The sequence below is a fragment of the Pelophylax lessonae genome (genome assembly GCF_965119305.1).
Source record: "Pelophylax lessonae genome assembly, chromosome: 6".
NCBI lineage: Eukaryota > Metazoa > Chordata > Amphibia > Anura > Ranidae > Pelophylax > Pelophylax lessonae.
In genome coordinates, this window is record NC_138773.1 from 215,879,708 (window position 1) to 216,168,065 (window position 288,358).

Genomic DNA, 288,358 nt, shown 5'->3' on the forward strand with positions numbered 1-288,358 from the left:
AAAATCGTAAAAGGTGTTCAAATACCACCAAAAGAAAGTTATATTTGTGGAAAAAAGGCATCAATTTTATTTTGGGTACAGCGTCGCACAACCGCGCAATTGTCCGTTAAAGTAAGCAGTGCCGAATCGCAAAAAATGGCCTGGTCATTAAGGGGGTAAAACCTTTCAGGGCTGAAGTGGGAAAAGAGGAGTTTACAGTATGTAACGCCTTTTCTGACTTTGGTGGGTTACAATCTGGTGGAAAATGTGGTTTTGAGGCTTCTGTTGGTCAAGAGAGGATTGGTGCAGAAGAGGGCTGCATTAGTGATGCATTTCAAATCGGCAGCATCTGCATCATATGCTGGGGGATTACCTAGGGGCAAAAACAGACATGGAGAGCTTTCCAGCTGATGATTCACTGGGTTACTGGGTCATAAGAATGGACCACTGGCCAGAACTTGCCCAGTATGCAATTGAGCTGTTGGGCTGCCCTGCATCCAGCATGCTTTCCTGAATGGGCATTCAGTGCTGCCGGTGGTTTTGTGACAGATAAGAGAGCGCCACAGACTCCATGGACGGGCTGACATTTATCAAAATGAATCAGTCCTGGATTAGCAGCAGCTATTAGGCCCCTGATGCCGATGTCGCTGATTAAATGCTTTCTGGATCTCGAATAGTTGAAAGTCTGTCTAGGCTGCCTAGCTTTGTGGGTGTTGATTTCATCTGGAAGAAATTTTTTGGTGTAGGTTTCATGGGCACAGTTAACACCCAAAGACCAATGTTTCCGCACCTGTGTAACAGGTGCATATTATTTACATTTTTGACAGCAAGGCAAATTCTTGGATTCATCAAGAATGCCTCTATAGGGTTACGGTGTGAAGGAACCACCGACCCCAAAGACCAATTTTTCCGCACCTGTTTGACAGGTGCATATCATTTTAATTTTTGACAGCAAGGCCAATTCTTGCTTTCATCAAGAGTACCTCTATAGGGTTACTGTGTAAAAGCACCACCAACACCCAAAGTCCACTTTTTCTACACCTGTTACTTCAATCCAAAGTCTGCCAAGATATTAGAATTTATCCAAAAAATCTCTAATCTTGTTCTGAGTGCACTAAAGTGTGGCCTTATCATATAGACTGGCTCCCCAAACCGGTCTTTACAAAATAAGAAAAGTTTGCATGGAAAATTTTATTTTTTTTGGCTTTATAAATGTCATTATTGCTGCAGCAGGTTCTATACATGGTACAGATGTGCCACTTTACAGGCAGACTAAGGGGGGGGGCCCAGGCACTATATTTAAAGGAATTTTTCATTTTTGTTGTTATTTCTCATTTTTATAGTTTCACTTGAAGCATCAGTAAATCACTTTATATATATATGGGTCCCATAAACTTCAATTGGGTTTGTTATTCTGTTCCGAACTTTTGCGATGTTCGAAGGTTCTGCCGCAAACAGAACAGGGCATCGTTTGGCCCATCTCTGTTCTCCATATGTTGATGTCAGTCAATGCTGATGACACCCAAATCTATCTTTTTACCTCTCAGCTCACCCTATCAGTCTCCTTACACATTAGTATTTTACTAACAGACATTTGAACATGAATGTCACACCACTTCCTCAAACTCAATTTTTTCAAAAATGAGCTCATATTATTTCATTTCCCATGTGCCCCTTCACCTGACTCTGTTGAGATTGATGGCACAATTATCAGTCTGTTCCCACAGGCCAGGTGTAACTGCAGTACCATACGGTTGGCTTTTGTGCATTTTCAAAAAGTAGTGCTTGATTTCATTGCATTGTATAGCCCATTTAAATTAATGGGCTGTTAAAACGTAGGGAAATGCACTGGAATTGCAAAGGAACATGTGTATTTTGTTGTGTACATTCCTGTGTGAATCAGCCCTTAGAGACATCAATCAAGGCTCTGACCCCAGAAACACCTCTGCATGCCACTGTATGCCTGTCTTGCATAGAGAAGCACAGTGACCCAGTGATGACAGTGATTTTTTTTTTTAATGTATTAGCAAGCTGATGAGGTAAGAGGGAGGAAACAGGGAAGGCAGATTTCGACTTTATTCACACTGTCATTAAAAAAAAAAAAAAAAAGGCATATACAAGGGGTTTTTTTACGGATCTGAACACTGGATCTGAATTGTTTTCAATTAAGCCATTTACACAGGTGCGTGAACATGCACCGCATTCAAATCTATAACACAGAATCCCAAAATGTGCTTCTAAGAGCATGTGCTTTACACGCTTACTCGTATAAACGCATGTAGGCGTGTTTGTTGGCGCGTAAATGTAATCCTCGTACACATGAGAATATTGGGCAAATGATCATCCAGTTTTTTTTTTTTTTTGCATGCTATTCATATATCCAAAATGAAGATGCTACTAAAGTTCTGAACCGAACAGAATAAAAATTTGGAAGTGATGTAATGTGTTGAATTATATTGTAATATATTCATTCATTTCTGAGCATGTGTAGTCTTGCTCTTCTGATTTTTATGGATGAAAACTGCACTGATTAAATGAAAATCGTAGGATCTGGCATTATACAAAAAAAGTTTTCATGTTTGTCCCTTCAGATCATTTCAAATGAACTGTTGTGATTGGTTCTGTAGCTCTGTAGCTGTGTATCAATGATCAGATTATTGTACGATTGCTTCAAAAGCAATATTTTTCATCCGATTTTCTGTTCATGTGTACTAGGCTTTAGTCTAACCAAAGGGAAAAACAAAATTATCATCTTGTATGCATACATGTCTTCATGCGTTTAAACGCATCTATACGCAAGTATTTTACCAAAACACTAACAGTAAACAGTAACATTTTTACGGATTTGTGTTAATGAAGACTGGGGCTGAATGTCAGATTCCTCAAATAAATCAAAAGTTTGATTTCTCAAAGTGATTAACAGGTATTCCATTGCTATCCCAATGCTAAGCTAGAACAATAGATGAATAAAATTCAACTGTTAAGCTAAATTTCCACGTCTGTCAATTATTTATTCTAGTAATTCAAGGAAAAATCATAATAAAGTCTGAATACAAAGCCAAATACATTAATTATTGTATCATTCATTGAAGGGGGCAGTTGTATGAAGTGCAGGCAGCGATCACCGGAATCAGGGTGCACTGTTCCTACTCGCCGCTAGAGACAGGGCGCTGTCCACAAGGGGAGGTGCTGAAAGCAGAAATCTCAGGAGCGGACATCTTTCCAAGCAGTAGACTGGCAGCGGAGAGCCGCGGCGGGGAGACGAGGCTGGAGGAAAGGCTGCCATCATGGTGAAGAGGAAGAGTTCGGAGGGCCAGGAACAGGAGAGACTCCGCGGAATCCCATTGCCCATCCAGATCTTCCTGTGGAGGCAGACTAGGTACATGACAGCTTCTCATTCAATCACACAGGATCGTCACATCTCATAGAGATGTCCTTATTTCCAGATCATCCACACTCATCCTACTCATTACACTCTCCATCTCTGAGTCCTACATGATCGTTCAAGCACTGCAGTATATATACATATATATGTATAGTAGCCCCCTTGTCTCATCTCATAGAGATGTCACTATTTCCAGATCATCCTACTCATTACAATCACCATCTCTAAGTCATACATGATTGTTTATAGAAATTATAAAAATATTATCCTCCTGAATGATTGTATCATTTCATAGAGATGTCATGATTTCCATATCATCCACATTGATCCGTACTGACCACCATCACCATCTCTAACTGATATATGAGTGTCTAATTCATATATATATATATATATATATATATATATATATATATATATATATATATATATATATATATATATATATATATATATATGAATTATTTATATATATATATATATATATATATATGAATTATATATATATATATATATATATATATATATACCGGAATATTGTCAGATTTCATATCATATCATAACTGTTGTTTCCATATCATCCAATGATCTCTCCCCCCCCCCCCTCTCCTCCTCTCTTTTTCTCTCTCTCCCTTCCCCTCTCTTCCTCTCTCTTTCTCTCCCTCCCTCTCCCCCTCTCCCCCTCCCTTTCTCTCTCTCTCTCTCTCTTTCTCTCTCTTTTTCCCTCTCCCTCTCTCACCCTCTCCTTGTCTTTCCCCCCACTCTCTCTCCCCCTCTCTCTCCCCCTCTCTCTCCCTCCCTATCTCTCTCCCTCTCTGTTTCTCTCCCTCCCTCCCTATCCCCCTCTTTTCCTCTCTCTCTCTCTCTGTGTCTCTCTCACTCCCTTTTCCTCTCCCTCTCTCTTTCCCCCCACTCTCTCTCTCCCCTCTCGCTCTCTCTTCCCCGCTCTCTCCCTTTCCCGCTCCCTCTCCCTATCTTGCCCCCTCTCTCTCTCTTGTCTTCTCTCTCTTTCCCCCCACTCTCTCTACCTCCCCCCCTCTCCCTCTCTCCGACTCCCTCCCTTTCCCTCTCCCCCTCTCTCCCTCTCGCTCCTTTTCTCTCTCCCTCCTCCTCTCCTCTCTCCGTTCTCCCTCTCTCTCCTTTTCTCTCTCCCTCCTCCTCTCCTCTCCCCTTTTCTCCCTCCCTCTCCTTTTCTCTCTCCCCTCCCTCTCTTTTCTTTTCCCTCTCCCTCTCTCTTTCTCCCTCTCCCTTCTTCTAGCTTTCTCTCCTCCCCCCGCTTTGTCTCTCTCCCTTCCTCTCCCTCCCCCTCTCCCTTTCCCTTTCCGTCTCTCTCTCTCCCTCTTTCTCCCCTCCCCTTCTCCCTCTCTCTCCCTTTCCCTGTCTCTCTCTCTCTCTCCCTTCTTCTTCCTCTCCCATTCATCCTTTCTTTCTTTTCCTCCCCCCCCACTCTCTCCCTCTCCCTCTCCCTCTCCATCTCCCCCCCCTCTCTCTCTCTCTCTCTCTTTCTATATATATATATATATATATATATATATATATATATATATATATATATATATATATATTGCCTCCCCTATCAAGGGTCCTTCATATATTTTCCATTTCTGTGTCACTGAGCTTTCCCTCCAGCCATTAAAACCTATACACACAATATATTTATTTTATAATTTTTTTATGATGAGGACCAGATGTCCTCATTATTTTTTTCTCTTGTTACATCACAGTATTAATTACTTCCAGCACATCAATTAATTGGTTTTCTGGCAGACTTGCCCAGGGAATATAGATAGGTACATGTATATAACACTGTATAATGCATTGTATAGTTTCATGTTATAGCAGAGACTATATAGATGCAGAGATTGGATAACTATATGGTGACAACAAATGGCTTCTGATGATGATCAGGGTGACCTGTCACTTGCTACAACTAGACAGACAAGCAGGAAGAAGGAATAGTGCAGCACAGATGAAAAGCGTGATTCATGTATATTTCATGAGTGTGGCAGAGCAATAGCACGGTTCAGTTCCAGCAGCCGCCACAGCTTTCATGTACTGGAGAAAATACCCAACAAGTGGTAAAGGGAATGAAACAGAAATTGGAGTGTTTTATAGAGGAGGATCAGCCATGGCCATATGACAGATGATAGCTTGCCTAGAGCAAAGGATAGGGCAGGCTGTCACCGAGAGCATGGCCAGTGCATCTCCATCCTCATTAGTATTGAAATTCTTAATGATGACCAAGCCCAGCAAGATAAGGATACATTGGCTTTTATTTACTAAAAGCAAATAGCTGTCCACTTTGCAAGGGAATTCAGTAAAGCTTGGTTAGCTGACATGATCAGGATGTGCAAGCAAAAATATTTTTTTTTTAATATGCTCCCTGCATGTGATTGAGTATTTTTATGCAAACTGGATTTTCCCCACATTTACAAAGCTAAGGGAAATTCCCTTGCAAAGTGAACAGCTTATTTGCATTCAGTAAATCAGAACCATTGTGTGACAGAGCAATGAATATCGATCACAATTAGGTATAATGGGGTTGATTTACTAAAGGCAAATAGACTGTTCACTTTGCAAGGGAAGGGAAGGGAATTTTTCTTATGACGCGTTCCTTCAATTTTACTCTGCAGCCTTTGTTTTTTCTGTAGTGTTAGGCAGGAGGATGCACAGAAATTACATTAGGCTGTTTATTTCTATATGGTTACTGGAGAAGATATCATTTATGTGTTTGTAAATATTGACTTCTTATATACTAGGTCCATTTTAAAGCTGAAGTTTAGTCATTTTTGGGATACAGCACCAACCACATTAGTTGCAGGTAATGGTGTGTATCCCATTTTCCGCAGCTGTTGCTTCTTATGAAAATACTTCCTGAGTGCCCATTCACATCACAAAAATGTCTTCCGGGTCTATTCTGAATGCACTTCTGCATGCGCATTTTTAACAGGTTTTTAAAGCATTCTGGTGCATTTTTTTATGCATTTCTGGATGTATTCTAAATGCTTTTTTTCTTCTTTTTTCCTGTTTCCCCCCTCCCACTGTACTAGGGTCTGGTTTTTGATGAATTTTTATGCCTTATACCATGTTCCAGTACAGCTCTGTGCAGGAAAAAAGCAGCATGTTGTACTTGAACACACTGGAACACACTTCACTGGTGTGAATTATGCCATTGGAACCCATATACATGTAACCTACCTTCCATGCATTTTTGATGCAGAAAAAATGATGTGAATGTGCCTTAAATGTAAATTTCATAGCTGCCAGACATTACCAGGAGTGGTTATCTTCTGGTACAGTATGGGTTAACAGCAGCCACTGCTAGCGTGAAGGGTTGTGCTGCTTGCCCGCCCCCTTCTGCCTGCTCCTCCATTCAGAGACCTTATGCTACTATTCTCCCACAATGCCATGCATTTTGTGAATAGGAGGTGGAGATCCTATTCTCCATTTATATAAACAATAATTTTTATTGATTTTTCACATGAAGAAAAGGTATACAAACATTCAAGATGCATGAGCATAGTTAACAGGACACGTAGAACATAACTCTAGAAGGCAACGATGTGGGGGGGGGGGGGAAAGCAGGAGGGAAGGGAAGAAAGAAGGAAAAAAGGGGGGGGAGGGGGGGGAGCATTGTTCCAGATTGGACCTAACAAAATATCAGTAAAGTCTAATAACAGGCATGAAACAAATATGCAACGAGGAAGGTCATATGCCACAACCAGTTAATGGTCAACAGGTGAACAGCGGAAATCAAACAGACATGGATACTGTCTCGTATGAACCCAAAAAAAAAAAAAAAAAATCTAGAATAGAGAAAAAGAAAACAAGTCATGAAAATAATGCACGTCATTCAGCCCTAGATCATATCCCAAAACAAACTAGGATGTACTCCAAGACCCAGCTGACTTGTGAAGGGCCTAAAACAGGGATGTGAGAAAAAAAGGACAATGAGGCCGGGCCGGCCCGGAGGGCTTCAGTCGCCCCTCCCCCGACATCCCAGTGGGAACATACTTGCCAGGGAAGAGGCCGAATCCCACCAGACTACCAAGCGTCAGGGTCACGTTTGGTGATATTTCCAATAACGCCATGATTCGGTAAATTTTTGCAGGGATATATCATTGGTTGCCAGGGCTTTTTCCAAGCGGTAATTAGCGTTCACTAGTGAGACCAGGTCAGAAAAACCCGGAATCTCCAGCGATTTCCACCTACGTAGGATGAGCGTTCTTGCCGCTAACAGGATATGCACCACCATTTGTCGGAAGAGCAATGGGTAGCCGTCGATGCCCAGGTTCAACAGCTCCTTTCTGGGGGGACTAAGGATACCCGTGCAGTCCGCAATACTACAAAATACTTTCTTCCAATAACTAGTGAGTGAAGGACACTCCCAGAGGATATGTACCAGTGTACCCGTTCCCCCACACTCCCGCCAACAGTGCGCTGAAGTGGAGGGGAACAACTTCGAGAGCCGAAATGGGGTATAATACCACCGATTTACGATCTTGAGCATTAATTCCCAATGTGAAGTACAATGCGAGTACCGATATGTGGACAACAAAGCTCTGGACCATTGAGTTGTAGTAAAAGTGGTCGCTAAATCTTTCTCCCACCTTAACATAGACATAGACTTAGGGTTGTCTGCAGAACGGAGTAGGTTCTCATAAAAGAGGGAGATACCTTTGGGCGGACTAGGTTCCACATGATAGTACTCCCAGGATTTGGCGGGGACACGGGCCGTCGTTGGAGGGTGTTTGACTAGGAAGCTGTATATACGATGAATTGTGAAGATTAGCGTGGGAGGGACATTGAAATCCCTTACCAATGAGGCTGGAGAGCGTAGTGCGCCATGTAGATAAAAGTGAGAGAGAGAGGTCATACCTAGATTGACTAGTTGGGTCAGTTGCAGGGAGGGAAGGTGGGCAGCCAGGATGGAGATAGGGAGCGACAAAGAAGCCTGTGGGTGACTATCCGCCTGCCTCTCGCCGGAGAGAGCAAGTTTGCGCCACGCCAAAAGCGAAGACTGCGACGTGGGTGGCAGCTGAGCTAAGGACCAAGGGATCCATAAGTCGCCGAGGAGAAACAGACGGAGGTCCCTAGTGGGAGTGAGATGGCTTTCAAGGTGGACCCATGGAAGGGCGTGGGAGTTAGAGAACCAAGTTTGGATCTGAACCAATCTAGTGGACCATAGATAAAGGGCCAAGTCAGGGAGTTTAGCGCCGCCCAGGGATTTGGGAAGGGTTAAGGTAGAGGTAGCCACACGGGCTCTCTTACCACCCCATACGAAGCCACGCATAGCCCTAGAGAGTGCATCCAGATGTTTTTTGGGAAAGGTGAGGGGGAGCGCTCTAAATATATATAATATTTGGGGCAGGATTGACATTTTGTAGGCGGCCATCCGGCCACCCCAGGAGAGTTCTGTTTTGGATATTACCGACATTTCTCTAGAAGTTTTTTTCAATAAGGCGTCGATATTAGCAGGAAGTAGGCGTTTGGTGGAGGGGGTGATATGGATTCCTAAATAAGGGATGGAGACTTCGGTCCAGGGGTAGGGAAAGTCCCTCTGAAGGCGGTCAGCATCTCGCTTGCTGACACCCATGTTCAGTACTAAAGACTTGGACGTGTTCACCTTATGGTAGGATATTGAGCTAAATTCTGAGAGAATTCTATGAACGGCCGGGAGAGACTGGTTTGGATTGGTGAGAGCGAGCACGACGTCGTCCGCGAACAAATTAACCGTATGGGAGATGGAACCCAGCTGAAATCCCATCACATCAGTATCCGATCTAATGGCCTCCGCCAGGGGTTCGATCATCAAATTGAAGATCGTAGGTGAGAGGGGACAGCCCTGGCGGGTGCCATTAGTTATATTAAACGGAATCGAGGTTGTGCCAGCAGTGAGGACCTGAGCTGAGGGACATGAGTAAAGGGCAAGAATCGCAGAGAGTATACCACCCGAGAAGCCAAACTTTTCCAGTGTGAGTCGCATGAACAACCAGTTCACCCTATCAAACGCCTTCTCTGCATCCAAGGTGAGGAGCAGAGAAGGCGTTTTAGACGACTCCGCAAGGTGGACTAAATTTATGATTCGCCGGGTGGCATCAGACGTCTGCCTGCCCGGCATAAAGCCCATTTGGTCATTCCCCACCAGCTGGGGGAGGAGGGGCTGAAGTCTGGACGCCAAGATTTTGGCATAAATCTTGAGGTCGCTGTTCAATAAAGAAATGGGACGATAGTTTGCTGGGAGACTGGCATCTTTGCCGGGTTTGGGGATGGTGGTGATGTAGGCACTCAACATCTCTCTTGGGAATTCAGCCCTGTGGATCGCCAGATTGAATACCTCAACTAGATGGGGGCCCAAGGTATCGACGTGAATTTTGTAATATTCATTACCAAGGCCATCTGGACCCGGTGATTTCCCAGTGGGGAGCAGTTTTATGGCTTTGGATACTTCAGTCAGGGTGAATGGGGATGATAAGGATTGCAGCTGATCCACAGTCAGGGACGGTAATTGTAGTTTGTCTAGGAACTGACGAATGAGGGTTGTTGTCGGTTGGGTAGTGTTTGGGTCTAGGGCCAGATTGTATAGGGACCCATAGAAGTTCGCGAATTCATTCGCTATATCCCGGGGATGGGTTAGTCTGGATCCAGTAGTGCGCTGGGAAAGGTGGGAGATGCGTGTGGATACCCTGCGTTGTTTGATCCTTGCTGCCAGAAACCTGCCTGCCCTATTCGCCTGCGCGTAATATTTGAGTTTGAGCACTCTCAATTGGCGGTCGTAGCGTTCCATGAGGTGGGACTTCAGAGAGTCTCTCACTCTGGAGAGCTGCGAGGCAATGGCTTGTGTGGGAGTGGATTTGTGTGTAGTCTCAAGATCGCGTATCTCGGTTAGGAGAGCCGTGAGTTTGCGAATATAAGCCCTACGCATTCTGGCAGATTGTTGAATGCACACACCGCGGATGACCGCCTTGTGCGCTCCCCAGAGCACCCAAGAGTCCGACACGGAGGGAGCATTGAGATTAAAATATTCAGAAAGCTGGTCTCTAATCAGCTTACCAGCAACTGGATCCTGGAGTACCTTGACATCGCAACGCCATACCGACGTCCGTTCCCTGGGTCCAGACTCCTCCAGGACCATCTCAACAGCCGCGTGGTCAGACCACGTGATGTTTTTGATAGCCGAGGAGGAGACTCTACCCAGGATAGGGAGGTCAGCCCAGAACATATCAATACGTGAATAGGAGTTGTGTCTTGAGGAATAAAACGAGTAGTCCCTTTCCGAACCATGTTGGCAGCGCCAAACATCAAATAGTTGTTCCGAGGCTAAAAGAGAGCCCAAGGAGAGTTGTCGGCCCCGGGCGGGCACCGAGGTGTCAAGCCCCGGGTCGACCACTGAGTTCATATCACCACAGATCACCAGATTACCGTAAATGTCACCGGAAACCTTTTTCAGCAACCTAGAGAGGAAGCGTTGTTGATGAGTGTTGGGAGCATAGACAGCCACCAGGGTTAATGGCATTGCGTTAAAGTCACCCTGCAGGATAAGGTATCTGCCGTCAGGATCTTGAATCAGCTTATGCATCGAGAAGGCAATCGAGTCTCTCAGAGCTATCAGTACTCCACGCTTCTTCTCCGAGGCGTTGGCGAAAAACAAAGTAGGAAAATTCCTGTGGGAGAACTTGGGCTGATGGTGAAGCTTGAAGTGGGTCTCTTGGATGCATACCACATCAGCACCACTATTGCATAACTCGGTCCACAGGGAGAACCGCTTAACTGGATGGTTCAAACCGTTCACATTTAACGACAAAAATTTGATGGTCATGGAATCATCGGAGAGACGGAGCGGATGGTCTGGTCGGGGGCCAAGGGAGGTGCAGTTCGTTCAGTAACAAAAGGTCCAAAAGTCCGACTGGAGCAAAACGAGGAGGAAGGGAGGAAAGGCAGGGAGGCAGGGTAGGTCTGGTAAACAGTAAAAAAGAGTCTAGGGGCAGGTAAAACCTGCAACCAAAAGAGAGGGGCCAGTAGGTCAACATTACCTAGGCCAGGGACTAACGTTGAACAGGCGTCGTGCTGCGTTCACCTCCGGGTGAGAAGTGTTTAGAGCTGGACCGCTTGCGGGAAGCCACTTGCCAATCTTCTGGGAGGGTCTGCGGCGAGGGAGATCTGGAAGACCGCGACTGAGCGGCTGGCGGATCTGGAATGATGCCCCAGCGATGCAAAAGGGCCATACCTTCCTCCAGGGAAGCGATCGTAACAGTGTTGCCCAGATGGGTAATAGACAATTGAGCCGGATGTTTCCATTTGTGCACGATTTGGTGGTTCCTCAGGGCTTTTGTTATGGTGGCGAGGTTCCTTCGCTTCTGGAGCGTGTGCCTGGATAAGTCTGGCAGTATCTGGGCCTGCGGGAAATCCCCAGGGAGAGCCTGAAGTTGTCTAGAGGCCAGAAGGATTTTGTCCTTTGTCTGAAAAAAATGCACACGGAGGAGCACATCCCGAGGCAGGTCTTGTGCAATGAAGTGAGGCTTAGGAATCCTGTGGATTCTATCTATCTCCAATTCTGCCGCGGTTAGAGTAGGAACCAGTGCAGAAAAGAGATCAGTAGCCATTTTACGCAGATGTTGGGGCTGCACAGATTCGGGGATCCCCCTTAACTTTAAATTGTTCCTCCGAGACCTGTCCTCCAGGTCTGCAAGCTTGTCTTTTATCCAATCTATATCCTCCGTGTGGTCATTATGAGCTGAAATGAGGGTATTGAGAGACAAAGAGCATTTAGACATGGAGGCCTCAGCAGTATCCATCCTCACCTCCAGCTGCTGCACATCATGTCTTGTTCGGTTAAGGCCTTGCATTAAATCCGTATGAAGAGATGACCAGAGGGAATGTAGCATTCCTTTAAGCAGAGTGCCAGAAATCGGGTGATCACCCACTGGGAAGGCGGCAAAAGGATCCGCAGACATTGTGCTCGATCCCCCAGGCTCCCCAGAGGAAGGTGCAGATTGATCCATCCCGCATGGCTGATCGGGATCGGGGGGGGGAGAGCCCCAGCGGGGACGCTGCTTGGCCGGACTCCTTGAGGAGGGAGAAGGGGGAGAGGATGCCCCGGATGAGTTGCCACTGTCCGGGTTGGCCACTTGCCTGTATGGCTGTGCTCCGCCGCCCTGACTCCCTCCTCGGCCGGGTGCTTGCTGCGGGGGCCGGCCGGCGCCATCTTGCCGGAGTCTAGCCGAGCTGGATATAAGAAATCCGTCCAGCTTGCGCGACTGAGACGATCCCTTCTTGTTCCTCATCGTTCCCGGAGTCGATAGGGAAAAGTTGCGGCGTTTGGCGCCCGCTGTGGAGGCTGTAGTCGGAGGATGTCCCGGGTGGCCGAGCGGAGCTGAAGAATTAAGCAGCCATCTTCAGCGCCGGAAGCCACGCCCTCCCCTATTCTCCATTTACAGAACATGATGTATTGTGAGAGAATGCCCCCCCCCCCAAAAAAAAAACAAAATGACTAAACTTCAGATTTAGTAAACGTATCATGAAGGGAATATGGAGGATACCATTGCTAACCTCCTTCTTAAAATGCTAGTTGTCAGGCAGGTTGTTATGTTGCCACACTGCAAGCAGTACTTTCTGAATAACTTCCCTGAAATTAGTATGCAGATTAGAAAAGCCAGAAGTCCTTACTGGCATACTTGATCAAAAGGGTACAACAATAAAGCCAAGCAATTAGCATTTTCAGTAATGACAGTCTCCATGCTTCTCTCATAACAAGATTCTGTTAAAGTGTCACTAAACCCACATCATAAAAAAACTATCAATAAATGGTGTATTACATGCTGTTCATACTCAGTCACTATGAGATTCGTTTTTTGTATTCGCAAAAAAACCTGGTTGATCCTGCTGCTCCCTATCTCCCCCTTGTGTTCATGTCCCCAATTCAGCTGGGGATTTTGCAGCTGTGGTGGGAACTCAGCACATGCTCAGTTTTCAGTGTGTTTCAATGCTGAGTATTTCCTCCCTATCACATCCAAGCAGCCCATGTGACTATAGAGTCACAATACACAATGGTAAATGACAGACCACTCCCTCCTCCTCCATGCCCACTAACTAGTTTAACACAATAGAGGTGGGATTTTACATGTAGATTAATGGAGACTTCACCTCCCTCTTATTCTAAGACACAGACAGGAGAAGCGTGACAAAGTCTGTGACTGGCAGAAATACCATGTTACTGCAAAATTAATAAAGATTTGATTTGAAATATATATTTGTATGACAATTTAAAACAGTTTATTGATATTAATTATTTTTACTTTGTATTCCAAAGGCTATTTTTTTAACATGTGACCAGTAGCAGAGGACTAGAAGCTCCTCCTAATCATGTTTTCCTGCAGACAGGCTGGGAATGAGCTGGGTCATGTGACAGTGTACATCATATAATAATTGCAATATATTATGTCCATAATAAATGATCACCAATTACATAGCAGTGTGGTGGTGAATATCCAACGCGTTTCGAAATGTAGTTTCTTTTCTTCTTCAAGGGTGTATAATATATCGGAACATAAACTCTACAATGAGAATAAATTATTAGGAATAACTTGACATTTATATTCATCCATCATATTATATAATATATATATTGCATCAAACAATACCTACTTATCTATCACATAGCCACATCATAAGTATCATACATTAAAAGCAGATCAAATCCAAGGTCATGGATTACCACCAGGGGTCATTGGACCCCAAAGAATCACTGGGGTCAGGCAGGCTTGATGCAGCACAGGAGCTACCAAAAAAGGATCACATGTAATGATGTAATGTATCATGTAATGATTTAAACATTGGAAAAAGGGAGGTGACCAGTTTATACTGCTTTTAAGCAGTAGAGTGAGGTTGCCAACCTGTACGGTCTGGCAAGGAGCCTAAAACATAATGTTGGCTGCATAGTCTTTAAAAACCTTTGGCAGACAAAACATGTCATGTATATATTTTTTTAACCCTGCCTTTATCTAATTTACTGCAGTTAAACTGAATTAGACTGCAATTAATGTCTAAAGTGCCATGTCTATTCTTGCTCTTCTTTGTATATTTTCTCCAGATCTGTGCAGTAATCCAGTATGAAACGTTGTGTTTGTGCAGAAGCTTCCTGTAATAAAGACCGGTCACTGCTGCTGTCTCTCTTTGTATAGTGTGACTGGTCTGGTATCCACCTCCTCCTGTACTTTTCTGCAGGCAACCTGTAGTGGGAGGACCTATTGGGTCCTTCCCACAGCTCTGCTCTCTGTACAGGCTATGTGCAGTACAGTGGTGATGTCACCACTAGGTTTACAAGTGTGTTTGGATTCGGAATACAGTACATGAGAATGTACAGTGGGTACGGAAAGTATTCAGACCCCTTTAAATTTTTCACTCTTTGTTATATTGCAGCCATTTGCTAAAAACATTTAAGTTCATTCTTCTTCCTCATGAATGTACACATAGCACCCCATACTGACAGAAAAACATAGAATTGTTGATATTGTTGCAGATTTATTAAAAAAGAAAAACTGAAATATCACATGGTCCTAAGTATTCAGACCCTTTGCTCAGTATTTAGTAGAAGCCCCCTTTTGATCTAATACAGCCAGGAGTCTTTTTGGGAAAGATGCAACAAGTCTTTCACACCTGGATTTGGGGATCCTCTGCAATTCCTCCTTGCAGATCCTCTCCAGTTCTGTCAGGTTGGATGGTAAACGTTGGTGGACAGCCATTTTTAGGTCTCTCCAGAGATGCTCAATTGGGTTTAAGTCAGGGCTCTGGCTGGGCCATTCAAGAACAGTCACAGAGTTGTTGTGAAGCCACTCCTTCGTTATTTTAGCTGTGTGCTTAGGGTCATTGTCTTGTTGGAAGGTAAACCTTCGGCCCAGTCTGAGGTCCAGAGCACTCTGGAGAAGGTTTTTGTCCAGGATATCCCTGTACTTGGCCGCATTCATCTTTCCCTCGATTGCAACCAGTCGTCCTGTCCCTGCAGCCGAAAAACACCCCCACAGCATGATGCTGCCGCCACCATGCTTCACTGTTGGGACTGTATTGGACAGGTGATGCGCAGTGCCTGGTTTTCTCCACACATACCGCTTAGAATTAAGGCCAAAAAGTTCTATTTTGGTCTCATCACACCAGAGAATCTTATTTCTCACCATCTTGCAGTCCTTCAGGTGTTTTTTAGCAAACTCCATGCGGGCTTTCATGTGTCTTACACTGAGGAGAGGCTTCCGTCGGGCCACTCTGCCATAAAGCCCCGACTGGTGGAGGGCTGCAGTGATGGTTGACTTTCTACAACTTTCTCCCATCTCCTGACTGCATCTCTGGAGCTCAGCCACAGTGATCTTTGGGTTCTTCTTTACCTCTCTCACCAAGGCTCTTCTCCCCCAATAGCTCAGTTTGGCCGGACAGCCAGCTCTAGGAAGGGTTCTGGTCATCCCAAACGTCTTCCATTTGAGGATTATGGAGGTCACTGTGCTCTTAGGAACCTTAAGTGCAGCAGAAATCTTTTTGTAACCTTGGCCAGATCTGTGCCTTGCCACAATTCTGTCTCTGAGCTCTTCAGGCAGTTCCTTTGACCTCATGATTCTCATTTGCGCTGACATGCATTGTGATCTGGAAGGTCTTATATAGACAGGTGTGTGGCTTTCCTAATCAAGTCCAATCAGTATAATGAAACACAGCTGGACTCAAATGAAGGTGTAGAACCATCTCAAGGATGATCAGAAGAAATGGAAAGCACCTGAGTTAAATATATGAGTGTCACAGCAAAGGGTCTGAATACTTAGGACCATGTGATATTTCAGTTTTTCTTTTTTAATAAATCTGCAACAATGTCAACAATTCTGTGTTTTTCTGTCAGTATGGGGTGTTATGTGTACATTCATGAGGAAGAAGAATGAACTTAAATGATTTTAGCAAATGGCTGCAATATAACAAAGAGTGAAAAATTTAAGGGGGTCTGAATACTTTCCGTACCCACTGTATATCCTTTGTGGCTATTAAACAATATGTTCAAATGTCTAAAGTGTATATGAACCAATCATTTTTGTTGTTGCAGTGCATTTTTGAGACCCAAGCTTGGCAAGCAGTATGAAGCATCTTGTGTGGTAGGTATCATACATTTTTATCTCTATGTTTATGTTGTTTACTTAATATTACTATTATTTCATATGTATGAGGCTGGGTTCACACATGTCCAGTGTGAATTGTATTTCGGTTTTCACTGCAAATAAAAAAAAAAAACATTTTTTCAGCGGTTCAGGTGTGTTTTTTTATGCAGTTTTGATGCGAATTTGCAAGGCTCAGGACCGGATTTTTGTCACAGCTGCATTTTTAGTGCTGGCCAATACACAATAGTAGATAAAGGATGTCAACTTCTGTAGTAGGAGAGCGATCCGTGCTGAAATCCTGAACTGAACCCTGAGCTGAATCCTGAACACAATTGAACACATGTGCGATTTAGAAGCGTTCCCATGGAACTCAATGAGCCTGTAATTCGCACCTAAACTGCACGCAGTGCTCAGAAAACGCACAGAACTCTTTAAATTCATACTGCATACTGTATATGTGAACAGCTTCAATGGAAATTAGTGTTATTTCACATGTCATGCGAATTGGATGCACTTCAAAACGCATCCAGTTCACATATATGAGAACGGAGCCTAAGCATCTTCGGTCTGCACAGGAGGTTGCCATATACTTGGAATGTGCTATGCTAATCCAGCAGGATCTCAGAAACCATAACATTTTTGTTAGAAGATCAAAATCAATGCTTACAGAAGGCATCACAGGTTACCTTGATGTGTTTAGCACATCTGTTCTTGCTCATAAGGCTTGATCGGACCGTTTTCCTTTGCGTGGTTTAAGTATATAGCAGCTGGACAAGGGCTGTGGTCTCGAAAAAGTTATGGAAAGGTGATGTGTGGCAGCAGTTTTCTGAGTGCCGATTCACACCACAATTTCTGTGGTCCAGATGGGTTTCTGCATTTTTGATACATTCTGGTGCATTTTTGATGCATTTTTAATGCTTTATAGTGCAGTTTTTTTTCCTTTATCTCAATTGGGGACAATTGAGGACATGTGCATTCCGGTACATTTTTGATGCATTTTGCTTTGTTCCAGATGAGCTCCATACAGAAAAAATGTAACATGTTCTACTTTTATTGACTGCACTGGAACTCTGCACTGGTGTCAACAAGGGCCATTGGAATCCATGTTAAACACTGTTCATAAATTTTTGATGCAGAATAAAATTGCACTGGATTGCATCTGGTGTGAATCAGCCCTGAATCCCTGCACTGGAAATTCTTGAGCTTGTAGACAAATGCCAGCTTTGAAGAGTACAGTGGATAGCAATATTATGATTGGGGGACTTGCTTGTTTTCTCATAAGTGGTAAGATTGAATGAATGAGTAAACCAATTCATACTGTAGATTTTACATTTTCTAAATACTCCTAAAATAAAGATAAATTTGTTAAATTTATGCAAAAGTATTAAAGATTGTAAAGCCTTTAGTTAAAGGCCTGTTTATGATTAACCAAATGCCGATATCTACTGTATGTGAATAACATTATACTAATTGTAGGTAGCACTGGCCCATACGCTCTTTTGAATGCTAAAAATGAAACATGGTCTTACACATTTAGTAAGTAAATATATGAAAAAATGTGCCAGATAAAAAACACATTTTGATAAATGGTACCCCTAATATATCTGAATAAAAGGTATTGGGTTGAGGCTATCATGGATTTTCATGGTACCGTACAAAGTCTTAACACACACAGCGTAGGTATAAAAATAGAATTTATTCCAAAAATGATTCACCTAAAAAAGACATACATATAAATAAAAACAAAATTGTATGTGTCATTTGGAAGACACCCACAATGTCAAATGACACATATGATTTTGTTTTTCTTTATATGTATGTCTTTTTTAGGTGAATAATTTTTGTAATAAATTATATTTTTATACGTACACCGTGTGGCTTAACCTTTGTACGGTACCATGAAAATCCATGATAACCTCAACTCAATACCTTCTAGTACGTAAGTGTTTAGGACAAGGTTATTGGGGTCAATAAAGTCACAAAAAAATGACCCTATATTTCCTGACCACTAACTGTAGTCTAGCTGTTTGGCTGACTCTAACGTTATAGGGGTCTATTTGTACATGATCTGCTGTGTGAGTGTATCATCAGAAACAAGATATAGTTTAGATACAGCTTAGAGTAGCTCTTCCCACGTTATGTCTGTTTGCTCCATGTTGGCATTGTGTCCACCGTAGCATTTGCAGTGCAGAGTAGGACTGGCCATAAAAGGGATTACTTGAATGCAGTTGGCCAGCTTTAACATGTATTGCAATATGGTGAACTAACAATCCCTGTTTTTCATTACAAAGTTTGTTATAAAGGGTATATAGCAGTGTGCAGAGGGTTATCCAGTATTTCTAATGCCTCAGCATTCGCACAGTCATTGTGAATAATCCCTGTAATGTGTCTAATATGTTTGAAATTTTAAATAAACTATATGAACCTCCACCCTGCACCCTGCAAGTGTTAAAAAATTTGTATAATAAATATGTATGTGCTATCACACTTAACATACAAGATTAAAAAAAGGGCTCTAACAAAGCCAAAGAAAAAATACAGGAAAAAAAAAGTGCACTTAGCAATAAGAAAAAAACACAAATACCACCTATAACATGTGTTTACATATGGATAATATGCGTATACATAAATTAGTTTAATATATTGTGCAGAACATTTATTTAAAAACTCCATAGCGTAAAACCACTCAATATTTTTATTTTAAAAAGGTAAAAAAGCACTTACAATTTTCAAAATAGTCAAAAGCATGTCTCAAAGAAAGTCCAACATGGAAGCAACGTCAACATTTTAAGAGTTGGGAATTAAGTAAAACATCATCCATGCTTTGCAGGGAGAGGAAACAAACAGATCTCTGTGTGTTTGTAAACATTGGGCTCTGGGCTGTGATCCAACAGCCAATCAGCAGGTCTCAGCAATGAATCATTGGCTGAAGCTTGTTGACAAAATCCTGCTGTGTTCAATCCCAGTGGGAGTAAGCCGTGGTGAGGGGGGGGGCCGTACCCTGAACCTGGAAGACTGTGCCAGCATACAGGTACGTGAATATACCTGCATGTGTAGCTCGCCTGCAGCAAAATGCAGGTGGGCGGCAGGTGGTTAAAACTATTAAAGAAAATATATCAATAATAAGCATCTGATTTAAAAAAAAAAACGTGTATTTAAAGTCAAAAGCTATTTTTTGCACTTTGGATAAAATAGTCAGGATTTTATTTCTAAAAATTCATCAAACCATTCTGCACAGACATCCATGGAAAACCCTTATGGAGGGTGGGTGCAAGGCATTACAGGGGCACTATACAGAATCCAGCAATGAAGAGAAGACCAGCACACCAAGTAGATTCTGAAGTAGGATTTACTGACGTCCCATATCAGCAAAAGAGTTGCAACCACTTTTTTGCTGATATGGGACTTTAGTAAATCCTGCTTCAGAATCTACTTGGTGTGCTGGTTTTCTCTTCATTTTGCTCTCTATTTGCCCCGATGACCATAGTTAATGGGACTGAAGGTGAAGAAAATCCAAACATTTTTGGTTGTCACCAGAAATCTTCCAATGCATACACTTGTTTGCACTTGCATGCTCTCACCTTCTGTTGTGTCTCAGAGACAGGAACTAAAAGAAAATCTCCAAATGGTACACAAAACACTTGACACACACCTAACAGAGGTTTAAACCAATCTCTGTTCTGCATACCCAGAGCTGAAAAAATATTGTCTTTAGATATACTTTAAGTTGTAAATATTAGAGACTGCAATAGCTCTCATTTCAACTTCAGAAAGTGAATAGGTGCGCCGCTCCCCTTCAACCACTAGATGCTACTGTGTATCCACCAAGTATATGCTGTGAAGGTGCAAACATTTCTAGAGGACTAGAGTACAATCAACTACTTTAGTTGTCAGGTTTTTGGGACATAATTAAAGCTCAGCAGTTACAAAAGGTTTGTAGTACAATATATCTGCACAGTGTTAAATTTTACCTAATGCTTACTATTATTGTCTTTCTACACTAGTCATTTGAAAGGGTTTTGGTGGAAAACAAGCTGCATGGCCTCTCTCCTGCCCTCTCAGAAGCTATCCAGAGTATCTCCCGATGGGAATTAGTCCAAGCCGCACTTCCGCATGTTTTACATTGTACAGCGACACTGCTTTCCAATAGAAACAAATTAGGTTGGTATTATTCTTGGTGTTTGAGATGTCTGACCTGAGTGTTTTGCAGACATGCATTTCCCAGTAACTGTAAGATTTAGCTTGCCAACAACTAAAAAGCTTCATATTTCTTCTGATAGGACTAACCATCATGGTTCATGGTCTGTTTGATTTTCATTGTATTAAAGTAGAACTATTTTTTCATTTTGGATAGAGTAAGGGAAGGATATAACCCCTGTTAGATTATCTTTTTTTTGCCATCTGTGTCCCATTACAGGGATTTCCCTTCACTTCCTGTCCCATAGCCAAACAGGAAGTTAGAGGAAATCCCTACACATTAATAGAATTTCTTGGGGACCCCCAGGTCACCCGAATTAGTGTCCGCATTGAAACATTTCCCATATATTACTTTTCTGGGGACAACTTAAAATTTTGAGTTTTCTTTTACTTTTATTGTCAATGATAATGGTAAACAGGACAAAAAGAGAGGGTGAACCTCCCTAACAGGGACACAGACTGCAATGAAAACTGGCAGGTGATCTAATCCCTCTGCACTCCATCCAAAACTAAAACAAAAGTTTTGCCTTTAGTTATACTTTAAGGTCCTAATCAGGGCCCGGGACAAGGAATGGGCAGGAGGGGTAGCTACCCTGGGGTGCAGAGAAGCAAAGGGGCAAAGAATAGATGCAGGGTGGTACACCCATTCTATGGCATGTATTAACATGGGGGGGGGGGGGCGAGCTCAATTCTACATCCTTGCCCTGGGCGCTGGACAACACTGTTGCGGTACTGGTCCTAATTATGGTTTTATTTTCTACATAGGCCACCAGGATAAGCTTGGTGTTGCAGAAACTAAACTGCTCCATACTCTTCATTGGATGCTTCTAGAAGCTCCCCAGGACTGCAGTAATGACAGGTTTAGCACTGACCGGAGTTCTAGCTGGAGTGCTCGAAGTGGTGCCTTTATCCATCAAGAAAACCTAGGCTCTCCAGGACAACCTAGGCAAAGTAATGCCAATGAAGAAGATGAGAACAATCGAAGGAAGTTCCTGCAGAATTCTATGGCCACAGTGGAGCTCTTTGTTTTTCTTTTTGCTCCCCTAGTCCACAGAATTAAAGTAAGTGGCTCAAAACCTGATTTCATGGGTATTTTTTTTTTTTCATGAGACTTCTTCAGTGAAATTATTTTTATTGGCTTGTGTAAAAATTGCTGAGAGCTAATAAACAGGGTTTTTTTTTTAAGGAATCTGATCTGACTTTTCGTCTGGCAAGTGGCCTTTGCATCTGGCAGCCAATGTGGGAACACAGACATCCTGAAGTTCCTGCTTTTACCGCACTGGTTAAACCTATCCGTAACATCATAACAGGTAATTTTTTCACAGTTTATTCTGTAGTGTCCTTAAACTGGTAGTAAACTCTGTTTTATTACTTATACTTACAGGTAAGCCTTGGAAGGCTTGCCTGTAGGTGCTGTGACTATCTCCTAAACTTGCACTGTTTAGGAGATATGCAGAGTGCATGCAGCTGGTGACGTCACCAGCGAGTCTGTGTCGTAAACAGCGGTGCCTTTGCCAAAGCGGGGGAGCGACGTCATTGCGCCCCTGGACACTCATGTAGCTGGGGGCCGCGTACCCAGAAGGGGTGACCGGGTGAAGATGGAAGCAGTGACAGCGTGTAGATGGAGGTCTTTATTTTAAGGTAGTCTTTCATAATGCACAGTATGACATTGCCTTGCAGGGGAACTTTTTTTTTCTTTAACTGCAGTTTACTACCACTTTAAATGAAAATAAATGCCATAGCTTAAGTTAAAGTAAACCTGGTCAGTTAAAACTGAACTTATGATGGAAAAATGCTTACATTGAGGTTATCGTCAACAAAAGCTAAAAACAATAAGTAGATCAACAAATACAATAAATGAAGTTAAAATATAAAACATTTTGTTGTATAGGTCAAGCTTGGCACAACATGATCCACCCCCTGAGCCTCCTTACTAGTCAATTAGGCCACCCAATATAGGGTGGGCTAAGGGAATGCAAAGCTCATTTTTTACAGTAGTTGAGGTTTGCAAAAACTTTGGTACTGATAACTCTGGAAGTACTAATTTTGGCACTAAAGGTTTACTTTATACCTGAATGGTAAAACATATTTTCCTTGTGTCCTAACCCATGTAACAGCAATGGGTGTCTGAGTGTCCAGGCACCAGTGATGTCACACGCAAAGAAACAAGTCACCTCATTCCCATACTCTTAAATGCTAGGTATTTATCTTTGCTCCCAGTAGAAGAGAACCTGTCGCCTTTTCCCTGCATGGGAAAAGCAAACATTTTCTTTAATGTCAGTCAGTTGTCATGTTTTTGTTAGACATTTAGCTATTCATACTACTCTTAAAGCTCATCAATATGTACTGTATATCTGATAACATGATGGCTATGCAATCTGCAACTGTCCACTGTTGGAGAGCTTTCCCCTTAATTTCTGTCCTGTTGCCACAAGAGGAGAATGTTGCAATTTCCCGCACAAATGCAGAGTGATAGGGAACAACTCTCCAACCCACTGTCCATGTCTTGCTGAAGACAAGAGGGGTGTGTGTACAGGTGCACACAGACTTTTTAATGAAAGGCTTGGGCATAGCTCAGGGCTTCCAAGACAGGTGTGCTCTGTTCAGAAGACAGCACTCAATGCTGAAAACAGGAGCTTCCTTATTCAGGGGGCTGGGAGAGTCGAGCCAGCTAAACAAGTCTGGAGGACTGAGAGTCAAAATTACTAAGTAAGTCCAGAGGACTGTGGAAACCTAGAAGCCTCAGAGGACTAAGAAAGCCTGGGGTGTCAGAAGATCTCCTATCGAAAGGCCAGGCCATGGGTCTGTGCAGCAGGGAGCAGTGACTAAAAAGACTGAGAGAGCCTGGAGAGCTGAGAGAGCCAGGAAAGTTGGGTGAGTTGACAGATGGGTGCATGAACACAGAGGTACTGTGTGAGACTGTCTGCAGGACCAGCCAATAGCCAAGGTTTAAGGCCTAAGCGGGGACACTGCCAGGTGTCTTGGTATTATTTTCACTGATAAATATTTTTAAAAAAGTATTCAACTGTGCAACTCAGTGTAACATGTATTTGGCTATGTCTTGTGTGTTTTCTATTAGAACAGTAAAAGTAGAAATAATACATCTGACATATATTGTAGTGATTAAACTGTTTAAACATCTATATTTTAGCAAAACGAAGTTCACCATGCAACAGTCAGAACCAAATTGTGGATTCACCAAAGCAGGATGCAGGATCCAAACAGGTACGGCACAATGAGTACAGTTTTTCCCATAATTCTTTATGACCATCTATCAAGGGTATTAAATAAACCTAGAGGTGAGGAAATATTCAGGTTCTTCCTATTATTATTAAAATCATAGAAAGGTCCTTTACCCATACAAACCCATACCATTAATGCAGTTGTTTTTAAAATATTATACTCCATTATTCATTTAGCAGTATATAATATATTATTTATAATAGCAGGGATTTGAGGTTGTGTATGAAGTATCTCAGCCTGACTCCATATCACCCAGTCCACGACCAACTGCATCCAGCTGTCAGAGAGCCAACTCTTTTGATGGTTGTGCCACCTCTCACATGCCACAGGAGAGAGGACCTCCTCCACTTCCAAGGTACTACAATAATTGTTAACTTTCACACACAATTAGTTAATTATGGAATGTTTATAGCAACTTTTTTGTGTTTCCTGTTCATTTTTAGACCATCTCTGGTGATTCCCCCATGCCAAAAATCCCGTTATGCCACATACTTTGATGTGGCAGTACTAAGATGTCTGCTCCAACCCTACTGGTCAGAGGAGGGGACACAGTGGTCACTCATGTATTACCTTAATCGGCTCAGACACATGCTGGAGGAGAAGCCAGAGAAGTCACCTGAACCTGAGGAGCCCCCAGTTCCACGTCCTCGCAGTAGCTCCATGGTGGCAGCTGCTCCCTCTCTTGTCAACACCCATAAAACCCAGGTGGGAATTCACCTAGATAAAGGGTTATAAAATTACATTTTTTTATATTTACAGAATATATACATTTGTCACTATTTTGAACAATGCTTGAATTTTTTCACCATTCAATAACACGTCTTCTACCAGCCCTTTACTGCCTATTTCTACTAACTAGGCAAAGTTACAGTATGTTTCATAACAAACAGTGAAAAAAATGATATGGGTTATGACAAGCTGGGCTCCAGAATTGAACTTGTGATTTTAATCTGATTTTAATCTAAATGATTGAATTTAATGTTGGGGAAAAATAGTAATTATGTCAAATATTAAATCTGGAAAGTTTCAATAGAGGCAAAGTGAGTCTGGTTTGTGCTCTTGTTCTGTCCAGGTCACACTCTGTTGGTTGCAGTGCCTCTGCTATGTCCTATTGTGGTGAAGACTATGAAAAGTTTAGCATGCATTTCTGGAAATAATATATAGGAAAGATCTAGTCGTATTAACTCAGCATTCATTATATTCAGGACCAGATGTACATCTCAGGAGCCTATAGGCAGAGAATTCTGAAACGGCATATCACCAAAAGACAGACTTTCTTTTTCTTGATATAATATTTTTATATACATTTTTTTATATGTGTAAATGGGAATGCTGCAGACTGTGATGTAAAGGGAACTCTGATGTAGGGGTGCCCCCCCCCTACTCAAGAGTCTACAGAGTTCCCCTTACAGCAGAGTCCTCAGTTCTCCTTTACAGTGCAAGGGGGACTGCTGTAGACACTGATATAAAGAGGAACTCTGATGTAAGGGGGACACTGGAGACCATGATGTAAAGGGGAACTCTGATGTAAGATGGTCTCAAGTCACCAAAACCCCCTCTTCCCCCCATCACAGTCAGCAGTGTTCCCCTTTACATCAGGGTCTGCAGTGCTCCCTATTGCATCAGAATTCCCCTTTACATCAGGGTCCCCAGAGGTCCCCATGCCCTGTGGGGCGCTAGTGTGAAAGGGGTCTAATTCATCATAGGCAACAAACTGCATTGCATTGAGGCAAGGCACACACACTTTGCTGTGTATCTCTTTTACTGACTGTACTTTTTCTGAGAATTCTCTGCAGACTTCATGAATGGAGAATGGATGGAGGTTTCCTCAGTCAGTGTACTCCTGTCCTGTGCCTGTGTGTTCACTTCACACTGACAACTGCCCCTGCCTGTTGTGCTGATGATGTGATGTCTCCAATATGCCACCTTCCACCCTGCCCCTGATTCCCTCTTAGCTCGAGCCCACCCTTCTCTCAGCACTTCACTGAAAGAGGCTGGCAGTGAAGAAGTAGATGTAAGTCGGAACTTTAATTTTATCAGCAAACAAGGCACTGGAAGCTCTTGTAAATCTGCCTTCAAGCTGATTTAGGAAAAAAAAAGTCCTTCCATGCTACAGGTCCTGGTTCCTTGTGAATATACTGAAAGGGTCATTCAGACCATCTGGGAGCCACTGGAACCGGGAGCAGAAGCATAACCCGGGCTTTTTTTTTCGTAGAGAATAGGTGCAGTAACCCACCCTCCCCAGTAAACTCCCCGCTCCCAATCCCGTCATTCCTGGGGAAAGAGAAGTAAAGTGTTGCCAAATAATGGGTGTGGTCAAAGCTCACCTTCCCTACCCCTGTCCACAGCTCATCTCCCCCCCAATCCACAGCCCACCTTCTCTCCCAATCCACAGTTCACCTTAACCCCCCTATTCACAGCTAACCCCCCCATCCACAGTTCATGTTCTCTCCTCTTGTCCACAGTTCACCCTCTCCGAACATCCACAAGGCAACTCCCCGTCCACATCTCACCCCCCCACCCATCCACAGCTCACCTTCCCACCATCCACAGCTCACCCCCCCCCCCCCGTCCACAGCTTACCCTCTTCTCCCCGCTAACAGCTCACCCAACCCCCCCATCCCCAGCTCAACCCCCCCATCCACAGGGCACCTTCTCTCCTCTTGTCCACAGTTCACCCTCTCCCCCCATCCATAGCTCACCCTCTTCTCCCCCCCCCCCCCAGCATACAGCTTATCCTCTGTCCCCTACCCACAGCTCACCCCCCCCATCCACAACTCACACCCCCCCTCCATTCCACAATTTACCTTAGCATGTACCCCCTCCCTTCCATCCACAATCCCCTTTTTTACTCTCTACAGCTCTCAAACTCTGCACCTTCAGCTCCTCTCTTAACTCTGTTCAAATCCCCTCACCCACAGCTCTCACTTTGCACAATCTATAACCTCCCAACACCTTCCCCCCAGCTCTGACCTCTGCAGAACATCCACAACTTCTCCACAGTCTCTGCACAACCGGCCCCTCTTCCTCCCCCCTTTCCCTCTCACCTTGTTGTATTAGAGGCTCCAATTTAGAGCAGCTGACTCCATTCTGTTAGGCAGAGCCTAACAGTATCTCTGTCTGTCAGATCTGGTGTAGCACAAAGCCAAGGAGGAGTTTCAGAGCGCTTCAGACGGCTCTGTGCTACACAGATCTGACAGGCAGCCAGTAGGGGATAGAAACTGCATCTGGAATCTTTTAAACGCCGACAGTTGCGGACTCTGGACCCGGTCCCAGGGCATCCATCAAGCAGATGTGGGATAGATTCCCTGTATTTAGGTGCTAGCACACAGCAGCCGGTGGAGGAAGTGAGTGGAATAGAAAATTTCCATTACCGGCTTCTGTGTTAAGTGACAGGCTGGAGAGGGGAGGGCTGGTGGAATGGCCCTGAGCATAATTAAACTACTATACACTACTATTAAAATACCTGCAGCTGTTTGCGCCCCTGCCCCCACAGAGAGAGAGAGGCCCAGAATTCTCTCTTTCGCTTTCCAGACGGGCGCCCCTTTATGAAGGGCACCTTTAGGCACGTGCCTACAGTGCCTGATGAGAAATCCATCCCTGAGTATATTTGAAGTTCTGCATGAATACTTTTGAAATCCTTACCTCTTTTTTTATAGGATATGACCAAATGTAATGAAGAAGACAGATCCTTGGGTACAGAGCCATATGCCAAAGTATCACTAACTAATCTCCGAAGACCGGCAATACCAGATCTGTCCTCTGATCTTGGGATAAACATATTCAAGAAGGTAAGATATTAAGTTTTAAAAACTCTAGGAGGTGCAGACCAGTTAATAAGGAAGTATAGAGTATAATGTGTAAAATGCCTTTAACCCTACATCCACAGACAAGCTAATTTGTAATATCAAAGTATGGCATGTTTCCGGCTCTGTACAGTTTATTTTCAGATAACAAAATGGAAAAATTTTGCCTGTTAGGAGTAACAGATGGCGGCTCCCCTAAACTGGGCACTTGATATTTGGCTATTTGATCTCTTTTGTGGCAAAATTTGTCTTTTAAAGTTGGTTGTGTCCCTGTTGGAGAGAAAACCCCCTCATGTCCTGTTAGAACAGGAAATTATAATCTTTCCAAAGGGGACACAGACAAAAGCAAAAACACATTTTTAGCATTGGAAAAATGATAAAATTGTTTTATTGCTGTCTATGCAGGTGGCAGCCGCTCCCCCCTTTCTTTTACAGTCTTCACAAAGATAGGAAACAAAGGGAAATCTCCCCAATGGAATTGCAGACATAAACCTTAGCTCTGCACTCCATTCAACATACTAAAAACTCTTTTCTGCAGAAACATCACTATGTTAGAAGGGCCAGGGAATCTGAGAAGCAAGATCCTTTATTAGTCATAATTAAAATGCAAAAGTTGTTTGCAAAAGTAAAGAATTCCCTTTAATACCTTATTTACTTTAGCAGACTAGAGTGCGTATTAAGGATTTTTCAGTAGTAACATATATGACATTAATATTGAAACTCAGTTATGCACTTTTGCAGTTTAAGAGCCGAAGAGAAGATAGAGAACGAAAAGGATCCATACCATACCACCATCATGGGAAGAAGCGACAGCGCAGAATGGGGGTGCCATTTCTACTTCATGAGGATCACTTGGATGTATCCCCGACCCGCAGTACGTTTTCCTTTGGGAGTTTTTCTGGTATTGGAGAGGACAGGCGCACTATTGAGAAAGGGGGCTGGCAAACCACAATATTAGGTGAGTTTGGTTGCTCAAGGCTCTGCATATTAGTTGTGAGTGGGCAGCCATGTGTAGAGTGTAGGCTGGAAATAAGTGCATCTTTTTCACAGCCCCCACTTTTTACTACCTATCAGGCAGTAAGAGGAGAAAAGTGTTAGCGATGCAGCACCCTCCTAGGTAGGTGCTAGGTAAAAGCATCAAGTGGCTCTTTTCTGCTTCTCAGGAGAGCCTGATCTGTTAGTTCTGCCTGTCACATGTTTCCAGGTGTGATTTACTGGGTCTGGGGGAGTGTCCCCACTGTATCCAATAAGGGAGCTTGTTGGACGGTGGAGGAAACCTAACCAGTGGAACATCAGGGTTTATGGCTGTCTCAGTGGGTGGGCATTGCTGCAATGCATCCTGGGATTGGCAATAAATCCTGAGGGAGCATGTGACAGGGCGTCTTTTGGCGGAAGCAAAGTCCCAGGAGGAGGTGGATGGCTGTCTCTCCTCCTGCAAGTGTAAGTAAGGTGGTTCAGGCATTCGGCCTAGTGAACCAGGTGTGGAGCTGAGCTGTAGAGGATCCAGAGTGCTGACAAGGGGAGCCGCTGGCAGAATCATCTTGGGAAAAACAGTATCGTGAGTACCAGGAGATCTGCCTAAGGGTCTGCTTAGGAGAGGGGACCACTCCAGAGAAGTCAGGGGATCAAGGAGCTAGCTCACACAAGGAGTGTATCAGTAAAGGGGGTGCCATGTGGTTGACCCTGAAGATTAGGAACAAAGGGGGTGCCAGGAAGGGCCCTGAAGTTGTTCTGCAGTACAGTCCAGTTTACCTCAGGATACAGTTTACCTCAGAAAGCTCATTCAAATATACTTCACAGCTAAGGGCAAAGTGAAACAGCGGCCTAGCCGTGACTAGCGTTACTCAGCATTTTCAAGTTGTCCCAGCCTATTGTGCATAGTGTATAAAGTTGGAGTATCCCACTCATTCCCTCCTATCCAAGTTCCAAATAAAACCACAAATACCAAAGCTACTGGACTGTTTCCTGACTGAGCTAAAACACTTGGGAAAAATGTCAAACTGTCAGGTTGTTGCTAATGGTAACTCAGGGGAACCCGTAACCAGCAGCTCCCAATGGAGCAGTGCTACAGGTATACTGGAGAAGTTTGAAAATAATTTTTGTAGTCTTGAAATCGGGTGGGATTATCAGAAAAACTTCTATACACACTGATTATAAAGATACCAGATCATATTCAGGAAAGGTTATGGCAAACCAAAATAGTATTTCTTTCACCTAAAATACGGTTCAAGAAAGATATCACTATACATATATAGAGAGAGGAAGAGAGTGATATTTTGGGCAAGACAAAAGCAGCCTGCATAAAAGATTTGTGTTTAAAATAGCTTTCTATTGCTTTCATTTATATAGTGCATCGAGTGAAATCCAAAACCTCATTGATTCTTTGTCAAGCTTGGAACAAAATGTGGAATATAGATATGTGGCAAGGTTAATTGGATTAAGTGCTTGCTCTGTTTTCCTACTATATACGGATGTCAACTGACACTGAAATGCTTAGGTCTAAACATCTTAATGCCATTTTGAAAGTATTTCAACTATGATCTTGCTTTTATGGATTCTTGTTTTAGATGGGAGGAAGTAGATGTCTCTTAGATTTCAGGATGCGATTGTTATATGAAAGTATTTCGATAGGATAAAGTCAAGCATTTTAGTCTTATGGGATAAATCTAGTTTCTCATTGAGTTTTACCTCTACTGATTCAGCTAATATTTCTGCTTGTTAGTCATATATATTAATAAAGTGCTGACAGTGCATTTTCTTAGAATGTTTTTCACGTACACAGTAATTACAAGATTACTGAAATACCATTTTTGAATGTTAAATGTTAAATATATTTTGCTAACAGTCGTCCAATGTTAATATTGCTCAAGGTAAATTCACCAGACGGGGGAGCTCTGAAACAGCTACAGAGATGGAAAGTTTGAGTGCAAGACATTCCCACTCCCATCATACATTGCTAAGTGACATTCCAGACCATTCTAACAGTCATGGAGAGAACACCAATAAAGAGGGTAAGTACAATGCGAAGGGTGGTCATGTATACTGTGTACGATACATCATGTGAAAGATATAGTAAGATAGATAACATAGTCATACTGACTCATTGCAGTGAGATCTCAGATTTCTACCATAACTGTGGCCACATTCAACACCACGCTGGCCTCTTTTAATGTTGGCTATGCTGACTTCTTCACCGAGCATATGAGGAAGCTCTGCAATCAAGTGCCAATCCCTGAGATTCCACATGAACCTCTTGCCTGTGCCAATCTGCCCCGTAGTCTTACCGATTCCTGCATAAACTACAGCAGCCTTGAAGACACGGATCACATAGATGGTACCAACAACTTTGTCCATAAGAACGGAATGCTGGATCTAGCTGTAAGTAAAGTGTATTTACATTTTAACAATATCAGTAGAATAAACATATTAAGGGAAACTATATATGTTTTAGGTCAATTTATTTTATTTTTTTAAAAACATTTTTGCCTGGCTGTTCTTGCACTGAGCTTTCTTAGACTTTTATGGGACCATCCCCATAAAAGTTATAGCCGCCTCCTGGGATAGCCCCATACAACTCTATGAAAGCTTTGTATGCTGACACAGTAAGCACCAAAGAGGAAGTCTACCCAAGCAGAAGTAAACATTGCACAGGACACAGCTCTAATACAGGGGTAAATTGAAAAGTGAAGTCGTTCTGTTAGTGCAGGTTAGTTCATGAGTGGTAAATTAAAAGACAACTGTATTTGTTACTTAACTCCTCCAAGATGCAGGTAGGGATGGGGAGGGAGGGAGATGGGAAACTCTGAAGACTCATGGGTGGGAGGAAAAAGTAGATATCCCGACTCTATGCATAAATTTCCACTTGAGCTATAAAGCTCTGTAAACAGCCAGATTTTTTTTATTAAAACAAGAATAGCCTGGTCTAAAGTTCTATTGACTGGCATTTTATCCTCTTGGTGTTGAAAAGTCTCCTTATAGCCGAGTAAGTATAGTACCAGAAGAAAAAATAGCTAATCTTGTATGATGGATTTGGAGCCTTTCCTACTTTGCTGCTCCATGGGCATTACTTTCAGTCACCATAATGTACTGGCAGTAGTGGGCAGACTAACATCGTTTGTGGGGATTTTAAGCACTAGATAGCGGCTATACCGCAAATGTGGTTGTTATAGTTATCATCAGTGATTTAAAGAACATCTCAATTTAAAACGCTATCCTGCTTTTTAAGTGTACTTATTAGATTTTTATGCACATTATCTAGTGTATTTGCATACTAGACAATATGCACTACATGCTGATATGGATTACCTCTCAAGGTGATCACATTATTCCTGGGGACAAAGTCATAGTCTTATTTTCTCCCCAACAGACTGCCACCATCTCATTCATGCATCATTTAGTGTAAGAACCCACATCCTGGACTGAGATTCTTGCTCAGAGATGGCACCGCTAATATGATAGCATTGATTTGTAAAGTAGTCTTTAGCAGTCTCATGTAACTTGTCCCCAAACTCTGACTTTATTTTGCAGCATATTCCCAGTCTCCAATCATTCATGTAGTATGTCATTAGTCTCTGACCATCTCCTGTGGTTTGTCCACAAGCTCTGACATTCTGCTGTAGCATTACATATACTGAGCCTTATGTGTGGCCCCTGAGGGTGTCAGAGGGCACAAATTGTATATTGCTCTTTAATATTTAATAAGTCAACCACCACTGTTTTATGTTCTTGGCTGTGTGCACATAAGGCACAGTCACTTCATTAAAGCACAGGGTCTGATTTTTACTGGTAAAGGTGCATAACATATTATACTTTTGCTGTATGATATAGATCAATAAACTATTGATGCATACCTGCTGCTGGAGTTTTATTTAATGTAATAATCCATGCAAAAACTTCCCCACATAATGCATATATTTTCTTTCTACCCTAGGTTGTTCTTAAAGCAGTTTACCTTGTTTTGAATCATGATATCAGCTCTCGTATCTGTGATGTAGCCCTAAATATTGTAGACTGTCTGCTGCAGCTTGGGGTAGTGCCATGTATAGAAAAAAAGAGGAAGAAGAGTGAAAACAAGGAGAATGAATCAACTACTGTTTCAGGATCTGCCTCAGTTACTGCTGAGAAGAGGCAAAGTGAAGGAAACTTCCAGATAAAAGGAGGCGCCCGTGGATCTAGCTGTGGTTTTGGGGGCCCTTCAGCTGGTAGTGGTGGAGCAAGTAGTGGAGGAGGAGGTAGTGGTAGTGGTGGAGGAGGTGGCGGTGATGATGGAAGTGGTGATCGATATTTTGAAAAGAATGACAAAAGCACTGAAAAGGTAATTATCAGGCACAGAAACTCTTGTATGTATGAAAATGGAATGTCATGCATTGCTGCTTTACAAAACTGGTTTATAAAAATCTCCTGCAGGTCAGCTATATACATTGCAACAATTTCAGCTATTTCTATTGCAGAGCCTTACACATTTCTGTTCTGATGAAATTAGAATAGGCCATTCCCTTGCAATTGTGGAAATTAGTAATATGTTTTAAGTTCTGCCTTTACTATAACGGCATTATCATACACAATGTGATGTCAAAAATATTTGCCCAAAATACCATGAGATAAAATATCGTACCAGGCTATCAATCATAACCTAGCACAGTGTTTTAGGCTAAATATATTTTATACCCAGAGCAAGCAACATCAAGGGGATAAAACAAAGTTCTGTAGGCTGCCGAGGGAACAGATATATTATAACTGTGCCTCATGAAACAAAGATAACTTCCCCACTGCATTGAAACGATGATTTAGGTAAAAAAACACATGCAGTAATAATCCAATGTGACTGTAGTGATGTGGTCCAGAGGAAGGTTATATGCTTGCAGATATTTACAATCCATCCTTCAAAAGTGGATACTAGCACATAGTACATACGGCACTCCTAGGAGAAGTGCAAAATCTCTTGGTCCATTGGAACTTTCATCTGTCTCTGTAGACCATCAACAGGTTAGAGGAATGGATGAGGCAACTGGATGGATGGATGGATGGATGGATGGATGGATGGATGGCTGAACAGGAGAAGGGACTGAGACTGGAATCTCTGCAGCTTCCGCAGAAGATTTGAGTAGGATCACCTCAATGCGGAACAAAAGGAACAGCAGGGCGCTGAGGTCAGTATCAAATAAAAAACACTTTATTAAATTAAGCAGCACACTTATACACTGGTCACAACTGCTTAGGCTCAGGTGTTCCCTATCCATGCTGATTCATGCTAACTTTAATGTAAGTGTGCTGCTTATTTTAATAAAGTGTTTTTTAATTGATACTAGCACATAGCCCCACTCAAAACTCCCTTCGGATTGAAACAATGAATAGCCACATAAAGAAAGAAAAGATGTTTCTCACAACTCCAGAGTCACTATATGCAGCTTGAAGACTTATTATTGAGACAAACATATATTCAGACCCTGTGGTATAGAAGAGGAGTGGAGGTGTGTGTCATATATTGCAAATCATACCCAATAGCGTGACCATATGCTTTCCCATAGCAACTCAAACTCCCTCACACATGTAGTGTAATGTTTCAAAAAGTTCCTTGATACTGATACTGTAACAATCTAAGATTTGAAGGCATCCACTCCTTTAGACTGTCTCATGATACCCTCAAAGCAGCCAAATTCAAGTAAAGATGTGCAAAGTTTATTTAACCTTATTAGCTCCCCATGTTAATATTCTGGAAATCAGGGTCCGGCTCCAGCCAGCTGCATCAAAGGCAATACATAACAAGTCAACCCATGTGCCGATACACCTTAAAAATGGCCCACCAAGCATTAGTCTGTTCCTGGTGACATCACGCCAAGCCTATAAAAAATATTTCCACCCGGCATTCCTTCCTGTGGACATACAGTATCTCAAAAAGCAGGCTGCCTGTTTGCACTTTGTTTGTGTGTAGCTAGGTAAAGTGTTGTGGGCCCTGGCTGCCTAACAGCAGGGCCATGATTTTCAGCTGGGCTGTCATGTCATGCAGGTGTACCTGTTAAGACTGGGAAATCTCCCCACTGTGCTCCATGAGAGAGTTCTCATTGAGCAGTGGAGAAAACCCAGCCAATGGTGCACCCAGGCCTGTGAAAAAAATGAAAAAAATTAGCGCTCAACAAATATATCACATTAAATCAAATCGATCGTGCAAGGGTTAAATAAAAGTCTCTAGTGTCCAGATCAATTGGGTCAACCAAACAGCCAATAGTAAAGACATAGACTTGATAGAAGTGATTTCTTTAGAAAAACCTTCACCTCCACACAATCACCCAGTGAAATGTAAAGGTACCGCTTACCAGAGCCACTGGACCCCTTAGTTATAGGGGGTCAAACACGCTGTATGATCCATATTAGAAGCTTGTACATCCCTTTCTCTGCTGCAGCCAGGTCCCGAGTGTCAGTTTCAGAGTGTCTCTGAAATCGTGAAGTGACCAGACCGAGTTCTCGAGTTAGAAAAGAGAAGTGGCTCCTCCATTGACCCGCTGTTGACTCACCGACAGTCGCATTCACTTTAATTGGACGGCTAGAGATGCGGCTTCTTTTTCAAATAATGTAATGTTTTGCACTCTGGGATTGATTTACTAAAACTGAGGAGTGCAAAATCTTGTGCAGCTCTGAAAAGAAACTAGTCAGCTTCCAAGTTTTTTATCTTTAATTGAACAAGCTGAAGTTAGAAGCTGGTTGGCTACCATGCACAGCTGCCTCAGTTTCTGAGTGCTCCAGATTTAGTATATCAACCCCTCTGTGTCTTCTTGTACCTGTGACAACCAGACCCCTTATTTCTTTCCCTGCTCTCACAAGAACAAAAGTGAGGTGAAATCTCTCCAACAGGGTCGTGGACAGTAGTTTTGGCTGGAGTTACATTGTAAATATTGTAGCCGCCCACTTAAATATCCTGAGGCTGTGTGCAGGACAGGGGTCAACAGAGCAGAGGACAGGGGTCAACAGAGCAGATGACAGGAGTCAGAAGAATGGAGAACACGTGTTATCAGGGCAGAAGAGCAAAGGACAGTGGTCAGAAAGGCTGTGTACAGGGATCAGCAGGATGGAAGACAATGGTCGGCAGGGTACAGGGGGTCAGCAGAGTAGAGAATAGGGGTCAAAAGGGCAATGTATATGGATCAGCAAGACAGAGGACAGGGGTCAGCAGGGCAGTGTACAGGGGTTAGCAAGACAGGATACATGGGGTCAGCGGAGTAGAGGGCAGGGGTGAGTAGGGCAGGATACAGGGGTCAGCAGAGAAGAGGACCAAGTTTACTGATGGCAGAGCACTCAGCAGAGCTCCTTCTCCCATCCCCGCACTGCACACAGCCTGGGCTACTCAGCCAATTTCTTCCTTCCCACACAGAACATAGCTGAAATCGGATTCCCTTACAGACACTGCCTCAATCTGCACAATGTGTAGCTGGCTACTGCAGCTGTTCTGCCATTCAGATCTGGAATTTCACAGTTCAGAACTGCAACATAGCAGCCAGCTACACACTGTGCAGATTGGGGATGTGTGTGAAAGGGAATCTGATCTCAGCTATGTGCTGTGTGGGGAGGAGGAGATCTGTTGATGCCCTGTGTGAAGTGGGAGCAGTGACGGGACAAGGTTATCTAGCGCATAGGGCAAAGATGACAAACTGCGCCTCCCCCAAAGTGTAAGCATCCTGTCTCAGCATAAATCCCTCCCCATAAAAAAGACAGTGCTAATCAGCACACTCTCCCCCTAAGCATACATTCTACTAACAAGCCAAAATTCTCCCCAAACAAAAATGCAAAAGTTCTTCCTCCTCATATGTTCAAATTCACAAGTACAAATCTATGCCCTCCAAACCCACCTCCCAGGTTAAATTACCCCTCCTTTCACATATCTTCCCCTCCTCAGTCTCCCCTATTAGCCCAAATTCCTCCTACCCCTCTTGACACAAAATCCCCCTCCCAGTCCCAGCTCAAATCCTCTCCCTCCAATCCCGCCTCCTAGGACAGATTCCCCCAAATCCCTTTTCCTAGCACAACCCACTCCATATTACCCTCTCGGCATAAATCCTCCCTCTCTACCCAAATCCCCCCAATCCCTCCTCCTAGCACAGATCCCTCCCAATCTCCCCCCTAGCACAATTCCCCACCACATCACCCCTCCTAGCACAAAAATGCCCCCCAACCCCCCTCCCCCCTCCTTGCACAATTACCCCCAAACCCCCCACTTAGCACATATCCCCCATTCCTCCTCCTTGCACAAATTCCCAAATCCCCCCAACACCCCTCCTAGCCCCCTCCTCCACAACCATCCCCAACACAAATGATCGCCCTCCCCCCCCCCACTGTGTACAATCTGCCTGTAAGCTCACACTCCCTCATGCAGCAGATGACACAGTATTGCTTTATTTTCGTACATTATGGGAGACAGAGCCATAATCATAACATATGGGTTATATAGGCCACCTATAAGTGAAGGGCTCTGGCAACCAATCAGAATTGATGACCCCCTATATAACCCCTCCCACACAGGAAGTACCTCAGTTTTTTCGACAGTGTCTAAAAGGTGAAGGTCGCTGTGGAGAGGAGCTCCACATGTTTGTTATGTTTCAAAGAAGAAGAAAGAAGATTATGCTATGATACCCCAATCAAAGATCATTGAATCTAAGGGGTAAGCTATCCGATCCATCGAATAACAGTCAATGGACTAAAAAGAAGCAGGTTTTGCCTGTAATGCTGTCCTTTTTAGGCGCTGGACCCAGGAATACCAAAGCCCAAAGGCAGGGTGCTCTACAGGTCCAAGGCCGTGGCCCCTCAAATATAGGGGACCCTGTCCACATAGTTTGATTACCTGCCCCCTACCCACATTTCCTCCTGTCATTTGAGAAGCAGCCCCTGGAGGACATAATGGGGGGGGGGGTATACAAACTGTGTGTGTACAGCCTGATGGAAGAGCGATCCTGTGACATCTGCCGCTTTGAGGAGCGCTGTTCTGACAAAAGAGGAGAGCACAGCACAACCCATACCACCTCCTAGCTCTTCTTTATAGTCCTCACTGCTCTAGGCTGTTTGGCCTGGTGACGGGGTCTCTTTATGAATATCAGTTGTTTATTGAACAAAGCATCTTTTAAAAGACCCACTTGCAAATATTTGCTTTCTTCCCTGTTTTATTAGGATGAGGATATTCCAGTCACTACTCACAAGTTGGCACTCACCATGCTGATCAAACTGGTGAAATCACTGGGCTGTGCATATGGTTGTGGTGAGGGACATCGTGGGTTATCTGGGGATCGCCTTAGGAACCAGGTACAGTATGAAGTTGCTTTTCTAGAACAATCACTATAATCATGCCATATGCATTTCTTCTTTCAAACTGTATATGTTATTTTTCTTTGATGCATAAAAAAGTGATGACATAGTACAACAGATGATAATTGCATTCAGTATATTTTACCTTAATCTAGAGTTAAAAAGTCTAGCATTTTTATTACTCTTGCAGGCTCAAAGCTGCCTTACCAAACTATATAAATTGGACAAAGTCCAGTTTCGGCAAACAATGAAGGACTATGTAAACAAAGACTCATTAAATAATGTAGTGGACTTTCTTCACGCTCTTCTGGGATTCTGCATGGAGCCTGTTACTGATAGTAAGTGTTTAATTGATAAATTGGAAAGTAACAGTGTGTAAATGCATCATATTGTACATAAAGTATACATCTAGTTCTCAGACCTACAATAACTTTATAGTTAAATGCAGATATTTGGCTTAAAACGTGTTATATTTTAAATAAATTGTATGACTTTATACATTAAGATTATTTAAAAGTGGATTGCTGATGATATAACATTTAAGCACTTCTTCTCACTGACTGTATGTGGAAAACTCTCCTAAAGCCAAATAAAACATTTTAGTTCTTTTTGGATAAATTGGAATGATTCAGAACTCTGTATGACAGGAAGTTCAAAGGGAAATCTAGACCCAAAACAGTAATAAAAACATGCTTTTAGCAGATTGTGAAAGCGTTCATTGCCCACTGTCACTGAAAGTGAGTTCAATAACTGAAATCTCTTGATCTTTCCAGTGATGCAAGAAAGACTATGGGGTATACATTTTTTCACCTAATATTCATTCAACTTTCACTTTTTTCAATTGAATACAATTAGAAAAAGCTATGAATCTTGGGTGAAAAACATATAAATGGACAGTTACTTGTAATGTGAAATCTGAGCACTCTATTGAGTAATACTGATATTGTAGACAGGTTAAGTCATGGCAACTGAAAATGCAGAGAAAACTTGTACTCACAATACCAGTGTTTCTACTGAGGTCAATATTAACATGAAACTAAAATTCATATCTGTTATAGGGTCTTTTTCTTTAATTTCTCTAAAAATAAAATTGTGAGAATTTGTAAAATGGTTTATGTGTTTTCTCAGACAGAGCTGGTTTTGGGAATAATTTTGCCACAATGGACAACAAGTCTACAGCTCAGGGTGTGGAGGGTATCATTGTGAGTTCAATGTTTAAGTCTCTAATCACACGCTGTGCTTCTACAACTCATGAACTGCATAGCCCTGAGAATCTGGTAAGATGATTAATAAACAGTAAAGTTAATATGAATGTTCGATTTTTTGAAAAGCTAGAGCTAAGGAGTATGAAAAAAGAATAAAAACAAATGTGTGACAATACTTATTTTCTTGCTAAACTTATTAAAATGAACCTGTTCCCAGACTGTGCACACTAATATAGCTACATATTCTGAACAATCAGTTAAAGCATTTTAAAGCATGCCCTCATTCACCTCTTTATCTGTAGGCATTGTGAAAATTCATCTTTAAAGTTCTCAACAGAGAAACAGAAATGTTAGAATTTGAATATTACTTTCTACCAAAGCAGAATATTGGCAGCCTGACAGCCTTGACATGTAAAGCTATCAAAAAAATTTGTGATCTTTGATGATCTCTGAGAATTAATTACTTCACATTACAAGCAGCTAGGAATGTTAGGAATGGCTTGGTTTTACACCACCTGTTTGGTTCGCACCAGAACTCCCAAAGAGAGAAAAAGTTCTTACCCAAATGGCAAACCCTATTAAAGTCTATGTGGCTCAAACTCGAAAAATCAAAGTCCACATTTCGAAGGCTTATATGCAAGTAATTGTCTATACAAAGTGTATGGGGGTCCAGGTACTTCCCTGGAGGACATGTATCAATGCAAACACTTTTTTAAAAGATCGTTTTTACAGGAGCATTGATTTTAACAAAAAAAATGAAAAATTGCTTTAAATATAGTGCCTGGGTGGTCCCCTTAGACTGTCTGTAAAGTGGTGCATCCGTAGCATGTATAGAACATTCTGCAGCTAAAATTACATTTCTAACATTTCTAAAGAAGAAAAAAATGAATGAAATTACGTTTAGATTGACGGAAACACAGTACCATTGCCGGCAATAGAAAAATGTTTTTAAAAAGCAGTGTAGCCCCCCCCCCCCCCAATCCATACCAGACCCTTTTGTGAGCACACAGCCTGGAAGACCAAGAAAGGGGGGGGGGTGGACGAGCGCTCCCCTCCTGAACACTCCAGGCCACATGCCCTCAACATAGGAGGGTGGGTGCTGTGGGGCAGGGGGTCCATGTGGGGCAGGGGGTCCATGTTGATGGGGACGAGGGCCTCATCCCCACAAACCTTGGCTGTGGTTGTGGTGGGTCTGCGGCCAGAGGGTTTTTCAGAATCTGCAAGCCCCCTATAACAAGGGGGGCCCCAGATCTTGGCCCCCTCCTATGTGAATGAGTATGGGGTACATAGTGCCACTGCCCATTCATCAAAACAGTGTCAAAAAGTAATAAAAACACACAAAAAATAAAAAAAGTGTCCCCCAATGTAAATTCATCGTTAATTTCACATAGCCGGCCCGTTTCCCTTTTTATTGCTGCCAATGTTTTTTTTTTGTTCAGCTGTAAGTAGGGAAGCCCATTGACAGCTGATGACTCATCGATTGTTAAGGATGCCGTGGCCCGCTTCCTAGCCCTGCTCCTTAACCACCAGCTATTCACTGCGCCCTGATTGGGCAAAGCTTTGGCTTAGAATGCACTGTGTAGCACGCAGTGCATTGCAGGGTGTTCGGTGGGGAAAACACTCGCCGAACGCCCTGCATATTTGGGTGTTCGCCGAACGGACAAACAAACGATGTTCAGGCCGAACTTTTGCTCGGCCCGAACCGTTCGCCCAACTCTATGTGTTAGGAATATGTGAATAATTGAATGTATGTATTTGAGACACAGGTACAATTTAACAGATTAACCTTGCTCAGTTTTTCTCATCATTCCCATATATGTATTGATGTGATACTGATCCTTTTAATTTTTATCATTTTTTTTAAATTATTTTTATTTTTAATTAATTACAATATCATAGAAAAAGATTGTGCATTGTGTTATTGCATTAAAAAATTAAATTTAAACAGGGAATCTGTTGGGATAGAAATATGAGAGCTGCCATTGTTTTTAATGATTGCATGCTCCATGGCTGTCATTCTTTTATTTACTGCGCTACTTAATGTCTCTGGCCTGGAACAAACATATATTATATATATATATATATATATATATATATATATATATATATATATATAGTATCAGGCAACCTAATATGCACTGGAACCGTAAAACAAAACAAGGGGCGCACCAGCCTAGTGCCTTATCCTCATATCTTTGTTTCATAAAAAGGTGGTAAGTATTATACTCACAAACTGACAGATTCATCAAAGCTTCTCATATAAAAATAACAACATCATATTATGTGATGGGACAATTGGAAATCAAATATGCTAACGCGTTTCAAAGACTTGCCTCTTCCTCAGAGCCAACAAGACTGCTTCTTCACCTAAATAATAGAGTGGCATGGCTATTGTGGGATAGGGGTGTCTCTAACATGCCCCATGGGTGGGAGTTAACCCTTTATGCTCAATCCATTTTAATATAATAAACAAACCCAAATGCATCTAAAATTTGTTGTAACATAAGAACCATTACTAACAATTGGCTTAAGGTATGTAAAATCTACCCCAGAATCCAGATGTACAGGTCTCACATGCACACACAGGAAGGGTCTTAATGTAAGATCTTTATGTATATATATATATATATATATATATATATATATATATATATATTATATATCATATTACATCTATTTCCAATTTCCTTTTAGATATAGTAATATGTTGACCTCATTGTGCCTTGATTATCACTTACAGTGATCACACTTGTAGTTCACCCTTTTTTTGCTGCCGATTTGAATTGCATTCCAATACCGATGTTGCTGTCCCCCGCTGGAACGCACACCAGCAGCGCCAATCCAGCAGCATGGCTGCACTGTGCGTTCCAGTCTGATAGTGTCACTTCCAGCCACCTGACTGCAGCACAACTGGCTCCAGCAAGGGACGCACATGGCCACCAGAGCCGCAACATAGGGAACAATATTCATTCTGTGTTTTTCTATGTAACCCGCAGTTTTTAGGTGTAATCATTGTAATATAAACTGCAGCACAGATGGTCTGCCGACTGCCAAGAATGACATCAAATGCACCTACATATTAACATTTTTTAGCATTGTGGCTTTAAAGACTGGTGTTAACTGAATAACTGGGCTGACCTTCTACAAACTTTCTCCTTCTCCACTCAGCTGGCTGTTCTTTGGCTTCAGTGGTTGATCTGAAATAAACACATGAAGTCAGTAATAAGTCAAAGCTGATTGTCAACTTGTGGGTCAACCACCACTAAAGAGGGTCATTTGTTTCAGCTGTTCGGCAATTGATTATTTTGCTTAGCAGTCAATTTAATAGCATCACAGGGCTCTAAATATTCCATGCGTAGCCTTATCCTTAGACATGCATTCTTTGAAGAATTTTAAAGACTGAGACTCCTTTGAGGCAAAACTTTTTTTTTTTGGGGGGGGGGGGGGTTGGTTGAGTTGGCAGTATGACAGATTGTATGTTTGCACAATATCAATCTTTGTTGTTATGCCACTGCATCTGTCTCCTTTGCTTTTACATCAACAGGGTCTGTACTGTGATATTCGACAACTGGTACAATTCATTAAAGAAGCTCACGGCAATGTGTTTCGGCGCGTGGCTCTCAGCGCCTTGCTGGACAGTGCTGAGAAGCTAACACCAGGGAGGAAGTCTGATGATTCACAAGAGCCAAGACCTTCAGGAAGCAAAAGGTTTTCCTTTTAAACATACTAGCTTTGCTGACAGACTCTTTATATACATGCTGTGCTCTGCTGCTGGATGTGTGGCCGCTTCAAGCTCTTAATTTCCATTTTCTTTCTTTTTCTTTTTTCTGTTACCTTGTTTATTTCGTTTGGATATTATAACATATTCGCAGCTCTTGTGTGTAGTAGGACTTATGTACAAAGAGGCAATAAATTAATGTGATTTTTTGGTGCCATTGGCTTACACTAAAACCAATGAAAAACTGACTAAAATGACAGTAGGGCGTGTTATACTACTCTATTTTTTAAATTATAGTGTGCATGTTTGTACATAGGCCCTGCTCTTTATGCTGCTAAAGCTAACTTGCCATCTTCTAGATATCTCTTTCCAATGCTACTATCTATCACTAAAACTAGTATATTTAGTATATTTATAGACGCTACATATAGTATATTTAGAAGCTAGTAGGATATCAAGAGACAAAAAAAAATTATGTTTACACAAATACATTTTCTTTTAACCAAGGGCTTGTTGACACAATTAGTGTTGGGCTGCATTATGCAAAAAGCCATATGTCATATGGCTCTAGTTTATCCAAAGCACTGAAAAACGTTGTGTTGTTCCTCAATGCAGAGCATTCTGACAAGCTGCAATACTTTGCAATTTGCAAATCACAAGTTAAAACTACATACATGTATGCTATTGGATGAACAAGCCCTAAAATATTGTCTACATATTATGGCCACAAATATTCATTAGGGAGCAGAAAACAGTGGTCCCAGCAAATAAAATCAGAGAAAGTTGGCGTCAGTCTTGGCTGCTGTCACAAAGCAGAGATAGTGACTGAAGGAAGAAAGCTCAAAAATTTTGCAGATAACAACAAAATCTCACACTTTTTTTAGTGCAGAGGTGAAACTTTCAAACTGCAAAGAGTTTGTTTGCACACACCAAAAGAGTTTTACAGTTTTAGTGAATATGGAAAAAGCCTCCCTAGGAGAAATAATTCCGCATCATGAGCTCCCTACAGTATATTGTATGGAACAGTCTCCAAGGCTACATTAGCTCTTTAAGTTTGGTGAGTTTTATTTGCTAGAGAAATGGTAGTGAAAGGTCAATGCATTTCCTGAAACATATTGAAATTTTCATACAGAGAAACCCATTTATTTTGCACACTTATGTTAGTACCTGCACCCATCCTAAACAATCCATCACAAGTACCCCCTAATCAAAAAATAGATTTAAGGGGTGTTTTAATATGGAGTAATGAGTGAAAATTTACTTCAAATACATATATACACTTACAATATATACACATTTCAGAACACAGGCCAGGCTCTAAGATTGTTCTAAAGCTTTGCAATAAAAATAATATATATCAACAAATGGAATTACAGGGCACAAGTGCCCTAAACCTAATGAGCCCGGCTACATACATGTGTGTCTCAAAAAAATTTGAATATCACCCAAAAGGTAATTTATTTCAGTAATTCACTTAAAAAAGGGAAACTCATATATTATATTAATTCATTACACACAGAGGAATATATTTCAATCATTTCTTTCTTTATTTTCATGATTTATTGCTCACAGTTAGTGAAAACTCAAAATGTTGTATCTCAGAAAATTAGAATATTACATAAGACCATTAAAAAAATAATTTTTAATACAGAAATATTGACTTCCTAAAAAGTATGTCCATGTACAGTATAGTATGCACTCAATACTTGGTCAGGGGCTACTTTTGCATCAATTACTGCATCAATGCGGTGTGGCATGGAGTCAATCAGCCTGCGGCACTGCTGAGGTGTTATGGAAGCCCAGGTTGCTTTGATAGTGGCCTTCAGCTCATCTGTATTGTTGGGTCTGGTGTCTCTCATCTTCCTCTTGACAATACCCCACAGAATCTCTATGGGGTTTAGGTCAGGTGGGTTTGCTGGCCAATCAAGCACAGTGATACCATAATCATTAAACCAGGCACTGGTACTTTTGGCAGTGTGGACAGGTGCCAAGTCCTGCTGGAAAGTGAAATCAGCATCTTCATAAAGCTGGTCAGCAGAGGAAAGCATGAAGTGCTTTAGAATTACCTGGTAGAGGGGTGTGCTGATTTTGAACTTGATGAAACACAGTGGACCAATACCAGCAGATGACATGGCTCCTCAAATAATCACTGACTGTGGAAACGTCTTACTTGACCTCATGCAACTTGGATTATGTCCCTCTTTACTCTTCTTCCAGAGTCTGAGACCTTGATTTCCAAATGAAATACAAAATTTACTTTCATTCAAAAAGAGGACTTTGGACCACTGAGCAACAGTGCAGTCCTTTCACTCCTTATCCCAGGTAAGACACTTCTGACGTCGTCTCTGGTTTAGGAGTGGATTGACACAAAGAATGCAACTGTTATAGCCCATTTCCTGGATACATCTGTGTGTGGTGGCTCTTAAAGCACTGGCACCAGCCTTAGTCTACTCCTTGTGAATCTCCCCCAAATCCTTTGCTTTACAATCCTATCAATGCTGCAGTTATCCCTGTTGCTTGTGCAACTTTTTCTACCACACTCTTTCCTTCCATTCAACTTTCCATTAATATGCTTGACTACAGCACTCTGTGGAAAGCTAGCTTCTTTAGGAATGACCTTTTGTCACTTACTCTCCTTGTGGAGGGTGTCAATGACTGTCTTCCAGACAACTGTCAAGTCAGCAGTCTTCCCCATGATTGTGTAACCTACTGAACCAGACTGAGAGGCCATTTAAAGGCTCAGTAAACCCTTACAGGTGTTTTGAGTTAATTAGTTGATTAGAGTGTGACATTATGAGTCTACAATAATTAACTTTTTTCCAATATTGTAATTTTCTGAGATATTTTTAGATTTTCACTAGCTGTAAGCTGTAATCTTCTAAATTAAAAGAAAGAATTGCTTGAAATATATCACTCTGTGTGTAATGAATCTATAAAATATATGAGTTTCTCTTTTTTAATCGAATTACTGAAATAAATAACTTTTGGATGATTTTCTAATTATTTGATGCGCCTGTTTGTGATCAAGTGCAATAAGAAAAACATACAGTATGTGAAAGTTACCCTTTTGTCTGTGCAGTCATTTGTTCAAGCAGTTTTTACATATGTCAAATTTAATAATGTATACATACTGTAGGTCAAGTGCAAGCACTGCAAAATTCTCTGTAAACAGTGTAGTTCAGTGTTGGTAACCTTTGCGTTTGTGGTGGAATTACTTATAAAGTAAAGGTATTAGTTAAGAGACCTATATTAATATTTTTCTGAATCCCAGTTATTTACAGTAATGTATGTGCAACAGCCTCAAGTATTGGATGTGTGGACCTTGCAGTGAAGACTCAACAATGTATACGGTAGTTTGCATTTACCCAACTTGCTAATCTTAGTCATCCCTTCCTCATTAGTTATTATTGAATTTATAGCCTCCATAGTCTTTGTTATTTTGAGGGATATATCAATATGTTTGAACACAGTGTGCTTCCAGACCAGAGCCTTGGCCTGGACTTAGTTGCCACCTCTGTGACTCATGAATTATGATCCAGCTCTAGTGAGTTAAAGTAAATCCATTTTGAACACCTGCTGAAATCTGCGCAAATGAGTTTTCAGTTTGGGGGTAAAAATTTGTTTTAGATGGAAACAATGTTGTTTATTTTACTAGTTGAACTTTTAAAGTTGATAATGAATAAATAGACTTTGAAGCCTGTTGCCCATAGCAGCTTTAGGGTGCTCTGGTTGAAGAACTCTAAGAAGTGCTTTTTGATTTGTTTTTTAGATGACAGATATTGCACATCTTCATAGGCCACACCTAATATTTCATAGAATGAATAAGCATACAGCTATGCATTCGCTCTATCTCAGTGTTGAACTTTTGCTTCCATGCTGTTTCATTCCATTGCTTGCTGCTGCTCAGTAAAATTCACTCAGTAGAGGAACTGCAATACTGCACTTATGTAGAAGCGTTGTTGTGGATAACTCCTGAAGCTTGTTTTTTAGTATTCATTGGTGACAAGTTTATGTTAGTCAGCACAAAGGGACCAGGGCATTGGTTGACTTTTCTTTCCTCTGGTTGGCCCTATTGCAACCTTAGACCAGAAGAAGGGAGCGCTCCTGAAAAGGGTCGGGTGTCCTATGCGCCCGAGGAGTGCCGAAGTTACATCTCTAGCCACCCCCCACAGACTCCAGAGCAGTAAGTAAGGCAATTATTCCAAAGACCTAATTGTGTCTTCACTGTGTCCACTGATATCAGCTTATGTATTACAGAGAGCTTCCAATGTGATTGGGTGAATGCATGGCTGAATCATTGCTTCAGTTTTGATATTAGTCTTTCATGATATATAGCTTTTGAAATCACAGTGTATGCTATTTTAAATGTGTTTTCCCTATTGTCTTGGACCAAGAATCCTAAAACACCCTTCTGCCCTATACCAGTCTTTTTGACATATTACCAAATTATCCCCAGTAAAAAACAAAGTCCCTATATTCCATCTCCATCCTATGCTTTGCTTCCCTACCTTGTGAGTTCCATCTCATACCTCCTGGTTTTATGTGCTCAGCATTAAACCTTCCAAAAATATATACATACTCCCTAGATAAACATGTGCTGTTTAAGAAATGGACATCCTTTACTAGCGGCATTTAATGTGTGTAGATGTTTTACTACCTATCATGGACAAAAAAACAAAAATTAGGACTAGGCCCAGCAATGGGCCTTATAACAAAATGTATCTAAAAAGAGAGTTACTTTTTTGCCCGTAGTATGCAACCAGAAACATGAAATTCAATTTTTAATAATATATATATAAAGACAACCACTATTATTTATTTCCACCAATCATGTTAGCATTTGTACCACAATTGGTTTAAAACAATGGTGAAAAAGATTATGATTGCTATCTGTAAGTTGCATTTCTGTTTCTTGCTATTTATTGTGAAATTTTGGAAAGAAAAACTGTTAATTCCAAGCCATCTCCTTACCTCCAACCTCCAACCTAAATTTACAGTTTTACAGACATACCGTTATTATTTGCTTAAACCCAAATGCAAAAGTGTAATATGTTGCAGTTTACCAGTCCTTAGACCCAGACCTCTTCTCCTTTTTGACCTGGTGATGCTGCCAGTACCACTCTGAGTGACAACATTCACTCACTGGAATGTATTTTTGGAGGAGCAGCATTATCATTCTAGGACAGGGCTATAGAACATCTCCATAAAATTGTGGGGAAATGCTCAGTAGTCCACATAGGTGACATGGACTGGGCCAATAACATTGCTAATTAATAACATTTGCAGCAGAGGAGGAGAGTACAGGATGTACTTTTGAAAATCTGACAGGATCAAATGGTTCTTTTGCACTTATCAAACAGATATAATAACAACATGTGTTTAATGGTATGTTTAATAGACACCAAGTGAGCAAAGTAAATTTTTAGAGTTTACATGCATTTTAATGTTTTTAAGTGAAGTAATGCAACCTCAGTGGATCTCAAAAGTATTACAAAAATAGTCTAGAATATATTTACTGACTCTAACAGAGCGATTATTACTCTAATGCCTAAACCCCACACAGATTACAGTGATGTAGCTAACCACCGTCCTATATCCTAATTAATACTGGCCTGGAATTATTCACTAAAATTCTGGCAGATAGGCTGTTGATGTTTCTGGCTGGCTACATACACTCTGATCAGTTGGGCTTTCTGCCACATAGACAAGCAGCTGATCAGGTCCACAGGGCAATTGACCTCATATCTATCCTCTATTCTTCATGGGACAGTGGAATGAATAGAACTGGAATGCTGCTGTCAAATAATATCCACAAGGCATTAGATTCTCTCTCGTAGCCCTTTCTTTTCCAAGTGCTGGCGAGATGCAACTTTGGTCCCAAGTTCCTAATCTTGCTGCATTCATTATAAAGCTCACTCACAGCTCAGATAGTTTTGCGAGGCCATAGATTGGATCCAATACCCATCTTATCGTACACTCGGCAGGGATGCCGTTATGTCCCATAGCAATACGTCAAAACCCAGACATTTGGGGGATAGAGAGTGGGGGGAGTAGTAAAAAGTGTGCCCTTTTCACAGGTGACCTGTTGCTGTTCATCGCCTCCCCCCACACTACTCTGGCAAACCCATTGTCTCTTCTTAACCGTTTTAGGCACATTTCATGGCTCCTAGTTAAAGTGGTTGTAAAGGCAAAAGGTTTTTTATCTTAACCTCCCTGGTGGTCTGATTATGTCAGATTTTTTTTATCTCAAAGCAGTACATTGTTTTGCTTGGAAATCTGTTGTTTTATATTTTAGGTCTGTAATTCTTAGGAATACCTCACTTAAATTTGTCCAAACAAGAGTCTAGTAGACATCCCGGGTATGATAAAGTTTGTAACACGAAATCATAAATTATAATATGATAATAATACATTTTAATAATAATCATCTTTGGTTACTGGTTCCCACTTTCTGCATCTTGAAAACTTCTGATGCGTAGCCAATTGTTGCTCTTTGTACCGGTTTGTCTCTATTTTTTCAATAACCTCAATGAGCAGAAATAATTGTAGGTATGCCAAGGGGTTGTCATGGTCAACGTCAACTTTCATACCAGGTGCTCTAGTAAATGGGAATCTTGGGGGTGCTGCCTGATCCGTACCGCAGTCAATAGAGTACCAAGTCCTCGCTGAGCTCAGTTGCAGAATTGTCGCAGTCGTCACTTTCAGTACCTGATGACGAATTTTCCCACAAATCACTATCGCTCAATTTTTCAAATAACTCCAATTCATTGTCGCTGTTTTCCAGTTCGTCTAAAAGCGCTTTTGAGCTAAAAGAATGCTTTTTGGACGCCATGGACTTTCTCAATTTTCCAGGCACAAAGAACCGTAAAAGTACAGGCAGGGCACTGGAAAAGTCACAAGGTGAAAAGCTGGGGTAAATGGCTTGATACGAAGTTGTAATCCTAAGAGATTACATGTCATTTGTTTTATTTATTTTTTGAATTTCCCGCCGTTTCCACCCCTCTGCGTCGCAGTGCTCACAGGGAAGGGAACCGGTAGACAGGTGTCGGCATCGGCCGGATCACATAGCGAGGACAGCGGGAGGATGGCTGGAGGACTGCGGGGGATTGTAGCGGAAGGTAAGTGTGATTGTGTGGATCTGGGTTACCGCTTTTGGCACTGTATATTTACCCTGAGCCACACTCGGGAATACCACCAGGGAGGTTAATGCATTTTATGCACTAAGATAAAAAGCCTTCTGTGTGCAGCAGCCCCCCTCAGTCCCCCTAAAACTTATCTGAGCCCCCTCTCGATCCAGCGATGTTCATGAGTGCCTATCCGGGGCTGCCCCTGCTGTCAATCAAAGGCAGTTAGCCAATGAGGAGAGAGAGAGGGGACGGGGCCGAACTGCGGCTCTGTGTCTGAATGGGCACATAGAGCTCCCGCTCAGGTGCCCCCATAGTAAGCTGCTTGCTTAGGGGGCACTCAGCAGAAGGGAGGGGCCAGGAGCACCGGCAAGAGACCTGGGAAGAGGAGGATCTGGGCTGCTCTGTGCAAAATCACTGCACAGAGCAGGTAAGTATAACATGTTTGTTATTTTTATATTAAAAAAAACAAGACTTTAGTATCACTTTAACCATGAAAAATCAGAGGCGCTGAATGTCAATTTGTCAACTCCGACATTACAGAGGATCCAGAATCAATACTCTTTTTAGTGGCAGCTGAGATCCCTTTCCATTTTAGGAATCCAACTAACCCCCAATGTTTCCTCTATCCGACTTTGTTCGGTAAGCTATTGGAGGACATGAAGGCATGCTCTGATGCGAGTTTGTTGTGGATGGGCTTGAATTGCCTCTGTGAAAATGACTAGGTTACTATAGTTTTTTTTTAACTTTGCCTATCCAGGTCCCTGTTAATGCCATGCATGCGGTAGTTTCAATTCAATCAAAACCTTTCCATTTTGTCTTGGGCACCAAAGGCCCCAAAATACCACAAGCCACAATGTATGCTCCTAAGCATATGGGTGGACTAGGTGTACCTGACATTAGGAAATATTAAGTGGCTGCATAGCTTGCCCAACTAAGCCAACCCCATAGCCTACATAATCGACCACATTGGGTTCAAATAAAGTGCAACAAAAGGAAAAGTGATTGGCGCAAAGGCAAAAAAGTTCTCCGTTTTGTAGAGTCAATTGATAAAAACAAAAGTCCACTAGGGCAAGCTGTTCTTAGCAGACTCTATGAGATAGAAGAGGAAACAAAAAAAGGGAAAAGCGCCACTAAGTGTAGAAAGATTTAATGAATGTATTTAGCCCCCAATCTGGGCTACTCACATGGTATACAGGCTCATCTGCTAATGCTGGTCCAGGGTGCCATGTCGATCTGGATGGAAGGAAAAAACAACGAAAAAACGTGAATGTTCATGTACCGGGAGGAACGCAGCGTGACTCGCAGAGTCAGCGAGGTGATGCGGGTGACGGTGATGTCAGTGGACCCAAGAAGCTTTGCGTCGCGTTTCGGAGCACGCATCGTGCCAATTCCGAGCATGCACGCTCCTTTCTCAAGCTGTCAGATGTACGGGCGGGCTGGAGTCCATTTTCTGTGTGTTAAAAAAAGTATACTTTAAAAACAATACAATTCAATCTGCTGCTAATGTTCTATAATTAAAAAGCAATTGTAAGAAAAAAACAAAATGTATATATATAATAAGTAGTAAAATAAAGAAAAACATATATATATATATATATATATATATATATATATGGATGAGGGTCCACTCATTTATTTTCACAGTCACAATGGTTAATATCACTGAAGATGCAAGTATCGCCCTAGTAAATAAGCCTGTTGAAAACGTCCTGGGACATACCTAATCTTTAATTTACTTTATGTACCTAGCCAAAATCGCTATCACGACAGCATGGAAAAGTCCTGTTATAGACATAGCGGTAATGAAATGTAAACTTAAGTGGATCATGTTGAATGAAAAAATCGTGAGTGTCAAACAAGATGAACAATCCATCTTTGACCAAATATGGTCCCCCTGGCTTGCTTATTTACAGGTCCCAGATGTACAAAACTGACTTTATTGATGGTCGATGAAGGAATCCTGGACGGATTCACCCCTTTTTTCCTTCTTCTTACTTCTCCTCTCGTTCCCCTGATTCTTGCCAGCCATCATGCTCTTACAGCCTTCTTTCTCTTTTCTTAATTAAGTTACTTATGGAATGGAGTGCCTCATCTGGGACTAATATGCTTTTTGGGAATGGGAATTATTTTGGAAGATATAACCTCAGGATAAAGGCGTTATCATTTTGACAGCCTATTTACAGTGATTAGGCTTCAGTGAGGTCTCAACCTCAGAGTCCTTATGTTTTATTTATTTTTTTATATTCTGTTTAACTGGGCGGTAGTCTAGATGGCTACGTTCCAGCGTTAACAATGTTTTAGATGCCTCATGCAGTTTATAGATAAAAAAAAATTGTTTTCCCTTTTTTTATGTATTTGTGTCCATATGCTTACCCAACCCCGTATGGAAGACCCAACCTGTTGGCCAAGGTCTTCTTTTGTTTCCCCACCATTTATGTACCAAGCTTTGTTACATGTACAGAGCATGCAAGGATTGTTCGCTACTCCGCCAAGTGATCTTTTTCTTTTTGCTCTTCTCAAAATAGTAATAAAAAACATTTGAAACAGAATATTTTTTACCCTACTGATTTTGATTAAAGTAGGTTTTAAATAATCTTATCTTTTTTTTTAAAAATGTTTATTTTCAATTTGGACCTCTTGTCAGATACAGTATGTGAATGCTAAGTAATGTGTAATGGTAACACTTGAAGGTGTTTATTATCTCTCACAGAGATTGTATTACTCCCCTTGACAATGCCTTGTTCTGATTTTCCCAGTGGAAGGTTGTGCTATATTTGTTCAGGCAGTATCCATCTAAACATCTACTTTCTGGACAAAGATTTATATTCAAAGATGATTCAATCATGTACATTTTATGAGAAGGGTCGGGGTAGTTTGACATGTGAAAGGATGATTTACTCTCACATTTTTTTCCCCTTTAAAGCATATATAGGTTTGTATATTTCCCTATTTCTAAAGTAATCATGTCAAATTACAAAGGATATTATAATAAATAAAGGGCTGCACAAAGCCAAATAATTGAAAGAAAAAGTCAGTAGGCATCAATACATTTTCATATTTCTTAGAAGCAAGTTCCCCTTTTGAATATCTATGATGCACTAGGACCAAGTGGAAACACTATACTATATTTATGGGTTCCTACTTATGGCAGTCTTATTTCCCTAAAGACAATCTCTCTTTCTGAGCAGCATCTTCTTCGACTAAGTAAAGAGCCCTATTCCCTACATGCCCTTGAGCTGCAGAAGTAACAGTAACAGATCTAATCTCTGCTTCTGATCAGCTGGCTAAGTGCTGAGTCCTCCTGATGAAATATGTTTGCTTGGCTTATTTGTGTTTGAAATCCGGACTCAATGTCTCTGCAAAAGCTATCTATAAACTAGAAGAAAGAAGGGATGTTTACTGGTATATGACAGCAACACACCAGAAGATTTATTTTCCTTTATTTGTACATTATCAGCACAGGATTGCCAGAACATTAAGAGTTAAATCCTGTATAATAGTAACTTTGTTTTGCATTTTGGCTATTTCAGTTTTGATTAGCACCCCAGCCTAAACTACTAAACTGACTTTTTTTTAAGCTTAGGTTTTTATTTTTCTGTTTTCTTTAAATTGTTAAAGTAGAACTCCAGTTTTTGTTGTCTCTGTTCCCATCAGTGATTTTTCCCTTTACGCCACGGGGTTGATTTACTAAAGGGAAATAGACTGTGCACATTGCAAAATGCAGTTGCGCTCTAAAAGTGCAGTTGCTCCAGAACTTAATAAATGAAGTAAAGCTCCACTTTGCAAAAAGGTACCCAATCACGTGTAAGGAAAATAACAAAAACTGCATTTTTGCATGCAGATGATTGGATGATGGAAGTCAGCAGAGCTTTTGCTCATTTACTAAGCTGTGGAGCAACTGCTCATGCAGAGTGCAACTGCACTTTACAAAGTGCACAGTGTATTTGCCTTTAGAAAATCAACCCCCATGTGTGTCACCAGTACAGAAAGTGCAGACACGCACAGAGCAATCAAAGCATTTTTAACAGAGAGGAAAGGAGTTAGAACCTCTGTCTGGTTTGTATTGCTGTCTGCGCTTCCGTTGTGCAGAATTTGCTGACTTCTCTGTCTAACAATACTACTTGGCTAGCTTTCGTGCTAACCCCACAGGCTTGTATACACTGATCTGGAATAAGTGTGCAGGTCCGGACTTCTAAAATTTCTGTCATTCCTGAGCTGCAAATAGCACTTGTTGCAGGTCAGTGCATCGGAATAAAAGCCAAGCAACTAGCATTTTCAAAAAGTAATTTGTTATGGCAATAACATGTCAGTAATTGCAACAGATCACCTTATTTCTCTCATGAAAAAAAGAAATGAAAAGAAAAATGTAACAGGATTCCGCTTAAATAAGCAGATTTAAAAAAAGTTCTGTAAATTTATTTCATTTCACTTGGAAAGTCTGGTGCCTTTTTAGTCTGCTGAAGTTAAATCTGTATTAAATTGTGTAGCATTTGGAAGTTTAGGAAGGTATCGCAATAGATAGTTCATGCTTTCAGGTCTGTACAAAACGTGTGCTTTTTTGGTGTTATATTGTTGTAGAAAATGTAAAGCGTACTGTATGTATAGCCAAAATATATTTTTAAACATTTTGGATAGGGTAGAGTAAGGCTAAAACCCCTGAAATTTTTATTTGTTGCTGTCCGTGTCCCGTCGGAAGAATTTTTATTCACTTCCTGTCCTGTAGAAGCAAAAGGGGGTAACAGAAATTCTCTTCTAACTCTTGGGAAATTCCCTCATAGACTGCTGTTACCAGAACGAGTGTCCTCATTGGAGGGCCAGCCTTACCACTTGTTGTGGTGACAACTGTAACACTTTGGATTTTTATATCACTTTCTCTCTTAGTGATAAGGATTTTCAGGTAAAACAACAAAAACTGGAAAGGAGTCCTAACTCTTTCCTACGCTACTCAAACAAAATCAAAAGGTTTTACTATACATTCACTTTAAGGCCTCATGCACACAGGGCATTTTTGCAGCTGCTTTTAGGAGCGTTAGACTTTTTTTTTTTTTGCAGCTTAAAAACGTCTTTTATGTGAAAATCAATGGTTCTCTATGGGAGCCCATTAATTTGAATAGTAGTCGCTTTCAAGTCGGATCATGATGATCCGACTTGTGGTGCGACTTGTGCTATGACGATCTTGAGGGGGAACTCCATGCCAAAATGGAAAAAATAATAGCGTGGGGGTCCCCCCCCCAGGTTCCATACCAGGCGCTTTGGGTCTGGTATAGATTTTGAGGGGAACCCCACGCAAAAAAAAAAACGGTGTGAGGCCCCTCCCCCCAAAGTCCATACCAGACCCTTATCTGAGCATGCAGCCCGGAAGGTCAGGAAAGGGGAGGGGACGAGCAAGCGTCTCCACTCCCTCCTGGACCATACAAGGCCACATGCCCACAAAGGGAGGTGGGTGCTTTGGGGCAGGGGGGACTCTGCACCCCCCCACCCCAAAGCACCTTGTCCCCATGTTGATTTTACAGGGGGCGTCCAGCTAAAATCTAATGCGGCTAAATGCGCATTAACGCCAATGGAAAAAGTTACTAAAAGCATGTTTTTACAGCTGCTTTTTCCTGGCTTTGGTAGTGGCTCTGCAGCTTGTTTTTTCTAACACCCTTTGTGCATGAGGCCTAAAGATTGACAGACTCAGAACTCTCCAGTTTTCATATTAACTTCCAAATATCAATATCTGAACTTGACCCTACCAGCGGCAATTTAAAACAAATTTTACCTTTCAATGTGCCTCATACCACTTTAGATATTTGGGTATCCAGTTTCAAAAAGACCTTACGTATCTTTACACTTTTACCTTTGTTCCCCTAATCTCCTTTTCAAGCAGAATTATTGACCTTGGCAACATGCAGCTCTTCCTGCATGGGAAAATGCAATAAAATTAAACAAACTGTCCTACCCTGGATTTTTTCGCTTCTCTAGACGATCCAAATTCATATCCTCTTGACATATTTCAAATCAATTCAATGCATTCCTAATAACTTAATTTGGTCATCTAAACTAGCTCACAATAATCACACAGTCCGTCGCAGACTGAAGACATCCAGAGGCATGGCATTCCTAGACATCGAACTCTACTAAACGGCAGTACACCTGCACCAGCTCTCAACTGAGACAGACACACTTTGATTAAACAATAGGTCACAAGGGAACAAACCATATCCCCTGTCTTCGCCATTGACCACACTCCTGTGGTGCTCAAGAATCGTGACTGGTGACCTACACTTTGAACAATATAATAGCGCACACATACACAGAAAGAAATGGTTTTCAAAGTTTGCAAGGCTATTTAAAAACACCTGCTTTTTTTTTTTTGGTGACCTACACTAACTGCCTACCATAGCCCACCATAGCACCGACATGGCCTGTAATCAAGTATTTACCACATATGGCATTTCCCCTTGTCCTCTTTTACCTATTTTGGGGAATCCAGACTTACAAGACAGAGTATTTAACTATACAGTATACTACGAAGTCTGTATACCATTGGGGGTTTTACTGTAAAGTATAACGTATGACAATACTTTTATAATGTATACAGTGTAATGTTGCTGATATCTATCTTTTGTACTTTTCCAAAATAAAAATAAAGAATGCAACAAAACAAACAAAAAAATACAATAGACAGTATTATGATCTTCAGTTTCTGATACTTCGGGAAAATGTTATATTAAAAAAGCTATTTTAATGTATTTGCAGTAAATGTACGTTTTCCCGCTGTGCTTTATTTCACAGCGTTGCCGAGAATTTAAATGTTCACCCCGATCTGTCTCGCAGTGATGAACAAATGCAGGGGGCGGGGCTGGGACGCAAAGATTTTTGGCGCAAGATGTTCAAATCACAGAGTGCAGCCAGTGATACCAGCAGCCAATCAGAACCAGACACTTCGGAGTGCACTACAGCTCATTCTGGCAATACCAATGAGAGACGCTCACGATCCAGGTCTCGCAGGATATCCCTCCGCAAAAAACTGAAGTTGCCTCTGGGTTAGTGCTCTTTGATAATATTTAACAGTTATATACATAAGTGGGGTTATTCAACCTGTCAAAGAGGAACAGTGTTCACTAGCCCACACTAATCAACAGAATCTGACCTGACTGTATAATCTAAAATTTTAATTGGTTTCCCTAGGTTACTGCATTATAGTGCATGACTGCATTTCTAAATAGGGCCATTAATGTTATTTTGTACACCAAAGCAGAAAATGTAGATGTCTTAAACATAGGAATTTTAGAACTGCAAAGTGTATCATAATATAATTATTTTATGTCTGCATATTTAGGCAACTGGTTGAAGCGTTCCTCGCTTTCTGGGCTGACTGACAATGTTGAAGATCTTTTGGACATAAGCTCTGTGGATCGGCTTTCGTTTATCAGGCAGAGCTCTAAGGTGCACTTTCATATTTTGATAAGTAGTAATAATCATTCGTAAGTTAAAAAATGCACGAAGCTTAATGCAAATAATGGTGCTCTAAGTTCTAACACCTTGGAATAAAGGTGACCTTAGTTGGTAATGTAAAAGCTCTTCATGTAGTAGCATAGTGGTATTGATTCATTGCTCCCAAGCTATTTTTGGACCATTATATATGCTGTATTCTCAGTCTAGTTGCTAGTTATACCTCTTGGCTCACAATGAATTCTGGTGCATGTGGGAATCTGTACTGGATTACTATCTGGCTGGCTACATGGCTACTATATCAGGGTGGAGCAGCTCATTGAGGGCTGATCCTCACACAGTTTTTGCTTTGGGGTTCATTTAATTTAGTAAAGGCAAATGAGCTGTTTACTTTGAAAAGCAATTTTCATTTAGTTCAGTGGTCTCCAAACTGTGGCCCGTGGGCTGAATGCGGCCCTTTGCTTTCATTTATCCAGCCCTCAGGGCACTATTCCTCCTACTGACACCAACAAGGGGCCACCATTCTCTCTACTGACATCAACAGTGGGGAATCACTCCTCTCACCAACACCAACAATTGGGCATCTTTACTTCCACTGACACCAGTTATGGGACACTATTCCTCCCACTGACACCAGCAATGGGGTTCAATTCCTCACCCTAATTTCAATAATGGGGCACTATTCCTCCTACTGACTTCAGGCATTATGTCATTTTGTTCTACTTCCACCGACGCTGGGGCATTTTATACTTCCACTGGCCACACCGGCCCCCTTAAAGTTTGAAGGACAGGAAATTGGCCCTTTGTTTAGAAAGTTTGACCTAGTTTAGTTTAATGAATGTGGTAAAATTTTATTAAGCAAAGAATACCCAATTACATGCATTGAAAATAAAATAAAACAGTACTCTTGTTTTCACATGATTGGATTATGGAAGTCAATCAGATTAGATGATGAAAGCCAACTGTCACCTCATTCACTAAGCTAAGGGAAAAATTCAGTTGAAAAGTGAAAGTTTCTTTGCAAGATTTACCTGCTCTTAGTGAATTAAGCTCACTGCGTGTAAATTTCTGATAATACTGAATTAAGTGACATTGAGTTCACAATTACTCCTTGCTAAAACACTTCTGTATAAAGTTTTTGAGGCCTGGTATAAGACAGCTATGTGCTACGTGATTTTATTGGGTATCAGATTGACAAGTTGAATGTCATCAAGTCTTTGACAAATTTAAAAGGGCGAGATAGTTAAAAAAAAAAAAACTATTTCAGTTTTGGGTCAGTCCTACTGGGTTTAATTATTACCTTGCTTCCTGTCTCATTGACTGCTGCAGTGAGACCCATTTATTTACAGTCCTGGATCCACCTATCATTATCTATCAAATACAACAGTTCACCCTTGCATATTTGAAAATTCTTATAGTGAACATTTCCAAATTCAGTATTGATATTCCTAGACAATAAAATATAATCAGAATTATTTATATAAGAAATCCTTGCTATGGTATGCCTACCTGGCTGCAACCTACCTCATGCTCCTGATAATGTCACATCGACGAAACGCGTAGAGCGTCACTTCTGCTCACTTCCGGCTTGTGGAATGCATGGCGTTCCGGAAGTATTGTCTCCAAGCCAATTTGGTTTACTGCGATTGTACATGTTTTGTTTGTGAGTATATTGTATATACATTCCAATAAATTATTTTTTATAATATGGAATCACACTATGAGGATGCTCTTCTTTCCATATATTTGTGGCCTTTGAGATAAGATCGCTTTTACATATGGAAACGTGGTTCACATCAGGTTGGGCAAACATGTAAGAGCCATCTTTAATAACAGTGATGCTCGCTACCCCTGCAGGGGTTTGGTCATCTGGTGAGTGCGGTCCTGGGAGAGAGGGGGAACACACGTGTTCTTTTTTTTTACGATCACAAATCACCATTGTAGATTGAATATTATTTGTGAATTTGATTATCATTATTCTATATATACATTTATATTTTTTGGATTTTTTTATCTTATTTAATTGTGCACATGGCCACTTTTTTTGCACTTGGTCACTTTACTGAAATTTTTTTTTACATATTATGATTGTTTAATATCATCAGTACTATTTTATGATTTCACTTTTAAGTTTACACTATTTATCTGTCGCACTTTAGCACTTTATATATTTTTTTGTTTTTTATGGATTAGTGAGATATCTATTTTCCACCAATCCCCCATTTTTTACTTCCACTCAAATTTAGATCCAGGCAGCACCATATACCCCCTGTTTTCTATTAATTAAATATAATCACTGACTGTTATTGAACCTGTGGGTTAAGATCAACTAACAACTGTATCAACTGTGATAAAAGGATGTGATATATCAAAAAACACTCTCGCCTTTGAAATAGAAACACCAGAATACATAAAAGTTGCCTCTGAATGATTACTACATATATATAAGTTTGTTTTAAAAGGGAAAGGGTATGACCCATTTTTTTATCATCAAATAACTACTAGCTGAACCTGTCTGCTCCTTCTCATTTGCATAGAATGCAACTGGCATTAGGAAGAGCTTGCCAGCAAAGGAGATGGAGGAGATAGACAAAAAGGTAAATAACTTTAAAAGGAGCAAATATGTAGCATGGCATGTAAGCATATAAAACATATACACAACTCCTTGTTTTGCCATTTACCATTGCAAGAGAAGATTCTGGAACGGTAAAGGTAATTGTTCTACTGCTCTACTGAGTTTTAATCCCTTCTGCCCCCTACTGATTGCAGGCATAGGGGTTGGTTTGCTAAGAGTGAAGAGGCTGTCCACATTGCAAGGGAAGTTGCACTTTTCAAGTGGATTTTTCCCAGACTTTAGTGAATATGGGGAAATTTCACTTTGCAAAGATTACCCATTCACATGCAAGAACAATTTTTAAAAAAGCACCATTTTTGACTGCACATATTTGGATGATGGATATGAGTTTCCACTATATTCATTAAGCTCTGGGGAAATTTCCCTTGCAAATTTCCCTTGCAACTTCCCTTCCCAAGCGAACAGTCTAATTGCCTTCAGTAAACCAACTCCATAGTAACAGTCAGCCTGACTTGCTTCATGAGATGCAAGGACACTTGTAGAAATGTCCAGTTGTTCGCAAAATATATGTTGCAATACAAGCTGACTTGGTAAAAAGCCTGAGGTCAGTTTATGGGGTGAAGTGTAATTCACAGTCATCCAGCAGTGTGATAAATTAAATATTGTGCAGTGTAGTCCTTGTGTGCAAAAGTGCAGTGATCTTGCCGTACAGCTTTTAAGGCTTCCTGTATGTTTTTTAGATAAGCTTATCATAAATGCTAATCTGTTAAAAATGCTAAAAGTGGTCAGTAGAGGTTAGTCAGATTCACCTGAAATTGTTCTGTAATGCAAGGTGGGGTAGTAAATAAATTAGCATCACTCCACCCATGGAACCAGGACAGACTGAATTAGGTCTTTTGATCAAGCTTTTCCTTTTAAACCCTGACTTACCAGAGGCCAGCGGTCTTTGCAAGAGGATTGGTATAATGGTCTTCTCGCCAGTGCCAGTCAGGATCTATAAATTGAAAAGGATATGTACCAACAGTTATTTATAGAGGATTGGTAGTTATAAGAGCATCCTGCCTTCCCTCCCTTGTCACGGCTGTAGTTATGTGGTTGTGTCCCTTCGATACTTAAGGGGACATTTCTTCCTTTAATTTTATTAATGGTTCAGTTGATTAGCTCAAGAAGTAATGGATGATTTGGGTTTATGGTTTAAAAAAAAAAAACTTTAATAATTATGCATTTGATAGTTGATGACTATCTTCATAAATGTAACTACGGTACTTGGTTATTTATGTACCAATAATAAAAGGCTGCAGCCAAATTTAATTTCATAAGCAAATGTATCGTTTTTTTTTTTTTTTTTTTTTTATTGCTATATTTTTTGGCTCAGTCTATGGTCCCATATGTTTCAGAATTTTTGAACATTACAGATCAAGTGAGTTGAATGTGATTAACTCATTTTTTCTTTGGTGATGTACTCGCTGCATTTTAGTATGTGTTTATTGTCCATGTGTGGCAGTATGTTTTACAAGCTTCAGAAAGCATTTTAATTCATTTGAAAGCAGACTTCACATTTAATGACAACATTTTTAAAGCTGAATTCCAGGCAGATAATAATTTTAATTTTACATAGAAATAGCGTAGATATTTAAATCTAACTTAAGTATCTGTGTATCTTCACTCTCCTTCACAACAGCACTTATATTGTAAGGGAGAGGGGCTCAATAACATACCAGGAGCATGCTTATAGAACAGTACAGTGATGACCTCATCAATGTTCTTCAGCTTCTTCATTAACCATGTAGTAAGATGGAATGGGTTGCAAATAGGGGCTGTATTACATGAAAATAGGGTAGCCTGCTGTGACCTTTATAACCTAAGTGTACTTACCAATAGCGGTATCTATAGCACAAGATTTGCAGAGTTACATATTGGCAGGTAAAACAGCAAGCCTGTATGTACAGTAATTAGCTGCATATTTTTCTTTTTTACCTGGAGAACTGCCTAAAAAAGCTTATCAATTAAAACTAAATATACGTCCAAATTGTGAAAAATTATATATGCATTTTGCCAAGTTGTAGTAATCACCCAAATTATAGGTATTTTAAAGTAAACCTGTTCTTTGCACTTACAGAGCTAAGTGACAGATTTACTTCACCTTATGGGGTATAAAGCACATGTAGTTCCACTCAGACTAACATCCCACCACTGTTTTACGTCACCAGCCCTCTCAGAATATACCCAGTACTTCCAGGTATGGGGTAACATGACATTCCTAGGATCTACCCCAGTGGTGGTCAAATTAGTAATTTTGAAGGGCCTCAAGTACAGCCCTGACATATCTGGAAGACTTTATAATACCTTTGGTTTTGTAAATTTGCTGACGCACCCACAGGGATGTGTCTGCGACAGCCTTGGTCCACAGTGTTATGGTGTCCATCATCCAACCTGGAAGATGAGCAGAGCTGGACTTCAGAGCAGTAAGTCTGTAGGGGACAGTGCCAGGAAAATTTTAATTTTTAAAGCTGGATATAAAAAAAATACCAGTTTCTGCAGTTGTAAACCCTTTATCCCTATTCATGTCTGAGCATTTTGCAGTTTGAATCTCAAAGCTCCAAAAAGCTCCACAACCAAAATCCTATATGTATGTTCAATGTTACCCCTCAGGCACCTGTAGGTGGAAGTTTGTTGCTCAGAAAGGTACATGAGCTACTTTTGAAGCAGAATGAGGCATTTGTGAACCCAAAGACTGCAAGGGAAGCACCTAAACTGAAATTAGCACATTTCAAGACTCAATAACCATCTCCTCATCCTTTTCATTAGCTAATACAAAAACACTCAAGCTTGCTACACCTATAAAAATGTGCAAAAACCTATAGAAAAAAAAATTAGGCGTGAATCTAACTTTATAGTTATAAAAAAATTGAAAGGGGAATATAATGGTTTAATTTAATTATCATATTTTTTATTTAATTCATTTTTTAACTTGTGTCTATAACTTTATACTCTTACATTTTAAATCTTATTTTCTTTTTTAAACTTTTATGATTTTATTAGTGTTTATAAACGCATTCACACCTGGTCTGAGGAGAGGAGCAGCTTGACTAGAGAACGGGCATGCAAGATGAACAGTTTGATGGGGGAAGGTTTGGTTGGGGAGAAACTGCTTTTCGGGAAAAAGGTGGCAGGGATAAGAGTCGCTTTATGGGAGAGCTGACTGGGATAGGAGTGGCTTTATGGGGAGAGCTGGCTGCGGTAGGAGTGGCTTGAAAGGGTGGAGGTTGCCTGAATATGAAAGGCTTTACAGGGGGGGGGGGGGGAAGATGTGCAGGAGAGAAGCAGATTAACAGGGGAGAGGTGACTAGGATAGGAGGGGCTTCATAGGGTGGGAGAAGATGATAGGGAAAGGAGTGGCTTTGCCTGGGGGAGGAGATAGCTAGAAAGGACATGGTCAGGATAGGAGTGGCTTCAAAGTGGGGAGGGGCAGATGGCAGAGAGAGTAGCTTCACAGGGTAGAGGAGATAGCTTCACAGAGTGCAGGAGATGGCTGGGAGAGGAGCACTGCTTGTGAATTAACAATCTGGTGGTTCATTTACTTTTATGCAGAAGAACTAACAAGTAGCTCCTGTATTAAAATAGATAATCTTGTGCACCAAACCTACACCAAGGTCTCCAGCACAGTAGGCTGCACACTGAGCACAGTAATGACGTTTATACTGTATATGTTAAATTAACAGTAAGCAGCCATTTTCTGCTGAAGGTAAAGTGGTTGTTGTAAACCATTACATATATTCAGTGAAGTGACTACCCTCAGATGATACACTGAGATGAAACAAATGCTCCTACATAAGCTATACCTGTTTATCAGAAGCACTTATTTCTCTGCAGCCATTCAACGTCACAATTTATACAGCTTGTTTGAAATCCTGGGGCAGGAAGCTGAAGATATACTCTGCAAAGCTCAGTGAGGAGAGCTGAGAGCTGATTGGAGGGATCGAACACCCCCACCCCTTTCACACAGCACATAGGAACAGAGCTCCCTCCCCTGTAATTTTTTTTAATCTCAGGGTGTCAGGAAAGCCTTTCAGAAGTGAATCACGCAGATAGTAGAGGAAAAAGGACAGCAGAGAAGATGACACTTAGTGCTCTGGATTGAGACAAGTACACACTATAGAGGGGCATGCTTTGTTCATATTTCACGTAAGAGGTTTACAACCACTTTAAGTAAAACTTACAAGTCTAGTCCCTCCCTCAGCATTTGAAAGAAGCAGCAACAGACTCTTTCACTATGCTCTTCTTCTATCAGCATACCTCTTTTAGCACATCAGCACTGCAGCACGACTGATTGGATCCTTGTGTTACTCCTCGCTCCACCGTTCTTAATTCTGCCGTACACTGGATTGTAAAAGGCTAATAACAAGCCAAATTCCGGTACTTTCACTGTTTGCATTTAAAGGATAAGTTTACTTTTTGGAAAAAACAATAAATGCACATTTTTTGCAGATCGCTGATGCCATGCAGGTCTCCTGTAGCTCTGCCATTGTATCTGCTTCCCCGTACATCCTGTACAGGGAAGCAGATACAATATGACAGGAAGCATGGATGAACTACCACTGCACTCCACATAGCTGTAGTAGTTCATTGAAAACTACAAGCTGACAGCCACAAAGGCTGCCAGAACTTCTAGTGTTCAATGCACATAGCCCTGTCAATCAGTGACATGGCCAGGGCAAAGGCAGAGCCCCACTTGGCCAGGTTTTTATAAATTGTGACAGCTAGAGGGGAGGGAGAAGAGCCCTGCTAGCTGTCAGGCATTGGGGAGGGGGGGGCGGTCCATTCGTAACATGTTACATGTTACACTCTGAATATGGGTGTAACATGTTACAAAAGGTGAACTTGTTCTTTAAATCATACATGTAATAATGAATTAATGAATACAGAATGCATTCATTTGTGCCTTTTATATCTGCCTGGAGTTCAGCTTTAATATGAAATGTTCAAGCCACAGTTACAGAATTCTGAAATTAGTAAAGCAAGTAGCTGGTTTTTAAATACACGTATTTAGTTAACAGTCATGGCTACTGTGGTTATCTTTATTCTGTATCATTCCTAATCACATAAGTATACTCTTGCTTCTTCTTGGTATAGGTGAAATTTACTAGTGCTGTAAAGCTGTCTGAAGCTGGGCCAGGATCCGGAATGGATGGCGGGCGAGATGAAGAAGAAAATTTTTTCAAGCGTCTTGGTAAATGGCGCTCAAGCAGAAGGAATACATCCAGGCTTCATCACACAGAAGAAAAAGATGGTTAGATATCAGGGTTCTCGTTTTTTCTGTTCCTTGACAATTATTTTACCTTCTTCCATTGAAATTTTTAACACTTTTGCTGCTGAGGTGACTTGCAACAGATTCATTGCAACCTCCTTCCTTAGCAAAATGTGACCCATAACAATACCTATTTCTCATAATCCTATCACAGAATCTGCAGCAAACTTATTCAATCCACTCATCTATCCTATATTTTCCATTTCCATTTCTTTCCCTTTTTCTCATGAAATAACACCACAGCTTCACTGAATGAAAAAAAAAAAAAATCTGTTGTGTTTCAAAATGCATCTGTTACCTGTCTGCAAAAAAACAGAGCAATTATCTGATCCAGGTTAATGCTTAGCCTATTATGTTATTAGTAACAAACAAGTATGGAGGCATTGTAAATATCCTGATAGCCTCATTGATTCATGTATGGGACTGTGTTTTTAAGCACAAGTCTGTACTCTCAAATAATTTGCCCTAATTGCTGAATAACTAGGTGGCAGTGCATTTTCAACACATGAAATTTGGAATTTTACCAAATGGCATGTTGCAGAAAACATCCCTCACAAAATCTTTCCTCCATTTCACAGCATGCATTCTTTAATTTACCAGCACAAATTTATCAAAATTTGGATGCCCAGTATCCCAAAAATGACATTCCAAAATCAGTTCCATATTTTATGGACTCCTAATTCATACTATTTTTTTTAGTTGTGTTTTTTATACAAATATATTTTTGTTATGAGTCCAAAGCATTTTAATAAGACAAAAATTCCACCCAGATACCTTGTTTCAATTATCTCTTTTCTTCTGTGTTTGCATGACCAGCATCTGCATAACCATTTCCAAAATAAGACACTGTCCTTCTTGCATCAGCACTGTAAAATTGCGATTGTAATAATGCGATAGGTCTGCAGAAAAAATATATTCATGTACTTCACTGAGGTTCATCATAGAGAATAAGAGAAATATGAGACTATTAAGGAAAGGAACATTGATAATATACTTAGTGAAATGATGAATGCATGAGTAAAACAAGCTATAAGAGGCTGTGATGATAAACTTAAACACAACCTATGTGTCATGTTTATGGCTAATAGCCAATTCATCCTTATTACTGTGTACCCTTTTGCAGTATTTAACATAGTCTTACTTTAAATGTAGGAATTTGGAATATTCTATAAGCAGATTGATACAATATACTGGGGTACGCATATGCTGACATGTTTTTGAGTCGCTGTACTGAGATGGGCAGAATTGAAGACTTTTGTTTGACTCTGGGTTCTCGGCAGATGATGGTTGTGATGGAGCTGACCTCAGGACACTGCCTTTGGCTGCATTCCATCTCTGTCTCTCTGCTCTCGTGGTGCCGTGCTTTGTGAAGTGTTGTAATTCTGCTCACATTTGTTCCTGTAGTTTTTATCACATGTTTTTCTCAACTTTTCTACATACAACAGGTTGAGAAACAGTAGAAAAGGCTCAGTGAACCTATTTTGATCATAGGGGATTAGGAGTGCTTAGAAGTTTTAATATGCTTAAAGAGGTTTGAAAATAGAGCAACAAATGCTGATGTGCAGATCAAATTTATTTATCATTATATCCCGTTAATAAAAACATCCAAAGCATTTTGTGGTTTCCAAGGAGCCCCCTAAATCGGGACATGCTGGACTGTTGCAATTGTTTTTAGAAAAAAATGAGTGCTGCATAACAAGCCAGCTCCTAATCTTTGGTTCGACAGGCTGTTATCCAACACTATTTTTTTCTGAAGTACCACATTAAACTATAGTCCTGACTCTTTATAATCTGAAGCCCTGAAGAACAGGGCTCTTTAGATCCCCCAAAATAGCTTTTGATAGTATTCTTCACTCGACATAAAGATAAATAATCTTGATCTGGACAACATCCACAATTTATGTTCTCTTTTCTTACCTCTTTAAGCATGCTTTTTCCAGGAACTCGGGGAAAGTTCCAGTATGCCAGAACGCAACCTATGAAGATATTTATAACTTTATGCCTAATCACAAACAAAAGTTCTCCTCATCTCTACTACTATTTCAAAGAAGTGATAACTCTCAATCAGCTTTGTTCTTAATTCTTCTATACTATCTTAGCTACTTACTGATATAATATACATTTTATATAAGATATACGGTATGTGTAATATGTAGAGATGTGAGGATGCCAATTACAGCTTCCTTTTATCTGATGCCATATTACTATTTCCGACCCCCAAAAATACTTTTCAATATTATACAGCATAGCAAGTTGGTTTGTTTAGCATTTCCTTGATAGATGGAATAGATACTTTGATTCAGAAAACAAATATATTATAGGTGAATACTGCAGTTACTGATTTATTCAATATATAGCACAGTTCTGCTTATTTCATATTTGAATAGATATGTTCATTAGATATGTCTAACATTGCAAAACTTATACAACTTGGGAAACCTGCATTTGCCTTTAATTAAAGGTTATAAAAAAGTAGCAGATGGTAGACTCTTAACAAATATGAACATTATTCAGCAATTGACTGATGAATGCTTTAAAAAAGCTGAGTTAATAAGCAGATTAGTTCTATTCAATGTTATCCCAATCCCTATGTGCAAACTACAGAGAACAAAAGTTAAATTATTTTTACACTGGTTTAAGCCAAGTTGAATTAGGGATAATGTATTAATTTGCATAAGCTATTCCACACCCTAGCTTTGATCACAAGTGATTACGCAGCTTGTGTTCTGTTGGCTGCAATGCTTTAATTAAATTTACATGTAAACAAAATTTTATTTATATACTATTATCAGAAACCAGCCAGATTGTGTGGATCCCAATAGATATGAAAGCTATAATTGTGAATGCAAAGGTGTGTGGAATACCTTGAAAGATCATTGTGTGTACATGTTCCCCATAATATGCTGGGTGTTGTGGGTGATGCCACCATGTGCGCTTAGCTTCAGACCACACATTAGATTAGAATTCTGGGGAAATCCAGTGTTTCGGGGTTCAAAATTGTATTTTTTATTTGTGAGATCTTGTGCTCTTCCCCCTTCTTTCCTCCCACCTTTGCATTCTTCAGGATGTCACAGCTATGATGACCATGGCACAGCTAATCAGGAGGCTGGGAAAAATAAAAATGTGGTCAATCTGGGAGCCATAAGGCAAGGCATGAAGCGATTCCAGTTCCTCCTCAATTGCTGTGAACCAGGGACTATTCCTGATGCCTCCATTCTGGCTGCAGCTTTAGATTTGGTAAGTAGTCAACTAAGGTTTTTTTTTTTATCAATAGAAAAAGAAGAGTTCCAGCCAGGATCAAAAATAGCAGTTATGTGGACAACAACAACCAAATTGCCAAAGACTGATTGCATGTCCTGCATATCCAAAACTTCGTACAACATTTTTAATTTTTAATCAGACAGCAGTAATTATTTCTTTCCTTTGGATGTCTATTCCATAAAGTTGTGCTTCGCTTGAAATGTAAAGATGAGTGGAGGGATTTTGATGGGATTCATATCTCTTTGACCTTACAGATTTCACGTTTGTGATATTTTGTCAAAGCAAAAACTCACAGTTTTGCTCCTTTGAGCTGCTAAGGCAAATATTGCTTGAAGGAAAATGATCTTCCCTTTTAAAGGGTAACGTGTTTGTCCGGGTGTATTTAGAGTAGTTTAGTTTATTTAATTTAGAATTTGGAATTTATTTTTTGTTATTGATCATTTTTTGTATACTATCACTTGCAATTTTTTCATTTTATTTCCCTTTTCATTTTTGTTTGTTTTTAAGAAAAAAACACAGTTAGCTAATGAGAGGCCATTTTTAAAGCACAAGAACTTGTTCTGGATAGCTAAAACAAGCATTAACCCTTGAGAACCTTTCAAAGTTTATTGTACCCCTAAAACAGGTGAAAAACTACCTTCATTTCTCCTGCCCCATTTATTCCAAAGAATTTCATAAAAACAATGGAGAACTTGCACCAAAATCTCACAGTTTTTGTTGAAATTTCAACAATATTTACTATTGTTGTAGCTTCCACTATATGGAGCGCCGCTCAAATCTCCACTCATACTCCCCAGTGTAGAGTGAAAAAAGATGCCAGCCATGGGAGCTTGTCCATGCTCCGGTGGATCACAATATTTTTTCAAAGAAGTCTGCACACTGATGACATCAATCCTTTAAGATGTGTTTATTCAGGACGTGTTCGCTGAAAGTGCCAGTCAGTACCCATGCTCCTCTGAGCATTTTGCCCTGCTTGGAGCTTAGTCACAGAACATCTCTACAATTAAGCCCATTTAGAGCGAAATGTGTTGGAAGGACTTGGCTACTAGAGGGATTTTTTAGGGAACATGACCTGAATAAACATATCTAAAAGGAATGTGAGCCATATCTCCACATCTCAACAGTTATAATTTGGAGTAATGAAGATGGAAGGTATCAGGAGGGAGCAGAGTCTATACTGTACAAGTCTTAAAAGCAACATTTTTTCATTGTACATTTATCACACACACATTGCTCTAAATTGGAGGAATGCCAAGCAATAGCTACATTCCAGCTTCCCTATGTACCAATATACCATTAATGTACCCTCCTCTACCTTTCTGCTAGGACAGTCCTCCATTCTCCTATAGAAAACCCCATCATTGCCTGTCTTGGTATTTGGTGTTTGGGAGGAGAAAACTATTAATGAACTAAGGAAGTAACTTAGTAGCTGACCTCATTAACACACCCCGCACCTTCCCTCCCCCTCCAGGAGATTGCTCCCACCACCTCGCTACTTATATGCTTCTCCAATGCAGTTATTGTTAGTGAGCACAGTTGTCATGAAATACACAGCCATCAATTGTTTTCTACCTCCTTCTTGCAGAGATCACTAAATTGACACAGTGTGCAGGAGCTGAGTGATCACATATAGTAACAGCCTGTTTCCCTGGAAGCCTGTAAAGCTCACCATAAACTATACAATCTGATTGTACAATCTTCTTTAGATTTACCATCAACTATGTAATGCAAGGGTCTGTCTGTATTTAATGGGCTGCCCTATGCGTGTTGTGGGAAAAAGACACCAAAAAACATGCAATCCCACTACACTGTGTGAAGGGTGCCTGAAAGTTAAATTGGTGTGCTTACACCCTCCCCCTCCCTGAGCTGGACCTGGACTACAAAAACATAAACAGCTGAATGTCTCCTTCCCATGTACTTGTATAAAGCTGGCCATACACTATGCAATCTGATTGTACAATATCTGTACCATTTCCTGTAGATTTACCAAAACTATGAAATAGGAGAACCCACCTGACCATTCTATTCAATTTGTATCAAATCAGGCATGCCCTTTCATAACATAGTTGATGACCAATCTAACGGAGAATATACAATCAGATTGTATGGTGTATGGCCATCTTAAAGGAAGAAGTGGGAAAGTGGGTGGAAATAAAAAAGAGGTGGTGTGGTAATGAGGGAGGTGTGGTTCAGAGTGGTAAACACACCCCAAGGAAGTGCATGGTGGAATATGAAGTTTCCTGGAAGATCATCTGATGATACAGGAAGTCAGCTCTTAGAACGTTTTTTTTTTTAATTTTGAGAGGTGAAAATTTAAAGCTTCCGTGGGAAAGGTAAGTGAGAGATAAGCACATTGAGATGGCTTGGACAGAAAAGACATTAGAAAAGGCTTCTATGTATTATGAAAAGTGGAATTTTGCCTGAAATAGTGAACTTAACTATTCCATGTGATGAAAATGCTGGTCTCCAAACTACTGAATGATGTATTCCCTTTGAGAAATCGGCATGTGTGGCATGAAAGATGTACAGTAATAAAATATATTCTATATGGTTTTATTTAATAAAGAGCTTGCTAACTAGTGATGCATGATCCATTAGTACTGGTTCTCCTTGGACAGTGTAACACATTCTTCTGTCATGGAATCCAGCTGCTCTACAGGTTTCTGCCTCAGACCCAATACTGCCATCCATGTGACTTCTGGTGGTAGGACAGACATTAAGTCAGTTGAATGATTAATAGCAAGGAAACAGTGGCATAACAGTAGCCATAGAAGCCCACACAGCTGCTATAGGGCTTGGGGTTGGAGGAGGGCCCCATTAGAGAGGCTGTTAAGGAAAACTAAACTGTGAAGTTTTTAGTGTTGAGGTCAGCCCTCAGGATTGTCAGTAGCCACAGATACACCTTTGTGCAGCAGGATGCTTTTGTGGATCTGTCTTTGCAGTGTAGAAATATTGCACTCAGAACTTCTGTTACAGCCAGAAATTAACCCTGTATTCGTAATGCTGTAAAAAATCTCAGTTTATTCTCAGCTAAAACCTAGGATAGCTTGGTTTGTAGGTCCACAAAAGAGTTTAAAAATCTAGAGTTGAAAGACAGTTTTATTAGGGAAATTTGGTTATTATTATTACTTCAACTATAACTTTTATCTACAGCATTGGTCTATGATTTAGGTATACTTTATGATAAGGTCAATGACACATTTTGTCACATGTTTGGCCTCTATAATTAAGCCCTGAAAAGGGCAAAACCCATTGGAGGAGTGCTTTACAGGTGGAGAACGGGAGCTGAAGCCATCTTTTACTCATCTTATTCACATTTATGCAACAGGCAGTCAGTGTCTGTGTTCAGACGGCCACCATTTTGTTGAAGTCTACTGGAGCCTGACAAGCTGATTATCTCTGTTTAATGCCAGTCATTTTACATCCTGATCTGACTGACAGGTTTGAGGGGCATTCGAGCGGGACTATTTTCATTGTTTTGGGCTATATACGTTTTCTCACAGTTACCACTGTCAGCTGCTACATGGAAAGTTAGCTGTGTTCCACCATCAACATTTTGCTATGGGGGCCCCATGATTCTTAGTTATGACCCTGCAAGAAAACTAAAAATAGTGTGAAAATAATGTAATACACTAATTAAATAAATAATAGCTGTGGTTTATAAAATAAACCCTAAAGTCCTTAAAGCTAAACTCCAGGCAGATACAAACAAGCATCTTTTTATTAACATTTTCCTGTTATTTGTAATGTAAACCTTGTTTTTGACCTTTTGCTATTTCAGTTGTATGGAAAAAGAGCCAAGTAATTTGTTTTAAATATCTACTGTTATGTTTAAGGCCCAGAAGTAATCATTTTAGGAGGCTGGTACAAATAACTAATACAGCGTAAAAGCAAGCTTTCACTAAACATCCGTGCTTGTTTGAATAGGCAAAGTGATAAATGGACCCTTTTTATGCTCAGGATTTGATGCTATCCAGCTTGTTTTCATTGTTGATTATAGCAATTTGTGGTTATTTTCAGCTTTCCATCGTCTGGTTCATTCCTCTCCATTTGTGATTTGTGTCTGTGTCCTGTGATTCCATCTCTATCCATTCTCTCCTCATAGCCTCATATTTGTATTGCCTCTTCTACAGATGGCAGGTAAGACAGGTAATTCCAGGGGTTGCAAGCTATTTTTTTTCTTAGTTATATTATTGTAAACATACTGTATTGCAGTTATGGCACCTGTAATGAATTCATTCAACACTCATACCTGCCCTATACAACATGTAAGTTATTTTAAAACTGTTAAATATTTAAATGTTTTCATTGTTCCAATATTAGCTTTGTATGAGTAAAAATTGCTTAAAACAACATTTTTGTGCTATGTTCTCACATCAGTTCATCTAAAACTAATATTACATTTTAGGAAGATATTAACATATTACTTCTCCCACCGGCTTATTTTATTTCTTGCCTTATCTTCTATAGTTTCTAATTACAGTATATCCCCCTAACCATACAGCCTAGTAGCTAATGCATCAAGGGCCAATTCTCTGCAGCTTTCTTCATGATGTTCAACTATTAAAAATCCAACACTTAGACCTTCCCATTATTATGACAGCCCAAGAGAAAATAATTTTTTGTTGATGTCCTGGAATGGTGGTTGCCGCCTGACAATCTCTGTACCATGTAAACTGGCTTCAAATCGTAATCTGATCCTCAGGCTCACACTAGCACTAAACTCTCTTCTTGCTCAACCACTTAAGCTTATCTCAACCCCTAGATCAGCCTGTCTCATTAAATAAAGAAAATATTATTAATAATGTAGCACCCTACAAAGTAAGTGCTAGGTAAAAGCATAGTGGGCCTTGTCTGCTTAAAGGCAGGGTTATGTTTTCATTCGGGTTGTCATGGTTCCCAGGTGTGGCTGTTGAGACTGGGGAGTCTCTCCACTGTGCTCTATGAGAGGGCTTTCATTGGGCAGTGGAGGAAACCCGGCCAATGGCACACTCAGGCTTGTAGCTACCCCAGAAAGGCAGATTCTGCCACACATCATTCTGGGAGTGGGTATAAGTTTAAGGGGAGCACATGACGCAGCATCTTTGGCAGTAGGCAGAGTCCCAGGAGGGAGAGTACGGCTGTCAGAAGGATCGGGCATCTCGGGCGGCTTTCCTGAGGGTACAGAGAGAGCTGAGCTGAGCTGCAGAGAGGATCTGGTGTGCCGAGGACCAGCGGAGTTGAGGGGGCCCAGTTTCAGGAAAGCATTCTAAGTTCGTGAGTACTGTAACTGCCCCTGGGGTCTGCCTAGCTGAGAGGGGACTGCTCCGGTGAAGGTCCAAGGAGCTAGCTAGCGGTAAAGGGGGTGCCTAGTGAGAGGACCATGAAGTGTCAGAGGGGGTGCCTAGTGAGAGGACCCTAAAGTGTCAGAGGGGGTGCCTAGTGAGAGGACCCTGAATTGTCAGAAGGGGTGCCTAGTGAGAGGACCCTGAAGTGTCAGAGGGGGTGCCTAGTGAAAGGACCCTGAAGTGCAGAGGGGGTGCTTAGTAGAGGACCCTGAAAGTGTAAAGGGGGCGCCAGTGGTTGGGCCCTGAAGAGTTAATGTGTACAGCGTGCAGTGTACAGTGTTGAGAGTTGTAGCAGCACAAGCAGTTACAATGAGCTACCTCAGTCAGTGAAGGGCTGTAGGGAGCTGTTCACAGGACTTTTGAGCTTAACAGAGTGTCAAGAGTCAAGTCTCACTACAGTCCAGGATCTTTTGAGTTAACCGGAGGGTTACAAGTCAAGTTCTAGCACAGTTCAGTAATAAAGCATTTTTCAAGCGTCAGTAAGCATTGGTCGGTATCCAGCTGGCGTCAAGACAGCGCTAACAGGCATTTTTCTGCAAAGTGTCCCAGTTGTACCTAGTTGAGCAAGAGGAGTATCCCACACATTCCCTTCTCCCATCCCCATTTTCAAATAAACAAAACAACCAAAGATGCCGCAATGGTCATTGTCTCAACTCTCACACTTGGGTATTCAGCTTAAATGGGCTGGAGGTGTCACCAGTAACAATGGCAGACCCATATCAGGCCCAATGCCTGGAAAACCTGCTACAATAATAATAATAGTAAAAAAAATTAAATACAACACAAAGTATACTGTCATTACACTCTGGTGGTCAGTGTGCATAGGAGACTAATCTACCAATGCTCACTTGTCAAGGAACTGCTAGCAACAGCTGAAGAATGCCCTTGATGAATCCCTAATACTTTGCAAGCTACCTAAAACTTAAACCCTAAGCTAACCCTGAAACCCATCCTTTAACTGTAAACTTGACACTAACATTTAGCTATTACCTCATCCTTACCCTAACCCTGAAAATAATCTTTAGCATCTTACCTTCTCCTAATGCCTTAAAACTTAAAGTGATTGCAAACGATCACCTTGTAAAACAGCTTATTCGGTTTAAAATAGAGATGAAAGCCAAAACATTTTTGTATATATATTAAAAATACATTAAAAAATCCCTTTTTTCCCTTTTTTTTAAGCAATCACATTCCCTCTGTTCTCAGCTGCATAAGAGCTGAGGGGAGAAGCAGCAGCACACTGAGCTTCCCAGTGAATGGCTCACCTGGCATGTCAGGACAATTTTGATCATTGGAGGAGAGTACACTGAGTTCTCAGCACAGTTGGAGGACTGACTACCTGTGCTCTCCTGCTTAGTGAGGTCAGATTTTAATAGGAAAGCAAGCGGGACTAGGAGGAACACCAGGGGTTTCATATAAAGGAAGCAATACAAAGAGAACAGGATACTTTCTCATACAAGTATATTGTATAGCAGGCACATATCAGAAATATGAAAACAAACGCTTTAACTGTAACCCTAACGCCAAACTCCTGATTTGAATCCTGTCCCTTTGCTTAGCCCCTAATCGAATTTAACCTTTGAAAAATATACTTAATTTTTCTTTGCCAAAGCATCAGGCTATTCAGCAATAAAGGTCAAATTAATTCAAAGAAAGGGTTATACAGTTTCCAGGGATGTCTGTTTTTAGAGAACTAAATCTAAAGGTCTTGAGTTTTGGCTTACTAACATTTAAGCATTACAGCTCCATAAACCATGTAATAAATTCTAAAATTCAAATTCTATATTTCTTTAATTCAAAATCTACAACCTTCCCTATTGCTTACAGATTTGTATATTATGTTTTTCTCTCGCTGTATTGTAGGAGGCACCTGTGGTGGCAAGAGCTGCTCTCTTCCTGGAGTGTGCACGATTTGTGCATCGGTGTAATCGCGGAAACTGGCCAGAATGGATGAAAGGACATCATGTTAACATTGCCAAAAAAGGCCTTTCTCGTGGTCGATCTCCTATAGTGGGAAACAAACGCAATCAGAAGCTGCAATGGAATGCAGCCAAGCTCTTCTACCAGTGGGGAGATGTAAGTTGACTTCATAGTTGAGCTCTACAGACCTCTAGAGCTGGTAAGATGTCATTTTACAAAATGACCGATGATGGAATTCAAACGCTCAATAGTGAGTTTTAGAACTGGAATATGAGGTTTCAGTTACCCAGAAAGAGAAGTCTCAAGGTGAGCACAAACAAAAAGGTCCTGGTAGATTCAATTGCTTCATGGTCACTGAGGAAAATAATGACTAAATATTAGTAACCATTGTGAAGTTATATACAGCGCTAACCTTAGACTCCACTATTTAGTAAGCAGCCCTATACATTCCCTCACTCCAACTATCAAGAATCCTTAATACAGTGCAAAAAACAACAAAGTACTTAATCTAGAAGAATAAAATCATGTAACAAAATCTGAAAGTCCATTTGTCAGTGAAAGTTCAATCAATAAAGTGTCACAGTGCTATGTAGAGACAGGTATTCCATGCATTCATCAACCAAAGTTGTGATAGTTCATCATAAATCCTCAAGAGCGGTTCTGTAAAAAAGTGCCACCGTGCTGCGCAAATAATATTCCAAACGTGCAATCAATCCTCCTATGGTATGTTTCAATATTCCGCCACCTTAAAGTGTTACTAAACCCAGAACCTGCATTCACTATATCTGGTCTCCCAAAGTACACAGAATATGGAAATGCAATTCTTTTAGTCAATATAAGCTGCTAAATATCTTTCCTCATCAGCAGTATATAGCAGCCCTGTGACTTGTATCAGTTCATAGTAAAGCTTGTAGGAAGAGTTTTCATTCTCCCCTGACCCTCTGTCTGGACATGTCTGGACTGTGCTGATTGGCCCTGTGCTGATCACATGCACTCTCCCAAGAAAAAAAAACGTATTCAATAAATAACACACCAACCTGAGCATGTGCAGCTTGTCCCAAGCTCTGTATTATCAGGAAATATTTAGAGGACAGTGGAAGGAGGGGAGGATCAGAAAGACAGGATCACGCAGCCTTTATACACAATGCAGAGGATTTACCCCTTAGGTTCCACAGTGAATATAAGAAGCATACTTTACTTGCATATACAGACTGATTTTACTGTTGTGGGTTTAGTAACACTTTAATCACACAGGAAAACTCATCAGATTCCCATGACTACTCGCTACAGGTGAGTCATGTAGGGCATGAAAAATACAGCAGAGCTCCCAATCACTTTGACCTTCCTCCTCAGTGTTGGTTAACCAGCAATGTTTTCCCCATCCGGCCAATTAGCCATTACATAAGGAATTAAAAAGGGACTGACATAGTGTAAAATCTTCTACAATTTATTTGTTAAAACTATTAAAAGTGCTTACTCACATTTACAGATGCTAACCTCACACCAAGGGATATGCGCTCTTCTATACAATAAAAACCGCTAAGTGACTGCCTCCTCTAAATGTGTGTAAAAATTAGTAACTGCCTATAGAACTAATCAGGAGCCTGATAAAATATTAATGCTATACATGATGGTATGATCATTTTATGATATCATCCCGCTGATGGCATTACATCTGATCCATGTGATGGTGAAGAGGAAAGGGCAACCCATGCCATGGGTCTATTTTTATTTCAGAGCATAAATTAAACCTATATGGCAGTGAGTAAATGCTGTTTATTTTCAGGTGATGGGTGGCAGTACAGTTAATCAAAAGAAGGTGAAAATTATTTCTAAATAGTAGGCTCCTGGCCTCTAAATTGCTACATACATAATATTAATGTTATTTCAGGTAATAGGTGCCCGCCTTAATGAGGTTTGTCACAGCGAAAGTGAAAGTCCAGCCAATCTGCTAGGTCTTATCTATGATGAAGAAACCAAGAGAAAGCTGAGAAAAGAGGATGAGGAAGAAGACTTTTTAGATGACAGTAAGGAGAATCCCTTTACTACAAGAAACCCTGCTTGTAAGGAACTCTGCTTTAGGAGCACTCTATTTCTTTTTTTCTCTTGATAATTCTTGCTTGGATATTTCAGACAGGTTTATCACCTGTTCCTTGTTTCTCATATCAGATCGGCCAACAGTGTTTTTTATACCAAGTCAGGAAGTTTAAGGGATAACACTAGTCCTTTAAACTTCAAATTGTCCCAAGTCCTGACCTTGTGTAAAGAGCTTGCTATGGCTGGATCATCCTGAGTGACCAAGATGCAGGTGGCAATCCTACACCGAGGCTGTATGCACAGAACTCTTTGCACGTGCCTTTGGTAGACAGAGTAATAGAGGCCCCCAAAGTTACTCCTTGGATATCAGACTGAGGTAAAGTTTTCTAAACTCTCTTATCTATCTATGCTGATCTTCAAGTATATTATGGTAAAACTGGAAATTGTTGGGTTTTTAGCATTGCATGACAAAAGTAACAACAGCAACAAAATAAAACCATAAATAGCTTGGCCTCAGAAACAGGCAAAACATAAGTTTTTTAGTTTGACCACACCAGATGAGATCAATGTTTGTGTCACCACAATAATAGCACAGGAAAATACAAATTGAAGAAATATAATTATTGGATCTATGCATCCCGACACATTTTAAACATACCCAACAATCTCTAGACTAAAGAAAATGAAAATTAGCATTGCTTTGAAAGATGAATATGCCCAGTAATTCTATTGGAGAACTACATAGCATTGCTCTATGATGTCTCTGTGATCTTTATTTCTTTAGCTGAAATGGAATAAAGATTACAATGTAAATTATTCATAGCTTCTGCATCCCCTAACCTAAAGTGCAGCATCTGTTTGTGTCCAGATGGGTCTATACCATGTGCCTTATTGCTCTGTGGAAAATACTATGTTACATGTCTTTAAGGCTATTTCTGTGCAGTCTGTCTCCATATATTTCCAAGGCATTATGATTTAAATTATATAAACTAAAATAGAATTGTTTTACAGTCAGGTTATTTTCTCCTTAATACCCAAACCACAAATGTAAGCAAAAACATAAAAAATACAAAAGAATAGAAATTGTATTGTCTTATTGCTTAACATTGGTTCTGTTTAAATTCATCACCACTGAAGCATATCTACAAATAATGCCTTGGCCATATGTGTGCAAATTATAATTCTTCTAACTAGAAAATGCCAACATGTTAAACATTTTCTAGTTAGCAGCGATTTCTAGATAAAATTATTATACAGCTTTTGCAATGTTAAAACCTAAGGGTTGTGCTTACTTTAACTGGCAACTAACCTTATAATATTAAGCTAAAACAGCAGATAAAATGATTAAGTCACTGTGTATGAACCAGATGTTTTTTTAGTTTTTGTACATTCATTTAAGGTTTTAAAAACACTTTATTAGTAAAGAAATATAAAATACTGTGCAATGGGTGGTTCACATTTTGGGGTAATTTTTATTCTGGTCTGAAAAAACACTGATTACTAGAGATCCAATTTTGGTTTTAAAAGAAAAAAAAAAACAGAAATCATTTAAACTACTAGTGGCTAGTCACAATTAACTAACTTGTTTTGTAATGTTGAAGGACATTTCACTGCTTATCCAAGTGACATCTTCAGCTGGAAGAGTAGTGAAACATATTTCTGGGTTTTTTTGTCCACATAGAAAACCAAAGTCATACATTTTGAATATTATATTCATGTGACAGGTTAAGCTGGATATTATCTTACATAACATTTGGACATATATGGATCCGCCAACAATCTTACAGTGAGGGGAATTTATCAAAACTGGAGCAGAAAAGAATCTGGAGGAGCTGTGCATGGCAACAATCAGCTTCCATCTTCAGCTTGTTCAGTTAAGATTTGAAAATTAAAGCTGATTGGGTTCTATACACAACTTTTCAGATTCTGTCTGCTCCAGCTTTGATAAATTTAGCTCAAGGTCTCTTAGGCCAGTTTCTTCACTTAACAGGAGAGAGCTAGTTACAAGTGGGTTCTTTAAGTCTCTCAAAAGTTGAAGGAATTCCTATATTAGAGAGTTGGCATAGAAACAAGGTTTTCCCGTGGAGGATTTACCCTAATTTCTTGCTCTAGTAAAAACTCCCCTTACTTTCTTTCCCAGTGACAGGGGTTACCAGGACAAATAGAAATGCCTTTAAATACAATTCCAATGCATTATTCCTTATTGGCCCATTTCACCAAAAGTATTTAGCCAGTTGGTCATGCATTAGCCAGTTGGTCATGCAGTACCTTTAAAATTAAAATTAAACTAAATGCATTTTTACCACTGACTAGCATTCACCTTTCTTGAATACTGGGGCTACAAAGGTGAATAAGTAATTCAAATTGAACTCAATTCAAGATTAATAAAGCACAGTTTAATTCAGTGACGGATGGTTTAAAACGTAATTATAAGTACGTTTATGTAGAACTAACCTAGATATCTGCATCTATCTGTATATCAGCCTCCTTTAAACCTCTTCACAGCACTTAGGCCTGATTCACACCTATGTAGTTTGCAGTTTGCATATCCCAGGTGCATTTTGCATTTTTCAATACACGTTTTTAATCCATTGAAGTCTATGAAACCAAAAACCAGAAAAAAGTCTCTGGCCCTCTCCATAAAATGCACAGATGTGAATGTGACCCATAGGAAACCATGTTAAATGGACTGTAATGTGTTTCTGCAAAATTGAAAATGCACTAAAAAATGCATAGGTGTAAACCAAGCCTAAGACTGGGAGAGGGGTGGTCAATACTGGTAGACCAATACATGCTTTCAGAATAGGGGAAGAGGAGGACAGAGGGATGAAGGACCTAGAGAGATGACTTTATCAGTGTTATACTGTTCTTTTATTGTCCAATCGCAGGAAGGTGTGGGTTCTGGACCAGGCTATATTGCCTAAATGCAGAGTTATCTGCAGTAGTTTCTAGGATCTGGCTTGGTTGTCTGGCAGTAAAGCCTGCATGACAAGATTGGCTGAAGAGCATGTCAAATATTTTGGCGGGTAAAATAGATAATAGTTATGTATTTTAATTTTGTATTTAGCTGTGTGTTTGGAGTTCATTTTTATTAATTTTCTGCCAGCCACCTCATTTAACCACTTGCCCACCGCTCACATTGAGCGTACTGCGGCAAAGTGGCACGATCCTGTCCAGCGACGTAGACCTACGTCGCTGGACTCCTCCCCCTGTAGGCGGCGCTCCCGCTGTTTTCATTCACAGCGGGAGTCGGGCCAGGGGAGGAGCAGCGGCGATCGCCGCTGCTCTGCCCCGATCGTCGGGGAATCGAGTGAGGAGATCCGCCCGCCTGTGTAAACAGAGCGGGCGGATCTCCTAAGTGACAGGGACTGACAGATCGGAGTGTTCAGCATAGCTGGACATCCGATCTGTCCCTGTCTCACAAAGTCACCTCCCCCCCCACACGTCAGTAAGCACCAGGCATACATTAACCCCTCCCTCTCCAATAAAATTAACCCCTTCACTGCCAGTGTCATTTTTACAGTAACAGTGCATATATATAGCACTGATTACTGCAGTAATGTCACTGGTACCCCCAAAAGTGTCAAAAATGTCAGTCAAGGGTCCGATCTGTCCGCCGCAATGTCGCAGTCCCGCAAAAAAAATCGCAGATCACCGCCATTACGCGTTTAAAAAAAAACACCAAAAATGACAGAAATCTTTCCCTTTGTTAGTAAACGCAATAACTTTTGCGCAAACCAATCAAAATACGCTTATTGCGATTTTTTTAACCAAACATAGGTAGCAGAAAACAAATTGGCCAAAAATTAAAAAAAATTTGATTTTTACATTTTTTTTGGGGGGAATTTCATATAAAAAAATGTGAAAAATATTGTTATTTTTTCAAAATAAACGCTCTTTTTTTGTTTATAGCGCAAAAAGTAAAAATTGCACAGGTGATCGAATACCACCAAAAGAAAGCTCTGTTTGTGGGGAAAAAAAGGACGTAAATTTAGTTTGGGTACGGCGTCGCACGACCGCGCAATTGTCAGTTAAAGTCGCACAGCGCCGAATCGCAAAAAGTGGCCTGGACGGAAGACAGCAAAATCCTCCGGTGGTAAAGTGGTTAAAATCAATAAACATTCACCTGTGTAACTCTGGGTTTTTTTTTTTTTTTACTAATAATCAATACTTATATCACCTGGATGGAGAAATAAACTGTTCCAACTTTGTTAATCTTAGAAGAACCAAAACATCTGGATCATACATAAAAAACTAAAAAAGAATGTTGCACGTTTTGTGACAAAAATAATACAATTTTGTTCAAGTTAAAGTGACCATTTTATGCCGGTTATGTTGTCCATGTAATGGCTTTTTATGTTTTTTAATCATGTGTATGTGGGAATACTTGTATTATCAGATGTGCAACCAGATCAAATATAAGAAAAAAATATAGTATAATCATTTTTTAAAAAATGTCATTGATTATTATAAATTTGAATCAATTTGTTATAGTAGATTTTGCAAATTATGCATTTTTTATGTTTTCTTTAGAGAAATAATTTTGACTGTTGAATATGGGCAACCTGATGAATAAATCATCTTGCCTTGTTTTATACTCTGGTTGCACCTTTCTGACTGATTAACATTGCTTTCTTTTCTAGCTATAGTATATTGCATGCATCTCACATGCTGATTATTATATGGTCTTTGCATGCATACTATTGAAACATGTTGAGAATTCTGCCTATTTTAATAGTTTCTTAATAGTAAAATATCAAAAAGTATTCTTTAATGCCATACTACAGAATAGTGTAGGATACCAGAATATAGTATATTATATAAAATACATACTGTACATAAATAAATGTTACATGCATTGATATAGAGAAAGAAGGCAGAGCATTAAGACACTTGACATTTTTTAGGCCATTGTACTTATCCTACGTACTGGACAGGAGCCCAACACCAGCCATAGAGTAGATGAGGGTTAGAACATCTGTTAAATTTTGATGCTGTCTCTGTCACTATTGGGGAGATTTTCTCTCTGCTTTTATCATTCCATCAGTACAAGTAGTGAGGGGGGGGACTAACAAATGAAGGCACAACAATAAATAACTCTAGCTCTTTTTAGTAGAGTGGAGTGTGACAACTTTTTGTCAGGTCACTTCCTGTCCTGGTTGCAGCCTGTGTTTTAAGGTGTCACAGGGTGTCACTGGGACAGGAAGTGAGGGCAAATCTTCCCAACAGGGAAACTATAGCCAGTCATAGACAGTTCAAGTCTCAACCAGTTTAGCAGGAACCAGCTGAGATTTGAACCATGTATAGGAAGCTTTAATGTACCCAAGTTTAATGATTGATCAACTTGGGTACAACTAGCATGTAGGATTTTACATGTAAATATTGCTAGTGGCTATCATTGCCACTAGCAGCAATCACTGTGTTCTTCCCCCCCCCACTGGAAGAAAACAATGGCTATGTGGGAGGAATTCCCCCATTAGCACTGACCCATGGTTGCAGGAATGAAAATCTCTCCGCCTATGACCGGCTTAACTGTATGAAAACCTGGTAGAGGTACTGGGTTCTACCCACAACAAAGATTAAAAAACAAAAGCTGGGCATTGATACTCATTTAGTAGCCTTAGACAGTGGAGAAACTACCAGGGTCACACTTGCGACAGGACCCTGGTGTTCCGCCACTGTGGGGGGGCTGGCCAAGACCTGGCATCTCCCCTGCCCCTCCAGATAGCAGTTCACTATGCAGTGGGGGGAAGGGGGTGATCGGCAACTCCGTGGTGCCCGCGGCATCTCCCTCTGCCCCTCTGTCTAGCAGTTCACTCTATACAGTGGAGAGGGAAAAGGCCTCTGACCTGGGCAGGTATCGGCTCCATGCACAAGCAGAGCGACTCACCTGTGTACTAAAGCCACTGCCTGCCAGGGTCAGAGGCCCCTCCCTTCTCCACTATATAGCTGAACTGCTGTCTGGAGGCAAAGAGGGAGGGATGTGGCTGGAACCACAGTGCTGCCGATCAATATGTGCAGATGAGTGGCCATTGGGTGAGCAGGATACTGAAAGTAAACTGTTGTGTGTAGGGTACAGAGATGTGCTGGGGGTTTTAGGTGTGCTGGGGGAGGGGGGTTGGAAGTGTGCTGGGGGAGGGGGTTGGAGGTGCAGAGATGTGCAAGTGGGTACAGAGATGTGTTAGGAGTGTGGGGGGTGCAAAGATGTGCAGTGGAGTACATAGATGTGCTGGTGTTACAAACACTTGCTGTGGTTTACAATGGTGTGCTGAAGGGACACAGAGAGGATGCTGGGAGGTGCAGAGATGTGGGTACGGAGGTGTGAGGGGTGCAGAGATGTGCGGCAAAGTACATAGATGTGCTTGGAGGTGTTGAGGTGTGCTGGGGAATACAGATGATGCTGGGAGGTGTGTGGGGGGTGCTTAGGTGTTCTGAGGATTACAAAAGCTTTCTGGGTGTATGGAGGCAAACTGGGGGATACATAGGCATCTAGGAGGTTCAGAGGTATGCTGGGGAGAACAGAGGATTCTGGGAGGAGCAGAGGTGTGTGTAGGAGGTGCAGCGATGTGCAAGCGGGTACAAAAGTGTGCTGGGGGTATGGAGGTGTGCCAGGGGTACAGGGGTATTTGGGAGGTAAAGAGATGGGTGGGGGAAATGGAGGCGTGCTGAGGGGTATGGAGGCATTCCAGGGGGTGTAAAAGGGGTATTGCATTAGGTGGCTCTTGTAGAACCACACCAATTTTAAATGCCCCTCCTCTAATTAGAATACGTTCGCCACCTAAAATGGCTGGCTGAACACATAGAAAAAAAAGGTGTCCATGAAATTTTTTGGAAAGGTTGACAACTAGAAGGGGGCCCACTGCAGAACACATGAAAGGGTCCCACTGTGGGACCATAATAAAGGGCCCTGAAAATGGAGTAAAGGCCCCTGGATCAATGGGAAGGCCCATGAGACCAGTAACAAGGGCCCCGACATGGGGTCCCTTCATGGTTTCATGCATCTGGGGGCTTGAAGGTTCTAGTTACGTCTCTGGCCCCAGATGAAGTTCTCAAATTAAATATTTTTAAATTATATTTTAAAACTATATTACCTTCACCTACCTATATGAACTATATCTACCATCTCAGCCACATATATTCCACCATTGCTGTCCAAAGTATTTTCTTTCACTTTCACTCTTGGTGATAATGGTAAACAGGACAAATAAGTAGGGCAAATCTCCCTAATAGGGGCACAGACAGCAATAGAGACCCGATAGTTTTCTAATCTCTCTCCAATCTGCCTTTAGTTATACTTAAAGGTAGAACTTTGGGTAAGAACTTTTTTTTAATGCTGCCTGTCAGTTTTTTGGGGAGTTTTTTTGACATCTGTGTCTAATTGAGGAGATTTACCTTTCTGTCATATAGCCAAAACAAGCAGTGAGTAGAAATCCCTGCAAAATAAGAAAACTCTTGAGGCCCCTAGGTCACCAGAGCTAGTGTCCCCATTGGAAGATTTCCCCTCTATTACTTTTCTGGGGATTACCTCAAATTTGGGATTTTCTTTTACTTTCATTTTTAGTGATAATGGTAAAAAGTACAAATAAAGAGGGTGAATTACCCTAATGGGGGTACAGACAGCAATAAGAACATAATAGGTTGTTCTAATCCCTCACCATTCTATCCAAAACTAAAAAAAAGTTTTAATATTTTATAATTCTCTTCCGGGGTTGGGCACAGATGAGGATGGGAAAAAGGTAACCTGTGCTACATCACCCTCAATTAGGAACTGTCCAATTTGGCAGCAACCTTAACCTAGCACCCAGTTACCCAGTCCTTGGTCATACATTTATACCCTACAAGTTAATAAATTGTTGAACCCAAGTTGTTGACCCAAAAGGCATCATTTTTCCAGCATAGATTTAATTAAGGAACCTAACACCGTAGGTGACAGCTCTATTAGTTGTATGTTTCTTTTATAACTGGTCTTGTAAGGGGGATATCTGAGGAGCATTGTGGCTCTTTATAATATAGCAAGCCAAAAACAACCCCATGCGGTGCCCAGCACTTATTATCATGCTTAGAAAATGCAAATTTACAAACTCTGGAAGGCCTTATCATAGAAAGTTGGATTTCTGATTTTTAATTCAAGAATCAACCATAGGACAATTTTATCATGAAGTCTGTGTCTTATAAAGAAGGCGGTTTCTCAACATGTTTCACATTTCAGGACATATCTGACAGACTGTTCAATTATGGATCTTTATGAGCATCAATATATTTACATTTGAGAAAAAAATTAAATACCCATAATTACGCAGATATTGTCTTGATGCACACTATATAATGTAAATATATTCGTAAATGTTCAATGTCTGCAATGCCATACTCTTCCCTCATTGTTCGACATCTATTCTATTTTCACCCCTTGACTTTATTTATTTTATTCTTTCAGGTAGTTTTTTTTTTTTTTCATTTTTTATTTCTCATGCCTGTATCCTTTACATCTTTGCCTCCCCATAGTTTCACAATGAAAAACTGCACTCGGACAAAAGTCTGATGTGTAGCTATAGCACAAGCGGTCAACCCAGTGAGTGACCTCTGTGAATCATAAAGCAAGAAAGCAGATGCTGATTTAATCCTCCATGTAGCTAAAATTCTAAGGTCATGTGGAGGCATTAAATCAAATCCATACATTTAGTAGCTTACAATGGTTAGGAAGGGATGACAGAGCAGACATTTCAAAGTACCAGAAATCATTCATCATTCAGGTCATGTTCTATACTATGTCCCAAAACTGTCTTTATATAGCAGGTTTAAAGCTAAATGCCAAGCACAAAATCTCATGTATTTAAAGCTTTCATAACCACAAAACAAATAGAAACACTTAGAGTGCATCAAATACCTTTGCAAACCCAGTTATTATTTTGTTAAAGTATCAGTGATATCATGACTGTGCTGCACACAACCTTTGAGGAGCTGTTGAAGGTACCCAACAGGCCCCACCCACCATAGACTGCCTGCAAAAAACTAGAGGATGGGGGGGGGGGGCGTATACAAGGCCAGCCACCCTACACAAGGAGAGGGATCAGCAGTGACTTTATTAGTGGTCTTTATTACTTTATTACAGGAATCTCCTGCACAAGGGCAAAGTTTCACCCTGTATTACTGCACAGATCTGAAAGAAATACACTGAGCACATCACGATTTAAGTTAGCTTTTGGTACATAGGCAATATTTGCCTAACCTAGAGTTCAGCATTGAATACCACTAAATAATAACTGAAATTAGTTCCAGAAAGGGGCATTAAAGGAGTTGTAAAGTCAGAAAGTTTTTTTTAAATCATAAAGCTTTCTATGCATGCAGTATACTTACCTGAGCCCCCTCTTGATCCAGCGATGTCCACAAGTGCCTCGGCTGTCCGAGACTTTCCTTCCTTATTGGCTGAGACACAGCAGTGGCGCAATTGGCTACCGCTGCTGTCAATCAAAGTCAGTTAGCCAATAAGGAGAGAGAGGACGGAGCCGAACCACGGCTTTGTGTCCAAATGGACACACGGAGCTGCAGCTTGGCTCGGGGACCCCCATAGCAAGCTGCTTGCTGTGGGGGCACTCAACAGGAGGGGCCAGGAGAGCCGAAGGGGGACTCGAGAAGAGGAGGATCGGGGCTGCTCTGTGCAAAACCAACTGCAGAGAGGTATGTATGACATGTTTGTTATTTTTATAGAAAAAAATTAGACTTTAGTATCACTATAAAAGCCTTTCAATTCGTTTTAGATAAGGTAGAGAATGGTTCTAGTTTGTGTCAATAATTCTGTGTCCTTAAGGGGGAAATTACCCCTCACTACCTGTCATGTGACTGCACAAGAAGTTGGAGGAAACTGCCCCTGATGGACATAGACCAGAGTAAAAACTGACAGGGGTTCTTACTCTCCCCCACATTACTAAAAAAAACTCCTTTTATTGCTTGGTCTCCACTTAGTTCACATTCTTCTTTAGTCACACGAGATGATGTTACGCCGAGTAAATAGACACCTAACTTGTGGAGGGGTGACAAACTTCGGTACTTAAAAATTGCCATAAGCGACGCTTTAAAAAATTTTAACAGTTACCTGTTTAGAGTTACAGAGAAGGTCTTATTGCTCTCGCTCTACCGATCGTGGTAATACCTCACATGTGTGGTTTAAATACCGTTTACATATGCGGGCGTGACTTGCTTATGCGTTCGCTTCTCGGCGTGAGATCGGAGGGACGGGGCGATTACATTTTTTTTTTTCTTATTTATTTTATTTTTATTTTTTTTATTTTTACACTGTCCATTTAAAAAAAAAAATGATCACTTTTATTGCTGTCACAAGGAATGTAAACATCCCTTGTGACAGTAATAGGCAGTGACAGGTACTCTTTATGGAGGGATCTGGGGTCTAAAAGACCCCAAATCCCTCCATTGCACTTGGCATTTTGAATGCTGTTATTTTTTTTTTAAATCTGGCACCTTTAAGGCTCCAGTACTCGGAAGTGATGTCATGACATCGCTTCCAGATTACAAGATCTGAGACCCAATCAAAGCTGAATCCAGCTTTGTTCGAGTCTTAGGCAAGCCGGTGGATGTGCCGGCTGGTCGCTCAGGTCTCCCGGTGGGATGGGAGACCCAGGCAAGCCGCGCAAGGACGTCCCCTCGCGCTCCTTGTAATGACAGCCGAGCAGCTGCTCAGCCACATCGATTGTCATTACAAGAAAGCCGACCGTTGGCTCTAAACAACGGTTGCGGGGCTGCAGGCATCACCCAGGTACAACCCCCTGATTCCGAGGCTGCATATTTGCGTTCCGTCGGCATGAAGGGGATAATATCACTTTAAGTCTTTTACCTTTGAAAGATTATGATTTCTTTTAGGTTTAGTTTAATCCAGCTCAGGCAGTCTATGGAAACACTGCTTATAGGGTTAGCTGAACCTGCTAACATGGTCCTCTTATCAACTTGTACTGCATGTTGTTCGGCAGTAAATGTAAAAGATGTGATGCCTACATGGTTTGTTTACTATAAACTGTGTCTGACTGCGCTACTGTGGTTTGTAACCTTTTTTGAACTAGGCAGAACAATTTTCATGAGCAACTATCTTGACCATTACTACAGTGAAAGCTAATCACATTTGCCCTACCAATTTATAAAACAAAAATGTGATTTTAATCTTCATTTACTTAGGTAACATATTCAGAAAACAATGTTAAGTCAAGTTGATTGAAAAAAAATAAAAACTTTAGCAATACATAATAAAATGGGAGACAGACAAACATTTATCTTAACTTCAGTAAAAAGTTACAATATTTGGGACTGGCAAACCTGGATCCAAAGCCTAATATAAGTTCTTCTTTCCGACCCATGATGACTGATCTCTGGTGTTGGATGTCTGGTTATGTCAATCTCATGATGGTACATTTCTAAGCATCCACTGCTTCCCTTACCAAAAATATCAATTTATAGGTTCCGTAAACCCTACAAAGTGTGGCTGTCCTTTTGCTCTGAAGATGTCTGCATGTCAGCTACTCCTGGAGATCACCACTTTCTTAAGGGAAACATTCCCATGCCTGCCAAGGCCTAGGGCTGAGCCTCTTGTGGTATGTCAAATGCAACAACATATTATAATTTGATTTCGTTTTTTTTTCTGAATATTTATAATGACAGTAGTAGATTATTAGAAATAGATCAAATTCAAATTAAGCATAGAAAGTTTTTCATGCTGCATATCATAGAGATTAAATATGATCTAGAAATAATGTAATGTAAGAACTGTTGTTAAGTAACTGATCCAGCAATCATCTTCTGGACCATTTATTGATACAAACTAAAGGGAGAAACAATAAGAGCCATATATGCACTGCTCAAAAAAACTAAAGAAACACTTTGAAAACACATCTATTGGATTTAGGTCAAGCGAATGTGGGGGCCATTCATTGGTATTTATTCCTTCATCCTCCAGGAACTGGGTGCATACTCTCACCACATGATGCCAGACATTGTCATGCACCAGGAGGAACCCAGGACCCACTGCACCAGCATAGGGTCTGAGAATGGGTCCAAGGATTTTATCCCAATACCTAATGGCAGTCAGGGTGCCATTGTCAAGCCTGTAGAGGTCTGTCCAGACCCTTTCACATCTGTCACATGTGCTCAAGTTGAACCTGCTCTCATCTGTGAAAAGCACAGGGCGCCAGTGGCGGACCTGCCAATTCTTATGTTCAATGGCAAATACCAATCAAGCTCCATAGTGCTGGGCAGTGAGCACAGGGCCCACTAGGGGACATCGTCCCTCAGGCCACCCTCATGAAGTCTGTTTCTGATTGTTTTGTCACACATGTGGCCTGCTGGAGGTCATTTTGTAGGGCTCTGGCAGTGCTCATTTTGTCTATTCCTGCACAAAGGAGCAGATACCAGTCCTGCTGATGGGTTAAGGACCTTCTACGGCCCTGTCCAGCTCTCCTAGAGTAACTGCCTGTCTCCTGGAATCTCCTCCATGCTCTTGAGACTGTGCTGGGAGACAAAGCAAACCTTCTGGCAATGGCACATATTGATGTCAGAAAAAATATGTAGGGAAAAAATTCTTAGTTGCCTCCACCTGTAAAACCATTCCTGAATTAGCTCTCAGTCTGCTCAAAATGGTTTGGAGGGCAGGAGGCACTTTTTGGCGGAAGTAAGCCACTAAGCCGGATGCCAAGCGGTTCCGTCACAGATATGAATACTTTTTGAAGGCACTGTAGCAGAGTTTTGTGAAACACAATACTTTATGAACATACATACACTTTCTTTGGCAGAGATTTCAAATACAGTATTTCACATAAGTGAGTACACCCCTCACATTTTTGTAAATATTTTATTATATCTTTTATGTGACAACACTGAAGAAATGACACTTTGCTACAATACAAAGTAGTGAGTGTACAGCTTATATAGCAGTGTAAATTTGCTGTCCCCTCAAAATAACTCAACACACAGCCATTAACTACCGGCAACAAAAGTGAGTACACCTCTAAGTTAAAATATCCAAATTGGGCCCAAGTAGCCAATTTCCCTCCCCAATGTCATGTGACTCATTAGTGTTACAAGGTTTCAGGTGTGAATAGGGAACAGGTGTGTTACATTTGGTGTTATCGCTCTCACTCTCTCATACTGGTCACTGGAAGTTCAGCATGGCACCTCATGGCAATGAACTCTCTGGGGGTCTGAAAAAAAGAATTGTTGCTCTACATAAAGATGGCCTAGGCTATAAGAAGATTGCTAAGACCCTGAAACTGAGCTACAACACGGTGGCCAAGACCATACAGCAGTTTAACAGGACAGGTTTTACTCAGAACAGGCCTCGCCATGGTCGACCAAAGAAGTTGAGTGCATGTGCTCAGAAGTTCAGTGCATGTGCGTTATATCCAGAGGTTGTCTTTGGGAAATAGACATATGAGTGCTGCCAGTATTGCTGCAGAGGTTAAAGGGGTGGGGGGTCAGTCTGTCAGTGGCCAGAACATACGCCCCACACTGCATCAAATTGGTCTGCATGGCTGTCATCCCGAAAGGAAGCCTCTTCTAAAGATGATGCACAAAAAAGTCTGTAAACAGTTTCCTGAAGACAAGCAGGCTAAGGACATGGATTACTGGAATCGTGTCCTGTGGTCTGATGAGACCAAGCTAAACTTATTTGGTTCAGTTGATGTCAAGTGTGTATGGCGGCAACCAGGTGAGGAGTACAAAGAAAAGTGTTTCTTGCCTACAGTCAAGCATGGTAGTGGGAGTGTCATGGTCTAGGGCTGCATGAGTGCTGCCGGCACTAGGGAGCTACAGTTCATTGAGGGAACCCTGAATGCCAACATGTACTGTGACATACTGAAGCAGAGCATGATGCCCTCCCATTGGATACTGGGCAGCAGGGCAGTATTCCAACATGATACCAACCCCATGCACACCTCCAAGACGACCACTGCCTTTTTAATGAAGCTGAGGGTAAGGATGGTGGACTGACCAAGCATGTCTCCAGACCTAAATCCTATTAGGCATCTGCGAGGCATCCTCAAACAGAAGGTGGAGGAGTGCAAGGTCTCTAACATCCACCAAGAGGAGTCCAGTGGCAACCTGTGAAGCTCTGGTGAACTCCATCCCCAAGAAGGTTAAGGCAGTGCTGGAAAATAATTGTGGCCGCACAAAATATTGACACTTTGGCCCCAATTTGGACATTTCCACTTAGGGGGTGTACTCACTTTTGTTGCCAGCAGTTTAGACTTTAATGTCTGTGTGTTGAGTTATTTTGAGGGGACAGCAAATTTACACTGTTTTACAAGCTGTACGCTCACTACTTTATATTGTAGCAAAGTGTCATTTCTTCAGTGTTGTCACATGAAAAGATATAATAAAATATTTACAAAAATGTGAGGGGTGTACTCACTTTTGTGAGATACTGTATTTAAAACTGTTTTTTCAGCTTTTTGCCCAAATTCCTTCCTTACTGTGTGATACAGAAGAGCTTTAAAAAAAAACCCTTTCTTAGGCAGAAGTGAAAGTTAATGTATACTTTGAAAAAGAGGTCCTTCAGTTAATAATCATTTAATTATTGTTGTAACAGGGTACCGTATTTGCTGGTGTATAGGATGACTGGGTGTATAAGACGACCCCCCAATTTTCAAGTTAAAACATAGGTTTTGGGCTATACTCGCCATATAAGACTACCCCCCTTCTGTACCGTAGTGGAGTATAAAATGTGAGGACTACTTTACATGGCCTAAAACAAACATCCCTATTAATCTCCAAGCAGGGTAAGTACACAAACATCCCTATTAATCTTGAAGCAGGGTAAGTACACAAACATCCCTATTAATCTCGAAGCAGGGTAAGTACACAAATGTCCCTATTAATCTCGAAGCAGGGTAAGTACACAAACGTCCCTATTAATCTTCAAGCAGGGTAACTACACAAACGCACCTACCGGTATTAATCTCCAAGGTAAGTACGCAGGGTGTAATCTCTCAAAGCGCTGGCTGGATGTGTGGGAATATTCTACTGGTATGTACCATAGCTTCGGCTACATACACTATACCACATTGTGCCAATCACGGTGAGGGATGTATTCTATTATTGAATACAAAGCCTGCTCGGATTGGTGGAGTCAGAGAGGTGGGCTGACGATGTTACTCTCTCTGACTCACTCTGACCAATCCGAGCTTGTTTTGTACTTAATAATTATTACATTGCTCACCGTGGTTGGCTCAGCGCGCATTATCAGCCCGCCTCTTTGACTCCGCCAATCCAAGCAGGCTTTGTATTCAATAATAGAATACATCGCTCACTGTGATTGGCTCAGTGATGTATACTGTATGTAGCTGAAGCTATGGTACATATCGGTAAGTATTCCCGCACATCCAGCCAGCGCTTTGAGAGATTACACCCTGTGTACTTACCTTGGAGATTAATAGGTGCGTTTGTGTAGTTACCCTGCTTAGAGATTAATAGGGACCTTTGATTTGGGCCATGTAAAGTAGTCCTCACATTTTATACTCCGCGTATTAGAGGACCCCCCTATGTTTGGGGGATGTTTATAAGGTTAAAAAGTCATCTTATACCTCGGCAAATACGGTAAATCAGCAATTGAAAACAGTTATATTGCCCCTTACATAAGTCTCAAGGTCCTGTATTGCCTTTTGGTATTTAAAAGTGATTTCTGAACTTTGCCTGAATATCAAAAGTCAAAATAACATCCAGAACTCCTCCAGCATGTGGATTTTACATTGTCATACAGTTATTTCAACAGTCCTGTCCCTGCATTGTGTGCTCATCTAAAGGTCTTCTTGTGTGATAGCACAAATTTGTGTATGTGTGTTAAAGAATGATCTCTGAGTGGTTGGATTATTGTACACAATTCCCCAAATAATATTTTTATGTTCACCCTTAGTGGCCACAGCTTTGAAAAAATGCATTCATTATTAAACCTAAGCAAAGGCAAACTTGTAACATTGTTTATGACCCTGCATAAGGATCTGGAGACTTGTAGACTCCGTCTGGATCCAGAGATGGACCGGCACAGATATGAAAGGAAAATCAGTTTTGCTGGAATCCTTGATGAGAATGAAGATTCTAAAGACTCCCTGCACAGTAGCAGTCACACCCTGAAGTCAGACACAGGATTTGAAGAAAAGAAAGGTATGGGATAGAATGAACTCATTAAATACAATTATAATCACACAATGTTTTTTGGCTTTTACCAGTGTGTTTTTTTATTTTTATTTTGTTTGTGAATGATATTATTTAAAGAAGACCTTGCAGATCTGAAAAAGCAGGAAGAGACTGCCAAATGTATTAATGTATTTGCTTAAATATCAGGACTTCATTACTTCTATATACAGCTATTAGGCGAATTCACTAAAGGCAAGCAGGCTGTTTACTTTGCAAGGGAAATGTGCCTTAGCTTAGAGAATGAGGGGAAGCTCTGCTGACTTCTTTCATCCAGTCAGGTGTAAACAAATATACTGCTTTTATAAATTTTCCTTGCTCAAGACTGGGTTTTCTTTGCAAAGTCGATTTCCCCCACATTCACTAAGCTAAAGGGAAAATTCCATTGCAAACTGCACATTTGCTTGCAAAGTAAATAACCCATTTGCATTTAGTGAGCAGTGGAGGGGATTTACTAAAACTGGTGCATACATAATCTGGTGCAGCTGTGATAGTAACCAATCAACTTCTGATTTTTCAGTTAAGCTTCGACAACAAATCCTAGAAGCTGATTGGTTACTTTGCACAGCTGCACCAGATTCTGTGTGTGCCAGTTTTAGTAAATCTCTCCCAATGCCTCTAACCACCCTCCCTTATTCTGGGCCACGAACATGCTATGTAATGTACAAAAATACAATGTTGCTTTAATTTTAAGTACTTTTAATTATGTGAACAAAACAATAAGATAGTTAGGTCAATAATGGGTAAATAAAAAGACCTTCCTTCCCAGTTTGTCTCATATAAATATACCGTATGCAATAAACAGTGGGGCATTGGTTTGCCAGTAGATATTTAATTTAGTTCATAATAACTATCTATGTTTTAACTCAGTGCTATGAAAAATAGAACTGAGGAAACAGTAATTTATTAAATCAGTAACCATTTGCTGCAACGTGACACTTAGAGAAACCTTGTCACCAGATCTAACATTTACTTTAAATGCTTTTTTGCAGATACATTACTGAGTCATCAATGTGTCCAAATAAAGTGTTACCTTTTCTTTAATTTATAACCCTTGGAAATCTAAAGCAGCACTAAACCCTTCTGTCCTTTACAGCTACAGTTTGATGTGCAGTTGTGATGGTGCTCATGTGATCAGTTAGGACACTAGCTATTTGATGGCTTGACAGTTTGTTTGGGAGCACCAGCAGCTGTGAGGGTTATCTTTCATGGTAAAGGCCCGTACACACTTGACGGAAATAGGTCGAAATATCCTCCGATTTTTCTCTCTCATGCTCATCGTTCATTACCGTTTTAGTTGACAGTGCATAAATGCTCACGAAATTTCTCGTCCGATTTTTTTTTTTTTTGGCATATTTGTTCCTAGACTTCCGGGTTGTCAGCAACTTCAGATCATGCGCGGTCTTTCGTATCCGATTTTTCACGGACGTACTGCATACACATTAAACGAAAATTGGCCGTCTGGGGATGGACAATAAAAATTTTGGTGTTTGTCCCTCTGTTTTTTTTCGATGAAAATATCGGCATCGGCTGCTGAAAGCCTACACACGAGGCGAAAATCGTACGATGTTACATTGGACGGGAATTTTTGGCAGATTTTCTACTAGTGTGTACCCCACTTAACCCTCCTCTTATGTTAGAATTCCGTTACTATCCATGATGTTAGGGTCAGTTTTGACCCGTGTTTTAAATCAGCCATAAAATACCCTCTGAATAATTATTTATCATCAAATTTGTTTCTTACCTCTTGGTTACCTTGTTAGGCTTCTTTATCCTTGAAAAGATTGGTTTTAATATTTTTGGTGTGACCCCTAGACCTTTCTTTTGATAGCATACCTCTCATTGTCAAATTTAAAAAATGGTAAAATAAAGTCAGCAACTCTGAAATGAATTTGTCCTATGTTTCTTCACTTTATTTAGAGAAGCAGACAAGCAGGAAAAGAGATAGGCCCCTCCCTAACTACAGCTCACAGGGTTGAGAGGGGATTGGCTGTCACTTTTACTAAGCAGAGAGAGTGTTTATGATTTCAGTTTTGGCACTTATTAGTGTCCTAAAATCCTATATTATAACTGGGTCAGAATTGACCCTAACACCATGAACGTCTTAATTTTCACCACAGTATTTTATAATTTAGTGAAAAGGATTATTTTTCTATTACATTGTTTAAATAGAGGTTCCCGACAAAGTAAAAAAATCTTGATGCAATAAACAAATTTATGTGATACTTATAGACATTCAAAACCTGAAAACGGGTCAGTTTTGACCCTAACACAAGAGGAGGGTTAAGGCTTGAGTGCAGTCTTGGCAAACAGTTAAATCAGTGAGTTTAGTTCTACTTTAATAAGAATAGGACAATTTCCCCTACACTACATTACCCCTTCCTGCAAAGCTCCTCGCTGAAAGTGACAGTGAGAGCCATTAGCACATTTACAACAGTTAACAGTATGGAGGGTTTTCTCACAATGCAGCCCTGAAAGTTATGGAACAACTGTCCTTTGCTGTCAGAACTACATGATTAAAAAAAACTTTACTTACTTGGGACACCTGCAAGTATGTCCCGCTCTCAGTCTCAGCACTGGGAGAATCAAAATTATCAACTCTCACAACCAACAGAGCCACTTGGTTATAACTGTAAGGAAAGTTTGCAGCTCTGACAGTTCTGGAGGGGGTCTATAAGCAGAACTAAACCTATCGATTTAGGTGTCTCCCAAAACAGTTAACATTCAAGTCATTCCATGAATAATAACTGTCACATTAGCTTATGCTCCCAACTGAACTGTCAAAACATCAAATGGTGTCATAACCAATTACATGTGCAGCACCATGGCAAATGCGGGTCAAACAGAAGCTAAGATGGCAGCTTCCTTAGTTGTAAAGGATAGGGGGGTTTAGTTCCACTTAAAATTTGCAAGGGTTGTAATAGAAGAAGAATTAAATAGAAAAAGTGATGTATTATTTGGGTTTTATTACTTATATTGGTGACAGGGGCTCTTAAATAGAAGTATTTAATTGCAATTGTCAATAGCATTGGATTTGACAGATTCCTGAATAAGCTACACAGCTTATAATGCCATTTATATAATTTGTTGATAATAAGTGCTAATGGCACCAAACTGTGCAAGTGATTATTTGTAACTGCTATTTAGCCTTATTTGCAGTTATTTAAGCTCAAACTATCGGTCTAACTATATATGTTGAAGGGGAATAACATTTACAAGATTGAATAGTTTAATATTTTAAAATGATATAATGTTTTCTGCTGTGCAAAAAGGCTTCTCACAAACTCCATTGCTTGTAAAATCGATTAACTTCATTTTTTAACCTCTCTGGCCTCCTAATTTAATCTAGTTATATCAATTATCCTAAGTCTTCTCTTGCCACTTAAAACAACCCATATAACTCAATATTGTTAATTAATTTAAATGCTAAGAATGAAACATGCTAAAAATGTTTACCAGTGGAGGTCAGAGTACGTACAAATTATATATAAGTATGTTTTTGTGCCACTTTTTGTGAATTTTAGGTGAGTGGTGTCATTTTATTTTTTCTCCCGTGGTGCTGTCTTCAATCAAGCCCCATTTTTGAATTTTCTTTTTTTTTAAAGTTTGTATATCATATTGCAGAATGTGTGATGGAGGCTGGCTCTGTAAACTTTTTATACTTTATTGCTTTCATAGAGGAATGGATTTTGGAGGCTTAAAAACTAAGAATAATAGGTCATTTGTATATGCCTTCATTATCCCTTCACTAATGAAAAAATATAACCGTTTACTAAGCAGCTGACAATTACATATAATGTTTATACAACACAACTTGGCTTCCTTTCATCAAACTCCTTTACTCAATTCATTATAAAATTGTATAACTTGTATGCCTTTATTGAGTCATATCTTATTTAATTTGGTCCAACATAACTATGGATAAATACACTTGTAAGGACCTACTCTAACATTCAAAGATGTTTCTAACTGTTTACAGACTTTGACAGGAATTAAGATATTTGACATTATATATAAGGACAGTAAAAAAATAAAGAATGGCAGTTTTTGATTATTTTTAACCAGGGAGCTTTCAGGTGTGCACTGCTTAGCCTTGTAGTCCTGGGGTTGAATAATACCTAGGATACTATCAACATAGACATGTTTGGGTTTCCCACCACAATCCAAAATATACTGATAATTTTATTGCCCTTTGTGTGTGTATGCAGGTATGGAGGGGACATTAGTTTGAGGCTCCCATTGGAAGCAGGTTATATTTATTGCTTAAATTTAGTGTAAAAATATATGTTATGTGGACAAAAATACAAGATCCAACACTTCAGAAAAAAGCTGGTTGCCTAGAAATATTTTCAGAATCACAGACCTGGAGAATGAATGCAGCCAGGGACTCAGATCTGATCTGCATACTCATGGCATGTCATTGACTAGGAAAGAATTCAGGGTCAGCATGACAAGGGAGGTAGTGTTTTCAAAAGGAGATTCGCAATTGGAAACACATATCTTTTCATGCCAGGTACCCTTTATGTGCTGTGTGATTAATAATTTAGTACTGTAGCAATTTTGTCCCAAAATACACCAATTTCATAAAAGTAAACTTGTACTGAGGGCATAATGTAAGTTGTCATTTCTTGATCCTTATCTAAGAATACTTGTTGTCTAACTGTATCTGGCCTCAGTACATTCCGAGACACTGACCTGGAACAAGCATTCAGATTGGGAAAGTGAGAGCGAAGTTAAAAGTCTTAAATTGCATACTTGCTCCAATATAATGCAGAATGTGCTGAAGCCATTGGATTATTTAGTAAACTAGTATTTTAAAAATCCAGTAGTAGACTCTTTTTTTTCTCAGTACAAGTTTCCTTTGAAGTGAATGTGTGCTTTGCCCATGCAGGTAATAGTAACGCCATCCTGCCCTTACGTTTCTTTTATACCTGGCTGGTCTGCTCAAACACCAGAAGTGAAGACAGCCCTTTGTCAGCTCTGAACACAAGAACAAATAGTGTGCTGCATTCAGATTTTTTTAAGAGTCACTGAAATTGTCACTGGGCACACTGGCTCTAGTTTGGCAGCACTCCACAAAATGGAGACTCCCCTTAGGTAAACGACCCACAGTTAAGAATCCACATACATACAATACAATGACAGGGCCAAAGAAATATCCAAGAGTCCAAGGTAAATTAACTATAAAGTTGATTCAAAGCAGATCAAATCCAATTGAAAAAAAGATTTGTAATCACAGCGCTTGCTTGAAAGTGAGACCACTAAGAATACTAACCGGGGGGCGTGGCTTGACGCGCAACGAGGATGGCTGCCTAGGGAAGGAGCTCCGGACCCACACCGGCTCTAAAACCACTCTGCGGCCGCTTATCTCGCTTCATTTGCGCTACAATGGGCAGAATTAACAAGCCGATCTCCCAGAGCAAACAATTCAAGTCCACCAAGGCGGTGAACGGCAAGATCATCGCCGACATCTTCAAGTCTCAAACCGCGGCCCGGAGGAACGCACCAGGCACCAAGATGGCGCGGAGACAACAGCAGGAGGAGGAGGAAGAGTTCGATGCGGACTCAATCGCTGCCTCGGAGGACACAGTAAGTGACTCCCCACACACAGACAGGCAGCTTACCCTCAACGACATGACCGCTATAGCGGCGGACATAAAAGGGTCTTTCGCAGCGGCCATCACGGACCTAAAAGCTGACATAGTCAGACTTCATGAGCAAATGGCGGGGGTAGAGAGGTCAGGCAAACACAGGGACAAAGCCATTAAAAGGCTAGAGACAGTTACCAGTACCCACTCTAATCACCTTATCGCTATAAACAGGCACCTCGAGGATTTGGACAATCGAGGGAGAAGGAACAATATAAGGGTTAGAGGATTGCCTGAATCAGTGGAGGGGGGTGACATCAGGCGGGCTCTGACATCCATTTTCAATAACCTATTGGAGAGGCCAGCCGAATCCCCTATAGAGCTGGAAAGGGCACATAGAGCTCTGAGACCAAAAGCCCCTGATCCCGCCCCTCCTAGGGATGTAATATGCTGTTTATTGAGCCATTCTCTCAAAGAAGAAATCTTGCATAAGGCGAGACAGAGTGAACAAATCTTTTTCAACGAGACCCAGATACAACTTTTCCAAGACCTGTCTCCGATCACGTTGAAAAACAGGAAAGCGGTCAGACCCATCTTGGATATGCTAAGAGAGAAGAACATCCCCTACAGGTGGAAATATCCATTTGCAGTGCAAGCCACATATCGTGGTAAACAGTACTTGCTGCGCACTCCTGAGGACTTGCCCACCTTCTGCAATAATCTGCAGACCGATCTGATCGCCCTGCCGGACTGGTATGCTGAATTCCTCCTACCTCCCACCCCGCCCAATCTCTCCAATGATCCTGGATCACCTAATGATCACAGATCCCCTTTCGCTAAGAGCAAGAAAGCAAAAAACAAGGGGAATCATCCTCCCTTCTCCTCCCCGCCGAAAACTCCCAGATCTAAAGATCACAATTGAGAGACGCTGATCCATACTTCAAAAGAAGGAACTTGCAATCCATATGACGGACACTTTGTTCCCTGATGACTTCTGAAGACCGGAATCCTCTTCTGACACAGGGTTCTCTTCTGACCCTCTGCTGCAAAAGAGATGTTATTAACCTGTGTCATCTTCGAGGGGGATATTATTGCACCAAAAAGTATATATGCTCCATCAGGATAACTTGAGCGCTGGGACACCTTTTTTAATTGTTATCTGCTGAACTCATCTCTGGAGCTCTTTTCCCTTGACCCACCCACATTTATAACAGGTGGTGTTCAACCCTCATATGTTGCTGAGATCCTCCGGACGAGCACAGCAAAAACTTTTGGGTTATAGACAAAGTCTCATGATGAAGATCCTGATGATCCTGGAATACTTGACTGATCAAACATTCCTGAACTGAACCCTGGAGGTATTTGTGTACCGGTCTCACCTGCAGCTTGTAGGCAATGACCCATCTCTTCCCCCTGTTTTCCCCTTTTTTTTTTTTTTTTTTTTTTGAAATTTGCACTTATCTAATGACAATCTCTGGTCTACATATCTTCTGCTATTTTTTTTTTCTTGACAAGATCCAGTCTCAGTTGTCGGGAACAATTTACCATTCCTAATGTGGTACACAATGTGGGGGGATTATTCCAACTTGGGTCCACCCTATCTGTGTCAGTTATTATTGCAGGTTCCCTTATTGGCCCGTTTTACGTTACATTTGGCCGCAGAGTCCATATTTCTTTGTTGTTTTATTATGCATTTGTTCACTGAGTCGTTTTGTGTGGGTTTGGACAGGTTGTCCTGTTACATAGAACTTTTTTTTCTTGAATTTTTGGGACGCCTCCTTTTTGCGTCTCCACCATTGTCCCCAAGAGACTTTTTTATACGTTGTCTTTTTTCTCACTAAGTATTACTGTATTTTGATACTTTCAGTATAGAATTGTCTACTGATTAGTGGGTGTCTGGGCTTCTCCCTCAGACATCAGCTTATTACGGTATTTGTCTTTACTTCCTTCCTCTCTGTATTTCTCATATTCTTTTCTTTCCTTAACTATCCCCTGTCCTTCTCTCCCCATTCCCCAAGATCCAATTCCCCTCTCGAGATACAAACATGGCTTTTTCACACCTGGGTAGAAATCCCTTGATTGTATCTCATAACATCAACGGTCTTAATACACCTGAAAAGAGAAAGAAAATTTTAATCGAACTCAAAAAGAGTAATGCAAAAATAGTCTTCCTCCAGGAGACTCATTTCAAACACAATTCTGTCCCTAAAATGACGGATAAACACTTTATCAAGATGTATGCTGCCTCAAATCCTTTGGCTAAAACCAAAGGTGTGGCCATTCTGATGAGTAAAAACGCACCGTTCACGGTCGAAAACCAATATCTAGACCCCGAGGGTAGATTTATTTTTCTGGCTGGTACACTCAATGGGCGTCCATGCACGCTTGCTAATGTCTACTTTCCGAACAGGGCGCAAGTGTCATTCTGTTACAAAATAATTTCAGAACTTAAAAGTTTTGCAACGGGATGTGTAATCCTGGGGGGGGACTTTAACATCCCTTTGGACCCCCTGCAGGATACCTCCTCTGGTAAAACTTGCATTGCATACAAACGTCTGAAAAAAATTAAGGAATTGTTGAGATCCCTAAATTTGGTCGACACTTGGAGAGCCTTACATCCCACAGAAAAGGATTTTACTCATTACTCGGCCCCTCACGATAGTTACGCGAGAATTGACCACTTATACATCACCCAAAGAGATCTACCGGATCTGTTGGAGGCCAAAATTGGGATTGTCTCAATATCTGACCATGCCCCAATATCAATCTCCATCTCACCAAGCACAAATTGCAAACCCATGTTCAATTGGAGATTGAACCCCGCCTTGCTAATTGATCAGGAGATCAAGACAAATATCCAATCTACCCTAACGAATTATTTTCGCGAAAATATCTCTCCTGAGACCTCCCCGATCACAATCTGGGAGGCTCACAAGAGTGTGATTAGGGGGGAATTTATCAAGTATGGGGCTAGGAAAAAGAAAGAAAACAATAAACGCATATCTGAACTAGTGACTAATATTGCCCTCCTAGAAACCCAGCACAAACTTTCACTAGCTAAGACCTTACACAAAGACCTGCTCGAGCGTAGAAAAGAATTAGCTGACATTTTGACTAAGAAAACCAAAAGATCCTTATATCTAAGTAAGGCGATCTATTATGAACATGGGGATAAGAGTAGCAAATACTTAGCGAGAGCACTTAAAGACCTACAGACTGCGTCACATATCCCATGTATCAGAGACAAGAACAATAAAAAGTACCATGACTCTAAGAACATTGCAGAGGCATTTCGCATGTTCTACGAAAAACTGTACAACCTCCCTCCTCAATCTCGCCCCCCTAACTTGACGGGACCTAGGGACCTGCTTATCCACCAATACATCAGAGATAGCGGCTTACCTATCCTCGAACATTCAGACATTCTAGAGCTAGAGAAAGACATTACCACAGAAGAAGTCCAATTGGCTATAAAAGATCTGAAAAATGGCAAGAGCCCAGGACCGGATGGCTTGACTTCCCAGTACTATAAAACCTTTGACTCTACGTTAACGACCCCTCTCACCAAAGCACTGAACGTCCTTTCTAAACGATCTAGACCCTCTGCAGAATTCCTCACTGCACACATAACGGTGATCCCCAAAAAAGAAAAAGACTCAACGGATTGTGCAAACTACAGACCCATCTCACTCTTAAACATTGACGTTAAGCTTCTTGCCAAAATATTAGCCAACAGACTGAGACCCCTACTCCACCTTGTCATTGGACCTGAACAGGTGGGCTTTATGCCCGGCCGCGAAGCAAGGGACAATATTATAAAATCGCTAAATTTGATACATGAGGCACGTGGAAATGGCTTGGAAGGCTTGGTTCTATCCACAGATGCCGAAAAGGCCTTTGACAGGGTGGCCTGGGATTACATGCTAGCCATTTGTGAGCACATAGGCCTGGGTAATAACATGATGACCTGGATTGGGTCCCTCTACGTTGACCCTATTGCGAGGATCAAGGTTAATAATATACTTTCTTCCCCCATTCATTTGAAAAATGGAACGAGACAAGGGTGTCCTCTCTCTCCGATTCTCTTTATCTTAGCCCTTGAACCCCTAATTAGGCATGTGAATGCAGAATCGGCAATTCATGGATTCAGAGTCAGAGATAGAGACTATAAAGTCTCAGCCTACGCTGATGACTTACTTTTTTACATCACCCAACCTCATATCTCTATACCCAACCTGAACCTAAAATTTCGCCACTTCCGATATTTGTCCAACTTTAAGATTAACCACTCCAAATCTGAAGCCATGGATATCTCCCTGTCAGATGACCAAAAAAAACTAACCCAAAGTAACTGCCCCTACAAATGGGAATCCAGATCCATCAAATACCTAGGTATCCAACTCACCCCGCGTGTTGAATCTCTATTTGGAGCGAATTTTACACCACTTCTGGGGAAAATTAATAAGGACCTTCTTAATTGGAATTCCAAAAATTTCTCCTGGTTCGGAAGAGCCGCAATTTTAAAAATGGTTATCCTACCTAGGTTACTCTACCTGTTCCATGCAATCCCCATCAAAATTCCTGCTGTCTTCTTTAAAAAGCTCACTTACACTCAGAGACAATTCATTTGGGCTCATAAAAGACCCAGAATCAACATCCTCAGATTACATTCACCTAAACCAAGAGGCGGCATAGGGTTGCCGAACTTCCTCAAATATTACCACGCCACTCATATTACCAGAGTAGTCGATTGGCACTGCCATGCCCAGCAAAAAGATTGGGTGGAGTTGGAAAGATGCTGCTCAAAGTTCCCAACCCAAAACTTAATCTGGTCAGATCCTACCAATTATCCTGTCGAAGTCAGACTTCATCCATTAATATCTACCACACTCTCCATTTTTAATAGACTTGCCTCTGAATATCAACTGGTCTCCAACCCAGGTCCTATGACACCAATCTCTGACAACCCAGACTTTCTACCTGGCATTGCCATGGATTGTAGGGATTCAAACACTCCCTCATCAGATCGCACCCTGCGGATAAAAGATTGTTTCCGAGGAAACAACCTAATGTCCCTTAACGAATTCAATGAGACCAAACCAAAAAATTATACACTCTCCTTTTGGAAGCACCTTCAAGTCCACGACTTTGTCCGGAATCACAAAAACAGATCAGCTCTGACTAAACCTTTAACGGCCTTCGAAAGGCTTTGCGGAGACCAATCACCATGCTACAAAACCACCTCACAAGCATACCAGTGGATCCTGTGTACCCCAACACGGACACCAGACAAATATAAGAAACTATGGGAGAAAGACTTGGACTGCTCAATATCAGAGAAGAATTGGGAAAAAGCTTGCATATTTACGCACAAATGCTCACTGAGCACGAGAATCCAAGAAACGGCCTTCAAAATTTTAGTTCAATGGTACATTACTCCGGTGAAGCTACATGCTTGGTCTCCGCAACGCTCAGATCGCTGTTGGAGGTGTCTGACACAGAGGGGCACTTTCGCGCATTTATGGTGGTCTTGCGACTTAATAAGGACATACTGGTCCAAGATTATTAATCTTATCAAACACATCACAGGCACCTCTATGGTCCTTGATGCTGCTTGCTGTTTACTTCATGTAAATAATCTCTCGTATAAAAGCTATAAGCACTCCTTAGTCAGACACCTACTGAATGCGGCCAAAGCGGTCATACCCCTCCAATGGAATACGCAAAACACTCCCACTACCAAAGACTGGGCGGACAAGGTGAAACTTATATATGACATGGAAGAGACCATCGCTATTAAGAAGGAATCGGATGTTGACTTCCATGAAACTTGGAGACCCTGGGTACTCTTCACATTGTCTGATGATTTTCCCAAATTGATTACATATTAAATAGTGTTAAGATGAGGCTACACAGCCTTCTGAGTTATTGACCTTTGTTTACCGAATATTATATCTGGTACATGACACCCAACCTGACTGCTTAGGAATGCCCGTTTCAGAACTCCCTACCTCACCCCTTCTATCAATTTCTCTTTTCTCTTTCTTTATCCCTTTCCACTCTATCTTCCTTCCTCTTGGCCTCTATGGCCATCTGGTGTAGTGGTTCTTTCCCTGGCTACACCAGTACCGGTTGATTTGTTGACTGTACGAGACTTTCAGGACATAATTCTTGTCAAATATGTCATTCAACTTTTATACTGAAACGTCTGTCTGTATTCTTTCATGATGTTTTACCAAAATGCTTACATTACTATTTTTCATTGTTACAATCTTATTCCTAAATAAAGCCTTTATTGAATTAAAAAAAGAATACTAACCGCAATTATTTAAACAAATAAATATAAAGTGCTGACAGTGCTATGTAGAGTGCTAAATGCAATAGTTCCACATTAGATAAGTGCTAAATGCAATATTTCCACATTTATATATAAGTGCAAAAATAGATATAAAAAAAAAAATATATATATATATATATATATATATATATATATATGTGCAAAGAAATGCACTAAGTGCTCAAAAAAACTCTAATCCATTCAAAAAATGTTTAACAGTCCATAAGAAAGTCCAAAAACGTGCCAATGTGCTCAAATAGGTGCTTATTTTCTTAGTGCTGGAAGGTGCTCATCAGTGCAAAGGTGCCACACTCCCCTCTTGCACCCTACTCACCAGAAATAAAGACCCTCTATGGGTCATATGTAGCCTTAACCACTTTACCACCGGAGGATTTTCCTGCTAAAAGACCAGGGGTTATTTTGCGATTTTTTACTGCGTGACTTTAACGGACAATCGCGCGGTCGTGCGACGCTGTACCTAAACGAATTTCACGTCCTTTTTTTCCCACAAACAGAGCTTTCTTTTGGTGGTATTTGATCACCTGTGCGATTTTTTGATCACGCGCTATAAACAAAAAAAGAGCGTAATTTTTGCAAAAACAACAATATTTTTCACTTTTTTTATATGAAATTCCCCCCAAAAAAAATGTAAAAATCAAAATTTTTTAAAATTTTCGGCCAATTTGTTTTACGCTACCTATGTTTGGTAAAAAAAAATCGCAAAAAGCGTATTTTGATTGGTTTGCGCAAAAGTTATCGCGTTTACTAACAAAGGGAAAGATTTTTGTCATTTTTGGTGTTTTTTTTTTTAACGAGTAATGGCGGCGATCTGCGATTTTTTTTGCGGTACTGCGACATTGCGGCGGACAGATCGGACCCTTGACTGACATTTTTGACACTTTTGGGGGTACCAGTGACATTACTGCAGTAATCAGTGCTATATATATGCACTGTTACTGCAAAAATGACACTGGCAGGGAAGGGGTTAACAGTATTGGACAGGGAGGGGTTAAGTGTGTCCTAGGGGCGTGATTCTAACTGTGCAGGGACAGGTCTACTAGTGTAAAAACAAAGATCAACAGTTCTACATAGTAGAACTGTTTGATCTTCACTTTTACACAGGGAGAACTGACAGGTGGCTTGTTTACACAAGCCGCTCTGTCTTTCTCCCGCTGTAGCGGCGATCGTAGTGTGACCGGCGGACATCGGGTCCGCCAGTCACACTCCCGCACTCCTCCGTGAACGAGCCGAGGCGGGCGCGCGCCTCGGCGGGCGCGCGCCCGCCCGCTATTGGCTCTGGAAGGAGTGACAGGCGAGCGACGTAGACCTACGTCCCTCTGCCTGGCCGGGGCCGACTGCCGCAGTAAATATACTGTGCGCAGTCGGCAAGCGGTTAATGGTGAGTAAGGAATCCTAATATGTAGTCCGGGTACCATTCAGCAATAAACACTCACTCACTTGCAAGTGGCTCTTCCTGCTGTGCCGTCACTTTACTATGTTTCTATAAGGGTCTGATATGGATCTTGGGGGGTGGGGGGGGGCCACGCCGTTTTTTTTTTAATTTTAGCATGGGGTTCCCCTTAGAATCCATACTAGACCTGTGGCGTCTAGTATGAATTGGGGGGGAACCCCATGCTGTTTTTTTCTGGAATTTTCCATTGCAGGCATTGTTTTGTTTACATTTCAGATGTTAGTGGGGAAGCCTGCTGACAGCTGATGAGTCATCAGTTCTTAAGGACGTGGCGGCCTGGCTTAACAACCAGCTGTTCTTTACACAAAATTCGAATTGGTCAATCATTTTTCGACCGATCCGAATATGAATTGTTCCGAAAATTTGGAATTTGTTAGAAAATTAATAAACAACACAAAATTTAATAAAAAAGAAACTAAACAAAATGAATTCCGAAATTAAACAAAGTTAGTAACATAATGAATCCATCCGAAACTAAACACATTTTTCCATTCTGCACATGTCTATTACATATTAAGTTACGTATAAGGAATAACGTGCACTTCTAAAACTTGTGACAACAACCAATATATCACAGTCCCAAAATTGCATAATTATAGAGATTTGCAGATACAATAAATAGCATAGACAAAGGCAGATGTAAATGCATACCCATAAGAAAGAGGTGCATGAGGACACACTAACCAGTGCTTGATCACCTATCAGGCAAATGCATGTACCTATGGCCCACAGGTAGAAGTGATTAGGTAACTTTACAGCTCCCCCATCACTTTTACTAAATATAGAAAAGCTAGTACATTTCTAAACAAACTCAGCTGGCTTTTCTATTTTCAGAAGTAATAGCCAATCAGCAGTCAGAATGGTGTTTAGGCTGAACCTGGAAGCAATCAACTCTGATCACTTCTGGGTTCTGTATTGTAGCAACAGCTTCCAGGTAAGCAGTAGATAAGGTTTTTTGAGGTGTAGTTCCCTGATGTTTTTGTAAACGGCATCTGTCTAAAACATTGTATCACATAATATAGTCAATAAAGCTCCCTCTCTAACTGGTGCTTAGACCTCCAAAAACTTTAACAGATGCTCTCATGTCTTCAACTTGGCAGATTATATTGTAAACAGTAAGACTGGAAGATAGATTATCTCACATATCTTAATTTCTGATGTTTAAATGTTTAAAAACACATTTTGAATTATATCAAAGTCTGGTTCACATGAAATATATTGTATTTATTCCAAATTGTATTACAATTAATAAACGTGTTGTGGTTAGATAAAATGATTACAGTTTCTATGAAAGGTTTATGATGTGCAGATAATATTTCCCAAAAAAATGCCCATGTTATTCAGTTACAGTTTGGTGGAAGGATAGCAATTGTATAAATAGCAATGTGATATACTGTGCGTGTGTTTGTTTTTATTTATTAAGAAGGAGAACCAATTCAAATGCTTTATTTAATGAAGTCGCACTAACACAAAAACCTATGCTTTTATATAATATTGCATCTATCATCTCAAAGACCTCTAGTCAGTTACTAAGACCAGCAAATATGTTTTCAATTGTTTTTTAAGCAAAAAATTAGATAATGGAATATGTCTTATATATGTATGTTCCATCACTCTACACACATTAGAAACACTCTTTAAAGCAAACCTTTGGCCAAAGAAAAATAATAAAATTAACAGCTGCAGGTGTATGACCACCTAAAAGGGTTGCCACCTTTTCTTTAAGCAAACCCCGAACAGTTTAGCGATGCACAGCAAAAAAATTGTAAGCGGGAATGCTGTGGACTCTGGTGTAAAATGGATTTCTGCTCACCAAAGTCGCCACTTACATCAGCGTTCCCAGCACCCCCCCCCAACTCAGGGTTCCCACAGTCCCTCTTACATCAGAGTCTGAAGAGCAACCCTTACATCTCAGTCCCTCTCGCCTTAGTGTACTCACATTCCTCAGAGGCAGGAGAGACAAAGGAGGGAGGTGGGAGGTTTCCATAACAGACTTTGGATGGTGAGCGCACTCACCCAAGGATAGAGACTCAGGCATCGGCATCTTTCATCTACGATGTTTCTGCTTGCTGCTTGGCTTCAAATTTCCTGTCCACATCCCTTTTCTGAGGAACAGCACACCAGGGATTGGAGGGCATACACAGAGGGGTAGGGGTGGGAGGAGGAGCAGATCAAGCCCTCTCTCTTTCCCTCTTCTCTCCTCTCCTTGAAAGGGAGGTACTGTGCTGGGTCTGGGCAGTGTGAAAGAGAGAGTGTAACAGATACTCAGCTTAGACAACTGCATACAGCCCTCTGAAGGGTTGGGCTACCTTTCCAGTGGGCGGCGAGTAAAACCTTTGCTCTCATGAAGAGTATGTGTTGGATAGTGTTACCCTGGCCAAGCTCTGTGGTTCCTTCTGCTGGCTGCTACTGTGTCCTTTAGAGATGTAGCAGCCAGCAGAAGGAACCACATTGGTTATCGGAGGACCAGGAATCTGACACACCCAGGAGTGTCAAATGCAATGGGCAGCTGAAGCTCCTAAAAAGAACAAAGATTTTACTCAAGGTAAGTATTAAATCTTTTTGTTTTTACAGACTGCCTGTCTTTACACCAACAACATTGTCAGGAGACAGGAACTGGAGAGAAATTTCTCTAAAAGGATAAGGCCAGCAAATAAATAAATACATTTAAAAAAAGCTGACCTGGGTTTTTACTGCTTCCTACCCTATCCAAAACTTAAAAAAGATATAGCTAGGCACACCCTTTAATCTCTTAGTGTATGGATTAATGTTACAGTTACATAGTAGGTGAGGTTGAATAAAGACCATAGTCCATCCAGTTCAACCTGTGTAAGTGTGTGTGGCCGTAATCATCTCTCATACCCCTGAATGTTTTTCTCCTTGAGATGTACATCTAAGAGTCTTTTGAAAGCCACCATACTTCCCGCAGAAACCACCTCTTGTGGTAGAGAATTCCACAATCTTGTAGCCCTAACAGTAAAGAACCCCCCACGTTGCCTGAGGTTAAAACGCTTCTCCTCCAATCGCATTGTATACCCCCGAGTCCTTATGCAATCCTTTCGACTGAATAGCTTTTTTTCTATGCTGAGATCAACATTGAGATATTTATAAATTGCTATCATGTCCCCTCTCAGGCGTCTCTTCTCCAGGGAGAATAAATCAAGCGATTGCAGACGCTCTTCATAATTAAGGTCCTCCAATCCCCTAATTAGTTTAGTTGCCCTTCTCTGTGTAATATGAAACAGTGTAATATTACATTTACTATCTGAAATATTGCATTTTTGTGGCAAAGCAGAGAACATTCTATTTCTGAATTTTAAACCCACTAATTATCAGACAAACACTATAATAAGATTTGCTTTATCAGCTTACTTCCACAGCTTACAGACAATATTAGATTTACAGCAAAGCCAAAGGTATAAAAAAAACATTGTATCTTCACCACATTTTCTATTAGCTTTGCTTAAAGTTGAAGGAGCAAGTAGGTAATACGTAAAATCTTTTGGGTGAAGAAAATGTAAATCAGGTTATGCCCTCCTTTTACAAATTACTGACAGCCATCCAGTAGTAATTTAGGAACCCTGCAGTGTTAGTTCTGTTACTCTTGAGTTGCATTATACATTGTATTCTTAAACCAAGGAACTGTTGATGGGCTTTGGGATTGTGTTGATGGCATCAGGTTGACATCAGTTTGAGAGGGTTCTGAGGTAATTCAGAATTACTGACAGGTTTGACCTGCTGTTGATCTCTTTCTCACCTGCATTTGACCTTTTTCAAGTGGGTTTTGCATTCCTATAGACTTGTATGAGAATGCAAGCCAACTTAAATAGAACAAAAGCCCCAGAACACAGGCTCCCACCTCATTCAAGTGAATGGAAAGATATTTTTTTTCCCTACATTTCTAGATGAAGTATAGAACGGCTAGTCCCATTATCAAGTTTTTGTCCCTGTTAGAGAGATTCACCTCTTTATTTGTCCTAATTTTCAGTGTCACTGACACAGAAAGAAATGAGTGCTAATCTTGCAATGGAAACACCTGTTCTGGTGATAACTGTATAATAAGAGAAATTAAAGGACTATTTGACATGACAGGATTTTCAAGGCACAACAAGACTTACAATTTAACTTAAAGTGAAGTTCCACCTTAAAGTGCAACTTCAGCTTATATGCTTCCTCCCCCCTCTGGTGCCACATTTGGCACCTTTCAGGGGGGAGGGGGAATGGGTACCTGTTTTTGACAAGTGCCCTTCTCCACTTCCGGGAGACAGTGCCACGGCGCTGTCCCTCGGAAGTTCGGCCCCCCTCCTTCTTCCTCTGCCGCCGGGCCAAATAGAAAGCTGTGCGCATGCGCTGTAGGGAACCAGCTGTGAAGCTGAAAGTTGAAAGGCTTCACTGCCGGGTTCCCTTACCCTGAATGGCGGCGGCGACACCCAAGAGCTGATGTGAAAATCGGCTTCAGGTGCCCACATCGTGGGAACCCTGGACAGGTAAGTTCTAATATTTAAAAGTCAGCAGCTACAGTATTTGTAACTGTTGACTTTTAATTTTTTTCCTGGGGGGCGGAGCTCCTCTTTAAAAAAAGTATATTTACACAACAAGAATCCCTTAAAATCAATTTCCAATTACATGTAAGATAACATCTTATAGAATAGGTCATTGTTTAATCATTTATCTCCATGGTGTATTAAATACACTAAATTACATGTTACATATATACAGACTGACATATTCAGATATTGTTTTTCAAAGCTCGACCCGTTTCCTGGAATGTACCTTTATGAGCTAAAAATGGGATATATAAACAACTCTAGGTATAAAAGTACATAAAATTACAGCATGTTAATATAGTACATAATTTCTATTAGTACTTTTGTGCAAGTCGCATAGCGTTTGTAGTCCAAGCAGGGAAGGCCAAATATGAGGGCATATAATACCCGCCCGTGCGATCCAGTTATGACCTACACTGACCTGTGTGGGCCCTCTGATTTGGCCTCCCCTGCTTGGGCCTCTGGTCTTTCTCCCCTTGTTGTAAAAAGGATGTGGCACGTATAGGCCAAATTCATCCATTTTGTATAAGAAGAGAATTATCCTCACTTTAAGGAGATTTCCTCTTACTTCTTATGTCTTTTGGACAGGAAATGAAAAGAAATCTCTGCAGTGGCACACAAACAGCAAAGAATAATCTGATAGGGGTTTTGAGCATTGCTCACTCAATCCAAAACCAAAAAGGTTTTGCCTGTACCCTTTAAGGAATTCACTGATAAGTTGTGCTTGTGGCTTTGGATCCAATCATACACTGTTAGTTATACTAAATTTCATACAAATGGATTGTGCAAGGTTCTCAATTTATATTTTTATGTTACTAATTAAAATCTGGTAAAAATATTTAAAGCAATAATTTTATTAAACTTGTCCTGCTGGCTGTCATTAGTTCTGAGTTTGAATAAAGAAATACTTGGAATGATGGATTTGTGCAAAAGAAAGCAATCTAGTAAGATGTGTTCTCAAACAATCAGAGAAGAGGGAACAATTCCTCTTGTGTTCTTTCAATGCAGTTCCCAGCAGGAAGATCAGGATAGGAGGCTCCCGCCTGCTCCAGATAAAAGGAACCCGCAGTTTCCGGGTGAAGAAAGGGGGCTCCCTGTCCAGCATTCGCCGGGCCGGCAGCCTAAAGAGCACCAAACTTACACGGCAGGACTCAGGGTCCGAGAATGATGACATCCAGCTGTCACAGAGCAGGGACACTGTAACTGATATAGGTAACGCAGTGAAAAGCTTTCTAAGGGGAGGTATGGTAGACAGGACTACACATAGGCAGTTTTTAAAAAAATAAAAAATGAAGGTAAATAAAGTATCTGTTGCTCCCATTGTTCACATGCTAGTTCTCAATTACTTCCATGTTAAAAGAAAACAGCCTCAGAGTTATTAAAAAAGATCCATTAAGTTTGAAACAAACATCAAATTTCCATCTACACCAACAGTTTAATAAATGTTCCTTGAATGATCAAAGTAGAAGAAAATGCTGCAACTTTCCCTTGTGGTACCATTGTATCAAAACCAAGGAATAATACAGAACGTGGCATAAAAATAGATATAGAAGAAACACTATATCAGAACCACTATTTGAGATTGCACCCAACAAACAATAGTTTTATTTACCTCCATTATAAGTGATGTTATTCAACATATTTTTTATATAAGTCCATGTAGCAAACCACCTGATAACATCAAATATTTTTTATTGGACACAAATTCTTCACATATACCCATAGTAAAATAAAACAATATATGGGCTATAGTGTATTTTCATTGCAGCGGAGTATTTTTTATAATGCTATAATACTCACAAAGCAACAATATCCTTTGCAGACTTTGCAATTGTGTGGTCTGCAGCATCTCCAAGATGCAGGGAATTCGTTCTCCACTTTTTGTCCCATCCCTTTGAAAAAAGGGGACATGTGCCAATAGATGTGCTTGTCTTTGCCAACCCAGCTAGTGATTAGAGGGGGAGGGAGTTGGGTAGATGTGTTGTGTTGCTTTGTTGTGAATCACATGTGCATGGCTGAGCTGATTCATCTTTACCCCAGTGAAATATTTGGGTTTTTTAAACTTATGGTATATTTAATGTTTGTTTCTGAGAAGAAGGGAGCCCTTGGAGCACTAGTGAACCCAGTATTGAACCAGATGGAGGAAACATTGGCAGTGAAGAAAGCTATCACCGTAACATGTCTTGGTTGCACGTAAGTAGTGAAAAGTAAAACACAGGTCTAAAAAGAAAAACATGAATGTATAAGAAAACTAGACCATACACAACATTGATTACCACACTGAACCAATAACGCTGGCAGGCTCCCCTGCCCCTCCCTGTCAGCACTGGGTCAAATTAGCTGAATGAGGAAGAGAAACCGAGAGAGGAGAGAAACATTGGAATACTAGTCAATACCAGTGTGCAAATGTGTGTTTGCTTTTTTAAGATTAAACCACCTCTAATGTTGGGTGTCCTACATGTGTGAATGTTGCTGCATTATGTAAAACTATTAGTTTAATTTTTTACATTTTTAGAATGGGGTGCCTCAAGGTTGTGCAGAATTATAAAGGGCGAATTGACTGAAAAAACATTGAGAAACTCCATCTTATACTTTAAAGTCTATCTAAAGCCAAGCTTTTAGTTTTGATAATGTTAGGATGAGTTGGGAAGAGGTAATGGTGGGATTATCATTCTTTTTTCCTGGTGACAATTGTCAACAAGCTTAAAAGAAAAAAATATATAAAATCTTGAGTTGTCACCAAAACAGAAAAGAGGACTTCTAGTGGCATTGGTTTAAGATGGGCGTTCCCTTATTTTGTCATTTGTGAGAATTACCATCACTTCTGGTCTTATAGACACAACAGGATGTAAACTTAAATCTCTCCAATATAACAACAATATGTGTTTTTTTACAATCCCTGATCTATCCCTAACTTACATTTTGGCTTTAGATATAATTTAAGCCTTGCAGTTTAGAGAACTCAGACTAACTGCTCAGGATTTCAGACATGCTGCAGTGCAATAATATGCTGCAATTCCTTTTGTCAATTGTCAAATGATTTGGGAATCCCTTTGTGTGCAGTAGATAGATCCCCAAACACACCCTCCACAGACTGTTTGCTGTGTATCTACATATAGAAAGCTCAATTTTGTAATTGTTATTACTGAGAAATTTCTCACAGCTACCAATCAGTTCAGAAACTTGCCATGGAGGTTTGAATCTGATTGGCACTTTATCAAGTAGCTACTGAGGACATTAAATAGCATATGCTTAGAAAGTACTCTACTTGTAAACAGATGTTGGAAATAGCTGTGCCAAGTCTGGCTGCAGAGGATAAAAGTTGTTGTAAACCCTTACATATTGTTTACTCAGTGAAGTGACTAGCCTCAGGTGATAAACAGAAATTAAGCAAATTCTCCTACATAAGTTGTACCTGTTTATCTGCTATTAACTCTTCTCTACAGCATCCTAAAGCACACATTTTACACAATGTCTCAGAGCTCTAGCACGCAGAGGGGAAGGATCTGACCTCACACACTGCAGAACCCATAGCAAAAAGTATAAACTGAGACCTGAGTGGAGAGAATCTACACACCCCCTTCAAACAAACTCAGAGGCAAACATACACAGCTGAGGCTGTCAGTCATAGATTGTGTGCTGGTGCTACCATCCCCTATCCCACCTCCACCCCATGGGGACGGCATTAGCTGTCAGAAATGACTCAGACAGATAGCAGAGCAGGCAGACAGCAGACAGAATTTACACTAAGTGTTTTGGATTGCAGCAAGTACACCCTGTAAAAGGATATGCTTTGTTAATTTTTCATGTCAAACGTTTACAACCACACATGGAAAAAAGGTTTACTGAGTTGGCTTTCTGCCATCTTCACTGATTGGTTTATCTTTTTGCCTCAAGCTGATTGTTATAAAAAGGGAAATATGATTTGGATCAATTATTTTCTTTCAGTTGATATGTTTTTAAGCTGATGTTTTGTGTGCAGCACTCCCCCTCCCAGGGGGTGGGGAATGACCTCCTAAAGTGGTGTGGCAGAAAACATTTAATTCTCAGGGTTGGATCCATGGCTTATAGTAGGGTAAAAGAAAAGTTGGGATCCAGTCACTTTAGTCATTTTTGTATTTTTTTTATTCACTTCAGCTTTGGGAGAGAGATAGAGATGCTGGATGCTCAAAAAGGTTACCAGCAAAAATGTCTCACAGAGGTTGGGGGTGAACCTCAACTTCCAAACTTTAATTTAGTGTAGCTTGTTTTTGCCTTCCTCGGGTTTCTTGGTAGTCTTGGTCCTTTAATAACAGGGAAATCAGAGCTTTGACCCTGTAATAGAAGTCACTGTGTTTTCTTAGGTCACGATGGACCTTTGTCACTCTCCGAACAATATATGCTCTTTGCTTGTTGATAACAGCCAAGTACCTTAAAATGTGAGCAGGTAATCCTTCTTGCAGGGACTAGTGGCAGTAGCTTCCACTGGGGTCCCCCAAAATACTCTTCAGCACAAAAGATTTCTTTACAGATGGCCCATCCAGGCAGTCATCTTCTTGCTTAGCTCCCTCTGTATAGTCTTCCAAGCAAAACAATTGGAATACTGCAGAGTTTTGTACACAGGCTCCAACTAGGCAAAGACCATGGAGAAAAGATTAACTTGAAAGGTTACTCCGAACATTTATCACCTTCCTTCAGCCTCACCACTGAACAACCTCCTCAGTGATTGGTTGGGGTGGATAAATAATCATAACTCAGATATTGTTTCTTTCTACTCTGTTTGGAGACACCTAAACAGTAGAAGATAGAAGTAATCAATATGTTAAACTTAGAAAAAACTTGCAGAGCACAGAAATATAAAAAAATGCTTAGGATGGGTACTAGCTGCTAAAGCAAACAAAGAAACCTAGGAAAGACTCCAGCTCACAGGGTTCTTTCACCTCTCTAGTAAATCTTGCAGGGCAGTTTAGGGGCCTCAGTAGATATTAAGGTACAGCATAGAGAAATTCAACCTTCTTTAAATTACATGCCTGTATGCCAACTGTTGCTTCTGCAAGGCCTTGTCAGAAAAGTAGCATTCTAAGTGATCTTCGCCATCCTGCATGTAAGCAAGGCCCAATGGTACATTGCACATGCCCCATAATCACAGGAATGAGTACCGAGCTGCTGTTTTGCTCATCCATTCTTGTGCATTGTGTTTTCTGAAAGAAGCCATCTGAGTAGAACACTAGATGGGGAAGGGGAGTTACTGCTCTGACTCATTCAGTTGTGTCTGTAAATTTTTAGCTTGAAGCTCTGTAAAAGAACCTTTTTTGTAAAGAAGATCACAATAGACAGAGAAAAACGTGAAGAATTGGCCAGCCCTTCCCCTCCACACGTGGGCTTGAAATGAAAATACAATATATTTATATGCAATATTTCTTATTTGCTTTATAAAGAATAAAGATTTTGTAACTTTTTACACAAGTGTTTGTGTTTTAATTATGTATTTTTATGCTTTTTAGGTTATGATCCTTTTATGCAACCAACAAAGCTTCATTTGCACCCATGTGGACTATTGCCACCCACACTGCTACCTTCATCATAGTCGCTCATGTGCTCGGCTGGTCAGAGCTCTCAAGTTGCTTTATGGAGACACAATAGATTCGCTCAAAGAAGATCATCTGGGCTGCGGATCTGGTCTTAGAGGCAAAAAAGTTAAAGAGGTGTGTGTGTGTGTGTGTAAAACATGTACTGTATATCTCTGCATGTTTGCGGGATCAATTTGTAAACAAAGGGTAAAGCATTATTTCATTTTAATATTAATTTGTAAAGGCAACTTATTGTAAAACCATATCGATTGGTTGAGCAGTATGTGTTAGTAAGTAAATTGTATTGACCTCTCTGTCCATTGTTCACTAATGCTGCGTAAAAGTCTAAAATCTCAGAACATTTTCAGGCCACTGTCTACCATTTACTTAATCTGGAATAGAATTAATAACCGCGCTAATGGAAAAATAAAGAAAAGCTGCAACTTCAAGTGGGACCACACCCCAGTGAAACAAAATATAAATCAAGTCGCGCTAAACATTTAGAATGGGACAGATAAAGTCAATATAAAGGCCATAAATTATAAATGGCGCAATTCGTGGCTCTCAAACCAGGCTCCTCATGGATATATGCTTACCAGAATGGTGAACAATTAATGCAGGTTCTTTAGACCAAAATCTTATACACTTGATAGAAGAAGGGAACCAGAAGGCTTGTGATAGTAATGTGAACGTTGGGTCATAAACGTCCATTTTTTCTGTTTTGCAAGCAGCGCATAAGATTGGTGGAGATTTCACTTTTTTCACCATTTGAGAACTATTCCCGTTTCAATCACTGGATAACCACATTGGTGTCAATAGTCAAATTGTACCAAATTTTGTTGGGTTTTACGCTATTGCGTTTTTTCTTTTTGTTTTTTTATTCATGACCCAACGTTCACATTACTATCATGAGCCTTCTGGTTCCCTTCTTCTATCAAGTGGTTAAGATTTTGGTCTAAAGAACCTGCATTAATTGTTCACCATTCTGGTAAGCATATATCCATGAGGAGCCTGGTTTGAGAGCCACGAATTGCACCATTTATAATTTATGGACTTTATCTGTCCCATTCTAAATGTTTAGCGTGACTTGATTTATATTATATTTAATTTACTTAATCTACCTCCACAAGTATCAAACCCAAAGAAGTCTGTTTGAAAACAGATAACTTTTAGTTCTCCATGCTTCAACTAAATGCTGGGCTATTCTGACAGCCAAAGCTCCAGCACTTTTTTAAAGATAATTGTTGATTAGGTGCTTTTAGATTAATAGAAATGTTATATTGAAGAAAAAATCATCTAACAAGAAGTAAGAGTAGTGTGTTTTTCTATGCCCATAGTGCTCAGATAAATCTTGCCTGCGGACCCCATCACTGAAGAAGAGAGTTACCGAAGCCAATCTAGAAGGAAAGAAGGACAGTGGTATGCTGAAATATATAAGGCACCAGGTAAAGGTTTCATAACCAGCTAAACTCATTTGATAATCAACAGAAAGATAAAAAGTTGGTCTTATCTTTAGTTCAGGGGGCTACGCTTAAACAGGACCCATTGGAATCAGTGACCAATGAGTATCTGTGATAATAACCTGAATGCCCTTTCTTGATTTGCTATAATAGTACAGCCTTAGCGGTCAGAGATTTCTTTCCTTTTTTACTTGCTTTACTTGTATTCTTGAACACAGGTCCATAATATAATCAATTTTTATGAGCTGACTACTCTAGAAATCAATCCATTTCATGTTCTGAGCTTTGGTGCTGATGTTGGCCAAAGAATGGTCCGACCCAGGCCAAAAAGATGTTAATGTTAATAAGACTATTAATTGAGGACTGAGCAATTACACTTACAATATTTAAAGTCCTCATTAACGCAAGGCAACATTTTCCAGCTTTTTGAAAAATCTTTATGGAATTTGGCCAGTCAGGAAAGAAAGATGTATATCGCATGTGTGCCAATTTATTCAGCAGGTACTGCCAAAACAGAAGGCTGCGAGTCTGTTTTGGGGGACATATGATGGTCCATGGCAAGCCTAAACAGTATGCTCATGAATGTTTTTGATACCAGATGTTTAATTTAGTATTGAAATCTTTTTAGTGCTTTCCAAATCATACATGTCTCCTTTTGTGCAAATTAGGTTATGAGTTTGTCCCCAGCTCCCCTGTCATTGCTGATTAAAGCAGCTCCAATCTTAACAGAGGAAATGTATGGTGACATCCAACCGGCTGCTTGGGAGCTTCTTCTGAGTGTGGATGAACACATGGCTGGAGCAGCAGGTAAGAAACATTCCTGTTTGAATTAAAATATGTGTATCGTATTACTAGGTTTTACCAGTAACCATCATTGGTTAAGATCTATCATAACAAACTATAAGTACAGGGATACAATGGTAAATACCAACTAAAAAGAATGTGTTAAATAAGGTAATAAAATGGGAATTTGTCATAGACTAACCAGCAAAAGCTACAAAAACTAAAAATTGGGAACGAAGGAAAAAGGATCACCAGTATGTTCCTCTGTTTTGAAAAGGTTGAGAAAGGCTGCTCTAGACATAAAACACACTGATCTGACCCCCTAAGCAAAGGCTGATATGGCATGTAGAATTTTCAGCCATATTATTCTGCATCCCCTCATGGGAAGAACCAATAGCAACATAAACTGCTCAATTTTCTTTTGCATTGGTGTTCATTGTAAAACTCTTGTCAAATATTTTTCATTCAGTTGCTCTCGTCCCACAGGAGAACCAAAGCTAAGATGTGGAACGAATGTAGACAGAACTAATATTGTCATACATAGGGATGACTGGCCAGTGGAATCTAACGTGTTACACATGGAGATTGAAAATTGTAAATCCAGTTAGATTGTGCCCCAGATGTGGTTTTAAACATTTTGTAAAAAAATATACATTTGTTTTATATATATTTTTTGGGTGGTGCCTGAGAGGTCAGATTTTTATATTGTACATTTGTGGATGTGGTACCCAGATTCACCACCATATTCATCACAAAGTAGAAACAGAAGAGAGAGACTGGAGGAACTAGGGATCCTACACTCCTGGAAGTGTTGGATTCCTGTGAGATCTGCAGAATATCTATCCAGATCATTACAGAGTGTCATTTCAAAACAATGGACATACATGTAACTATTTGATGTTCCTAAAGCGTTTATTACCCTAAAGAAAAGAAAAATATTGATCCTGTTCCTTTAAAGCATGCTATACACCACAAGGCTTGCTGTGCTGTAAAAAAAACCTGGCTGATCCTGCCAGTTTCTACCCTCCCCCCTGTTCACTGACCACGGTATACCATGACTGCTGAACCCTGACACCAAGGTCAGTCTACGTGTCTCCATCATCCGCAACCCTGCTCTCTGTTCTCGTGTGTCCTCCTCTGTCCTCCTCCCTCCTCTCCCTGCCTGTAAGCTCCATGTCACGGCCTACCCCCTCCCCTCCTGCTACTCAAATAACTGTATGATTTAAAGTCATTGTAAATGTATTTATTTATTTTTAATAACAAACAGGTTTTTACAATGGAATTGCACAAAGCATCCCTCTTCTGGGGTCCCCACCGGCGCTTCTGGCTCTTGCTTTTCTATAGAGGCACTAATGCGGGCTCGCTCCTGAGCCTCACTGTCTGCTTTTATAGGCACAGACAGTGGGACTCAGCCCCGCCCCCTGCTCCCTCATCACTGGCTTTGATTGACAGCAGCGGGAGCAAATTTGCTGCCTCAGCAAAGCCTGTGAGACCAGGTGGTGAGGAGACACAGGTGCTGCAGGCAGGCCCAGCGCTGGATCGCATGAGGACTCAGGTAAGTAATACGGGGGGTTAAGGGGGATACTGATGCCTAAACATTTTTTACCTTTATGCAAGGAATGGATTAGGGTAAAAAAATTTTTAGGCTTTATAACCACTTAAAAAGAGACTGCCATTTCAGGGTCCTAAATCTGACTTATCTGCTATTAAAAGGCCAAGACCACCCAGTAACCTAAGGAATGCAAAAACAAGGTGCACTAAATTGGAGTTAGGGGGTTGAGGTTAACCCCCATAACCTGTGTCAGACATTTTTTTTGAGTATCCAGTATCTCTAACCCTCTACCGAAACATTGTAATTTGAGGACCTACTTAACTGTTCATTGAATTTTTATGTAGACAAGCCTGTGTACTACATATTTCTTGGCAGATCTAAAGGAGAATGCACAGTTAGATTCCAAGGCCTCATGCATACTGCTTTATTGTAAATGCTGTTCCTTCTGACTGGAGAAAATCAGCATTAAAAACTCCCCAATGTTGCGTTTTTTCAAACCAGTTTAGGTGAGTTTAGCAGCGTTTGGGCATTTATTTATTTCATTAGGCCGAATTCTCATTTATTCTGGCCATTGAAATTAATAAAGGCTGAAGTGCTTAGGTGCGTCTAGTGCTTAGGAGCAGTTAGAAGCATTTGGCATTTTCGATGCCCAAAACTCAAAAAAGGAGCTTTGACTGCCTTTAAACTCTGCTGCTCCTAAACTCCTCTAAAATCCTATGGGGTTGATTTACTAAAGGCAAATAGACTGCACTTTTCAAAGTGCAGTTTTCCTCTGCAAATGCATTTGCTCCGGAGCTTAGTAAATGAGGTAAGGCTTCACATTGCAACGAGTACCCAATCACATGCAAGGTAAAAAAAAAAACAGCATTTTTGCTTGCACGTGATTGGATGATGAAAGTCAGCAGAGTTTCTGCTCATTTACTATGCTCTGGCGCAACTGCACTTGCAGAGAGTTTTCCCTTTAGTGAATCAACAACTATGTGTGCATGGGCACTTAGGGGTTGATTTACTAAAGGCATTCTGCAAGAGCAGTTGCTTCAGAGCTTAGTAAATGAGCAAAAGCTCTGCTGACTTCCATCTTCCAATCATGCGTAAGCAAAAATGCTGTTTTTTTTTTTTATTTTCCTTGCACGTTATTGGGTACTTTGTGCAAAAGTGAAGCTTTACCTCATTTACTAAGCTCTGGAGTAGCTGCACTTGCAGAGTGCAACTGCACTTTGCAAAGTTCACAGTCTATTTGCCTTTAGTAAATCAACCCCCTAGGCCAAGAATGTGGGTTTAGGAGCAGCATCGTGCATGAGGCCTAACGTAAATGAGAGAGTTTTTGGCCTGGCATACTGTACATCTATTAAAATTAAAATCCTGTAATGCCAAAATGTTTAAAGAAATATAACACTCCCAAGTTTGCTATCTTTATTTAGGGACATAGTTGAATAGTGGGGACCTCTAGTGGTAAACATGAAATATTTCAATCAGTATTTAAACTGGTGTGAATTCAATGTAAGAATCAAATAACCTCTCTCTTACATAAGTCTTTCCAATGATTTACCAACCAAGAGGTAATAGTTCTTAAACACATAAGGGAGTCCAGAGTAAAGGACAGTCTAGTGGTGCCCACTAGCCTTGTATATAGTAACTTAAAAAAAAAAAAAATTACAGCTTGGGGATATCTAACCCTTTACATTATTTTGGAGGAAATGTGCCCTAGGACTCAACAAAATAGCACAGACATTATTAATAAAGATAAAACATTTTATTTTCTGTACTTTTGAAAATTCCCAAGGATATATGGAATTATCTTACTCTGATAAGTAAATGTGATACATTGCTCTTTAAATTAAGGTTTTGAGGATGCCAGACAGCTAAGATATGACATAAGCTTCATTAGTCGTACTGCTTCATTTTGTTCATTTTATTCTGATTTTAAAAATGTGGTTATTCCACAACAAGCAATCTTGGGAATATTAAAAATATAATATTAGCTAGCACTAGCTGTAAAGGAGAGAAGTGCGGAAAGTATGACAAGGGCAGTATGTGCAAGAGAGCAGTGTGGAGGATATGGCAGTAGGCAGCATGTGTGGGAGTTACTGATAAGTCCTGAGGGTATGGCCTTGGCCAGTATGTGCAGAGAAGGTTAGGATGGTGAGGGTGTGATAGTTGGAATAATGTACGGGAAGTAAATGCAGAGAGTATGACTGTGGGCAGCATGTGCAGGGGAGGAGTGTAAGTGGTTCAATAATGGGTAGTATGTGCATAAAAGAGGTGCAGAGGGTATGACATTGCACCCAATGTTTGACAGAGATTGTGGGAAGGGAATGCTATAAAAGTGTACACAATGTACAGATAGGATATGTAGGACATGGAGGAAAGCAGTGAAAAGTGGGCACCCTTTAACTATTGTATATTACATTGCTTTTTTTTATATTATTTTTACTGTGGTGACCGGTTCTCTTTTTTGGAGACAGAGTCCCAGCACAACGAAGAAAAGAGGGGGGAGAGAGGGGATGAGAGAGAGAGAGGGGGGGGAGACAGAGAGAGAGGGGGGCGAGAGAAAGAAAGGAATGAAAGAGGGGGCAATGTGAGGGGGGTGAGAGAGGGAGATGAGAGAGAGGATGAGGGGGGGGGGTGAGAAATAGAGAGGGGATGAGAGGGGGATGAGAGAGAGACAGGGGATAATAGAGTGGGATGAGAGAGAGAGAGGGGATGAGAGAGTGGAATTAGAGAGAGGGAATGAGAGAGAGAGAGAGATAGAGAGAGAGAGAGAGAGAGAGGGGGTGTGAGAGGAGGATGAGAGTGAGGGGGGAGATGAGAGAAAGAGAGGGGATGAGAGATAGAGAGAGGGTGAGAGAGGGGGGTGAGAGGGGGGATGTGAGAGGGGGAGATGAGAGAGAGGGGGGATAAAATAGGGGGATGAGAGAGGGGGGGATGAGAAAGGAAGATGAGAGAGAGGGGGGATGAGAGAGAGAGAGAGGGGATTAGGGAGAGAAAGGGGGGATGAGAGAGGGGATTGAGAGAACGAGAGGGAGGAGAAGAGAGAGGGGGATGGGAAAGAGAGAGGGGAAGAGAGAGAGAGAAGGAGAGGATAAAAGAGGGGGATGGGAGAGAGAGATGAGAGTGGGGGATGAGAGAGAGGGGGGACGAGAGAGAGAGAGAGAGAGGGGGGGTGAGAGAGAGAGAGATGGGGGAGAGAGAGGAGAGAGAGAGGGGGTAGAGAGAGAGGAGATGGGGGAGAGAGAGAGTGAGGAGAGAGAGAGGGGGTGAGATAGAGAGGGGGGAGAGAGAGAGGGGAGAGAGAGAGGGATGTGGTGAGAGAGAGGAGACAGAAAGAGGAGGAGTGAAAGAGGAGGTAAGGGTGAGAGAGAGGGGGGTCAGTATGTCTGCTGCTCACAATTATGGCCCCAGACTGCTCTCCCCTGGGCTCAGGCAGCCAGGATCTAGAGCTGCTGTATGCTCTTTTTTAAATCTGCTGCCTCCCAGCCCCTTTCATAGCAGTGTGTGCACTGTATGGGAAACTGGGAATATTCTTTTACCCATGTAATTTGCACTCAGAAGGCAAGATCCATCCACACACAAGATCATCCCCAGATCCTCCCAGCTAGGGCCATGAACAAAATGAACAGGAGATCAGAGCTGCAGAGGAGGGGCTATGCACGACTCTCCTGCAGGGGTATTCCCTGTTCTCTTGCCAGACACTGAGCTCTCCGCTGTGAATGCTGTCCACTGTCTCTGTCCACTCCTTTCTTTCAAAAAAAGAGTCTGTGTGCATGAGGTGGATGGGGGACCGATCGCATGTTGTTTATCTACCCAGTGACAGAAAACTGGACTGCTGAGGAGAGTAGCATGTACGGAGACCGCTCTGCAACCAGTTAAAGTGCAGTGACAGAGCCTCTTATGGGGCCCCCTACTGGCCCTGGGCCCTCGGGCAGTGCCTGACTGCCCGAATGGTCAGTCCGCCCCTACCACTGAAAAAGAATTATCTGAGAATGATGATCCATGAAAGATGAATTGCTCTATGCCTACTGGCTTGAGAGCAATGTCCTCAAGATGATGCAGTTTGATAAGTTAGTTAAAGATTTTGCAGATGCTAAGTGCAGAAAGAAAGACTTTTTGTAAATGTTGTAGTGTGATACATAAATGGTATGTATGACTTACTAGTTCCAATGACCTGTGTAACGTGTCTTCTTATAGTCAATAAGATTGGGGGAAAAAAATCAAACAAGTGTCTTCTCGGAGCCTAACTTATATTATAAATTTCTGTTTTTATATTTGTCATATAGTTTAATTTCTATGTTGATGGGCCCCTGAACTTGAAGTGCTCTGGGCCCCCCAAGGTCTAAAGGCACTGCTGACATCCCTTGACTGAAAAATCATAGAAGTCGGGTGGAAAATTGTCGAACAGCAGTGGCATCCAATCAGACACAGCCGCTCTTTGAGTATTTCGACAGCTGGCTGTCAGAATACAATAGTCACAGTGGTAGAGTGTGTAGCATCAATGGGAGCATTGTGTTTGATTTTCTGGCCAGCTTTAGTATAGGATCTGCATGGGTTCAGTGATGAGTATGCAGTTTTAATGCTGTGAATGAGGGTCTGTGTTTTGCGGTTGAGTGTGTGTAAGCACAGAAAGACAATAAAGGTGGAGCAGAGGTGGAGAAAAGCAGACACGCAGGAGGAGACTTTAACACTGCTGTAGAAATTATGTGGGGTAGAACCACATCATTGGAGAAGAAAGCCATTAGAGTATAAATTGACTGTGAGTTTCAGTGCAAGAAGAAATCAGAATAGGGGCATTATCATTAACACCTGTCCATTAACCCCCCCATTTCTAGTACAATCTTCCCTGGGACAGGACATAAGGGAAGAATCTTCCTCTCAGAGTCACAGTCAGAGATAAAAATCATATACAAACGTCCCTTATGTATCCAAAAAAAAAAAAAAAAACAACAAAGAAAAAAACTGGGACTGGAATTAATATAGTTCACAAATGCTAACTATTTTATACCTGTAGCCCCATTTTTTCCTTTCTGTGTGAAAAAGAATCAACACCGCCTTCCACGATCTTGGTTCCTTTCTTTCTACAGAGAGACAGAAGAATACCATTTGGATATCATCTTCCATAACCGTTTAATTTTAAAAGTCTGTGGCAATGGGTTTATTCATCTTAAACTAGGAAACTCTATAATAAAGCATTCATTGTTGCCAATGTATATAGTATATTAAATATGCCTTGCTTTCTTGCAGCTGCCATGTTCTTGCTTTGTGCTGTCAAGGTACCAGATGCAGTCTCTGAGATGTTAACATCAGAATTCCAGCACCCAGAAACAGGGCAGAGGCTGAATGCTATTCTAAAGTTCCATACACTCTGGAGGTTCAGATATCAAGTCTGGCCAAGAATGGAAGAGGGAGCCCAACAGATCTATAAGGTTCAAAATATCACGCTGTTTGACTAAGATGCAATAATGTGATCGTATGGCATCATTCAAATGATGATTATCATTAATCTAAATTTACAGATCCCTCCTCCCAGCATAAACTTTACTTTACCCTCTCCCATCTTGGGTATGCCATCAGTACCAATGTTTGATCCGCCCTGGGTTCCACAGAGTAGTGGAAGCGTACAGGACCCAATTAGTGATGACCAGTCTGTAAGTAACTGACTATCACACATGTATCTACTATATATATAAGTCATGTGGTGGTGGTTGAATTATACAACAGAGGACTCTCTTTTGTATAGATAGTGTCTCATTCTCTTCCTGAGAAATTCTTAGTTTATTGCTAATATTTTAAGCTTGTATAATGGAATGTGCTCTTACAATATTTTAACTCTAGAAATCATTCTCTGCTCGTGCTGTGTCCCGATCCCACCAGAGGGCTGAACATATTCTCAAGAACCTACAGCAGGAAGAAGAGAAGAAGCGGTTGGGGAGGGAGGCTAGTCTGATCACTGCAATACCGGTCACACAGGAGGCTTGCTATGAACCAACCTGTTCTCCTAGCTCAGAACAGGAGGAGGAAGGTGTGCTTGGTGCATGTAGTCTGCAATGATGATACAAAAAACATATACACACTGTAAAATGTGTAAATACAGACAAATACCATTTCTACCACATAAAGTTTTATTTTCGTCAACTAGGCAAAAAGCTTTATGTGAAATTAAGAAGATGCATGTATGTATTATCTATCAAAATGAAAAAAAAAAATGATCCACTCTATATCTTCTTACTATATGCAGTGCATGTGAAGGATCTAAATTATACTATTCATGTAAAAGGAAGAATGAAGTTGGAATTCGTAAGGACACCTGCATCTCAAATTAGAGGGATCCACAGAAGCAAATATAGCTAATGTTTCCCTTAATGCCAGAGTTTAAAGTCCAACTTCAGCCAAATCGTTTTTTTTTTTTTTTTTTTCTAGTTTTGGATAGAGTCAGGTAGGGTTAGAACCTTTGTGAATATTTTTAATTATGGTTTGTGCCCCAATTGGGGTAATTTAACCTCAGTAATTGTCCTAGGGACCACTGTCAATGGAAGAATTTATGATAGGGAGAGTCCAAAATGTTATGGATGTCACTATAACAGAGTAGAGGGAATATCTTCAAATGAGGACACATGCGCTAGTGACAACTGTCAGATATGGGATTATCCCTCATTATTGGGCGCTTTCTACTTACTTCATGTTGTGTTGCTATATAGATAGTAAGTGCACAAAAATCTCACAAATGGGGAAACAGAGTTCTTTCCATCTACCCAAAACTGAAATTTTTTTTTACCTAATTTACACTTTATTTTACACTATCTTGCTGTTATATGTTTAGTTAATGTCTACATAATATTAATGAATGTTGATTCAAGGCTATCACACTGAAAGAAAAATGAATGTGTACTATTCAAAGTTCACTGGTAAAATAGGGCAGGTTTCACCTCTTCAATTTTGATTGCCAGTAGAAGAAGCCACCAACCTGAATTCCCGTCGCCTATCAGTGAGTCCATCCTGCACCTCAAGCACGTCTCACCGTAACTACTCTTTCCGCCGTGGCTCTGTGTGGTCAATACGCTCTGCAGTCAGCGCTGAAGGTCAGTCTCAGCCATTGCTAGTACCATTGCTCATAAATTTCCAGTGGTATGATGAGAACAAAGTGGAGAAACACTTTTTCTACTTTAATCAGATGAGGAACATGCTACAGAGCATACTGGAAATCACCATGTGTCTCAGCCACCACAGCCTGTGTTCCCAGCATGCATCTGTGCTGCTGTTCTGCCAATTGTTCACCTCATGGAGGATGGAGATGTTCGTGAAGATGGTGTGGCAGGTAAAAGTTCTATCTGGTGTATTTATTTATGCCTCTTACATGCTAAAAAGAACTTGAAATCACAAGGGTGTTTTGTCAATTCAGAGCACTAAGGCATATCCTAGAGTGAGATTTCTTCGGAAAACAATTAAAAATTCTCCTAAACTTCCACACCTAATAATTAATATCGGGTACCTTGGGAATCTCAATTTTTTTTTTTTTAATATATCACATAGGAGGTTTTCTGGTGGAAAATTGATCACTGTTATCATAACACGTGGACCTGGAAGATTCTCCTGCAAAGAATGTTTGATTAAAGTCAGATTCACTGGTTTATAAATATGCCCCTACTGTATGTATTGAAAACATATCCCACAGGGCTTTTCGAAGTTTGGCCTGTTAGAGCTTGTACCATAAGTATTATTGTTTATGTATTTTTGGCACTGCACTAATGTTTCCCTTCCTGTTTTCATGTTGATTGTTTTCTGTTTTCCTGTAGTGAGTGCAGTAGCCCAACAAGTACTTTGGAATTGTTTGATTGAGGACCCATCAACTGTCCTAAGACACTTTCTAGAGAAACTCACCATCAGCAACCGACAGGTAACATTCACTTACATTACAAAACAGGTTTTACTGTCAACATAAAAAAACACAACATTTTAGACCTTGTTCTTCTGAATTAATAAATGGGAGAGCCTGTAGGGTTAGGATGTTGTCAGAACAAATAATGAGTGGATACATTATGAACAAGTCAAACGGTTAGCTAGGGCAGAGGCAGAAGTACCATATCCCTGCCTTTGTGTATATATGGGAAACTGAACTTGTTATTCCCTTTGTTTGCCACTGTGCTGTGCTTTCTGATTGTGGCTTGTTTTATGATAAAAATGACCACAATTGTCTGTCTAAGACTTACTGAAATTTCACGTGATACTCTCCTCTATCTGCTTACAGTATCTCTTCAGCTGCCTTTATGTAGGGTTGGTACCTATTCAGTTTTTTTTCTATTTTCTTTTTATTTAGTTTGTAAAGAGCTTATAACAACACAGCCAACCTAAGTTTGTTATCTTCCTTTTCTAGCCCAGTTTAATCTTTCTTCTTTACACTAAGGCCCTCTTCACACCTGAGCATTTTTCAGCTCGTAAAAGGCTCATCTCTGAAGTCTCAAAACGCCCATCAAGCAAAATCCTATTTATTTCAATGGCTCCTGTTCACATATGAGCATTTTGTCGCATGAAGCAAAACACCTGTAGCTCAAAAAAGTACATGAGCTTCTTTTTAGGTAGATACAAGCATTTTTGTTAGATGTCAATGCCTGCCTCCAAACACCTGCAAAAAACGCCCAAAAACACTTGAAAACAATACACTCAGGTGTGAATGGAGCCTTACATACAATTTTTCAGGACAAGCTTTCAGGGTATGTCCCCTTCTTCAAGGTCCAAGCAGCACGGACAGTACTCAGTTAAATTTGTTATCTAAGGTCAGCAACAATTGAGACCGATAAGGGAAGAATACATTTTTCACTTTTTAGGGTACTGAAGGATGTCTCCTACTATGACAAAATTTGAATCTCATAACACAGAGCTGTGAGTGATTCACATCCACCTCTTTGATAGCAGATTGATTTCAATGCATTGCTAATTAAGTGCACAATGTTAAATCACCCAATAGCATAAGAATACAACTACCCATGTACTGTAAGTCGGTTGACTGGTATGAAACTGGAGTGGGTAGCACCGAAATCAAGCTGGAATATGATGAGAGCATGCAGCAGTATTTTTGGCTCCATTTGGAATCATACAGTTGCGGGGATGGTTTTCATCGAAGATGACAAAAGTGTGTAAATGCAAAGGTTAGCTAATAGGACATAACCAATTATCACTAGGACAGAAAGTACATAATAAGTCATATAAAATTAATTCAGAGAAAACAGCGACTTCACATAGAACCAGTAACTCTCCCCATGGAGTGACATTTTAAAGTGGCAATGAACTCAAATGTTTTTCACATCAATTGTTCTAAAACATCATGTATACCATGGATCTGTTTTTTTTTTTTTTGTTTTGTTTGTTTAATTACAGTCTCTTACCATAATTACGTTCAATAAAATCCATTCGACATTCAACCTGTGTATATGCCAGCCAATCTGAGAGAAGCCGGCTTAATTCTGTTGGATGAGCATGCTCGAAAACCAGCAGCCAGTTGGCTACCGATCAGGCAGGAGTGCTCAGGCGGGGGGGGGGGGGCGTCACAGGGTTGTAACTATGTAACTTTGTTATATTGTTCCCAGCCATATCTAGAAAGGGCTAAAGGGTGGAAAGATGATTTTTTTTTAATATTGCGATTATGACCAAGGAGGAGAAAGGGTTAGGCAAAGAAGGGGTGAAAAGGCAGGAATAAAGGAAGAGAAGGGAAAGATGCCAAGGTGAAAGAGAAAAGTAGGTATCATGTACCTGGTGGAGACTAGAACGTTGTGGTGGCCTCTCTTCCACCTACTGCCCATTACTCCTGAAGGTGGGGACAGAGAGTGTGAAGGAGTGGCATGAGTACTGAGGTATCTGGCTGATAGTGTCTGTACTGTGAGTAGGCGAAACTGAAAGTCACAGTCCTCAGGGAAGGATGCAAAAGCAGCTCAGCACTAGAGCATGAGGTAGTGGTGGAAGCTGGGAATCAGGCAGAAGTCAGCAACAGCCAGACAGTGTGGGACCAAAGCAGCAGGCAGAGCAAGTCCAGGAAACTAGCCACTGTTGGTAACAGCCAGGAAAAGCAGTACAGAATCAGCAGGCAAAGGAGAGTCCAGTAATCAGGCCAAGATAAAGAGAAACCAGGAGAGCCGGGTTTAAGGCAGGAAGCAGAGGTAAAGTCCAATAAGTAGCCTTGTCATACACTGGTAGGCAAATACAGCATATCAGGTCTCAGGAACAAGCTGAAGACCAGCAAAGTCTACTACTGAAACATCAGTTAAAATAGGCCGCTGGGTGACGGGTGCGTGCGCTAATTGTTACATGCGCATGCCGCGGACTGTCCTAGTGCGTCTGATGTTGCCCTTTAGCTGCAGCCCACACAAAAAGGTTTTTGTTGCTGTGAAACTGGTTTTTAGTAAACACTTTCTGTTTGTATGATGGATGTGGTTAGCTGGCTGGAATGCATGACCTAGGATATATTTTGATTTTTTTCAGGATGAGCTCATTTACATGTTGAGGAAATTGCTTCTGAATATTGGAGACTTTCCTGCACAAACATCACACATATTGTTCAACTATCTGGTGAGCTGAAGATGTGTATTTTGCGTACTTTGAAATGCTTTTTCTGTTTTAATCGTAATACTGAAAGATGTATCTTTATATGCATGTTGAAAATGTTTAAGCTGAAACTCAAGTCAAAGCATTCCTTCATTGTATGAAAAAAATCTAAAGAAATATATGAAGGCCCAGTTCACTCTGCCACGCCTTTGAAGTCGTGTGACTTTCGCGTGACTTTGAAACCAACATCCCTTTAAGAGAAGTCAATGCAAGTCGTGCCGAAGTCGGACCAAAAGTATTGCAGGAACCTTTTTCTAAGTCAAAGCAACTCAAGTCGCTCTTATTAAAACAGTGATTTGAAGAGGGGGTTCTTATATTGTTAAGATTGGTTACCCAATTACCCTCTTGTATACACATGTACTTTATGGTTTCTTTTTTTTTCCTGCCTGTTTCTATGTCTTATGTTATAATCTATAAACCTCTTTGACATAGAGAGGTGGGTTCTGCGCTATGGAGAATCAATAGGCTTTTAAAAAGCTGCTGCCTCCGCTAAAACTGCTATCATGGTAGAGTCAGGATTAATTGAAGTTAGGAAGCTGAAATTGCACTGCTTAATTGATGTATACCCAATTGGGTACACATTAGGTAAGCAGCGCCATTTCCACTTCCTAGATCCTATTAGAATGGTTCCATTGCACTTAAAGAGGTTGTAAACTCATTAAACTTTTTTTTTTTCCCAACCTGAAAGAGAAACACATAATGAGCTAGTATGCATCGCATACAAGCTCATTATGAAATACCTTAGAATGAGCCCCCGCCGTGCCGCCCGCTTACCTGTATGACGGACGACATGTTCAGTAGCCCGTCTTCCGGGATCGCGGCATCCGGCGCGCGGGAGCCGACGGTCACGGCACGGGGTTCTGAAGGAACGGCACCAGCGGCCGTTCCTTCAGAGCGCATGCGCCAGTGATGTCACTGGTTGCATCTAAGGTAAATATCTCCTAAACGTGTTTAGGAGATATTTACAGTACCTATAGGTAAGCCTTACCATAGGCTTACCTATAGGTAAAAGTTGCAGAGGAGGGTTTACTTCCTCTTTAATGGGGTGTGACATGTGATGCGACATGTGCTCTCAAATTCGGAGCGCATGTCGCAGCAGTGTGAACCAGGCCTTCAAAGGACACCAAAAAAAGTCAACCTCTGCTGAATCCAAGGTGTCACGGTAAGGCTGGTGATAGAAGAGGTCTATCGCTGGAATGATAAAAAGCAATAATCACTTAGTAGAAGATCACCACAACTTCATGTAGCCAAATAAAAAAAGTTATGCTTAGCTTATGTTACATTTCATATGTTCATATGTGTCTTTTAATCATTGTTTTTCTAAGGTGGGCCTCATTATGTACTTTGTCCGCACACCATGTGAGTGGGGAATGGATGCCATTTCAGCAACCCTTACCTTCTTGTGGGAAGTGGTAGGATATGTGGAAGGTCTTTTCTTTAAAGATTTGAAGCAAACGATGAAGAAAGAGCAATGTGAGGTGAAGTTGCTAGTAACAGCCTCCATGCCAGGTATAGATACACCTTCATCAGTGTTATCTACTCCTGTTTAACTATTCAGTGAGTAACGTCTTTATTTATTTTCGGTTTGCAGGAACAAAGACACTAGTGGTTCATGGCCAGAATGAGTGTGATATCCCAACCCAGCTGCCAGTTCACGAGGATACACAATTTGAAGCACTGTTAAAGGTACAGCAAATATTAGACAAGAAAACAGACAGAGATAGTCGTTTATGAGTCATTTGCGTCCATTCCCTTGTATAATTGATATCATTATTGTAGAAAGCATGACTTGGTAACCAACATAAAAGAGATATTATCTCACTAGGCTTAATACAGTAAATCCTGATCACAATGACTAAGCAGTAACACCCTCATCATCTGATATATTCATGACTTTGTAATGAGAATAATCATGCAAGCCTTATTTGTGTATTACAAGTTTTATCCCCACATTAAAGACCCACCCACATTCCTCCGGGCTGCTGCTGTGTGTTCCTTTCATTATGAATAGACATGTGTGGTTCGCTTCGTTCCGAATTAAAATTGCGGACAAATGTTTCATTATACATCCAAATATATCCAAATTTCCCAATTACAATAGTAACAAATTTAACCACTTAAGCCCCGGAAGATTTTACCCCCTTCCTGACCAGAGCCTATTTTGCGATTCGGCACTGCGTGAGTTTAACGGACAATTGCGCGGTCGTGCTACGCTGTACCTAAACGAATTTGGCGTCCTTTTTTTCCCACAAATAGAGCTTTCTTTTGGTGGTATTTAATCACCTGTGCGATTTTTTGATCATGCACTATAAACAAAAAAAAGCGTCAATTTTGCAAAAATAACAATATTTTTCACATTTTTTTATATGAAATTCCCCCAAAAAAATGTAAAAATCTAAATTTTTTAACATTTTCAGCCAACTTGTTTTATGCTACATATGTTTGGTAAAAAAAATCGCAAAAAGCATATTTTGATTGGTTTGCTCAAAAGTTATCGCGTTTACTAACAAAGGGAAAGATTTTTGTCATTTTTGTTGTTTTCTTTTTTAACGAGTAATGGTGGCGATCTGCGATTTTTTTTGCAGGACTGAGACATTGCGGCAGACAGATCGGACCCTTGACTGACATTTTTTACACTTTTGGGGTTATCAGTGACATTACTGCAGTAATCAGTGCTATACATATGCACTGTTACTGTAAATATGACACTGGCAGTGAAGGAGTTAACTGTATTGGAGAGGGAGGGGTTAAGTGTGTCCTAGGGGCGTGTTTCTAACTGTGATTGGCTGTGGCTACTAGTGTAAGAACAGAGATCAACGGTCCTACATAGTAGAACCGTCTGATCTCCATTCTTACACATGGAAGAATGACAGGCGGCTTTGTTTACATTAGCCGCCTGCATTTCTTCCGGTGTAACGGACGATCGCGAGTGCCCGGCGAACATCGGGTCGCTCCCTAGAGCCTCACAGGCTAGCGACGTAGCCCTATGTCGCTTTGCCTGTGAGGGGCTGACCGCCGCAGTAAATAGTCGTGCGGCGGTCAGCAAGCGGTTAAAGACCCACCCACATTCCTCCGGGCTGCTGCTGTGTGTTCCTTTCATTATGAATAGACAGTGTGGTTCGCTTCGTTCCGAATTGGAATTCAGACAAATGTTTCCTTATACATCCAAATATATCCAAATTTCTCAATTACAATAGTAACGAATTTAACTGCTTCAGCTCCGGACGGTCTGCCTACATTCATGACCAGGCCATTTTTTGTGATACAGCACTTACTTTAGCTGACAATTGCGCAGTTGTGCGAGGCTGTACCCAAATAAAATGTACCTTTTTTTTCACCCACAAATAGAGCTTTCTATTGGTGGTATTTCATCACCTCTGCGGTTTTTATTTTTTGTGCTTTAAACAAAAAAAGACACACAATTTTGAAAAAAAAACAATATTTTTTACATTTTGCTATAAAACACATCAAATAAAAAAATGTAAAATTTATTCTGCTACATATTTTTGGTAAAATAAAATCCCAATAAGCGTATATTGATTGGTTTGTGCAAAGGTTATAGCATCTACAAACGATAGAATATATTTATGGAATTTTTTTTTTACTAGTAATGGCAGCGATTAGCGGAACTGCGATATTGTGGCGGATAAATCAGACACTAACTGACACTTTTTTTGGGAACCAGTGACAGTAATAGGGTGATCAGTGCTAAAAATATGCACTGTCACAGTACTAATGACACTGGCTGGAAAGGGCTTAACATCGAGGGCGATTAAAGGGTTAAATGCGTTCCTAAGGAGTGCTTGCTAACTGTGCAGGGAGGGATGCTTGTACTGTGGGAAGACGAAGATCAGTGTTTCTGCTTACTGAACAGTGATCTGCCTGTCTGTCTGTGCCTCGAACGATCGGCAGGTCCCGTTGGACATCGCGCCTGCTAGACCCACTGATTGGCTACCGCTGTGTCCAATCATGCCCCAAACCCGGAAGTCCAAAATGAAGTACCTGTATGTGATTCTGCGCACAGAAGCTGCCGCTCTGCAGTAAATGTACGTGGGGCGGTCAGCAAGAGGTTAAACGAACAGTCTCCACTGCAATTCATCCCAAAGGTTTTCTATCAGGTTGAGGTCAGGACTCTGTACAGGCCAGTCAAGTTCCTCCACCGCAAACTCACTCATTCATGTCCTTATGGACCTTTCTTTGTGCAAATCATTTGGTACTCTGGTCCAAATCATTTGGTGGAGGGGGGATTATAGTGTGGGGTTGTTTTCGGGGGTTGGGCTTGGCCTCTTAGTTCCAGTGAAGGGAACTCTTAAGGTGTCAGCATGCCAAGATGTTGTGGACAATTTCATGCTCCTAACTTTGTGGGAACAGTTTGGGGATGGCTCATTCATGTTCCAACAGGACTGCGCACCAGTGCACAAAGCAAGGTCAATGAAAACATGGATGAGTGAGTTTGGGGTGGAGGAACTTGACTGGTCCTGACCTAAACCTGATAGAACACCTTTGGGGTGAATTAGAGCGGAGACTGCGAGACAGGCCTTCTCGTCCAACATCAGTGCCTGACCTCACAAATGCACTTCGGTAAGAATGGTCAAACATTCTGATAGACACACTCCTAAACCTTGTGGACTGTCTTCCCATCAGAGTTGAAGCTGTTATAACTGCAAAGGGTGGGCCAACTCAATATTGAACCCTACAGACTAAGACTGGGATGCCCATAAATTGAATGTGCATGTAAAGGCAGGTGTCCCAATACTTTTGACAATATAGGGTATGTTACATTAAAGGGATTGTAAAGGCAGAACGTTTTTTTTATCTTAATGCATTCTATGCAATAAGATAAAAAGCCTTCTGTGTGCAGCAGCCCCCCTCAGCCCCCCTAATACTTACCTGAGCCCCATCTCTACATAGCGATGTCCACGAGTGCCTCATCCATATGGGACTCTCTCCCCTGATTGACTGAGACACTGCAGCAGCGCCATTGACTCCCACTGCTGTCAATCAAACTTAGTTAGCCAATCAGGAGAGAGAGGGGGTATTACCAAAAGGCAGCTCCGTGTCTGAATGGATTAGGAAGGTGCAGCTTGGCTCAGGTGCCCCCATAACAAGCTGCTTGCTGTGGAGGCAGTAAACAGGAGGGAGGGGCCAGGAGAGCCAAAAAGGGACCCGAGAAGAAGTGTCCCATCCTTGGTGTCAGTCGGAAGAATAGTGTCCCATCTTTGGTGTCAGTGAGGGGAATAGTGTCTCATCATTTGGTGTTAGTGGGGGGAATAGTGTCCCATCCTTGGTGTCAGTGAGGGGAATAGTGTCCCATCATATGGTGTTAGTGGGGGGAATAGTGTCCCATTATTTGGTGTTAGTGGGGGGAATAGTGTCCCATCATTGGTGTCAGTGGGGGGAATAGTGTCCCATCATTGGTGTCAGTGGGGGGAATAGTGTCCCATCTTTGGTGTCAGTGGAGGGGGGGGAATAGTGCCTCATCATTGGTGTCTTCGGGGGAATAGCGCTTCATCATTGGTGTCAGTGGGGGGATAGTGCCTCATCATTGGTGTCATGGGGGGAATAGCGCCTCATCATTGGTGTCAGTGGGGGGAATAATGCCTCATCATTGGTGTGCTTCATCAGTGGGAGGAATTATGTTGCCTTGTTAATGTCAGTGGGAGGAATAGAGTCCCAAGGGCCGGGTAAAGGCAAGCAAAGGGCCGCATCCAGTCCCCGGGCCGCAGTTTGGGGATCATTACTCTAGGGGATGTCTTTTAGTATTTATTGCTGAAGACCTTTAACAGGAGAGGGGTTTAGCATCACAGGATACTCCAAGACAATCAGTAGAAATGATGGAACAAACTATTCTCTAATCTTCCAATAACAGCTTTTCTGGAGGTAATAGGGAATAGCCAGTATATCAAGAACCCTAAAGCAGCAGTCCATATCAGCATTTCTGGCTTTTGCACAAATACTAGTCCCCAGAAAGGTCCCAAGAGCTGTCTGCCACCCAGGGCTGCTGTTAGATATTGTGGGGCCCCATACAGACTACCTGGTAGGGCCCCCCCCAAGAAAATATTAAAGATATATTTAGCTAAAATTACAACAAAATCACTATTAGCAGGCACAATTTAACATAACTCACATAATTCCTGCTAAATCTAAAAAAAAAAAAAACCCATGTTAATAAATAAAAATTAAGATGAGATGAAAAGAATATACAGGCTGGGCAGTTGGAGCTCAGTGATCAGAGAGACAGAGGGAGAGAAACAAAGTTACAAATAAACTCCTGAGCAGAGATAACATTAGAGCCAGTGCTAGGAGGGGGCCCACACAGGGAGGGAGATTAGTGAGGAACAACTGTCTTTCTTAGCAGATAAAAGCTAAGGAGAGGGACAGATCAGATTCAGGTGCTGGAGGAAGATTTATGTATTTGTTGTCCATCACTACTCCCCCTCTATGTGTGGGCCCCCCTGTGCCCTCGGGCCCCCTACAAGAGGGCTGGTGGTCCCCCCCTATCAGCGGCCCTGCTGCCACCCAGCATCCACAGGTAGATCCTCAGTAAGGGAGATGCCAAGATCCTTCTCCAGACCAGGTGTTAAGTGCAGTGCCATCCAGAAAAAGTAATCCCCTGGCTATCTTCTCCAGGCACTCAGTCCAGCAGCTGCTGAGGCTCAGCCTGCAATTTCGCAGAGCTGCCTCCAGTGGCAGCAGCCCCAAGAAAGCTGGAACCCTCCCTGGAGGTTGGGGAACTCTCTGGCAAGGCTTCCTAAACATTTATCAACTCCCCAACCACCTCCTGGACACCTCCTTCCAGAGATTGGCTGGAGCATGATAAATAATCAAAGCTTGTCCTGGAAATGTGGTTGTTGGTGCAATCAAAAAGTATCATGTACAGTACGCAAATGTTTTTCTTTTAGGTGCACTAATATGGCTACAATCATCTCACACCTATTATGGAAACCTGTAGACTGCTATTTCTGAGATCCTCTTGTTGGCTGGCTGTTATGCTGATTTTTTTTCCTTAATACTTTTGACCTCTTTTACTCTGATGGATCAATCAGGACCACCTGTCAGTTTTTCAGGTGGACCTGATTGGACCATTCATTGCTCTCTATGGAGTGGAGGATGTCAACGGACATATGTCTGTTGACACCTGCCGACATGGATCCGCCTGGTGGATCAGAGCGGATGACAGTCGGATGGAAATGGACTGGTGGACCATTTTCCATCAGACAGCCCATAGAGGACAGGGGGCCATGTTTATATCCACTCTGCATCAGCAGGGCCGCTGCTACCACTAGGCGAACTAGGCAGCCGCCTAGGGTGCACTGCCACCTAGGGCACAGCCATGGCCAGCACCACATTCCTCTCCTGTCATCTCCTCGTCCCCAGTGGATGTCATCTCTAGAGAGGGGGGCAGTGTGTACAGGAAGGGTTGTGTAGGGTTAAAGGGGGGCAGTGTGTATAGGAAGGTGGGTTAGGGTTAAAAGGGGGGGCATTATGTGCAGGAAGGGGGTCAATGTGTACAGTTTTTTTGGGGGGGGGGGAATGCAAGTAGCTGGTCTTGCCTAGGGCGCAAAATAGTCTAGCACCGGCCCTGTGCATCAGCAGACATGAACCTGTTATCCACCTGCTCAGCCGGGGATCCCCTTCCGAGGGGGAGGATTCGCTAGCAGAAAGGGGCCTAAACCATTGACCCAGAACAAGTTTATAGATGAGAAATTTTGGCTTAATTTGCTGCACACTTATTCTGGATATTGAGAAGTCTTACAGCCAGAGATGGATAGATAATGAGCACTCAGAAGGAGATCAGTCACAGTGACCACCCAAACCCACCACCCCCTACCCCCCATTTTTATTTTTGCTTATTTGAATTGAAGCTATTGAATCTTTCATATTTCCTTCTATATTTCCTGTCAGGAATGTCTAGAGTTTTTCAACATAGCAGATTCGCAGGCTGCAAATTACTTCCTCATGGATAAACGATGGAATCTGACTCATTATAATAAGGTAAGCTGAAGGACTGATCAGCAGAACTAACTATTTAACTGAGCTGCATGAGGTGCTTGTATTCAGCCAGTTGTAGGTACCACCTGACTGTTCCTTCCAATGATATAAGCAAGAAGGACTTTGAAGAAGAACACCTTTTAAGTTCTTGTTTACACTTGCAGTTGGGGGGGGGGGGGGCGCTAAAGATGCAACTCAACTGTACCTTGTTTCCTGCCTCACAACTGAAAGTTTATAAGTAATGAATGCCTTAAAAAGTTGATATTTAATCTAATAAATACAAGTTTAGACAAATGATTCCATTTAATTTAGGTGCCTGCAACAGCTACATGACAAATTCATATATACACTCACCAGCCACTTTATTAGGTGCATCTTACTAGTATCGGGTGTGGACCCCCTTTTGCCTTCATAACTGTCTTAACTCTTCATGACATAGATTCAACAAGGTGTTGGAAACAGTCATCAGAGATTTTGGTCCATTTTGACATGATCACATCACACATTTTCTGCAGATTTGTTTGGCTGCACGTCCATGATGCAAATCTCTCTTTCCCGCACATCCCAAAGGTGAGATCTGGTGACTGTGGTGGCTATTGGAGTACAGTGAACTCATTGTCCTGTTCAAGAAACCAGTTTAAGATGATTTGAGCTTTGTGACATGGTGCATTATCCTGCTGGAATTAGCCATCAGAAGATGGGTAGAGTGTAGTCATAAAGGGATGGTCATGGTCAGCAAAAATACTCAGGTAGGCTGTAGCATTTAAACAATGCTCAATTGGTACTAAGGTGCCCAAGGTATGCCAAGAAAATATCCCCCACACCATTACACCACCACCAGCAGCGTGAACCATTGATAAAAGGCAGGATGGATCCATGCTTTCATGTTGTTTATGTGAAATTCTGACCTTACCATCTGAATGTTGCAGCTGAAATCAAGACTCATCTGACCAGGCAACATTTTTCTAATCTTCTATTGTCCAATTTGGGGGAGCCTGTGTGAATTGTAGCCTCAGTTTCCTGTTTTTAGCTGACAGGAGTGGCACCCAGTGTAGTCTTCTGCTGCTGTAACCCATCTGCTTCAAGGTTCGATGTGTTGTGCGTTCAGAGATGGTACTTTACATGCCATGGTTGTAATGAGTGGTTATTTGAGTTACTGTCACCTTTCTATCATCTCGAACCAGCCTACCCATTCTCCTCTGACATCAACAAGGCATTTTCGTCCACACAACTGCCGCTCTTTGGATATTTTCTCTTTTTCTGACCATTCTCTGTAAACCCTAGAGATGGTTGTGCGTGAAAATCCCAGTAGATCAGCAGTTTTTGAAATACTGGCACCATCAACCATGCCACATGCAAAGTCACTTAAATCCCCTTTCTTTCCCATTCTGATGCTCGGTTTGAATTTCAGCAAGTCGTTTCACCACATCTAGATGCCTAAATGCATTGAGTTGCTGCCTTGTGATTGGCTGATTGACAATGTGTGTTACCAAGCAATCTAACAGGTGTACCTAATAAAGTGGCCGGTGAGTGTATATCTTAGCAGAACTACTTTAATGTTTTAGATGTTCCAAATCAGATTAATTCTTGTGTTAAAATGTTTTGTAAGTGTGCTCATAAGATAATTTCTTAATGCCCATAGCAATAATGCAACTCCTAACTTTATCTGCAGTGCAGAGTTGAAAAATAAATGGAATTTTCTGATTGGTTGCTCCAGGCAATACGAAATTGCTTTAACTTCCTATATTGACTTTTATTTTGTTTGCATTGGCCCTACTATTATCAGTGAGAATTTTTTTTTCACGCCAGTAGCTGGGAATGAGGGATAGGATTCAGCAAGGGAAATCAAGTGGCGTACCATTGTAACAGGACTATAGGGCATTTAGCTGTTTTATTGCCTTTTTCAATCTCAGCCCAATATTCCATTGCTTGCATTTGGTTAGAATTGTATATGAAATAATAATACCTCTTATTTCTGTTTATATTTTAAAATGTATTTTAGACTTATGTACGTGACATTTATCCATTTCGGAGGTCAGTTTCTCCACAACTGAACCTGGTGCATATGCCCCCTGAGAAAGGGCAAGAACTGATTCAGAAGCAGGTATGTTAATGTCATGTTATTAAGAATTCCCGTGAAGTGGTCTTTTGTACCAAAGGTCTCTGATTATGGTTTCCCAGAAGAAGTTATAATTTGAGCTTATCTTATAAATATTTTAAAAATACAATGGCTTAGCATGCAGTAATGATATTAAAACCCCTAGATTTTGAAAATGTTTGGCCTCTAATGTGTATTTAAAAGCTATGAATGATTAATAGGATACATAAAGTGAGTTTTTTCAACTATATGCTTTCCTGGTTCCTTTTGTTCTTTCCTACGCTTTTGCACTTGATCAAATTTAGCTCTGCAGTAAAACATGATGAATGAGTCTTTTATAAATTAGGCATATTCATTTTAATACTTTCATGGGACATTAAAAAAGAGTATAGCAGGTTAACATCCAAAGGCATTAGCTCTTAGTAAAATAGAAAATATTGATCTATCCCGCAAATTGATTGCTTCTGCTCCCAGTATGTGGTTATGCTCAGAATGCGATTGGTTATACGTATATAAACCTGTTATGAACAATTATATTAATGGTTGCATTTTATGAAAAGGACTCTGCAGGTTGGAAATCTTATTTAATTAATCAGAGATGAATAAAGATAACATGATACTGTTAGGAGCCAAAAAGCTCTGGTTCTTAAATCATTGCAGAATCTCTCGGAAAAACAGAGAAAACACGGTTTTAATGGCTACCTCATTTGTCAAGGCATAGGGACTGCCCAGCATGTGCTAAATAGTGGATATACATGCTGTGTTAAGGGATAATTGTATGAGTATCTCAATGATCGGTTACACATAGTTCGAATTTCGAGAGAGTCTAAATTTTGTTATGAAGTTGCTTAATTCATGGAAAGGGCATATCTGGAGACATGTATTGGCTTATTAAATTGGCAATTATTTTTAAATCGTTGTGACTGCAGTGAACTAACAAAGACCATAAAATTGGCTGCTGTGACCTTTTTGCGCTTATTGTATTTAAATATAACTTTAATATGAATATATAATTTGTAATATACTTCATATCCTTAGGTGTTTACTAGAAAACTCGAGGAAGTTGGAAGAGTTCTATTCCTAATATCCCTAACCCAAAAGATCCCCCCTGCTCATAAGCAGTCTCATGTATCCATGCTTCAAGAAGATCTTTTACGTCTACCTTCATTCCCAAGAAGTGCGGTTGATGCAGAGTTCTCACTTTTTAGTGATCCACAAGGTAAACTGTTACTCTACACAAAACATGTATTGATGGGCTATGTTAAAATTTTTAGATTGTCACAGTGGTGATTGCTTAGTGACAAATGTATTTTTTTTTTTTGCTTGTTCTGTTAGGTGGCAAAGAACTGTTTGGCTTGGATACGTTACATAAAAGCCTGTGGATAAAGCTGCTGGAAGAGATGTTCTTGGGCATGCCCAGTGAATATCCTTGGGGAGATGAGATAATGCTTTTCCTTAATGTCTTCAATGGTGCTTTGATTCTTCACCCAGAGGACAGTGCCCTTCTCAGGCAATATGCAGCTACTTGTATCAATACAGCTGTACATTTCAACCATCTCTTTTCATTGAGTGGGTACCAGTGGATTCTGCCTACTATGCTCCAGGTAAGTGAAAAATAGATGATTATGTTGAGTGTTAAAGGTATTATTAGCAGAAATAATTGTTGCATACCTGCTTGAGCAGCCTGATGAGTTGAGGATGGCCTCTCTTACACCTCCAGCCCAGGGTTTCTGATAGAGCTGACAGGTGGCGGAAGCACCGTGCAGGCCTGTTCAATAAAAGTGCTGATAGGCAGGAGACTCTGTTCAAGTGAGCGAGGGATTTACTGCACCGTGGATGAAGGCATACCGATGAATAGTCACTTGGACAGCAGGAAGATGCAACAACTTCAGGCAGACAACTGGTCACAGTAACAGGAGGGCGATGGCTAACTGTGCTTGTATGGGAGCCAGCAATAAGCAAGCAGACATGGTGCAGACACAGTAGACTTCATCAGGTACAGATATGGCAGAAGGTAAATAATCAGAATTCAGGCCAGGGTCCTAGCAGATCAGTTACAAATGGAGCAGACGTATACATAGTCGAGGTACTATCTGTAGCTAGCACTATGCTGATAGGCCATAGAAGGTCAAGACAAGCTGGATCAATAATGGGTAGATAATTGGGAAACACAGGCAACAGATCACAGGTACTGCTGAAGACAAGTCAGCACTGAGCTAACGTAGATGCCTCCTTTCATTGGCCCGTTTGATGCCAACAAAGTCAACAAGCATGCATGCACACACACGCTGTGAAGTGTCATGAAAATGTAGCTGGTCATAGTAAAATCCTGTGAAAGAATTGATTAGTGGTGCCTTATGTTTTTTTTTTTTTCAGTTTTTCTGCAGCAAGGAACAAAAGCTGTTCTCCTCTTTATCATAGAGCATTTGGGTTTGATACACACACTTCCATAAAAAGAAAGCAACATTAAAATGTGCGTCTAATGTAAAAGGAAGCAAAGTTGCAACTAAGCGATACAATACATGAGTATAGGTGGGATAATTCTAAGACAAAGTAAATTTACGCATTTACAAACTTTCCTCCCCTTGTGTTTATTCTCACTGATCATATCTGCTATCGCATTTAACCTGGGATCACCTTATATTTAGGTGGATCTAGTCTCTGTCTAGGAGAAACTCTGATGAGGAAAGAATAATAGTTGAGAGCAGCTACATAACTGTGAGATGACCATGTGGTGTAGTTCTTTAATCTTACCAAGATCACCTTTATTTACATTTTAATTATCTGATATATGGATACAGCTATCTGTGTGAATAATTTCACAAACACCTCTCTGAGCTGCTATAAGGAAATCCAAAGCTAGCTTTTTTCCAAACCTTTCCTGAGTTGGTCCACTTCAGCGTTTAACATGCCGATATCAGTAGTAGTAAGATTTCAAATTGCTGTCACCTTTAATTTCAAAAGATGCACACACCCCTGAATACACATGTGTGACCAGCAGTGAGCCTGCGCAAGAGGCCCTGAACCAACCAATGCCTGCACATAGGTGGTTGTCTGGACACACCGTCTGTGCATTTCGGCACAACCTTCCTGACAGTGATGTGCACAAGAGTTTATATTTTACTCATCAAGAAAGGTGGTATGTAGAGAAGAATCTAAATTACACACCTAATTTGGAAGGTTAGATGGAATCCTGGCAATTAGGACATGAAACACAGGAACACCATTCTCACTAAGTTTACCAGTGACATATGTGTTGATGTAGTAAAGGACTAAAGCATGTTCACTTTGCAAACTGAAATTTCATTTTGAATAGTAACTATGACCTAACTTAGTGAATGTGATGAAAATTCACTGTGCGACGAGTACCCAATCAAGTGCAAGGAAAATTAAAAGAAAAACAAAAAAAAAAACAACAGGGCTAAGGGAATAAGGTAAAGGAAAACTTTCTTGCAAAGTAAAAGTTCACTTTGCAAAGGGTACAGCCTATACTCCTTCAGTAAATCAACCCCAGGCTCACTTATACCCACTAGAGGCCTCCTAAGTGTTGGCAAGCATATTTTGTACACCAATGTTATTATGTACATAATATTCTATCCAAACTCATGCCGTGCATCATCAAGTTCATTGAATATTCCTTGTAAATGTCCATCATGATTCCTTATGTTCCCTGCAAAGATTAAGGAGACAAAGTGTTTCATTGGGGTTAGTTTACTAAATAAAAAAACTTTGCAAGGAAAGCTGCACTTTGTAAGGGAAATGTCCTTAGAGCTTAGTGAATGAGGTGAATCTCTGCTGGCTTCCATCATCCAATCATGTGCAAGAAAAAATACAGTTTTTCTTATTTGCCCTGCACTTGGTTGGGTAATCTTTGTAAAGTGAAATGTAAGCACATTCACTGAGCTCTAGGGATAATTAATTTTCAAAGTGAACAGTCTATTTGCCTTTAGTATATAAACCTCATTATAACATATTTATCAGCATGATGTGAATAGATGACAAGAATAGCATGCCTAATGCACGCTACCAACAGCGCTTGCACCGCAACTAATAAGTGAAAATACAGCGTGTGTGTGTATATATATATATATATATATATATATATATATATATATATATATTTATATATATATATATATATATATATATTTCATATCCATATGCCCAATCAACATAACAAAAAACACAACTATATGTGAAAATATGTAACAACAACAGTGCATTAGTGCCAGTCCAAAAAATCTGTAGAAAAGATAAAATGATCGCTGAAATTCAGAAAAAGTAGTAAATTGATAAGCCGTCTGCCAGATTTCTTCCCAGTAGATGGTATATAGTAGTTGATATAGCACCCCGTGAGGTCAGTGAAATATATAGATTGCCAACTTACCAGATGTAGTTGATCTTACTTGCTTTATAGCAATAAGATCAAAAAGGCTTGTATGGTCACCTTGACCAGGGAGAGGTATTCATAAATCGATGCTGCTGCTTTCTTGCCTAGTGCTCCAAAGCGTATATATTATGCAGAGACAAGAAAGAAGATCGGGCTCCACATGGTGAAATACCGTAAATAATTTTATTGCCTCAACACAGGCTAAAACTGCTGGATTATAGGCACAAAGATAAAAATATAATGAAGCTACTCGTAATCCCAGTGCAATTCCCCGCAAGTGTGTCAGAGAACAGGGCTATAGGCGGTACACAGCAGATAGCAGCGTGTGATCCAACCACACCGTGTGACGTCATCGCGTGCGTTCCAAACGTACACGTTTTGTTATCAAGTATGACGTCTTCAGAGATTGATGTGAATAGGTTTATTATAGAATTAAAATATAAAGGTGGCAGTAGAACTATCTTTATATCTTATTTAGCAGACCTGACAGTGGAATCTTGAATAATATTTTGAAGAGATTTTAATCATTCAAACACTAAAAGATAGCCAGGGGCATCAGATTCTCTGACATGATATACCTTAATATCAACAGTACATAATGGAGATGTTGCTACAGCAGTGAATGACTAAATGACTAAATGTGACTAATTAAAATGCACTGATATATTGTTATCCTGTCTTGTGTAAGATAACAGCTTGTTTTTATGTCATTAATACATAATACAACGCAACACAAATTGAAACGCCATTCTTTTCTTTCATTAAGGTATATGCTGACTATGAAAGTAACCCTCAACTTCGCAAAGCTATCGAGTTTACCTGCAGACAGTTCTATGTACTTCATCGTAAGCCATTTGTGCTTCAGTTGTTTGCCAGTGTTGCACCTCTCCTTGATCTTCCGGTGAGAGGCCCCCTGCCATGGCTTTATTTCATTTGTTTAATGCACTAAATGTCACGATTAAGCCCTTCTCTATGATATTTGTCCTTGGACTATGTAAACATGTATGATATAAAGTCTTTTTATAGATCAGAGCTACCAGTTTTGTTTATGTTGAACTCCATAATTTGGTATGCCATCTTTCTAGGACCCCTGTTATATTTTCATTGTTCTAGGAGAAAAGAAAGATACTAGGCTTAAATCACAAAGTTTTAACACAAAGACAAGGCTAGCTATTTTAGCCATGTGACTCTAATTTTTAAATCTCATTGGACTCAGCTGAAAGGAACTGTCACTTTTCTTAAATAAATATATGTGTCCTGGTGTGAATTAAACCTTCTATGTAATGCTCAACATAACCTATTGTCATTTGAGGGTGCCAGAAGTCATGCGTGAATTTGACTGTCCCAATGTTATGTTTGCAAGTCTCAGGCTATTCTAATTATGTTCTAATATTGTGTCATTTAGTCAGCTGAATACTCTTGGCAACCCTTTTTATAGTCATAATGATATATATAGTGATAATGTAACTGTCCAGTGAGTGTTCTTAGAAGGATATTGATTACAGTAACAGATAGCTAGGTCTTACATCAAATGGCAGCTACCCTACAGCAAGGTTTTAGATCTTTGGGTAAAAACTGGAGCAACTGTAAGAAATCCATGAAAACATAGAGAAAATATTTATACATAGGTACAACGTATATTTTATACAGATAGCATCACTAGCAGAAGGAACCCAGGCACATTGTATCAATATCTGGTAGGGGTATCTACCTCTTCTTTCAGTTCATATGGCTTTTTTTCTGTTGATGAAAATACAGTATTTACCATTCAACTATTTATTATATAAGACATACATGATGTGTAAGGTAAAGTCTACAGGCTTGGAAAAATCACTTTGTCAATGGAAAGAAAAATGGCTAAAAGACCGAATTCAGAAAGTAGTGGTTAATGATTCATACTCTGAATGGTCTAAGGTTTTAGTGGTGTACCCCAAGGTTAGGGGTTGGGACTCTTTTTAATATCTTTATAAATTATATAGGGTCTGGGATTAAAAGTACCATTTCAGTCTTTTCAGATGATGCCAAGCTTTGCAGTGGAATAACGTCCTTACAGGATGTCTCCAACTTACAAGCCGAACCTCAATGCACTGTTTAATTGAGCAACTATGTGGCAAATGAGTTTCAATGTTAATAAATGTAAAGTTATGCACTTGGGGGCTAAAAACAAGCATATATCTTACATACTAGGGGGGAGTACAACTGGGGGAATCGATGGTGGAGAAGGATCTGGGTGTTCTGGTGGATCATAGGCTTATTAATAGCATGCCATGCCAAGCTGCAGTGTCCAAAGTGAACAAAATCTTTTATGAGGTATGAACTGCTAAGAGAGAGAGAGATATCATTTTATCCCTACACAAATCAGAACTCATCTAGAATATGCAGTTCAGTTTTGGACACCAGTTCACAAAATGGATACTGGAGAACTGGAGAAAGTGCAGAGAAGACCAACAAAACTGATAAGAGGTGTGGATGAGCTCAAATATGATTAAAGATAACCTGAACTAAATTTGGACTCTCTAAAAAAGTGGAGATTAAGGGGGGATATAATCAACTTATATAAATTCATAAATGGTCCATATAGCGAACTTGTGTTTAGTTATTAATTTTAGGGTCATTACAGAGTATAAGGAGGCATTATTTAAATCTGGAGGAAATGAGATTTAAACTCCAAATACCGAAATGCTTCTTTACAGTAAGAGCTGTGAAAATGTGGAATATACTCCCTCAAAAGCTGGTTCTGGCCAGCTCAGTAGATTGTTTTAAAAAAGGTCTGGACTCTTTCCTAAATGTACAAAATATAACTGGATACTAATATTTATAGGTAAACTTGATCCAGGGAATATCCAATTGCCTCTTGGAGGATCAGGAAATAATATTTTTTCCCCTGCTGGGACAAACGGGATCATGCTTTATTGGGTTTTTTTTTTTTGCCTTCCTCATGATCAACTTTGGCTAAAGGATTGTGTGTATAGAGGTTTTCTATTTGTGTGCGAGTTTTATTTTGTTTGTTTTTTCTCAGTGGGTTGAACTGGTTGGACTTTTTTTTTCAATCAGACTAACTATGTAAGATATAATTTTTTTATAGCAATCAAAGCCATATGTTCCAATGACTGAGGTAGACTTTTCACTAGAAAAAGGTTTAATAGGATTCATTATTTAACAAAACACCTACAATTTAGTGTGTGCTTGTTTGTGACATATAAGAATCTAACACTTTGCTTGGTATAACAATATCAGTTTGGAAATGTTATTTTTCATTATATTTGTATAGTGCTTATCTTCTAACACACCATGTTAATCCATAGGATGGTGTAAGCAGTGGCTCTTCTAGCAAAGGTGTGTCTTCTCAGTGCTTGTTTGACCTTCTCCAGTCTTTGGAGGGAGAAACACCTGATAATCTTGATATCCTGGAACTTGTGAAAGCAGAGCGTCCCCTTAAATCATTAGGTAACTATACATTCAAAATATACAAAACATAGGAAAACCTTTTGAAGAATTAAATTAAAAAATGCAGCTTGTGCTTTTGACTTTAGGGATTTTAAAGACCTAAAGGAAATGTTGTAATCTTTCCTATTCTGGGTAAAGTGACACTGTGTATGTAAAGGCCCCCCAGCCTATTGATACTCATCTTGCTATTGCTGCCTATGTCAATATTTCTGACTCCTCAGCCAGCAAAAATATCTGGTGTGGACCTCTGCCAAAGTGAAAACACATTTTTAGCAGCCAATCACTGGACAAGAGGCAGAGGGAGTGAAACCACCGATCCCCCTAGTGTCCAAACCCACCTACACTGGGGCAAGGTGAGTATCAGTGGGTCAGAGTTGCCCTTTTACAGACACTGCCACTTTACCTCTGAACATGGTAACAGTGTCTATTCAAAGTTGTTAAGGGGTGGGCGGCCACCGCTTCCTTAATGGCCAATGAGTTATGCCCAAAAGTTATAGCGTCTACAATTTATGGAATACATACTGGAAGCTTTTACATTCTGACTCATTTCTTGAGGTGCTAAAATGACATTTTTTTCACAAAGTTGTCAGTTAAATTATATATTGTTTACACATGCTATGGGTATATGTGGAATTACACCCCAAATACATTCTGCTGCTTCTCCAGAGTATGAGGATACCACATGTGAGAGACTTTTTGGGAGCCTAGCCGCATACGGGTGCAAAAACCCAATTACCGCCTTCAGGATTTCAAAGGGCGTGAATTGCTCATATCACTTCCTCACTACCTATCACAGTTTCAGAGGCCCTGAAATGCCACAATAGCACAACCCCCCTCCCCCCCAAATGACCCCTTTTTGGAAAATACACATCGCAGGCTATTTGCTGAGAGGCATGGGGAATCCATGGAATATTTTATGTTTTTCCACAAGTTTCTGGAAAATTAAAAAAAACATTTTGGTGACGGGTTGTCACTTAAATTATAGTTTGCTCACACATGTCATGGGTATATGTGAATTTACATCCCAAAATGCATTCTGCTGCTTCTCCTGAGTATGGGACCAAGAAAACCAATCACCGCCTTTAGGCTTTCTAAGGGTGTAAATTGCTAATTTCACTTCCTCACTACCTGACAGCACAAATCCCCCCCCCCCCCCACATGACCCCTTTGCGGAATGTAGCTTGAGGTGTCTACTTTCAGAAAAGGAGTCATTGGGGGGGGGGGGGGGGTTGTTCTATCTTGTTGATTGGTTTTAAGTCTCACACATGTGGTATCCCCATACTCAGGAGAAGCAGCAGAATGTATTTTGGGGTGTAATTCCACATATACAAAAGGCATGTGTGAGGAATATATTATTAAAGTGATTAAGTGACAACTTTCAGAAACTTGTGGCAAAACAAAAAATATTCCTTGGACTCAACATGCCTCTCAGCAAATAGATTGGGGTGTCTACTTTCCAAAAAGAGGTAATTTGGGAATTTGTTTAAAATGTCCTGGCATTTTATGCTCAACAATAGAAGCTTATGCCACACATAACCCACTCTTCTAACCACTTGAAGACCAAGCCTTTTCTGACATTCTTTGTTTACATGAAACATTTATTTTTTTAGCTAGAAAATTACTTTGAACCCCCAAACACTATATATTTTTTTAGTTTTCAATAGGTTTTTATTAGGTTTTGAGTGCAAGTCAATAACATAACAGAAAGCAACAGGCAATTGACTGTCAAAAAGTGCAACATTACAGCATGGGAAAGGGATTCGGGGACGCAGCCCCTCGGGAAACACACAATAAAAACATTGCCCACATCCGCCACCCGCTACCCACCATGCCCCGCACCGAGGCGGCCCAAGGCAGGCCCAGGGCCAACCCCCCCCCCACCCAGCGCCCCATAAAGGGAACACACTGCGCCAAGGCAGGGGAGAGGCGAACACCCGGGCACCAACCCACCGCCCCACCATCGGGAACAGCGGGGCCACAGGAAGCGGCGTGCGGGAGAAGATAAACCCCAATGAAGTCCCCAGGGGGTTAACTCCGTCAGGTGTCCGAACCCCATAAGGAAAGAGGGATCAAAAAGAAACAACTTAGGAAAGAGAAGGAAACAGAGAAAGGTGGAAAAGAAAATGAAGAGGATGGGTAGGGGGAAGGATCAATTGGCGTCCAGGTCGAGTACGGGGGAGTGCTGCTGTCTTGGCTGACCCCCCAATTGTGACTCTTTTAGGGAACAGCAGTAAATCATCTGGGTCCCGCCAGATATCTGATCCAGGGGTCCCATGTCTTTTCAAATAGGGGTAGCTTATCTTGGAGGATGGCCACCATGCGCTTGTTCACCATAATCCATGTCAGCTTAGCTTTAAGCAACTCAAACAATATCACCGGGGACCGCCATGAACGAGCTATGGCGATCTTGGCCGCCGTGAATATAAAGGTGACCAACCTCTTCGTAAATTTAGGGGTTTGCTCAATCGGCTTGCCCAACAACGACTGTATAGGGGATTTGAACAAGTTGACACTCGTGAGCGAGTAGATAAAGTTGTATACTCGTATCCAGAACCGGCGGACCTTAGGGCAGGTCCACCAAATATGGAGGACCGTGCCCGCCTGGCCACAGCCCCTAAAACATAAAGGAGATGCTCCCTGGACAGCTGCTGCCAGCCGAACCAGGACCATATACCATCTGAGAAATACTTTATAATTTGCCTCTATTAGGGAGGTATTTATCAGGGACTTACAGTTCATGAGTGCCAGCTTGTTCCACTCTGCCCTATCTAGGTCCTCACCCAGATCCGCTTCCCACCGGGTCATATAAGGCAATTTGGTATCGTCTTTGAGTAACATAGTATATATCGTGGAAATATAACCCTTTTGCTTGTCTATGTTGTTACAAAGATACTCCATGGGGGTAGAGATAGCCAAATCACAGAGGCTCTTCAGGGAAGAGGCATAGTGAAGGATCTGGGTGTAGCGGAAAATCTCGCTCTCTGGTAGAGAATATTTATCCTGTAGTACCGTTTTAGAGAGAACACCTCTGTTGTCCATTAAGTCAGCTAGGCGGAGAAGAGCTTTGTTGGTCCACCATGCAAATGCTTGGGGACAGAGGCCCGGAGGAAACCTAGGATTACCCAATAGGGGCGCCATAGGGGCATGGGGGGATCTGAAGCCGTGACGTTTCGTCAATCTGTTCCAGATATCTAATGACAGGGACAAAGTAGGACACAAGATTGCCAGGCGGTCCTTAGGCTGCAACCCCATCAGGTGTTCAATCGGTGTATTGGGGACATGGTAGGCCTCAAGCTGCATCCAGATAGGACGGGGTTCTTTAGAATGAAATCTAACCAAGTGGGTGAGTTAGGCAGCTTGGTAGTAAGTAAGAAGGTTAGGGACCCCCAAACCCCCCCTCAATTTGGGTGTAAATAGGGTGCGTCTATTCACTCTGGGCCTCTTATCACCCCAAATATATTTCACAAGCGCATTTTGGAAGGTTTTCAGGTCTACCGTATTAACAGCTATTGCCAAGGTACGGAACAAGTACAGCAAACGCGGTAATATGTTCATCTTTACAGAGTGCAACCTGCCGAACCACGATGGGGGTTTAGTTGCCCATCTCGAGAGGTCCGTCATCAAAGTTTTGTATAAGGGGGGGTAATTGCATGCATAAAGAGTGGCAATTGACGAGGTCAAATGAATGCCCAGATATGGTAAGGATCCCACCTGCCATTTGAAGGGAAAGTTCGACGCGAGGGCAGACACCGTGGAGTCATCAAGAGTAATATTCAGCGCTCGAGATTTAGTTTGGTTTACCTTCAGTCCAGAGATCGTCGTAAAGGACCCTAGCACCTTAAGCAGATTGAGAATGGAGAACATTGGGGTCGATAGGTACATGAGAATGTCATCCGCGAAAAGGGCGCATTTATGCACCATAACACTGCAGGGAATACCCTGGATGCCATCATGCAACCGTAGCTTGATTGCTAAGGGTTCCAGGGCAAGAATGAATAGGAGGGGGGACAGGGGGCAGCCCTGACGCGTGCCCCTGCGGATCTCCAGATAATCCGAGGCATAGCCCTTGATTGACAGTCTCGCCACTGGTTCGCTATACAAAGTTCGCAGCAACCTGATAAAGGAGGGGCCGAAGCCAAAGCGCTCAAGTGTCAGCCAAAGGTACTCCCAGGACAGCGAATTTGAAAGCTTTATGGAGATCGAGAGACAGCAGCATGCCCTTCCGCCTCCCCCCCCCCATCCCAGTCCGACTGGAGAGCCGAAACAATATTGATAGCCCGACGGGTCTGATCCGAGGTCTGTCTAGTAGGGACAAAGCCCACCTGGTCAGGGTGAATATACTGGGCTTGAAAGGAATTTAGTCGTGTGGCCAGTATTTTGGTCATGATTTTCAGGTCCAAATTTATAAGGGAAATCGGGCGATAGTTCAAGCAGTCACCATGGTCCTTCCCAGGCTTGGGAATTACATTGATGAAGGCATTATTTTCGTAGCGAGGGATAGGGGAGCCTCGCCTGATCGCATTAAAATATTGCGATATTATATTTTTTATAATAATGACCCGAGAAGCCATCAGGGCCCGGGGCCTTAGAGGGATTGATGTGCTTAATAGCCATCAGTACTTCAGGTTCAGTAAAGTCTCTATCCATGGTGTCACTGTGATCAGTCGATAGTCGCGGAAGGGGAAGGTCGCGAAAGAAAACGTCAAACTGGGGACGCTGGAGCGGGGTTGGCGAGGAGTATAGTTTAGCGTAGAAATGGTAGAATTCATTCACAATCAGTTGGGGGTCCTGAGTCCTATGGCCATTGCGAAGTCTCAGTTTTGGGAGTGCCGGGGTAAAAGGTCTGGGGTTCAATTTACGGGCCAGCAGGGTATGTGGCTTGTCTCCTAGAGTATAGTAGTGGTTTTTCGACCACCGGAGGGACTTCTCCGCGCGCGTGGTCAGGCTCAGGTTAAGCGTCAGTCTAAGAGAGTCAATTTTGTGGCGGATATCAATGTCCGGGCAACGTTTTTGTTCCCTTAGTAGGTCCCGAAGGTCCGTCTCCTGCTTAAGAATGTCCTGAGCACGTTCCCGTTTGTTCCTGGAGGCTATCTGAATGAGCTTTCCTCTTATGGTAGCCTTATGGGCCGCCCATCTAACCGCCGGGGAAGTATCTTCAGCGGTATTATCTATGAAGTATTGTGATATAGCGTTTTCCACCTCTCTGAAAATTGACGGGTCATTAAGCAGGGAGGCGTTAAGTCTCCAGGGAGCGGGCTTCGGCTTTGTCCAAAGGTCAGATACTGTCATCGCCACCGGTGAGTGATCCGACCATGGAGTCACTAAAATCTGGGACTTTAAAATAAACGGTAGGAGGGGAGACAGGGTAAGCAAATGGTCAATACGGGCATAGGTTTTGTGAGCATGCGAGTAGTGGGTAAAGTCTCTAGTGGCGGGGTGGTCATTGCGCCAAACGTCAACTAAGTCAAAGGAGTGCAGCAAGCATGCCAACTTCACCCCCTGTTTGGGGACGTGCTTAAGGGACGAGCGGAGGGAGGACGACTTGTCCAAGACCTGATCCAAGGGGAGATTACTGTCTCCCCCGAAGATGACATGGCCCGCTGCATGCGGCAGGATCACCTGAAGCATATTGTGGAAGAAATCTAGTTGGCCCACGTTGGGGGCGTAATAGGAGACGAGGGTAACCTCATGTTCATTGATCCTGCCATGCACCATGACATATCTACCTTCCTTATCTCGAATCACAGTCTTGGGTGTAAACGAGACCTTTTTCGCAAAGCAAATTGCGACCCCCTTCTTTTTATCGGTGCTGTTGGAGAAATAGCAGGTGGGATACTTAGGGCTAAGATATTTAGGGGAGGAGGAGTGGGCAAAATGGGTCTCCTGCAACAGGAGAACATCAAAATTCTGTTTTGAATAAAACTGAAAAGCCTTTGTGCGTTTCACCGGCGCATTGAGGCCCTGCACATTGTGTGTCAAAATTTTAAATGGGGCTGGGGCTTGTCTTGTCATGGTAGCTCGACAGGTTGCACTCTCTGAAACGGACCGGGGGAGGATCCCCCTGTGGACCCTAGACCTGGAGGGATACCAGCTGTTCTAGCAGGTACCAAGGGACCCGGACGCCAAGGGAAGACAAGGACAGAAAAAAGGAACAAAAAAGAGAAGGAGAGAGAAAAGAAGAGGAAAAAAGGGGCTAGGAGAAGAGACTCCCACCCCGCCCTTCCCCCTCCCGGTAACAATGAAAGGGGGGGAGGGCAGTGTCACTGCCAACAAGGTCTGAAACAAACCCAAACTAGGCTGGTTGTGGGGTCCAGCTCCCCCAAAAGTTTTGCGAGGTTGCTCACCGCATGAACAAGTCCGCAACAGTGGCATGCGGGAACATCCCGGCAATTCCACTCCATGCCATTCCGGCTATACGCCGGGTGCCATGAGGTAAAACTACCTCGGAGGTCCGGAACATAATATATTAAAAAAAAAAAAACAACAGGATCATAAATACAAACAGTAGCTGAAGCATGCCCCAACACTATCAGGGCAACACAGTAGCGTATTCCCCACGGGGATTCGAAAGTTCCTACCCAGGACCCCCTGCAGGACCTAAAGAGCAAAACCTGAAACCTTACACTTTATGCAGGGGGGGGCAAGGAAAATAAGCAAAATCAGCAAGGGCCCTTCCAGTCCCCCGAGGGGGCCACCCACTGGCAGGAGAATGGAAGGAGGCAAAAGTCAAGTAGCACAGACACAGGCCCCAGCAACTTTAAGGAAATAGTCCAGGATCCAATTGTAGCCTCAGGGGGTACAAAAAAAAAAATCCCTCCCCAATGGTCCCCACTAGAACTGAAAAAGGCACATCGGTAAACGTCCAGCAAGGGGACCAATGGAGATGGGAAAAACAACAGGGGCCCTTCCAGTCCCCCAGGGGAATTCAACCCCTATGTGGGAGAGGGAGAGAATGCCAGAATCGTATATAATGTAAGAACTGACAAAAAAAAAGAAGGAAATAAAAACACTTGTGAAGCAGTCTCACGTGATCGATGATGTTAAAGCTGCCGTTGCCATCCGTGCCAAAGTCCGACGAAGGGGAACACCGCCAAAAGAAAGTTATTCGCTCTCCATCTGGGAACTAAAAGGAACAAAATGTAAACAAAACGGGGGTTCACAGTGTAGGCTTCAACACACCGGGCAACGATGAAACCTGGTATATGTAACTGCCTGCCATAGGCATCAATGGGATAGTAAGATCAGCCTGAAGGCGCAGGGGTCCTCACGGTGGAGTATGGGTACTGGCATGTCCTCTTCGGCTCGGCTGGGACCACATCGGGGACAGTGGACTGGTTGGCGTTGTGGGAGATGAAGAACGGGACTTCCGCGGCGGGCCATCCCTGGATATGAGACCCAGGCCCAAGAGCACGTGTTCGCCATCTTGAAAGGTGGAAAAAGAATGCGACTTTCCTTTGTATGTGAAAGAAAGGCGAAAGGGATAAGACCATCTATATATTTTTTTAAAGCAGGGGCCCTACATAATGAAATAGTGTTGCAATTTGTTTTGTCACAAAGTATTTGCGCAGCGATTTTCCAAAGAAATTGTTTTGAAAAAAAAAGTTTTTGAATTTTGCACAATATATTGCCCAATTGTTTGCTAAAATATAAAAGATGATCTTATGCCGAGTACAGGTTACCACTTTAGATTTACAGAGGAGGTCTACTGCTAGAATTATTTTGCTTTTTTATTTTATTTGTACACCGTCCCTTTTTTTTTATTTTATCACTTTTATTGTTGTCACAGGGAATGTAAATATCCTCTATAAAAGCAACAGGTATTCTTTTTTGAAAAATTTGGAGTCTATTAGACTCTAGATCTCTCCTCTGCCCATAAAGCATCTGACCACACCGAGATCAATGTGATAAGATGCTTTCCTAATTTAAAAATGGCACTGTTTATTTCGGGCAAAACTGAAGTGATAAAATACTTGTAGCTTCTGTTTTCTTAGGCCATAGAGATGGTTGGAGCCTTTTCGCTGAAAAAAACAATACCAAGATGATGCCTAAACCTGCAGGCATCATCCCGGTACAACCACTCAGAACGTTGCTGGTCCTCGTTGGACATATATTGTAATGTTCTTTTATTCCATGCAGCCTGTGGGCTGAACAAATAAAGAGAACCTAACAGATTCCTCCATTCACATTGATGTGGATGAAGAAATCTCTGTCAGAAAAAGTGTGTGGATAATACCGCCCTGCATCCACCTACTTCTAACGATGGGCATACATGCAATGTTCTTTGCTGAATGATAAAAAAACCTAACAGTTCCCTCCATTCACATCAGTTGATGTGGATGAAGAAATCTCTGCCAAGAAAAATGAAAAAAAAAATGCCAAAGGATAGGGGCGATCTGCCCACTGTCCACCCCAGCCCCTATGCTTCAGCATATAAGCTCTTTTTTTAAACTTTGGTGGTGAAATCACCTCCTACAGCGCTGTGGTCATTGATTTATGTATTCTGAAAGCAAATCCTGTTGCTGTCAGAATAAAAAGATCAGTGCTGCAGCTTAATGGTGTTCCTGCAACGCAAACAGTGGTTAACAATAAAACACAGTAACAATAAAACATTAACTCAATAAAACAGCAACTTATATTTATTGCATTTGGTGCTAAAAAAGAGTTAAAAGAGTTAAACAGATCAGTGCTGCAGCTGAATGGTGTACCTGCAAAGCAAACAATGGTTAACAATAAAATTAAGTAATAATAAAACATTACAGTACAGTAACAGTATAGTATTGTCAGTTACAGGTGTGACCAGAAATGTGTAGACTGCCACAGAGAATATCAGGCACAAATATAGCGTAAATGAATATAATTTATTTAAAAATAACTGAATAACACAAATGTAAACACACCTCTAGTAAACTAAAACTTTGTAAATCAAACCAGATAACCAAATAGTGACACACAAGGAACAACTGCCCAAGCCAAGTATTTACAGGAAACAGGATAAACAAATCGTAATTGTAACAGAGCCAGGGTCATACACATGGGATCAAGCAGAGGGAGCTGGGTACAAGACAGGACAGGGAGAGGGGAACAGGAGACGTAGTAAGCAGGTAGGAAGGGATCAGGCTGCAGGGTTGGGATCAGGGTCCAGGATCAGGATGCAGAGACACAGGAATGCAGGTCAGGGGCACATGGGGACAACACCAAAGCAGTGAGGAAGAGCATGCACAGGGTTTAAATACACTTCCTGCAACCAGCATCAGGTAATGACTGGTTGCATAAGATGATGTCAACTTCTGGCTGCTGAGGGACACCCACTGGTGGACAGCAAAACTGCAGCCTATAGATCTGGTGGTAGCCACAGTGCCATCAGCAGGTGAACCCTTTCCTGACAGTCCCCCCCCCCCCCCCCGTCTGAGCAGCTCCAACCAGTCATAGCTGAAGGAGTCCATAAAAGATACCCAGTTGCTGCATAAGTCCAGAGGGAAAATGTCTTACAGACCAGAGGAGTGCAGGGTTCCAAATAAGATGCCCTGCTGTCGGGATCCAACAATAAGCTAGGTGTCCCACCGCCTGGGTCTGGTGACTGGCTAGGTATCCTGTTGGCCAGATTCTTAGGGACATATGGCATTTGATCCCTCAAGACAGTAGACATCTCAACACTGGGGTACCATGGGTCATCCACAAACTTAGCCCTGTGGTCATGTGACAACACCAGAACTCTGACACTGGAATGTCTGGTTACAACCATGTCGCTTGCCTGGATTTCAGGACTTGTTCCGCACATCAACAGCCATCTAGGTTTCCCAAAGGCACTAGTTACCCTACTAATTGTGAAGGGTATGTCCGGACCACCAGACTTTGGCGCCATTGGAGCAACATACTGTAAGAGGGATCCAACCAAGGCAACTGAAAAAAGAATCTCAGGCAAAACAGATAACCCATACAAGATACACAAAGACTCAGAGGTGTCAGACTCTTCCTAAACAATCTTGCCACTGCTCCCTATGTACTCTAGGCAGTCACAGGGCTCCATGCTGCTATCTTTTCCCTTGTAAATCAGGAAACTCCATGTATAGCCTGTTGCCCTGTCACAAAGCTTATACATTTTGACCCCATATCTGGCTGACTTGCTGGGGAGAAACTGTTTAAAAGCAAGCCGGCCAGAAAACGTAATCAGGGACTCATCTACACAGACAGCTTTTTGGGACATATACAAGGCTGCAAATTTTTGGTTCGAGTGATTTACAAGGGGCCAAATTTTGAGGAGCCGATCATATTCAGGGTCACCCTGAGGACAACAGAGTTCATTATCATTGAAGTGGGTAAATCAAACGATTTGCTCCTATCTATTCCTGGTCATAGCAGCAGAAAACACGGGCATATGTTGAATTGGGTCAGTGGACCAATATGACCGCAACTCATTCTTTTTAGTATTGCGCATGTTGAGGGATAGGCCCAGAAAAGTTTTACCTTCGGAAATAGTGATATGTTTTCATGCAAATTGTCTGGTTCAGATTTGGGTTTGCAGTGATAAATTGATTGGGGTATAAATTGCTTTGGTCCACAATAGATGTGAAAGTGGTTAACTGGGGGGTGATCAAAGGGTTAATGTGCCTAACTATGTGATCTGGTGTCAGTGTAGTGCTTGTACTCACAGTAGATGTTATCTTCTCTCATGCTGAATCCAAAAAGGGCTCCAGGAAAGAAAATTACATCTTTTCCTGTACCTGTGTAATGTAAACACAGGCGCAGGAGGTTCTGTCATTTGTCAGAGCCAATCAGCAGGTCCAGGCCATACATCATTGGCCTGAACCGCGAGCATGGATCACGTACAGGTACGTGATTTTGTACAGAGAGGCCGCCTCCCTGCAGTACGTGGGGCAGTCGGCAACCGGTTAAATATCGTATGCCAGGACCACTACCTATTTATCGCATGCATTTATTTATTTTTTTTGTGAATTGACTTTTTACTCCTGTTTTATGCAGTATATACAGAGAGTTTTTGCTTCATGTGGTAATTACCCTATAAACAAAGCAATAGTGAATTGACATTTTCAGGATCCTATGCGGTATTTGGGAAAACACCTAAATACCGCATGCTATCTGGTTCTGTGGACGGAGCCCAATGTCTCAGTGGGAGAACCAACAATAAACCAGCTTGTGTTTCAATTCTTTCTAGATTTCTGTTATGGCAATGAAGACATGGCATTCTCCATCAGTGAGTGCATAAAGCTGTGTGTAACAGTGGTAGCCTATGCTCCAGAGTCATTCCGCAGGTAACTAGCCTCTGCTGAGGTTTTAATAGATTTTACGTGAAAGGATGGGACTGGGAAATTATGTAAAATTATGTACAAGATAAAAAAAAATGGATAATTTTTCAAAATGTTCACTTCTCAGCCTCCAGATGTTGATGGTGCTGGAAGCTCTTGTTCCCTGCTATTTGCAGAAGTTAAAAAGGCAGACATCACAGTTGGAGACAGTGTCAGCGGCTCGTGAAGAAATTGCTGCCACTGCTGCCTTGGCCACATCACTTCAGGCTCTTCTTTATAGTGTAGAAGCTTTAACAAGGTAAATGATGTACTATTAAAAACAGGAATCCCAGTTTTTGTTCCTACGTTGTTTTTTTATGACTCCTTGCTCACTTCTGTGTTTCTCCTTCCCAAGGAAAAGGATGATTCTACCCTTCCTTTTAAACCCATTATGTATAAATAAAATGTAAAGTGGTTTGGTATACAGTGCTTTGAAAAAGTATTCATACCCCTTGGAATTTTCCACCTTTTGTCATGTTACAACCAAAAACATAAATGTATTTTATTGGAATTTTATGTGAAAGACAAACACATAGTGGCACACAATTGTGAAGTGGAAGGAAAATGATAAATGGTTTTCAATTTAATTTTTTTTACAAATACATATGTGAAAAGTGTGGTGTGCATTTGTATTCAGCCCCCCTGAGTCAATACTTTGTAGAACCACCTTTCACTGCAATTACAGCTGCAAGTCTTTTTAGGTATGTCTCCACCAGCTTTGCACAACTGGACAGTGAAATGTTTGCCTATTCTTCTTTGCAAAATAGCTCAAACTCTGTCACAATGGATGGAGAACATCTGTGAACAGCAATTTTCATGTCTTGCTACAGATTTTCAATTGGATTTAGGTCTGGACTTTGACTGGGCCATTCTAACACATGAATATGCTTTGATCTAAACCATTCCATTGAAGCTCTTGCTGTATATTTAGGGTCATTATCCTGCTGGAGGGTGAACCTCTGCCCCAGTCTCAAGTCTTTTGCAGACTCTGACACATTTTCTTCTAAGATTGCCCTGTATTTGACTCCAACCATCTTCCCATCAACTCTGTCCAGATTCCCTGTCCTGGCTGAAGAAAAGCACCCCCACAACATGATTCTGCCACCAGCATGTTTCACGGTGAGAATGGTGTGTTCAGGGTAATGTGCAGTGTTAGTTTTCCGCCACACATAGCATTTTGCTTTTAGGACAAATGTTTAATTTTGGTCTCATCTGACCAGAGCACCTTCTTCTGCATGTTTGCTGTGTCCCCCACATGGCTTCTCGCAAACTGCAAATGGGACTTATTATGGCTTTCTTTCAACAATGGCTTTCTTCTTCCCACTCTTCCATAAAGGCCAGATTTGTGGAATGCATGACTAATAGTTGTCCTGTGGACAGATTCTCCTACCTCAGCTGTGGATTTCTGCAGCTCAACCAGAGTTACCATGGGCCTCTTGGCTCCTTCTCTGATTAATGCTCTCCTTGCCCTGCCTGTCAGATATTCTAAGCTTGGGATATTTTTTAACCAAACCCTGCTTTAAACTTCTCCACAACATTATCCCTGACCTGACTGATGTGTCCCTTGGCCTTTATGATGCTGTTTGTTCACTAAGCATCTCTAAAAAACCTCTGAGGGCTTCACAGAACAGCTGCATTTATACAGAGATTAAATCACACACAGGTGGACTCTATTTACCAATTAGGCAATTGGTGCCACTAGATTTTAGTTAGGGATATCAGAGTAAAGGGGGCTGAATACAAATGCACGTCACATCCCTGACCTGTCTGGTGTGTTCCTTGGCATTCATGATGCTGTTTGTTCACTTAGGTTCTCTAACAAACCTCTGAGGACTTCACAGACAGCTGTATTTATCTAAATTACACACAGGTGGACTCTACTTATTAGGTGACTTCTGTAGGCAATTGGTTCCACTAGATTTTAGAAAGGCCTCTTTCACACGGGCTTTCCGATCACGTCCGTCTGTCAGTTTTTTCAGGCAGACCTGATCAGATACTCCATGCCCCCTATGGAGCAGCGGATGTCAGGGGTGACATGTCCTCTTACACCCGCTGCTATCCCAACTGACCCTGTCCGTGAAATCCAAACGGATGGAAACCCTATTTTTCATCCGTCTGGAGGATCAGATCTGATAGGACCGGATGAAAAAGGAGAGGCGGTCCGTTTTCATCTGATCTCCCAAAGAGGAGAGCGGGGATCTGACAGGTCTGTCTCTGCAAAGTAAGCGGGGATTGGCGGATCGATCCCCACCGAGGAAAACAGAGTCGGCCGGGCGGAAAGCCAGTGTGAAAGGACCCTTAAGAGTATCAGAGTAAAGGGGCTGAATACAAATGCACACCACACTTTTCAGAAATGTATTTGTAAAAAACATTTAAAAAACATTTATTATTTTCCTTCCACTTCACAATTATGTGCCACTTTGTGTTTGTCTATCACATAAAATCCCAATAAAATAAATTAAAGTTTTTGGTTGTAACCTGACAAAATGTGGAAAATTTCAAGGGGTATGAATACTTTTTCAAGGCACTGTATATTTTTCCTTATATTTTTATGGTCAGTGTTAAAAAATAAAAATAAAAATGTTAAGCATGTCTCCCAACTATTGAAGTTGACAGAGAGACAATGTGCAAATGGGCAATGAGTGTGTAAAGACCCCCCCCCCACCCCAGTTCCTTCTCATTACAAATACCCTAATACTGTTCACCCCCCAAGTACAGGCCCCCTAGCCCAGCTAACCCCACAATACAAGCCTTTTAGCCCCTTAAACGCACTCACCATTTGCAGGGGATCTTAAGTATGAGTGATATGTAGGTCAGATGTTTGTAACTCGGGGACTGCCTGCATTTAGTCTTCTATCCATCTAGCCGGTGAAGCTATCTGCTTCTTTTAAAATGTTTTTCTCTGATTAAAATTTAGTTGTAAAAAAACAGTTTTAGATATTTAAAGAGAAAATATTAAATCAATAATATTTTTAGGCCCATGACAGCACCCCAGATGAGCCGAGGTGATCAAGGCCACAAAGGAGCCACAACAGCAAATCACACTATGTCAGCTGGGGTCAACCTGAGGTAATAATTAATTTCAATGTGTAATATCACTGAATATTAGTTTCTTGTACAATATCAAATAAAAGTTTAAATCAATGACTTGTTTTTCAGAGATAATCTTCACCTGCTAGAAGAAGGTCAGGGACTACCCAGGGAAGAACTGGATGAGAGGATTGCTCGGGAAGAGTTTCGGAGACCGCGGGAGTCTCTGCTCAACATCTGCACAGAGTTCTATAAACACTGTGGTCCTAGGCTGAAGATTCTGCAAAACCTGGCTGGAGAACCACGTGTGACTTCTCTGGAACTTCTGGATGTGAAGTCACATATGAGGTTTGGATCTTACTGAATTGTTAGCTGTTCTGCTTAACTGAGATGATGAATAATAGTGGATCAAAAAATGGTCATAAAATTTAGGAGTCCAAACCCAATTCACAATTTTTCTTGTCTCTTATGTTAGGTTGGCAGAAATTGCCCATTCACTTCTGAAACTGGCACCTTATGACACCCAGACTATGGAGAGCAGGGGGCTCAAGCGATACATCATGGAAATGTTGCCCATCACAGACTGGACAACGGAAGCAGTGCGACCAGCCCTTATCCTCATCTTAAAGAGACTGGATCGTATGTTCAATAAAATACACAAAATGCCAACTTTAAGGTGAGCAGTTGGCACAGAAACGTGCATTGAGTTTCTGATGTTGCAAACCTTGAAGTAAGGGCATAATGCTTGATTACTTTCCTCTACTGTTGTCCACAAACAAGATTATGGTGGTTTCTTTGGTCAACAGCAGAGGAAAGAAACATATGAAAAAACAAAGGTAGGTAAAATCTAGCTATGGGCACAGTTTTACTATTTAGGCCACAATTCAAAATAATACATGCCCTTTTATAAATTACAGCAATAAAATAAAAGCTCTTTCAGGGAGAAAGTTAGTATGGCAATGCTATTCATCCAGTATAAAAAGACAGATAACCTTGAAAGCCTTAAAGTGGATGTAAACCCCATTGGTGAAATCTGACCTGGGCACATATATCTGTAGTATTTACTTATCTGTCTCCAAAGTCCTACGTCCAGTGTCTTATTGCTTCTCCATTCCTCTGTTATCAGCATGGTAACTTCTGACAAGCTCTCCAACACAGGAGATAAAAGCAGCTGGAAATTTGTGTGGAGGAGATAACTTAGAGACAGATAAGCAAGGGCTTTTCTTTTCACAGCACAGCTCTGCAAGTTTCTCTACCTATCTGGAGGGGGGTGTGTGCCTTTCCTCCAATCAGCTCACACACAGTGTATGCCCAGACTCCCCTCCCACTGCTGAAACAGGAAGAAAAATTTCTAACACAATGTGCACTTTCTAAAGAATATAGAAAACTGAAGACAGCAAATATACATGTAAAACGTATGTAGGTAAATTTGTCTCATCTCTGGGGCTGTAAATTTGTCTCATCTCTGTTCACTGTGTATATATAAGAGTTTACATCCAGTTTAAGTGGCAGATTTTCCCTTACACACTGACTGCAAAAGGGTAATTTTTTTTATATTATTTTAAAATAATAAAAATACATATTAAAAGTTTTTCCTATATATACTGTGTGTATATCTATCAATCTATATAGATATATAAGGGTCTTCAAAAAGTTTCTGCACTTTTCTATACTGTATATAACTTAGTTAAAAAAAGAGCAGAAACTTTTTGAAGAACCCTCGACACATTTTCTTTGAAATGCACACCTCATGTGTTACTTTAAAAAGGTGACAATAACAAACATCATTTAAGTTAGGGTTGCAAAGGGGATTTTATTCTCTTGCCACTGAGAGATTTAACCATTCATTGATAGTAACTTAATTTGTAGCAAATTTTAATAAAGATGCTTCTAATTAGATAATAGTTAAATCCGTGGCAAAATACGGTGGGTATATTGAAAAGAATCACCCCCACCCCCTTTAAAATATTCACATTTTGTTGCTTTACAGTCTGAAAGTAAGACAGTTGCAGAGTAAATACAGCTGGATAAAACAAAAACTGTGTCTGCCTTCATTTCAGGCTGCAAAACAACAAAATTTGATTTTTTTAAATGGGGGGGGGGGAGGATTATTTTCTTTACCCACTGTATTTGAATCCCTTATGTAGCATTATCATTACATGGCCACTGATGCGAAGGGCAACATTGGGTAGTGACAAATTTGTGTTTTTAGTTTTATTACTCTAAGCAGCTAAAAATGAATTCTGACTGATTGCCTTGAGTTCCAGGACACAAGTGTTCATTGTTTTGTGTTATTATATTGATATTCATTGATGGAATAGAGTAAGGATGACAAACAATAAATCAAACTATGAGGAAAATCTTAGATTATTCATGCATCATTCATTTAATTAATTCTGACATTAAATTGCAATCTAGTGTATTTTGTTTTAGGGGTGTCCTTAAAGAAACACTAAGGGGGAAACTCACACTGGGCACAGTTGAACCATGCCTGAGTTTGAATGTCCCCCCCCCTCCCCACTCCCCAATTGTGTTTCCAGGTGCACTACATCATTCATCACCTCCACCAACCAGACAACAGTGATCCTTCTTTTTTGTGCTCAGTTTTCTATGAAGAGTTCTGTGCTCAGGCACAGTTTGCACTTACACTGAATCTAACTGTACTGGACCACAAATGAACCGTATCCTAGACCACCTCTTCCAAGTTCTCCCAGATACAGTACATTTAACCATTCTCAGGTATTGTTTTAAGCACTCGCACTACACATACGAAATGGACCAAGGAGGTGAACCATGCCCAGGCTCAGTTAAAAATGCCAATGTCTAAAGGCCCATACATACACAATCAGAAAATCATACAAAAAATACCGCTTTTGTACGATAATCTAATCGTTAGTACACAGCTTTTGTTGGCCAAAATTTTCCAAAGGGACAAGCACAAAAATTCTTGTATAATACCAGATCGTACGATTTTCATTTATTTAGTATAGTTTTCATTCAAAAATACATTACAAACACAATACATTACATCACTTCTGAATTTTTGTTTTGTCGTACGAAAATTTTCATACTTTAGTAAGCTCTTCATTTTCAATATGGAGACTAGTATGCAAAAAAAAATAAAAAACAGATGATCATTCGTCCCATAACCTCATTGTGTGTACTAGGCTTAAAAAGGGAACTGCAAGCTAAATGTTAGGCAAATCTGAACTGGTAGAGCGGTGACACTTCTCCATAGTATCAGAGCTTGTCGCTTTCTCTCCCAACACTCCTGTTGGCTTATTACTATAATGGGCGAGGGCAATATCCATTACATACAGAAATCGCCAGACCTTTTCTTGTTCACTATCGTCCAGCATTCAGGCCTACCAGAAAGGATTGAGAGTATGTGCAGGTACCACTAAGTGCCAGCACTTTATGCCTGCTTGCAGTTCTCTTTTTTATAGTAACAGAGTCCCTATAAAGCAGTGATGGCAAACCCTTATGTTTTGGAACTACATTTCCCATTTTGTGTAGGTCCAGGCAAACATTGATATCTGAAGATTTTCTTCTAGGCTTAATGACCTTCTGATTCTGTTGCCATTTAATGTTCTTTTTTTGTGTACTTTTCACATAATTTAATTAATTTCATGGCATTGTGCTCATAGCACCTTTTTTTTTATTTATAAAAAAAAAAAAAAAACCCTGCATTTTCATTATCCAAATTAAGTTAACAATTCTAAAATTACTGTCTCAATCAGAAGCTATCAGGATTTCTATCCTTGCAGATGTATGTTATTTTTACAAATGTTAAAGTTTAAGTCAAGGAATTCAGCCACTTTCTAAAATATGCCGTCCTACCTCATGCACGTATCTCTTCTATTTACAACTGACCGTTTTACTGAGAGTCACGAGTACAGTTATTACTATACTCCCATCGCTCTGACAGGAGTGATGCTGCTTTCTCACACAGCATTAGCTCTGCCCACTCCACCCATCCACTGTTTATTCACAGAAGGCTTTGTATTTTGTGAATGGGTTCGCATAATATAAAGCGCTCTGTGATTGGCCAGGATTAGGATAGGGGCGGGCACTGCAGCTGCATACAGCTCTGCAGCTGCAGGAGCTGAGACCAGAAGGTCCAGCATGGTAGCCCCGAAACTATAGTGATAGCTATGTTCCTGGCGCTCTGTTAATTGTAAATGAAAGGTGGCATACACCTCATTAAACTTAACCCATAGTAACCTGGCATATTTTAAAAAGTGGTTTATTTCCAGAAGTTCAGCTTGAATGAGCCATGATTGTAATTCAGAAGACTTTTGATGATTATTTATGCACAGGAAGATGCCTGTTCTCCAATGAGTCAGATCTCCAATATAGTTCTGAAGCCTAATTTTGCTGTTTGAATTTCTCTAATGTTACCTCCCGTTGTATTGCAGGCGACAGGTTGAGTGGGAGCCTGCCAGCAATTTGATAGAAGGGGTTTGTTTGACACTTCAGAGGCAGCCAATCATATCCTTCCTGCCTCACCTTAGGTCACTGATCAATGTGTGTGTGAATTTGGTGAGTAAGCTTGTAATGGGGGGCCCTCCGTTTTGTAACCGGGTCACTGTCTTACACATCTGTGTTTAATTCCTGCATGCTCTGTGGAGCCACGTGTGAGGAAGTTCTGAATTATGTGTCGTTTACATTCAAAGGTGTTTGTTTCCTGTTCACATTATTTGCCTTTGATCCAACTGCCTGACCTACATTGCGTTTACTTTACAGGTAATGGGTGTTGTGGGGCCCTCTAGTGTTGCAGATGGATTACCTCTCCTCCATCTTAGCCCATACCTTTCCCCTCCTCTACCCTTCAGTACAGCAGTTGTCAGGCTGGTAGCACTGCAGATACAGGTTAGTACATGACCTAATTTGTATCTAATTCAATTGTCAATAGTTGATGACGCCATAACTACATATTCTGTGTGTGTGTGTGTGTGTGTGTGTGTTGGGAAGGCGTACCGATAATTTTACTCAGGACCTGCATGTGTAGCTGATTATACATTCAGCACAATGCCATTGTGCCCAGATGAATGACTACTTTGTGCATGTGCGGGAGTAAAGCTGGCCATACATTATACAATTTTATTGTTCAATTTCCTTTAGATTTACCTTCAATTATGTAGTCCAAGAGCTTGCCTGATTGCATACAAATTGAAAGTGTTTAGGTTTGACCTCATATTATATGGTTTTGGTAAATCTAAAGGAAAATTGTACAAGAAAATTGTATAATGTATGGCCAGCCTTACGACATCCCAAGAAGTGAAACATTTCAGAGCTGTGCAGGACCCATTCGTCAGGCATGTGATAAAAAGTTTTTATCTTTTTATCACATGCCTGATGAAGGGGTTCTGCGCGACTCTGAAACGTTGCACTTGTTCTTTTGTGATGTGATCTCTCTGCAATAAAAGCTTTGGACTGCAATTGAGGATCCATGGTGTGCTGGCAAGTATGTGCATTAATCTGTTCTATCCAGTCTCCAGCTGGTAGTCTCTACAGCACCCGCTACAGATAAGTCTAGTGATTAAAGAATGTGTGCGACAGGAATATAGACAAGCCTCCTCATTGGCTGAGACAGCAGTGGGAGCCCACAACCAGTGAGCCAATGAGAAGAGAGTGGGGGACGAGGCCGTGACACGGCTCTATGTGTCTTATGGATGCATAGAGCAGTGGCTCGGGAGCAAACATGCAACAGTGCCCCAGGGCAAGAGGCTTTTTCTGGGGGCACTGCTTGAGAGGGAGGAGCAAGGAGCGCCGGCTGGGGACCCAAAAAAAAGAGGATCAGGGCTGCTCTGGGCTAAACCACTGCACAGAGCAGGTAAGTATAACATGTTTGTTATTTTCTTTTTTTTAAAACTAAGGTTTATTACTACTTTAACCAAGTCTTTTCAGTAAACATTTGATAAATTCTCTTTTTTGCGGTGATGGTATTCCTTAATTTTCCTGGCATTATATTTTTTTTTATAAACTTTATCGCTTTGTTTAAAACAGAAATTGGCTGCATGTTGAACACCTCAGTAATGGTGTGATTTATGTGTGTGATTTAGGCTTTAAAGGAGGATTTCCCCTTGAGTCATGTGATCTCACCTTTCACTAATTTGGAAAGACGAGAGGGGATGCTTCTCAACCTGCTCATTCCTTTTGTATTGACAGTTGGATCAGGAAGCAAAGGTTTGGCATATACAACATACAGTATCATTCCATATTTATTTTTATTGTCTATCAGTTCTTCGTTCATTTTATTGCTGTGATTTTTACTAGCAGTTTTTTTTTTTTATAATGTCAATATCTCCTAATAAACTGTGTGGAATAAACATGATGAGTCATTTGGTGTTTGAAAACCAAATAAACCAGAATGCAAATTTACACTGAAGATTTTTATAATATTGATTTGCACTAATCCCACCTTCAGACAATTAGCACCACAATGATTTAAATCATCCAAAAAATATATGTATAATAATGTGCAGCACTATTATTGTGCATCAAATATGACTTACTGTAGGTGCCATCAAATCAAAAGCTTCCAAATAAATACATGAAAAAGTAAACATCAATATCAAATAAAAGTAAAATTATTTTTGAATTATATTTATTATGAAGGTGCTAGCAGCTTTATCATATGGAAATAAACCAGAATGATGGATGCTGTGATTTAAATACATAAATTAAGCTACATTAAGCTAAATTAAGCTCCCATTTGTCTATCTGTCTTGTGGTTCTTGGGAATTCTAAATTTATGGTAACTGTTTTTAAATATTCAAAAATATTGTGTTAGTAGGATGTTAGTAGTCACACTACAGTACAGCCATTGTTAAAAAATACCGTTGACTTATCATTAAAATGTATACTTTATGTACATCAAATGGTCACATTTAAGAATTACCTTTATTTTTTTGTGCAAACTGGCATGAATAGAAATACAATTACATGTACAATTTATCTAAAAAGCATTAAAAAATGATAGTTGCCCTTTAAATTTGTTTCCTTCTTAAAGCTGATCTTAGACAGTAGTGGACAGCTGAGTGTGCAGGTATGGTTCAACCACACCTAGGCATCTTTCCTGGCTAGTGTTTTCCTAAATGCAACTGTTGTTGTTTAGCCTATTAAGCAGAATAGGAAGAAGCACTATAGATAATTATACAAAGCTTTCTAACCTGTCAAAATACAATTGCCCTAGAAAAGGCTTGAACCCACAGGTATACAATCATCACCCAGTGAGGCTCTCTGTCATCCAGTGTCAGTGAAGACCTTAAAGATCAAACACATCCCTTATGTTTGATCTTTGCCTGAATGAGGTTTTTGGAGTACAGGCGTAAACAAGCTTTTCTTTAAAAGCATCAGCTCAAAATCTTTTCATCTTCTACCTGCGTACAAGATCTGTTTTGTATTTTCTTGGATCACACAGATAGCCCCTGTCTGGAGCAGCCTGAAGTCTTCTTGCTGTTGCAGACTGTGATCAATATTCTGCTGCCTCCACGTATAATAAGCACTTCCCGTAGCAAAAACTTTATGCTGGAAAGTTCACCTGCACACTGTTCAACTCCTGGTGATCCTGGGAAAGATCTTCGAAGGGAAGGACTGGCAGATTCTACCAGTCAAGCTGCTTATCTTGGTAAGTTTCTGTAATCTAATGGTTTAATATTTTGTTTACATTGCTCAGCCTTTTGTCCCACAACTATCTACATTCCATTCATAATCACAAAAAAGATGTTATTCCTATAGCAGTTTAAGAGACCCGTTCACCGACTTCACAGAAAAAGTATAATAAATGCTTACTTGCAGTGCTTTCCTTTCCATAAACCATTTTATTCACTTGCAATATACCATTTTACTTGTTAAAAAAATATGACTAATACAGGAAGAGACAATTCCCTAGCTGAGCATCTACCCTCCTATCTGAGGCCTCTCCTCTTTGTAAATATTCTCTCTTATGGCCCAAACCATTACCCCCCCCCCTCCTTCAGCTCCCTACATTACCTTATTATAACGCTGGCAATGGAGGAGCAAAGCGGGAATACTACATAATGTCACATGAGTGACCGGTCTAAGGGAGGCTTTTACAGGTAAATAACATGCATAAAATACATTTAAGTATAACAAATGGCAAAACATTTTTTTTTTATTTGTTTTGGATGGAGTGGAGAGGAATTAGAACGCCTGTCAGTTTGTATTGCTGTCTGTGCCCCTTTAAAGGAGATTCACCCTCTCTATTTGTCCTGTTAACCATTATCAAGTGAAAGTAAAAGAAATTACCCAAATTTTGGGTTGTCCCCAAAAAAGTAATAGAGGTGAAATCTTCCAATGGGTACACTAGTTCTGGTGACCAGGGGGTCCCAAAGGAATTCCCTTCATTTACAGAGATTTCCTCTCACTTCTTGTTTGGCTATGGGACAGAAAGTGAAGAGAAATCTCCGCAATGGGACACAGATGGAGAAAAAAATGTGATAGGGGTTATAACCCTCCCTTGCTCTATCCAAAATGAAAAGAGGTATTTTAAAGAAATTAATTGTCTGGTCTTTCTATAAACATGCCCTATCATTTCAGTTAAATTTGCATGTTAATATACTAAGCATACACCGTTGACTATATCTCATTGGGAAATATAAAAGAAAGTTCAGAAAAAAGTATTTTTAATTCTTTTGCCAAGGTTCGGTTTGCCAGGGGGTCTGTAGAGCAGGCATTGTTGAATAGACATATATAAATGTTTTTCCATCTGATCATTATAGCCCAGGTCAGGCAGTGGTCATACCATGTCTATTCATAGCCAAAATATGTCAGATCCTATAATATGCTGATCATAGAACACCAGTTATATCCAAATAGATAATATATTTTTCACCTGTCAGTTGCGATGTGCTACAATACAAGGTCTCAAGAAAAGGTTAACTTTAGCTTAAAATGAAAAAGCTTTTAAGGATGAGATTTAGCACGATTCTCCACTCTCACCTCAATCATTTATTCTTTCTACAGCTCTGAAGGTTATTTTGGTCTGCTTTGAACGCCAGCTGGGAAGTGAATGGTATCAGCTTAGCCTGCAAGTTAAAGAGATGGCTTTGAGAAAAGTAGGAGGTTTGGCTCTTTGGGACTTCCTTGATTTCATTGTAAGAACTCGGATCCCGATATTTGTTCTTCTTAGACCTTTCATCCAGTGTAAGGTGAGCAAACTTCTAATGGCGAATGCTGTTGTTGGAATATTACAAGACTGATTTTAATTTATATGTGTATATATATATATATATATATATATATATATATATATATATGTATAAAACATATGTTGCCATGCTAAACAGAGTGAAACACAATAAGAAAAAAGTCCATATAGAAAAAAACAGCTGATGTTGTGCTCCAATGAAATGAAATGGTGATGGTGAACAAAAGTCTCTTGCTGAGTGTCCAACAGGTGAGCGGATAATCTATGAAACCTCACCCAGGTGCACCACCACCGTGAATCATACAAAATACTTGCTTACCAGAACGCTAGACTCCAAGTTCCAAGAGTCTAGATAGAGGTTCATTTCCACAGCTTAGATAGAAACCTCTGAAGACTTTCTATCTTCTCTGCTTGTGGATACATTTTTGTATCTGCGGTTTCACTTGTATGGTGTCGATGTTAAGAATCCACTAATAGTGCTTTTCCTATGGGAAGGGACAAATTCTTGAACATGAGCCACACAGCAAGAGAAGACCTTGATCCACCTTCAACATACTTTATTTGCAAGGTTGTGATTTGGAGCGATTTGCACTGTCAGCCATGACATCATCACGTTCAGCCTAAAACAAGGGAACGGATCTGATCTTCTGTGTATTACGCACACTTATCTAGACTCTTATACCTTGGAGTCTAGCATTCTAGTAAGCAAGTATGATTCATGGTGGAGGTGCACCTGGGTCAGGTTTCATAGATTATCCGCTCACCTATTGGACACTCGGCAAGAGACCTTTGTTCACCATCACCTATATGGACTTTTGTTCTTATTGTGTTTCACTTCAATTGCTTAGCGCGGTAACGTATGTTATATACAGTATCTCACAAAAGTGAGTACACCCCTCACATTTTTGTAAATATTTTATTATATCTTTTCATGTGACAACACTGAAGAAATTACACTTTGCTACAGTGTAAATTAGTGAGTGTACAGCTTGTATAACAGCGTAAATTTGCTGTCCCCTCAAAATAACTTAACATACAGCCATTAATGTCCAAACTGCTGGCAACAAAAGTGAGTACACCCCTAAGTGAAAATGTCTAAATTGGGCCCAATTAGCCACCCCCCCGTGTCATGTGACCCGTTAGTGTTACAAGGTCTCAAGTGTGAATGGGGAGCAGGTGTGTTAAATTTGGTGTTGTCGCTCTCACTCTCATACTGGTCACTGGAAGTTCAACATGGCACCTCATGGCAAAGAACTCTCTGAGGATCTGAAAAAAAGCATTGTTGCTCTACATAAAGATGGCCTAGGCTATAAGAAGATTGCCAAGACCCTTAAACTGAGCTGCAGCACAGTGCCCAAAACCATACAGCAGTTTAACAGGACGGTCCCACTCAGAACAGGCCTTGCCATGGTCGACCAAAGATGTTGAGTGCACATGCTCAGCGTCATATCCAGAGGTTATCTTTGGGAAATAGACGTATGAGTGCTGCCAGCTTTGCTGCAGAGGTTGAAGGGGTGGGGGGTCAGCCTGTCAGTGCTCAGACCCTACGCCGCACACTGCATCAAATTGGTCTGCATGGCTGTCATCCCAGAAGGAAGCCTCTTCTAAAGATGATGCACAAGAAAGCCCACAAACAGTTTGCTAAAGACAAGGAGACTAAGGGCATGGATTACTGGAACCATGTCCTTTTGTCTGATGAGACCAAAATAAATGTATTTGGTTCAGATGGTGTCAAGTGTGTGTGGCAGTAACCAGGTGAGGAGTACAAGGACAACTGTGTCTTGCCTACAGTCAAGCATGGTGGTGGGAGTGTCATGGTCTGGGGCTGCATGAGTGCTGCAAGCTCTGGGGAGCTACAGTTCATTGAGGGAACCATGAATGCCAACATGTACTGTGACATATTGAAGCAGAGCATGATCCCCTCCCTTCAGAGACTGGGCCACAGGGCAGTATTCCAACATGATAAGGACCCCAAGCACATCTCCAAGACGACCACTGCCTTGCTAAAGAAGCTGAGGGTAAAGATAATGAACTGGACAAACATGTCTCCAGAACTAAACCCTTTTGAGCATCTTTGGGGCATTCTCAAACGGATGGTGGAGGAGCACAAGGTCTCTAACATCCACAAGCTCCATGATGTTTTCATGGAGGAGTGGAAGAGGACTCTAGTGGCAACCTGTGAAGCTCTGGTGAACTCTATGCCCAAGTGGGTTAAGGCAGTGCTGGAAAATAATGGTGGCCACACAAAATATTGACAACTTGGGCCCAATTTGTACATTTTCATTTAAGGGTGTACTCACTTTTGTTGCCAGCGGATTAGACAAATAATGGCTGTGTATTGAGTTATTTTGAGGGGACAGCTATTTTACATTGTTAAACAAGCTGTACACTCACTACTTTACATTGTAGCAAAGTGTAATTTCTTCGGTGTTGTCACATGAAAAGATATAATAAAATATTTACAAAAATGTGAGGGGTGTACTCACTTTTTTGAGATACTGTATATGGTTTATCGAAAATTCTCCTTTATTGTTGCCAGCACCTTTCTTTCACTTTGTTTATGTGTTTTCGATTTTGTTTTCTGCCTGCACAATAATTTTCTTTTTTCACATTGATTTTAATTCATGTCAGTATTTTCTAGGTTTTTCATAGCAAAGTCAAGCATTTGCCTCTTAATAGCAATATTTAGTTGTTTCCATATTTTGAAAATATTGGTTTACAAGGATGAATTTTTCTCCCACTCCCCCACTAGTTGCTAGCACAGCCAGCAGAGACTCAGGAAGAGCTGAGTGCGAGGCAGCACATAGCAGACCAGCTGGAGAGGCGTTTCATTCCAAGACCCCTGTGCAAGAGCTCCCTTATAAATGAGTTCAATAATGAGTTGAAGATCCTGAAGGAGGCAGTTCATAGTGGGTCAGGTAAGACCAGGACAATCCTAGATGTGCAGTTTAAGCATCACATACTGTATAAACTAGACATCCATTTACTTTAACATAGGCTAGCCTAAATCTGGATCTGCCAACACATACTGTATGAGTGGATCTACCTATCGAAGCATGCTATGCTAGTATCTGTTCGTGAATCATCTGCCAGGAAGGCATTATTGAAAGTTTTCCTTAGTGGAATATTCCCACTGCCTACAGTGTTTCCAGTAAAGCAAACTTCTTAACTTTTTTTTTTTTTTGACTTTCAAAATGCAGTTTATTGAAAAAACAAACTAAATCACAATCAGTCCAGCATTGTAACACACAAAAGTAACACACTGAACAGAAGAACATAGTAGGTACAGGAAGGAACATCATATCGATACATTAAAATGTACGAGCAAACAACAGTAAAGGGATGGAACATCAGCCCCAAGGGAGTCAAGCCAGAAAAACAAAAGAATACTTAAACCAAGGTCCAACACTCGACCCCACAGGGGGGAACCCAGTAGCACAACTACCGGGTGAGTCAAGCAGGGAGGGGTGTTCTCACAACTGACCAGTGCACGTGCGGAAGTCCTCCACCCAACGGCCCCAAACCCTGTCAAACTTTTTGGGGCAACCCCTGTGTAAATAAATCAAGCGTTTATATGGAAGAGTGGAGTTAACCTCGGCCATCCAGAGGCGGAGAGTAGGAGGTTGTGTACGCATCCACAGTTTTACTATAAGCTTACGGGCGTGGAAGAGTGTTTCATGTAGAAAAGTGGTAAGGAATTTGTCAGCTATATCATCTGGAAAAAGGCCTAAAACACATTGTGAAAGGTCTACTTGGAGAGGGGAGCCCATGTGGTCATGGAGAAACGTGATGACCTGCAGCCAAAAGGTTTGCACCACAGGGCATGACCAGAGGATATGCAGAAATGTGCCAGGGTGGGCACGACAGTGGGGACAGTCGCCATCCACCCCCTCCCGATATCTAGCCATGCGAAGAGGAACTTCTTACCTTTTTAACCACTTGCCGACCGCCCACAGTATATTTACTGCGGCAGTCAGCCCCTCACAGGCAAAGCGACGTAGTACTGCGTCGCTAACCTGTGAGGCTCTAGGGGGCGAGCGTGCGCCGCCGGAGGCGCGCTCCCGCCCCCACTCGTTCACGGACCCCCCCGCGCGTTTGAGCAGCGGACCCGATCGTCCGCTGTGAAGGGAGAAAGGCAGGCGGCCAATGTAAACAAAGCCGCCTGTCATTCTCCCCTGTGTAAGAACAGAGATCATACGGTCCTGCTATGCAGGATCGTATATCTCTGTTGTTACACAACCAACCACATCCCTTCACAGTTAGAAGCACGCCCCTAGGGACATACTTAACCCCTCCTTCTCCAATAAAGTTAACCCCTTCCCTGCCAGTGTCATTTTTACAGTAACAGTGCATATGTATAGCACTGATTACTGTAGTAATGTCACTGGTAACCCAAAAAGTGTCAAAAATGTCAGTCAAGGGTCCCATCTGTCTGCCGCAATGTCGCAGTCCCACAAAAAAAATCGCAGATCGCCGCCATTACATGTTAAAAAAAAAACCAACAAAAATGACAAAAATCTTTCCCTTAGTTAGTAAACGCAATAACTTTTGCGCAAACCAATCAAAATACGCTTTTTGCGGTTTGTTTTTTACCAAACATATGTAGCAGAAAACAAATTGGCCTAAAATGTTAAAAAATTTGATTTTTAAATTTTTTTGGGGGGGAATTTCATATAAAAAAATGTGAAAAATATTGTTATTTTTGCAAAATTGTCGCTCTTTTTTTGTTTATAGCGCATGGTCAAAAAATCGCACAGGTGATCAAATACCGCCAAAAGAAAGCTCTGTTTGTGGGAAAAAAAGGATGTCAAATTTGTTTAGGTACAGCGTCGCACGACCGAGCAATTGTCCATTAAAGTCACGCAGTGCCGAATCGCAAAATAGGGCCTGGTCAGGAAGGGGGTAAAATCTTCCAGGGCTTAAGTGGTTAAGGAAAATTTATAAATGTGATGGTCTGAATATTTGCATGCATCTCAGTCACTTGATATTAGAAAAAGAAGAAATTCAAAATGCCTATTATATTTTATTTTTGCCCATCATCTACATCATATGTGTCCCTTTAAAAGAGAGCAGTTGAAGGAAAAAGGAAAAGTGAACTATTAGAAGTTTATTAAGATAAAGATTATTAAGAAAATGAAAATGCAGTCAGCAAGTTAATACTAAGATGGAAGGAGCAAGTCAATTTTAGGAAGAGTGAAGGCAAGTAGATATTATATAGTAAGTTAATAAGGGGAGAGTTGTAAAATATTAATCAAAAAGTAAAGTGTCTACTAAATACAGAAGAAAAGTTAGAAGAGATTTTGCAGAAATATATATACATTGAAGATATAGCTGTTAGGTGGTGGATCTAATAAAAAAAATATGTAGCATTTGTAAAGTATTGAAGCAAAATAATGCAAAGCTGATATATAGGAGTAAAAATAGGAGGCAATCAAAATAATTTATATTTACTAGCTTTCCGTTCACAGTAGGCGGGGAGACTGCAGTTCAGTGCCTTCCCTTTACCCCCCCCCTTTTTTTTTCTTTAGTTTTCTCTTTTTCATGTCATCTTTCATTCCCCCCTCTTTTTCCTCCTGTTCCTCCCTTTTTTACTTACGTATACCTTAAAATTGGCAGGAACCCTAGGGTTCTCTTGTGAGTGACACATGCCTTATTTTCTAATGGATTATTGCTTGACATCTTTTACATTTTGTTACACCTACAAGGGTCTTTTATTAGTGCATTTGCATTAATCTGGTCCTAACTCATAGATCTCAGTCAGCATATTTTACAACCACTATTTATTTTTTGTTTTACTGTTTCTGACATAAAGACATGCTGTATTACTTACTTGTCTGGCTTGTCTTTTTGCTGTATATACTATCACTATAAATAAGGAATTAAGAAAAAAAAAAAACATTTATATTGCACAACCATAATTATAAGAAACACAACTGGTGCAGATGAGAGACAAAACAATAAAAAAAAAGCATAATAGAAATATCAAAAATGATTTAATACTACCAAATAAAGGTTATATGTTTTTACTAGTTGGTAACGTGAATGAATATTAAGTTCAATAACGTGTGCAGATTTTGCTGGAATAACTTACCACAAAAGATAGAGAAAAATAGACAACACAGGAAAGGGCCATAATTGTATGAAGAACTACTCATTCTGCTTGTTGTAAGCAATGAACAGGTGGCAATTTTTTCATGTTACCCAGAGGTTTATGAGTTAGATTGATATTTAAGGTTTGCGTTAGGCATGAATCATGTCCATGTGTTTTAACGTGGTGAATTTTTTAAAAATCTGCTTACCTTATATTTGAAGAGTTTACAAAAGTACATGCATGGTACTAAGACAGTTAAGATACATTTAAGTTAAGAGTTTATCTAACATTTCTATTATTATAGCTTTTCAGAATATATTCTTTATATGTTGATTTGCAAATGATAGAAGGCTTATCCCTCTATTTGTCTAATTTAATTTTTAAGCATATCAAGGGAAGACCTCCATCAGTACGGTTGGGACCTCCACTTCTGCTTACCGTTTGAGTTTGGCCACTATGTCTCGCTCTAACACGGGAACAGGAACAGTGTGGGAACAGGATAGCGAACACTCACAGCCAGCCTCACAGGACACACTCAGTCGCACTGATGAAGAGGAAGAAGAAAGTAAGTTGGAGAGCCCTGTAATAAGGAGCACAAGGAGTCTATTTTTGCATCAGTGGATATCGGACAGCATATTCAATAAAACATTTCTCTTTTATTCTTACATGGCAATTATAATTACCACATTCCGACATGGGTTCGTGTTTGAACACTTACAAGAGGTTCTCATTCTTCCCCATACTACTAAAAAAAGTTTTTATTCCTTTTGTCCCTTTAGATGACTCTGTGAGCATGCCCAGTGTGGTAAGTGAACAGGATGCGTACCTCTTGAGTGCCATTGGTAGAAGACGTTTCTCCAGTCACGCATCCAGCATGTCTGTTCCCCAGGCTGAGGGTGGCATGCTTCCCAGCCAAAGGTAAACTGTGCTGTCCATCCATTGCATAGTTTCTAAAATTGATCTAATGGAAGTAGCTGAACAATGTCATGCTTTATTTCAAGGAACATTATATAATAGCAAAACATTTTTAAAGGTGTTGAGTCGATGGCTCCATTGACAGTTAACTTTTGCATTTATTTTGCATTGTCACAATGCCCAAATGACTAACTGCAGAGCTTCTGGAAGGGTGATGATGTGAATATATTGTTACAGGAATCATCTACAAGCCAAGCTCTTGTATAAGGGAGTTGTGTATGTGTTGGCCTTGCTAATTTGAATAAACAATGATTTCGTTTTTAGCAAACTTCATGGTATTATGATTAGAATTAATGGAATATTGCAAGATCCTCATTCACAACGGATTTGTTATAGCAAAACATTCTTGTAGCTTTCATCACTGACTTGGTAAACTTACAATAAACTGAAAGACTTCTTAAGGCAGTGACATATAAGACATACAGCATTACATAATTGACATCCTGGAAAATGCGGTATATGCACTTCACTATTATTACATTACAGTACTGAGGAAATATACCTTTTTGCTGTAACAAAGCTATTATTATTGTACTGATCACTGTGAAATAATTCCTCTTTGATTACTTAGTTGTAAATTACTAACAAAAACCTATGTTGCTGCATTTTTTCTTACAGTCTGCAAATTTCTCTTTTCCAGTTAAGTTTCCTGCCAATAATATTTATTGTCCTATAACATCTGGTTTCTTGTTCCAGTTGTCAGAAATCTTGTTATACTCTTGTGTTGAACAATGTTCATTAGCAGAGGTGGACAGTCATAATATAAAGAACAGTACAGGCATTTGCATGATGGAAAAGCATTTGCATTTGTTTCACGAGACAACTTAGCTGGAACCAAGAGAAAGATTAATGAGTAGACAGTGTTTTTTTCTATTTACTCTATTTCTGCGCATTAGTTAGGTGTATAACTGTAATTTATGGTTATGTCTATGGACAGTTACTCTTTCTTAAAGTCCTTGTGCTTATATTAGTTGTGTTTGTGTCTGCTATTGCTTACCATATACGATTTAAAGTCTCACATTTTATTGTTGATATTGAAACCATTTGTGTAACAGAGGATAGCTGGTCATGTCTGTTAGTGTTTGGGTGCTTCACTATAGCATTACACTCATGATAGCTATCGTATTATTAAAGCAGCAGAGCTAACATTTTTCATGTTTCCAAAACTGTCATATTAACCTTATGATTTCAGAGTGAATGCCAGATGTAATTCTGGTACAGCAATTTTGGTAACAACCAAAGACCAACAGTCATAAGTACGAATGATGTAAATGTGCTTTCTGTGCAAGTTTGTAAAAAGGGTCCTTAGAGTAGTATATCAAAGCCAATTTTAGGTGCTCTATATATGGTATACCATATAAAGAAGCCCCCAAAAATATTCCTGTTGGAATAGCATTAATTATTTCTAACAAAGATGAGTCTGAATACAATGGAATAATTATATTGGCTGGAAAAGAAACTCCTTAGAATTCTTTAAGAAGAAGAACTTCGTTTGTGCTTAAAAACTGTGAGCTGCCTTTTTATAAGGCTACTTTGCTATCTCCTTTAGTATAAGTGAATTCAATCTTACATATATTGGTTCTCAAGGTTACCAATAGTGCAAGTTATCCACTCCTTCAGTATATAAAAGAACTACTATACCCCAAAATATATTATTTTATGGGAAAAAGATACTAATAATTTTCACAATGTGTATGTGAGAATACACATGCTGTAGGTTTATAAATTGTACTGATAAGATAGTTTGCTCGGTAATGGGAAATATTGCTTTCACCCTTCAAACACCTCAATTTTAAGGATCTTCTCTTTTAAAATTCTCCTGAATTTTTTCAAATTTATCTGTGGATGCAAAACCCATGAGGATATAAATTAAAGCTGGCACTGTCAACTTGCAAGTATGCAGAATGAAAGTTGAAACTTTTCAGATCTCCAATTCATGACCCATTAGAAAGATAGAGGGGTGATACTCATATATGCCTCTATCCTCATATACCCCTCTACACACCCTTGGAACCTCTCCACTGCTCTGCAAAGATTTATATTTATTGAATTAAGATTCATAAAATATAAAAACCTATTAGCCTTACATATTGTAAATTTATACCCCTCATCATTTTCAGTTAATATACAGCTAACTGCATCAACATAATGAAAAGAATAATCTAAAATGAACTATATATTTCACAACACACTGTAAAATTATATATTGTACACATCTTATTACATATCTGTAAAGCCTCTCTGGAAAGTTTACCCCCTAATGACCAGGCCATTTTTTATGCGATACAGCACTGCGTTAGTTTAACAATTGCGCGATGGTGCGATGCTGTACCCAAATAAAATTGATATCCTTTTTTTTCTCACAAAAAAAGCTTTATTTTGGTCATATTTGATCACCTCTGCAGTTTTTATTTTTTGCGCTATAAACAAAATAAAAGCGTAAATTTTGAAAAAAAAAATATATATTTTTTACTTTCTGCTATAAAACACATCCCATAAAAAAATTTAAAAAAAAAATCGAATTTCCTTATCAGTTTAGGCCAATTTGTATTCTGCTACATATTTTTGGTAAAAAAAAAAATCCCAAAAAGCGTATATTAATTGGTTTGCGCAAAAGTTATAACGTTTACAAACTATGGGAAAGATTTATGTACTTTTTATTTTTTTTTATATTTTTTTTAGTAATGGCAGCGATCAGCGATTTTTAGTGGGACTGCGACATTACGATGGACAAATCTGACACTAAGTGACACTTTTTGGAGACCAGTACAGTGATTAGTGCTAAATAATATGCAATGTTACTGTATAAATGACACTGGCAGGGAAGGGGTTAGCATCAGGGGCAATCAAAGGGTTAAGTGTGCTCCTAGGGAATGTTTTCTAACTGTGTGGGGGGAATGGACGGACTGCAGGAAGAAAGAGATCGGTGTTCCTGATTAGTAGGAACACACAATCTCTCTCTTCCTGTCTGACAGAACAGCAGTCTGCCTTGTTTACATAGGCAGACCGCTGTTCTGTCTTTCTCCTGAACAATCGCGAGTGGCCAGCGGGCCTCGCAGCCACCGGGCCTGCTGATTGGCTCCCACTGTGTATAATCACAGCGGGAACGTGGCTCCGGCGGCACGCGCGCGCCCCCTAGAGCCCTTTATTAAAATCACGTACCGATATGTGATTTTGTGCTTAACCTCCTTAGCGGTAATCCCGAGCGTGACTCGGGGTTGATTTTTCATATCAGGATCGGTAACCCCGAGTCACGCTCGGGGTGGATTGCAGAGAGCGCAGCGGTGTTCTCTTACCTTATCCTGGCGATCCAGCGATGATCTCTCATTGCTGAGATCGCCAGCCGAGAGTCCCGTCACTCCTCCGTCCCTCCGTCGGTGTGATCACTTCCTAGTTCCGTTCCCTGCAGCAGCAATGCTGCATGGGAGCGGAACTAGGGAGGGAAATTCAAAAAAAAAAAAAAAAAACGTTGCACAAAACACAAAACACATTTTATATTGTATATATATATATGCATGCATATATATATATATATATATATATATATATATATATAAATATATATATATATATATATATATATATATATATGCGCATATATATATATATATATATATATATATATATATATACCGGTATATATATATATATATATATATATGCATATATATGTATATATGCATATATATATATATATATATATATGTGTATATATATATATATATATATATGCACACACACATATATCTATATATAATATATAATGCATGAATTATAATCTAATCAATATAATTTTATTATATATATTATATATTAAATAATAAAATAATATTATTGATTCGATTATAATTCATGCGTTTGTGTTTCAAATTTATCACATCTGGGATGTCTACTAGAGTCTTATTTTGGTCAGCTTTAAGTCAGTAATTACTAAGAATTGTAGGCCTATAATACATAACGCCAAATTTCCATGAAAAGAATTGTACCACTTTTGGTATGTAATTCCTGACATAATCATACCGCCAGGGAGGTTAAGGGCCGCCCTTTCGCCTTAAATGTACGTGGGGCAGTCCCTAAGTGGTTAATGTAAACATTTGTAAACTAATAGAGATATTGAAATTACTACTTTTCAAGCTTCACTAGACGCAAGTTTGTTTCATGTCAGTGACCCACTAGCTCATGGAACCAGAATCAGGATTACAGCCCAGACCTTGCACTTTTAAAAACAAGTCAGCAGAGGCGGCTCCTATTTTTCTAAACTTGGTTTTACTTCAAATCCTTTCTTACATGAACCAAGTCATTAAGATTACATGAGTTGGTTATAGTGGCCCTTTAACTGGCTTCTGTTTAAAATAGCCACATGTGCTAATTATCTCACTGTGACCAATGCTGGAATCTGAGATCCCAGAACAAAAAAAGCATTTTTAGAAACCTTATCAGCCACTAATATGCATTTATTGCATAATATATAAGACTCCCAGGATGCAACGCAGCCACCTGATATTATATTTGCTGTTAGTCTCGAAATGAGTACATACTGCTGATTCACATAGTAACCAAAGTGTTGTGCAACCAATATTGATGTAAATAACAGCACTGCACTATAGTGAAGCAACTGCTTTACAGGCATGCAGCTTAGAGATGGTTGCAGTGCTACAAATTGGTCTTTACTTAGAGCTAAATTCCAGGCAAACAGCTAATTATGTCATTGATATACATATTCCAGAGCTGTTTTACACACCAAAGGATTTCACTTAAAGTTGTTTAATAAACCTCAGATTTGAAAAATGAACAAAGTATATCCTTCTAAAGATTGTACTTGTTTCAATCCAGAGCACTAAGTGTAATTTCCCTCTGCTGCTTCATTCCTCTGCTATAAGCATAAGTCACTTCTGGTAAGTTTTCCTGACACCAAAAAAAAATGGTGACGGGGAAGGAGCTCCAGCTGATTGATAGCCTCAGCTCTATTCCTGTGTGCTGTATGAAGGAAGATGTGCCCCTTCCCCACAATCAAGCTCTCCTCCCTGATGTAACGTCAGCTCTCCACCCCCATGCTGTTCAGAGCTGAGAGAACCTGTGTAAATTCTGCACTTTAAATGAATGTAGGAGGAAGACAGCTATAGAAAGACAGGTACAACTTATGTACCTGTCTTTCTACTGTGTATTACCTGAGGCCAGTCACTTCACTGGGTATATGTAAGGGTTTACAACCACTTTAAAATACTTTTTGATTTATATTTCAATTTTTCTATTAGAGATTTTTGAAACATTTAATAGTGAAGAGCATCAGCTATAGCCCACAACTTTTCAGGGTAAAAAGCCTCCTCCTTCTTCAGGGCTTGAGCAATTAATGTTAAAAAAAATCACAACAGAATGCACAATGGAACCTGTGTTAAAGTGGAAGTAAACCCTCCTATCATTTTCAGCCAAAGAAGCTGCCATCTTGGCCTCTGTTAAACCTTTAACTGCCATGATGCTGCTCATGTGATCAGTTATGACACCAGCGGTTGGATGGTTTGACAGGATGGATGAGAGCACACCCAATGTGACAGTTAGCATTCCCGTCACGTGCCAGAAATGTAACAGTTTTTTATAATTATTATATTGATGGGTTTCCTTTCTTTTTAGGGCTTTATGATTAGTGATTATTAACACTGACTGCTGAAGCCCATAGGAAGGGGGGGAGCTTTCTCCCCCAAAACACGTAGGCTATATCTGATGCTCTTAACCATTAAATGTCCTTTAAGTGACACCAAGCATTCCTCCATACACATTCAAGAATCTTCTATCTGATGAGCGCTTCCTTGTGTCGCTGTCAGAGATGTAGCAGCCTGGGACCAGAATGGGTCACCTACATTAGATTTCAATCACAGATTTGCTTCTTTTAAAGAATGTAACATCCATCGAAACTAATTTTTACTTCTCTCAGTCCAGACCTATCACGTACACATCATGCCAAAGGGTTTGTATTCCTGTTCATCCAGTCCTGAGATTTACACAGTCCTGCAAGACAGCACAGCCAGCTAGGTGACCTGAATTTTGTCTATTACAGTAAAGCAAAAGAGTTGGAACTCATACCTGTCCCCAGTCTGTGACTGGAAGGAGCAGCAGCAGACACATAAGTTTATTGCTCTTCCTTCTCTTTCTATCAGTATGTTCCTTGTCATCACAAATGCAGTACACCACATCTGAATAAGCAGAGCAAGATTTGTATTTCTATAATCTCTTCTCATTTGTGAATGCATAACATTAAAAGATACAGTTTCAAGTAACAGTATGAAATTGCCTCATGCACTAATATGCATCCACTGATATGTATGATGATACCTTGAGAAAAAATGATTTCTGAATTGCTGTTTACTGCTCTAGTACTGCTGCTTTAATGTCCAGGTCATGGACCATAAACTCTTGCTCGCTCTCCTAATCTCCTGTATCTCCTCAGTTCCATCTTTGGCAATGCTTCCCCCTATATCCTGAGCCCCCTCTTTTTCCCCTGACTCTTGTAATTTTTTTAAGTGTAGAATGCCAAGAACCATAAATGACTTGCCATTGGTTTGTACGTTAGTTGAGTTCTTTTATTTAGAAGTTTTTGTTACTTTTTATATTTTTGCATGCAGATTTTCTGTTTGTTTTTGTTTTCTGTTTGCTTTTTCTATCCCTTCAATGCTTCATCTCCCTCCCCCTCCTGCAGCGAACCTAATGTTCTTGACGACTCCCATGGGCGTGATGGCGAGATCAGCCTGTCTAGGTATGAATGCTTCCTGTCTGTCATTGTGAAGAAGGAGGGAGAGCGAGGATTGAGGCCGGAATGCAAAATGTCCTCCCTCTCACTCTCATTTTGTCTCTCTGTTATTCTCTCCATTGGCCATTTGTCTGGATGTAAAAGGTGCAGTTCCCTCTCTGGTCAGACCTGAGTGTGGTGCCTAATATATTTATTATTATAGTAACCTGTACTCAGTGAACTGTAAGAGGCAGCATATATTTTATGCTGTTTGCATTTTCTCTTTATTGGTTTAGTTGGTTTTACAAAAAGCAGCTCACCTCTGTACTGAACCATAAAATTAATACAATATAGATAACCTACCAGTTTCCTATATTTTCATGGAACTCAGGTTGTGGGATTTTTTTCACCAATGTTCTTGCCTCCTCCCATTGCCTTTATAAGGAAGTATTACTCTTGATACTTGGTACTTCATTTACTTTTTAGTACAGAAAAATGCGTCAAGATAAGTGACGCTTTAAAGACCAAAGGGAGGCAGCAAACTGAAAATTCTAACAATTCTGGGGTACCACACAAGTAAAAGTAAAAGACAAAGTAAAAGTGGGAAATGTAATTCACTCTTGTCCACATAGGTCACCATGCCAGTCTTGATGTCATTATATCATAACAAACCAGCTCCTGTAGAAATCTACTGATGCACTGATTTAGTAAAAAGAAAAAAAGTTTAAAAAAAATGGATGTTTCGTTGTAAAATGTTGTTTACAGCCACATTTTATCCTGAAAGTTTTCTTTACAATGGAGGATTTGCTTGTCTTTATGTATCCTCCCTAATTGTATTGTTGGATTGCAATGATGCACCAAGGAGATAGATTAGATTAGACAGGCCTGTACCCAGCCCAGAGAGACTCTGCACCTTTCACTATTTAGACTCGTGATCTGACCGCTGTAGATTGTGTAGTTAGAAAAATGTTTTATCTCTCACCTGTTCCTTACCAGGGGTCCTTAATAGTGACTACAGAAAAAGATATAATGAGTGTTGAACTTAGGGTTCTGTAATAAGAATCAATTCAACACTAAATGTATTATTATTAGTAGAGAGCTACGAACCTCAGGTATTAGTGTAAGATAAAAGTGAGAGAACTAATAGTAACAACAGACATGTGGTTAGGAAGCCACATTCTATATAACTAGCTATTCCAGGATTCTTTATTATGGAAAGCCACAACAGTCCTGGAGCTTGCAGTGGATCGCTTCCAGTCCTAAGGGGCCAATCAATTATCTTTATCCCCTGATGCAAAGGAGAAGCTGAGAGACACTGTGTTAGTATTATGGTTGGTGGTCATTGTCTGTATTTTTCAAAAAAGTAATATGGTGCACAATCATTAGAAAAATGATATACTTAGTATCTCATTGTCATTTCTTCATTTTTAATATTACTGATTTACAAATGTTTTGTGACTTAGAAAACAGAGATACCTCAAGCATGTGCCTGCCACTTACAGACAGAGATGTTTGGGGCAGTATTAGAGGAGTTTGGTCACCACTTCTACAATTCACTTGAATTGTTTCAGAGTCATGCTACTGGGACTGACGACTTCTAGGCCTGTTCATCAACTTGCTGTAGATCGGAAACCCCAAGTATCACTGTGATTGTTATGTGATTGTATCTGTTTGTCCCTGTTCTTAGTCCTTAAAAAGTGTGGTCCAGCAATACGCATGTTGCAAATGTAACTATCTGGGGATTAAAGGCAGACATTGACATCCCATATGCGGCCCCCCCCCACAGAATGTGCACTGCTGCCATAGGTGCACAAGTCTATCATGTTATGTCTCTGACTCATATTTGTAAACTATTGACCCTCTATTACAAAATGTCTGCAGGTGACAGGCACGCTTGTAACCTCTAACCTAGTTTGGTTACTAACAAACAGCATAAATGCCAGCTGGCACTCAAATTGTAACTGTTAAACAAGACAAATGTACGTGTTTTATCCTAGAATGACGCAACCAAGAGCATCCAGCAGCATGTTATTAAAAAAACTGATAAAAAAAAGTGGTTCACCAATTGACTATTTAGCATTGAGAACATAATACACAGGCAAACAATATGACACTCCCTCTTCTGCTTCCACAGCAGGGTAGTGCTGGTTTAACCCACTGACAGGCAGTCCAATACAGTATATGAAGGTGCCACACACTTCCTTCTGTTGCTTAGTGAAGATTTATGTAGAACCACCAAAAATCTCAGGCATTTGGTGCAGCAGTCCACTTTGACTCAATGGGGATTTACTAAAGGCAAGTAAACTGTTCACTTGCAAGAGAATTTACCCCTAGCTTAGTGAATGAGGTGAAACTCTACTGACTTCCATCATCCAGTCATGTGCAGGCAAAAAAAATCAGTTTTTTAAATATCTGCCTTGCACGTGATTAGGTATTCTTTTCAAAGTGAAATTTTAGCACATTCACTAAGGAAACATTGCCTTGCAAAGTGAACAAGCTACTTGCCTTTAATAAATCAACTCCAATGAGTAAGTGAAATTGCACAAAATGTGTCTAAGTTTTTGTGGTTATAAATAAATCTTTTTAAAGCAGCAGAAGGAGGAGATGTACTGTGTTATCTGAAACAAGCAGTTTTATTAGTAGAAGAGACAACGTTGATTTACTAATGGAGAAAAGCAGTTTAATTTGCAAAGTGAATTTTCAATTTGCAATGGAATTTTCCCTTACCTTAGAGAATAAGGGAAAGCCCTGCTGACTTTTTTTCATCCAGTCATGTGCAAGCAAAAGTCCTGTTTATTCACCTTTTCCTTGCACATGATTGGGTATTCTTTGCAAAGTGAACTTTTACCACATTCTCCACACACCCCCCCCCCCCCTTTATTTCCTATCTATAGACACCCAAACTCCCATAGTAAAAACATATTTTAGTGCCTGAATGCTGTGAAGTGAATCTTTCTCAGCATTTTAGGGGAATATAAGTTGTAACCATATTTATTCTGTGATGTTCCTAATATCTGATTGCCTACTTGATGAATATTCACTTGTGTACCAGATGGTTCCATTCTATGGATCTTTGTTTACTTGCTATCTCCTTTCTGTAATGCCAATTGCTGTACTTTTTTAAATTCCTTCAATAAAAATATTGTGAAAGCACTTTTACCACATTCCCTAAGCTAAGGGAAAATTCTCTTTGCAAAGCAAACATGCCCTACTCCTTTAGTAAATCAGCCACGCTGGATCTAAACAGAGATGAATTGCTTCATTAACACAGTCGAGAATTACTTTGTTGAATTATATTGTGTTAATCCTAAATGCTGCCTAGAGAACTGTTTTAACATTTCCTGATATGCTGTTACAATAGGTTGTTGAGAAACTATTTAGTTCCTGTGCAGCACCAATGTCTCAATGCAAAATTAAGCTATTAGGTACTTTTTGATGTTGCTTAAGTATTTCAGTAGACTTTTTTTCTAGCACATCTCTACAGTAGAAACATTGAAAGACATTTTCAAACAAATTAGTGTCAAAATTAGATGCACATGTTTTGCAGATCAGGCCTATCATTTTTTAAAGTATATGCAACTTTTTTTGTATATTTACAACCCCTGCACCTGTAATTCTGGGCATCCAACTGAAAGAGCTTGAACTTGAAGTACACACACAATTAAGAAGTGGTCTGGGGAAGGTTTAATTTTTTTAGTGTTTTTGAGCAGAGGAGGGAGGAATTTATGAATCAAGTCCTACTGTGTTCACTATTTACACTTTACTGTATATTTGGTGTTTGTTGCACAGTTTTTATGTAAGCACATCATGCAAGTGTGTGAATGTGGAAAAAACAGAAATGTATAATATTACTAAAAAGCAGTATGGTATGTCCCTGTCTAATAATTGGTCACTCAATAAACATGAAAATGGTAGCCAATGCTTTAAAACACATATGGAATAGCGGGGGCGCTGTCTGTCTGGGTGCCGCTATGCTTTCGCACTGTTGGTTGGATGCCTAACTTAAGTTTACATTTTAGGTTATAGTCTTATTGACTACCCATTTTGCTTTTGTGTTTTTCTGCATTGGCACTAATGTATGTCTTGTTTTCTGAGATATTTACTGTATACATACGAAGTATTTGAGCCATGTTGGCTCCTAGTGCACTGTTAACGCTTTCTTTCCAAAAAAAACTTCAATAAAAACATTGAAACATAAAACACATATGGAAAATGACAATTTCTGATTTTTCAAGTGTTGACCATTGTCTGAGCATGTCTTGGTAAAATGCTTTAGAACATGCCTACCTTGTTTTTAAGTAGATGTTCTCAAATTCATTTTGGGTATTTTAGGAGATGAATTCACTGGTATTCCAGAAGCTGTGTTATATCACATGCACACAGAAGTAAGAACAGGACTTAGTGTGGCAAATATGTTATGATGTAAAATAAATTATTCTAAAAAGAAAACCTAGCTGAAGGAACAGGGTTCCCCAACAGCCTAGAATACCATTTTTTTTCATCAAATACACCTGCTTCTTTGTTTTTGTCATTTGGTATATGTTGAAAGTGTGTGTTCACAGTTCCTGTTTATGATTAATATATTTTAATTGTTAAGATTAGCTTCACCATTATCTTTACATAGCTGCATCAGCACTCAACTGGTTATATTCACTGTGAAAGCTCTGGTGCTTTGGGAAATGCTTTTGGGTTACCATAGATGGGGTAAACTGCTTTCTACCTAATCAACAAGCAAACACATTTTAGTTCAAACCAGTTATGTGCATGTTGAATAGGTGCTCAGTGACTGCCCAGATGTGTCAGGGTGTTGAAAAACACCAGCTTGGTATGAGATCTCAGATTTGTAGACCATTCTTATTTAATTTGGTTTGGCCTATGATTGTTCCCCTTATAAATGCAACCATTGTTTTGTTCATCCAAACTATTTTTCTGCAACAAAATTGCATGCAGCTTGAAATAAAATATATTTAGTTCCACTACAAAAATATAAGACTGAATATGCTCAGTCGCTGGAATGAAAACTGTAGTTAGAAGCTATAGCAATTTCTGAAAGTGGCTCTTGCTAAGAAATTAAATAGTGCCATAACCGTGTTTGGAGTCCTTTACTAATATATGCAAGGTAGCAAATGTATTGCTAGACAGAATTTATGTATTGTAACATAGTTTCTCATATATAGAGAATATGTCTGAGTTAGGTATATAATGATGTAAAGTACCATATGGCAATCTAAATATATATAATGGTAGAATAGTTGAATTACATGCTTATCCCTGTGCAGGGAAGTGCACTGGTAGCCATGGACAAAAAATAGTAACATAATATAACTATAACCAACTGTAAACAAACAGCAGTATTAAAGTTTCAGGACTATTATTACCCCAGGTGACTTTTTTGTAGAGAATCATGGAAAATTTTAACAGGTAATAATTGATATAGATTCTCCTCTTGGGCATTGTTGTTAAACATACACTGGATCACAGTGCTTAATCACCAAGTGATAATAAATGTTGTATATGTTTCCAATTACATCTTCCATACGTCTTCCTCATATGTGTGAACATTCCATGTGTTAATACTGTTAACACTCAACAGGGTAGCAAGTGTGCAGAGTGAGCCTGGTCACCAAAATCTTCTCCTTCAGCCACCATTGGGGAGGAAGAAAGGACTAAGGCAGGTAAGAACAAAATGCTGAGGATGACCAACTACATGGTGTCAACCTCAAAAAGAAACAATCTGTTTCAAGATGTTTGGCTTTTCCTATATATCAAACCTGCACATAAGGTATTGGTAATATGTTTATTGCTTAAAATAATGACCTGATTACATCTACATTTGTTGCAAAACCCATGTTTATTGTTTGTCAGCATTGTGAGACATCATCTTGTAAACCCCACCATTCTTTCTTACAGTTCAACATCATGTAGCTTTGACTCTGTAATTTTAGCTGCTACTCGCTGTTAACTTCATTAATAATACTGATAGCTAAAGGCTGTGTAGAACCTTCAATGCTTTGCTTACTTTGTGATTTTGGCTCATGTATTGTATGCACTGTGCATTATGTGATGATGTTTATTGCAGACCATCTAGCTGTAATCAAATGCATTTTTGGAAATGAAACCAAAAATTGGTTGGTTGCTATGAGCTGAGTGACATCATCATTTGCTTCAGCACTGCCTGCTTGCAAGCCATACAGCATCAGGATATAGGAAGGCCCATTGACTCCCATTAGATGTGGATAAATGCAACTTTTTGAATTTCATTGAAAATTTAATGCAGCCATTAGGACTGGGACTGGGGGGGAGGATGTGGCAAGAGTGCAGCTACCCTTAATGGTGTGTCTTTATATTTTGGCAGGGGCCCTGAGAGGCAGCAGCCCATACAGTATATTCAAACGAGCTGAGAGCCCGCCCCACCCCTTCCATCCTTTACTGACTAACCTTGTCTGAGTACTTAGTGGCATACTTAGGGGGTTGCTGTCCACGCTGGGTACTGGCAATATGGGTGTGCCAGCCAGCTGCCCAGCATATATAAATATTTTTTTTGTTGCATCTTGCAACTGTCTTTAGGCAAAAGTGTTGCTGTAGTGCACGTTTTATAGATCCCAGCTGCAGAAGATAGGGGCGCCCATGTAATGGGGAGGGGAGGCGCAGTTTTGCATCTTCGCCCTGGGCACAGGATGACCTTGTCCCTGTACTGGTAGCTATTTACTCATAGCAAGCAATCAGCATTCAGTAGCCATACTATACAATACAAACCTAATGAAAACTAATTAATGACCGGGTACTGGCCTGTGATCTGTTGCTTTGCATTGGAGCATGTCCCTACTGTTTTTACTATATTTTAAAAGCATATAAATACTCTACACATGTATAGCTATGATTGTATGCAAAAAGAATATAATGAAGCACTTTTATATCTCATAAAAATACTAAGAATATTGTTCCGCGATTATAATTCTGTAACCACCATTATGTCTGTCTGTCTCTGTGCCACTTTATGTAGTATGTGTCTCTCAGTGTTGGTAATAAGGAATAACTTCAATTTATATTTGAGTAATATCAACATAGAAATATATGACATAACCATAGACACAGAATTACCTCTTCTGTGTTCAACAATATTTGTTACAGAGCTCGTGAGAGAAGGTTTACTGATACTAATATTGACGTAATTCAGATAGTGGTGTGATACAATAAATTATCTAACCTCATACATGCATTTTCCTTGCATGAGTCGCCATAACTCATGCACGTGACTGATCAAATGGCAGAGGTGGAGTACAGTAAACATATGGTTGGACAGCACAGAACACAAATGTATAATATTTTCATCTCTTCTCTATATTCTGTATGTGAAGGTATCCTTAGATGTATGTATATGTTAAAATAACATTTTTTAAACATTTAAGTGCATACAATTATAAACTTTTAATTATTTATACATGTTATCTGTGGTGAGCACCAGATGTAACTACAGACTGGAATTAAAAACATTTAATGATTTTAATTGGTTCTTTCAAAGCTTCATTGTAGACCTATTTAGTATAAGGTCAGTCATTAGGAGAAAAATATTGAATAAGAAATATAGAGCATGCAGACTCAACTAGGTTAATAAATTGCAAAAGCTTTTTTTACTGCGAATGTAAAAAAAAAAAAAATGACTTATGTGCATAGCTTCCAGCAATAATTTTTTGATAGGTGCAGTGTTTTATACTTTCAAAGTACACATTTTGCTGACATATCAATGTGGTTTTGCAAACAACAGCAGCTCTGCTTTATTAATGCCCGATTCTGAGTCTGCTTTTCTCTATAGTTATAATTTTATTGTAGTAGATTCTGAATCCTAGCCCTGTCATTTTTATGCAGGCTCATCAGAGAAGCCCAAATTGCATTTCAAACTATTCATACCGAACCCGCTGTTAAAGTTGTTGCAGTTGTAAAAGGTACTGGAGTATGAATATAGTTCTTCATTTTACTAGCATACAATACAAGCTAGGATAACTTTACCATTAAAACCAATGCCATCAAATTGTACATTATTGGCCAGGCCTTAAAAAACTGACAAAAAGTCAGGCTGCACAGAAGGGTACCTTGCTTTAAATTGGGTCTAAATGAAAGGGTTAACATAAACCAACGAGAACTGCCTTGCTGGGATAGATGGGTAAAGAGTAACTGAAGATCTAAAATACTTTTTTTACCTGCACCAGGGTTCCTTCCAGTGTCTGAAAGTTGAGGCATTTGGTGATGTGACTTATGTTGAAGAGTAGTAAATAGTAGTCTTTTTGAGCATAGATCATTTGATGAATACCCTTATTGGGCAGCGATCATTTTGCAAAAGTCCTAGATTTTTTGTAATGTGATACCAAGAACAACATGTTCTTCAGAAAAGTATTTCTTATAGATACCTTTTTTTACAATGGGTCTTTGGTCTGGTCAAGTTATGTCATGGGTTCTCCTCCTCCGCAGATAATAAGTGGGTCCAGAATGTGGCAGAGAACAATGCCATGCAATAAAGGGGCGCAGTTCTCTGCACTATGCCCTTGTGATTCCAGGGTAGCTTGATGATACCCCCAGAGGGTATGTCCTTGATGCCTTATGCTCAGAGAAAAGCGCTTGAATGTCACTAAACATAAGTCAACCAGAAATAGGACAGGCGCTGTATCACAGAATCTGTGGGAAACAGCGTATGGGGGAAGGTGAGTGCTACAACAAAAGTTTAAAAAGAGATGGGCAACTAATAATTTAAATTAAAAATACCTGGAATAGAGCTTTAAATTTTTTAAAGCTGGTACATATCCAAATTTTCAATAACATGATACGAAGCAAAGCAGGCAATTTATTTATTTTTTTGCTGATAATATGTATATATATATATATATATATATATATAGTTTATTTATATATATATAGTTTGGAAATTATGCTATATCCTTTCTGTTTTTTGGTTACCAAAAGTCATGTATATGAAGGCTAAACATTTCTAACGATATCTTCACATTTTGCATATATGACAGAGCACATCATAAATATATGAAATAATTGTATCATTCCTAAATACATTATATTTATTCATTGATTTGTCAATTGATCACCACGACAAAGTGAATACTGTAGAACTACAGGAGAAAATGTCAGTAAAAATATGTAACAGTTTCTGAATTTCTTTGGAGTGTAACATGGCTTGCTTGGCAAATTTTGTGAAATATCTTAAACATTTGAATAAATGTTAATATATTTTGGGGTAGTTCAGTACCTCAATACCTTTGGTTTTAATTCTACTTCTATGAATGATACAGTATATTTCATTTTTCAGCAAAATGGCAATATAGAAAATATATTTCCAAATGCTGTCTTAGAACAAATTTCTTTGCATGCTTTGTAAAATATAAGCCTGACATTCTGAGACTGTTAAGCTTTCATGGAATATTGCGGGAGATATACTGATAAGTCCTGAATCGTTCCTGAATTCATTGGAGTTGACAGGTCTGAATTTAAAAATGGTAAGTCCCACATCTTTCTGTGACTATAGATAAATTCTCAGTTACATGATGGTCTCTTATTAGAAGTGTATAAATTGTACCAGGAAATTATTTGTTTTACTAATGAGTATTTAAGCAATTGCTTAGACTTGGAGAGCAGTATGTCACCTTCTTGCCATTTACAATGTGGTGAACTACAGACCTCTTAGCTCTACAAATGAGCGTTATTACCAGAAATATGCCAAAAATTATAGACAACATTTGAAGAACATCTTGATTTACAGCCATAAATTGCACATTTGAGTCTTTAACTGATTCTTGGTACTCTGTAGGCAACCATGTAGATGTTGACCTTGAGGTTTACTGAACCATACCTTTTTCACACTATTTACTATAATTCTTCCTGAGTGTTAATATGTCCCCTGTATTGTGGTGTAACAGGGGGCTTTCTCTCCTTCTCACCTGGTTCAGCTACGAAGGCCTTTACTTTCTCGTCAGAAAACGCAAACTGAACCAAGAAGTCGCCATGGGGCTAGACTCTCAACCACTCGTAGGAGCATACAACCCCGAGCCAAGCAGATACGAGAGGAAGATCAAAAAGCAGGTTAGAATCTATTCTATTTTAACATAGAAATCATAGCACTACTAATCATTTGTCACATAAAACCTTATCACAATCAAACATGTATAAAAGAGATGGGGACAGAGATTAAAGTGAGATATGAGTAACACAAAGTACACATGCTAGACAAAATTCACAGTTCAATTAAATATGCCATTTTTCCATTCATAGTTAATAGTATCCCTTCCTGTCACTCTGGTTGTGAATGTCATGTTCTTCTTTGCAAAATACTTCCTAAAGTCCCAAGCACAAAAGACACATCTTTCATTTTTCTAGTCAGGTCTGGGAATTACCCACAAACCAAGTTAGCAAGTTTGTAGCTAATTCAAACCAACCATGGTGTGTGATACTTATATACAGTATGAAACCACTGTGTAAAAATGTACTGGAAATGGGGTAATGCATTCTTTGCGAAAGACACTATTACCTAAAATCAGTGCGGTGAACCCCAGTGCTGAGCTTTAGAAATGGAGAAATTGAATTTCTATTAAAACTTTTCATTCTGCTAAAACATAACATTTATTCTTCCCACATAATTGTCAGGTTACATGGTCACTTTACAAGATGTGGTAGTATTCACCACATCTTGATATAAAGTCATTTATTGCAAAGTTAAAAAAAAAAAAAGGCAAAAATGAAGCTGTATAAGCCAAAAATTCCTTTACCCACTTCAGCTCCGGAAGGTTTTACCCCCTTAATGACCAGGCCATTTTTTGCAATATGGCACTGCGCGTTTGCGCTGTACCTAATCTGATGTACTTTTTTTCCCCCACAAATAGAGCTTTCTTTTGGTGGTATTTGATCACCTCTGCGGTTTTTATTTTTTGTGCTATAAGCAAAGAAAGAACTACAATTTTGGAAAACAAATATATACTGTATATATATTTTTTACTTTCTGCTATTAAACGTTACCAATAAAAAATATGTATTCTGCTACATATTTTTAGTAAGCAAAAGTAGTAATAATTGTTAATTGATTGGTTTGCCCAAAAGTTATAGCGTCTACAAACTAGGAGAATAGATTTTTTTTTGTTTATTGTTTTTACTAGTAATGCCAGCGATCAGCGATTTTTAGCGGGACTGCGACATTGCTGGTGACAAATTTGACACTACCTGTGACACTTTTTGGGAACCAGTGACACCAATACAGTGACCAGTGCTAAAACAAATGCTGGTACTGAATAAATTATATTGGCAGGGAAGGGGATAACACCAGGGGTGATCAAGGGGTTAAGTGTGCTCCTAGGGGGTGCTTTCCAACTGTAGGGGGAGGGGATGCACCAGAGGAAAAGAGAGATCTGGGTTTCAGCTTAGCTGAAACACAAGATCTCTCTCTTGGTCATGACAGAACAGCGGTCTGCCTTGTTTACATAGGCAGACAGCTGTTCTTTTATTCCGCCAAATGATCAGTGGGTCCCGGCTACCATCACAGACACCAGACCCGCTGATTGGCTCCTGTTGTGTCCAATCACAGCGGGAGCTGCACTTCGGCAGTGTGCACGCGCCCCTGACATCTCCTGCATAAAATCACATACATGTACGTGATTTTGGGCAGCCGGGCCACCCTGCCGCAGTATATATGCGCAAGGGCAGACTGGCCACTCTCAGCCCAGGGGGCAAGTACAAACCACAGGCCCATGGTGCAGCGACACGGTCCCGCTCCCACTCTCCCTGTTCCTGTCCTCCTCCTGACCCTCATTCCAGGCTGAAGCTCCGCTCTCGGTACTCTCTACTTACCAGCTGAATCCTGGTTCCCAACCTGGCCAGTAGGGGGCAGTTGGGGTGAGCCGGGACAGCTTGGTTGGGGCTGGCCAGGGGAGGAGAGTCTCCAGTGGGGCATTAAACCAGCCTCTGCTCACACAATTCAGGCCATCCATGCTGGGGTGGGGGGGAGGCCTGCACTCTATCCTTGTCTTCAACCTGCACTCGGTAGGTCAGCGGTGGGGACTTTTTACTTCTCTTCACCAGCAATCCTTTAGGCATGTCTGTAGCAGAAGTGGTGCAGCCTTTTTACTGGGCATCAGAGTGGCCCAGGGGGCAATTGCCCCCCTGCCCCCTGGCCCAGTCCTCCCCTGTATATGCGGCAGGCGGTCCGGAAGTGGTTAAAGTGTTACTAAACCCAGGACCCTGCATTCACTATATCTGGTCTCCCGTAGTACACAGAACATGGAAATGCACTTAGTTTGGTAAACATGAACTGCAAAATACAATTTCTCATCAGCAGTATATAGCAGCCAAGCACTGGTTAAAGCTTGTAGGAGGAGCTTTCATTCTTTTCTGACTGTCCTATGAGGCTGCAGGACTCCTGACCCTCTTTCTGAGCAGTGCTGATTGGCCCTATGTCAATCACGAGCACCCTCCCAAGGAATAAAAATACTTTCCAGCACTACACACCAAACTGAGCATGTGCAGAGTGCCCCCAAGGTTCTGTTCTATCAGCAGATGGATTGGGGACTGTGGAAGAAGGTGAGGATCAAAGAAGACAGGATCAAACAGCCTTTTTACACAATGCGGAGGATTAACCCCTTAGGTTCCACAGTGAGTATAACAGGCATGCTTTACTGCATATACAGACTGAGTTTACTGTTGTGGGTTTAGTAACACTTTAAGTGATTATTATTTGGGATATGAAATCACCCTTCATCAAAGTACGGTGGGGTAATAGAGGCAGACTGTTTGCTAAGTGGTGTTTAGGGTCCTAACTTTATGCTTACCAAAATCACAATGCTTTTATGTTGTTTCACTGTTTTTTTTTAGTCTGGTAGGGTAACTCGCTGCTGCCCATGTTGGCCCTATTGCGTAGGTGTATAATTGCAGTAGGGACTTTTAAATGCAAAATCTTGTTGCAGAGGCAGTAAAAAACAAAAAACAAAAAAAAACTCTGCAAAACATGATGTTGAAAACGTTCCGAGTGGAAAAATCTAGTTGAAAGAACTAAATCAGGAAGGCAGAGAGCATTGCGCAAGGTTCTGCCACCTTTATAATGTAAGTCTGTGGACCTTCATCTGCAAACATGGGAATTGTGTGTATATAACTAATGCCTTCTCAAGGTCTTATCCAAACATACTACACTCTAGTGTGGGGCATTACATTTCACACAATAGATTTATGAAGTCTAAAGTGCAATACAATGCAATGACATTTGAAAGTCTGTAGTGATAGACATACAGGGGAAGCCAAAACTGACATTCTTCTGAGAATACTAGTTACCGGACTATCTCTGGTTTCAGTAAGGAATCACAGACCCAGAACTAGCTTAGACATTAGAAATGTCCAAGAACTTAGAAATTAGATGAAGTCCTGATCTGCACTAGAGTGCATTGGAAAGTATTAAAGCCAATAAGCCAATATAATGTCTCAATATAGGTTTATTTTAAGAGTTAACTCTATAAGAATTAACTTATAGACTTTTGGGTGGGGTGTCTGGGTGAGGGTGGACACTGCACGGGATGTATAAGCAGAAGCAGAGAAAGAGCAAACACTCACCTTCCCAATGAAGAGCTGTGCAGAAGGGAGTGGCAGCAAGTCTTGGCTATTGGAGGACTGTCAGGCAGTTCTTCCAGCACAGCCAGAAAACTGACCATGCTGGGAAGGATGTGCTTCATTGCCTAGCATGGTCAGTTTGAAATTGGAAAGCAGGGGATACTGGCTGTATTTCAAACAAAGACAGAAATACAAAGAGAACAGGATACTTTTCAACGTGTAAGTACATGGTACAATAGGCATGCAATGTTGCGGTAACAAACACTTTAAAATGTCCTGCCTGCAGGGCTTTATTTCTAACTTTGGTATGCTATGGGATGTTCTTTCCCATTCATTTCCTGAGACAGGACTGCTCCAAGAGAAACATCAAAAGCATCTGTTTGTACAAGAAAAAAAGTTTTGACACTGGTTCCTTAGATAGCAATTCCTTTAGCTCCTGAAAAATGAGTTGCTAAAGCAGCAAAGTTAGGGACAAACTAGCGGTAGTATTCTATAATCCTGTCACACTCACCTGTTCTACACTCCAGACCCTCATCTTTCCCTTTGTGTGTGACCAAAGGCTTCCTTCTTTCCTTGATGGCACAGTCAACGACAGAGGAGGTCCTGTCTTAAAGTCTAGCGTTCCGGTTGCTTGGTGTTCGAGCATTGTGTGTTTTATTCCTGGAATTGCCGCCACCTTTCTTCCTCTCATGTGTTCAAGCAATTTGCCCACACGCTAGCAGTTGGACCCCCTGGACTCCCTAGTGATTTCTCCTGCGATCCCCAGTGTCTCCTCACATTGCCCCTGTTACCCAAGCATTTCTCAGTGCTATCTGTCTCTCCAGTGATCCTCATGTACTCCAGCTTTCATTCAGCCTTCTGATCCCTGCACACACTAACCTGTATCTTGTGCCCGTGTCCCTGAGCTTGCTCCTGTGATCCTCGTCATCCCCAGTTTACATCCTATTCTAGTTATTTGTTGCCCCCCCACAAGTATCCATTCTTCTCCCTGTGTACTCCAGTCAGCTTCCTGTTCTCCTGCAGCAGTGTAATTTCTTGGTGTTCCAGCCAGAACCTGTAAATTCCTAGTCTGTTTTTTTCCTCTGTGCCTCTGTGTATTCCCATGCATTTCTACCAGCTAGGACTGTGTTCCCTGTAGACTTTTGGTCCCAGCATCTCAACACAACAAGGACTCTTCTCAGAATACCCCTCTTAGTTCCCAGTAGCTGCCTGCTTGGGTGAGTCAGAGGGTGGTGACCTAGGTGTCTTCTGCAGCCAAACCCATCTCCATATTTAGTAACTTTGGGGAAGATAAGATGGCTCCTTAATTTCTGCACCTTCTGAGGGCTTTTACCTTCGCTGCACAGGCAGGAACAATGGGCTTGCCCTTCAGTGCTAATGGATACCCAGCTTTTCCAAGACTCCTTGCAGTACTCCTCCATGGCCACTGCCACTGGCTAGCCCCAGCCACAAAACAAACTTCTGGTTAGCCAATATGTCCCCTAGTGGGAATATATTCCACCTTGTGACAGATCCTTAGAAAAAAATCAAACCTGTTTTTCGACACTGGTTGGGGAAAACTTTTGATTGTTTCAGTCATTTTTTTTAGAGGCTTTACAAGCCCCCACTAAGTTCTGTAGCCTAGTACCAGGCGTCTACTAGGCCTCTTGCCCATTTTTTTTTAATTTTGCTGTTTATGAATGGATTTAAGAACTGTCTGGACCTTCTGTAAATGAAAATACTAGTCAATACTAAAAACGACAACATCATCTAAATATATCAAAGTATAGGCTACGTGTAGCGGAAGAATGCAGTCCACCATTCTTTGCATTGAAGCCGGAGGCTGTATGCCAAAAGGGAAATACATCATTGTCTGCTCCTGTTCTTTTTTTACATGGTACAGTAAATCATGCTATAGTGCAAAATGGGGGTACAGCCCTTCTGATGTTGCAAAAGCTGGCTTTTCCATTTCATTGTCTGTAAGGGAAACTGCCATTTTTATACTGTAAGCTCAAGGGTGGTAATGTACCTAGTGGAACCCAATCTTTCTCAATCTTTTCTCAGGCTGTCGTCTGGCTTAGAGATGAACTATATGGGATTTTGCCACTTGCTGTTAAATTCCTCTATGACCCCAAGGACTAATATTCTCTGGCCTTTCTCAGAGTTTCAGGTACCCAGTATGGACTTAAGTTTACTTTGACATGAGGCCCCGTCACAATTTTATGGTAAATTGCGCTAGTTCAGCCTAGTAATTCTGAAAACCTTTTTCCACAACCTCCTGAATGTGAGTAGCAGACAGGGTCTGTGACATCCTAATTTCTGGTGTACCTGTCAGGTTTGCTTTCTGCTCAAACAGATTTACAATGGTTCTAGGTTTTTATTAGGTTATTATGATATGGGTGTCTTCCTTATTCTGGACTGGTATACCTAGTAGTTGACATCTCTGATTTTGTTTCTGATCTCATAGGGGACGTTGCCAGAAGGTTACCCTGAAAAGTAGACATCATAACTAAGACTTTGTCTTCTTGGTGTGAGGTTCTGATTTTGGCAGACAGGTTATTAACTCTGGTCTGCACCTTACCGGCTGCATATGTTCCTATCCTGCCTCTGAGCAATGTGTTTGATCACACTTTTGTTAGGTGTGGTCACTTGCTCCCATATTTCCTGGGCTTTTCCCAGGAGTTCCTGGGGATTTCTACCAAACAAAGCTTTAAATGGAAAAACCCAGTGGATGACTATATCACTTCCATTTCTGTAAACATGATTTTCAGATCTGTTTTTACATAGTTACATTTGTCCAGCTTGGAACCATGTGGGACAGCTATTTTGCTATAACCTTAAAGTATGTGTTTCTGGGAGCAATTGCTTCTAGATACTGTGTGGCATAGTCAAGGTACAAGGTACCCTCTGGTGAACTTTGGTAGTGGTCTGACTAGATCTATAGCAATCCCTTCAAAAGAGGTCTCAGTTATAGGCAAGGGTACCAACATACTTTGAAAATGTGGTTGGGGTGCCTTCATTTGACATGCAGGGCTAGATTTACAATACTTAAATCGATAAGATCCAACATTATCATTGTCTGCTCCTGTTCTTTTTTTACATGGTACAGTAAGTCATGCTATAGTGCAAAATGGGGGTATGCCAGGCTAACTGCTGATTCATGGGATACCCTGTTTATCATCTTGACATTTGGGCATGACTTTGCCACTTCGTTGCCACTGGTATATCTGTTATTTCTGGCATTGGGGTTGTTTCCTTTGACTTCCCCAAACATGGCTGCTAGTGGGAAATTGTTAGATATTGCTAACATAGGGTTGTTCTGGCAACATAGCAACTTAATTAATTTCCGAGCTACCTTGGCAGTGTGGAAGCTAAGCTGGGTTTTGCTTCACACTTTTGACCAGCAGCAGATGGGATAAAAAAGGAAGGGCTGGGGTAAGATGGTGCAGTGGTCTAGGATTTCTGGAAAGCTGAAAGACAACAACAAGAGAGGGGCGCACCGACCTTGTGCATTACCACTAAAAAGGTTTATTTTTAGTGGTAATGCACGAGGTCGGTGCGCCCCTCTCTTGTTGTTGTCTTTCAGTGTTTTTGGATACCCTTGGTCCTGAGGGGGGGGGGGGCAAGACCTAAAGCGATGCCTACAAAGACCAACTAAGATCCTTTGTCACAGACCACCCGAGCGCAGTAGAATTACTGTGTTTTTGGCTCCAGGAAAGCTACCGGAGAGAGAGCTGCATGTGAAAATCACTGTGTAATAGAAAGAAAAGGTTTGCAAAACACTTGTTTTGTTGGTGACTGGGACGAGACCTTCACCTGTCAGAGAGGAATCTGTCCTGTTTAGTTAGTAAATGAATGGTGAGGATTTATTTTCTGGTTTGTGTCTGGTTGTTTTGTTTGGACCTTTTATTTTGGAAGGGTTTCTTTTCCCTACATAGATCTTAAAAATAGTTTGCTGCATCAAGTGCTAAAGCAAGGGGAGGAGAACAGCTTTGGGATGGTGGAACAGCTAGTAGTTCCAAAACCATATCTCCAGATGGTGTTAGATTTAGTCCATGGTCATATAATGGGTAGACATGTGAGTATAGAGAAAACTAAAGATAGAATAACCCAGATATTTTTTAGGTCTGGTTTACATGCAGATATCAAGGAATACTGTTAGTCATGCCCAGAGTGTCAGTATGCTGCACCATCGTCCCATTTCCACAGTGTGCTGGTACCTTTGCCAAAGTGCCTTTTGAAAGAATTGGCATGGACCTGTGGGACCAGTGGTAAAGTCTGCCTGGGGCCATCAACATATACTGGCTATACTGGACTATGCCACACAGTATCCTGAAGCCTTAATGCCTCAGCAAAGGCTATTGCTAAACCACTCGGTCAGGTATTTAGTCGTGTGGGTATTCTGAAAGAAATGTTAACAGACCAGGGCACACCATTTACAGTATGTCCAGAGCCACTAAAGAGTTATGTAAGTTGTTCAAAATCTCACATCTCCCCACCTCTTTCTACCACCCCATACTGATCGTCTGGTGGAGAGATTTAATAGGAGACTCAAGAATATGTTAAGAAAAATGGTGAATAAAGATGGGAGAAAATGGGAATTTTTAATGCCATATCTCATGTTTGCTATACAAGAAGTGCCTCAGGCATCAAGAGGTTACTCACCTTTTGAACTACTGTAAAGTAGACATCTCAGAGGATTGCTAGATCTGTCAAAAGGTGAAGTGGTTAAGGGACGGTATGTTTCACCTCACATGCTTTCATGTGTGGGAAACCAAGGTGGAATCTGGGCTTGGGTTCCCACTTTTGACAAGCAGCAGATGGGATAAAGAAGGAAGGGCTGGATCAAAAGGGTGCTCTGCCCTGGAACTCAGGAAAGCTAACTTAGAGAGAGCTGCATGTGGAAAGTAAAGGTATGCAAAACATTTACTATCTTGGTGACTGGGAGAAGCCCTTCACCTGTCATAGAGGAATCTTTCCTGTTTAGTTAATTCCTGGACAGAGAGGATTTCTTTTCTTGTTCACTCTGCTTGTTTTGTTTGCATCCTTTTAATAAAACTGGCTACAAGTCAGAATTTTAGAAAAGACTTATCAGTTGGCCCCTTACTTCAGCTAACCTATATTTATATATAGTAGTGCTTCCCAGTCAGTTCAATCCACTCCAGAATACAGCTTCAAGGCTTTTCGGTCCAATTTTATATATGACAGAAAGTAAAAGTTTAACAGAACAAAAGGTTACCCACAAAGGGATTTCCATCACTTTAAACAAGCAAGAAATGTCCCTTTAGCCTCATTGATTACTTTTTCAGCTCCACTGCCCACTGCACCCCTCTGGCTGCTCCCTTGCAGCCTCACAACTCCTGGGGAGGGCAGGGCCCTGAACTGCTGTCAGTCCTTAGATTATAAGGCCTCATGCACACTAGCAAGACCTAGACACAGGGCTAGAGGCTTCTACCCTCTCAAAACTCTTTAAAGCTTCTGGATTCCAGACCTTGATCCAGGAATTAAAAAGCCAAAACCATAAAAACAGTTTTCTCTGCTCAGAACCAGAGTCCCTTTTTTTGCATTAATGAGAACCCTGCATGGTCTTTAATCCTATTAATACAGTTGCAGGGCTAGCATTGTGAAAATATATATATATACAAACACATTATGCTGTTTCTCCTTTCAGGCCTTTTGACATCCCATAGTGCTATCTTGTTTTACATAGTGGCAAATTTCAATTTATACTCCAGAAAGGCAACTTGTACAGTGTCACCCTCATAAACACTTTTGGGCTTTCTAGATCAATTTTTCTCTAAAAAAAAAAACAAAATAACATATGAACAAAGTATTCCTAATCGTTATATTCTGTTCTATATTAGATGACATAATTAAACAAGGAAAAACTTGCTAATACTTTTGGGCACACCATGTGTTATTATCCCTTCACGTATGGGCAATAGCGGGATCATCTGAAACCTGGGCACCTACATTCTATTTAGCTATTTTTTTCTACTTGAGTATCCTGTGTATAAAAGCCAGAATAGACTAACATATTCATTTGTAGTACTCTGTGTTATCACAGATCAATTTAAATCTTTTATTTTCTTTACAGCAGATCAGAAGAGATCTGTAACCTTTACTGAAACACAGCCTCAGCCCTCCACATCTCATGCTGAGGTACCCCCCATTGCTCCACGCTCCGGCTGCAGCCCTGCACCATCCATCAAACAGACATCTGCAGAGAGCCCTGTACTCACGTCGTCTCCATCCATCACTGCAGCTGACCTTCACAGCCAGACTGACAGCCAGGTAACACCACAAAAAGGTTAGATCATGTGTATCTCACTTTCCTCTAATGGTCAGTTAAGCTCATTATAGATGGGTTGGCACTTTTACAGGCATTCCTATGACCTGCCATAGATGGAGCAAATTTCTTTCCTGCAACTACAGACATTGTTGACAGTGGAAACCCTCCTGCCGAGCCACTGTGTTCTCCTGGCAGGGGGAGCAGGGGAAGCTGTCTCTGCCGGGATAACATAGAAAGTATTGCTAGTGGCTATAACAGCAGCTAGTGATAATCACATGTAAAATCTGACAGGCTGGTTGTACGCCAGTTGATTGATCAATCTACTTGGGTACATTCAGCCTGCCCATACATGGTTCAAATCGCAGCCAGTTCCTGCTGAATTCAAACCGTCTATGGTCAGCTTGGTGAATATTTGATCTGCCTGTGCATCCTCTCCATGGTGCATTGAATAAATGAAGGGGAGCAAATCAGACCTTTATGTCAGGTGTTGCAATGTATGGGTTTTACAGTATAGAAAATAACCCCCCACCCTTTAAAATAATCACATTTTGTTGCTTTGCAGCCGGAAATGAAGACAGACACCGTTTTTTTTTTAACCAGCTGTATTTACTAGTGCAGCTTATACCATCCAAGTGAAAGATATAACTCCAAGAAGTCAGAATTTAAAAAAAACAAAACACAAAAGCAGAATCACTGAGTTACAAAAAAGGATCACACCCCCAGTATTTTTTTGGAAAACGTTTTGCTTTAATTATTTAATTACAGCCTTTAGTCTATTGGGATATACAGTGCCTTGAAAAAGTATTCATACCCCTTGACATTTTCCACATTTTTTCATGTTACAACCATAAACATAAATGTATTTTAAAGTGGCACAAAATTGTGAAGTGGAAGGAAAATGATAAATAGTTTTCCAAATCTTTTACAAATAAATATCTGAAAAGTGTGGCGTGCATTTGTATTTAGCCTCCCTGAGTAAATACTTTGTAGAACCATCTTTCCTTGTAATTACAGCTTGCAAGTCTTTTTGGGTATGTCTCTACCAGCTTTGCACATCTAGAGAGTGATATTTTTGCCCATTCTTATTTGCAAAATAGCTCAGGCTCTGTCAGATTGGATGGAGTGCGTCTGTGAACACTAATTTTCAAGTCTTGCCACAGATTCTCAATTGGATTTAAGTCTGGACTTTGACTGGGTCATTCTAACACATGAATATGCTTTGATCTAAACCATTCCATTGTAACTCTGGCTGTGTGTTTAGGGTCATTGTCCTGCTGTAAGGTGAACCTCCGCCCTAGTCTCAAGTCTTTTGCAGACAGGTTTTCTTCTAAGATTGCCCTGTATTTGGCTCCATCCATCTTCCCATTAACTCTGAGCAGCTTCCCTGTTCCTGCTGAAGAGAAGCATCCCCACATCATGATGCTGCCACTACCATGTTTCACAATGGGGGTGGTGTGTTCAGGGTGATGTGCAATGTTAGTTTTCTACCACACATAGAGTTTTGCTTTTAGGCAAAAAGTTCAATTTTGGTCTCAACTCACCAGAGCATCTTTTTCCACATTTGCTGTGTCCCCCACATGGCTTCTCGCAAACTGCAAACGGGACTTCTTTTGGCTTTCTTCCAACAATGGCTTTCTTCTTGCCACTCTTCCACAAAAGCCAGGTTTGTGGAGTGCACAACTAATAGTTGTCCTGTGGATAGATTCTCCCACCTGATCTGTGGATCTCTCCAGCTCCTCCAGAGTTACCATGGGCCTCTTAGCTGTTTCCCTGATTATTGCTCTCCTTGCCCGGCCTGTCAGTTTAGGTCGACAGCCATGTCTTGGTAGGTTTGTAGTTTTGCCATGTTCTTTCCATTTTTGGATGATGGATTGAACAGGGATCCTAAGATGTTCAAAGCTTAGGATATTTTTCTATAACCTAACCCTGCTTTAAACTTCTCCACAACTTTATCCCTGACCTGTCTGGTGTGTTCCTTGGCCTTCATGATGCTGTTTGTTCACTAAGGTTCTCTAACAAACGTCTGAGGGCTTCACAGAACAGCTGTATTTATACTGAGAATAAATTACACACAGGAGGACTCTATTTACTAATTAGGTGACTTCTGAAGGCAATTAGTTCCACTAGATTTTAGTTATCAGAGTAAAGGGGGCTGAATACAAATGTACGCCACATTTTTCAGATATTTATTTGTAAAAAAAATTTAAAACCATTTATCATTTTCCTTCAAATTCACAATTATGTGCCACTTTGTGTTGGTCTATCACATGAAATCCCAATTATATATATTTATGTTTTTGGTTGTAACATGACAAAATGTGGAAAATGTCAAGGGGTATAAATACTTTTTGAAGGCACTGTGTCTCTACTAACTGCACAATTAGACTCTGCAATATTTTCCCACTCATCTTTGCCGAACTGCTCAAGTTCAGTTCAATTTGATGGTGACCATTTGTGGACTGCAGTCTTTAAGTCATTCCACAGATTTTCAATGGGGTTTATGTCTGAGCTCTGACTAGGCCATGCAAGGACATTCACCTTTTTCTCCTTCAACCACTGTGTGGTAATTTTTGCTGTGTGCTTTGGGTCATTGCCATGTTAGAAGGTAAAACATCTTCCCAATGACAACTTTCTGGCAGAGAGCAGCAGATTTTCCTCAAGAATTTGATGGTATTTTGCCCCATCCATTTTTATTCTATCCTGACAAGTGCTTGCAGAGAAAAACCACCATAAGGATATTACCACCTCCATGCTTTACTGTAGGAATGGTATTATTTGGATGGTGAGCTGTATTGGATTTCCGCCAGACATATTGTTTGGTGTTGAGACCAAATCATTCAATCGTTCTATTGCATGAACAACATTCGGTTTTAAAAACTTTGACTGCTAATCAAATGTAAATACTGGTCTACTTTGAAATGACATTTCAGTTACAGTAAACCACTTTCATGATTCTTCAAGCAGAAATCAGGTTTTGGTTAACCTAGGAAAAAATCTTTGATGGCACCTTTGGAGATTATAAAATTTTATCTTAATATTCGTGAAAAATAAAATGTATCACTTTTTATGGGGATTACTAAACAGCTCTAACAGGTCCAGTTGTCTATAGGCAAGCAAATGCATAACCCATTTGGATTCCCTCTTTTTTTTTTTTGTACCGTGAGACCCACAATGTGGTGTTTTTCATGAAATTGGTAATTGTTTTATGTACAGTGGAACTGGCAAAAGGCCTGCTGCAAAGTTAGTGATCTTATAAGACCTGAAAAGAATGTTTGCATAGCAACTTTACTCTCGGCCACTCCTATATCCACAGCAACTAGGCTTACAAATGTTTACTGTGAAAATATAAACTGAGAGGGAAGCAAAAAAAATGAATTGATTGAAAAAACAAAACACATTTATTAAATATTATATGAAAATAACAATTATGTACAGTAACCCTTGCACATAAATCAGAAATAGAGTTAACGACTTAACCACTTGCTTACTGGGCACTTACACCCCCTTCCTGCACAGGCAAATTTTCAGCTTTCAGCGCTGTCAAACTTTGAATGACAATGACAATTGCGGTCATGCAACACTGTACCCAAATTAAGTTTTATCATTTTTTTTCAAACAAATAGAGTTTCCTTTTGGAGTCATTTATTCACCACTGGGGTTTTTATTTTTTGCTGAATAAACAAAAAAAGACTGAAAATGTTGAAAAAAAAAGAAAGAAAGAAGAAAAAGAAAGTTTTTATAGTTTGTTATACAATTTTGCAAACAGGTAATTTTTCACCTTCGTTGATGGGCGCTGATGAGGTAGCACTTATGAGCACTGATAAGGCGGCACTGATAAGGTGGCACTGGTGGGCACTGATAGGTGGCAATGATGGGTGACACCGATGGGCACTGATGGGCGGCACTGAAGGGTACTGATAGGTGGCACTGAAGGGCAGTAATAGGTGGCACTAATAGGTGGCACTCATGGGCACTGATAGGTGGCACTAATAGGTGGCACTGATGGGCACTGATAGGCACTGGTAGGTGACACTGATAGGCAGCACTGATGATGGAGCGCTGATTGGTACTGGTGGGCATTGATTGGTGGCACTGGTGGGCACTAATGGGTGGCACTGGTAGGTGGCACTGACCTGCACTGGTGGGCAATGGTAGGTGGCACTAGTAGGTGGCTGCTAGCGTGAGGGGAAAAAACAGATTACTGGCTCTGTTTACATCGCATGATCAGCTGTCATTGGCTGACAGCTGATCACGTGGTAAGGGACCGGGACCGGCCCCTTACTCCGTTCTGTGATCAGCCGAGTCTCATGGATTCGCTGATCACAAAGCGAGCCGCACATGCCCCGCAGGGAGAGCTCAGACTGTTCATGCACGGGAGGACGTAGTTGGATGCCCTCACGGCAACTTAGGCCTGCGATGTAGCCGTCTTTCGGCTATAGCCTGGGCATGAAGCGGTTAAATAAGAAAATCTGAAAATCTAAATAGGTATCTGACATTTTTGACAATACCAAAAGTAAAATGAAGTATCATTGACTTTGCTGACTGGCTATGTAGAGTACTAACTCAACCAAGTGGGGTCTTGTTGTCGTATAGCAGATATTACTGGTCAACATGTACAGTAGCCAACAAGACTTTTTTAGTTTTGGATAACTCCTGCCAACATTTTTTTAGTTTTAAATATAGAGGCAGGTATGAAAGTTTTATTATTTCTTCCTTTGAAACCCTTGGGAAGATTTACCCTCACACCTTGTCCCTGTGATATCCTTTAAAAAATACAGGGTGCAATAAATAGTCATTGGGACAGGGAAGCACTGAAAGCAACAAAAATTTTGTCCAAATCAGCTGGAGATATAATCTGCTGATCCAACACCCCCTTATGACATAATCCATGGCTATGGGAATTCTTTTAGCGAAGAGATGGTCTGGGCAAGACACAAAGTAAAATATATATCACATCCTTACGATAAGGGTATTTTCAAATCTTTTTTGGAGTTTCAAAGGACTATGGTATCGAACATACCGCACTCTTCAGATATTTACAACTACGTCGCAAACAAGTAACAAGACTTTGGGGTCGTAGCAGCGGGACCCTTTCATGTGTTCTGCCAGGGGCCCACACAGTGACAGAAACCAAGGCCAGGTTGCAAACTCTCAGTCCTGGTAGTTACACCACTGACACCCCATTAGGAGGGGGTAAACTCCCCTCTCCCAAGTGCCCCAAATGTCCTTCTGACATTGGCACAATTTATCACATGATCTGGGAATGTCTGGCTATCTGTTCTTTCTGGTCCACAGTTACAGACTTTATAAGTTCACTCCTTAACCTTCCTAACATATTCAACCCTTCTAGATGTTTATTGGAGTACTTAGTGGATTCTGATACCTCTATTAGTACGAAACTTCTATTATGTTTGTTACTATTAAATGCTAGGAAACTTATGGCAATTCAGTGGAAATCAAATATTCCCCTATAATACTGTACCACATTGGCTCAGGATTGTTAACCAAATTATACCTAGGTATAAATTAACGCACGAAGCAAGAGGATGCCCAAAAACATTTGGGAAAATTTGGTCTCCCTGGCTGGTATCGCAATATACAATACAGTTTGATTAATCTCTTGATGTATATAAGATAAAGTGCACAACTAATTGAACTCTTTCTGGTAATTGGACACAGATGATTAAAGAATATCTGGTAGGGGTTATAACCCTCCTTTACTCCATCCAAACTGAAAAAAGGTTTTGCCTATAGTTCTACTTTAAGCAGGACAAAGAAACAATGCAACCTGGCCTCTACCACATTCTCTTAAAACATTGTTTTGACTAGATATAAACTTTTAGTGGCTTCTAGTGCTAAATTTGGGGGTTTTCAAAGCATAACATGAATTGCTGATTCATAAAGTCTTCTTGTGGATAGAACTGTAGTAATGTGAAACATCATGCATTGGGTGCTACTAAGTAATTCAACTGTACATCCATAAAAGTTTAGCCACTTAAGCCCCAGCCCTCTTTCGGACACTTTTTGTTTACAAGTTAAAATCAGTATTTTTTCCTAGAAAACTATTTAGAACCCCCAAACATTATATATATTTTTTTTTAGCAAAGACTCTGGAGAATAAAATGTCGGTCATTGCAATATTTTTTGTCACGCGGTCTTTAAAACGCCATTTTTTTGGAAAAATTTAGAAAAATCACATTTCACTGCATTTAAAAAATACTACACAGTAAAGTTTGTCCATTTTTTTTGTATATTATGAAAGATGATGTCACGCCTAGTAAATAGATACCTAACATGTTACGGTTTAAAATTGCGCACACCCGTGGGATGGCGACAAACTATTGTCAATAGAGATCTCAATAGGCGACGCTTTAAATTTTTTTAACGGTTACCAGTTTAGAGTTAGAGTGTAGCTCTTTTTTTTTAAATTATTGCTCACGCTCTGGCGATCGCGGCGATACCTCACATGTGTGGTTTGAACAGCGATTTCATTTGCGGCTCGACTTCCGTATATGTTTTTTTTCGTGCGCGAGCTAACAGGGACGGGGTGGCTAAATTTATTTATTTTTTTTTCCTATTTATTTTATTTATTTTTTTTAACTTTATTACAGGTTTTAAAAAAAAAAAAAATCTGATCACTTTTATTGCTGTCACAAGCAATGTAAACATCCCTTGTGACAACAATATGCAGTGACAGGTACTCTTTATGGAGGGATCGAGGGTCTAAAAGACCCTAGACCCCTCCACTACAGTTTCATGTATGCAAAACGCCAAAAACTGCATTTTTGCATACAGACTTTTTTAATCTGCCGCCTTTTGCAGCAGAGTAACCCGGAAGTGATGTCATGGATGCCGCCTCCGGGTTACGTCATCGGAGACCCTATCGAAGCCGTTTCCGGCTTTGATCGGGACTCCATCCAACCGGCGGACGCGCCGGCTGGTTGCTCGGGTCTCCCGGTGGGACGGGAGGCCCGTTCAAAGTCACGGAAGGTGGCGGGAGGGGGGGTGTCCCCTCCCGCTCACCCGGGTAACGGTCCACATCGGTCGTTACTGACGGAAAGCCGACCGTCGGCTGTAAACCACGGTACCAGGATGGTGCCTCTAGCTAGAGGCATCATCCCGGTATAACACCGCAAAGTCTGCCGGCGTACCCATATGTCACTTTGCGGTAAGTGGTTAAAAACTGGTTGACTCCTTTATATGGTTGGAACTTGTTAATACTCAGCGCAGTTATCTATACATAATTTTGATTGTGGAACATTGTTGCACTCTATGGTATAAATGTACAGATTTTTTTCCATTTTGAAAAAGCAGGTGAAAGGTTGGAACCTAAGTTTTTTTCCTGGCTTTCTATTAACAAGGAGATTTCCCTTCACTTCTTGTCCCAGGGACAATGTTGTCACTATTAGAGGATAGGGTAGAACTTTTGTAATTTTTTTGCTTTCTGTGTATGCTTTGGAGATTTTCCTTCACTTCCTGTTTGAGTAATAATGTTGTCCTATTGCCATTGTTGTCACTGGGAGTGGGGTGCAAAGTGTACCATGAGGCCACAGGGACAAATAAACAACCTTAAGAATGGGGAAAATATTAGAATTAGGATGGCCATACATGGTTTGAATATTGGTTGGCTCAGCAGGTTTTGAACCATTAGTGGGCAGGCTAAATGGCACAAGTTTACGGACATTTAAAGACCCAATCCATCCAAGATGATTTCCGCACTGGAGATACTGGCTTTGTCCTTTGATAGTATATTATCTTGTACCTGTCAAAGTTTTATATAAATTACCTGAACAATTCAGAAGGAAGTGTGATACACTTTACAATGACTGTGCAAGGTGGGTTGTCATGGTACATCTCAGGACTAGGGTCCCAGAGAAATTTAAAAAGCCCAATTACTATTGCACCTGCTGGCATATACTTTAAAATAATTAAATCCCATCTTGTCTAACTATACTTGGAGGGATTTATGACCACTAATTCTAGACCTGGAGCCTTCAGTATAAAAATAAATGAAAGTGAGGGAAACTATATTATGTCAAATCTTAGGACAAACACCTTAACCTTGGATTGAGACCTAGCTACTGAACTAAAGCAGTCTTCTTTTCCCCAAAAATTCTCAACGTTTAGACAAAACTTTTGCATCATAAATATAAGCTCTATTGAAGTTACTGTGTCTACAAGTTAGTTGTATGGAAAGACAGTACTTGGTAAAAAAAAAAAGAAAATACCCATCACTGGAAAACAAACACGTTCCCTTCAATGATAAAACTTGACATAATGTGCAAGATGATATACCTTTATAATTTTCATTTTGGATAGAGTAAGGGAGGGTTATAAACCCCATCAGTTTTTTTTTTTTATGCTATCTATATTCTATAATCTATATTCCATTGGAGAGATTCCCCTTAGCCAAAACAAGAAGTGAGAGGAAATCCCTCCAAAGTGAGGGAACCCCGAGATGTCAGCAGGGTTATCAGAACTAGTGTCCCATTGGAAGATTTTCCCTTTATTAGTGGTGTGATGTCAACCCCAAATTTAGGATTTTTTTTTACTTTCACGTTCGATGATAACTGTAAACAGGACAAATAGGGAGGGTGAATCTCCCCGGGTAACACAGAATGCAGTACAAACTTAGAGGTGTTTTAATCCCTCTCCACTCTATTCAAAACTAAAAGTTTGCCTTTAAGTTACACAAAAAAATTGGAACTTATACTATAATTTTGAGACATATTATAACATTGGGTGACCAGGCCAGTTGGGAAACCACCATGTGCTGCATTGTGGTGAGGCATGGGGCGAGAGTAATGCACTATTTTTATACCTAAAAGTACCAGGTTTTTCTCTGCCCCTGTCGTGCACAGGAGATGCAGGGTAAGCTCACGGAAGGTAAAGTGACCCTTACCCTCACTGCCCAGAATCAGCAAAGTACAGGTTCACTTTAGGCTAACTATAGACAATAAGGTGACAGTCACTCAGTACCCAGTTTCAGCTGGATTGCCGGACAGTGTCATATGTATTGTTCCCAAACCTAACTGCTACATGTCCACTGATAGAGGAAAGCAATCAGAAGGGCAGGATGGAAAGTAAGTCCTAGTCTCAACTGTTCCCCACAATAAGTGTTGGCAGCAGCATTTGTTAGCACAGTTCTTCTCCCTTCTCTGTAGCAACAACTATGCAATTCAACGGAGCCAGGCTATTTAATTTGTGAAATCACCAGATGCCTACATACAGCTGAATGCATGTCTATATAAACCCTAAAGCTGGCCATAAACATTGTAACAAAATGTTCAGCAAGGTCCAGTTTATCCACTAACTGGAAGAGCTGTTGTTGTACAAGTTCTCCTATTGAAGGACGGAGGATGAAGGAAAGCTAATACATTTTTAAACCTTCCAAATAATTTTAAACTCCAGGAAAGTTTGCGCCCAAACAGATAATGGACTTTCACCTAATATGGCAAAAAAAAAAAAAAACAAAGCCAGTTCAGGAGACTGTCTTCCAAAGTCTGTGGGCCCCGATGCACCAGGATCATGTAGGAAGATGTGCCCTAGAGATTAATTATCACCAGACAAATGAAAGATGTATTAAAGATATTATTGAAGTAGCATTACTTAACAATGATCAATTAACGGTGGTGTGCTGTAAGACTAGATGGCATTCATAAGCTTTTTGATCAACCTCAGATGAAAAAAATTGAGATTTAATACACAAAAAAAACACAAAATTTCAAGTCCATGCTATTTTCTTTGAAGAGTGTCTTTTTCTTGGCCTATAAACAATATAGCTTCCTACACACACAACCCCTGGATCAAAGATAAAGATAAAAGCATCTTTTAAGACTCTTGTCTGGCTAAATAGAGTTGTTTAACCAAGGCTTGTTTGTCTGATATGGTGCCAAAAACCGCTGGGTGCTTTTAGTTTGCAGTATTAATTGCAGGATTTTGTTACAGAAATAAACTAATTTTGAATGTAAGCTAATAAAATCTCTACAGACTTTTGGATACATATTCTGTGACATGTTTGGGGATATTTTGATAGTAGGCAAACATAATTTACTTGTAACATATATCAGGAAAGCATCAGATTAATTATTTTTTTAATTTGAACAAAACAAATGTAAGCGGTGAAATTGTATTATTAAAATGCAATTTTTTAATATGGAAACATTGGAACCTCTGCTCAAAAGCTGTTATTATAAAATATCAGCTACCCCAGAGGTACATTGTTTTTTTTTTTTTTTTTAAAGTTAAAATTTTATTGCGTACTTCAGCAAGGCAGTAAATCTTACAGAAGAGACAAAGAAATAACAAAAAATTGTACATCCACTATCCCAGCAGTTGTAGAACAGGATGGATCACAGCATATTTCAAGTTCCAAACAATAAAATTAAGATAAGGCATACCCGACACGCAATAAAAGATGGCATTCAGAATAATAGTATTTACCTAGTGAGGAGAATACCCTTAATAAATCAACTCAGCAAAGACGTATGAGATCATGAGATTATGCTAACTCTTGAGCAAGGACTAGCCTGCGTACTTTTACGTTTTTCTTAAGACCGAGCTTAAAATAAAAGAAAAAAAAAACAGGAATGAAAATTCAAAAGAGAAAATTGAGGGCGCTTCTATGGTCTCTCTCTGTATATCGCCCTCTGACATGCGTTAAGTAGCATGGCCTATGGTATATGTTTTTTTTTTCTGAAAATTCTTTTTATTAAGATTTTCACATCCCTATGGTATATGTTTTTAATGATTTGGCCAGTTCATATATTTAAAATGTGAGAAGCAGCAGTAAAGTACAATCAATGGGTAGCAATGCAAAGCAGATGGCAGAACCAGAGTAAAAAAAAAAAAAAAGCTAATATTTCAACAAGTACAAAACAAATGAAAATATAAAAATTTTAAACATGAATGGTATACAGTATATACATATATATATACTGTGTATATATATATATATAAATATATATATATATATATATATATATATATATATATATATATATATATATATATATATATATATATGCAAAGTAACAGATAAGGGAGGATTATTAGGATTAGCTAAGGATTGATAAGCAACACTGATTATTTAACCATTTTTCTTTTTACTTGCAAGTTTGATTTACCAGACATCGTATGCAGATCACATGCCCCCCTTTAAAACTGCTTTAAATGAGCCAGAGTGATGGCAATGTGACAATAATATACAACCCCAAAAAAAGTTGGAACGCTGTGTAAAATCTACATAAAAGAGAATGCAATGATATGAAAATCTCATAAACCCATATTTTATTCACAATAGAAAATAGAAAACATATTAAATGTTTAAACGGAGAAAATGTACTACTTAACTGCTTGCCGGCCAGCCGCTGTAGTTATACTTCAGCAGGTTGGCTCTGTTACGTGAAACGACGTACCTGTACGTTGTTTCGTGTAACAGTTAAGGTGGCACTCGCGCGGCGCCGGAGGCACGTGCACATGTCGATTGGCTAAAGGGGGAGCCAATCAGCGGCCGGGCACCCGCGATCGCTCCTCATGGAGACAGAACGGCGGACTGCCGAAGTAAACACTGATGAACACAGGGATCCTGAGTTCCTCCTTTTTAGGAACACAGGTCTCTGTGTTCATCTAGTGAGTCAATCCCCCCACAGTTAGAAAGTATCCCCTAGTCACACATTTAACCCTTTGATCCCCCCCCCCCCGGTGTTAACCTCTTCCCTGCCAGTGTCATTAGTACAGTAACAGTGCATATTTTTAGCACTGATTACTGTAGTAATGTCACTGGTCCCCTCAAAAGTGTCAAAAGAGTCAGTTAGGTGTCCAATCTGTCCACCGCAATGTCACAGTCCCTCTAAAAATTGCTGACCGCTGCCATTACCTAAAAGAAAATAAATAATCAATTTTTTTTATCAATTTAGGCCAATATGTATTCTGCTACAAATTTTTGGTAAAAAAAAATCGCAATAAGTGTATTTTGATACACTAACTACGGGAAAGATGTATGCCATTTTTTTTTTTTTTACTAGTAATGGTGGCGATCTGCAATTTTTTGCGGGACTGCGACGTTGCGGCGGACAGATCGGACCCCTAACTCACATTTCTGACACTTTTGGGGGGACCAGTGACATTACTACAGTGATCAGTGCTAAAAATATGCACTGTTACTGTAATAATGACACTGGCAGGGAAGGGGGTTAACCCTATGGGTGATCAATGTATGCCTCATGCTTGCTGACGTGGGTTGGAGGGGGGGTTCTGTGACAGACACAGAGATCGCAGTTCAGTTATGATGAATCTAGTGATCCCTGCCTGTTTGTCACTGAGAAGACCCGCCTGCTTTGTTTACATAAGCAGGCAGGACTTCTCATAGTTTCCCCGACGATCGGGGGAGGAAGGCGGCAATCAGCGCCTCTCCTCCCCCGGCCCGGCTCTCGCTGTGTCTAAACACAGCGGGAGCGTTCGCGCCGCCGGAATCACTAGGAGTCCAGTGACGTAGGTTTACATCACTGGAACCAGGGGAGCCGCACTGCCGCAGTAATATTACTGTGAGCAGTCGGCAAGTGGTTAAGTGGTTAAGGAAGCAAATAGGATAATTTTACTTGATTGCAGCAATACATCTTAAAAAAGTTGGTACAGGGCCATGTTTATAATGGTGTAGCAGTTGCTGGAGTTTTGGGAGAGAAATGTTGTCCCATTCTTGCCTGATATAGGATTCTAACTGCTCAACAGTCCTGGTTCACTTTTGACGTAGTTTATGATTCAAGATGTGCCAAATATTTTCGATTGGTGAAAGTTCTGGACTGCAGGAGGGCCATTTTAGCTTCCAGACTCTTCTACTAGGAAGCCATGTTGTTATTATAGATCTGTTGAAATGTTGAAATATGCAAGACGTTCCATGAAAAGACATCACCTGGATGGGAGCATATGTTACTCTAAAACCTGGATATATTTTTCAGAATTGATGGTGCCTTTCCAGATGTGCAAGCCACCCATTCCATATGCACCAATGCACCCTCATAGCATCATAGATGCAGGCTTGAAGTGATCGGTGATAACAACCCGGAAGGTCTCTCTCCTCTTTAGTCAGGAGGACATAGCACCCATGGTTGCCAAAAAGAATGTCACATTTTGATTGGTCTGACCACAAAACAGTTTTGGACTTTGCAACAGAACATTGGGCCAGAGATTACGACAGCATGTAGGCAGGTGCAGTTTAGTTACTCCACAGCAGGTGAAGCTTGGCTGTAGTGGCACTACTGCTGGAGAAGAAGTCAGGAGGAACGTGGTTCCTCTATAGTTTCCTGGGTCACTGAGGAAGCTTTCTTATTGGATGCTGCCATCCCATGTAACTCAAGCAGCCATTTGGGTCAGACAGAGCCTATTTAGGGCCCTGGCTCCTGGGTGTTTGGGGCCCTTTGGTGAGTGGATAGGGTAGGGACAGGTGCCCTGTCAGTGAAAGACAGTATCAGGCTTAGGGAAAGGTTCCTGGCGAGGAGGGTAAGCATGGGGCCTCATCTCTTCTTACTGACTCCTGGTTGGGACCAGTCAGCCAGGCTGCATTCGGTACCCTCTCTACAGACCCTGTCATTCTAGCTGGAACCTACCTTGTCACGCTACTGAACTATGAGTGTGCTCCAGCTGGGTGGCTGTCCCATCAGGCTTGTTGTGGACTGTTGCTGTATTCCTTCAATACAAGTTCTATTGCACCTGCATGTGTAAATTATTGTCTCTGCACCCCACCTACAAGCATTTCTGGATCATATTCAGATATGGCTGAATTGCATGAAGTGATTGTAAATGCATTATTTTTATTTTATAACAAACATGTTATACTTACCTCCTTCGTGCAATGGTTTTGCCACAGAGCAGCCCCCATCGAGTGTTTACCATAGCAAGCCCCTTGTGCAGGCTTGCTCCTGACCCGAGTCTGTGTCCATAGACACACAGGGCATGGCTCGGCCCTGCACCCTGCTCCCTCCTCACTGGCTCTGATTGACAGCAGCAGGAGCCAATGAAGCACATTGCTGTCTCTGAGCCCATGAAGAGGGGCAGAGCCGCTGCTCTCATGCACATCGCTGGATCGAGATCTGGTTGAGGTAAGGATAATGGGAGGCTGGGGGGGGGGGGGGCGCACAGAGAAGGTTTTTTACCTTAATGCAGAGAATGCATTAGGATAAAAAAACTGTCAGCCTTTAGAACCACTTTGCCTTGCATTTTTGGATTTCATGGCAAACTGTGTTCACAGACAGTGATTTCTGGAAGTATTCCTGAGCCCATGCAGTGATGTCTATCACAGAATCATGCCTGTTTTTATTGCAGTGCCATCTGAGGGCCCGAAGATCTTGGGCATCTAATATTGCGTTTCCGCCCTGTTCCTTGCGCAGAGATTACTCCAGATTTTTGGAATGTTTTGATAATATTATGTATTATCGATGATTATATATTTAAAATCTTTGCAATTTTATGTTGAGAAACATTATTCTGACATTATATGACAATTTTTCGATCCAGCTTTTTACAAATTGGTGAACCTCTCCCCAACTTTACTTCTAAAACAATCTGACTCTCTAACATGTTCTTTTTATACCTAGCCATGTTACTGACCTGTTGCCATTTAACCTAATTGGTTGCAAATCGTTCTTCCAGCCCTTCCTTGTAAACACCACTTACTTCCCCAACTTTTTGTTGTCCTGTCCCAACTTTTTTGAGACGTGTTGTTGCCATAAATTTCAAAATGACCCTATTTTTTTCTTTAAATTGTACATAGTATCAGTTTAAACATTTGATATGTTTTCTATTTTCAATTGTGAATCAAATATGGGTTTATGAAATTTTACACAGCATCCCAACCTTTTTGGAATTGGGGTTGTATTCAACATTGCAGATACTTTTCTGTGAGTTTCAATTTACACAGCAGCGGTAGCCACTCGTGTGATATGAATTTTGACAGGCTGGATTTACAAGTAGGCCAGGGAGCTGCAGAGATAGTTTGGGGTGGGGTTAAAAAATGATAAACATCTCAATGTGGTTACTATGATCTTGCTGTCATAATGATCACATGATCAGAAACCAATCAGAGTCGTTTTTGATTAATAGTGTGAAACCAATGCTGAACCAGTGACTGTTATAAGGTGCTAGTTTCAAAACAGAATGTGGATTGCGGCTCCCTCAGCTGGGGCATTGTGCTGAGCAAGTTTTATCTACAGATTGGGGGCAAGAAAGGGTTAAGAGAAACTTTACTATACCACAAAATGTGTACTCACTAAATGCACTATGGGAGCTAACTTCAGTAATCCATAGCTTGGCACTGCCTTCGTAAATACATCTGATAGTAGGTCATGTGGATTTTCTATTTTCTTTATTATTTAGGCTACATGTACATTAGCCTACCCTGACCCCAGTTGTGGGAAGACGCAAAATGCTGCAAAAACGCAAACTGTTTTGCCGCAATTTGCAATTTTCCACATCCAAAACGTTCCTATCCTGAACATGTTTCTTCTGCGTTCAGGAGAGGGAGGTTTGGCCTGACTTAAATGCAGCAGCTCTTAGATTCTGCTAAAAGCCTAATGCCTCATACACACGATCAGATAATCGGACTACTTATCATTTGCATTTTGTTGCATGATACTAGTATCAAATTCAACAATGCCTACTAAACATATGATTTTTTTCATACGATTCTGGAAAAGCTTCCTGGTTGCGTAGCTACATATCGGTTAGTGCAAACCAAAAACAATGGCAGCCAGGCTTTTTCTGGGTTATTTTTATGTTTCTGATCATGCGTGGTCTTTGTCTATCGATTTTTAGCGGACGCATACTGTACTGATTAAACAATTGTGGTTCGCTAGGTTATCCTACGACAAAAGTTTTTGTGTTTGTCCAGGGCTTTTTTTCTCAGAAAAAAGGTGCTGGAACTCAAACACAACCCCCCCAAAAGCCCCTCCCCAAACTGGTCTTAAAGGGGCATCAAATACCAGGAATGCATTATTTACAGAGTGCAGAGTTCGGTGGGGTTACACACATAGTGAAGAGTTCGGTGGGGTTACACACAGAGTGCAGAGTTCGGGAGTGTGCTACGTATACAGTGCGGAGTTCAGGGGTTCAGTGTGCTGCGTATAGAGTTCAGGAGTGCGCTACACACAGAGGTCAGAGTTCAGCCTTCTTCCACAGCTGCTTAGCTCTGCATACCCCCGTCCACATCTCACTTTCACCCCTCTTCTTCTCTAGTACCTCCCCTCACACTGTAGATGGCTTCACCTCTCTCACTTGCAGGAAGATCATCCAGTGGGGGTGTCAAAATTCGCACTTCACCCCAGGCACTGGCATCTCCTTTGTCCCCATACTGCACTTGAAAACACAGGAAGCCAGACCTCTGGGTTTACAAGTGATAGTGGTGAGTAAGGGAGCAGAGGGCCTGAGCCAAAGGTGGTGGAACTGAGTTCCACCAAGTTCCAGCTGAAAAAAAGCCCTGCGTTTGTCCCTTCGGATTTAGTTGGACAAAATGTAGTGATCGGCTGTCGAAAGCTGTGTACTGATGATCAGATTATTCTGTGATAAATTTGAAAGCGACTTTTTTGGTACGATTATCTGATCGTTTGTACGAGGCATAAGTGTACATGGACACATAGGCTTTTATAGAGTTCAATTTAGGAGCTTTGGCAAAAAAAAATGGCATAAGCTCCTAAACTCAAGTTTAGCAGCTGCCAGTTTACATTAAGCCTAACCTTGCCTTTGGATAAAACAGATCATTCCAGGCAGCCTTCAAGACTAAAGGCCCGTACACACAATAAGAAAATCTGAAGGGAAATTTCGTCCGACGACCGATCTGCCGATTTTCAGATTGTTAGTATGGTGCTTTCGACAGCCGACTCTGACTTTTCGGCCGAAAAAATCCTGATGTGCAGGCTATAAAATTTTTATAGTCCGTCAACACAACGTCCGATTTTCTTCCCATTAGTACAGTTTTTGACGGAAAAAAATCTTAAGAGCAAGACTAGGTATGCTCAGAGACGAAAGAACACATACAAAAAAATCCAACACATGACATCACTTCTGAAATAGAATTCCGTCGCACGGGAAAATTCGTATGAAAATAACCTCTTCACTTTCAACATTAGACTAGCATGCCACAAAAAACGGACGACAGATCGTTCGATAATCTGATCCTGTGTACAGGGCTTAAAGCCTAGTAGACACGATGAGAATATCAGGCGAATGATCTGGGGTTTTTTTTACATGCTAATCTCATATCGAAAATGAAGAGGTTACTAAAGTTACGAAAATTTTCGTATGGCGTAATACAACTTCTGAAGTGATGTAATGTGTTGTATTGTATTGTAATGTATTCTTTCGTCTCCAAGCATGTGTGGTTTTGGTCACTCGATTTTTTTTTTCGAAGAAATACTGTACTAATTAAACAAAAATAATTAATTCTGGTATCGTATGAGAAAAATATTTGTGCTTCTCCCCTCGGATAATCTTGCAGGAACTGTCGTAATTGGCTGTCAAAAGCTGTGTGCGAACGAACATATTATCGCACGATTGCTTCGAAAACCTGTATTTTTTGTCCGATTTTCTCATTGTGTGTACTTGGGATTCTGCTGCTTTCACACTGCTCTGTTTTTCTTCCACTTTTGTGTTAAAAAAAAGCAGAAGAAAAACACATAGCATAAAAGCCTCATGGAACACTTCACACTGATCGGTTGTGGGTCCGCTGCGTTTTGTAAAATCCTGCTTGCTACAGTTTTGGTGCATGTTTGGTGCAGTAAAAAAAAAAAAAAAACGCACCAAAAACGCACCTCTCTATTAAAATAAATGGAAACTGCAGTTGCATTTCTGGTGCAGCTTTTGAATTTCATGCCTTTTGTTCACAGGTGCAAAAGTCACCAGAAAGGCAGCAAAAACACTGTAAAAATGCAGCAAAACGCATATGCATTTTTTACCGCGTTTTTGCAGCGGAGAAGTGTAAAAGTAGCCTAAAATCAAATCCCTAAAATTTAAACTACATTTTCAATTGCAAAATCTCCGTTACCATCTTGGTTTTTATATATCCATAAAAATAGCTGCAGAATAATTAAGGTTACTTGTGTTTCTGTATGCCAGTTCTCCTTTGTCCTTTTGTCTGTATTACATATTGCTGATAAAACATAACTTTGTGTGACATCTTTGTACTAAATAACTGTTATCTTACTTTGTATTTCAGAGAAGGGGCCACTTCCTGGTGAAGCAGGACTCAGAATCCAGTCGGGGAGCAGCAGCCCCACTTCTCCACAGCTCACCAACCTCCCATCTTTCGGATCCTGAAGACTTTGCTGGCCTGGAAACCAGTAGCCTTCTTCAGTACACTGATACTGTCCTTCATATCAGTGAAGACAATGGCATGGAAAACCCGCTGGTGTCAGGACATTTTCACTTCACTCAGATCGAGCTGGGGGAGACAGACATTGACTTGGACGAATCCCATGTTTAGATTTGAGATCTAGTCAGCTGCTTAAATTGTTATTTTTGGTTTTATTCTCACCCATGCCTGTACTGTCCTTGTACTCCCTCCTTTGTAATTCTTGTTTGCTCTGGAGGGTGTGTATACAAATGCTGCTCATTTGACCTTGCTGCTTTGCTTTAGGAAAAAATAGTTTGATATTATTAAATAAGGTTCATAGATGGATATGGCAGTGTGGTTACCGTACTTATATATTTGCCACACAGTGACCACAATTTGATCTGGAGTTGATTCGATTTCATTATACATATATGCTTCATGACACAGAGAACGTGGCTTGCAAGACTTTTGTGTGATATATTATACAAAATGTAGTCAACATAAAAGCCCTCATGTAAAAGCTTACCAAAGCATCCTATTGGTTTTGTGAACTGAAAGTTCGATTAGGAACACATTTCATGGGCCCACCTAATGACATGATCTGGGTCAAATTTCTACATGTATGGTCCTTGTTCTTTGGAAAGAGCATAGCAATCATTTGCATGAGTACCTGTGTGGTACTGGGGTATGCTGGGGAAACAGCTCAGTTACCGCTGTAACTATGCTGCAAGGTAACATAGAGTTTGTTCTGCAACCCCTTGCATCAAATATACCACTTGTTTCGGTTGTCCTCCTTACTGGAATAGAAATGCATAGTTTCATCAATAATCTATAATATCTCACTACATGTTCTTTTAACACTTACAACTTAAAGAAGAAGTAGGGTCAAAGCTATGTTGGCTATACTTCTCCTTTGGGTCATAGGAGTGCACTTAGTTCTGTACTCCTGTGACCCATGACCACAAAACAACTAATAAAGGAGCGCTCCCTGCCACTAGAGCCACAAACCTAGGAATAGATAAAAAGCAGGACATGTAGGAGTGCCCAGACTGATACATAACCAAGCCAATGGAGTGGAGAAACACATAATCCCAAAAGCTGAAGGATGACACATGACCCAACAGTAGGTTTCACCACCCAGGAGCCTCAGGACAGTGGGAGAAGTGTGTGGATTATGGCCGCTGGAAGTCAAGTGTCCCTGAACTGGATGTGATGTCATACACCTGGCAAAAGATCTCCCAAGCATGAACTGGGAAGGGCAAGCGGGAAGCCTTGGAGAGCACTCAAACTATGTCAAACCTAAATGAGAGAAGCTGGTTAGCATAAAAACATGATTCAGGGGCTTGCCCCTTCCTCAGATCATGCCACTCTTGCTGTTGGCTGATATCACAGAGCGGGTCCAGGCCCTGCTGGGATCCTAACAATAATGTTGTGATCTGCCCAGATGCTTGACTGGCAGCTGGTTCAGCCTCTTGGCCAGCTGCTCCTGTCCCCTCCAAAGCCTAGCGCTCCAGTGAGCGCTGGCGGGGTGGAGCACAGAACGGTGACGACAGTCACTACTCTCTGCTTCCTGAAGTCCAAGAAGAAGACTAGCAGAAGATGTTAACAGCAGTGACAAAGCATTGAGGATGAGCGTGAACTGTCACATCGCTGGAGGAAAGCACACTAGGGTGTGAGTGAGCCATATATGATGTGCAAACTTGCACAATATGTCAAGAGCTTTACTGCTAAGTGAATGGATCTCCTCACAGGGTTTTGGAAACAACTTTCTGTTTCATAGGTTCAGCTCTGTGATGGCTATTTAGCGCTGTACAAGTGTCTAGTTGGGTAGACCTTCCTAACTAGCTCTGCATGGGTTTTTGATGAGTCACTTTCACAACTGTAAATGAGCTAGAGGTGTGATTAGAACCATTTTAATGCTGGTCGGGCATCTCCAAGGTAGCTTCAGTGCAGAAAATTCTCTGAGCCTCACAGAGTGTTCCATAAATATAAAAGGATAGCTATTTCAAACTAGCATGTTTACTTTAATATAGATGGAAATAGATGAGGAGATGATCGGTATTTACAGAAGCTAGCTTTGCTTACTTCATGAAAGAGCAATAATTTGTAGAACAGAGGCCAACCAGGGGCATTTGTGAGGACAAACAGAAATGGGTCAGCAAAAAAAATCATAATTATCCTCTGTCTATATGGTAGCTTTAGACTAGAGGTTGTTGAAGTAGGGATGGAGCAACAGCATCAGATTTATGTGAGTCTCTTTTACAAGACAGGTAATAGTAACGGGTGGGGTAAACAGCATATGAAGGACCAGTAGTTATTTCTCTGCCATATCCATCTGTATGAACCCTGAGCCTCTGACTCATGTAGGACCAAAGAATGCAACTAAAAAACAACTCCAGGCACTTAGTTTCAATGTGGTGTAAATTCATTGTGAATGTTTTCACCATGTTCATCTTTTTCCACACCAGCCATAGCACAGGCTTACTCTGAAAAATGCTGGCTTTCTGTGATGTACATGTGATACATATCAGTCTGAGAACATTATCAGCATAGTGCATATGTGGCAGCTCCTTTTTGCTATAACACTGGGAACCCGTGCAGCTTTGCACAGTGATTGAGGCCTTACATGTTACCTACTAACTAGAATGTGTATGTGCTAATCCGATTTACTATTGAGTATTCAGGTTCCACTGTTGTGTTATTATCATTCCTATTGTAGTGGTACTGGTGGGGTTACCCTAATACAAGTCATTCTTATATATTTCATGTTATAAAGGATGCTTTTATAAGCAGAGGTTTCCTTGCTGTACATTCCAAAATAACACACAGTGACGTTTATGTCATCGTTTATATTGAGCCATTAAGCATATTTATACAGGTTATACGTAAGAGAGTACTTATGTATGGTCTCTTACATTTCATGGGGACCTGTCATGACAGAAATAGGAGAGCTGCCACTGGTGACTTTCCTTCTGTGGCTGTCATGCTGATTCTCTAGGCTCAGGTCAATTGGATTGGAACAAGTTTACAGTTTGGGAGATTCCGCCTCACTTGCTTTATTTCCAGATCAGGAGCTAAAACGTTTCTGGCAAGCTGTCATGTTTCTATCTTAACTGGTTACTTTTCAGAGGTACTAACAGCTGATTTGTGGATGCATAATAGTTGCTTATACTGTTTACACACACATACCCAAGGATAATTCTATGGAAATATCTAACTATTTGAATTAGGGAAGGTTAAGTATTATATTAATAACACAGGAAGTTTCATCACTCAAACTCTAAACACAGTTTAGATAGTGTTCTTCTTTAGGTCCCTTTGACACGGGCGGATCAATTGGATCAGTTTTTTAGGCGGACCCAATTGGACCATCCACTGCCCACTATAGAGTGGCGGATGCAAGTAGACTTGTGTCCGTTTACACCCACCGACATCCGACATCAGCGGAGCGGACACGGACCGATCATCCGCCTGCTCAGCGGGCTCAGCGGGGATCAGCCAAAAGACCTGTTGGCAGACTCCGTCAGTGTGAAAGAGCCCTTAAAGTATATGTACATGGTTGCGAAAAAGTTCCCAATCCTCCCTCCTCCTCGCCCCACAATACATAAACCTGGGTCCTCTCTCCAGCATGTCAGTACTCACCTTGTCCCGACATCTGTGGCATCCCACGATGTAAAAAGCCAAGCCAGTAAAAACCTAGTGCTGGGCTGCTGGTGCACTGACATACCACAAACTTGAATGGGACATACCTTTATGGAAGGTGTGAACTATAGATAGCGCAGGAGGCCACAGTCGTCAGGTAAGGTAAGTATAGATCTTCTGGAGGGGTGGACCAAGATCTATGTAGGAAAGGCGGCTGGGGAAAAATTTTAGCAAAACATGTACATTTATGTTACAGCTGAACTCCAGAAATTATTTGTATTTATATTATATATATATATATAGAGAGAGAGAGAGAGCAGGTGTGGTAATGTTATGATCTTCACCTCATCCAAACAAAGAACACCTTGTATTTATTGAAAGAAATACAAGGTGATCTATGAATGGTGGTGGTGCTAAGTAAGCAACCCCCTGTGTGCAGTGGGGCAGCCTCTAGAGCCAATCACGAAGCTTGCCTCACAATATCACCCAAACTGTGTTCTCTGTACTTCTGCTCTCTAGCTCCCTTGTCTTCTCCTCCCATGCTTGCCTCCCAGACTTCTCTAAAGCCTCTCCAATCCTCTGGAACTCTCTACCTCAATCTGCCCTACCCTGTACACTATAAGATGATCCCTGAAAACTAATCTCTTCAGAGAAGTCTATCCCGCTTCCACCTAATAACTGAACTTTTAATTCTTCCATCAGCTTCTCTATGGTATTACCTTTTCTACCATTTGTCCCATCCTATTAGATTGTAAGCTCTTATGAGCATGGCTCATTGTATTGTAACTGTACTGTCTCCATTTAAATTGTAAAGCGCTGTGCAGACTGTTGGCACTATATAAATCATCTATGATAATAATGTAATAAGCCGAGCAGGACCCGGAGGACAGTGGCTATTACTGTATTAGTCCTGATTACTCCACTGATTTCCAGCTTTCCAGTGGTCCATCAGGTGTGAGATATGCATACAAACTGGACCAACGTACATGTGCAATACAAATAATTCCTGGAATTCAGCATTAAACTAACTGAACCTATGAATTTAAGTTAGAATATAATTGTATAATTATTATAGTTACGAGTTTTAGGTATTCACCATTGCATCACATTCCTGTACTAAATATATATAACTGATTTTTTTTAGAACTAGCTGACATCTGGGCTTACCTTTCACTACTGTGACTGCAGTAAACTAAAAACAGATTGCTTGCGCTGGGTCTCTGCACTTTGCACACCATTGTTTTGCATTGCCTTATTTTAAGAAAAAGCTTGCATGTCTTCTTACTATGAGAACACAGCATAAAAGTGTTGAAATAATTGCTCTGCAATGAATAAAGTGACTACCAGAGATTTACAATGATAGTTTTTTGCCAAATGTATTTCAGAAAGAAGTTATATGTCCATAAATGTTATGACAGATATGTTCTATGTGCTGTACAAAAAATAAATATCTATTTTAAAAAGTTATGGTTATCAAAATATTTGAAGTACGGGTATATCTGAACTTGCAATATACTGTTTTCTTTTACATGTTCACAGCATGTGAGCTTAAAGGACCAATCCACCTAAAAGAGTCAGATTAGTGATAGGTAGAGTCTGGTAGGTTGTGGCAGCTCCTGGTTTCCTATTTGTCTTGAATATTCCAACAGTGAGATCTCCTTGCAACAATTTCCTGACGCTATTCCATCTAGAAGTTTTGGGTGTTCACTCACACCTTTGAGTGTTCCAGCTCCTCCTATAAAAAAAAAAAAAATCCAGCAAGGAGAGTGAGATTCTATAATAATGGCCATAACATGTATACAGACCTTACAGAACCTAATAACTCACCAATAAGAGTCCTCTAGAGATACAAGATATCCTCAGGTAGTTTAAAGCCGTATTACCCTCAAAAGCACATTTCTTATATTGCAGGTTGCAGCTAACCAATTCTTAGATGTGGTGGCTGCTTTCATTTTCTTTGTCCTGCAGATTTAACAGTTAGAGGGTTGGCACTGCCAGGGGTGCTTACAAAGAGCAGCTTTTATATACAGTGCATCCGGACAGTATTCACAGCACTTAACTTTTTCCACATTTTGTTATGTTTCAGCCTTATTACAAAACGGATTAAATTCATTATTTTCCTCAAAATTCTACAAACAATACCCCATAATGACAAGAAGTTTGTTTGAAATCTGCAAATAAAAAAAATAAAATAAAAAAAAATGACAATTAAGTATTCACAGCCTTTGCTTAATACTTTGTTGAAGCACCTTTGGCACCAATTACAGCTTTACGTCTTTTTGAGTATGATGCTACAAGCTTGGCACAAATATTTTGGGTGGCTTCGGTGCATAGCCATATTCAGATCTCTTCAGAGATGTTCAGTTGGTTCAAGTGTGGGCTCTAGCTTGGTATTCAGAGTTGTCCCGTAGCCACTCCTTTGTTATCTTGGCTGAGTGCTTAGGGTCGTTGTCCTGTTGGAAGAGGAACCTTCACCCCAGTCTGGGGTACAGAGCGCTCTGGAGAAGGTTTTCATCAAGGATGTCTCTGTACATTGTTGCATTCATAATTTCTTTGATCCTGAAAACTCTCCCAGTTCCTGCCACTGAAAAACATTCCCAACAGCATGATGCTGCCACCACCATGCTTCACTGTAGGGATGGTATTGGCCATGTGATTAGTGGTGTCTTGTTTCCTCTAGACATGACGCTTGCCTTTCGGGCCAAAGGGTTCAATCTTTGTTTCATCAGACCAGAGAATTTTGTTTCTCATGGTCTGAGAGTCCTTCAGGTGCCTTTTGGCAAACTCCAGACAGGCTGTCATGTTCCTTTTACTGAGGAGTGGCTTCCGTCTGGCCACTCTACCATACAGGCCTAATTGGTTGAGTGCTGCAAAGATGGTTGTTCTTCTGGAAGGTTCTCCTCTATCCACAGTGAAACGCTGGAGCTCTTTCAGAGTGACCATCGGGTTATTGGTCACCTCGCTGACCAAGGTTCTTCTCCCCAGATTGCTCAGTTATGACCCGCTCTAGGAAGAGTTCTTCTATTTATGGATGTGTCAGGGCTTACCTTGGTTGGAGTCTGTAGCGCAGAGATGTATGCGCACCCTTGCAGATATCCACAGTCCAAGGTGACCAGGTAAGGAAGCTATCTGAGCTGTGAATCTGTGCACGGGGGCTTGGCAGGAAAAGTGCTCCAATTAGCAGTACCGGCAGGAATACAAACGGAAGGATAGTCCAGGAATAATCGTAGTCAATGGATGCCAAAAGTCAGGATAAACACGAAGCAGAGGCAAGGTTAGAAGCTAGAGTCAGTCTGGAAAACAAGCTCAGGATACCATACCACAGGAACTAAATCTGTCAACCAGGAACAACGAACTGACACTGCTCTCAGGGAGAGGCAGTGTTTTATACCTTGCTTAAATGAGCAATTAGCTTCAGGTGGACAATGAGAGACAGGAGCATTCTCAGGTAAAGTCCAGCCCCCTAGTGCTGCAGGCAATGCCAGATAAACAAGACTGGATCCATATGAGCTGAAGTGTGGCTCAGAGACAGGATAACAGGACAGAACATCTCAAAATACCCAGGTTCAAGTCCGGCTCCTGACAGAATGATGGAGGCAACTGTGCTCATTGGGACCTTCAATGCTGCAGTAAATGTTCTGTACCATTCCCCAGATCTGTGCCTCAATACAATTCTGCCTTGGAGGTCTACAGACATTTCCTTGGACTTCATGGCTTGGTTTGTGCTCTGACATGCACTGATAACTGTGGGACCTTATATAGACAGGAGTGTGCCTTTCCAAATCATGTCCAATCAACTGAATTTCCAACAGGTGGACTCCAATCAAGTTGTAGAAACATCCCAAGCATGATCAGTGGAAACAGGATGCACCTAAGTTTATTTTTGAGTGTCATAGCAAAGTCTGTGAATACGTATGTACATGTTATTTTTTTCACCTTTGTATTTTTAATAAATTTGCAAAGATTTCAAACAAACTTCTTTTACGTTGTCATTATGGGGCATTGTTTTTAGAATTTTGAGAAAAACAGTGAATTTAACCACTTTAGGACCGGAGGATTTTCCTGCTTTACGTCCAGGCCACTTTTTGCAACTTGGCACTGTGCGACTTTAACTGACAATTGCGCGGTCATTTTTTGCGATATTAATAAAAAAAGAGCGACAATTTTGAAAAAATAACAATATTTTTCTACTTTGACAGTTAAAAAATATCCAATATATTCAATTTTTGTCATATATTTAGGCCAAAATGTATTTAGCTACATGTCTTTGACAAAAAAATTCTCAATGAGCATATTTTTAACCGCTTTAAGACCGGAAGATTTTACCCCATTCCTGACCAGGCCATATTTTGCGATTCAGCACTGCATTACTTTAATGGACAATTGCACGGTCGTGCAACGCTATACCAAAATTAATGTTTGTCCATTAATTTATGTCCTTTTTTTCACCACAAATAGAGCTTTCTTTTGGTGGTATTTGATCACCTGTGCGATTTTTACTTTTTGCGCTATAAACAAAAAAAGAGCCACAATTTTGAAAAAATAACAATATTTTTCAAATTTTTTTATATGAAATTCCCATAAAAAATGTGAAAATCAAAATTTTTTAACATTTTAGGCCAATTTGTTTTCTGCTGCATATGTTTGGTAAAAAAAAATAAGCGTATTTTGATTGGTTTGCGCAAAAGTTATCGTAGCTACTAACTACGGGAAATTTAATCATTTTTAATTATTTTTTTTTTTTTAACTAGTAATGGCGGCGACCTGCTTTTTTTTGGGGGGGGGGACTGCGACATTGCGGCGGACAGATCAGACCCCTAACTGACATTTTTGACACTTTTGGGGGCACCAGTGACATTACTACAGTAATCAGTGCTATAAATATGCACTGTTACTGTAATAATGACACTGGCAGGGAAGGGGTTAACTTTTTTGGTGGTCAAGGGGTTAAATATATGCCTGGTGCTTACTGACATGTTTGGGGGGGAGGGGACTGTGTGACACAGGCACAGATCGCAGGTTCAGCTATGCTGAATCCTGTAATCTGTCCCTGCCTGTCACATAGGAGATCCGCCCGCTTTGTTTACACAAGCGGGACGGATCTCCTCACTCGATCCCCGACGATCGGGGAAGAGCGGTGGTGATCATCGCCTCTCCTCCCCTGGCCCGACTCCCGCTGTGTCTGAATACAGCTGGACGATATTGAGCCACTTTGCCGCAGTATGCTCCATGTGAGCGGTCGGCAAGTGGTTAATCTATTTTGGAATAAGGCTGTAACATAACAAAATGTGGAAAAAGTGAAGCGCTGTGAATACTTTCCAGATGCACTGTAAATAAAACCTTTATCTCAAAAGATATCCCTGGTTGCTGTAACTGCTTATAAAATGTAAGCTGGAGTTTAGCTTTGTTAGAGTATCTAAATCTGCTAGTATATTTAACACAGTAGTGGCATGGGCCAAGGGGGGCGGCAGAAAGACTGCACCATACACCCTCCCCCCCAGCCCCCACCAGGCTGCACACCAGGACCCCGGACCCCCCCACGGCTCACTCACCCTCAGCAGTGGCGGCGGCAGCTTCAGCTTCGGCTTCTTCCCCCTCAGTAGAAGCGTCTCCTCCCCCGTGCCCAATGGCATGGCTTCTACTTTCGGCCAATCAGGAAACAGGTCTCAGGACCCGCTTCCTAATTGGCCAGGAGGCGAATCCATGTGGCAATAGTGAATATTCATTCGCTATTGTTACACAAGTGGGTGGGCTCACTGCGCCCCGAGCCCACCCTTTTTTTTAGCCTGTGAGAGCCTTTGGCTATAGTCACATGGTTAAAAAAAAAAAAAAACCCATTGAACTCCATGCGTCCAGCGCCCCGCATGTAGATTAGGGGGGCAGACGCATGGATAGTGGGGGCGGAGCTCCTGCGCCCCCAATACACCAGCCGCCACTGATTTAACACTAGCCTTCCCCCAGGCCGACAATGGTGCTGTCCAAATGTGGTCCCTGTGCTCTTTCATCCAGAGGGGGCACTCTTATACAGGGAGTGCGTTACTGGACAGATCACCAGGTGAAAATAGAGGAAAAAAGTCTAAAAAAGAAAACCGATGCAGCCACCATAATGATTAGTAAGCTGCAATATATTACATTTTTGGTGTTGGGTTTAATACTGCTTTAACTGCACAGCTTGAATTTAGGTTTTGTGTGCTTGGACTTTTAACATAAATCTATGACAGAGGTTCTTTCAAAGTCATGCAATCAAAATCATGCAGGTTTCCATGGTGCACAAAAATGCACTTTGTTTTGCAGGTGGGCTGTGGCGCCATTTATTCCTAATGCACATCCCAATGTACCTTCCTATAGGGCATGAAAAATCAAAAACCAAAAGCCCAGGAGCAGTAAGACATCTGTATGTCCATGATCAGGGCAGAATCTGCCAATAGCCACCACACAGTATGTTCAGACCACCAAAATGTGCAGACACGGTGAAGAACTTATTCACTTAAAAGAGTGTGCTTAAGATTTAGCTTTTTTCAAGAATCATACTTACCTAGGTGGATGCAACATTGGTCCGATGGTGCATCTGTCAACCAGTGCCTCTAAGACTAGGAACCGAGCGATCAAACACAGCTGATCTCTCGGTTTTCAGAGCTTCCCGAGCAGAGAGCTGGTGACTTAGTCACCGACTCTCTGCTCTGCCCCCCACGTTCACTGGAGAGCTGGGCTGTGGAGGGGGCGAGAGTGGCCAACTCAGGCTGTAAGCGGCTCACTGAGAAGTTGAGCCAGGTGCCGGTCCAGGATAGGGTTGCCACCTCATCCCTTTAAACCAGGACACAAATTAATTACACAGGATCTGTGGCTGAATGAGGTGATAATTAAACTCACTTGGTGCCTTATGTGCATTATATCAGCCTCAGAACCTGTGTAATTAATATGTGTCCTGGATTAAAGGGATGAGCTGGCAACCCTAGTCCAGGCATGTGGGCGGATCCCAACCATATGGTCGCAATCTTGCCGGAGCCCGGACCGATTCTCTGACGTCAGAACAACTGCACTCCTGTGATCCACAGAAGTACTGCCAAACCAGCTTTGGCTGCACTTCTCTTTTCATTGAGTAAATAGCCAAATTCCTGTATATTAAATTAAAGAGAAGTATGAGTTTCTTTTAATCATATATACTTAGGTGGATGCAGCATCAGTCCCCCGGGGGCCTTTAACCACCTCCTTCTCAAACCTATTCTGACACTTGGCTTTTTTTTGCTAGAAAATTACTTAGAACCCCTAAACATTATATATATATTTTTAGCTCAGACCCTATAGAATAAAATGGTGTGTGTTGCAATTTTTATGTGACACGGTATTTGCACAGCGGTTTTTCAAACGCATTTGTTTTTTTAAAAAAACACATTCATGAATAAAGAAAAAACAAAACAGTAAAGTTAGCCCAATTTTTTTATGTTTTTAAAATGATGTTACACCAAGCAAATAAATATCTAACATGTTACGCTTTAAATTGCGTCTGCCCATGGAATAGCTGCAAACTACGGTGCTTAAAATTCTCTATAGGCGACGTTTTAAAGGCCTTTACAGGTCACCAATTTAGAGTGGCACAGGAGGTCTGGTGCTAGAATTATTGCTTTAGCTCTGACGTTCGCGACACAATACCTCACACGTGTGGTGCGATCACCGTTTACATATGCGTGCAGGAGTAACGTATGTGTTCACAAGCACGGTGGGACGGGTGCTTTAAATTTGTACTTATTCATTTATTTTATACTAAAATATTTTTTTTACACTTTTTTTTACATTTTGTTTTGTACAAACTTTATTGCTATCCATCCCTTGTGACAGCATGGGCCATGACAGGTCCTCTTTATGAAGCGATTTGGGGTCTATTAGACCTCAAATCTCTCCTCTGACCCTCCATGCAGCAGATCAGACTGAGATCAGTATGAAGGGCTGCTTCTCTGGCTGCTGGTGGCCGGGTAAACAAAGTAGCGGAAACGGAATTGAGGAATACTCGTCGCTCGCTGTTTCCAGGGTTACAGAGAGAGGGGAGTGACATCAGCTCCTCTCTCTCTGTACCAGGCAGCCATCACCTCCAGACGCACCGCTCCCGACCTCTGCAATGGGACCGGAGAGACCAGGAGAGGCGGTGGTGGCAGGGGGGTGGGGTGGGACCCCATTCCATCACCCGCAGAAGTTATTGAATGACTAATTAGCCACTCAGATCACTTCTTTCTTGTAGAGAATCGCTGACTGCAAACAATGATACCAGGATGATGCCTGTAGGTGCAGGCATCATCCCGGTATAACCACTGAAACCGAAGGACGTACGGGTATGTTCTTGGGTGGGAAGTGGTTAACCACTTAAGCCCCGGAAGATTTTACCAGATTCCTGACCAGGGGGTATTTTGCAATTCGGCACTGCGTGACTTTAACGGACAATTGCGCGGTCGTGCGACGCTGTACCTAAACGAATTTGACGTCCTTTTTTTCCCACAAACAGAGCTTGCTTTTGCTGGTATTTGATCACCTGTGCGATTTTTTGATCATGCGCTATAAACAAAAAAAGAGCGTCAATTTTGCAAAAATAACAATATTTTTCACATTTTTTTTATATGAAATTCCCCCCCCCCCCCCAAAAAAATGTAAAAATCCAATTTTTTTAACATTTTAGGCCAATTTGTTTTCTGCTACATATGTTTGGTTTATGCAAAAGTTATTGCGTTTACTAACTAAGGGAAAGATTTTTGTCATTTTTGTTGTTTTTTTTTTTTTAACGAGTAATGGCGGCGATCTGCGATTTTTTTTTGCGGGACTGCCACATTGCGATGGACAGATCGGACCCCTAACTGACATTTTTGACACTTTCGGAGGTACCAGTGACATTACTACAGTAATCAGTGCTATACATATGCACTGTTACTGTAAAAATGACACTGGCAGGGAAGGGGTTAACTTTATTGGAGAAGGAGGGGTTAAGTGTGTCCCTAGGGGCGTGCTTCTAACTGTGCAGGGATGTGGCTGTGTGTGTAACAACAGAGAAATACGATCCTACATTGCAGGATCATATGATCTCTGTTCTTACACAGGGGAGAATGACAGGCGGCTTTGTTTACATTAGCCGCCTGCCTTTCTCCCTCTACAACGGACGATCGCGAGTGACCAGCGGACATCGGGTTTGCCGGTCACACGCGCGGGGGTGTCCGTGAGCGCTCTGTGTGCGGAGAGGGAGGTGTCAGAGCCCCATGCATCTCTATGGGGGAATCGAATGAGAGCGGATCGCCTGTCCGCTCTCATCCGATCCCATCCTATCCGATCCCCTGGACGGATGGAAAAAAGAGTTTCCATCCGTCTGGATTTCACGGACAGGATCGGATGCGGATGGCAGCGGGTGTCAGCGGACATGTCCCCGCTGACATCCGCTGCCCCATAGGGATGCATGGAGGATCCGATCAGATCCGCCTAAAAAACTGACAGGCGGATCTGATCGGATCGCTCGTGTGAAAGGACCCTAACAAGCCAGGAAAGTACAAATACCCCCCCCCCCCCGTCCCCCCGTAATGACCCCTTTTCGAAAAGTAGACATCCCAAGTTATTTAGTAAGAGGCATGGTGAGTTTTTTGAAGTTGTAATTTTTTTTCCACATTTCTTTGCAAAATGAAGATTTTTTTTTTTTCACAAAATGGACATATTACCAAGTTTTTTCTCACACACTTTATTTGCATACTTGCAACTACCCCCCCCCCCCAAAAAAAAAATACATTCTACTACACCTCCTGAGTATGGCGATACCACATGTGTGGGACTTTTCCACAGCCTGTCCACATACAGAGGCCCAACGTCCAAGTAGCACTGTCAGGCGTTCTAGGAGCAAAAATTACACATATAATTTCCTGACAACCTGTCACATTTTGAAGGACCTGGAGCACCAGGACAATGGAAACGCTCACAAAATTATCCTATTTGTTGTCAAGAAAATAGAAACGCTTTTTTTTTTTTACACAAAGTTGTCTATTTATAAGGTATTTCTAACACATAGCATGTACATAGCAAAAATGACACCCCAAAATACATTCTGCTACTCCTCCTGAGTATGGCAATACCACATGTGTGAGACTGTTACACAGCCTTTCCACATACAGAGCCCCAACATGCAGGGAGCACCGTCATTTCCTGACTACCTATTACAATTTTGTGAGGCACTGATAAGCACTGTAGTGGCACTGATGTGGCATGGATGAGCACTGATGTGGCATGGATGTGGCACGGATGAGCACTGATGTGGCACAGATGAGCACTGACTTGGCACTGATGTTACATGGATGTGGCATGGATGAGCACTGATGTGGCATGGATGTGGCACGGATGAGCACTGACGTGGCATGGATGTGGCACAGATGAGCACTGACGTGGTATGGATGTGGCACGGATGAGCACTGACGTGGCATGGATGTGGCACAGATGAGCACTGATGTGGCATGGATGGGCACTGATGTGGAATGGATGTGGCACAGATGAGCACTGACATGGCATGGATGTGGCACCGGTGAGCACTGACATGACATGGATGTGGCATGGATGAGCATTGACGTGGCACAGATGTGGCATTGATGTGGCATTGATATGGCATGGATGAGCACTGACGTGGCATGGATGTGGCACAGATGTGGCATTGATGTGGCATGGATGAGCACTGGCGTGGCATTGATGAGCACTGACGTGGCATTGATGAGCAATGTGGCACGGATGAGCACTGGCGTGGCATGTATGTGCACTGATGTGGCATGGATGAGTACGAATGTGGCATGGTCGAGCCCTGAGGCGGCATCAGTGGGCATAGATGTGACACGGATGGGTATGGATGAGGCATGAATCTGGCATGGATGAGGCATGAACCTGGCATGGATGAGGCATGAACCTGGCATGGATGAGCCAGAGGATGACTGCAGCTGCAGTTTCTCTCCTCTCCTCGCACACTGCACCGATTGCTGTGTACAGTGTGCGAGGAGAGGAGAGAAATTAACTGGGCATGCGCCGGTTTGTTGACAAGTGATCGCTCCGTCATTGGACGGAGCAATCACATGGAAAAGGGCCATTGTCATTGGCCCTTTACCTTGATCCGTGATGCGCCGGGTCAAGCACGGTTAGCTCCGTGTGCTCGCACCAGGGGGAGCGCGATTCTGGGAGGACGTCATTGTATGCCCTCCCAGAATATGCCGACCGCGCTGTACCCGTCATTCGGCTATGGCCCGGTCGGCAAGTGGTTAAAGTAGTTGTAAATCTTCACAAATACCAGGTGAAGTGATTGGCCTTAGATGATACACAGAGATGACACAAATCATCCTACATAAGTCATCTCTCCTCTACATCTTCAAAGTGCAGAATTTACACAGCTTGTCTGAACTTACAGAAAAGAGGGTAAGGGTATCTGAAGTTAAAATTAGCAGAGCTCAGTAAGAGCTGATTAGAGGGAAGGGACCTCCTCCCTTCACACAGCATACATGAACAGAGCTTGGGTTGTCAATCGCAGGCTGTGTGCTGGAGCTCTCTCCCCTGTCACTTTTTTTTTTTGTTTTTTTTTTTTGGTGTCAGGACAACTTGTCAGAAGTGACTCACACAGATAGCAGAGGTATGGACAGCAGACAGAAATGACACTTAGTGCTCTGGATTGAGACAAGTACACATTATAGAGGGATATGCTTTGTTCATATTTACTTTCTGAGGTTTACAACATGGTTGGAGGCACTCGTTGTCTCCCTATCTGGATATTTAGGATTATCATACTATATGCAGGGTTAAAGCCCAACTCCAGCCAAAGCATTTGTATGTTGTTTCTGAACGTGCCAGGAAGATTTCATCACACTTCCTGCGTGGACAAGAAGTAATGGGACATTGATCCAATAGGGACACAAAAACAAAACTAGTAGAGGGATAAGGGTTAGAACCTCTGCCAATAGTTTTATTGTTGTCTGCACCTTCTTGTTTCAGCTGACAACTGTTTCTTGTATGGGCATTACAGAGACAGGAAGAGATGGAAAATCTCCCCATTGGGGTCACATAGAGGAAGAAAAAAAACCTGACAGACATTTAACTCCTCCTGGAGTTAGGCCTCACTCACAGGGGCAGACCGACATGGAGCGAGATGGCGTATTGCTGCGGCTGGGCTGCTGGGGTATGTGAACAGCTGTAGCTGTACAAAGCAATGACAGGCTGACATGTATCTGCACATATAGTGGTTACCTGCAGTTAGGGACAGATGTCTGTCCCTGTACAGCAGTAGCGGCTGATGCTCCATCAGTCGGGGGGAGGGGGGGCGGCAGACAGACCTGGCTATGGACCCCCCCCGTCACTCCAGAGTCCAGTCCACACCATATCCCCCCCCCCCCGTCACTCCAGAGTCCAGTCCACACCATATCCCCCCCCGGATGCCAGTTCACATACCTAGTTCCTCCGGACTGACAGGTGGCGACGGCTTCCCCCTCAGTCTCCTCCATGTCCCCTCTCGGCGGCCAACTCCTCCTTCCTCCTCCGCCAATAGGATGCCTTCTCCTTTGGCCAATTGGGAAACAGGTCTTAGGACCCGCTTCCTGATTGGCTGGGAGGAGAATCAGTGTGGCAATAGAAAATATTAATTAGCTATTGTCACACAACTAGGTGGGCTCAGGGCACAGTGCTCTGCGCCCCGAGCCCACCCTTTTTTGAAGCCTATTAGAGCCTCTGGCTCTAATCACGTGCTTAAAAAAAAAAAAACCCTATTGGAATCCATGCATCCGACGCCCTGCATGTAGATTAGGGGGCCGGACGCATGGATGGGGGGCGGCGCCCCTGCGCCCCTAATGGACGGTCCGCCACTGCTATACAGTGCACATCTGGGTGTGTCCAGGGTTGGGGATCTTTCCCTATCTGCAAGTAACCAACCTCTTGTGCAGATACAAGTGAAGATCGTTGGACAGCTGTAGTTTCTCTCAGCCTTTCATTGCTTTGTATAGATTTATGCTTTGGATAGAGTAAGACTGCATTCACACTATAGCAGCACATGAACACATGCAAAATCGTGCAACTTTGCGCACACTAGTGGTGCCATATTGTTAAAGAAATTATGAATGTTTCATAATTAATATATGTATTATAATAATTTATGCTTATAAGGATTTATACATATGCTTAGTTTTCCTAGAGCTACTAGTGATCACATGTATTTTCACGTTATCTTGCTAACAAAAGCTTACTATAACTGCATGACATCGGTATATCCTGTCTCACATGCCTTGTAAGAGCAGGGAAATGGCTCATATGACTACACTATATGAATAAACTACTGTTTGCATTAAGCATGTCAAACCCCTTCAGGAAGTGATACAATAAAGCTTGTATGTAGGCCTGATCAATCACTGTCCTGGAGGAAGGGTTAAGACAGGATGTTATAACTGTATATAAATGAGCGAGCTGGCCTAAGAAGGCAGACAAGTGTCAGATATGAAGTCAACTAGGCTAGCTACTGTGTACCCTATACCACGGGTCACAGGCGGCTAGAACCGGTGGGCGAATATCTGACAATCTCCTGTACTTGTCTCCTCGTATACGAGAAATAAATCTTTCCTTGTAATCAGCTTGTGGTCTAAAGGTGATTTCCCTTACACATACATTGTTAATTGCACCCCAAATGCGATATGCAGAAGAATGTTTTTTTCACATGGAAACAACCCACAATCAAAGCAGAAAAATAAAGAATTAAAAACATGCAATAATAAACATGTTACACTTGTCTGCTCTGTGCAATAGAATTGCACAGAGCGGCCCAAACCTCCTCTCCTGGGATCCCCCCGCTGGGGCTCTCAGTGCCTCCTCTTTCTATGGGGGCACATGTGCAGGCTCGCTGCAGAGCCAGGCTGTGTGCATCTGTAGAAACACACAGCACGAATTGTCCCCGCCCCATGCTCCCTCCCAACTAAGTTTGATTGACAGCAGTAGGAGCCAATGGCCACTGCTGCTGCCTCTGTGTCCAGTGAGGAGGGGAACACAGACCAGCACCGCTGCAGACAGGCACAGCACTGGATCAAGATAGGACCTTAATGCAGGGAACAGATTAGGGTACAAAAAGTCCTGACCACTTTAATGCTCAAAAAGGTGCATGAGATACTTTGGTGCATTTGTCATATGTAAGGCAGCCCATTGAAAAAATGGCATTTGTGTGATGCCTGAAGCCTTAGGCCCCTGTCACACTTGTGCAACTTGTCCTGCGACTTGGGACTGCAAAGTCGTACCCCATGATTTCCAATGAGTACCGATCTTATATGTGCGACTTCAAGTTGCAGTGACTTCAAAGTAGTTCCTGCACTACTTTGGTCCGACTTTGACACATAGAGAGGGTTTACCCTCCCCCCCCCCCCCACATAGAGGGGGTGAAGGCAGCAATAAACACTTGGCAGAGGTTCTAATTCATCGGCAATCAACCCAAACAGGAGGGGGGTGTTACAAATGTGGCTCAGCCTCCCCCACCAAACACAACACTAAAAAAAGGCCTGTCTCAGTCAAAATAATTATCAGGACAAACAGAAAGGGTGATTCTCCCGGATGGGGACACAGTCGGCAATATAAAGTGACAGGGGTTCTTCTCCATTTACACTTGCTTCGACTTTAACACACAGGAAAGCGCCTACTGCTTCAACAGGCTTTATTCTTTTTTTCATGTGTTTTTGATGCTTCAATGATGCTTTAATTAAGTTTGGCAAATGCCCTGTGTGTGTGTTGATTTTCTATTTGTTTACAGGGGCCCAGTAGAGCCCCAGCTCAGTAATACCCCTGTTCAGCAGTTCCCCAGCTCATTAATGCACTCGTTCAGTAGATCCCCAGTTTGTTAGTACCCTCATTGAGCAGATCCCCTGTTCAATAGTACTCCCAGCTCTCCCGACCCCCACTTAATAGTAACCCCCACCTCTGCTGATCCCCTGCTAAATAGTAACCTCCAGCTCTGCTGATCCCCAACTCAGTAGTAACCCCCAGCTCTGCTGATCCTCTGGTGTGCTGATCTCCCCAGTCCCCGCTCACCTCACATCCAGCTATATTGCTCCCATCACATGTAACATTGTTAGTTTCTCCTGCTCCAATTCCCCAGCTCTGCTGACCCTCTGACGCCCAGTCCTCTTTCCTGTCCCCATTTACCTTTCCCTTTATTGTTCCTATGTTGCACACCACATGTGCTGTCTGCTAGTTTGCTGCTGTGGTCTGGACCCCGCTCACCTTCCTGCTGCTTCACGCTGCACACCAGATGTGTTTTTCTGCATTAGACACTCTCAGAATATATATGCATGAACCAGAAGTGACTGCTGAAGACATCTTTCTGGTTTGCTTGTTGGTTTTCCAGTGCCCATCAGTGCTGCCTTTCAGTACCTCCTCATCATTGCTGCCGCCTATTAGTGCCCATCAGTGCCACCTATCAGTGCCCATCAATGCTGCATATTAGTGCCTCCTCATCAGGGCCTATCAGTGCTTCATACTAGTGCCTCATCAGTGCTGCCTTTCAGTGCCCATCAGTGCCTCCTCATCAGTGCTACCTATCAGTGCATCTTCAGTACTGCCTGTCAATGCCTACTCATTAGTGCTGCCTATCAGTACCTCCTATTAGTGTTCTTTAGTGCCACCTATCAGTGGCAATTAATGCTGCATATTAGTGCCTCCTTATCAGTGCCTATCAGTGCTGCTCATCAATGCAGCCTGTCAGTGCACATCAGTGAAGGAGACAAATTACTTTATAAATATATATTTTATAACAGAAACTAAGAAAATCTTTTTTTCCAACATTTTCGGGCTTTTTCCATTTGTTTAGCAAATAATGTAAAAAAAAAAAAAAAAAAAACCCCAAAGGTGATTAAATACCACCAAAAAAAGGCTCTATCTGTCTAAAGAAAAATATTTCATTTGGGTAGAGCATTGCATGACCGCGCATTGTCATTGACGGCACTGAAAGCTGGCCTGGTCAGGAAAGGGGTGAAAGTACCCGGTATTGAGTCTGGGTTCACACATATGAGATACGGGAACCCTGCAAATCCACTGCGGGTTCCCACATCGCACTCAACCCACAGACAGTTCACACTGCCATATGCAAATCGCTGGGGGTGTCAATACAGAGTTAACGACACCCCCAGATCAGTTCGCATATCGCAGTATGACCTATCAGTTCAGACAGGAATCGGATCCCATAGGTGTGAACACCCAATGCGATCCGATTCTGGTGTGGACCAAAAAAAAGGGTCCTGTGCGAGTTTGGTCCGAATGCGATGCAAATTCAACCATACAATCTGTATGGCTGAATTCGGATCGCACAGACATTGCATGAGATTTGCAGAGCAGTGCGCCCCGAGTCACATGTGATCTCTGACATCGCATATGTGTGAACTGGCTCTGAAGGAGTTAAAAAAAGCATGTGTAATGGCACACTTTGAAGCATGTGTAAACCCCTCCTAACATAAAAAGGTTTCCTCAGTGAATGAAAAGGTCGCTGAATAAACATTCCCTCGTGTATTAGGACTGCTTCTAACCCACGGCACAGAAATCACTACACAGCCATGATAATAGTGAGCAGCACACAGATGCATGCCGGGAAGTGGATGGTCAGCCTCCTCAGGGCGCACGGGACTACACTTCCCATGATGCCGTGCGCCGGACGGGAACACATGGGCGGGTCCTTGCGGTGCTGGTGACCGGTGGCCACATTTTCATCATGTCGTCCGGCTGCAAGATCGGTCCGTCCATCCTGAACAGCGATTTGTCCCGACTGGCGGCGGAATGCGACCGCATGCTGCAGAGCGGGGCGGACTACCTGCACCTGGATGTGATGGACGGGTGAGAGCGGGCGGTGCTGGGCACAGTGTGGCTTCCTCATAGATAGTACAGCTCATGTGCTCCTCATAGGGCACACGGGGGGAGGGGTGAAGGTGGCCATAGAGCAGTAGAGAGGACTGTGGAGGTCCTGACATTGCATGCCTGGCTGGGCTGTGCATACATGTGTATCTAGTGAGGAGGGCTCACATCTGAGGAGAGGAGCAGCCAGAGGGTGTAGGGCTCCTTCACCAGAGGGTGTAGGGCTCCTTCACCAGAGGGTGTAGGGCTCCTTCACCAGAGGGTGTAGGGCTCCTTCACCAGAGGGTGTAGGGCTCCTTCACCAGAGGGTGTAGGGCTCCTTCACCAGAGGGTGTAGGGCTCATTCACACAGGTACAGGGGGTATTCTCCGCCACAGGTCAGTGGTCCCATGCCTGGTCATAGGACAGTACATCCATATTTTAGGGCCCAGCTAATAGCCACTTTCTGGGCTGAAAATAAAAGATCATTCAGGAGGCCATAGAATTCTGAGGGTTCATTCACACAAACTTTACCATGTTGGAATCGCTCTTCAGAGAGCGTTTGGCCGGCGCTGGGAAGGCGTTGTGTTGCCGCCTCGCCATCTGCTTTTACCACTTGAATCCTGCACTACTGTTCTGCAGCCTCATGCATGCCATGCGTTTGCGGGGCATTTGTAGCACAGTCTTCAAGTGGGCATAGCGAACAGGGGGTATCATCCTTGCTACGGCATGTGTACACCCCCAATTGTTGCCTCTGCTGGTAAATGGGGGTAGTGCCTGGGGAGGGGGGGTGTCAGTAAAAGCGCAACTGTAGTGTAATATTGCCTCCTAACCTTACATGTGAATGAGCCCTTAACCACTTAAGCCCCGGAATATTTTACCCCCTTCCTGACCAGGGCTTTTTTGCGATTCGGCACTGCGTGAATTTGTCGGACAATTGCGCGGTCGTGCGACCCTGTACCTAAACGAATTTGACGTCCTTTTTTCCCACAAACAGAGCTTTCTTTTGGTGGTATTTGATCACCTGTGCAATTTTTACTTTTTGCACTATAAACAAAAAAAGAGCGTCAATTTTGCAAAAATAACAATATTTTTTTATATGAAATTCCCAAAGAAAAATGTAAAAATCAAAATTTTTTTAACATTTTTGGCCAATTTGTTTTATGCTACATATGTTTGGTAAAAAAAAATCTCAAAAAGTGTATTTTGATTGGTTTGCGCAAAAGTTATTGCGTTTACTAACTAAGGGAAAGATTTTTGTCATTTTTGTTTTTTAACGCGTAATGGCGGCGATCTGCGATTTTTTTTTTTTTTTTTTTTTTTTTTTTTTTTTTTTTGCAGAATTGCGGCGGACAGATCGGACCCTTGACTGACATTTTTGACACTTTTGGGGTTACCAGTGACATTACTGCAGTAATCAGTGCTATACATATGCACTGTTACTGTAAAAATGACACTGGCAGGGAATGGGGTTAACTTTATTGGGGAAGGAGGGGTTAAGTGTGTCCCTAGGGGCGTGCTTCTAACTGTGATTGGACATGGCTACTTGTGTAGGAACAGTGATCAACGGTCCTACATAGTAGAACCGTATGATCACCATTCCTACACAGGGGAGAATGACAGGCGGCTTGTTTACATCAGCCGCCTGCCTTTCTCCCTCTGCACCGACGATCGCTGAATGACCGGCGGACATCGGGTCCGCCGGTCACACGCACGGACTTGCTAGGGAACGAGCCGGGGCGGGAGCGCGCCTCCGCGGGCGTGCACTCGCCCGCTATTGGCTCCCAAGCAAGTGACAGGCTAGTGACGTATATATATGTCACTTTGCCTGGCCGGGGCTGACCGCCGCCATATATAGTCGTGCGGCGGTCGGCAACTGGTCAAAGTGGTTGTAAAGTCAGAAGGAATGCATTAGTATAAAAAAAAAACCTTCTGTGTGCAGCAGCCACCCTCCAGCACACCCTAATACTAACCTGAGCCCCATCTTTCAGCCATGTCCACAAGTTTCTTGGTCCTCTGGTACTCTCTTCCTGATTGGCTGAGACACAGCAGGGGAGCACCATTGGCATCGTTACTGTCAATCAAAGTCATTTAGCCAATCAGGAAATGGAGCGGGCGGGGCAGAAACGGGGCCCCATGTCTGAATGGACACAGGGAGCTGTGACTCAGCTCGGGTGCCCCTATAGCAAGCTGCTTGCTGTGGGACCACTCAGGAAAGAGGGGCCAGGAGCAGCAAAGAGGGACTCGAGAAGAGGAGGATCCGGGCCACTCTGCAAACCACTTCACAGAGTAGGTAAGTATAACATGATTGTTATTTTAAAGCGGAGTTCCGGGCACAAAATCAATATTTTTTTTTTTTGTGCCCGTCCGCTAGTTCTGCATAACCTGAAAAGAAATTGGATAGTTAGGTTTTTTTTTTTTTTTAAAACTCACCTTGTAATTGAAGATCGTAAATACTCACCTCAGGGTACTTCCTTCCTCAGCGCCGCGGCTCCGCTGTCACTTCCTGTCTCGCGATGATTCCTGGGAGCTGAACGTCATCGCTCCCAGGAATCCGGCCCCGCTCGTCACTTCCTGTCTCGCGATGATTCCTGGGAGCTGAACGTCATCGCTCCCAGGAATCATTGCGACGGCACCGGCCCCGGCCCCGCTCGTCACTTCCGGGCGACGCCGCATTGCAAGTGACGAAAGGGGCCGGTGCAGGCGCATTCTGGGACAAGAAGACGCGGAAGAAGACACAGAAGAGGACCGTGCCGGCTTCAGCTGCCCACAAGAGAGATGGAAAGCTGTGGAAGAAATTTTATAAGTAAGTATTTCTTCTAAAAGGTAAGTGCGAACCGGGACAGATCAGAGGCTAGCCATTGTGGAATGTGCTAGCCCTGACTGTCCCGGGGGTATGTTTGTTAAAAAATGACTTCTGTGCCCGGAACTCCGCTTTAAGAGAAAAAAAATGTTTTTGCAATCACTTTAAAGCGGAATTCCACCCTAAAATAATACTTACCTCCATCTTCTCGCTCCGGGTCACCTGAAAAACAAATGGATAATCGCAAATTTTTTATTTTTTTTTTTACTTTGTTTAGAATATAATATACTTACCTAACTTCCTCTTCCTCCCCTCGGCGGCCACGGCGATTCGTCACTTCCTGGCTTGCAATGATTCCTGGGAGTTGAACGTCATCGCTCCCAGGAATCAATGCACTGGCCCCGACGTCAGTTCCGGTGCAGGCGCCATCATACCTTGCTAAACAGCTTCTGGGCATGCCCAGAAGCTGTGCAGGGATGACGCTGCGGCACCGGAAGTGACGGCGGGGCCGGTGCAGTGCATCGTGGGACGGGAGAGGAAACAGAAGAGGATCGCGCTGGCTTCAAGCTGCCCACACCTGAGATGGCAGCGCTGGACAAGACATTTTCAAGGTAAGTATTTCTTCTAAAAGGTAAGTGCGACCCGGGACAGATCAGAGGCTATCCATTGTGGAATGCACTAGCCCTGACTGTCCCGGGGGTATTTTTATTAAAAAAAACGTTCACTGGGTGGAACTCCGCTTTAAGCCCCATATGCACAATCTGATTATCATAAAAAAAATACCACTTTTAAAGCAATCGTACGATAATCTAAAAGTTCGTACACGCCTGTCGTCCGAACGTTTTCGAAGGGTAGAACACGAAAATGTTTCTCGTACGGCACAATTTTTACTTAATCAGTACAATTTTCGTCTGATACAATACGAATACTATATTTAACATCTGAATTCCTATTCTGTTGTACCCAAATTGACATACTTTAGTAACCTATTCCTTTTCAATATGGAGATTGGCATTCAAGAAAAAAGGATGATCATTCGTCCAATAATCTCATCATGTGTATATATCATGTTGATATGACCCCTGATGATGTTAGACATTTGCTGACGAAATGCGTCGGACTGGAATATGTACTACGTCACTTCCGGCTTGTGGAACGCGGAAGGCGTCCCCTGCATGTAACCAAGCTCCAGCTTAGCTGATTCGGCTGAATGGTGACATTTTAAACTGTAAGTTACTATTGTTTTTAATAAATGATCTTTTAACAACACTACACCATGAAAAGCCTTTCTATCGCCCCCTCTATATGTATTTGGATAACTTTATTAATCGCTGGCTCCGATTTGTGGACCTCCAAGTGGAATCATTAGGACACCTGTTTTTATTCCTGATCTAGACTTTTGATCCAGTGGCCATTTTGACTACCTATAATGGGGGTCAAATCTATCTGGTAAGCAGTTTGTGCGTGAGGATATCGGTGGAGGATCTATCTATCCCACAGACAATGTCTTCCTTTGTTTTAAGAACGTTCGTTCAAATTTTCTTTTTTTAATCGTTAGTGGGGTCAAATCAACGGTTGTTTTTGACCACAGTGATGGGAAAACTCAAAGGAGCAGAATAGAAAACTTCTTGGTCAAAGGAATTTCAGAAAGTGTTATGTGGTTTTCATTCAGAAATTAAATTCATTTTAAAACTGAATGTTAAAAGCAAGTAAAATTTTCAAACATTCTTTTCATTCAGTGAATATACAAAGATTTTTTTGTATGAATATTCTCGTCCGAAAATCGATAGGTTTATGGCTAGTATAAGGCTCGGTTCACACCTATGCAGTTTGCTTTTGTTCTGTTTCTGCAGTGCTTTTTGCTGTGCGATTTTGTGTTTTTGCTGTTTTTTTTTGCCAATTTGTTGTTGGGCAGATTAAAAACAGCAAATCGAGGCAAAAGCGCACTGCATGCTTTTCTGCAGCTTCTCCATTAAATTCTATTGAACCAAAAAAGCACTGTTTTGCATTGAAAAAAAGTCCTCTACCCTTAGCAAAAAAACAGCAGCTGATAAAACCATAGATGTGAACATGTTCCATAGGAAACAGTTAATTAAACTGTGGTGCGTTTCTGAAAAAAGCACCAAAAACGCAACGTGTCAACCAGGCCTAAGATGTTTAGTAGCCACAGCATGCTTTTTTTGTATCACCTGTCATATTGGGGTTAAAAAAAACCCCCTAAAATTAGCACTTTATAGTTCAAAAAGAGCAGATAATCACTTCTATAAGGGGTTCAGTTACACTGTAAAAAAAGTGAAAGTAATATATTACATATATAGTAATAAATACACCCAGAAGTAGGATATATGGGCATTTTAACTAGAAGTCAGACATGAAGCTATATGAAGGGGGGGAAGGGAGATAGAAATCTTTTATATTAAAGTAGTTTTAAAAAATTTAGTAGTACTAAATATAATGCACGATATTGTTAAAAGTTTACTTTAAATGTAATTGTAATGCTTAATATTAAACAAGAAAAAAATGGGGGAGCAAACCCTGAACATGTATATTTAAAGCCAGTGCAGCTACGGACCAAGCAACATGTATATTAAAGAATAGCGCACACATGCAAAAGAAATGACTATTAAATATGGAGACAATCCATAAATAAAAATGGGGATTTAGTCCCACCATATGGCCATATCGTGCTCAAGCCCACCACTACGTCAAAGTACCCCAATATTACCTATTTTAATATTATTAATATTTAATATTATTAATATTATCTCCAATCTATCAGCCTCCACCTTCTCTGGTTTTAGATGCTGATCTTCCCTGCACTGAGTCTTTAAAAGGATTTTTTTTTTTAACCAATAAACATACTTACCTGCTGTGTAATGGTTTTGCACAGAGCAGTCCTGATTCTCTTCTTCTGGGGTCCCACCCTGATGCTTTTGGCTCCTCCTGCCTTGAGTGCCCCAATAGCAAGCTGTAAAGTATTGTATAGAGTGCCCCAATAGCGAGGTAAAAAAAACTTCTGCCTTTAGAACCACTCACTTCCTGCCCAGGACTACATGTCCCATGAGGCATTGCTCTATTGCCCATCAGCACAGGCGATCGGATCGTTTTCCCCCCTACCGATGGCTCAGGTAAGCTGGGAAAACTGTGAGGGGGGTGGGCACCTCTCCTGCCACCCACAAAAGTGATCTTGTGGCGAATCTTCTGTTTGGACCGCTTTTATGTTAAAGTGGATCGCCTGCTGAGTAAAAAAAATACTGTCTTTTAAATAAGATTTGAGGTAAAAGAAAAAAAAAAAAAAACAGGCCTAGGCTTCCTGTCACAAATTTACACCAGACCATTACTAAGTTAGCAGCTTGGCTTTCCAGGAAAGCTGGGGTAGTGATATAGTAGTGACCAAATACTGACTATACATCAAGGCTCCAATCATTATAGCTGATCTTAGCTTTAGCTTATCTTTTTTCGGTTTTGTGTTTAGAACAATGAAGGTTTAGTCTTGCAGATACACTAGGTGGCGCTATAATCATCAGAATGGTAAAAGGTGATTTGAAAATAAAACCATTTCAGCACTCTCTCATTTATTACTGTCTGTGTCCTCATTAGGGAGTTGGCCCTTATGTTGAAAATATATCTTACATCCTATTAAGTCTTCAGGACAAGGAGTGAAAGGAAAATCACTCCTAGATGACAATAATTCACAATGGTTTAAAGGGTAACTCCACTTTTTTGGGGGGAAAAAAATAGCAAAAAGAACAAATATAGCGTATACAATTGCGACATATTGTAACTGAATGTTGTTAAAAGTAAACTTTAATTTTCAATCTGCAGCTATGTTATTTTCTGTAATCTGGAAACCTGAAGGCATCCTGTACACAGACTGTATACAGAACGCCCCCCCAGAAATGTCATTTCCTGCTTTTGTGATTGGCTCACTGGTTTTCCCAGAAGTCTGCACTAAGATACAAATCAGTTTTTGGCATCCCTTGCAACAAAAATGTCATTCTTGGTGAGATACTCCCAAAGGGAATTCACATCTAAAGGGACCTCAGAGCCCTGCAGGTGCAGCAGCTGACTGATAATAATTAAATCACTCCCATTGACAAACAGCAGTTTCTTCAGAATAACAAAAAGTAGGAATCTGCAGCAAAGTTTTGTGAAAATCCCTGTAATGTATGTACATAGATCACCCAGAGGGCAATGTTTTTTTCTCAACAAAAGTGGAGTTACTCGTTAACCTTCACTGAATTCAAAATGGGGGGGGGAGGGGGGGGGTTTGTCATGCGGCCTCTTTTACACTAGTTTCTGTGTTGTAAACTCACAGCCACCCCTTATGTTGCAATGACTGGGGGTGTAAACATGGCGCAATGCATTGCATGGCAGAGCGACAAAAATTATCCCTGCCCTTGCGTTCAGCAGTGCAGCCCACTGAAAGTGACCCAATAAATGGGGGCACCCTGCAGCCACATTAAATGAACATGGTTAAAGCAGGCAGATAAGGAGGTGATGCAACCCCTCCTCGCTGACTGTCAAATGCTCTCAGAAGAGTGATCAGAATTCAGATGGCTCTTCAGAGTGCACAGCTAGTGTAAGTAAACAAGCCCTTCAATATATTTGTTACTTCTAGAATGTTAAAAAAGGTAAATAATATCACTGTTCATTTCTCTCTGCCCTCAGTCTTCTATCCTCCCTCAGGAAGCAGTCTAGTTGTAATATTTTGCAGATAACCAGTCCATAGAGGAGGTGGCTGCATTCTTGTGTTTTTTTTTTTTTTTGTGTCAGTCTTTCTTCTTTATATTCACCTGGTGATCCTGCTAGTAAAATGCTTGCCGTCCTAGAGTGACAACACTCACTCCCTGTACTGTAGGAAGAATCTGTGTTGTCAGAGGATTGGAAAAATGTTAGAACTACAAAACACCTTTACGGTGGGGTCCCCCTGGACTGCAAAAGTGCTCATTATGTCAAGGGGCAGAAAATGAAGTATATACTTGCCTAACTCCTTAGGTAAAGGGGGGGGTTGCATTTTTTTAAAATTATTATTATTCCTGGATTAGTGATGCACCGAAATTTCAGGGGCCGAAAATGGGGTTTGTGCCAAAAGAAAAAATGTAATTAAAAATGTCTTCGATTTTGCCACAATTTTACTATGCTTATGTTGTGTTTACATAGGCCATGTGACTCAAATGCATCAAAAACACAACACGGGTGCATTTTTGATGAATTCTTGCTGCGATTTCAATGGGGAGGTGCGTTTTTGGTGCATTTTTTTTTTTTTTTTTTTTTTTTCTGACCAAATATGCATCAAAAATGAAGCAAGCTGAATTTTTAACACTTAAAAAGGTGCCAATAATGACCGACAATATTCATGAAAAAGTCAAATGAAGAATGTTACAAAATGCAGCGGCAGACACCCATCATTGGAGGTAATTTATTTTTCAATTACAATAAAGATTTTTTTTTTCTTTTTTCCTGGAGCTTCAGCTCTAAAGTGGATGTAAGCCTGGGTTCACACTTGTGCGATTTCAGCCACAAAATCACATCACATCCACATTTTCTCAAACCCCCCGCCAGCACCTGAATTTTGGCAATCGAACTGCATTTTGCATTCTTTCCAGTCTTTCGGGGTGTTGTTAAGGTAACATTGACATTCGCGACAGATTGCATGGCCTCCGTGCGATTGCAATGCGTTGCGGGAAACGCACAGGTTTCTCTAAATTTCACAGCATCGCATAAGTGTGAACCAGGGCTGAAGGGTATTTTTTAATTAAAATAATGGAAATGGTGTTGCACAGAGCAGCTCGGAAACCTTCTGGAGTCCCCCTTGTGGGCTTGGCTCCTCTTCTCTGTGTTCCAATATAAGAAGAAGCTTCCAAAGGTGGCACATCTGCGGGTTCTCTCCTGAGAGCCTGGACATGCATAGCACAGCAAGTGGCTTGCTGGGGGATACTCGGAAGACAAGAGCAGCAGCTAAGAGCGCCAGCGGGGGACCCCAGAGGAGAATGTTCAGGGCTGCTCTTGTGCAAAACCACTGCGCAGAGCAGGTATGTATAACATATTTTTTATTTAAAAATTGAAGGTTTAAAATCACGCTAAAGTAAACCTGTAATTTTGCCATAACATCTAGGGTAATGTAATAATTTGTCCAAGTAGCTCAGTTTTGCTACCCTATAAGCCAATCAAGGCTTTTGGAAATATCCGATACGTCTATGCAGTGCACACTTTCTCAGTAGCCAGTTGACAAGCAAGTTCTTCAGGTATTTGGAAGCACCATGTTACTTTTTCTTGGTCACTCAGCATTTCTAGCAAAAGGCCACCATGGTAGCTTACTAATGTCTTTCACTGCAGCTTTCCCTTAAATACTACTCAATCAGTTTTGTTCCTCGAGACTAATTAAAAATAGGAAAATAAGCAAAGTGGGTATAAAGAAGGTAAAAAAATTGAAATCTATTACAATTATGTTTGCGGTCCTGTGAATTTACAGAGCTCTCCCTTTTTTTGCAGACATTTTGTTCCTAACATCACTTTTGGGCATCCGGTGGTAGAATGTTTACGAAAGCAACTGGGAAATGACCCATTTTTTGGTAAGATCCACAGTTCAAACAATTGTTAAATATTTCACAATTAGTCATTTTACCGACATGCCGATCTCAATATGTATATATACGTTGCGATTTGCAGGTGGTTTACCGGGGCTATGACTGAAGCTATCGGGCATAACCCCGGTATATATATATATATATATATATATATATATATATATATATATATATATATATATATATATATATATATATATATATATATATATATATATATATATATATATATATATATATATATATATTTTTTTTTTTTTTCATCCACTATATTGCTTTCTGAAGATTTTAGGTCTTTTTGATCCCAGATCTCCAGAGGAGCGATCATTCTTATTTCGATTACAAAGGAAATTTACATTCCTTGTAATAGGAATAAAAATGATCAAAAAAAAAAATTAAAGGGGCAGTGTAAAAATTAAATTAAAAAAAAAATAAAAATACACTCCCCACCCCTCAGCTCACGCACAGAAGCGAATGCATACGTAGGTTGTGCACGCATATGTAAACAGTGTTCACACCACACATGAGGTATTGCTGTGAACGTTACAGCAAGAGCAATAATTCTGGTGCTAGACCTCTAACTCTAAACGGGTAACCTGTAAAAAATGTTAACCGCTTGCCGACTGCCGCACGACTATTTACTGCGGCAGTCTGGCTCTCCTGGGCAAACCGACGTAGGGCTACGTCGCTCGCCCAGGAGCCTCGCTCCCGCTCGTTCCCTGACATCCCACGCGAGTGACCGGCGGCTCCGATGTCCGCCGGTCACTCGCGATCTCCCGCTGGAGAGTGAGAAAGGCAGGCAGCTGATGTAAACAAAGCCGCCTGTCATTCTCCCTGACCTAACTGCAGAGATTACACGATCCTGCTATGTAGGATTGTATGTCTCTGTGGTTATATCACTAGCCACGCCCCTAGGGATACATCTAACCCACTGATCACTAATAAAGTTAACCCCTTCCCTACCAGTGTCATTTTTACAGTAACAGTGCATATTTATAGCACTGATTACTGTAGTAATGTCACTGGTACCCCCAAAAATGTCAGTCAAGGGTCCGATCTGTCCGCCGCAATGTCGCAGTCCCGCAAAAAAAAATCGCATATCGCCGCCATTACTAGTTAAAAAAAAATTACGTTAAATCTTTCCCATAGTTATTTTTTTTTTATAGCGCAAAAAGTAAAAATCGCACAGGTGATCAAATGCCACCAAAAGAAAGCTCTGTTTGAGGGAAAAAAAGACGTCAATTTCATTTGGGTACAGCGTCGCACGACCGCGTAATTGTCCGTTAAGCTCACGCAGTGCCGAATCGCAAAATAGGCCCTGGTCTTTGAGCAGCCAAATCCTCCGGGGCTTAAGTGGTTAAAGCATTGCCTGTGGAGATGTTTGTACCATAGCTTGTCGCCATTCCATGAGCGTGCGCAATTTTAAAGCATGACATGTTGGCTATCTATTTACTTGGCATAAGATCATCTTCCCTATTCTACAAAATAATGGGTATATATAATAGTTTTTTTATTCATTAAAGCATGAATTAATTTATTATTTTTAATTCCTTCCCTGTCATGCCACACTGCCGAAGGCCCCTTTCACGTGGGCTGTTGGATCAGGTCCGCCTGTCAGTTTTCCAGGCAGTTTAGGCAGACATGATCGGACCCTTTAGTCTCTATGGAGATGCGGATGTCAACTGACAACCGCCTCCATCCAATCCGGTCTGCCAAAAACAGACGGATGGTGGACCTACTTTCCATCCGTTCGATGGATTGGATTGAATCAGATGGGATCTGATGGAAATGGACAGGCAGTCCATTTCCATTAGATAGTCCCGCTCTCCTCTATGGGGCAGTGTCAGTGTTCGCTCTGCATAGCGGAGCTGACAGGACCTGTCATCCGCCTGCTCAGCTGGGATTAGCGGAGAAATCCCAGCTGAGCAAGCAGATTCCGCTTAGCGTAGGTGCCCGTATGAAAGGGGCCTAAGGTGGCATGAGTTTGGATCAGTGGATCTCCTATCGCTCACCTTGCTGCACTGTCCTTCTCTAGTGCCACTGCCCATCACACCATCAAGCCAAGTACACAGGGGCCGAATACCAGGCAACCTCAGCCGGTTCAATAAAAACTGGCCTTCATTCGGCCCGTGTGTATGGCAGCCGGTCCGACAGAGGCCGGCCATTTGGCTCCTAACTTTTACAGCTGACTCCTGGATTCCAAGCAAATTTGTCAAGCCCTGCATTAATGTGTATTTTTTTCCCCAAAAAATTGTGTTTGAAAAAAGGGCTGTACAAATACTGTGGGACATAAAAAATTTTGCAATGATCACCATTTTATTTCCTAGGGTCTCTGTTAAAATATCTAAATATATATAATGTCAGGTGGGTAATAAGTCATTTTCTAGCAAAAAATACTGATTTTAAACTTTGTAAGTAAAAAAGTGCCATAAAAGGCTTGGTCTTCAAGCGGTTATAGATATAGTAGATCTACTATTGTATTTAATAAGGCAGAACATAGACCAGTGAGGTTGTGCAAACTGCAGTTACTTCTAGCGGCCAGACAGATTTAGCACTGTTGAATACTGGCGATCCTGTTGCTACTGAACTCGCCAGGAGCAGGATCACTTTGGAGGACACAACAGGGAGTGAAAACACTCACCTGCTTGCATTTTTGTCACTTCCTAGCTGGCTTTGGGAGTGAGGTAGGACTCTCCTGCTGGCAGTTTTTTTTTTTTTTCTGTGTCAAAGCCAGCAAGGGACAGACGCATACAAAGCAGGTATGTGTATTTCCCAGCAATCCTGTCTCTGGTGAATTTCTTCAAGCGTTAGGGATGCTAGTGTGACATGAGCCTTAATATTCTAGTCTAGTACAATGAAAGTTGGTTGCTGATTGGCTGTTGTCATGGAACAGTGAACACCAATTTCCAATGTTGGAGTTTAGGCTGCACATAACCTATGCATTCATATTTAAAGTGGAACTGAAGGCAAGCTTTTTTTTTTTTTTTTTCCCCCCATCTGTGTTCCGTTTGGAATACTTCCCTTCACTTCCTATCTCGTAGCTTTAACCAGAAGTGAGTGAATGTCTGTATTCAGATACCCATACTGCCCCAAACTGGGGGATTGGACAGTGGCAAAAAACAAACCTGTAGGACAGCCCAGAAGAACCCCTCTACACAGCATACCTCGGTTTGTTTGTTTTTTGTTTTTGCTAGTGTGCTAAGGGAATGGACATCGTTTTTTTTTCAACTCCACTAAGAAAAGCCTAACTTTTTTTTTTTTTTTTTTTTTTTTTTTTTAACCTGACATCTCATTTAATATGCCCCACAAGAAAAAGAAAAAGTGATAAATTCCTATTATAAACTAGAGATTTGTTTGACATAACATGTTTAATTACTGCACCCTGTGTTTTCTCTCGTCATTGGCAGACATGCATATGATGGTGGCTAAACCAGAGCAGTGGGTGAAACCCATGTCAACTGCTGGTGCCAACCAGTATACCTTTCACCTGGAGGCTACAGACAACCCTGGAGCTCTCATTAAAGACATACGAGAAAATGGCATGAAGGTGAGTGGCATGGCTAGCGCACATAGATCTGTTTTTATGATAGTGTACATTGCAGGCCCAAAACTGTAAATGTTACCTGTAAATATTTTAATATCTTGATTATAAATTATATAATGTATAAATATTACCTGGCTTGGATGGGGCTGACACAATAGCTACATCCTTCTGTACGGCATACACTGTCAGTAAGTGTGGGCGCCTACTCAAAACCAAGCTGGGAGGTGACCAGAACTTTTTCTCTTACTGCAGCAGAAAAAAAGGTCACCATCTTGTTTGTGTTGCCAAGACTGGCTTGATAAAAATTACTAATCTTTACGCTCCCATACAAGTTATTTAGCTGTGTCTGTTTAGCAGTTTTCAGGAAAAGTACCTTCTCCTTTAAAATGATTGTGAGCCTTTGAAACACTCTGCCTCCTGCTGCCATAACAATCTCCTCATCATAGTTAGCCATTAAACATATACCTCAGATGCCGTCTCACTGCCTGCTTTCTTCGTGCCAGTCATTATTTGCACATTCCAGCTTCGTCCTACTTGAAAGCTACACTTTTTTTGCAGTCACAATCATACAATTGCTTGGCTCGGCAATGGACAATCAGGTCAAAAGTAAAGGCTGCACGATGCATGCCACAGAAAATGCCAAAACCAGAGACTGTAAGCTCTTGGTGGTGAAAGAGAGTGCATGTACATTTTTTATCTTAAGAAATTCAGTAAAGTTTTGGAAAAATCTATGCGTAGAATAATTTTCTTTTTTTTTTTTTTAATTTTAAAATAATTACTTTGGTTTACACGTACATGCAGTGTCTTATCTGAGCTATTTTCCTCTTCCACAGGTGGGACTGGCAATTAAACCAAATACTACAGTAGAATGTCTTGCACCATGGGCAAGTCAGATTGATATGGCCTTGGTTATGACCGTGGAGCCTGGTTTTGGAGGACAGAAGTTCATGGAGGACATGATGCCAAAGGTAGAATTAACTGCTATACTTTAATAGTTACATTAGAAAGAGAAAAAGGGGTATTATGAAAACATGCTGCTCTTGATCCACTGCTTCAGGTTTGAGTGAGGATTGGAAACGTCCCATAGAAAACCTGCTGTTGTATAGTGACTGTATATGTGCGTATATGTATTCTCCCCGCCCACTTTACTAGGTACACCTGTTCAATTGCTTGGTAACACGAACTGCTAATCAGCCAATCACATGGTAGCAACTCCATGTGTTTAGGCATCTAGACGTGGTGAAGACGACTGGCAAAAGTTCAAACTGAAAATCAGAATGGGGGAGAAAGGGGATTTAAGTGACTTTGAACATGGCCTGGTTGTTGATGCCAGAAGGGCTGGTCTGAGTATTTCAAAAACTGCTGATCTACTGGAATTTTCATGCACAACCATCTCTAGGGCTACAGAGAATGGTCTGAGAAAGAGAAAATATCTAGTGAGTGGCAGTTGTGTGGACTAAAATGCCTAATTGATGTCAGAGGAGAATGGGCAGACTGGTTGATGATAGAACGGCAACAGTAACTCAAACACTCGTTGCAACCAAGGTATGCAGAATACCATCTCTGAACGCACAACACATCGAAGCTCGAATCAGATTCGGTCTGCTAAGAGCAGGAAACTGAGGCTACAAGGCTCACCAAAATTGGACAATAGAAGATTGGAAAAATGTTGCGTGGTCTGATGAGTCTCAATTTCAGCTGCGACATTCAGATTTCAGCTGCGACATTCAGATAATAGGGTCAGAATTTGGCATAAACAACATGAAAGCATTGATTCGTGCTGCCGTGTATCAACGGTTCAGGCTGGTGGTGTAATGATGTGGGGGATATTTGCTTACCACACTTTGGGCCCCTTAGTACCAATTGAGCATTGTTTAAAAGCCACGGCCTGCCTTAGTATTATTGCTGACCATCTCTTTATGACTACAGTGTACACATCTTCTGATGGTTACTTCCAGCAGGATAATGCACCACGTCACAAAGCTCAAATTATCTCAAAATGATTTCTTGAACGTGACAAGAAGTTTACTGTACTCCAATGGCCCCCGCAGTCACCAGATCTCAATCCAATAGAACACTTTTGGGATGTGGTGGAATGGGAGATTCGCATCATGGATGTGCAGCCGACAAATCTGCAGAAACCGTGGATGGTGTCATGTTAATATGGACCAAAATCTCTGAGGAAGGTTTCCAACACCTTGTTGAATCTATGCCACAAAGAATTAAGGCAGTTCTGAAGCCAAAAGGGGGTCCAACCCAGTACTAGCAAGGTGTACCTAATAATAAAGTGGCCTGTGTGTGTAATCTCACAAAAGTGAGTACATCCCTCACACTTTTGTAAATATTTTATTATATCTTTTCATGTGACAACACTGAAGACATGACACTTAGTAAAGTAGTGAGTGTACAGCTTGTATAAGTTAGGGATGTACCGAAATGAAAATTCTGGGCTGGAACAGAAACCAGAAATTCAGGATGCCCTTGGCAGAAAACCGAAAGATTTTTTCCCCCCAAATGATTTTAAAATAGTTACAGCCTGTATATAGATGCTCCTGGCACTAAATACCTGTCCCATAGCTGTATTATACAGGTATAGTGCCAGGGGATAGCTATGTATAGGGAAACAATGATGCACATCATAACACATAATATGTTGTCACTCACTGCTCCCCACAGATAACAGGCTGACTCTGGTTCTGCTCTTGTCCTTCCTTCCTTCGCAGCAGCCATGCAGTACAAGGTGGATGGAGGAGTTGGGTGGAACCGGATAGTCAGTAATAAGGCGCGGAGGAGGACTAGGAAGATCCTCCTCCGCTCTGCATGCTGGGTCCTCTCCTCTTCTCGGCCTCGCTTTCCTCTCGGGACCGTGACGTCACTGGTTGCGGCTGGCGATTCTTGCAACCAGTCTAGCACAGGGCAGGCGAGGAGGTAAAAACGGGCCTCGGGAGCCGGCCAAGGCCGGTCACGCACCATAGAAGTTAAAGTGAAAGCTGCGGCGGCCATGAATTTTCGGCATATATGACCCGTTTTCGGCCAAAATGGGATAGGCCCATTTTCGGCCGAAAATTTCGGTGCACCACTAATAGTGTAAATTTGCTGTCCCCTCAAAATAACTCAACACAGCCATTAATGTCTAAACCACTGGCAACAAAAGTGAGTACACCCCTAAGTAAAAAAGGTCCAAATTGGGCCCAAAGTGTCAATATTTTGTGTGGCCACCTTTTTTTTTCCAGCACTGCCTTAACCCTCTTGGGCATGGGGTTCACCAGAGCTTCACAGGTTCTCATTGGAGTCCCCTTCCACTCCTCCATGACGACATCACGGAGCTGGTGGATGTTAGAGACCTTGCACTCCTCCACCTTCTGTTTGAGGATGCTCAATAGGGTTTAGGTCTGGAGACATGCTTGGCCAGTCCATCACCTTTACCCTTTTTTAGCAAGGCAGTGGTCCTCTTGGAGGTGTGCTTGGTATGTTGGAATACTGCCCTGTGGCCCAGTCTCCAAAGGGAGGGGATTATGCTCTGCTTCAGTACATGTTAGCATTCATGGTTCCCGCAATGAACTGTAGCACCCCAGTGGCGGCAGCACTCATGTAGCCCCAGACCATGGCACTCCCACCACCATGCTTGACTGTAGGCAAGACACACTTGTTTTTTGTATTCCTCACCTGGTTGCCACCACACACTCTTGACACCACCTGAACCAAATAAGTTTATCTTGGTCTCATCAAACCACAGGAAGTGGTTCCAGTAATCTATGTCCTTAGTCTGCATGTCCCAAGCAAACTGTTTGCGGGCTTTTTTGTGCATCGTCTTCAGTAGAGGCTTCCGTCAGGGACGACAGCCATGCAGATCAATTTGATGCACTGTGTGGCGTATGGTCTGAGCACTGAAAGGCTGACCCCACCCCTTCAACCTCTGCAGCAATGCTGGCAGCACTCATACGTCTATTTCTCAAAGACAACCTCTGGAAATGATGCTGAGCATGTGCACTACTTTGTTCTGAGTGGAATGTATCCTGGTAAACTGCTGTATGGTCTTGGCCACTGTGCTGCAGCTCAGTTTCAGGATCTTTTCAATATTTTTATAGCCTAGGTCAGATTTATTTAGAGCAACAATTCTTTTTTTCCAGATCTTCAGAGAGTTCTTTGACATGAGGTGCCATTTTGAATTTCCAGTGACCAGTATGAAAGAGTGAGAGCGATAATACCAAATGCTCCCCATTCAGACCTTGTAACACTAACAAGTCTCATGACACCAGGGAGGGAAAATGGCTAATTGGGCCCAATTTGGACATTTTCATTTAGGGGTGTACTCACTTTTGTTGCCAGTGGTTTAGACATTAATGGCTGTGTGTTATTTTAAGGGGACAGCAAATTTACACTGTTATACAAGCTGTACACTCACTACTCTACATTGTAGCAAAGTGTCATTTCTTTAGGCTCCATTCACACCTGGGCGTTTTCAGCTCCAAAAACGCTCAAAAGAAACACTTCCAAAACGCCCAACAAGTAAAACCCCATTCATTTAAATGGCCCCTGTTCACATCTGAGCGTTTTGCAAAACGCCTGTAGCTGAAAAAAGTACATGAGCTTCTTTTTGGGCTGATTACCAGCGTTTTTGATAGATGTCAATGAAAAACGCCTGAAAAAATCGCGGTAAAAATCGCGATAAAAAACGCTACGCTCAAGTGTGAATGCAGCCTTAGTGTTTTCACATGAAAAGCTATAATAAAATATTTACAAAAATGTGAGGGGTGTACTCTTGTGAGATACTGTGTGTATGTATGTATGTATGTATATATATGTGTGTGTGTGTGTGTGTATATATATATATATAATTAGTTCAGCGCGTCACAGTGGACCCCACCAAAGTACCAGTACTTTTTTCTGTTGACCCACGGCCATGAATCGGATTCAGAATCCATTTTTCAGCACAAGTTCGAATATCATTGCAGGCTGTAGGGCAGTAACAGTTCTACTCTCAACAATGAATAGCAAGCCTACAAACTGACTTTTGTGGGAGTAGTATTACCCCATCAGGGGTACTTACAGCAGATCCCTGTCAGTGCCGCCTATCAGTGCTGCATTAGTGCCACCTCCTTAGTGCCCATCAGTGAACGAGAAAATTTACTTATTTACATAATTGTTATAACCGAAACGAAGAAAAACTTTTTGAAAAAAAAAAGTGGCTCTTTTTTTAATTTGTTTAGCAAAACCCACTGGTGATAAAATTCCACCAAAAGAAAGCTATTAGTGGGGAAAGAAGAAAAAAAAAGATAAAAATTTAATATGGGTAAAGCGTAGCATGACCGTGCAATTGTCATTCAAATTGTGACAGCGCTGAAAGCTGAAAATTGGTCTGGGCAGGAAGGGGGTTAAAGTGCCTGGTATTAAAGTGATTAAATTAAAATAGCAAACTTATTGTACTTTCCTGCTCTGTGCAATGGTTTTGCACAGATCAGCCCTTATCCTCTGATTCTTGGGTTCTCCGCTGGCATGCCTGGTTCCTCTCTCTCTGATTGCTATGAGGGCATTCGTGCATGCTGTCTTCCGAGCTGCGCTCTGTGTGTCCATAGGAGAGGTAGAGCGCAGCTTGGCCCTGCTCCCCATTCCCTCAATGGCTCTCGGTGCTGTATCTGAGTCAATGAGGAGGGAGAGAGCCTCTGCTTTTGTGCACATTACTGGATCCAAATCGGGAAGAGGGGCTTGGGTCAGGTGTACATTAACCACTTAAGCCCCGGAGGATTTGGCTGCTCAAAGACCAGGGCCTATTTTGCGATTCGGCACTGAGTGACTTTAAACGGACAATTGCGCGGTCGTGCGACGCTGTACCCAAATGAAATTGATGTCCTTTTTTTCCCACAATCAGGGCTTTCTTTTTGTGGTATTTGATCACCTTGCGCTATAAACAAAATAAGAGCGTCAATTTTGAAAAAATAACAATATTTTTCATTTTTTTTTTTTTTTATATATGAAATTCCCCCCCAAAAAAATGTAAACATCAAAATTTTTTTAACATTTTAGGCCAATTTGTTTTCTGCTACATATTTGTGGTAAAAAAAAAATCGCAATAAGCGTATTTTGATTGGGTTGCGCAAAAGTTATTGCGTTTACTAAGGGAAAGATTTGTCATTTTTTTTTTTATTTTTTTTTTTATCTAGTAATGGCGGCGATCTGTGATTTTTATTTTGTTTTTTTTTTTTTTTTTGCGGGACTGTGACGTGCGGCGGACAGATTGGACCGCTGACTAACATTTTTGACACTTTTGGGGGTACCAGTGACATTACTAAAGTAATCAGTGCTATACATATGCACTGTTACTGTAAAAATGACACTGGCAGGGAAGGGGTTAACTTTGAGATCCAGGGGTTAAGTGTGTTCCTAGGGGCGTGCTTCTGTCAAGGGGCCTGGCTTTTGATGTAACCACAGAGACATACGATCTTACATAGCAGGATCGTATAGTCTCTGCTGTTACACCAGGGAGAATGACAGGCGGCTTTGTTTACATTAGCCGCCTGCCTTTCTCCCTCTCCAGCGGGAGATCGCGAGTGACCGGCGGACAACGAGCGGGGCCGGGAGCGCGCCTCCGGCGGCGTGCACTCGCCCCCTACAGGCTACGTCGCTTTGCCCAGGAGGGGCTGACTGCCGCAGTAAATGTACTTGCGGCAGTCGGCAAGCGGTTAAGATAAAAAACCTTCTGTCATTACAACCACTTTAAAGCGGAGTTCCGGGCACAGAATCTTTTTTCAATGAACATACCTCGGGACAGTCAGGGCTAGTACATTCTAGAGCTGCACGATTCTGGCCAAAATGAGAATCACGATTTTTTAGCTTGGAATAAAGATCACGATTCTCTGTGTAACAAAAAAAAATTGGGATAACTTTACTGTTACGTTTTTTTTTTTTATTCATTAAAGTCTATTAATTGCGTTTGAAAGACTGCTGCGCAAATACAGTGTGACATAAAATATTACAACAATCGCCATTTTATTCTGTAGGGTCCCTGCTAAAAAAATATATAAAATGTTTGGGGGTTCCAAGTACTTTTCTAGCAAAAAAAACTGATTTTAACTTGCAAGCAACACATGTCAAAAAAAGGTCTAGTCTTTAAGAGTTTAAACTTCCTTTCTCCCTGGCAGAGGGAAGGAAAAGATACAATGTAATAATTTTGTTTATAGTTACTGGGAGACTAAGGCTACATTCACACCTGAGCGTAGCGTTTTCGCGCGTTTTTTTTGCCGCAATTTTTTACCGGGATTTTACAGGCGTTTTTTGTGCAGGCGTTTTTAGATTGAATAGAAACCAATGGAAAACGCCTGTAATCTGCCCAAAAAGAAGCTCATGTACTTTTTTGAGCGTTGGGCGTTTTGCTTACAGCGTCAAAACGCTCAGATGTGAACAGGGGCCATTGAAATGAATAGGATTTGTCTTGTTGGGCGTTTTGAGAGCTGATCCTAGAGCAGAAAAACTCCCCAAAAATACATGTGAACGGAGCCTTAAATGCTGATAAGCGTTTGCTGGGAGGCTTTTTTTTTTTCCACAGCTGTTCTCTCTGCTATGCAGCTATGCAAAGAATCGAGCATTTGTCAGGTTTAGATCGTCAGGGGGGGTGAATCGAGATCGCGATTTTCATACGATTAATCGTGCAGCTCTAGTACATTCCACAATGGCTAGCCTCTGATCTGTCCCGGTTCGCACTTACCTGCAAGAAGAAATACTCACTTTTAAAATTTCTTCTCCAGCGTTGCCATCTCTGTTGTGGACAGCTGAAGCCAGCGCGATCCTCTTCTGCGTCCTCTTCCGCGTCTTCTTCTCCCAGAATGCGCCTTCACCGGCCCCTCTTCTCACTTCCGGTGCGGCGTCGCATTCCTCCACAGCTTCTGGGCATGCCCAGAAGCTGTTTAGCAGGGAATGCGGCATTGCACCGGAAGTGACGGGCGGGGCCGGTGCTGTCGCATTGATTCCTGGGAGCGATGACGTTCAGCTCCCAGGAATCATTGCAAACCGGAAGTGACGGCGCGGGCCGCGGCCACAGAGGGAGGAAGTGGAGAATAGGTGAGTATTTCTATCTACAATTACAAGGCAAGTAAAAAAAATAATAAATAACCCTAACTATCCAATTCCTTTTCAGGTGAAGAAGAGCAAGCGGATGGACACAAAATCGATTAGGTCGATTTTGTGCCCGGAACTCCGCTTTAAGGCAAAGTATGTTTTCTGCAAGTACAGGAAAAATACCGGTTGATCCTGCTTGAAATCGTAAATTCCTATACAGTGAACTGACATTGTTTGGGAGGTTAGTCCTCTAAATTCTCTTCTGTTAACTGCAAAACACCCCACTTAGGTTACAGACATAAGAAGAGTGGGAGGTTTTTCCAGTCCAAATAAAGATAACCGTTTAGGGTGAAAAGGATCACTAAGGGAATAAAGGCTGAAAAAAACAAATGCAGCCAACACATTTAGGTTTAAGCTGTTATAACATTTTCTGTTCTTGAATTTAGATACTTGACAGGTTTCATTATTACCATACTTGATCGTCTTTTATCTTAATTTGTATATGTGACCCCCTTAAAGCAGGCATTGTTTCACTGTCCCCTGGATGATCCTACTGTGTCTTGAAACTTCTTCTCTTTTCTGCTTGTACTTTTAATTGCAGGTACATTGGTTAAGGTCCCAGTTCCCTTCACTGGATATAGAGGTGGATGGTGGTGTTGGACCAGACAATATACACAGATGTGCTGAGGTAAGAGTTGGGGCTTATTGAAAAACTAGCCTTTGCAAATTAAGTAATTTAGTCATATTATTTTAACCATATAATGGCTCATATTTGTACATCCTTTACTAAATTGTGAGCTTTTGTGAAGTCCTATAACTGTAAGTGAAGATGGACAGTACATACTTGGCTCTATGGCCTTCTGCAATATTTAGAGCCTGTGGCTAAAATTTTATTGCTGGCCACACCTGGTCCTCATCTACGTCTATGGGGCTGTTTTTGAAGGGTGGATACACTAGGGCAGTGTTTCTCAACTCAAGTCCTTAGGGCACACTAAGAGGCCAGATTTCAAGTATTACCTTGGGGAGATGCAGACTACTGCAGAATACTGCAATCACTGAGCAGCAAATGATATCAACATCAGTGATGTATTTCAGTTTTCTTGCAAACCTTGCCTGTTAGCCCATGGGTCCTGAGGACTGGAGTTGAGAAACTCTGCACTAGGGAGATGGCCCCAAAAAGTCTATAAGGATACACTGCACAGACTGAACATTGCAACAGACTGCACCGATCAGATTTATTTCAAGGTAGGCTTGAACCTATACTGAGATTGATATCTGTGCCAATACTAAGCATTTGCACGAGTACTTGTGCAAATGCTTCGATACCTGAAACTGATAACTTTTGCGGTGCAATTAGAGCCCATACAAAATAAATGGGCTCAAATTGCACTGCAAACAATTGCATGGGATTTGAACAGGAATGCGGTGTGATTCCTGTCTAAATCGCATGCGATTATGCAAGTCTGTGTGCTTTGTGTTTGAGTTATGCATATATGGTCCACTGACTGCATAATGCCTAGCTTCCGAATGGTCTGGTCCCCAGTGCCGGGAGAAGGAGCTGTCGTTCATCCCTGCCGCTATAGTAAACAAAGGGGTGGGGTCACTGGTGACGCCACAGGGTGACCATGCCTCTTTATCTACTTTTTTAGTAGAGGGGTCGTATGACAGCTCCTTCTGGCACTGGGGACCGGACCATTCGGAAGCTAGGCATACTGTGCAGTAAACATTTAAGCAAAACACACACAGTGCATAGACTTGCATACATACACTCACCTGCCACTTTATTAGGTACACCTTGCTAGTACCAGGTTGTTTCTCCTTTTGCCTTCAGAACTGCCTTAACGCATCCTGGCATAGATTCAACAAGGAGTTGGAAACATTCCTCAGATTTTGGTCCATATTGACCTGATATGCAGCTCAGTTGCTGCAGATTTGTCGGCTGCACATCCAGATGCGAATCTCCTGCTCCCCCACATGCCAAAGGGGCTCTATTAGATTGAGATCTGGTGACTGTGGAGGTCATAGGAGTACAGTGAACTCATCATGTTTAAGTAACCAGTTTGAGATGGCTTGAGCTTTTTTTCGACTTGGAGCATTATCCTGTTGAAAGTACCCATCAGAAGATGGGTACACTGTAGTTGTGAAGGGATGGATATGGTCAGCAACAATACCCAGGTAGGCTGTGGCGTTTAACAACTTGAGGACTGGCCTATTTTTACCACTTGTTGTTTACAAGTTAAAAAACATTTTTTTTTTGCTAGAAAATTACTTAGAACTCCCAAACATTATATTTTTTTTTTTCGCAGAGACCCTAGAGAATAAAATGGAGATCATTGCAATATTTATCACACCGAATTTGCGCAGCGGTCTTACAAACGCAGTTTTTTTGGAAAAATACACATTTTTTAATAAAAAAAAAATGGGAAAACCGTAAAGTTAGCCCAATTTTTTTTCTATAACGTGAAAGATAATGTAACGTTGAGTTAATAGATACCCAACATGTCATGCTTCAAAATTGCGCATACTTGGCAATGACGACAAACATTGGTATTTAAAGCGTCACCTATGGAGTTTTTTTAAATTTTTCTACAGGTTACCAGTTTGGAGTTAGAGGGGATCTAGGGCTAGAATTATGGCTCTCGCTCTAAGGATCGTGGCGATACCTCACATGTGTGGTTTAAACACCGTTTGCATATGTGGGCGGAATTTGCGCATGCGTTCACTTCAGCGTGCGAGCTAGCAGGGACAGGGCGCTTTCAATTTAAAAAAAAAAAAAAATTCCTAATTTATTTTATTTTTTATTTTTACACTGTCCCTTTTTGAAAATGTGTTTTTTTTTTTTTTTGATCAATTTTATTCCTATTACAAGGAATGTAAACATCCCTTGTAATAGAAATAAGCAGGACAGGACCTCTTTTCTTTCAAAAAGACCTCAGATCTCACATCTACACTAAAAAGCAAAAAAAGTAATTTTAATCTATCATCCACTGACAGACGCAGCCTCATCTTCATGAGCTGAGCGGGTTATGCTGTCCCTGCAGGAGTAGTCTAGGCAGTAAAAGTTTTACATATTTACATATACACGCCCACTGGGCTATCCCTCCAGACATAACTTCCACACACTCAGCCCAGGATTACCTGAGTCGTCAGGTGTTGGATCAAGGGGAATGGTCCCTTCATCCGGAGGTGTTTCACCTCCTGTGTTCCTGGTGGGGGACTCCAGAGGTGGATCTGTTTGCTTCTCACCTCAACAGAAAAGTTTAGCGGTTTGTGGCCAGGTCTCGGGATCCTCTGGCTGACACCACAGACGATATGGTGGCTCCTTGGGGCCAGTATAGGCTGATTTATGCCTTCCTTCCACTCGTACTCCTGCCAAAGTTTCTTTGCTGGGTGGCAAAGGATGGCATTCTGGTTGTCCTGGTGGCCTCGGCGGTCTTGGTACGCAGAACTGGTAAAAATGGTCATGGATCATCCATGGTGTCTTCCTCTGCGGGTAGATCTGCTGTCTCAAGGACCGATCTTCCATCCTGCTTTACCATCGCTGGTTTTAACAGCTTGGATGTTGAAAGCAAGGTATTAGGGATAGAGGTCTTTCTGATTCTGTGATTCCGACTCTTTTGAAGGCCAGGAAGTCGACTTACAGGAAGATCTATCATCATACGTGGAAATTGTACATTGCATGGTGTGAATCGCTGCAGCTGCACCCTCGTTTGTTCTCTATAGCTTGGGTTTTGGCCTTTTTTGCAACAAGGGGTTAAGCAGCGTTTGGCGTTGGGAACTATCAAGGGCCAGGTGTCTGCCTTGGCCATTTACTTCGAACATCCGTTGGCTACTAATGCCTTGATTTGCACGTTTATTCAGGGGGTGCATCATCTGGCTCCTCCGAGGAGATCCCCCGTTGCCACAGTGGGACCTCCAATTTGGTTTTGTCTGGTCTTCAAAAGCCTCCTTTTGAAAATATTAGGGAGATTTCTCTGCTTTCCTTGTCGCAGAAGGTTGCATTTCCTAGTGGCTATTACTTCTGCTCGCAGAGTATCTGAGTTGGCGGCGCTGTCCTGTTCGCCTTATTTGGTGGTCCACAGGGATAAAGTGGTCCTCTGACCTAATCTGTCATTTCTCCCTAAGGTGGTGTCGGATTTTCATCTTAATGAAGACATTGTGTTGCCTTCCTTATGTCCTAAGCATCCCAAGGAATTTGCCTTGCACTCTCTGGATGTGGTTCGGGCGATTTGAGTTTATCTGACGGTCACTGAATCCTTTAGGAATTTGGACTCTTTTACCTTACGGATGGTCCTCGCAAAGGCTTGGCTGCATCCGCTGTGACCATTTCAAAATGGATCAGGCAGACGGTTGTTCAGACTTATTCACTCAAGGGTCAGGTTCCTCCTTTCCCTGTGAAGGTGCATTCTACTAGAGCGATGAGTGCCTCTTGGGCTTTTTGCCGTCAGGCCTTGGTTATACAAGTTTGTAAGGCAGCGACTTGGTCGTCTGTGCACACCTTTACAAAATTTTACAAGGTGGATTTGTTGGCCTCTTTGGATGCCTCTTTTGGCTGCAAGGTTTTGCAGGCTGCTGTTTCATAAGAGAATTTTTTTTTTTTCTAATTCTCTTAGGGGTCTTTTGCCTGGGTGAGCTCATGTTATTCTGGTTGAGCTTCATGTTACCCAATTTGCTAAATTTAGCCTTTGAAGTTTACGTACTTTCTGGTTGTGTTCTTCCCACCACTCATGCGTATACTGCTTTGGGACATCCTATTCAGCTCATAAAGATGAGGCTGCGTCTGTCAATGGACGATAGAGAAAATAAGATTTTTGTAAGATCTTACCGTAAAATCTTTTTCTCTGATGTCCATTAACAGACGCAGCACCGGCCCCTCTAATTTGGGGATGGTTTTGTGTCTTCACTGCTTGCAACTAAAACGGATTTGCTGGGCTGAGTGTGTGGGAGTGGTGGCTGGAGGGACAGCACCGTGGGCATGTATATGTAAAACTTTTACTGCCTAGATTACTCCTGCAGGGGGCAGCATAACTCGTTCAGTTCATGAAGATGAGGCTACGTCTGTCAATGGACTTCAGAGAAAAAGATTTTAAGGTAGGATCTTGCAAAAATCGTATTTTATTTTTTTCATGATGAAAAAAAATGGGCCCTTTAAGCCCGTTGGGAGGAAGCGAGGTATGACGTCACTCTGGTTCTCTAAGGCCATAGTCAAGTGGGGACCATCCTGCCCTCTTTCGGCCTAAGAGAGAGGACCGGATTGTTTTACCCTGCGACTGACAGCTCTGAGAGAAACAATGTATGCGGTGGCCTTTCATCTGGTGTTTTAAGGCCTGCCTTACTTGTGTTGTGTGGGCACTTGTATTTTATTCTGTGTTCCACGTGTTAACTCGCAATTAATATTTTATTTTAACAGGCTGGAGCGAATATGATTGTATCTGGAAGTGCTGTTATGAAAAGTGATGACCCACGCACCGTGATCAATCTGCTTCGAAATGCCTGCTGTGAAGCCATTCAGAAGCGCTCACTGGATCGATGAAATCCTTGTTCTGGCCCTTATCAGACTACTGTGGAACATACCAAGAGCAGGCCCTGGGACATAGACTAGAGTGGCACAATGTTGACCACCCTCAGCAAAGTGCAGCTTTTCTTTTGGCTAAAGACGAAGACAGATGTGGTTGAATATTTTTTTTTTTTTCTTGTTTATCAAACGTATTTGCTACTGAAAATGGCTAGATTTAAGTCTGCAGAGAGAAACAAAAGTTAAAGTGGGTCCAAAATCTGAGTTGTAGTGTCTTGATCACATCTTTTACTGTACAGGGAAAGTTTTTTTTTTTTTTTTCTCTTTACACGTAAAAATAGTTATGCCTTCATTTAAAACAGTGTGTTTGCCTAGAATGCATGAACACTGTGAGGTAAAAGCAAAAAGGGTGTTAAAGAGACTCACTTTTATATAGGTTTTCTAAAAAAAAAAAAAAAACATGCATCCACCCATTCTCGCTTTTCCCACTGCCCTGCTTCTCCTCTAGAGCTTGGAGTTAAAAATCCTGTATAAGCTCCATGTTGAAGCTTACACAGGGTTAATAACCTCCTCACCACATAACAGTATTGCCTGCCAATTTGCCATTCAGGATGGAGTACTGCATCCTGGGTGAGGGTTGCATTGGTCCTTTATAGAATCATGGGATATTTAAGAGGGTCTCAACAGGCAGCACGGCGAATGGGTGCATCGGCGAGTGGGAGTTTGTTATAAGAGAACCTGTCAAATGGGCAAAATGATAAGTCTCTATATGACCTGAAGTATTCTTAACAAATATTAAAATGGATGTAAATACACAAGGGGTAATTTCAAAGTCCTCAAACATATCACTTATGTAGCTTTAGCTAAGGACAAATGCATGTACAATAAATACATACAGTACCTACTTGCCTCCGATAGGTCTAACTACATTTAATCATTCTAGTAATTTTATGCAGGATCCTATTCTCTTTTTGTGCAGTAGCAAGATTCTCATTTTAGAACAGCTCAGAATCTAATCTTCCAAAAATTCAGGACCCCCCTAAAAGCCTTGTGAGAAGCATTCTAAACCTGGAAGCTAAAGTGGACTCTTTAAAACAGTTGTAATGTTTTCTAATTGCATTATCCGTTCACTAATTTAGATTACTGCTTTTGGAACTACAGGCAAATGGTATACAGTTTAAATACGTATTTACATTTTTGCCTGTCTGGACTTTTGGCCCCAGTTTACATGGGCTTCAGCTTGTGTAAGAGCATTGTGTACAGCAAGCTTGTACAAGGGATTAGCAGAACTTCTGATAAACTTTGTTGAAGCTTTTAAGAAACCATGTAGGTGTTAAAATGTGAGAATATAAAGCAGAGATCCTAAAGTGGAACTTTAGTCAGAAAATTAAGTTCTGCTGCATTTTTAAATCCTGCTGCAAACATAAGTGCCTATACTTTAAAACCCAGTATTACGTCTCACCCTGCTCTGCACATGCTCAGTTGCTCTTTATTTTTTGTCACACTGAAAAAAATATGGAGGCTGATCTGCTGACAATCTAAAGATTTACGGCTGCTCAGGGGTACAATGTTGGAGGCAATTTACGGCACACAATAATGTTGGTAGCATTATTATTAATTTGGAATGTATGTTCCTTGCTAAAAAAAAAAAAATTGTTTTTATTTTTTTTGTTTTTTAATCAAGTTATGGGTCAATGTTTGCTTTTAATGGAAGTGTTAATTGTCACTTTGAACAAACTGCTAGCTGGCTTCCATAAGCTTAAAGCAGTGTTAGGTTACCATTTATGCACCCCTGCCATGGCTGTTATGAGGAAAATCCACTTGTCTTGCTGGCCTTTGAATTTATTTTACATCATGGAGAATACAAGAGAAGGTGTGGAAACGTACATTGGTAGTTGGAACCCACCAAACTCTGAAGGGGGGCTAGGCTCTATAAGAAAAAAAAAGGGAGATTTCATGGCAGATGTGCACAAGAAATAGGAGTCCAACTGGAGACTCAGCCTAGCAGGTTCCATTTCTACCAGACAAATGCCATCACTTGCACTGAAGCAGAATAGACTTGGCTTTGTTGCTCAGGTAAAGGGAAGCTTCTATTGCACATGATTTACATTTTTTGCAGGTTGCTTTAAAGGTTTTAATGTGAGCGCTATAAATATATATGGTCCCAAGGGTATGGTAATTTTTAGACACGCTATAACTGTTAATAAATTTTGATTTCACTACAGTGTGACTAAAGCTGGCCCAATAATGGCTGGGCTGAAAAAAAAAGAGCGGGTTTTCTCCAGGGATGGACTGAAATTTCGGCCACTGAAATTATCGGCCGAAAATGAGCCTATCCCATTTTGGCCGATAATGGGTTAACATTGCCGAAATTAATATGGCCGCCGTGAGGAAGGAGGAGGGCGCAGGGCAGGTTTTAAAAGTCCTGCCTCTGGCCGGCCGCCCGCCTCTCAATGACGTCCCTACTACTACGATCTGTGTATGAATGAAGTGACATACCAGGCGGGAGGGAGGCAAGCGGCCGCTAATAGATAGATGGAACTATGTGATCCTTCCCTGTCAGCGGGACTGTGTATGAATGAACTGACCTGACACCGGGCGGGGGGGAGCGGCCGCTAATAGCTGTAACTATGTGAGCCTTCACTTCCCTGTCAGGCATGTATCTCCGCTGACAGGGAAGTGAAGGCTCACATAGTTATAGCTATTAGCGGCTGCTCCCCCCCGCCCGGTGTCAGGTCAGTTCTCATTCACACACAGTCCCGCTGACAGGGAAGGATCACATAGTTATATCTATTAGTGGCCGCTCGCCCCGCCCAGTGTGTCACTTCATTCATACACACATCATACTAGTGACATCACCGGGAAGCGGGCCGCCGGCCAGAGGTGCTTCTTTTGAATGAAGGACACCCGAGGAGGGACGCTGAGCCAGAGGGGCGGGGGGGGGGGGGAGCTGAGGCAGCTAACCAATGGTATTTGTATTATGAAGCATGAGGGGTTAATGTATTGTCACTGCTGGTCACTGATACATTAGTGACTGACCAGTGGCAGTTAATTAATCCCTTTGTGCTGCATTAGTGCAACCAGTATCAGTGTTAATTAACACTGGTTGCACTAATGCAGCACAAAGGGGTTACCTGCCACTGGTCGGTCACTAATAGATGAGTGACCAGCAGTGGCAACACATTAACCCCTCATGCTGCATAATACAAATACCATTGGTAATTTAACCTTTTGCCAACCCGTCACAGTACATATACTGTGACACGGTGACAGCGACAGGTGTACGTCGCTACCTGTTTTTGGTGTATGCCCCTCCTTCTACCCATTTTACATTTTTTTGGGGGAAAAAGTCATTTTTGGCCAAGGGCATCCTGCATTTTCGGTTTCGGCCCAGAATTTTCATTTCGGTGCATCCCTAGTTTTCTCCCATCCACACATTCAATGTGGTTTTGGCTGTGTCTTTGCATTCTGACAAAAGAGGAATCATCTGAACCCCTGCTGTCAGAATATACTGATCAGCGCTGATTAAACTAAAGTTTCTCTTTCGTTCATTGACTGACACAGCTCCATATCTTCTTTGACCCTTGGGTTATGCTGCTCTCCATAGGAGTAGGACTAGACGGAAACAAAGTTGACTACGCCCCTAGGGCAGTCCTAGGGTGTATACTACCGCTTCCTGCTATAGGACTTCAGTTTTTTTTTCTGTCTAGTCAGGACCTGGTTCCTTGCTGGGATCTCTGGTCCTGGCATTTTTTTTTCATTTTTAAATTAAATTATTTATTTTATTATTCTCTGTTTCTGTGAGAACTACAATCAACTGCTGGACTGGGCGATGCACTACATATCCTAGATCCTTACGGTCTTCCCAGTCTGGACAACCAGCGCGACCCAACTTTAGCTCCGCACAAGGTTGGCCGTGACATAGCCCCACTGGATGGGGGCTGGCCAGCAAGTGAAACACCTCATGAGGACGCATAGCCCTGGTCACAACCCGAGTTGCAGCCTCTGGCCCGCAGCACCCCCATTCCAAGATGGTGCCGTGGACTGTCTGGAGTGGTGCCAGCTCGGTTCCCAGGTGTGGCGAGTAGTGTCCCCCCCCATCTCCTCTGGGAAAATGTTAGGGTTGGTAGGCCCCCTATGTGCCCTTCTTTCCCGTATGGTGTCCCACCCCCCCTCACTAGTGAGGTTCCTCTGCACAAGTCACCCTCACCTACCCCCCTTTAGTCCTCCGTCCCCGGAGTGGCCTGGCTACTTTCAGGTAAGGGGTCATGCGGTTGGGCTGAAGGGGGAGGGAGCGTGCCGCAGGCGGCTCACAATAAAATTTTATGTGGCAATATCGGGGGGGGGGGGGTCCCTGTTAGGGCCCCCCTGGCGGACTACCAAGTACATGAAGGGCCGCTGGGGGTCCTGGGTGCCGCGTGGCGTTGCCATTTTACTGTGGATGGCTGTTCTGAAGCTTCGGCAGCCATATTTGTGTCGTCCGGCAGGTATGTTTTCAGAGTTTCCTATTAAATCAATGCGGCAGCCATTTTCTTGTAGCCTGTAGAGCAGTGGTGGCAGTGACGGCGCTTCCTCCTCCTCTCTAATCGCCGCATGGCAAGCAGCTTGGTGCTCTGTATATTTCCCTAAGTCAGTGGTGGTGAGTCCCTGCGGGTGTACAGCTCCCTCTTTTCTGCTATAGCTCGTAGCTGGTGCACTGAGACTTTGTAGTACTACCGCTGCAGTGGTGAGGGAGGTTTTTTTGTTGCAATTTCTTTGCATATTGCGGGAGGCCTCCGGGTTAACCATGGAGTCGCTGGAGCATGTGTGAGGCGGGTCACCACCTGACCCACTCTCAGAAGCTCCGGGACCCTCTGGGTCTCAGTCTGCCCTGGCGGCCATGATAGCGATCCTGCAGTCACAAAGTTGATATGGCCCTTTAAAAGTGGCCTAGCAAGAAGCCCCCCCTGCCTTCACCTGTATTCTCTGCCTCTTTAGATTCTGAGGTTGATTTGCCTTCACAAGTCGCCCCACGGGGTCTATGTGCAACACACCGAGTGCTCTGACAGTGAGGATAAATCCTCTTTCTCTGTCGCTCATTGACAGACGCAGTCCTCTTTGATTAATATCAGTAGGGTTATACTGCCCCCTACAGGAGTAGGACACTAGGCAGGAAAAACGTTCTGGCCACACCTTAGGGGCAGTCCCAGAGGGGTTATCCTCTCTCTCCCTGCTACAGGATGTCAGTTTTTTTCTGCCTAGTCAGGAGTAAGGACCTAAGTTCCTTGCTGGAATCTCTGGTCCTGGCAAGCTTTTTTAGATAAAACTTTTTTAGTTAGTTTTTTCTCTCCAGTTTTTTTGTTCCTGTGAGATCTTCAAGCAATTATTCTGGAGCTGGGCGACGGGCTGAATGTTGAGATCCAGTGGTCACCCCAGCCGGCCTACGAGCGTGTGCAGGCCCTAGCTCCGCGCTGGGTCGGCCGCGACATAGTCCCATTGGATGGGGACTGGCCCTGCGAGTTAAACGTCTTGCCAGGTCGCCTACGACCAGTCAGAAACTGAGTCACGGCGTCCATATTGGTCGACAGCCCCCCCACCTCGGAGAGAGGTTCTGTTAGGAGTGGGTGCCCGCCTGTTCCGGTATGGTGAGTAGAATGTTCCCCCCCTGTCGGGTTTTGGGAATAGATGCGGGCCCTTCTGTGGATGGTCGGACCCTCATGATCCCGGGTCCCCTCTATCCTGTGAGACGGATTCACTTTTTGTGATCACGGATGGCCCTAGAAAGGGGTTGCCTGCGTCTGCCGCGACTATCTCTAGATGGATCAGACAGACGGTGGTACAGGCTTATTCTATTAAGGGTTGGGTTCCTCCGTTCCCTGTTAAGGCGCACTCCACTCGGGCGCTTAGTGCTTCCTGGGCCTTCCGCCATCAGGCGTCAGTGGTTCAGGTTTGCAAGGCAGCTACCTGGTTGTCGGTTCATACCTTTACAAAATTTTACAAAGTTGATGTGCTGGCATCGGCGGATGCCTTTTTTTGGCCGCAAGTTCTGCAGGCCGCTGTTTGAGGAGACCGGTGGTCTACCTCGAGGGTTTTTTTCTGTTGGGTTTTCAGTTGAGTCTCATCCTTTTGTCTGATGAGCCTTTAAGACTTCTGGTTGGCACCGGTTGGGCCTTCTGGATTGGATTTTGATTTCCGTTATCCCACCCCTCATTTGTGGCACTGCTTTGGGATGTCCCTACTGATATTAATCAAAGAGGACTGCGTCTGTCAATGAGCGACAGAGAAAATTGGATTTTTTGTAAGAACTTACCGTAAAATCCTTTTCTCTTAAGCTCATTGACAGACGCAGTACCCGCCCCTCTATTTTGAGTTGGGTTGGGTTAAATTCTCTGACACTGCTTTGTGACATAACTGACATCCTGTAGCAGGGAGAGAGAGGATATACCCTCTGGGACTACCCCTAAGGTGTGGCCAGAACGTTTTTCCTGCCTAGTGTCCTACTCCTGTAGGGGGCAGTATAACCCTACTGATATTAATCAAAGAGGACTGCGTCTGTCAATGAGCTTAAGAGAAAAGGATTTTACGGTAAGTTCTTACAAAAAATCCAATTTTCACTACGGCCGCGCATGAAAAGGTGCTTGTGGAGGCACTGATTGTATCAGTGCGGGAAACTTTAATATTGGAGGACACAGCTAATGCTGCACCGGTACAATTTGGCACCCGTAGGCCATCTAAGGTGTTCCCCTTTCCTGCCTATTTCAACAAGATTGTCGCTAGTCAGTGGGGATCACCGAAACACATGGTTGGAATACCTAAGTGTTTCGCTAGAAGGTATCCCTTTTGAACAAGTTGACGGTTCCACTGGTGGTGGATTCTCGGGTTTCCAGATTAAATAAAGCCACGCTTCTTCCGGTGGAGGATTTTTCCGTCTTTTAAGGACCCTGTGGACAAGAGAGCTGAGGCTCTGGTCCGATATCTTTTCACCGTGACAGGTTCACTTTTGAGGCTCGTGTTTGCCATCACCTTGGTCTCCCAGACCTTAACGGAACAAGAAAGCTTCTGCACCAGGATCTGGAAGAAGGTAAACATCCTCCTGAGCTGGCAGATCAGTTGATACAGGGGTTACAGTATATCTATGATGCCTCCCTGGATGCGGCCCCTTTGGCTTGCAGGGTGTCTTTGACAGCTGTGATACTTTGCTGCATGATTTGGTTAAAATACTGGTCTGCGGACCAGGCTTTCAAAAAGGTGCTGACTGATCTACCCTTTTATAGGAGACAGTCTCGTCTGTTCGGTAAGAGTACTCTCCTTACTCAGGTTGCCAAGAGCCTCGTCATAAACGTGGTCCTTTCTTCTCGGCTCACAAACGGCCGTTTCGTCCAGCTGGTTTGCAACCAGTCACTTTGCAGGGGGTTCCAATGGGCCCTGGGCTGGTAAATCAAAAGCGGGTTCTGCTGGCCCCGCAGACAAGCCCTCCTCTCCCTGGAGGGACGCCCTCACCTGTATCTGGGGTGTGGGAACGTTTATGTTTCTTTCCAGACCTGTGGACCTCGCTCATTCAAGACAAATTGGTCCCCGAGGTGGTTCGGTCCGGTTACAAGATCAAGTTTCGGTCCTTAACTCTGGCACGGTTCTTCCCTTCCAATTTGCGCCTGTCCCAGGATCGGTTGCAGGGCCTTTATGGGTGGTGCAGGATCTGTTCTTACAGGGAGTATTTGTTCTGGTTCCAGAGTTGGAACATTTTCAGGGATTTTTATTAAATTCTGTTTACTGTTCCCAGGAAGTACGGAAAAGTCTGTCCGATCTTGGACCTCAAGGCTCTAAACCGCTTTGTGTGGTTTCAGAAATTTCAAATGGAGTCCATTGGTAATGGCATCCCTTCAACAAAGGGGTTTTCTGGCTTCTATCGATATCAAGGACGCTTACCTTCATATCCCTATATATTTGTCGGGCATCAGCGCTTTCTTCGCTTTGCCGTGGGAGAGGAGCATTATCAATTTGTGGCGTTACCCTTTGATCTCGCCTCCTCAGGCCCCATTGTTGGCCTTGCTCAGGCTGAGGGGGATCGCGGTACTGGGGTATCTGGAGTAGAGTCTTCTCTGCCCTGAAGAAGGATGTGGACATCGCTGTGCAAACTCTGCAAGAGTTCGGCTGGACACTGAATTTTCAGAAATCAGCTCTGACTCTGTCCAACAAACTGGGCTACCTGGGCCTGACTCTGGATTCAGCTCGGGTGTTTTTTCCGGAGGTGAAACTGCTGAAGTTGGGGCATGCAATTCGGCTACTGTTGTCCAACCGTCGGTTATCTCTCAGGACTTGAGGGGATCCCTGATTTGGTGGCTCTGTTCCCCGCTGCTTCTGCAGGGAAAGTCCTTTCTCATCCTGTATTGGACAGTGACTTCCATGGATGCCAGCCTGTCCGGGTGGATAGGTGTCTTGGGCACAGACTCGACTCAAGGAGTTTGGACTCGGGTCTTCCAATCAATCCTGGAGATTCGGGTGATCAGGCTTTGCCTGTACCTGTGGACGGATCGTCTGCAGGGGTGCCCGGTAAGAGTTCAATCGGGCAATGCCACGACTGTGGCATATGTCAATCCTCAAGGAGACAAAAGAAGTGCTCTAGTGGCCCGGGAAGTAGCCAGCATCCTAAGGTGGTCAGAATGATATGTTCCAGCCCTCTCAGCTGTGCCAATTCCAGGGGAGGAAAATTGGCAGGCAGACTACCTCAGTTGGCAGGCCCTGAGTCTGAGCGAATGATCTCTTCACCTAGAAGTGTTTCAACAACTGTGTCTCTGGTGGGGGGACTCTGGACGCGAACCTGTTGGCCTTTTGTCTCAACGAGGAGATTGAGGTTTGTGGCAAGATCTCGGGATCCTTTGGCCGACGCCGCAGACGCTCTGGTGGCCCCTTGGGGTCAGTATCATCTGATTTACGCTTTTCCTCCACTACTACTTCTGCCGAGACTTCTGCACATAATCGAGGCAGAAGGGATTACAGTCATTCTGGTGGCTCCAGACTGGCCTCGTCCGTCTAGGTATGCAGGCCTGGTAAGGCTGGTAGCCAATGCTCCTTGGAGACTCCCTCTTAGAGAAGATCTTTTGTGTCAAGGTCCAATCTTCCATCTTGCTTTACGGTCGCTGGTTTTAATGGCTTGGCTATTGAAGGGCAGAGGGTTGTCTGATTCGGTGATCCCTATGCTGTTAAAAGATAGAAAATCTACTTCAAGGCTTCAAGGAAGCTTTATCAGGTTTGGAGGGCGTACGTTTCTTGGTGTGGTTCGGGGGGGGGGGTTCTCCCCGTTCCTTTTCCGTGTCCCCTCTGCTGGAGTTTCTACAACAGGGTGTGGATCAGCTTTGGCTCTGGGCACGATCAAGGGCCGAATTTCAGCTTTGGCAATTTTCTTCCAACGGCCGTTGGCTACAAATTCCTTGGTTCACACTTTCGTTCAGGGGGTTCGCCATTTGGCTCCTCCGGTGAAGTCCCTGGTACCTCCGTAAGACCTCAATTTAGTACTGTCGGTTCTTCAAAAACTGCCCTCTGGAAATATTCGTGAACTTCCTCTGCTCACTCTGTGGCAGAAGGTGGTCTTCTTGATGGCTATTACTTCTTCACACAGGGTGTCCGAGCTGGCTGTGTGGTCCTGTCAGTCTCCTTATCTGGTGGTTCACAGGGACAAAGTGGTATTACATCCCTGTCAGTCATTCCTTCCTAAGGTTGTCTCGGGTTTCCACATCAATGAAGACATTGTGTTGCCTTTCTTGTGCCCTAAGTCGCAACACCCTAAAGAAATTGCCTGCCATTCCCTGGATGTGGTTTGGGCAATTGGTGTACCTGGCGGCGACTGAGTTGATTAGAAAATCTGATTCTTTGTTTGTCCTTATGGATGGATCTCGTAAGGGGCAGGCCGCATCTGCTGCAACCATTTCCAGATGGATCAGGCAGACGGTGGTGCAGGTCTATTCCATCGGGTCAGGTTTTTTTCTCCTTTTCCCTGTAAAGGCGCCTTCTACAATGGCGCCTAGGGCCTTCGGTCATCGGGCATCAGTGGTCCAGGTGTGCAAGGCGGCCACATGGTCATCTGTGCACACATTCACAAAGTTTTACAGGGTGTATGTACTTGTATCTACGGATGCTGCGTTCGGCCGCAAAGTTTTGCAGGCTGCTGGGGCGGAGACCCCTGCCTCTTGAGGGTGTATTTTTTCCTGCTTGGTGAGCTCCAGTTGTTCCTGGTTGAGCTAGTTTACCTGGTTGGCTGTTTTTAGCCTCTTATGGAAATGTTATCTACTGCGGTTTTCCCACCCCTCATATTGACAGGGCACTGCCTTGGGACGTCCCAAGGGTCCAAAAAGATATGGAGCTGTGTCCCTCAATGAACGATAGGGCAAACTGGATTTTTGTCTTATGCCTCGTACACACGCAACGATGATCGGCCGTCTTTTGTCCAGTGTTTGAAATGTGCTCTAGACTGCACACAAATTTTCTCGGCCAACAAAAACCAACTTCAGAAGTGATGTCATGTGCTGGTTTACTTTCCGTGTGTTTTTTCTTCTCTGAGCATGCCCAGTCTTGCTCATCAGATTTTTGTCTGCCGAAATCTGTACTGACTGACGGAAAATCGGCCGTTCTGTTGATGGCCAACAAAAATTTTATAGCCTGCACACCAGATTTTGTTCGGCCGAAAAGTCGGAGTCGGTTGTCCAAAGCATCATACTAACAAGCCGAAAATCGGCCGATCGGATGTTGGCCGAAAATTCACGGCCAACTATCGATGCGTGTGTACGAGGCATTACCTTAAAATCCTTTTCTCTGATGTTCATTGCTGAACACAGCACTCACCCTTCTGTTGAGTTGGGTTATGTATTCTTCTGCTTGTTACAAAATGAAGTCCTATAGCAGGAAGTGGGATATATACCCCCAAGGCTGGTCCTAGGGGCGTAGTCAAATTTATTTTTCTGCCTACTCCTACGGAGACCAGCATAACCCAAGGGTCAAAGAAGATATGGAGCTGTGTCCATCAATGAACATCAGAGAAAAGGATTTTACGGTTAGGCAAAAATCCAGTTTTTCCAGCACACCGTCTGTGAGCAGGCAAGCGGTAGATCAAACAGGACTGGATGGATAGAAATTTGTCTGGTTCCTGCTGAAGCGGCTGAATTTTGATCCATATATGGCCAGATAAAATCTTGGGTTTAATGAGGCACATGTCCTTCATTAAAAGGGCAGCAGTGAACAAGTCTTCCAGGAAACCTCTCTGCATGGCAGCTTTTGTTTACTGGAAAGGCTCCCATCTAGGGCTGGAGGCAACCAGTTTCTAACAAACCTCTTGGCAGGGGTGCCAGTTTTGGGGAATTAGCATGATGCTACTTAGTCCCAGCTGCAGTAGAACTTGGACATTTGTTTTAAGAAACTCCAGGGTCCGGACAGGTGCTCTTTTATTATTGTCTGTAAATCACGTTGCCGCCTACCTTTTATGGAAATGATTACATCTTTGCTGATGTAATTTTCCTTTCCAAAATAGTTTAAATCTATGGGCTTTAGTCCCATTTAGGTGATCATGCTGTAAATGTTTAGGGCCAGTAAAACATATTTTCCATGTAGGGCTGTAATATTTATACCATGTAACACAATCCAAATGAAGTTCTTGTGGGAAAGGAAGACAGTGATGATGTGGGTTTGTGTATATCTTGATAACATCACCAGAAATGGATTGTGAACACAAGATAACTCTCTGGTCATGAAAAATTGGAAATGTGATGTGATGAGTTCAGCCCACGCTAAAACTACAAAAGGAACTTCAATGCAAAAGTGAACCAATGAAAAAGCTCATGATTCTGGGTAAGTTACAACAGTCTCTGCAACATCTGTTTAACTGCTGGAACATAGATTTATGAACAATAGCTGCTATGTGCCATAACACAAATCTGATAATGTGTTTTTTGCCAGTTTAATTTAGTTCAACTAAACTCTATTTTTTTTTACTGTACTGCAGTCAAGCTGCATATACAGTAATAAATACATTAATTTAGATTGTTTTTTAGCTCTCAAAGAGTATCTAAACAAAAAAGCAAAACCTTTAACACACGGCAGCCTACTAATACTTCAATGTGGTGGCGGATGCATTTTTTTCTAAATTTCCTAACACTACTCTCTCCACAGATTAAAAATGTTGCTTTTCAAGGCTGGCTCTGTTGGTCTTCCACAGAGTGGAGCCACTATAGGACAGGAAGTGTGCTTTAAATGCACTTTAAAAAACTTAAATGCTGTCACTCCATTTGCATATTGAGCTGCAAAATTAGATTTTCTCTTTTGTTCATTGACGGATACAGCCTCATATCTTCTTTACCCTTTGGTTATGCTGCTCTCTATAGGAGTAGGACTAGGTGGAAACAAAACTTGACTACGCCCCTAGGGCAGTCCTAGGGGGTATACTTCCTGCTATAGGACTTCAGTTTTTTTTCTGCCTATTTAGGAGTAAGGACCTGGTTCCCTGCTGGGATCTCTGGTCCTAACACTTTTTCCTTTTTTACAGGGAATTTCTTTCTTTGTTATTTTACTGTGAGAACTACAATCAACTGCCGGACTGGGCAATGCATTAGATATCCTAAATCCTTACGGTCTTCCCAGGCTGGTCAGCAAGCGTAACCCAACTGTTAGCTCCGCGCTAGGTTGGCCCCAACATAGCCCCACTGTACAGGGGCTGGCCGGCGAGTGAAACGTCTCCTGAGGATGCCTAGCCCTGGTCATGACATTGGTCACGGCCAGAGTCGCAGCATACCTCTGGGCCGCAGCACCCCTATTCAAAGATGGCGTGGTGGACTGCCAGGAGTGGTGCCCGCTCGCTTCCCAGGTGCGGTGATTGGTCCCCCCCTCCTCTGGGGAAATATTGGGGTGGGTGTGGGCCCTTCCCTCGGGTCGGTAGGCCCCTTCTGTGTCCTTCCTTCCCTCATGGCCCCCTGCCTCGCTAGTGGGGTTCCCCTGCACAGGTCACCCCCCTCGAGGTGAACAGGCTGTTATGTATGGGGTGTCATATGGTGATGGGATGGAGGGGGGTGGGAGCATGCCACCGGTGGCTCACATTCAGATGATCCTGAGGCGAATGGCTGCGTGGGGGATCCCTGCGGAGGCCCCCTTGGTGGATGAAGGGCCAGTCTAGCATCCCGGGCACCGCGCTGCGCCGCCATTCTGTGTGGATGGCTGTTATGCAGCCTCGGTGGCCATGTTTTTGGAGTTTCCCATTGAATTCAATGCGGCGTCCATTTTCTTGTAGCCTGTTGAGCGGTGATGCTGTGGCGAGCCTCTTGTGGCAGTGACAGCGCTTCCTCTCCCTTTCTGATCGCAGCACGCAAGCAGCTTGGCGCTTTGTATCCTGCTCTGAGTCGGTGGTGGTGAGTCCCTGCAGGTATGCAACTCCCTCTTCTGCCATAGCTAAGCCGCTAACACAGCGGTAGCTGTAGCGGTGTGAGGGGGAGGTTTTGTGACATTTTTATGCATATTAAGAGTGGCCTCCAGATTAACCATGGAGCATGTCACCACCTGACCCACTCTCAGAATCTGCGGGACCCTCTTGGTCTCAGTCTACCCTGGCGGCCATGACGGCGGTCCTACAGTCACTTGTCAAAGGTTGATATGGCCATTTAAAAGCAGCCTAGCAAGAAGTGCCCCCCACCTTCACCTGTATCCTCTGCCTCAGAGTCTGAGGTGGATTTGGCCGCTGCGGACACGAGTCAACGCACTAGGTCTGCGTCCACGCACCATGGGTGCTCTGACAGTGAGGATGGTTCCTCTTTCACTACGGTCGTGCATGAAAAAGCGCTTGTGGAGGCACTGATTGTATGTGTGTGAAACTTTTTAATATTGGAGGATTCAATATTAATATAATATATGCGTCAGTGCAATTTGGCACCCATAGACCATTCAAACTGACTAAGGCGTTCCCTTTTCCTGCCTATTTCGACAAGATTGTAGCTAGTCAGGGGATCCCAGAAACGCATGTTTGGAATACCCAAGCGTTTCGCTAGGTGATATCCCTTTGAGGAATCTCTTTTGAAGAAGCTGACGATTCCACTGGTGGTGGAACCTTAGGTTTCCAGATTAAATAAGTCCACGCTTCCGGTGGAGGATTCCCCGTCTTTAAACGACCCTGTGGACAAGAGAGCTGAGGCTCTGGCCCTATACCTTTTCACCGTGGTGGGTTCAATTTTGAGGCTGGTGTTTGCGATCACCTTGGTCTCCCAGACCTTAACAGAGTGGGCAAAACTCTTACGCCAGGATCTAGAAGGGGGTCAACATCTTCTGAGCTGGCAGATCAGTTTACACGGGGGCTACAGTACATCTGTGATGTGGCCCCTTTTGCTGGCAGAGTGTCTGTGACTGTGGTGATCCTGCTCCGCATGATTTGGTTGAAGTACTGGTCGACTGACAAGGCTTCCAAAAAGGTGCTGACTGATCTACCCTTTGCAGGAGATCGTCTGTTCTGTGCTTCTATGGAAGAGATCATTAAAGCGCTTAGTAAGAGTACTCTGCTTCCACAGGTTGCCAAGAGCACAGAGCCTCATCGTAAACGTGATTCTTTTCTTGGCTCACAAACAGCCCTTTTGGACAAAAGTCAACCAGTCACTTTGGCAGGGGGTTCCAATGGGCCCTGGGCTGGTAAGTCAAAAGCGGGTTCCACTAGTTCCGCAGACAAACCCTCCTCTGCCTGAAGGTGGCGCCCTCACCCGTAACTGGGGTGGGGGGACATCTTTGCTTCTTTCCAAACTTGTGGACTTCAAGACAAATGGATCCACAAGTTGATTCTGTCCGGTTACAAAATCGAGATTTTCGGTTCTTTGCTTCCAACTTGCACCTGTCCATTTATCGGCTGCAGGGCCTTTACGGAGCGGTGGAGGATCTGCTATCACAGGGAGTAGTTGGAACATTTTCAGGGATTTTATTCAAATCTATTTACTGTTCCCAGGAAGGAATGCAGGCAATGTCAGTCCGATCTTGGATCTCAAGACCCTGAATTGCTTTGTGCGGGTTCGGAATTTTCGGATGGAGTCCATTCGCACGGTAGTGGCATCCCTTCATCAAGGGGATTTTCTGGCCTCTCTCGATATCAAGGACGCTTACCTTCATATCCCAATATATGTAGGGCATCAGCGTTTTCTTTGTTTTGCCGTGACAGAGGAACGTTATCAATTTGTGGCGTCTTCCCTCAACTCCTCTGGTTTTCACAAAAGTGTTGGCCCTGGTGTTAGCCTTGCTCAGGTAGAGGGGGATTGCAGTACTGGGGTACTTGGACAATCTCTTTCTGCGAGCAGAGTCTCCGTCTGTCTTAAAAGATGATCTGGACATCACTGCAAACTTTGCAAGAGTTCGGCTGGATGCTGAATTTTCAGAAATCGGCTCTGATTCCGTCCAACAAACTGGACTACCTGGGCCTGACTTTAGATTCAGCCTCAGCCAGGGTGTTTCTTCCGGAGGGGAAACTGCTGAAGTTTCAGCATGCAATTCGGCTCCTGTTGTCCAACCGTCGGTCGTCTCTCAGGACTTGCATGCAAGTGCTGGGTTTAAAGGTCTCCAGCTTCGAAGTGGTACAGGTTGCTCAGTTCCATACCAGGCCTCTGCAAAAGGAAACTCTTGCCAATTGAGACAAGAATCCTCAATCTCTGGACAATCTGATCCTGTTGAGCTGGGGTGCAAGGGGATCCTTGCTTTGGTGGCTTTGTTCCCCGGCGCTTTGACAAGGGAAGTCCTTTCTCCCCCTGTATTGGATAGTAGTTACCAGGGACGCCAGCCTGTCCGGGTGGGGAGGGGTTTTGAACATGGATCCAGCTCAAGGGGTTCGGTCTGCCGATCAATATCCTGGATATTTGGGCGATCAGGCTTTGCCTGTTCCTGTGGACGGATCATCTGCAGGGGTGTTCGGTAAGAATTCAGTCGGACAAAGCCACAGCTGTGGCATATATCAATCAAGGGGGCACCAAAAGTGCCCTAGCAGCCAGAGAAGTAGCCAACATTCTAAGGTGGGCAG

General features: G+C 41.6%; 2 protein-coding genes across 36 annotated transcripts; both read left to right on the top strand.

The window, feature by feature from the left end:
• Positions 1-3,181: 3,181 nt before the first annotated feature.
• Positions 3,182-225,584, top strand: UNC80 (unc-80 homolog, NALCN channel complex subunit). 35 transcript variants are annotated; one of them, XM_082262331.1, is made up of 65 exons: positions 3,182-3,358; positions 16,437-16,485; positions 20,493-20,649; positions 21,451-21,746; positions 21,872-21,995; positions 23,837-23,910; positions 24,132-24,283; positions 24,372-24,633; positions 27,588-27,719; positions 28,476-28,692; positions 30,605-30,745; positions 30,844-31,112; positions 32,665-33,048; positions 37,887-38,018; positions 38,212-38,359; positions 39,150-39,298; positions 42,771-42,934; positions 47,029-47,127; positions 56,849-57,099; positions 57,396-57,502; positions 60,046-60,105; positions 65,217-65,373; positions 68,456-68,628; positions 75,843-76,055; positions 77,791-77,962; positions 89,397-89,530; positions 93,923-94,088; positions 113,070-113,273; positions 114,157-114,254; positions 117,545-117,745; positions 118,948-119,055; positions 119,739-119,877; positions 126,644-126,825; positions 126,916-127,047; positions 127,235-127,421; positions 128,347-128,478; positions 128,571-128,714; positions 129,193-129,293; positions 131,870-131,956; positions 133,318-133,501; positions 133,584-133,678; positions 139,898-139,987; positions 141,987-142,088; positions 143,121-143,301; positions 143,418-143,686; positions 147,239-147,373; positions 149,778-149,919; positions 161,093-161,189; positions 161,311-161,481; positions 164,199-164,291; positions 164,382-164,600; positions 164,728-164,928; positions 168,671-168,794; positions 168,999-169,124; positions 170,318-170,441; positions 171,679-171,885; positions 173,244-173,428; positions 176,180-176,345; positions 179,904-180,083; positions 180,298-180,436; positions 187,185-187,241; positions 192,808-192,889; positions 197,135-197,297; positions 206,875-207,071; positions 225,272-225,584. In XM_082262331.1, exons 1-65 carry the CDS (start codon positions 3,267-3,269, stop codon positions 225,536-225,538), a joined length of 10,185 nt encoding a protein of 3,394 aa, XP_082118457.1. In that variant the 5' UTR covers positions 3,182-3,266; the 3' UTR covers positions 225,539-225,584. The 35 variants fall into 35 exon arrangements, with proteins under 35 accessions (XP_082118457.1, XP_082118486.1, XP_082118487.1 ...); XM_082262360.1 differs by having other exon boundaries at positions 206,878-207,071; XM_082262361.1 differs by having other exon boundaries at positions 197,165-197,297.
• A 20,101-nt stretch (positions 225,585-245,685) lies between these two features.
• Positions 245,686-272,524, top strand: RPE (ribulose-5-phosphate-3-epimerase). Its single transcript, XM_082261900.1, has 6 exons — positions 245,686-245,863; positions 255,159-255,238; positions 258,661-258,800; positions 259,631-259,765; positions 267,451-267,537; positions 272,260-272,524. The coding sequence occupies exons 1-6, from the start codon at positions 245,742-245,744 to the stop codon at positions 272,380-272,382; spliced, it is 687 nt and encodes a 228-aa protein (XP_082118026.1). The 5' UTR covers positions 245,686-245,741; the 3' UTR covers positions 272,383-272,524.
• The last annotated feature ends 15,834 nt before the right edge of the window (positions 272,525-288,358 follow it).

Excerpts from the sequence above, each read along its gene's own strand:
- UNC80 (XM_082262331.1), top strand. The coding sequence starts at position 3,267 with ATGGTGAAGAGGAAGAGTTCGGAGGGCCAGGAACAGGAGAGACTCCGC. Across the intron at positions 3,359-16,436 it reads TTCCTGTGGAGGCAGACTAG|TGCATTTTTGAGACCCAAGC; the intron begins GTACATGACAGC and ends TTGTTGTTGCAG. Across the intron at positions 16,486-20,492 it reads AGTATGAAGCATCTTGTGTG|TCATTTGAAAGGGTTTTGGT; the intron begins GTAGGTATCATA and ends TTTCTACACTAG.
- RPE (XM_082261900.1), top strand. The coding sequence starts at position 245,742 with ATGTCGTCCGGCTGCAAGATCGGTCCGTCCATCCTGAACAGCGATTTG. Across the intron at positions 245,864-255,158 it reads CACCTGGATGTGATGGACGG|ACATTTTGTTCCTAACATCA; the intron begins GTGAGAGCGGGC and ends CTTTTTTTGCAG. Across the intron at positions 258,801-259,630 it reads TACGAGAAAATGGCATGAAG|GTGGGACTGGCAATTAAACC; the intron begins GTGAGTGGCATG and ends CCTCTTCCACAG.